Genomic DNA, 253388 nt, shown 5'->3' with positions numbered 1-253388 from the left:
CTGAGTCCATAACTCAGCCAAAGCCTCTCCGTTTACCTCAGCAAGCTCTGACTTGGGCTTCTAAAGGAATACCAGGTCCTGACCAGGTACCTCACAGCAAGGCACCTGGAGCCCAGCTGGGGTCTCAACTAGAACATAAATTATATGTTTGGAAAGAGAAGAGGTGTACAGTTAATTTGCAAAAGCCAGTAGCTGTCCTGTAACTACATGCCAAAATAATGCTTTCATAAATCTTCATTACAGAGTGGATATTTGCCATTCAGTATTACCCACTTCAGAGACCAAATGTGACTCATTATTGAATTACTTCAATCTGTGCTGATGTAGAAGCACCCCTGACACATCTCTTTGTGAGCCATTTCTTCAGAGTAATTGCATTAGTAATAGCCGATTACACAGCAATCTTATGTTCCTACAAAATTAAGGTAATTACTGTAGCTAAAAACACATCCCTCTGTATTCTGTCCTAGCAAGGGAGCTGGGAAAAGGCAGTGTAATGCTTCAATTCTTTGTAACAAGAGAAACATTAAGGTATAATTACATTATTGATGCGGCGTAGGAGAAGTTTTCATATTTGAAGGGAGCATGGAAACAAAATAAGAGTTTGAAGCTATAAAATCTTAGTCTGGAAAGGGGGAAAAAAAAAGATCTTTTGCATGTAGATGCCTTAACAAGTATGGAGGAAATGTATTTGAAATACATGAATGAGTTTGTGTTCTGTACTTTGAAAGTGTTTGAAAGATGTCTGTCTTTGAAGTAGATTTTATTATGCAAAAGTGCAATTTTCTTGGTTCCAGATGTTCCAGAGAAAGTCATACTGTTAAATTTTTATACAAAATAAATGGATATTAATCTTTTAATTTAATGGCAAACCACCTGAATGCTAGGGTCAGATTGTAATTAGACTGTGTGCAATAGAATTTGATTTTTATTTTCATTTTCATCTTTCTTTATGTCTTTGAGGGAAACTTGACATTTGACATTTTCTTTAATACAATATTAGAAGTTTAATATAACAGCTGGGGGAGAGCAGACAGGCCATTCCCTGTAACTGTAGCTAGGTATAAAAACTTAAATATTCTAGGAGGGGTATTGAGAAATTAATCTCTTCAGAGACATTGTGCAGTGTGAAAATTCACTGACAGAGAGATCCACCAGGTCATGAGAGAGCAGCAGTTTGTGTTTGGCTGGGGGCTGATGAGAGCCTGTTGCATGAGATAGGTGCTCCTTGCAGATTTTACTTTCTGTAGGATCAATGTGCCATGGTTGAAATGCTGATAGCCCTTGAGTAAAGAAATGTTCAGCTGTGGAATACATCTTGCAATGTGTCATATGCAAAACTCATGGGATTAACGTGGTGCTCAAAATTGTTTTGACTACTAAGGTAAATCCTAGCAACTAAATATTGATTTTTCAATTGACACAGCAGAATATGAGACTGTGTCAGGTTCAGCTAAATTCTTTTTATGCAAGTATCTTAGCAACTGCTGTATATAGTTTACATCTGTTAGGAATATTCGTGGTGAAAGAAGTGATTCTTTTAAAATGTTTACAAATTAGAAATCTTTGGAGATCAGGGCAACATCTTCAAAAACAATTTTTGCAGGATGACAGATTATGGAAGCTAAGACTGTGTTTTTCTGTTGCATACCAACAGCCCTGGGGACAGAGGGCAGTAGCCACAGCAGGAAGCTCTCCAGAGGTACATTTCTAAAGACGTGTGATCCCATGTGGGAACATTTTGTGTTGTAGAAGGTACTTTTCACCTGCTGTGCCAGGCGAGCACAAAGACAGAGTTTACATGGAGACACCTCACTCCCTTTAGCAGCCGAGCATGTGACAGTGACAGGCCCAGGAACAGAGAGAAGCTAAATGTAACCATGCAGTTGGATGAATACTGTTGCATTCATGACAGGTTTTGGAAGGAAGCTCTCTGAGGATGGCAAAGACATAATTATATGGTATTTTGAATACTGGTGCTTCCCCCACACAATTTTGGAAATTATATGGAGAGCTATAAGATTTTCATTTACCTATACTGTCTCATGCATAATGTAGGGAGAAGAAAAGATGAGCCATATTAGTAAGCCTTTAGCTTTCATCACTCTCAGATGAGATTTTAATAAGATAAAATGAAGTTTCATCCTGTAACAAATTGATCTAATCCTTTCTATTCTTTAAAGATACTTACACTGTGACTTCACAATAGTTTCATTCAGTTGACTTTTTAAATTATTGATTTTCAGCATGAGGAGAGGTTTGCAGCAAACATCAGGAAAGCTTTGTTTTATTAAAAGCACCTTATCTGTGTATATTGTACTATAAATCTTCTTTTGATGTTCAGAACTTTCCTTGGTGTTGAACTCAGGTTTTTTATACAAAGCCCAAATCAGAAGAAACCCAACAATGCAAGTATTTCCTGGGCATTCTGCAGAGAGCAGTGCTTGGTATCTATGAATAATTTTCCTACCTATTATTGCTGCGCTGAGAACAAGAAGTTTCCTCTGACATTAGCAGCTGTTTGGTTTGGGTCCTACATGTGCACAGCAGCTGCTGCAGACACACAGCTGTTTATCTTACAGGCCTGGGGTGTTGTTCTTGCTAAGCCTTGAAAGCATCTATTTATCTAGCTCCATACCAGGAGATTAATCCCAAATCATTCTTTGATTCTGTGATATTTGCACTGCTTCACAGCATCCTTATCTTGTCAGGGCTCTTTCTGTTTTCTGCTGCCATCCTGCTGCTGTTCTTTTGGATGTGGGGAATGCATTAAACTGTTGTCAGCCTTTTCTCTACTTCAGATACACAGGAAAATCACAAAACTTCTAACTTGGTGGGGGTTTTGTTTCCAACAAATATTTGAATTCTTAGAATACCACTGGTTTTGAAGAGAGAGCAGCACAGGGTGGTTAGTGAATTATGCTCTTAGAGAATTCAGATTGGCACTGGCAGCAGAGACAGAATAATTCAGACACCTTTGAAAAATCCTGACCTCTCTCTGTTATCCTGTAGATTTCAGTCAGCATACCAAACCAAGGAATGGATTCTTTTTGTGTGAATAATCCCATAGTAGTTAGAACTACTTTCACCATCAGAAAAGTATTTTACTTTTCATGTGATAAAAAGCAATGGATATGTAGCTTGTATACTGGTAAATTATGTAGAGATTTTCTTTTAAAATTGCTTTTGAAAAGCAGAAATCCTTCAGAATAAGCTTTTAATATCATCCAGCATTATCAGAGGCATATCTCCTGCCATCTAGTAATAATGAGAGCAAGAAACAAACAATTCAGGAAAACTATTCCATCAACACAGCACCCAGTTGAAGGTAACAGGTATCAGACTACCTGCTGTTGGTTTTCTGCCAGCACAGATGATTCAAAAGTTTGGAGAAGATTATTGCTTGCTGCAATTCCATAAAGTTTTTCTGACACCTGGGACAACTGTGGAAGAATCATTTACTCCTTATGCTGGCATTCAGTGTCCCAGTGAGAAAGAAGCAACTGGAATATGGCATTATTGACATCTCAATTTAGCCAAAGATGATCCTGCTTTGAAAATAATCCCATGGCTGGTTAAATTCACCTCAGGACTGATGTATATACATCTTCAAAGTAGTCAGGTTTCAAGTTGAACTGCTCCAAGATCATTGTAGTAATGTCTCAATCTAGAATAAAACTTCTTAGGCAAGACTGACTAACCTTTGAAAAACCAGAGGATATAGAGTATTACAGGGGTGACTCCTGGATCATCACTCACTCCTTGAATGCATTCCTGAGATATTATACATAAATCTTAAAAGTCAGCAGTAGGTCAGATATAATCCACAGTCTCTAGAGCAAATGCCACCTGAATAATATCTGAAGTAGGTGTAGCATTCTCTGTTCTTTAAGTGACTTATTAATTCAAATGTCTTGGTTTCAAAGATATTTGTGGAAGGGCTGCCTACTCAGTGACATTCTGTTGTCAAGCAGCAGCAAACTTCACATTCCACTCAATCATTACTCACAAGTACTTGTCTTTTTTCAGTTAATATAATAATATAAGCATCTTCTTATATGCTCTGATATAAGAAGAAGGCTACCTACCATGGAGGTTCTTTTAAATATCTGTAAAAAATAAACTACCTACTTACTTGGTAGCCTTAAAAGGCCTCAGAACTGGTGTTTTAAACCCTGCAATAAGGTGCACAGTTCTGTTTCCTGGTAAAAGAACAGGTAATTAATTATGTTTGTCTAGTTTTGAAAGCTTGGCTACAGGCAGAAGCATAAGAAAAAAGATAGATAGGGTTTAGCTGTGTGCTAATCTTACCATTCTGTGGCATCTGCTGGCACTCCCTTCTGTCATTCAAATACTGCCCAAGCATTTAACCTGTAAAACAGCTGAAGATCATAAAATATAATTTTAAAATATCAGAAGATCATAAAATCTCAGTTCAGACAGTCTTGGTCCCTCCCAGATTTTTGTCTCACAGTGTTTGTGTGCAGATGAGTTTGTGAAAATTAGGTGTAAGACACTAAGCTACTTTTGTGATTGTGTGCCAGGCTCCATTGTATCAGAGTAGTTAATGGTAGTTGACCCCAGGAGATCTGGACATAATCTGTACCTGAAAGAAAAGATCACAACACAGAAGTTGACAAGATGTCAGGCATTCCCCGTGTGTTTGAAGGATGTTGTGTGCTGATGTGCAAGGTGACACTGTGCAGTGACAGGACACTTGTAAATAGTGAAAATGGGATCACTTTCTATGTCTTAACTGCAGCAAGTGAAACTCAGCACAGCTTACATTTTTATTTCTCAGTTAGCAGGCCTAGCAACAGAGAAAATACCAAAGGTGAGGGAAATACAGGAATATCTTCTTCCCAAATTATTTCCCACAGAAGTGTTATCCAGCTGAAGTTCTGAAAACGAAGAAAAGAACTTTTTTTTTTCTTTCCTGTTTTTTTTAAGCAAACTGTAGTGATCTGTAACAACTTGTCCAAACAAGCTCCCATAGGTCATTTCAGTCACAGTTTGATAATTTATTAAAAATTTAATCTCATTTAAATCCATCCCACACACTAATGATAACCTAATTATTACACAGAATTGGCAGGACTTTCCTCAATAACCACTCATAAATTCTTCTTTGGGTTAATTCCCTTTTGATACTCTTAATGCTGGATTGAAAGGGGTTGATTATGTTACTGTGATGGATACAGAAGGAACATCAGATGAGTTATGACAAAGGAAGACACAACTTTTTAAATTGGTTTCTGTGAACAAGCTATTTCACAGCATTTCTGTTGGGATGAGCATTTCAGGACAATGAGAACTCTCATAACATAATGTGGCACAATACCAATGTATTCACTGCACAGAAGAAAGATGTGGCATTTACCTATACAGAATATGCTTTTATAAGGAAAGAGCCAAGAGCACTCTTTAATCTCTGTCAGAAATGCTGCATCCTCAATGAACTCCACAGAGCTGTTGTTTGATTTAAACTTTCCCAGGTAGCCTAATTTGAATACATGTAGACACAGTGAGGAATAACATTTGTGTTAAAGGAGAAGCCTCTACCTGAGCTGTTGTACACAGACCACCACAGAGCTTTACCTGCTGTGACCTGAGTCCTTTTGCACTTCCTCTTTTTATGGATTTGACCCTGGATCCCCAGGAGCAGAATCCCAAGCACTGGATTTATAAAAATAAATCATTTAACAGCATGGTACAGCAGCAGATCAGCTCAAGTTGGGTGCTTCTGCAGAGGGACCCAGAACAAAGAAATAATTAAGGTAATTATACCCTTATAATTTGTGTACCCACCCCTCCTCTGCTTTTCAAGAATTTTGCACGCATCTCTTGGTGAAATGGCAATTTTTGGTCTGGGGTCTTTTAACACCTTGTTGGATTTTTTTCTCTGTGCTCATGCAGGCAAGTCCTACCCTGTTCTGTTCTTGTCAAATTGCAGCTCCTGCTGATGGTTACAGCTCCCTTATCTTCTTGTTTGTGCTTCTGGTGCACCTGCTTGCTGGTAGAGCATGGGAAACTAAAAAAGCCCTGGACTCACGATAAACGTTACTTAGCAACAACCAAAACGTAAGGGTGTTGCCAATTTCCTTCTCACACTAAAACCAAAACACAGCACTGTACCAGATAGTGGGAAAGTTAGTAAGGAAATTTGCTCTATTCCAGCTGAAAACACATCTAGGTGTGATATCCTCACACCTAGAGATGTCCTCACAGTTTGCAGCCTAAGGTTTGAGCAAATCACATTGCTCCTGCTGAGCAAGTAAAGTTAAGCAAAGTAGCTATTATAAATCTGTGTAGCTCATTCTACTAAAAACTTATTTATGCTCAACATTTCTTATTTCTCAGCATGTGAGCAGCTCTGTCTTATTGACAAGCACAGGGATTATGTGAGCTCACTGTTACAAAAAGCAAAGGGCTGAATTTGGTGGGCTGAAGAGTTTTTGGTGTGTACCATCCCTGAGTGAATCCATGCTGTGCAATTCTGTGTGCTCACTGCCCACTGCTAATGTCTGCCTCTGCCTTGCCCTGCCTAAACATTGTTTATTCTTGCTGCAGCTGGCACTGCAGCAAGAATAAACAATATCATTCTGAGAATGAGAGGTCCTTGTTCTGAGAACTAGTCATGGAGCTCAAACCCAAGTGTTGGACACCCCACAGGCAGTCAGGTTTCTCCCTGTTTACAGGCTTGAAGGCCATTGTTACCTCTTCCACAGAAAGAGGTATTGTAAACCTTAGAGTGGTTAAAGCCAAGATCTTTGAATGGGTCAGGGAAGTCACAAGAGGGGAAAAAGGGTTTAAAATAATTGTAATTAAAACTTTTTTTAAAAATATGATTGAAGAGAAACAGCTTATGCAAGGTCTTTTTAACGAGGAGGAAAAAAAGAAAACCCCATTTGATAAAGCAGACTAAATGCTGTCCTGTTATATGCTTAAGTGAAAATCTCTTTGTACCAAGACAAAAGAAAATTGCTGTGGGTCAAGGTAGTGTGATTTACTTCTTTTTCCAGTGACTAGTTACATTTAACAGAGATGACAAGCATAAAAGTCACATCATTGCAAAGTCTGTTTCTTCAGAATAAATGAGCTCCCTCACAAATGGGCAGCAATTTGTGAGTTGAGTCCTTTTGGTGAAGGGTGCATGAAGAGCATTCACTGGCCATGGATTAGACAGCCAGAAGATGAGTGAACTATTACTCACATGATTCAATAATCTAACATCACGGGCAATTGATGCAGTCCTTCTTCTTCATTTGGTCAAGGATAAAAGGCCTGATTTTAAAATTTTAGTGGAGGTAGTATCTAGTTGTGGGAATAGTGCCTTGACTTTACTTTATGGGATGATCAGAAGTGATGGTAAAATTTAAATTCCTAATTTTCCTTTTGTTTCAGCCTGTGTAGAACACTGTGCTGTAAAGTCTGCCATGGCTAGCAGGGTTTAAGTGGAACACAAGAAGAATTACAGATCCCTTGTGAAATGATGTGAAATAAATTTTTGATTGCATTGCAATAATGTTCTTCAAGTATCATCTTGGAGTAAGTAAAACCTTGTAATGAAATTGGTTGGCCACATAATAATTGCTGTGATTAGAAACTGAAGTGTCACTTTGCATGTGTCACAGTCTTTATTCTGCGTGAAAATAGCACACATCCATCATCTGGAAATTTTTTTCCATGCAACTTTAACACCAGGGTGTTCCTTGGAGTCCATAGACATAAGGTATGTTTTAGAGCAGGGTTCTAAATCAGCAATGTATCTATTGATTTATGTGAATGATCAGACAATTGCATTATGCCTTGGACTGATACACTGTCTATTAGCCCAAATATCCAAATTGATCACACTCTAAATCAATAGGTTTGACTTATGTAAAACAGATGTATATAAATAAATATGTTTTTTTTATATATATATATATATATATACATGATTTTTTTCTTGTGCTTTTAATCACTTTTAAGCTCAACAATAACAAAAACAGCTCTATATTATCAACCCTTGTGTTCAGCAGAAATTCAAAGCACAGACTCAACCTCTGGAAGAAAACTAACTCAACCTCAGCTCAAATCAGAAGAAGCTAAAAGCTTACTTATTTCTAATGCTAAACTTATGAGTACTTTTTCCCTGTTATTTCTCACTAAAACTTTGGCAATTTACCCAGACAGCCACTGCACAACTCGTGTGGATTTTATCACCTGACTTTACTCCCATGATGTTCTCAATGTTTGTCGTGCTCCTGCAGGAGCATTTTTAAATCCCAGTTTACTGGCAGTGGGTATCACTGAGCCAGGGCATTTCCCTCTCAGCCAGCACACAGTGTTCTGCTGGAAGTCTTCACTTCCTCATTTCCAAAGGCTCTTTGGAATCATCATTCTCAGCAAATCAGACATCTCTAGAGTTAACCCTGTTGCCTGAGCTTTTCCATGAAGAGCACTATTACCACCTTGTGGCTATTTAAACCATCTATTGCACTCAGAAGAATAGTGCTGGGGTGCATTGCAGCCTTCTAAACTGTCAACCTTATCTGCTTTATCTTTTCTTTCCCCTGCATGCACAAAAACTAGAGAACTAGAGCATTAAGAGCAAGCAGTGCTAACGTGCTCTGCATAATATTTTAAATTGAAAGGAAAAAAAACAAACAAAGAAAGCTGTAAACCTTGATCCTCCAAATATCTGAAACTTCTCTTCTGGAAACCCTTACCAAAGTTTAGCAAGTTGTGGGTTTTTACCTTTAGGAAAAAAGTCCAACAGGGTTGTGAGACAGGGCATAGTAACTCTTCTGAAACTTACTGCTTTAGTAACAGCAAAGGAAAAAATTATTCTCATGTTCACGGTCAACAAAATAAGTGCTTGGTAGAAAGGGCACAGCTGAGCAGAAGATGAGCCCAGGAATACTGGGTACCTGTCCCTCCTGGTTGTGATTTTGCTGGCACACAGCACTGGGAGCTCAGGAGGGAAGGGCCATAACCAAACCCAGAGTTTCCTGGCTCTTCTCAGAACTTTAATGTACATTCAGTGTTCATCTTTATATTCATACTTTCCTTCTTCTAAAGGAAGGTCCTTCCTGCTGCAGGCTTTAATTTCAGCTTTTTATGTAATTTAAGGATTAGTAATCCTAACAGGAATTCAAAGTTCTGCAAAAACTTTCCCAGTCTGGACAGCACAAGGGTAAGGTTTTCAGAAGGTGGTGCAAGTCCCTAGGACAGTCTTAAGCACTGTGGTGCCAAAGAGCTGTAATATTTCAGAGGAAACTGAGGTGTTGCCTGCCTCACCCAGCCTGCTGCCAGTGCGGGGGCCCAGGCAGAGGCTCAGCACGGCCACCCCTGCCTGGCTGCGGCTGCCAGCCCTGGCTCTCCTGTGCCGTGTGCCCCAGAACCTGCACACACCTTGCTCTGGCCCTGCCTTGACACTTTCCTGGCAGGTTTTGGGTGAGCTCATTTTATTTGCTGGATAACATCACATTTTTGCTGGGAAATAGGTAAACCAATAGTAACACAGACAAAACTTTGATGGCATAAGTTATTAGTGTTCTGTGCTTTCACCTATAGAGGGCACTTATTTTGGCATCCTAAGATAAAGAGGTGTATAAAGTCAGATTTTTAACAGCACATAAGTTCCTGCATTAATAATGGTTCATATTGCATATAACTAATTAAAATTTCAAATCTCGTTGGCAATTCAACACTTGACTTCCTTGAACAGTTTAATAGATCAAATCAAATGTGTTTCTAGATCTTAAAATAACACCTCCAAAAACAGTTCTCAACTCATTCATGAAAATAAAGCATTAAAATCCTTTATTGCTTTAATTCTTCTGAAGAATGTATCCCAAGTCTGTCAACAGATGTGACTCCACTATGAATTCACAAAAGGTAGTGTGGTAAAAAAGATTAGGTTTTTTTCCCCACAAAGGAAAGCCTCCTTTCTGTCTGGCTGAGGTGAAGAACAATGCTTATGCTTAATAGCTACTACTAAAGACAGAAGGAAAAAAACAAGTTACATCTTCTTCCCTTTATCCAGTCAGCAATATCTGGCTTATAAACATTGTCACAAATATTAATTTTTGATAATTACTATATTTTCTGCTAAAACATAGCTAGATTGGGGAGGAGAATATAAAAATAATGATTAACATGACAAAATTATTATGCCTAATTAAACAGATGGTTGAGGGCTCTGGTGAGCAATAAAATACCATATATAATGTGCACTCCAAAAGGAATTCAAATAAAAATGGACTAGACAGCAAAGAAAAATATAAATATTTTGGGGGGGAAAAGTGTTATATAGTTTGAACTACATGAAATTAAGTAAAATTTCACAGATATGAACTAAATAATGCACAAATAGAGTATAATTTCTTTAATGGCTAGAATCAGTGGATGGTTCTGATAGCACAGAGTGACATTAGGAATTAATGAACAGCAATGCCTTGCAGCAGGTGGAAAGGAGGAGTATTGTTGATGTAATAAGGTTCACTATAGTTTTATTTCTGAAATTTCATTTTTTATGGAAGATCTGAGATTTGTTGAAATGAATTTCTTTTAATAACGTTGATGCACTGGATGAAGTCAAACCTTAGTTAATATAAATAAATGTACTTTCAAGGTCAACAGTACCACTGCATTTAGTTTCATAGGTCAGGATTTAGCCCTTATATGTTGTATTTGATGAGCTTTAATTTTAAACAGTGGCTAAGTGGGTAATCAGCAGGAAAGCCAAGCAGGGATAAATTGCAAAACAGTATTTTGAAAGATGGTACAAAAATGTAACATTTAGCTGTAAAAACATGGTTGTTTTTCCTGTCTGCTTCTACTGGATCTCTAAGCCTTAGGGCCTGGGTTCATTCTGCTTGAATTGAAGGAGGAAATCCAAATGTCTCATTTAAAAGGTTGGTCTGGATTCAGAGCCAGCACCCACGCTCTGCTAGCAGGAGCAGATGCAAATTTCACTTTTCAGAACTGCCCTCTTCATTTGCAGAGCCCAGAGTGCCCGTGGAGAGCCCTGGCAGCAGTTAATCTAAGTGTCCTCAAACTCTGATTTGCAGAAAAGATGCATACTTTACTTTTAATTGCTGCAGAGAACAATAGATATGAAAACCATGAGAAAGCTAATGATTCCTAAATCTACTATCTTTTAGATCAGAAGTTGAAGAAGAAACAGGTAACAGAATCAAATTGCAGAAAGATCTTAGGGAAGCAGGGTGTGATTCACCTACACTGTCATCTGAATAAATAGTGAGCAAAGAATACTCCTAAAGTAAGACATAGGAGCTTATATTCATGTAAATAATTAAAGCACCAGTTTTAGATTTTGTCAAGAAATGCTAGCTTTGATATTGGTAAATGTAAATAATAGCCATAATGTGCATAAATCTGATCAATTATTTTCCAGTAGAATGATTTTTAATGGAATGGAATAATTTCAATGAAATGCAATATCTCATAAACATTTTGAAGGGGAAATTATAGAAGCATTACATTCTGAATTAATTATATTTGTGTGGGTGAGTGATGCATAGGCAACATTTATTTCAGAAACTAAAAAAAAAATCCAATCTGAATGGTAACAGGTATTATAGAATTTCTCCCCTGGCAGACATTCTGTAGGAGACTCATGTCTCCTAGGACTCAGAAAGGCTGTATGATTTATATATACTTAATTAGAAAATAATCTGTGGAGATCAATTAAATTAGAAATGCATAAGCAAAATCTCAAGAAAATTTGATAAAGTTTTAGGGAATAAGTTTTTTTATACTATTTTTGCTCCTTTACAAGCAAGGCGATAAAATAATTCTCATTTTCAGTTCAGCTCTGGCTTTTCACAGCTCAGCTCTGGGAGGTTCTGAGTGTGGCACATGCATTGACAAATGTCCAGTGCTCTAGGTAATAAAAATCCTAACAACTTGCTATTTGTACCCCAGCTACTGAATCTGGGTAGTAAAGGGATCAGTGAGGTGCAGTTTTCTATGGCTGGGTCACACTCAGTCCTCATACAATTAGGTATCAGAATTAGCATTTGCATTTATTTAAAAATAAGTGATAGAACACAAAATAGTGACAGAAGTACTGCGCCATTAATGTACTCTGTGAATTGGTGAAAAATTGTTCTGCTAATAACACTTGAGTCTAAACTTTCTTTTAACCCTTTTAAACTTAGAAAATTCCTGGGGTAATCTGCATTCTGGACGAACTGCAAAGTACTTCTCTAACTTGCTTCCATTTGGTGTCACATATCCTGAAATAATTTTAGAATACTTTTGCCACTTTTTTGGGGAGTTATTAATGTTTTTCTTCACATGCTATCTCATACCATGTCTCCTCATCTCTTTGGAAACACAAAAGAGCTCTAAAGGACGTGTCAGAGTCCTTTGTGAATGGACTCACACCCAGCTTCTCTCTGGCCTCAGGCCAAAGGAGCTGTGGTTTGAACCCTGGAAACATTAAACCTGGAAGCAGAATTCTGGCAACCCCAACATCAGGCCCCATCAAACATCCTCAGTGCTCTGAGTCCTACCTAATTTTTCTATGCTAATGTTGCAGTCTGACCTTTCCATGAGCAGACAGGTGGGAAAATACAAGTATCCTGTAGCTCTCTGGTGGCTTCCTAATCTGAATAGACTCTTCTGTGCCAGCTGTGCCACCAGAAATTCCCCCTTTTATGCTGCACTGATTTGCATTCAAACAAGGTTTAATGAGACTACCAGGCAGGTAGGTGAAACATTGTACAAAATTATAGCGTTCTTTGTTATAGGTAGTGCTCAGAATTCAGTATTTCTCCAGAATTTTTAGCCAAATATATCTGAATTCCATGTTTCTGTTGTAAACTGGCATCAAATACTGTGCAGCTGAAGGAGTCCTGTTTAATTAATCCCTAGATCAGGTTCTAAGGGTTGTTTTATAGCTCTGTGCTCTCATGTCCCTAATTTGGTCTGAAAAAATTAATTAAACATTTGGAACTTGAAGGACTTTTCTTCCATGAATATAACTGTTTCAGAACCTATGGCTTCCACAAAGTCCTGTGCCACAATTTCATCAGGAGATGCATGGAAAAGCCTTCTGGGTTTTTCTGGGTGTGGAGTTTAAAAGTTTACTTGATAATTTTCTCATCATTTGGCATTTAATAATTATATCTTGTGTTATAAGAAAAAGCACTTTTAGCACAACATTTAAGATTCTCATGTCCCACCTATTTCGTTTCTCTGTGTATGAAAATCACTGTAAAAATATTTGTCACTTTTCCCTGTGTTTTTTCTGCCCTGACAGTGATTTTTTTCTCCGCAGTGAAAAAGTTCCCCAGAACTGCTATTGGTATCAAAATTGGGAATGGTATATTTTCATTGTGATTCCCACTATTCCCTTTGGCTTTCTATCCACTGTTGAGGTTTAAAAGAACATGGATAGAGGACTGTGTCCAATGAGTCTGAGTTGTATTTCCAGACATAATTTGGAGCATGTGTATGTAAAATTAGAATTGTTTTTCTCTGCGTACATAATTTGCTTGCATCAGCATTTAATCTCATCTTCCATTTTATTGTCCAGTCATTCAGCATCATGCAAGCCTTCTGTTCATTGTCAGAGTTAAATTTGCATGAAGGGTAATTTCATATCACTGGCAAACATTACAAGAAATGTTTACTCTTTTGGGGTGTTTATTTGGCTTTTTTCTGTAGTGTAAATATAAATTTGAGCTAATCCTACACAACAATGGAATAGAATATATGCAAATAAGCAATAAATGATACTATGAGATGGAAAAGGGGATTTTTATTCCTATTTTCTACTGAAATGTAGGATTCTTTTATTGCCCATTTGCCCCACTGAAACTTATTGTTTTCAAATTGTGGATTAAAGGACATTGGACATTTTTATCAGGTGTTTGTCCAAGAGGTTCATCATGGAGATATTATTCCAAATATTTTCAGAACTTATGTTTGAGAGGAAGTGATTTAAGACATACTTTAAATAAAATGAGTGTTAATAAAATAATAATGTTACTGAAATTGTGAAATCGATCCAAAAGAACTCCTTACTGTGGTTTCCCCCCTTCATATTTGCAAAGATAAGAGGCATTACAAGGGTGAAAAAACAAGGTGAAAATTTTACCTGTCTCTATTTCAGAATATTATCAAATATGTGTTTGAATGCAGAAATTATTAAATGAAAGTATGTGGACTGCTTTTGGTAATTAGTTTATAATAATCTGGTTTCTATAATATATACATATAACTGTGCAGCACAATGTCAAACCTTGTGAGCCTCCCTGCTTAGACAGTGCTGTAAATCTTCCTGATCCTATGAGTTTTCCACTGTTTCAAATAGTCTCAAATTTCAGAATTTTGAATGACCATTCTAACAGGATGACTCCAACTCTAAGGAGCTGAAGATATACTAATTGGATCAAAGTAATAACTCTTTCTCATTCTATCCCATTATTTCTAATTTCTTATTCTTTTTGAAAAGGAAAGAAATTCAATGCTAAAATGAAGTTCCTTTTATTTGATCGTAGATTCAGCTGCTTTGCCAGAGATGGATTGCTTCTGAGTTCTTCAAATAGATCCTGGATTTTAGCAATGAGTCAAAGTCCATGGAAGTCAAAGAAAAGAAAACCTCTTAATTTTAGTGAGGTTATTTCAAGGTTATGTGAGAAGTGTGGACATTACTAGAGGAAATGAGAGTTTGGGTTTACTGAGCTATACTAATGTACAGAGGTTAAATTTCACTTTATTATTTTTTCACATTTTGGGAAGCCCATAAATTTGCCAAATAATGTTGAACAGCATGCATATTAGCAGTGTATACTTCTTTCATTACTCTGCAGAAAAAAAGAGAAATCCAGTAAAACATAGTGTGAAGGCTTTGCTCAGAAGCACACTGGATCTGGTATGAAGTGTATTTTGACACTTTGGAAAGTGAAAACATGAGACATGAGATCAGAGGCTGAGTGATTATCACAGGAAGAGCACAGCCTGAGTGACAGGGCGGCATGCCTGGCTGGGTACAAAGCACACAATGGTGCCTAGGCTTTTAGAATTCTGCTATGCTAAAAGTGAAAAAACAGATCAGATAATAAAGGTCTGCAAAATTTCTGTCAGTCTGTGCACTGCAGTGCACGTCAGCATTGTGAAAGGATGATATTTCATTGCACTGTGCAGAGGCTGAAAGTCATCTGAGTATGAAAAACCTTTCTAAGGTTCTGTAACATCTCAAACCTTTCCTCAGTCTTGATCTGACATTTATTGTGTGCAGGCCTAGCATCCTGGTCCAGCACATCAAAGCTGTTTTGCATGGATTAAACATGGACCCAAATGCTTTGCTGGACTCAGAATGAAGCATCTCGTCAAGTATATTTTTAATCTGGTAGCAGCCAGGAGCTTTTCTTCATTAAGATTGCAGCCCCATGTCTCAATGACACGGAATCCTACACAAAGGATTTGTGTAAACCTGCACACAACACTTGAATCTGCATTGCATCCAGGTATGCTCCAGCCAATGGGCCAGTGGAGTACAGGTGAATAATGTGAAATTTATTATGAACTGGAGTTTATGTCATGTCTGTGAAAATAGGAACAGGGAGTAATGTTTCCTTGAAGCACAGAGGTATAGACAGATCTGTGGCTTAAAATGATTCTGCATGGCAGCACTCTGAAGTTGTTTTCCTGTTATTTAAAGTACCCAATATACAATGTATATGTTTTATTCTGCTCTAATATTGCAGAGTAGTGTAGTGTAATCTTACAATTTACCCCACGATTTCTATGCATTGTGTGCTGGTATGTACATAATTTTAAAATGAAACAACTTCATTGCTCTTTATTTTTATTTTATCATTTACCAACAGAAAAAATTACCAAAGCAAAATTATACACAATGACATTGCAGGAGAGGGATGGAAGGATAAAAAAAGCAAAAAATAATCCAACAAACCAACCAGAGGGCAGAATGCTGTTTACCATTTATCAAATAAATGCAAACCATACTTCTTAACTTCAGGTCATGTTGGTCTTTTGTTTAGAATTCATTCTAAATCTACACTGCAACAAAATAAAAATGAATTTTTCAAGACTGGTTCATTTCCTCTGGTGTAGGTAGCTTGTCAAGTGCTCCCACCTCTGAAAAACAGGAGAAAAAGATAATTAACACATATGTAAATATGCATATTTATCTTAGCAATTAAGTAATGAAATCCAGTTTCAGTAATATATAATTTTAGGAATATTTTTCTCAATTAGAAAAGACAAATCTTTGAACTTGTCATATTTTAATTTATAAAATACTGGGGTTTTTTCCTTTTGAATGTCAATAATATCTTCCTGATACAATTCCAACATTTTAGAAACAGCAGTGACAGAACAACAATTATATTAATTTTATTATGTCAATTGATATTGCTGGATCCCAGCATCTCATAAGACTTAATATTATCTAATTACAGCTGCCATTCTACATTTTGCTTTTTATGAGAAGCACTCAAAGCTGGAGGGAATAATTTCCAAGAGAAAAAGATGAAGGCCACTTTTAGTTATTATCAAGGTACTTCTTAGCAGTAAAAATACTGCTTTTTTCATGCAGATTAAAATGTATATCTAATCTGAATCACTATTGCCTGAATCTGAATCCCATGAGTGAGGCTTTTGCCCCTTCCCCCACCAAGGAACATCTCTAAACCAATGTATTTAATGCAGTAAGGTTTCATTGAAGCAAATGTGTTGAAGGATTTCTATCAATAAAAAATATGGTATTCAGCTGCTTAATTTACAGATCTGTGTTTGTGTAAGAGTTTGTACTAAGCCTTTCCAATAAATATTGTTAAGAGATAACATGTGACAACATTCTGTGTCTGTTGCAACCTGAGACTACAAGAACTATGTCTGCAAAAAGCAGATCTGCAGATTCCTTTTTTGTTTTTCATGAGGACATGGTAATACCAACACCTTTTCTGAATAAAAACAACTGTTTGTCATCACAGTCATAAGAAGGGAGCCTTTTAAGCTCATTTGTTGCAGGGAAGAAGTAATTTGTATTTCTGTGAGATGCTTTTTATTTTCTTGTCTGGTTTAGCAGGTTTTAGCCTATGCAGAAGGTGTGTGATTGAGGTTATTTTACCCCTTTTTTGCTGTGTCCAAATATTGATTTTACTTCCTAGGCTCACACAGCAGAGTAAAGGAGTTTTGGGCTCTTTCTTCACAGTGGTACAACAAACAACTACTTTGTCCACAGTAAATACATATGCTAATAATCTGCTTTAAATATGTGCTTGAATTATTTCAGGCCCTTAGGACTAGCTATACAGAGGTTTTGTTTTCAAATGCAAACTCAATTCAATAAACACTGGGTTCACTTTTTCAGTAATGAGAATTATTTTCCTTGGGTAGATACAAATAATTCAGAGAACAATGAGTAAAAAGCAACCCAGGTATGCAGAAAATGAACTGATATGTTGAAAGTCTCTTTTAATAATTAAATAAAAATACAAATGTACACACATTTCCACAGCATACACTTGCCACAAAGTTGCTTACAATTTGTTGTATACAAGAGTAATAACATGGAAGTTACTGATTTATTGAATTGTCTCCTTTTGAGACACAAAAAATCCTCAAACGTTTGGAGTAGAATAAGCTTTTTCCACCTGTTGGTTTCCTTGCAACTATCTACAATGGTTTTATACATTTTGTAGACAGTTCTAGAAGAGCTGAAGAGGTTTTTAAAAGCTGAATATTGTGTTTGTTTAGGTTTTTTTAAAGCAAAATGAATGAAAACTCAGAAGGAGATAAATTCCATAGTAAAGTTACCATTCTTACAGAGCCAGCTGTGAGCTCAGCACTACAACTCTCATCACAACCGTGAGGCTGTACAGAGCTTTTACTCCAGAGCAGTCTGAGCTGTTTGCCAACATTCAGCTCAGTGTTGTTGCAATTTTGTCTTGCAACTTTATTGCAGAATACATGCAAAAAGAGAGATGTGTTCCTTTAGGCACTAACAAGTGATGGGATGGTTTCAGAACTCTGTTGCATCTGATCTGCACTGAGCTGCAATTTTTCAGGATCACCTGCACTCTGTGCATGACAGTGATGCCAGAGATGCTGTTGCAAGTCTTGCACACTCAAATCTGCAGCAGATGTGTACCTTAGGCATAGTCTTGCCTCCTCAGCAAATTTCTTACCAGAAACTGTGAAAGAATAAAAGTTATTCACTAACCTTTCAGATGCAAGTAGGTCAAAAATTCAATTACTGTGCGCACAATGTTTTCATCAGCCAGGGGTCTCCCAAGGCTCCCTGTGAAACAAGCTGCCTGTTACTCACTGTTAACATGGTTCAAACACATCATATGAGATTCTGTGGTTAAGTTAATGAGTACTCTGGGGAGGGGAAAAAAACACCAAAACTATCTGAAATTCCTTTTCCCTTAAAATCCTTGATGGAAAACCTCCTTCCATGGAAGGGCAGAGCTGCTCTAAGGACTCCAATTCTGAGAATCAAATTTACCCAGCTTTGTATGCCATTGCTGCATGGCAGCTGCTTTGACACCTTAATGATTGTGGTCTCTAGGCCTTAAGAGATCTGTTGCAGAAGAGAATTATCCTCTGTCCCCAGCTCTCTCTCTTGTCTCCACCTGAGCCTGCAGGAATGGGTTAAATTTCAAACGTAGCAAACAAATTCATCAGCCTTACAGAACAGTTAAAAGTTCATTCATTCAAAAGTTCATTCAAAGTAGCCTGACTTTGTTCCAAATAAGCCTTTCAAATTACACAGAAGTGATTTGTGGCCCAAAACCTAGGCCTGGGTGTTTTTCTACAAGTCCAGAAAGCTGTTTTCACACAGGTATCTAATCCAATACACTTGTCTTCGAGCTTGTGAAAATAGCTTTTGGATGCTGTTTTAATGGCCTAGTGGGGGCTTGTTATTGCACTTTAGAGAAGGATGCTTTCTGCATCTGTAAATGAGAGAAAAAAACATCAGCCAGGAGTTGGAGGAAGACACCTTGCTACTTTTAGGAGGATGGAGAACGGCTGTCTATTAAGAACAAATGTTAAGTAATTTCCCCAAGATGTTTAACTCTCTGCACACAGATGTGGGTACCAGAACCAACAGTCCATTATTACATCACTGAAAACATTATCAGATGGGTCAGAAGGCAGACTGAGCTCTGTAGTACAAATTTAAAATATTGATGAGTGTTGCAAGGGACACAAAGGTTTCTGGTGAAAGGAGAATAAGCATTTAAGAATGCATTTAATATGTTTGCACCTAAAAATCTTGTGTTCCAGCCTTTGAACTCACACAAAGACATTATTTGCATTAATAATACTCTTTTATTTGAATTTTTCCTTAGCTTTTATTCCCACCTAACCTGTTATGAATTTTGTTATTATTATATTGGTCACATTTTTTCAAGACTTTTTTATCCATGTGAAATTTATTGGATAAATATTTTTCCTCCATAACTTGGAAATATTGTACTTACGTATTGCTCTGCTATTTACCTTAATTCTGCATAGTGGATAACTTGCAGATTTCAGTAAACAAACCATTATGATCTTGTAACTTGAAGATTTGACTAATTATGCTCATAGATGGTTGTATTTTTGTTGTGGGCTTTTTTCCTGGACCTAATGTTCAGTCCCTAATTCAGCTTACAAATTTTTCTAGGTTATCTGGAGAGCTTTTGAATTTTGCAGTATTGCTTCAAGGAGAGCACAGTCCTTTGCAGGAACTCTTTCACATTAACAAAATAATATGTGCATATATTGCCATTATAAGGGGCTTTTGCAAATAATCAGGAGAAAGCCTTCATTTTCAATTAAAATAATATACTGATTACCTTATGAATTTCTTATGCATTAGATATATATAGATATTTAAATCTCCTTTGGGTAGGAACTCCGTAATTGTAGAAATCTGTAATAAACTTCAGCTTCAAAGAAATATTTGTTGAGGGAAGAGAATGAAGTTCATAGCACAGGCAGCTGTGTAATTTTGAAGTCTCATCCTGTCAAGTTTGGTTGGGTTTATCTGCAATTGTTGAGGTTTACCAGTACCCAGGAAGAGAGTTCCATAAACCCATAAGTTCATATTCCTATAAGGGACCGGAGATATGCACAAATGGCACCATGCTGCAATGTGATCTCTACTACTAGATTACAAATCCTTTACTTTTACATTGGCTTTTACCAGCCATATATTGTTTTAACTCTGGTATTTGAAACAGCAGGGTTGGATTCCTTTCCTTAAAAAAACAAACAAAAAAACCCCACTAAAGCACAGCACCAAAAAAAAAAAAAAATACTACACACACAAACCCCAAAGCCTCACTGTGTAGCTGTGCCAGAACTAAACAGACAGTCCTTCAGAGAGTGTTAACACTTAAGAAATGCATTAATGTTTCTCTTCTCTTTATGGAGTATGTATGTATGAGATTGTAATTAAGCACATGTCCTTTATTTATGAACTTATTTAGTGTTAACTACATTTGCACTGTTCTGGGTGTTATTTAAAATAGGCTCCAAACCCTCTGTTTTGCCCCCATTAGAGCAGTGATAAATGCACTCAGTAAGGACTGTGGTCACTTTTATCAGCCTAAGGATGAGATTCATCCCAGCTCACTTGAGATGTCTGCAGCAGGTTTAGTTTCTCCTCAGGAGATAAAATTGGTTTTTCTAGAAGTTTCTACGCCTTATCCTGAAATAGGTGTTCAAAATAAAGCCTAAAAATTGTCAGCTTCTCTTCATAAGGGAGTCTAGACATATATTTGTATTTTAGAGGCCCAGCTTTGGATGACAAATCCAGAACATGGCTGCACCCTTTTCACTGCCATTTACTAAATTCTGGCACATGAAACATCTGAGTATTTTGACTTCAGTTGTGACCAGGTTCTCAGTCTTTTAATCAAGATAAGCCACCTTGCTTAATCATAGGAAATCTTGGGAGTTTGTATTTTCTATAGCTTTCATTACTGAAAGACACCTTTATAGAGTCTCTACCAAAAAGCAATTAATTCTGGAGTGGCCACAGTGACATTTGAAATACTTACTTTAACATATAAAAAGAGAAAAAAACCAAAGTTTTTTCAAAGCAACATGACCTATTACACATTTAGAGCCACAAAATTATGATACATTTTCCTAATCACTTAGATATTGTAATCTATGACCATATAAAGATCACATTGAGTGGCCAAATGTCATTTTTCTTCCTTTCATATGTTTATTAGGATTTCTGTTGAAATGCAGAAATAGTTTTGTATCCAAATAGTCAGTTCCATAGTAAATTATTCAATAAATTCAACAGTAATTTCAGTAGTAAATTCAATAGTAAATAAATTACTTAACATAAAAACAAATCAAAAATGCTTATTTCCAGATTTCATTACCTGCTTTAATATCCTCTTCAGGCAGTGTTTCACGTTTACCAGTGAAACCATGCTTGTCATTAAAAGATCTGTGGTTATCTACTGCATCTGATAAATAAATTAAAAATCAGAGGAGTTATTTGACTCAGTAAAAGCTTATCATTATGACCTGCTGCTTATCAATATGATAAGCAGTAAAAGCTGATGAATATGACCTGCAACAAAGGATGATTCCTACTGTCCAATCTTAGATGTAAAATAGAACTCTTTGACAAGATCATTTCCCCACAGTATTTTTTCCAATTTGCTTAGATGTGCTTTGGGCAAATATACTTCCAGGCATTTACAGAACTAGTTAATACAATTAAGATGCATTAAACTTCTTTTTTATGTATCCTTATTGTTAGCTAAAAAGAATGAAAAATGTCAGAGTAAGTATGTGTAGTATTTGTCTATGTGTTACTGAGACTGAAAATACAGAAACACTGGTGATGAATTTTGCCACATTCATCAGAATAAATGGTAAAGGGACAAATATTTGGAACTGCTTCGTTCTGCATTTCTTTTCTTAAAACCTGAATTTGTTACCTACATCTGTAAACCAGTGCCCTGTGTTTTGAACACCTTGTATATTGGTTTTACACATAGTGAGCTGCTAATAGTCTTGAGTTTGCAAGTTACTGTTTTAATTAATTTTGCTTTAATTAAAAAAAAATTAGTCTTATAAAGTCAAGTAGTGAAAGTTTGTAAAAAGATTTAGAGGTGAAATCTGAAATACATGGAGAGGTACACATTTTGTCATTCTGCTCTTGACATCTATGATGCTGTAGGAATTTTTAACACTTCTGGTGGTGATGTATTTGTCATATGAAAATTACAGTTCAGAAGCTGCTCACCAAATGTGAGCAGATGTGTTTCTGGACATAAGGCCTCCCATCACACTTCTTTAGAAAAGAACAGCTGTGGTCTAAGACAACTCAGTCCTATGACAGGCATGTAAGAAACATCTAAACAAGTGTTTTCCCAGATGAGTTTGTTCAGTCTTGCAGGTTTCGACAAAATTGCTGTATTCAGAGAAGTGAATAACACAATTTTTGCATTTTGAAATAATGAAAAAAGAAGTGCCTCACTTACGTGGCCCAAGTAGATAACCAGCACTATTCAAAGTCCAACCCCTTTTGTCTTTTGCCTTGAAGGAAAAACCACAAGTATGTTATTGCATGACCTACACAAAAAAGGACATTCTCTTAGCAGAGTCTTCTGAAAGCTCAAAATCAAGGAAAAAAAATATTTAAAAAGTAAAGCAAATCATATTGCAGTAAATATTCATGGCGAACTCTTGCCCCTTCCCTGTCTAAGTCTATAGTGTTGCTATTGACATCCATGCGGTTTGAACATTTCACACCACATAAGTGATGACTGCAAGTCACACTTTGGAGGCAGAAATTTCAACTTTATACTGGAAGTTTATACTGCCACCAGATAGCCTCCTTAGCAAACTGCAATGCTTCTTTTTAATGCTTGGGTTTACATGGCAACCTCTTCATAAAAGAAGTCCATACGTACATCACCTTTTCAGAGGCAGGTGGGACACCCATTCCATTTTGGTCTAGCAACTAGACATTCTTAGTTATAGTATTTTTTTTTAAATAAAAGTGCTAGTATTCAAAATCTCGAAATTCTTAGCTGGGGGGGGGGAAGAGGCAAACTGTTTATAGCCCGAAATGGTTTTGAGTGCTGTCTCCTTTACAACCCCTACATCTAAGAACAGTGCGCATCCGTGGGAGGTTCGCGGCGGTCCCTCGCTCGCTGAGGCACGGATACTTACTGAGAAAACCAGCCCGAGTGTTTCCGAGAGGGCGGCACAAAGGATTAGAGACAGGAACAGGACTCCGGTGCACCTCTGCATCTGCAAGAAGCCGCTCGGGGTTAAACCGCAGCTCGGCCCGTCCCGGGGCGCGGGGGGAGCGGCTCCAGGGCTGGGAGCCCGGTTCCCCCCGGGAGAAGGGCCGGGGTACCTTGAGCTGGGGGTCTGTCCCTCGCAGAGCTGCCGTGGCGAGGCCGGAGCGGGGCTGGTCCCAGGCGGGCTCTCACTGCATGGCCGCGGCCCCGCCGCGCTCCCGCCGCGCTTTATGGGCAGCGGAGCGGCCGCGCCGGGAGCCGGGAGCCGAGAGCCGCCCACAGCTCCCCCCGCCTCCCCCGGGCCCTTCCCCGCCGCTCTAGGAAGGGCAGAAATTACCGCAATCCAATTAGGGGCACTTGGGAGCACGACGCGGGGAGCGGGAGCTGCGGCGGGGCCGTCAGCCTGCCCTGTGCCCGGGGCCGAGGGGGACAGCGGGGGACAGAGAGGGACAGGGGAGGGCACATCACTGGTCGGAGACACAATGGGGACCAGGGAGGGCACATCACTGCTCAGAGACCCAAATGGGGACCAGGGAGTGCACATCGCTGCTCAGAGACCCAAGGGGGGCCAGGGAGTGCACATCGCTGCTCAGAGACCCAAGGGGGGCCAGGGAGTGCACATCGCTGCTCAGAGACCCAAGGGGGGCCAGGGAGTGCACATCGCTGCTCAGAGACCCGGGCACGGGAGGGTGCCAGGGAGAAGGCACCTGAGAGAAAGAGCCCCTGTGCCCTGCCCTGCCCTGCTGCCGAGCGCTGCAGCTCCCGGGGCTCACCCACAGCCCCCTGCCATCCCTGTGAGCGGTGCCCGGTGTCCGGCACCAGTCTGTCCCTCCTGCCGCTCTGTGGCTGACAGCATTTCTTTCGGGGTTAAGTATAAAAGCCAGGGATCCAGCTCTCTCCAGCGACTAGACCTGCTCCGGTCTGTGCATTTACAAGCAGCGGAGTTTCACCAGTTCGCTCACCTTAGTTGTGGCTGCTGATGGCATCGGGACGTGCAAAACTGAATTATAAAGCAGAGATTCCCGTATTGGTTCCATTTTCCCCCTAACAAATTGTACTTTCTCTACAACTAATCAGTTTATTCTCTGCGAGTCCCTCAAGTTCATTTCTCTTTCAATGAGAAAACATCACAGACAGACGTTGCACAGAATAAGTTATACTTACAGCTCCTTTTCCAGAAACTGCTAGAGTCTCTGCAAACTTTTGAACAACACATTTATCATTCACTACTTTAAAAGCAAACTTTTTTTTTTTACTTTAATATAGCATAATGTTCACAACCCAAGCTAGAAGCAGCAGCTGTGTCTTGCCATTTCCTGCCCTCTTTTGTTGGATGCATTAGGGTTGTAATAGTCTAGCCTTGTCTTTGGGTCTCTGAGCAAAAACTGCTGGGATGAAGTTTAGTTTATGCAATTCTTAAATGCTGATGTACATACATGGGAAGCTCAGCTTTGCAGATTTTATTTTTTATCATTTGCTGAAGGTGTTCTCTCAGCTATTGCATGATCCTCACAATTCAAATTAGATAGATATGGGGAAAAAAGCAATATGATTTCTGCAAAGTGATGTTGTCCTTTACCTTATCAAAAGTGCATTTTTGACTGAAATCCCTTAGCTTTCAGATGTTAACTTCCTCTAAGTAATTTTTGGAACATGAAACTTCTTTGTGCACAAAATGTTTTCTTTTTGTTATGTTATTTGAAAAAAAACCCACAGAAGTTATATCAAGAGATGTCCAATTTTGCATTCAATAAATGATACAAAAATGTGTTAATTCTGTAAGCTTTGACTAATTTTATTTTTGATGTTCCTGTAAAAGGTACTTGAAATGTTTTTGAACCTGTAATTTTTATTCTGATTTTTCATCCACAGTACTTGCACCTTCCTGTCAAATTAAAGTGAAATGATCTCTTCATCTCCACTAGAGTCAGATGCAAAAAAAGCCTTTTTGTATACTGAAAAGCTTAATCCATCACTTGTCCATCTGACTTTTTTGTCTAAATCCATCTTTACGCTAGTGTCAATTAAATAATTTTATCAGTCATTCCTACAATTGATGTTCTCATTCCCACAATTTTCTTTCTCAAGAATGCTATTAGTCTTTTTTTATTCCATAGAAATTTTAAATCTCACTGCTCAGAGAAAAAAAAGACGAGCATTAGTCTGAAGCCTGCCTTTCCTAGCTGGGCTTGACTGATGGCCATCTCAGTGACTGCACAGCTTGTTTCCATTGAGGAGACCCTTCAGTGAACCAATTCCTCCAGTGATTTATTTATTGTCTGCCTAATTGCACAGGCTAAATGCAATTTGCAGTAGCTGTTAGGTTATGCCTAATCCTCACCAGAGGTCCATCATCAGATAAACTCACAATGAAGCTCATCTAAATTCACTCAAGTCAATGGAACAATAAGTATTGATAACAAAACTGTCTCTGGTGTCTCTGAAGTGATACATGACAGACAGGATTGACTGTCTCACACAGTGAGATGTATATGTAATTTCATAGATGTGATTGTGACTGCATTTCAAAAATAATCCAAAGGAAAACAGGGAAGAATATTGTTTGCAGCCAGAGCAAAAAGCTTAGAATTTTTAAAGAAATTATAATATGGATTAAATGAATGACAGTATTGAAACATTGGATTTGGGAAATAAAATTATTGCATTTTTGTCACTGGAGATTTGATTTTGAGAATAAACAGTAAATCCTAAGGATTCTACCATGTCTTTAATGATAAAAATGTCTCTTTTATACAATTGATGAGGTAGGATGGACCATTTAAATTTTAATTAGCAAAAACATAAGCCACACAGAATTGGCTGTCTTGTATAGTAGGATAGTAGAATAAAAGTGGATTTTGCATTATATTTTCAAAGGGTCTGGAGTCTGACTCCCTTCACAGTTGAGATTACTGAGAGATAATGAATGAAGCAGGAAAAAGCATGTCTGCTATTTCTGTGTTGAAGTTGTCTAATAGGGTTGTTTTCACCAACTCACAAATGAATATTAAAATCAAATATTAGAAACCACGGCAGTCACAGTGATGTCCATCTGCACAAAAAATGAGTGAGTTTTTTTCCTACTTCTCAGGCAACATCAAGTGTAAACATATTGTTTAAGACCTTTCTCAGGCATGTCCACAAAACCTCTAATATTATATGAGCAATTGTAATGAATTCTAAGCTTGGGAGATAAATTACCAGAAAAAAATGTCTCCCATATATGAGTAATTCAGTGAAACAATGACATTACAGAAAGTAAATGCTTTATTGGAGGAGTGACATCATCCAGCTAACTGGGAATGATTGGTTGCAGAAGTTCCAAGATGCCTAATTTGAATCCTATTCAATATTTACCAGGTGATCACTAAAATGCAGTGACACCAGTAGCTTACATTGCTGTCTTTTCTGCATTGGAAACAATTTCAAATTTTTGAGATCAGTGTTTCCACCCTAAATAGAGAAATTTATTATAACTTAGCAGAGTCTTCTGAAGGCTCAAGATCAAGAAAAAATATTTTAAAAATAAAGCCAAATCATATTAAAGTAAATACTCATGGTGAGCTCTTGCCCCCTCCCTGTCTAAGGATGGGTCAGAGGCACTGCCTCTCTCAGAAGCAAGCACAGCTTTTAATATCTCAGCTCTGTAAAGGCTGAGCTTGGCACTCAGCTCCTGCTAGAATTAGAGCACAGCTTCTCTAACTCTCCTGAGTCCAAGTGGGAACCCCTGGCTCAAAGGGCTGACTCAGGATTTATAGCTGCAGAGGCTCCTTTACCAAACTCTGAATTCTGATGCTTACCTGAAGGAGGCTGGTTCTTGGCTTAGTTTTCCTTGTAATTCCTCTCTCACAGATGACTTCCTCCTCCTTTAATCAGCTTCAGGGGGAGCTCACACCTCCCAAACACGAGGGAGTTTCTGCTCCTGCAAGACCTCAGGAGGAATTCCTGCCTACCCAATCCCTATAGGGCTGCACGCCGTTTAACATACCCCTCAGTGGTCTGGATGATGGGATTGAAAATCCCAAAACCTTCACCAAATCTGGGGGTGGCACCAAACTGGGTGGTGCATTGAACATGTCAGAAGGGCTACAAGATAATGACCCTGTACATTATCCTGCAGGGAGAGCTGGCCAGGCTGGAAGAGTGGGATAGAAAGAACAGTATGAAGTTTAACAAAGATAAGTGCAAGGCTGTGCCTCTGGGATGGCATAACCAAAGTTCCCAGGACAGGCTAGAATCCATCTGTCTGAGGAGAAGCCTTGCTGAAAGGGACCTGGAAACCCTGGTGGACAAGATAACACGAGCCCAGAGTGGGCTGCTGCTGCAAAGAAGGCAGATTGAATCCTGGGCTGCATCCATGGAGCACAACTGGCAGAGACAGAGCTGTGATCATCCCAGTCTAGTCAGCACTTGTCAGGCCACACCTGCAGTACTGTGCCCAGTCCTGGTATGCACCATTCAAAAAAGACACACAGACATTGGAGAGGGCTCAAAGGAGGACCACAAAGGTGATCAAAGAGCTGGAGAACTGTTCTGTGGGGAAAGACCTGAGGAGTTAGCTCTTTTCACCCTGGAGAAGAGGAGGCTCAAGAGAATCTCATCATAGTTTTCCAGCTCCCAAAAGGCAGCCACAAAAAGCATGAATGCTCTCTCTTCACAAGGACACACACACAGAGGACAACAAGCAAAGGGCACAAGCTGTACAAAGAGAGGTTTCATTTTGATATGAGAGGAATTTTTTACAGAGAAAACAATCAATGTCCCAGGGCCTTAGTGGAGTCTCCATCATGAGGTTTTAAAGTCAAGTGGTCAGGGTGCTAAACAAGGGATGATTTTTTGAGGTCCATTCCAACCTGAGCTAAATGACAATAAGTGCTTTACCAAATTATGTATACTAAAATGAGAAGCCACAGGAAAGCAGGTCAGTGCTTTCATGGCTCTTATTTTTTAACAGAATACCATGCCAGCTGCTTCATTAGCAAGTATGTTGCAACCTTATAATACAAAAAGACTCACAAGTAGGCATTTCAGACTTGAAATGTGTTCACAGTAATTAAAAAAGGAGCTCCAGAATTATATTTACATAAAATATTTTCCAAAAGTATTTTTATATTAAGTTAATTGAAGTGTAAAAAAAAAACTGGCAGTACGTTATAAGATAGCTATTCAGCTACAAAATACACTTTTTTATCTTGCTTGTTACTGGTTTTTATTTGGTTAAAGCACAAAATAGACTTTGCAGGATGATAGTACACAGCCTTCATTATCATTCTGTAAGTGCACCCAGTTAGTCTTTTTCTGCTGTAATAAAAAATAACCCATTCTATCTTATAGGCTCACTGTGTAATTTGAAAACAGGTTAGAGAAAATGGGGTGGAATACCTTTCTTGTTGTCCTTGACATCCCTTTTCCCAGTTCCAAGTGGATCTGAGAGTTCCCCATCACATCTCTGCATACTCTGACAACGTTCCTATATTCCTTGCACACAGCCTGTCCCTTTTTCAGCATTTTGTAAACTTTCTACTTCATTTTGGGTTTTACCAGAAGCTCTTTGCTCATCCACGCGGGTCTCTTGCACTGCTTTGTGTGATTTCTTATTCAGAGGGATGCACCAGTCTTGAGGTTGGAGGAAATGATGCTTGAGCATTAACCAGCTCTCTCGGACATCCTTACCTTCTAGATCCCTACCCCATGGGATTCCTCCAGGTAAATCCTTGAGGAGGCCAAAGGTATCTCTCCTGAAGTCAAGGGTTGTGATCCTATTTATTGCCTGGCTTCCTCCACGCTGGATCCTGTAGTCCATGGCACTGTGGCCAAGGCTGACCTCAACACTGACACAGTTAATGGCTGGACTTGAACCTTGAGGTCATTTCCAACCTTAGTGATTCTATGATTTTATGATTCTGTGATTCCCCAGCCAGTCCTTCCTTGTTTGTCACTACAAGGTCCAGCAGCACACCTCTCCTCAATGGCTCCTCCACCACCTGTGTCAAAACCTGTGTTACCATCAGTGCTCTGCAGGGGCCTCCTGGGCTCCTGTCTGCCCACAAGTTGTTTCTCCAGCAGAGATCAGGGTGGCTGAAGCTCCCCATGAGCACCAGAGCCTGTGACTGTGAGGCTCCTCCAGCTGACTGGAGAATTCCTCATTGACCTCCCCTTCCTGACAGGGTGGCCTATAACAAACACCCACAGAATCTGTGTCACCCATGTTGTCCCTTACGTGTTGACTTCCTACCTGTAAGCTCTTGTCTGGTTCTTCACCCGGCCTGAGGCAGAGCTCCATACATCCCAGCTGCTTTCTCACATAAAGAGCAGTTCCAGCACCTCACATTGCTGGCCTGTCTTTCCTAGAAAGGATGTAGCCATCCATGACAGCATTCCAGTCATGTGAGCCATCCCGCCACATCTCTGTAACTGCAGAGGATGTGCACACAGATCTCTAATTCTGCCTGGATTTTCCCTGTGCTGTGTGTTGGTGTACTGGCATTTCAGAGAGGTAGTCGATACTGCTGCCAAAACACTCCAATAAAAACCACTTTGGAGACTTCTCAGTACACACAAAAAAAGAAAATAAGCTAAAAATAAAAGTAACAAGCCCCCACCCAAAGGCCTGGTTTGCAAGACAAACTCAGGAATTGATTTTGTTCTACCTATCCTGTCAAAAGACAAAGCACAGGATATCCTAGATGTGGATGGACCTAACACAATATTTGATCATGGAGAGGCTTAATCTGGCTGCTTGAAGAGCTACTTGGCCTGTATGCTCTGAGTTTTGCATATTTATAAAGTGGAAAATTTCTGAGGTATTGGAGCAATGTTAGAGCTTTATCCTAGTGAATCAGCACTGCTGTAATATATGAGCATCTTGATTCTAGGCCATTTTCAAAATTATCTGTTGCTGCTAGTAGCCAAACATGAATTTGCAGGCTTCAAATTGAGTGTTTCCTCCCACTTCTATCCAAGGAAAATATATGTTTACTATATACAATCTTTTCCGATATTACTTCAAAGGCCTCGAACTTCCAGAAGAAGATGACTCATTTGTTTTCAGTGAAAGTTGGAGATTTCTATTAACTACTAGAAAATAGTTGCAAGCTCTTAAAAGAAAAAAAAAAAAACCAAAAGCAATATCTCATTGAGTCCTTTGAATTGCCATCTTTTGAAGTACCACACAAGTTTATTATGTATTACCAAGTAAATCCAGATAAAGCCTGCATTTTATTCTTTCTATTTCCCCATCCACACCCATTTAATTCTTTAATGTCTTTTTTAGGGATAAAAAGGAATAAATGTGAAGCACTTACCAGAGGAACATGTTACCTTATTTCTGGTTGTTGCCTTCATTCTGTGTTTCCTAAGTTACCTGGGGATATTTTGTTTTTACATGAGGGAAAGAAATATTTATTTTATTTTTCAAGTACAGAAAATCATTACTTGGTTGAATCATTACTTCAGCAGGATTGTGAAGTTTAGAAGTACTGTTCTATGGGTGTATTTTAAATCAACTTTCACTTCTTTATTTTCAGTGTAAGAAGGTCATCAGAAGGTTTTGGGATTGTTTTTAGAGAGTTTGACCCAGCAGATAATTTTTAATTTCTTTTGCTTACACATGTAAACATGTATAAGGCAAAAATATTGAATCTACTACTTACCAAGTCACCCCCACTGGAATACTTTAGTATGTTGCAACTCAGAGTAAAATTATTACCATCTTAGTCAATGATATTTTACTAATTTGCAAAAAAAAACCCTAAAATAAGAATGCTTCATACCTCTTTTGGGACTACCATTTCAAACTACTTATAGGTTCATGAAGACATTATTGCAGTTCAGGTGTAGAAGTACCTAAATTAGGGATCAGTGAGGTCTCAAGAAAGGGATTCTGAGTATTTGTTAGCAATTTCTTTCTCTGCTGAAAACACAAAAACACAAGCAGCTAAGAACTTGTATTGAGAGTCTTGGTTAGATTCTAAAGATTGATGATGTAAATGCCTCTTTATTAAAAAAAAACAAAAAACAAAAAACATCCTTGCCTATATTACCTAGAAGCCTTTAAGTACAGATTAAAGGTTTGTTCTTCAGAACTTCAGCCACTAATGCCTGACTTTATAAGTCAATCTTCACTGAAAGGTATACTTCCCTTTTTACAAATAGTAGAAGTAGTTAATTATTCACCTCAAAATTTAATTCTCTAAATGTACAAATGCTGAGGTAAAAAATAAAGAGCAGTTTTTCTTTAAATTACTTCTGTGTGTTTATTTTTTCTTTATCTCTTTCCTTCTTTCAGCACAGCAGTTCAATTATTACTGAAAATTTACAGGCTCAATTTTCCCTAAATAACTGAATAAAGCAAATTAAATAAAACAGAAAAAAAAATCAGAAAATCAGAAATATGCCTGTCAGGCAGGTACCTTACTAGTTTTCTTAAATAATTTAATAATATTTACCTAATAAGCTTTGTAGACACTGAAAAAACAAGAAGTATGATAAACTGTGAAAATAGTTTACCTGTTCTTCATTAGAAATCTACAGAAATTTCATAAAGGTTTCTGTAATGAACATTTGTGTCTATGTAGACTTTCCCAGCATGATAAAACCAGGAATAATTATGATTATTCTTTTTGCAGCTGGTTTTTCTTTGTGTCCTGGGTATCATTAACATATCATTGCAAAAAGAATTCATATCAGTAGCTGCAGAGTCTGGCATGACCCACGTGCTCACAAATAAATGAAGATGGGTGGTCTAAAGCTTTGTCCCCACTGTTGGGCAAGATACGCACACATGCATAAAACAGGCTTTTGCTTTTCCCTCTGTCTTTGGCTAACCAAAATGACTTTTTCTAGTCTTTGGAAGTTAGTAAATACACTGGTGAAGGTTATAAGGAAATGTTTAATAATCAAAGCCCTAATACTGAACAACTACACATTTTGACAGACAACTCAGGTGCAAGATGATGTTCTGTGGCAAGAAGAGTGTTTTGCCAATAGAAGGTTTTAAAATACTGAGAATTTTAAAGGTTGTATCTGGTATTTTCAATTAGGAACAATAGGTAGATGAAGAAAGGTGGATTTGGGCTGGGTAAGAAGGGATAAAGTTGTCTTTTTACTTGCAAATGTCTCTTTAGGCTACAGAAAAAAACACATTTAAACAGGAGTAAAATTCATTTTGCCCACCTACCTTTAGGCAGCTGTGCTGAGCTGGTCAGTTACCTCAGCTCCACTAAAGAGACTGCTTCAACACTGGAACTTAGAGTGCAAATCCATCTCAAGATAACTGTGTGCTTCAGGATGAGATCTGTGTGCTTCAGGATGAGATGTATCCTTTTCTGAACTCCACTGGCTTGTTGTCTTTCAAATATGCCACCTTGAATAGCAATTTCTTATGCAAATACCCTGCAGGGTGGACATGGAAATTATTTACTTAGCCAGTGGTGAAAACAACATGCCAACTCTAGTTACTTTATGGAAAATGAGAATACCATGCTTGTTTGTAAGGGGAAGACTTTCGTGCTCCACTGACTTTACCTTTGCAGGTGCACTGGTTTGGGCTGGGATAGATTTAATTTTCTTCACAGCAGTGCATATGTTTTAAAGCACACCAGTGTTTCAGCTGTTGCTGAACAGCCTGGACAGCACCAAGGCTTTCTCTGCTTCCCATCGGAGTGCACAAGAAGCCAGGAGAGGGCCCAGCTGGGACCAGTCCCTCCAATATATTTTCAATATATATCAATATTTTTAGTATCTGATTGGGGTGGCAGCCTCTCTACTCTGGGTTCCTCACTGACTTTGTCAGCAAATTTGCTTATGTCATGTAGATGTAGCTCCTTTCAAAACTTTGTGTTGGCAACTGGTATTCTGAGCCCTTGTCAGCAGGACCAGTACAGCAGTCATCTGTGACAGGAGGTACATTCTGCATGTTCTGTGAGCAGGCATTTATCCTCACACATGAATTCAACACTGAGCTGAAACTGGGCTTCAGCTGAATGTGGAGAAATAAGATGAAATAATAAATTTGAAAAGAATGTTGTCACCATTTATCTTATAATCTTTCAAGTTTTTGTGTTAACATTAAAATGGTATCTGGAGTTCCACAGGCAAACAGCTGGTAAAGAGTTGCTGTTTGTATTTTAAGAGCTAAACTTGAAGCATCAGTGTCTGCAAGATTTCTCTGTGTGCTGTGGGGAAACAAAACAAGTCCCTTCTCTGCCTTATTTAGCAGCAGACATCTTCTGAGTGATTGGAGAACTTCCCTTCCCCTTCCCACAGGGGAAAATGAGACGCCCCCTCTTCCTTTACTCCTCTCACGTAAACCAAGATGCCTCCACTTTGAATTAGGTCATTCCAGATTTCCACGGGGAAAAATAAATGCTTCAAGAGGAAGAACAGAATGGAAGAAGGATCACTGTCCCATCTGCTAAATGGCACAGTGTCTTTGATTAGACACCAATCAAAAGGACATGATTTCCCTATCTTAATTCTTTACCATGCAAGAGAACTGAAAATGCGAAAATAAGCTATACCTTTGCCAAGTGATTCTGAAGGATAACACTTCTGATTAATCCTTTTTCTGTTTCAGACTTCAACATGAAGAAAACTGGTTTGTTAATAAAATAAACCCCCTAACCATTAAGTTGAAAAATTCATTTTATTGTTTCCATTCATAAATGTGGTTCCAAATTTCAAGCTGTGCTAGTTAAAATGTTCTTTTCCTTTTCCACTTGTAACCCAGGTAAGAAAAAGTCAGTTAATGAAAAAAAATGCTGAAAGATTGTGCATAAAAGAGCACAACACATATAAGAGCAAGTTTCTTCTATTGCAAAGGTCCTATAGATACTGTGTGCATAATACTTTTTAAATGTATTTACCATTATTTTTGAAGACTAAGAAAAAGCTTACCCTTTGAAATGGCAGTTCTGTTTTTTTCTCATATGAACCACAAATATTAGAAATAGCTAGATAATTTTTTCTTCTGTGATTTCTGTCACCACAGAGATCTTCCTCTTGGTTTCTTTAAAGAGCATCACATTTTTCTGTCAGTTTTCACTGTGTGGCCTACAGTTAAAAAATTACATTCATGGTTTATATAAATGAAATTTACGCATTCTGTATATATTTATGGTTAGCTTGCCTATTTTATTAGCATTTTATTCCTGCATTAACTCCTATTTGAAAAATATATGTGATATTTAGGGAAATTTTAATGCTTTGAAAGACATTTCAATATTTAGAGTGGTCTAGAAAATTTTTTATTAGACTTTTGTAAACTAAGACCTTTAAAATGCAATTGGTGTCAACCATGAAGCCTCGTGAGTCATTCTGGGCTCTTAAGAAGCAGATTAATCTTTTCTCAAGACAGCATTTTTAAAACAAAGTACTAATTCATAGAATATTCAGAAAATACTAAATAGCAAAATATCCCTCTCATTTGCAAAATAATCCCACTGTAAGCAATGTGAATTACATTTGTTGTTCTGCACTTCCATGCATCCTGATCACTGTTTTCTGGACACTGCCTTAGTGCTCAGTCTGATTCATTGGATACTCTCCATATTGAGTTTTCCTCCTCTGCCTTTTTGTTTCCCTTCTGTTTGTTCTGAAGTTCTCCTTCACCACTCTGCAACCCCACCCTGGCAATGAAACTGCTCACAAAGCTCCAGGCTTTGGCTGAAGACTGCATTAACACTCCTTGGGGTGCAGAACTCCTCTCCCAGCCATACATCAATCAGTTCTCTTTAAATAAGCCTTACCTTTACAGGAAATGCAGTATGGGGAGGTGTTAACCTCCAAACTTCCTTATTAAGCCATGTTTAAACAGATTTAAAAAAAATAAATTCCTAAATTTAAGGTTCTAACTCTGTATTAGGATACCTTAATATATTATTTGATTATCTGTGAATTCTAATTAGCTTCTTTGCATCCTCTTGAATCAAATATGATGTTTTTGTAAATGTGTGATGCATATTCTTTGCAGCTCCACATTTAGTTGAGATGGGACTAAAAAAGTCCAAACTATATCCAACCTTATTTAGGAAGTATCTCTAAGTAGCTATCCAATCTTATTTAGGAAGTATCTCTAAGTAGCTATACCTTATAACACACATCAAGCATTTATAATTCATGCAATTTAAAACTGCTACAGTCAGATTTAAGAAAAAAACATTAAGATTACTGTTCCTCTCCTAAATTTTACTTTGGAATGACATCCATCATAACAATCTTCCATTCATCCTCACTTTTCCCTCCTTAGGAGATTTTTAAGACAAGTAAGTCTTTAGTTATTAGCATATATAGGGTCATGAAAATGAATATGCATTTTCCAGTTTCAGTTACTGATGGGATCATTGCTGTGGCTTAGTTCCCATTTGCTGCATTGTTTTCAACAGAGCATGACCACAACACCTCAGTGCCACTCTATCCCCTGTTCCACATCTCCCTTGTCATGGTACACAAAGCTCCCTCTGTGTTTCTGCTCCTAAGGTGTGCAGACAGTTTGTCCCTGGTGAACCACAGCCAACACAAAATTGCCCTCTTACTGAACTTTGTTTTTTACCCACAGCTACCTAGGGAAGTAGTGGAAACATGTCTCCTGGAAACATTCAAAAAATATGTGAAGGTGGCACTTGGGGACCTGCTTTAGTAGTGCTGAGTGAACAGCTGGACCTGATCATCTTAGGGGTCTTTTCCAGCCTTAACAATACTGTTAATAAATTGCATTCACTGGTGTTGCTTTTCCATGACATTCACTGTGACGCAGTGCATGAATAAAAGCACATAATTTCATGTACATCTTTGTTAGGCTACCAACAACCACATCTGAGTGAAAACAGGAAAATGGGGATAAGCTATAATTACCCAGACTGGCCTTTGAACACAGCACAGAAATCTGTGGTGCATTCATGCAATGAGTATTATGAGATGTTGATGAGTGCAGGCACAGGGAACAGCTCATTTGGGAACCCAGCCACAGGAGCTCCTCCTCTCCCAGCGTGTGCCCAGTGCTGAGCACAGCCCCAGCAGGCAGTCAAGCTGCAGCTTTTTGCCTTGCAGTGGGTGCCAGCTATGAAGCTCTCCATGTACTTGACTGCCTGCTGCAGATCTTGTGCAGCTTATATGGTCTTGACTTCCCTCCATGCTGTATGGCAGCCTTTCCCTTAAAACTGCCCTTACCATACACCTTTCATTTTTTGCTGGATATATTTCCCTTTCTGTAATTTTTCATTTATTCCTTTGCCTGGGGGCTTTTCCATTACCTATACATGTTTTCAAACTTTGCCTATTCTGTCACAGGCATATTCCTGTCATAGAGGTTCATCTTTACTCTGTACTGAATAAGTAAGGATTTAGATTCAGATCCCCTTCAGGTGCCCTAAATCTTAGGAAATTAAAATGTTGTTGGTAACACATTGAGAAATACCTTTTTAAATAATATCTTGGGATGTAAAAATCAACAAACCTTGGCACCAGTACTGAGCCCTCTCATTTCTACCTGATTTCCTGCACTTTGTAACCCAAAATGAGCTGACATTCATGCAAAAGGAGGCAGTGGGTCCCAAGGAGATCCTTCGCACCACTGTAGAATGAGCCTGTAACTCACAGAATGGTTTGGAAAGGACTTTTAATGAGCACCTTGCTCCAACTCCCCTAGTGTGAGCATGGACACTTTCCAATAGATAAGATGGAGCTCAAACTCCATCCAGCCTGACACTTGCACATCTCAGTGCAACCTCTTCCACACAGCACAAGCCAACGATATTTTTAGCTCCTCTAGCAGACCTGCTTCTGCAGGACCTGTGGATGAACAGAATGACAGCAGAACAAAAGCCAACAACTGATAAGGACTCTAAGACCTCTCTACATTAATTTTTGAACAGTGAATATCTTGTCCAAAAGAAGATTTGAGACAGGAGGATTAAAAGAAAAATTGCAAGTAGTTATTGTAAATCATGGGGAATATGATACCAGATCCAAGTTCAAATGTTTACAGGCAAAAAATATAGGAGAGGTGTGTTCTATCTCTTGAATCTGTTATTTTTTTAATTAAGAAATATAAATTTGCGAGATATTCTAAAGTCTTAGGAGAAACTACAAAGAAAAATAAATCTTATTTTGAATTCTTGCTTCCACAACATCATGATTTTCATTTCTGCAATAGTTTTGTGAGCCAGTGGAGTGGTGCCAATGCAGTCAGCTCATAATGCAGCTCTGTTTGATTTGCTACAGCAATTTTGAGAACATAATTGCACAATGACTCTTTGCATTTTCCTAATGAAATTATGCATCCTCCACCCTCTGAAGACTGTATTCTGATATGCAAATTTTTACCTATGTCACAGATAACAAATGTATCTTCATATGATATGAAAAGGAGAAAATAAGCTTCTCATGCTGCTTGGAGTCTGGACTGGGGCTTTTGTGTCCAAGATATCTTTAGCCTTATTTTTCCTGTACACTTCTAAAAGATTTTTTCTGCATTGCTACCACCTAATGGTCATAATGTCTTGTCTTAACTCTAATGGTAGTAATTTTGTCTCACTCATGACTAGCTTTCAGACAGAAATCACACAATGGCTTTTGTCTTTTTATGAAAAAGTAGAATAGTAGTAAAATACTAAAATGACTGCCAGACTTTCATCACCTATTTTTTCTGTTTGCATGGTAAAGTCTTTTTCCTCAGTGTTCCTGAAATTCTAATGACAAAGAGGGTTATGATTAATTTGCAGATAGAATACCCCTTTTCTAAATGCATACTGCTCAATAAATGAACAAGCTGCTTACAGTAATTAAAGTAATGTCATGCTGTGCTCAAATTGCTTGTGCTAATAAAGCTAATTGGCAACAGCAAGCATTAACTGTGATTAGTCATATGCATCTAATGTCATCACCAGTGCCTATAATTTTCTACACAGAGGGAATTTCGCATCTGTTTTAAATCACTTGTCTGTTGCCTGCATTGGTGTTCTTCCCAATATTAAATCAGAGATTCTTTTACTATAATAGATGACAAAAAGTTGATTTTCTTTTTTCAAAGAAAGAACTGCGTAGTAGAGAATAAGATATGAAGCCTTCAGCCTAAAGTAATTTATTCTGAAATAAGTGCTTGATTTCAGTTACATTAGCAAATCTGAATTTTCCTTCTTTTGCATATAGTCTGATACTCCCTACAACAGAACATAGATTATTTGCAACAGAACATTCATTTTCTCAATTTAGACTGCACACTGTATTTCTCATAAAATGGATGAGTCAAAAGATCCATTCTGTATTTGCTTTGGAAATTAGCAAGCAATCATTATCAAGAAGACAACTTTTTGCACCACACAGTAACTCTTAGCTGTAAATAGAACAATAATTATTTTCTGTGTCTATCCAGAAATGTAAATATTAAATGATCAAGAATCAGGGGGCTGAAAATGGAATTTTAGAGACCAAAATTATCCAAGAATTCATACAAGTGTTTTTCACGAGTTACATTTACTAGACAACTCCAAATTGCATAGCTTTCTAAGTTCTCTGTCCAAATTGGTACATTTTTCTAGAAACACAGAAGTGTTCTCCAATTCTCTAGCTGAGGTTTTTTTCCTGTGCTGAATAAATATTCCATGCATTAATCTGTTTGCTAGAGTTCTTAGTTTGCTTTTGTCCAGCTGCTTGGATGTACTGATCTATGTTTAATTGATGTTCAACCTTATGGCTCACATGTAAGGATGCAGAGCTATCCTCTCACCCCAGAGTCAGCAAAGGCAAAGCAACCCACCCCAACTTACCCAGAGAGGCACCTCAAGGAGAGTAAAGAGAACATGTGCTCTATGAACAGCCCTAGTGATCCCTCTTTTTCTTGTTTTTTACAGAAATTTACCTTTTTCCACTTCAGATTTCAGTTCTATGTCCATTATTCAGAATGATACCCAGCTGATTGCAATTTCTTTTTTTTATCCCATTTCAGAGTCTGATCAGCTCATGACCTTTTTTCATAATTTTTCATTTTCTAAGACTACGTTCCAGATGTAGTCACAAAAGTCCTCATAAATTTTGAATCTGACATGATTACAGACATATGCATCACTGTGACCCAGCTCTGTGGTTAATATGATGATGGGATCAGCACTCTTTCATGTAAGTTTCACAATATAATTTAATTGTACTTAAGTTTCACAATATAACTTAAATTGTACTTTTAAATAACTTTTAAACATCCATCAGCTTCAATTGAATCAGCTTCAATTTTTTGGATTGTTTTTGCTTATGTAAACCACAAATGGTTTCATTTTGTTGGGTTTTTGAGAGATCCCACAAGAAGATAGAATACACATTTGAAATCACATCTAGAACTGCAGGTATTAACTTTCATTCTATCAGATGACAGCATCAACTTCATTATATCTTTTTTAAATTATTCAAGCAACTTGTTTGTGAGCTCAGAGGACAGTTATCATATGGCTCACTTTTACCTATGTGAGTGAGCAGCTGCATGGTATTTAGTTGCTGGCTAGGGTTAAGCCATGACAAGTCCAATGACTGCAGGTTTTTTTTTATTTTTGACAGCTTGGATAACTTTGCAAGCTCCCAGAGCCTTTGTAACGACAGCATACTGTATTTTAGGAAACAGTAATCCTGTTTGCTTGGGCACACAGAATCAGTAATCTACCTCTGTGAAATAGCTATAAAAAACCCCAAGGTTTTACCCATGTATACCCAAGAGTACTCAGCATTTGTTTTTCCAGCTCAGCAGCAACACTAAACAGCAGTTCACTCTTCCTATCCAATATGGTGAACTCAGTTACTTACAAACATGTCCAGGGAGCACAGCCAGGACTCCTGGTCTTGTGAGGGACTGGGCACAGGTGGTTAGTGAGAATGTTTTATGACTGAAGACTTCAGGACCCAAGTTCAGATGCTCTCTGTTACAGGAGTTTACTAGGATTGAAAAGACAAAGAGAGTGCACATGATCAAATATGATGCAACCACAAAAATTATGTTGAGACTGATTATGAAGAGAAACTACTTAGTCTGTAAGCAAAGGAGACACTGCAATGACAGGAAAAGGTTTAAGTTTCTCATGTTTGCTTTCAGGGAGGTTGGGTGGATACTCTGCATGGTTAATCCAGTGATGTACTTGCTGTATTTGCCTTCAAGAGGGTCAAAACTCCTCTGGCATCAGTGCTGCCTGTCAAGGGCAGAATAAAGAGTAACTGGTTTTGGTTGACTAACACCACTTTGTACTAGAGGAGTGGAAAACCATAAAATAGGTCCTCTTTTTATGGGGCATTAAGGAGACTAAGCTAATAACTAGTAAGTATAAGTGGTAATAAGGAATAAAATTAGAAAATAAGCAGATAAATGCAATCTTTTTGGCAAACATAGAAAGTTAAAGGGAAGTTGTGCTTCACAACTGTGAGATTCAGTATTATAAATGGGGTTGTGACCTTCAAAGCTAATCCTAACAATAGAAACAAAACATAGATTTAAATTTATTTTTTTTTAATTAATGATCAGAATTCATATGCATCTGAGGCACTTGATTTGTCTGTGCTACTTTGAGGTGTCATGGGATAGTTACTTAATTCCTTTAAATTTTTCTAGTCACTGTTTCATCTTGTTACCCTTCTCAGTTTGAAAGCTTCAAGGTTCTAGCCCTTACTTTGGATTTCACATTCTACAAAGTTAGCCACCAGCCTGATAGATAAGTAGAGCAGTGAGGGGCAAGTTAACCTACCTGAGAGAGAAATGCAGCACACTGCTTCTTATGTAAGTGCTGCTCAGTGCTAAAGAATATCACTTACATTTTATTTGTACCTAATGTTCTGGTGACTAGGAAGCAGGAAAATTGAAAATATAATTATGAAGGTCTTTCTCTTGCCTTCCCCAACATGAAATCAATCTATTTGGAGGAATGGGAGTAAAGAACATTCTAGGGAGAGAAAACTCAAAGTGTTTGAGTTACAGAAAGGACTGCCTGTATCACCCAGTCTTAGTTAATGTAATTACATCATTACACATGACACATATTCCCCTAGGCTTTCCTGATAACCATTGCAGAAACAGGTTCCTCTGGAGGATCACTCAGGATGTACTTCTTGCAGCTCAGGAATGCTGCCTTCTCAAACATAAAAATCAGTGAAGTCGTTTCTCTCAGGCTAAATAAATATGACAAAGTATTAACAGATGAATATAGGCAATCCAGGTATTAGATGTTATCCTCACGCCAACTAATAATGTTTGCTGATGCCAGCCACACACCAATCATTCACCAAAAGTTATCCTGGTCACTGTTCAAATGTTTTGTGCAGAAAATTTTTCACCAATACAGAAATTCCCAGTTCTGACCACATCTCAGTTTAATGACTTGTCAGACCTTTTAAATTTCAACACATGGGGAGCATTATAAATTCCCTGGCAGTACTTCAGTACTACAGCCAAGACTGCTGAGTTTTTGTTTTCTTGTAATTATGGAGTTAATAAGATTATTCTGGTATACTTCGTTAAGAATTTTTTAAAAATTCTTCTAAGACAAAATTGTTCATTTTTTTCTTCCTTATACTTTCACAGGCACAACAGTCAGATTTATATTAGTGACTGCAGTGTGATGTGCAACTGAGGAGTTTCACTACGCTGTTTACCGTGTGTGCTCAAATTTTGAAAAGGGGCAATTTTTTTCCCTGTCCTGGTTTTGGAAGGATGGCTGCATCTTTCAATATCACATTAACAGCTGTTGGAGAACATACCACTACTACTGATTATCTCAAGTTGTAAATAGCTCTAAAACTTGATGAAAGTAACAAAAGCTTTGATCTCAAAAACATTTAAGCATTCATGTTTTTATTTAACAGTACTAACCTATTACAAATAAGTTTGGATCTTTTAACTAAACAAATGCCTTCCTTTAAAGATACTGACAGTAGTAAAATATATTACAGAAACTGATCTAGAATGTCCTTAATCCTTATAATGTGTGTAGAAATACATCATGGGGAAAAAATGCCAAGGGTAGGATGAGTAGTCAGGTTTTCCCTTCTCATTGTATGGCAACTTGCCTGAACTTGCGCAGTTCAGAAGGTTTTGAAGAATTGGCTATTACTATCTAAGCAAATTGAACAGTACAAAACCTCACTGAAGTTCATGTCATCCCACTCCATTTTACTAATTTCACTTTGCTTCAAAGATTTTTCTTCTTTTTTTAGCATTTGATTTCTTCAATTTCTTCTCCTGATTCTTTGTTTCATATTCTTCCCTGATTTCAGCATCTCAGTAAGTACAATTTTGGCAAGTTTTACTTATTTTCAGTCTCCCATGGAGGAAAAATACATCCTATTTGGATTTCTAGCATTTTGTTATTTCTCAAAAATTAAGTGAGGGCAGGAAGGAGAAACACAGTAAGAATTTAAGCATCAACAATCTTAATTTATGCTGTATGAAGTCAACTGAGCTTTCTACAGAGAATATGACAGAGCCAGATTTCAAGCTGATCTAGAACAAAGTGAAATTCTAGTCTTTGTTACAAAGATTTGGATGAGATATTTTAATTACCTCTTTCAGCCTTTAATTAGCTGCCATCTATTTAACACCTATGAAAGAAGAACTTTTACTTCATGAACACCTATGTCTCTAGCATGTGATTTTTGCAGTCCTCACAACTGTTCATTTTATCTTCCCACAACCCCAAATAGTTCTGTGAAATCTTCCATGAGACATCAGGCAAAAGAGAATGACAAATGTAATACTGCCAGGATTTTTAATGGAAAGTATGGAAGAACTTCCTGTAAATAATTCAAAACCTGCAAACATTTATCTGTCACCCTGTTTGTTATTTTCATCCTTTGACTGTTAAAAAAACCTCAAAAAACAAACAAACAAACAAAAACCACAACAAAAACAAAACAAAAAACCATTTCTAGCACTGGTTCCTTTTCTTTTATTCCTATAAGAAATTATCCTGATAAAGCATTTGGAGAAAAAGGATACAAACCTCTTCTAGTGAAAAGCATTGGGAAATACTGACATGGCTTCTGCTCTCTCCTTTGCTTCTTAGACTAAGAGCAGTTTGTTTCAAGGTTCAAATATTATTACTGTAGGATTTCATCCGTTCCACCCTCAGCCACCACAGAAGCTGCTACGGCAGCAGCAGAGTGATTCTCAGACACATTCAGTAAACTGAACACCGAATAAATGCCTGTCAGCTCAGCAGTCAGCCTCATTACCTTTATTTCTCCTCAACAGAAAAGCTGTAGCTAACAGAAATGCTTATACTTATTTCTGAGTTTCTAAAACATTCTTAGAGGTTTGTAGCACACATCAAGGCAATAGACTGTTTATAAACAAGTCATTCTTGCTCTGAGGTTCAAAAAAGCTTTTTTCTCATAAAAACATACAATGAAGATTGTCAGAGACAGCAGTATTCCAGCAGTGAAATATTGCTTTGTGTCAAAGCAGGAGCAAAGTCCTACAGTCACCTAAGTGCCTTTGGAATACCTTGATGACACATATGGCTGGACATTACGATAGTCACAAAAATAGTCTTAAAAATTAACTAGCTACTCTTCCAAACCTGTCATATTATCAGTCATATCTTTTATGAGTAAATGAAGAATAAATTCACAGTTCTGTCAGCAGGTTTAGACAGAGAAAGGTTTCATAAGACAACTGAAGTTAACACAAAACATTTGAATTTTGTCTAGCAGCAGCAATCATCCAAGTTTCTGAATCTTCACATTCCAGAGGGCCAGATGTCACTACATAACACACAGCCACACCATGAGTATCAATTCTGACTTCGTTACACAACTTATTCAGAGGATTTCATTAGTGTGTAATTTCTTCTCCCACTGCAACTCACAACTTCAGTCTTTTCCCTTCATGAATAACGTTGCCACTGGCATCACTGTCATGAAAAAGAATTCTCCCAGGAACCCAAGGCCATTTGAAGATTCTTGTTTAGAGCAATCCATTATTCCACAGGCAGACAGCCAGCCAGAAAGATTTCATCTTCTTCTAGCTCACTGAGGCACTGCAATGACCAAAACGTGAAAGGAGGCCTTGGCTGAGATTAAGGACTCAAAGAGCCTTCCCCTGCAATCAAAGCTTTGCTAGTTCCCTGCTTTATCTTTCAAGCCAGTATCTTGATACTTAAAAGCAATTACCTTTCCATTTGAGTGTTGCCCGCCTATACCCTTTTTGCACACTTATGAACACAAAGACTTCTGGCTCCAAATACATGTTTTAGGGTGACTAGATGATCTTGTTTCTGTACAAGTATCACACTACACCACCATCTTTTTCTTGATTCCTTTTCAGACACTTGGCACAAAAATGTACCCAGAAGTAGCATCTACTCCTCTCCCTGAAGGAACTGGTTAGTCATTTAACACATAGTTCATACCTTCTCATGTGAGCAAAAAAGGATATTGGAGAACAGCTCAGATGGAAGAGTACCAAGCATGCACATGTACAAACTCTTGTTAGCATAACCCTTGCCCTGCACTTAGTTTTACAGTCCAAGTTCTTCCTGAGTTACTCCATTCTAGATTGTCATTGAGATTTTAAGAGACTCCCAGTTGGATCTGCCTTACCACAGGCTCAAATATATCAGGCAGCTGGACTAAGAGCATCAAAGAAATCATCTGACAAAAGCTGAAGCTTGCCTGACACCAGAGGCACCAGTTCCTCCTCCCATCAAGACACCTTCAGGCTGGCCAGAGACCAGTGACAATGTCTGCCCATGCAGACACAAGCCCGAAATGCTTTAGAATGGGCTGGAACCTGTGCACAAGTACCTCTTCGTTCTTCCTGGTTTTCTGCAGTTCTGCACACTCTGGAAATGCACCATGGGCACTGCACCGGCCATGTTAAGAGAATGTGTCCTACATACTGATGTGCATGCACACAGGTGTGAATCTAGAGAGATTTATTTAAATAGTTCAGTTAAAAATTATCTTCAGTGCTTGTACATAAAAATAAGTATGAATTCCATGTGAATCGTGTAATTAAAGCTTAAACCAATTTACTCACCAGGAAATTACCCATCACTTTCCAAGTTCAGAGATTTGTCTCTGAAGTAGATCAAACTAGACAAGCAAAGTACTAGCATTAAAAAGAAAAGTGGCACATTTTGTCAGCCCTTTTATCTTTACAAGCTATTTTATTCTGAAGAGACTAAAGAGAAACAATAGGGCCCCACATTCCCACAAATATCTCACAGTTCCTTGTTGCTACCTTGTTTGTTAATATGCACAGTCCTCCATGGCTTACTCCAAAGCAGAGCCCTTCTCATCTGAAAGCACATCTCAGAATTGTAAGTTTAGCAGTAACTAAAGAAAAACAGCCCAGCTTAACAAGTAGAGCATTAACAAGTACTTCATTGAAGATATAGGAGGAAAAGTGCTTTGGAGAACTCCCAACAAGAGAAACAAGGTCACTTGAGTTTTAGCAGTCTTAACTTATTTTAGCAATCTTGTCTGATATGAGAAGCAGTGAAAGACAGTCAACATTTTTTTTTCTTTCATTTGAAAAAATAGCTGAGGCATTTCCCAAACATTCAACTGTTTGGTGTAAGGAAAAGCAGGTTTTATTTGCATCATCTGCAGTCAGGCTTCAGTGCTCTTGCAAAACAGCCGGGCTAGTGCATTACCCAAGGTGAAATTGTGACAACCTTTGACAGATAATTGGTGTAGATAAGGAGAATAGAAGAACCATTCCCAGGTAAGGAAGACATAAGTGTGGCATACAGTGGAGTTTAAAAGCAGACCTAACCGATTCCTAACAGGTCCAGGTTCCATCTGAAAAAATGATGTCTGTTACATCCTTGAGAACAAAACACCCATCTACCCAAATGTCATCTACAGATCAAAGTAGTGAGACAAGCAGATAAACTTCCCCTGTGCAAATGGGTAAGCATTCTATCTCATGGGACATGAGCAACAAAATCTACACAACCACAGCTACGCAAGGTGTAGCCTTCTTACTCTGGATAGCTGTATGGCAAGATCAGTCTTCAGAATCATGATTTAAGACTCAGAAAACACCAACCACGGGAAAGCACCCACACCATACACAACTAAGATCCAGAAAGAGGCCCAAGAATCAGAATTACAGTATTTAAGCTATGGCCAGAAAGCTAAGGGAATCCCCCCTCATTTTGCAAGGTACTTAGTGACTTAGAGAAGACAAATACAGAAAAAGTTCCCCTCTCCAACAAAAAGTAGGCAAATGCTCAGGCTCATCTAAAAGAGAAATTCTAAAAGATGCCATGAGCAAAACACAAGGTAAATTTGGGTCTCAGTGCTTTAGCTTGTGGCAGCAGAGTAAGAAGTACACAGATTCCCCTTGGATATCATTAGAAGTGTGATTACATCCAAGTCATTAATCAAGACTAAACACAGGGCAAATCACAATTTGAAACAAGTTACAGAACCTGGTCTGAGCAAGTCCAAAAAATGTCATGAACTCTTCTACCTAAAGGAGACAGAAAAATGCATCTATCTTTACAGTAAGAATATTTTTTATTTTCATTTTATTAACTTAATCTCCTTTCATGCTGTAACCTTACATACTCAAACAATAATGGAACAGGAAGATGCCAAATCCTTACCTTGCTAGCAAGTAAGATGCAGAAGCTAAAATACAGATGTTAAAACCTTTACCAATAAAGGACATTTTGCTGCCACAATAACAGCCATTTTCCATCCTGGTTTGGAAAACAATACAGACACTTTCATAATGAAACTCAAAGCACTTACACTACACTAGAGAAAGCGCTATTTATTCTGAGACAGTCAGAGGTGATTAAGTCTATTAATAGAGCCAGTTATATACAGTAAGTACTTCCTGATATAACTGTATGAGACATATGCCAGAAAACAAAATCTCCAAGGAAATTAATGCTTTAAAATTTAAACAGAAAAGTAAGCTTATAATGAATGACAGTAAGAATCTGATTCATCTTCCTCACAAGTCTCCTCAATGGATTTCACACAAAGAATGAATGTCACTGTAAGTTTCCACAGAAGTATGCAGATGACAACACAGAAGTCACTGTTTTCAAGAGGTAGATACAAGGTTTAATAGGTGCAAAAATGTAGACTTCACTCAAGAGCATGGTCACACAGGATTCCATGTACAACATCATAATGAGATTGTTTTCACTGTCCTGTTATCTTTTTGGTGAATTAATAGTAATGTTAGTCAGGATGATGACTTATGCTTTTACTTAAATGGAATAGTCTTGCTATAAAACTAATTCAGGGCTTACACTTAAAACTAATGGTTTCACTGGTCAAGAAGGCATGATTCATCCACTCTGCCAGATGGGAAGAGGCAATGAGCTACTACAGATATTACTGGTCTAGCCACTTTTGAAACATACTCTTGTTTGAGTAAAAATCCTTTTCCAGAGAAATCCTAAGGGGTAAATCCACTGCCCATTGACATCAACCAACATCATTATTCCTCAGTTTCAAGTGACTGAGCCTTTAGCCATTTCAAAAACCACTGTGGAATGTGGCAGTGGACAAGCAACCTCATTTCATCCTAGTTGCTGCTAAAAACACTGGAGGATTTCAAACCTGTACAAAGGTATTAGACTTCAGTCCATGCTGCAAATGTATTAAAATATCTTTTCCTCAAGAAGACTCAAATTCCATTGCATGCAAGTCCAATCTGATTAAACAGGCTGGGTAACAGCCATTCAGGATTCTTGCAGTATGTTCAAATCTTTGTAAGGCTATGTGAGCAGCAGATCAACAGCAATGTTGATGAAGGATGGCAGAAAAGGTGTGTTTACACCCACCCACAGACCCTCCCTCCCCATCCCAAACACACCTCCAGTGCTTTCAAGTTCTGGATTCCTTGTGCAAGTAATAGAGTGAGTGGGTAAAACAGACCCTACACGTCCTCAGAACAGTGGACTGATATGACAGCTTGTGAACAGAAGGACAAGTACAAGACTGCTGAAATGAAGGCAACAGGGCCCAGATGCAATTTCATCTACTGTGTTCTCCAGTTTTGATGGCTACAGAGCTGAATAAATCAACATTTTAGCAACGGACAAACAGTTCCACTGGAAAGGACACAAGTTTTTCTCCTTACAAGCATCAAACTTATGCAAACCAACTTGCTGTTTGCCTGAATTTGGAACTTGCACTTGACTCCAATTCATGTGTCAAAATGAGCAGTTTTGTTTCCAAACCTGCTTGTTCAGTGACAAAGTGACAAAAGGACAGGTGCCAATCTTAAAGCTAACACACAAAATAGTTTTGGTCAAGCTGATCTGAAAGTAATTCTGAACTGATAAAGAAAACTTAGAAACTGACTGGATTCCATAATTTATAAAGTACAAATAAAAGTTTTTATAGTTACCAATTCCACTTATGATATTGTGGTTTTACCCCTTCATTTTCACACAACTGATCACTTGGCAAAAACTTCTCAGGACAAGTGCACTGAACCTTGCCAAAAATGCAAAAGAGAAAGCAATAAGGGCAGTGACATACATGTGGGTTTTTTATTTCTGTATGCAATGTAATGTTTAGGCACGTTGTTTGGGACGCCTTCTAAAAGAAATCATTGGCCATTGTTTAGAATATCCTTTTGGCTTTAAATACTGGTCAGGAAAACAAATGATGTAAAAAATAAACGAATATGACTATTACAGAAACAAAAATGGTTTTGCGTCTAAAAGTGCAGGAGTATTTTAACCCTTTCACCAGACAATGTGGCAATATACAGTATATTGCTTCTGTTTGTTTGAGAAGGCTGTTGGAATTTTACACTGACATAGAAAATTATAAATTACACAGAATTAGTTTCCATAATCACTATATATATACACAAACCAGCTGTGAAAAAACTGGTTCAGAACATACAAATGAAAGCCTCACACAGATCAGTACAGTGAAATTACCAATTAACATGCTCTGCTGCCAAAATTTGTATTAAAAACACTATTTACTTTTAAAATGCAGGTACTGTAATTACATTAGCAGCATGAGCATTTCTTTTACTTGACTTGTCTAAAAGGATTATAGCGTTTTAAATACGCAGATTGTTCTGAAATGTTCCATTGTATAATGCTTGGTATTAAACTAAATCTTGGTGAACTGTTTAAAGGCAGGTGAATCACTTAAACACAACAAGCCATGTGCACTCCAAATATTCTAGTGTTTCACCTGGAAGGTATTGTTTCAAGCAAACTAGACTTAACAGAACATATGGCTTTACAGTAACATCAATTTGTCAACTAAGCTGTTGCAATAAATACTTAAAATCTCTACCAATAGACTTACATTTTTGATCTGCTTAGAACAATACAGAAAACAATTACCAATTAAAAAACCTGCTGTAAAATGTTGAACACCAAAAAATTCTTATTTAAATCACTTTTGTAAGCTAAACCAACCAAAATAACATTTATAGGGCATTTCAGTTTCAGAAAAAACATGAATTTTCTTTTTCTTTTTTACAAGGTGAAAAATGTAAGAAAACTGCTAAATACTTTGGTCACACTAATTGTCAAATAGTTATGTCTCAAATACATTAGATTTTTGTATTCACTTTTTTATAAAACTATTCTTACAGCCATTTTAACTATAGTAACACTACTGTCATCATTACATGGGTAGCAGGATCTTATTTCACAGGCCCCCCGTTATTTAGAACAATACAATATAAACATACGCAAAAATTATTGGTATTTCTCAATGTGCAATATTTTTACACTTATGAATTTCTGTACAATGTCTTAAAATCTAGAATATAAATGTTGCTGGTCCTGATTCCTTGCGAAATTAGTGCAGCAGTGACTGGCTTCAACAGGGTCTAGATGATATCCTCAGAAATACTCAAACACCTGGACATCAGTTCTTTCTCTTCAGCCAAGGCAGTAGACATCACATATCATACAGGGCCATTAACAGATGCCTCTCCTAAATGGGTGTGTTGATCAGTCCTAAGAGGCCAAAAAAAGAGATGTAAGCATACAAAAAAGATCAAAGCAAATTCAAGCAGGTGCAATAAAAACCAAACCAAAAACTAAGAACCCTGGATCCTGTGTAGCAAAACCCATGAAGTGAAAGAAAGAAACATGTGCTAATAACATGCTCATCCCAATTATCCTCTGCAGTCCAGTATTTCTGGAGTCCTTATTTCCTAATTAGGCATAACACTCAATTAACTGAGCACACCACTGAAGAATGTGTGGCCTTCATTAACTGATCTAATAAGTGATCTCCAGAGACGTGGTATTCAGAATTACTAATAAGGAGCACATTTCTGATACTTATCCAAATCTTATTCTGATGCAAAATGTGATACCAGGAGTATTTAAGGTTGCACTGGAAAGCCAGCAGCTAGGACACAACAGGAAAAAACAACAGCATCTTAAAAAATTGCTTTAGTTATTAATCTAATCTACAAAGAGCCTTTTACAAGTACTTTGAATGTCAGTCCATTAGGATGAAATGTTCATGAAGTACGGAGGAAAATGGACAGCAAACCTACAAGAGTGAAAACAGTAACAGTATATACATTTCTAGATAAAAGTTGAGTGTAAACATAGGCTCAGTTGCTCTGGACTGGCATAAAGAGATCAAACCAATGCATGAGGACATCAAAAATATGCAAGCAACAGAGGCAAAAAAAAAAATCCCAACTTCCATTCAGTTCCAAGTCTGTGGAATACATTTGAAGATTCTCTAACAGAATGCAAATACTGCTTGAAACTACAGATGAGGAAAGTTACCTGTAACTCCTGTTCTCTGATGGTGGACATCACAGAGAAGCCACTCTGGGGTCTGTGCTCTACATGCACATGACCAGCAGAAGCCCCCTAGCTAAGTCTTTGGCTGCTAAGCTCTAAAAACACTTTTTAAAAAACATATGTAAACATTAGAGAAAAGACAGACAGCACTAGATACAAGCAAACAGTTTTTAGAGAAACCTGGAAGGTAAGAAACAAATGCTGCATGGACAGGAAGTGTGACAGTCTGCACAACCATCACTCACTTGTTAACTGTCCAAGAAAGAAGTCCATGACAGAACAGGGCTCCTAGCAGAGATGACTCCTGCTAGGCACCAGCCAGAGACCTACCTAGGGGACTCCTTCCACTAGTCATACATACATGGAGCCCCAAAAGCACCATTAGGTTTATCTTGGTATTAATCCTGTGCTTATGAGGATCTACTGCAACAGCCACCTTTAGAGAAAGTTCTGAGCTTTGCTGAAGCCAGCAGGATTCAGTGAAAGGAGTTCCTTGAGATTTCCCACAACTTAAAGGCAAACTAGCAAACCACTAGCTCTGAGAACCCTCCGTTGGTTCAGACAAACATTTTTACTCAAAAGATAACCAAGCACCCAAGGACTTTGTCCCTACAATATAATACTTATCAACATTTAAAAAAAATATTGTTGTCTTGATAAAGACAGCATCTCTAGGAGACACTGTGAAAGAGTTTTTGGGTCTCCCACTTGAGGTATACAGGGTTGTTCTTTCTGATTGGAATCCCCTTCTTGATCAAGTTTGAGATTTATGCAGAGCAGAAAGTTAGAAGAAAGGAGCTTGTTAACTACTGGCTCATAAATAAAATCTTAAAAAACAGAATCTAAATTTGTCAAACACACATATTTTAATCTCTCTAGAGTACAATGAGAACACACAGTGGAGTTCTGTGCATCAATTCACTATTCTAACTTGGTAACACTGTCACAGAACAGAATGGGATATTTACAACTCCCTGCAAGAAAAATACACCTCTGATGACTCCAGAGTCTTAGAAACAACTGAAAATCCAACTTGGGAGAATTTATTAAAATAAAAGCAAGCACATTTTTAGACTGAGCTAAACTCAATCTCTTTAGATCAATCCTGTTAGAAAAGCACACAAACTGCTATTTAGAGAATTGAAAGCATCCTTGAATACAGTTACCTCTGTTCTGGACTGCTGTTAGTAGGCTGAAGACTTGAAGGGACCTCTTCTGCAACCTCTGTATTCTCTTCTACTACATATTTACAAGAAGGATCCTGCGAGGTAGTCAATTTTCCTTCCTCACTTAAAAAAACAAAATAAAACAAAAAGTCATTATTTGATGTATTTGAAGTTTATTTACAGGGAATTTCAGGCAACAGGAGAAAACTGAGACAGGTCCGTATTTCACATGCAAATGGATTTTAAGTTATGATTGCAATATGAAGATCAAGCACATGGCTGTAGACTTCACAAACACCTAATGATGCACTGGCGCTTACATCCATTAAAACTTGACTGGATAAAAGGGCAGGAAACACAGTGATTGCAAATAAGATCAGAAAGGAAAAAAAGAATGTATGTGATGCCTGAAGTGGTAACGATCACGAGCCTTTACTATACATACCGATAGGATTTCAACACTCTGAAGCCAGAAGAATGCAAAAATGGAAGAAAGTATAAAAGAAATTCAAGATTCCCTCAGAAACTGGCATTAATAAAGTCTGTCCATGAAACATACCAGCAAAATCATTAACTCATCACTATCTTACATAATAAACTCCCTAGTAACTCCACAGTGAATACTATGTACGGTTTACAGGGTACAAAGACTGCAGCCCAATCTACTTCACAAACTGCCTCTTGTAGACAAAAACAAAGTTTAGTGAAAAAGTTGTACACTCACACTATGTAAGACAGTACCATGTAACCAGGCAGCCTCAAAAGTCATTAGTGAACAAATCTTCTGGTTTGCCTCTAAACCCAAACTTTTCTGCCTCTCTATTCCACCCTCTTCCACCTCAATCACACCATTATGAGCAAACTAAAATACAAATTTGAGCATATATACCTGCAAGAGACAGTTATAAAGTAGCTCTGAAGTAGACAATCAATCTTATACCTCTGTAGCAACAAATCTATTTATTCAAGAAGTGCCAATCTCCTCTGCTGGTTTTCTTCCTATTCTCACAGTTCTCCTTTCCATGGATCCTTTAAATTTCAATGAATCCTTCTCTTTTCTCCTTCTATCCTGCAGAGCCTGCAAAAATACTGTCTTTTGCATTGCAATCTCTCATCAAGTTTTCCCCATCTAATCTCCCCATCTCATTTGCCTTGATACTCTTTGCATTCCTTCCATAAAAAATACGTGTCACCATCACCATCAAAAGTGATGTCCTAGGTTTTTTATTTTTTAAAGAGGCAGTCTCTGCTGGCATTCTTCCTACTTGTTCTCCACTCTGAACTAAGTTCAGAAATCACATTTTTGTCCTTTGCAGCTTTCCACAAATTCACTACGGCACTTATAAATCCCCTCAATGTTGACTTCAACACAATCAATTTTCTATTGACAGAAACCTAGATAAAGCTGAAGTCTGGAAGCATCCACTTTGAAAGGCAAACAGGCCAGAGAAGGACTTCCCCTCACTACTCTAACTATCCCTTACTTTAGACCTTCTCCCAGCAAGCTGGTTTTAAAAAATGCCACTTGAGCATTGACTCACTATGAAGCTGCACATGTCTATCAGAGTAGAACAGTCTTGACATTTAAGGCCTCACCTTTGAGACCCCTTGTATCTTCCTTTGAGATTTCCTTTCCAAATCAAGATCCAAGAAGTTTTCAATATACAATAGGACAGAGTGCCTGGTAATCTCATCTGGGTTCCGTTTCCCATAAAAGATTGGACCAGATAAACTTTCAAGGTCTCTTCTGACTGGGGCAATTCTATGATATTGCATCCCTTTGCACCTCTAGGTCCTTTTAACTACAGTTCTAGCAGGTAATTCCATGAAGGGAGGCAGGAACTGTCAGCTGATGCTGCCTCCTCATGTTAGTTTTTGCACCAGTATCACAAGTCACACAACCTGAAAGTGCATGTGAGTTAAACTAGTTTAAGGAGAAGTTTAAAGACACAATGGACAACTAAAGCAAATTTGTGAACATCTAAGAGTGAAGACCATGTAAAAGCATTGTGCAAAAGACAACAAACTGAAGAGCAGACACATCATTTACTACATCACCAATGCACTATGGATAGCTTCATGTGACATCAATGTGCACAGAGCCCCAACACCTCTCTAAAGTGCTGTGGTTCACTCCTGTATCAATGCCATTTGATTTAGAAGCACTGAGCAGCCACAAATTCCCTCTCCTTTGTGCTGAAAAACCATCAGAAGTTAAGTCACTCAGATAACCATAAGGATGGAATAAAGAGTGGTGGAAAGCTGCTTGGTTTTCAAGGTCTGTATATTTTGGATAGTTCAGGAATTATCTCCAACTACTTCTAATGAAGTAAATTAATTTAAACTACAGGCAGTGTAAGGAGCAACACTGGAAAAGTTTCTAATACTGGAATTAGAAACCAACTCGGGGTTGGTTTTTTTAAGCAATTTCCAAGACATACTGACAATTTCTTTTTAGTATTTAAAGCTAGAATTGGGACAGATACTAGAAAGTTGTTCTAGAAGAACAAGAAGAGGGTTGCATGTCAAAATGCTCTAGCAGTGTGTTCCAATTTGTCAACATCAGGGTGGAGCCAGAACACGTCAGCTTCAATAAAAGCAAAATTTTGGCATGTCATATTGTTTGTAGCCTCTGTTTCCCTACATAAATATTAAACAAAAGCACATAATACTAAACAAAAAGCACTTGATCATTAAATCTGAGCTCACAATATCTTAGTAGATGGCATGGAGTAGACAATGCTGAAACGGGCTTTATTCTCATAAAAGGATCACAGTGTTGATATAATATTCAATTTGACCATGTAGCAAGACACTTATTCCTGAATCTTTGTATCAGAAGACAGCAAAATTAAGAAGTTGTTCTTCCAGTTATTCTAGAATTCCATGTGCCACCTGTAGTCCAGAAGAGATTTAACACCTTTGTGCATACCACCAGCAGCGATCACCCCAAGTGTCTGATGAGCTACACTCAAAAGCAGTGCCTGGCTGGCCTTCAACTTCTGCTTCCATCCTCCTGGATGAGAGGAATGAAATTCCAATCCAAATCTAAGAATTCTGTGCAAAGTTTTAAAAGCTTCGTTTTGATGTGCAATGTTAAAAGAACTGTACAGGAAAATGCACACAACTTTGCATCAGGGACAAAAGCTGAGTCAGTCCTGTGCTATAACCTTGCACCGAAACTAAGGCCTGATAAGTAAAGTCACATGTTATAGTAACTAACTAGAAGTCAAATTTTAAAACAATTACTTTGAAAGGTTTCTAGTATGCCTCAGGAATTATCACTTAACCTCTCTTTGATGATACAGTGTTCCATCAACACAGTTCTATTTACATGGTGGGAACACAATAAACAGCCATCCTTACCTTTTGAAAACAGCAGTTTCAGTTTTAGCATCTACAGTTAGGCTCAGTGTCTCCTTCATGCTGCCATTCATGACTGTCTCGGTTACCTTGTCTGCATTTTCCACATCATCCTCTCCATCTGAGCTGGCCTCCATAGCAACACTTGCTGGGGCTGCAAGCAGAAATAGAAGCAATTTAGCATATGGCTGGTTATGTTTTTATCTCATGTACAAGCACATAAGCCAATATATCAAGAACAGTATTTCTGCAGCTTTGCATACTGAATTCTTCCTTACAGAGAATGTCACCTTTCTGCAAGTGCTGCATAGAAAGCATGAGTATTACTTACAGATGGTTTAAGGAAAAGCCACAGTTGTAGCTTTTTTTGTTTTGACTGACAGTGGTTTGTGCAACAGTTTTGCCTAAACAAGGTCTTAGTAGGATTATGGTAACCAATTATTTTTCTGTACAGTCAAATTCATGACAAGTCTACACAGCACAAATTTGACTTTAAGCTTCTGAGTAGTGACAAATCTTTGGGATGCTCAGTGTGCATGGACTTCTCACCCGCACTTCTTGCTCTCTCTGGTAATAACAGATACAGAAAAAGCTCATAAAAATATTTTTGTCCTTTTACCAGTTCATACACATAGAACAAACCATTAGGGCATGCACAGTGAAGGTGGCTTTAGAAAGGAATGAGCAGGAAGGAGAAATCTGAACACACTGAGGCTACTGGCCTATTGCCCCACAGATCAAGACTGGAGGCTACCATTCCTTTTGGGCATCAGCTCAGCTAAATGCTGACACAAGTGAGAAGATTGTCTAACACAACAAACTTACAAACTTTTTATCTTTGTAATGCTTTTCTCTTCATGATGTGCAAACTTTTTAGCTGGATCAGTAACACTGGCTCTTGTTTTAAATTGGAAACTAGTTTAAATAGTTTATAAATTCTTTGAAAAGTCACTTTTAATAACCATCAGAACAGCAGCAGAGCGAGAGATGAGTCTAAATCTAAAATTCTGAAGTCCATGGAGATTTTTCTTAGGTGCAACTCCTATGATCAAGCCATTAGCATTTGGAAATGCAGTGCAGTTTACTTACTCTCTAGCTGTGTTGTATGAGTAGTTGCATTTGCACTCAATGGATCACCTGGATCTGTGTTTGTTTCCATTTCCACAGGAGAATTGCTTCTTAAGGAGTCTTTTGAGCTTCAAATAGAATTAAAAAAAAAAAACTTCAGAAACATCTCTGAGTAGCAAAATTAAGTGTTCTTAAGGCAGTATTAGTTCTCTGTGAAAGCTGTAAGGCCTAGAACTATACTGAAACTGAATTAAGCATGTTTGTTCTAAGAGTGCTGGAAAGACATGCTAAATAGAAGTTTAGTAATGCAAAATGCACCAGAACTGAGCTGAGCATGTTAGATGGTAATCTCATTTTCACTTCATTTTGTTACATTACAAGTACTAGTGGACATGTCCCTGGTAACTAAGGCATACAGGTAATCACCAGCTCCTTGCAATGTTTCCAAATATTTTTCACTGTTTTGCTAAATGCATTTTTCCAATTTGATAGTTCTCTGTTGAAACTGCCAGTGCAGTCATGAAGCACTACAAAAGTGATTTCACTACTTAATTTTATATACAGTACAGCTACAAGTTTTTCATTTTAAAGGAACTCAGATGACAAGATTTGGCCACTGGAAAAACACGTCACCATTTACAGAATGTATCTTCTATCCAGTAATGTGGCAACTCAGGTCTTCATTTTCTAGGCCCTTAATTTGATTATCAATTTACCTGCCTCAATCATGAAACAACACAATTTTATGTTGGAAGAAAAAATCATACTTTTATATCTGAGCTGTTTTGATTCCCAGACAAAAAGTCAAGAAAAAGTGTATAAAAGCAAAGTCTTCCAATATGAGAAGGAATTAGTTCCTGACTGCCAATATTTGGCAACTCAAAATTTACATCTAAGTAATTAGGTACATACAAAAGACTTCCAGAAGAATGTAGAGTTCAATCCAAAAAAAGAACAGCATTATCTTGTGTGTTCTCAAAATCATGCAGAACTACTTATTTATCACAGCTGCATAACAATATGAAATTTTAAAAGCCCAAAACACTAGTACCCACTCAACCTGGAAAGGGAGCTCACACAGACACATGCTGCTGGAACACACAACATTCTTCAGACACTTTACATACACCAGCAACACAGGCTTGTGCAGAGAGCAACACGCCAAGAAAACCAAACTCATCCTGAATAAGTGACATTCTTACCTCAAAGAGGATGTGAAGTCAGAAAAGGAAGCCCAGCCAGTTTCTTTAGCTGGCACAGGTGCTTCAGTACTCCATACAGCAGAGCCAACAGAATCCAGACTGGCACCATGTGCAGTCTCCATGGGTACATCAAAGTTTGCTGACCAGTTAGGCGCTGAAAAACCATCACCAGGGTCATTAGGAACAAATTTCTATAAAGAACATGAGTGCACATATGCCTAACACTGATTCCCTCTATGTACATTTCATAAAGAGAAGCAAGATTCATAACTAGACTTGAAAGCACATGCAGAAAAATCCTGTACATCCTGTTAAAAAATTAATGTATTCCCTAAAAGGAAAATTCTGCTAGTAAGGCAGAATTTTAAGATCAGTAATTCACAGCACTCTGCTAAAAAAAAAAAAGTTTATCTGATAACAAAACTAATAAAACATTTTCAATCACAAGTACAATCCTGATTTATCCTTTAAATTAACCTCAATATTTGTTACCATTTTTCAAACTAATTTCTATAAAAATGAAAACCACAAAAGTTTTTACCCCTTCTTCAATTTCTTCAAATAATTTCTCATGCACTAAGACCACTGCTAAATTTCAGAAAAGTTTAAGGCTTTTTACAACTTAAAATATTTATTGATATTGTAAATTTGGGAGCAACTGTGAACAGCATCTAATTTAGGATAGGTCCATTCAAAAAACTTCACCTACCCAAGGGAAACATGTTTTTCATTAACACTTACATACAAAAAAACAGGCTGAAAAGGAAGCTCTGACTAGCAATTAGAAATTCCAACCCAGGCAGATATGGGAGGAGACCCACATGGATCAAAACTTGTTTGACACACAGATGCCAACGACACCAATCTGACAAAAGAAAAGAAAACCCTTAACTTTTCCTTCTAATTTAATTCCTTACAGTCTAGATAAACACAGGGCTTTTACCTACAGACATTGCCAGTTTAACAAAAGCCAGTTTAGTCTGACTTGAATGTGAAAACTTTTCAACCTATTACATCATTTAAGATTCCACATAAGAATCTCCTGATGTGTATCTTTCACTCACATTTGAAACCAGAACAATGCAAGTTCACTGATCTTCAGAGGGGAAGTCTTCTAAAAGAACATTGTTAGACAAAAAGCTGGTCTGAAAGGCTTCCAGTAAAAGGACCATCTTTTGGGTTTGGATAGTAACATATCAGAGTTTTGTAGTCACTCAATATTAATAAACAAGCATTTAATCCTCCCCTTTCTGACTACTCCTCCTTTTTTAACTCTTGAAGGGTAGAAATAGGAATTTTAAAGAGAGTAAATAATTTAAGACACGTAAGGAATTCAAACTTCTCACTATGTGCATGCTCTGTGGCAAGTGAGAAAGACTAAGACAGTTGGAATAAAAGCAGTCAACAAGGAAACTCCTACAAAATCAGGCTGCTAGATCTAACAATTTCCTATAACCCAAAGCACCAGCAAAAAGCTACGTACGTTCACTTAAGTCTACTTCCATTTTGTCCTCTGTATTGGTGTGGGATTCAAACAAGTCCTGTTTTGTTCCATCCTCTTCTTCAGAATCTGTACTTTCTTCACTGTCTGTACTGCCCGAGCTACAAATACAGAGAGAGAGTTTACATCCTGGTTTTAGTGTAACACCCTGGGCACAATAAAATACTGCAGAGTTGCAGGCTAGAGTAAATCACAATTATTTCTGACAAATTACTTGAGGTATAATTTTTAGCTCTTAGTATTCCCCTCATTCCTCTCTCAAAGAAACAAGGTTTAAGATTTCTCACTTGATCACATGAAGAGGCTTTCAGTGGATATTGAGGGAGGCTGCACAGCCCTGAGTTTTGGGGCTTAGGTGCTCCTTCCACTCAATGCATTTTCCTTTGTTCACACCCATATTGGTACTGTAGTGAGGACAGCAAGGTCTAATAGAGGTGTGGAGCTGGGCTGCCCTGTCCAAAGCAAGGACAGCCAGGCCAGTTTAAAAGCAGAAGGAAAGAATATACAGCAGGGGGAAAAAACCACTATCAACAAGCTGTGAAAGCCAAAGTGCACCTTTTGCAAATTATGGCTGGAAAACAAATCACTAGGGCCACATGCCCACTCATTTCTCCACAGAATGGAAATACCTAGGACAGTCTGCACTAACAGACAGACTGAACCAGAGGACAGGTGTATTACTGCATGCTCACTACACTGCTATCTGGATGAGAAACACCCTTCTCACCTGGAACGCCTCTGGGACTCCGGTGCAAATGCAATATGTTTTTCTTCCCAAATGTCTTCTTCATCAGAGCCACCATCATCAAACTGCTGTATCCGCTCCTTACAGCATGCCTCAAACAAGGCTATATTGCCCTAAATACAGCAGAAGTAAAAAATCCATATTACATTAGTAAATATCTTGAAAATTCCTATTTTGAAGAGAATCCAAAGCATTTCTCTAAAAGCAGCAGAAAACCAGAATGTCTTAATTTAAAGCTTGTCAAGAAAATATACAGTGCTGCTTGTTTTACTTGGCTCGTAACAAGATGAGTGGACCAAAGAGCACTTAGGAGTTTCCATCATGTTTAAAAATGGGATGTGGGAGTGACCCCAAAGAACTTTCCAGACAACCAGAGCATCAAGTACTCTAGCTTTATTTTCTGTAGTGGGGGGTCATTTTAGCTCAACCAACAAATAATATTGAGGTTCAGAGACTCTGTCCTTACTTTCCTACCTCACTGAAGATTTAAATAGCTTCTAATCATAAAACACAAGTGCACAATATGCACAAATCAGATCTAAGCCCAGTTATACAAATTAGAAGCAAATCTGCTTAATACTGATCAGAAAGAACAATAGTGTCTTCCAATTAGCAAATCTCATTATATGAGAATAAAGCAGGGTAATTATTTTCCAGTGATTTCCACATAAAAGGAATAAATATAACCACTGCCAAAACTTTGAGGTCATGCCAAAGCTTAAAAGACAGTAATTTTTCTGATAATACTGGAACACATACTTACACTTTCATTTGTATTGAGGGTAAAGTTGATGTCTGAAACCCGATCAAAAGAAACACTAGAAGAAAAAAAGAAACGTACTCAATAAAACAGGACTTTCTATTGTGACATGAAGACATTTAATTTCTGTTTGGTTTCTTATATTCCAATAATCTAAAAACAGAAGATAAAAGTCTCCAACACAAAGCACTCAAAATTACACACCAAGGAGACCTGGCATTCCTGTGACTTTTTTTTTTTTAACCGTTAAATATTTTTAACAAAAACAAAGAACATTGCCATCTAGAGTTAGGTGTATGCAACAAGTATAACTGAAATTGTATACCCAAATCTCAAATACTGTATAGCTATGCACTGGATAAAATCTAGACCTAGAGAATGCTTAACCTGACTATGCGCTACCATGATATACCTCACAATCCTGCAAACATCTGCATCTGCAGTTCTTACACGTTTTAACTGATTTCATCCTTCTATCAAAGGACCTTTTCAACAGGAAGGAAAAAATGAAAAATACTATCAAGTTCTGTTTCTTAACAAAAGAACCTCACAAATATTTTTTTAACCAATCACTGAAATATTTTCCCAAACATAACACTATATATTAGGCTTGACACATCTTTACATATCAGAAGAGTTCATATGTTCTTTGCCTTGCCATGTGTGCGTTTAGCAGAGCACACATGACTCCTCCTTCTAATATTCATTGTATTCCCAAGTAAGAAAAAAGATAAGTGGTCTAAAGGAACCTAAGTTGTGAGTGTGACTGTATTACTGCATGATGCTATGCAGGTAACTTAGAGCGTGATTGATTCTTGCACAGAAGGCATAACTTTAAAGTAACTTCTCCTCAACTTAATTCAACTCCTGAGCACATCATCAGTGTACCTGTCACAAGTCTTGAGACCTCTTTAAGTAGTCATCTTCTTTCTACCAAGAGAACAGACTTCCAAAGGCATGAACTTAAAGGAATTCCAATTCCCATCCTTCCCAAAATCCACCTGCTTCTAACAAAGTTAAGGAGCATCCTGTGTTACTTTATCTATCATATCTTAATCTCTAATGTCAGCAGGTTCTGTGGTGCAAAAAAGCAGCAATGCTTCTTGTATGGAAGACATCACTTACTAAACATGTCTTATAGAAGAGCACTGAGATTATTATAAAAACACCCTTCTAAAAACCATCTTGAAGTAATGCTTTTTATTCCTACCTGCATGTTCTGGCACCCCAAATGATGAAATCTTATAAAAACAATGATAAACTTTACCATCTGCAAGAATCCCTATTCTCCCCTTTTCCCTTTAATGCATCCATTTACTTACAAAGAAAGATACCAGCTTTTCTGAGGGGTGTTTTCTGTTGCGTGCTGGTTGTTGTTTAGTTTGGGGTTTTTTAACCTCACCAAGACTGTTCTCATTTGCTCATCTTCCACTAACACTATTTGCAGAAATGAGTCTTAACTGCCTCGAACTAATAAACAAAGGTAGATTTACAATGCCCTTCCTTACTCTCCCCTACAGAAAAATACACTCAGACATGCTGTTCCTGTCATCCTTTCCAGGACAACTCACAAGTAGAGCTATTCATCTGGTCATCAGTAGGGGAAAAAACCCACTTTGAGTCAGACAGGAAGTGAAAGTGACCCAAACAATGTTAGGTCAACAGAGAGCCATAGCTGGCTGTAAAAAGTAGAGTTATAACTCAGTATTTTATTATAACTCAGCTCACAAGCACAGTCTTCTCAACACTGGTATAACCAGAAGATTAGAAAAAGAAGAGAAGCTGCTGCTTCCCTCTGTTCAGGGAAGCTTCTTTCAATGCACACAGATACCACAAATAGAGAGGACTGATTGGCAACTGCTTCACATCAGTAAATGCTTGTACTTATCACCAGCAAAACCACAGGCAAAAACACAGACAGAGAACACACAAGACTATAGCCAAATTCAGTGTAGTGTTATACTCACTTGCCAATGTCATCTTGATCAGCAAACTTCTCATCGTTGAAGCCAAACTGGTCAATAAAATTGGACGTCATTTGTTGCATCTGATAATCAGAAAAGGCCTGGCAACCCCAGGACCAACGACAGTGATATAATGATTCTACTAATACTCTAAAATCTATTTGCCCATTATCCTTCAAAGAAATAAAAGTCTATCTAAACTAAACATAAAAGGACAGGAAAAGGATTTGTCTTAACCTCTGAATTTTGAAAGGCAGCATCAATTACAACCCTACTCACGTTTACTGATCTGAAAGCCAATCTAACAGCTTTCAGTAAAGTTAAATCTGTTAGCATTAACCAGCACCTTTCCAAATTCACCCCAAAGAAACAGAGAAACAACACTATATAAAAGAAAAAGCTGTCTTTGCTCAAAATAACATGAAGTTATAAATAGTAAGAACCAGAAAAGTAAACTATATATAGATACTAAAGCATAGTTGCATATTTATTATGCAGGTATCACTTGCAAAATCAGTCTCAGGCACACACACCAGCAGCATCTATTAAATATTAGAAGAATGAAACAATTGAGCATTTTACATCTCAGTGCAGTGTCACTGACACAACTGTGCTGGTTTTTTAAATACAGAGGAGTGTCAACTGCCAGCAGATCAGTATATACACTAAGGTACATGTGGGCATCATCTGTCTTTAACAATAGCTTTTGTCTCTTATTTCCCAGGACTATCATTAAATTACAAATTACTACACATCCTCTAAGGACTTTTAATAATGTTATTTCCATGTGTAAAGTCAGCCAACGCCAAGATACTCTAGGAAATAAAGCTGTCATGTCAACTCTTGGTTTCTTGCCCAGGTAGCTGAGGGGACACAGTATGGTGGTAAAGTTGAACAAAGTGAATATGGAAAGAAAACAAAAGTACGATCAAAAAACCCCAAGTTTAGATTAAGGCGTTATGAAAATTGAAGGAAAAAGAAAATATATATAAAAGGAGGAGGTATACAGCAAGACAAACTTGAAAGAAGCAGCACTGGACCATCTGCATTTCTCCAGATTAACTACCTGGAACTGCTGGGATTGCCTAGGCACAGCAGGTCACTAAGGGGATGCATGAAAAGCACAGAGACATTAGAAGATCTTACTTTCTCACTAAAGCTGCTAAAGATAGCACCCAACTTATCAAGTTTTTGTACAGGTGCACCTTATAGGTACAAAAGCACTTAATCAGATAAAAATGCATCAGATTCTTTAAGACTGAGCCACCACCCACAATTCAAACTTAGACAAGCAATTACTTATTATAAAAACTATAGAAAATGCATAAAACACCAAAGCCAATATTAGATTAGGTAGTTACTACACAGCTGTTAGTGTGATCTGAAAGATTTTGGTTAGTAACCCCGACAAATAATGCATCTAAACCATCTGATGCCATCTAAGTGATCTATTGGCAATCTTGTGCCACAAGGCTCCCACACTTTCACTACCAGCAAAAGAATTCAAAGAGATGCTTTTGAGTCTGGTAAGACACAGCTGTGTGCATACACACATGTCTAGGTTTTAATTTAAACTTTCTAGATTTATATTTGCTTGTGAGAGAAAATAAAAGTTCCACTGCTTTTTAAAAAATTACTTAATTTACTTTTACAGAAAGACCAACTTAAGCTGTTAAAAGAATTCAACTCACCTGCTGCAAAGAAGAATCCTGTGAGAACCCAGTTTCTTTAAAGTCTATTTCATCATCACTGGAAGAATGAATGTGGCAGGTAGTAACCTAGACAAATAAATTGGGTCATTGGCATAGTAGATAATGCACCTGTTTGTTTCAGATAAAAGAAATTGTTTTAATGCTTTGTCTTTCTATCCTATTGAAAACTGCAGAGTTTGGAGGTAAGTTTTCAATTCAGTTTTACTGTACTTCCAAGTACATCAAGTACCTCCAAGCACATGATTATGTATCTAAAGAGCCAATTAGTGCCATTTTTTATAAGCCTAAAATTTTTCCTCTTTACATGATCCTTCTTTTGGTCTTGACCAAGACATAGTTTCTACCAAGAGGAAAAATAACATTCATCTGCAAGCCCTACAAACTTCTTTGCATTCACAGGCTCAAGAAAAAAATGCCTTATGTATATCTTTTAGTCCTGTTCACAAGTTGCACAGTTTCAGATGAACTTCCTATTGCTTCTATTGACACCTGTTAACACCCTGCTCCAGTTAATATTTATGTTGAAATAGCGAATTCAGCAATTAATTATAGTCCAAATAGCAGAAGACTAGCAAAAGTTAATGAAGCCACACACAAAGCACTCATTCCTGGAGAAGTCATCAGGTAAAATAAAATCCACAAATTCATCTGTTGACATTGGAAACTGCCTCTGCTTACTGAAGTCTCCAAGTGATTGCTCTTAGACTATTTTTAACACGATTACACAAACCTCTTCTACGTGAGTTAAGTGTTTTTCCAAAAGTGTAATCGCTACAACTGCATGCAGAAGAAATGTGGCAGGTGCACAACAGTGAGCAAAGTTACTTAAGCAAGGTCAGTCACACACATGCAGTGGAGTGCAAGTAGCAGTCTTGTCTTAAACTTGTACTAGGTCATTTACATCCTATAGAGAAAGCAATCAACACCAGCTCCTGCACTTTCAGTTCATACTCTCAAGCACACTGGAGTTTTCAAGGACATGACCTTGAAGAGGTAAAGAAATCCTCATCTTTGCAGATTGCCTGGCATTAGCTACACCAGGTAATGAGCCGGTTAGCTATTACAAGCTGATCATGTGCATTATGCCTGCACAAATATTAATGATATGGCTTTAGTTGAAAAGTAAACTAAAGAATTATCAGTTCCATAACTCAGCAACTAGAGGGACTCCTTAAAAGTACACTAGATTTTGGAAGACTGGCAGTGTGATGACACAAAGAAACTGTCCAAGTAAAGCAGCAGTCATTTTCATACCTTACCCATCGCTACTTACCAGATCCACTGTATTCCTCTTGTTGGTTTCTCCTAAAGAGTTGGTGCAGAATGTTTCCCATCGCTCTCTCACCTCCTCTGGAAGTTCTAGCACAGGAAACAAAACACCAAACCAATTAGAAACTATCAACAATGAAGCAATCACTTAATTTTCAAATATTTTTTTCTGCTCTACCAAAAATACTGGTAAGAAAATATACATCCTCCTAAATCCATAAATCTAACTCCATCTAGCAAACAAGTCCAAATTAAACAGGTCAGTACCTCTTTGCATCTATTTCAGGGAGCTTTAACACTGTTTGAAATGAAAATACTTCAACGTTTGTTTAAGGATGACTGCTTTAAAGGCAATACTTCAGAAGTAATCCAGTTCTTTTCTTACTTAATCCAACAGCTGCCTTCTAATTTAAGTTTGCTTAATATCCTCAGCATTTAATAATGAAAGCCCTGAAGATAAAGTCAGGATGAATGAATACCTTTGATGAGCTGCTGGACTAGTGTGCTGTTTGGCCCCTTATCTGTGCTGTGCACAATGCAGTTTGCTATCCTTGTCAGGTGCCCCATGTAGCCATGTCTTCTTCCTCCTTCAGCCCTGCAAGAGACCAAGAGTTCATCTGCTGCACTCAGAGCAACTCCGATACCGTAGGCTCTTGTAGACCACCGCCAGAGTCAAGGTGGTACGCAAGACAACAAACTGGGGTTCTTAAGTTAGATTTGCATCCTAAAACCACAGGTTCACAAAAATATTTAAGAATTTAAGGGATCAACGAGTTTGACTTCACTGAGCCAGTTCAGAAGAGTTAACAAGCACATTAAGTACCAAGAAGCACGTACAAGTGTTTGTACTGCTTTTGTGTGTGTGTGTGTGTGTGTGTGTGTGTGTGTGTGTGTGTGTGTGTGTGTAAAGCAAAATGCACACAAAATAATCAAAATGCATTAGCAAAATAATGACAGAATTAGCAACTGATTCAGAGTTCTTAGGAAATTCTTTTTGCTGAGAGTATTTTGCAAAACTTTAAACCACCAAATAGTCCCTCAGAGCTTTCAGTCCATGATCAAAAGGGAAAAAGCATTCTTAAGTATGTTTTACTATTTCAGGGCTTCTTAGCATACCCATTTAAGTTAGGGTCATTGCTTTCCTGAAATTTAGGAACAACATTTGCATGCCTACCAAAGCTAAAATTACAAAGCCATTTAAATATTTTGCACAGAACTGCTCTGCACAAACAGGAATTACCAGATGTTAGAGTAGTGCTCTGAACACCTACTGCCAGTTGGAACCATTCTAAATCTGACCAAATAGCAATCATGAGAGATCCAGCTTGAACAGATTCTCTAGCATTTGGCTGCAAGCCAACCAAACTTTTGCTGCATCAATTTATGGGTTTGTGTTTTAAACAAGAACCAAGAAAGACCCCCTCACCCAGCTAGACAAATGTCCCATGACTGAAATCTTTGTAAAGTGACAGCAGCTCATGAAATACCTTATGTTATGCAAACACAGATCACATGATTTTATTTTCCACTATCATCATCTAACATATGAGGTAACTGAAATTATGTTATGTCTATGCAAGATATCACGAATAAACTACCACAGTGTTTACAGCTTGCTTAGGTAACAAGCACATTCAAAATAAGCAGCACATGATAACAGCAAAGGTTATAGTTTCTAACACAGGATATTACACAGAGCACTTCTATTTGACAAACTAGACTGACTTGACATTGCCTAGCCAGAAAGTCTGGAATACAACTGTATCTTTTGTTAGCAAATGCTTATTATTCCCAGCAAACCAAACCACTTTTACTATGTCAGATTTTTACCAGCAGAAAGCAGTCACCCTTAAGCTTCTAGAGCTGCTTGAAGTAACATTAAGTGACAGAATACAAATGGACTAAAAAAATACCCATTTCCTGAAACAGCTAAGCTAAAAGTACCCTTAAAGCTTTATCTTTTACAGCTGGAGGCATATCTCTATAAAACTGGATAAAGGAGTGAATTCATTGTAAGTTTGTTTCCAGATAAAGCTTACCTAAGCTTTGAAACACTATTTCCTTCATTAATATTCCCAAACATGAGACGAAATATTTAATTAAATCATTCACATGGTAAGCACTGGATCAAGAACAGTCTTATCCAAGTAAAACTTAAGTTTTAGGTGGGAATTACAGAGAAAACTTTTCATATTTCTCTCCTACAAGAATCTAACTGCCAGGGAAGTTGGCAATTCTCTATAACCTCAAGAGAATTGATATGAAATGGAAGACATTCAGGAGAGCATGTTTTCTACAGTTAAATTTAGCACATTCCTTCTTCTATTATCCCCCTCTTCATCATCCTTATTTCCAGGTCAGTTACATTAGTCATATATTTACTATCTGATTCACCTCAGATATGAATGTTTTCATGAGTGGAATTCCATCAAACTAGCAGCACTACCCCAGCCAGTCAATTCAATATTTTGACAGGTCAGAACTAACATTTACTGTTCAGTACCTCTAGAGCTAAAATTATTTGGCCTTCATGAGAACATTTTACCACCTAAGGTGACAACTGAGGAATTTTTTTTCCTGCTACAAAAACAGTTTCTAATATACTATATTAGTTACTTGAAGCTTACATCCTTTCAAATACATAATTTTACAAGGTATTCTATTGCTGAGGAATTCACTTTTACTATTTAGGAGTCTGATGCTCCCCAGTATGTGATATGCTTTGATGTGTTCACAAGTAATTCCCAACTGCTTACTGGGTAAGTATCTCCTGTCCCCTCAAAACTTACAGTATGTTTATTTTTTTACTTGAACATGGGTAAACTTTAAAGATCATAGCAATATCTTATACATGGCAAGAATGACAACTCTTGTGCTCCCAAATGGCAACAGGAAAAAGAATTAGAATGCTACCAAAAAGTACAAGAGAAAGCTTTAACTCAAATATTAACATACAAGTGATTTTAGAACTGGCTAGATCACTTCTGAATTGGTTATAAGTTCATTTCACAACTCAAGTCTTATTTAGACAATTGCAGGAAATGAGGGAACTAATTACTCACTGTTTCTTCTCATTCATCTCCCATGCTTCAAGTATTCTTTCTATTAATTGGCACTTAAGGAAGAGCTGTCAAAAAAGTAAAATATGCTTAGCAGCAGCAAAATGTAACACTATTTATGCATTTTACAGTTGATACTAAAGTCTGCAAGACTATTAATTTCACATTCAGGATACATACTTTCATTAAAGGGTTGAAACTCCAGCAGTCAGATCTCACCCTGAAACCTAAAAGCTAAACCTGTATTAATTCTACTCCTCTTTCTACGTGCTGAGTTGTGGTAGTAGCATAAAGCTACTGAAATAGCGATTTTAAGCCTTAAAATAGGAAGAACTTCAGGGAAAATGAATACTTCCAGCTCTTCACCATGCTCACTTTGCAGCAAAAAAAAAAAAAAAAAAAAAAACTTCTCTATGGGCAGTTTCAGGTTTAACACCCTGAACTAACATTTTAAGTAAAACCAGAAAGACTTTTTTTCATTCTATACATTAAGTAGAAAGGGGTGCATTTTATGTAAAATTAACTGCATGAAAACAGGAAAATTCAGGAGACTTGTAAAACACAACTTACATGCTTCAGTAAGAGATTGTCCCCACTGGAATCCTGATCTGTAATTGTGCCATTTTCCGTGTTTTCAAGAGGACTCGCAAGAATCAATGCAATACAGATTTCTACTTGAGTATGCAAAAAGTTATTCCACGTATACTTAAAAAACATGTCCTGAAAAACAAATTCACCAAGGTTTACACAAACCAAGACCTTTTCATTAAACATAACCAACAGTCTCACCTATCTAATCACTTTAATGTCTACACTGGAAGAAATAACGTCTACACTACGTATTATTGTACAAGAAAAAGTTTGTGACCCACAAAACCAGTAACTTCTGTGCTTGCCATTTTCTGAATGCAAGGAGTACTACACTGGATCAGAACAAGAATGCAACTAAATGAATTTATTGCAGGGGTCACAAGTAATGCACTTTCAGACTATGAAGACAGGGAGAAATAATGCTCCCTATTTACATTCCTTCACTCAGCTGCAGCCCAGAAATGTTCTTTATGACCTTAGAAGTCCTTGACTTTTTTGAGTTCACTTAACTTCCTAGTATGTATAATACCCTTTTATAAATGTGCTCCTCACTTCAGTAAGATTCCTTATGAAATTGTATCTACCTGTTTCAAACCCATCATCCACAATCTCAGATAATCTAGAAACAGTTTAAGATTATTAGCAAAGTACAAGACAAATACTAAGGCTGAAATGTAATAAACAGCATCCATTTAGTCAAGTTCCTGCTTCTCCACATTTTTTTCTCTTAAACACAAATAAGGTTTTTGTCAAGCCTAGCTATTTTGGCTACTCACTGCAAAATTTAAATGATTGGTGTCACTGGTAAAATGTAGTGAGTTCTGGAAATATGTGCAGTGATTGGAACAGTATTGAACAATTTTAGTCTCATTCAAAGTACAGCTAAAGGTCTTCAATCTCTCTTCAGTCCTAATGACATTCACCCATAACTTTTCTTAAGTCAAGCCTGTCCAGTGAAACATGTGCTGTTTCAGCAAACAGCATGAAGCACTGAGGTTTCCATGGCTACAATTACCTTTTTCCTTCTGTAAAACCTGCAACAGGAAAGTGTTCAAACCTCACTGAATACAGTTCACAAAATAATCTATTTACAAGAACATGCAAGCATTCATAGTGTGTATGCTCTCTTAGACAATGGCTCTAGGAAAAACTGCAGCTACAGTGAAGTCAACTATTTGTATAAAAGTTAGTACCTGTCTGCAAATCCAACTGTGAAGAAAATTTGAGATGGAAACATTTGAATCACACTATAATAATCAGTCACAGCAAAAAGGGGCTTTGGACTAAAAGCAGGAAAGAGAAGGTATTTACACTTTAGGCTTGCAACTGCCAACTGAGAAGTTTACATACTGTTATTCAGTAACTAGCTTAAGTTCTACGTTATTTCAAGTTATTTTTTAATCAACCAACATTTGGATTTCTTGGGTGAACTGAAACACAAAGAATACATCTGCTACAGTGGAAGTATGAGGTAGGAAGTACTCAAAGTACATGTTTACATCAGCAAAGAGCAATGAGTTAGGTAACTGAGTTTGCTGTACATCACCTTGCTTTGAAGTCTGAAGGAATACAAGCTACCAAGCATAACTGTTCCTTTACAGGACACTGCTGAGATACCATTTCATAATATATTAAGTGAGAAAAAGAGGCCTTTAGGGAACAACTTAGGGAAAAAATGAAAATAGAAATGAAGCCTTGAACATGGCTGAACACTCCAGAACATCCAGTTGAAAATAAGCTTATTAAGAAAAACACTTCATGTATTTATGAAGGTGCAGCAAGTAAGAATCATTAAAGTGGTCAGAAGGACACACCTGATTCAGACAGATTAACAGCAAAATCCAGTATTAAAAGTTTTTAAACCAAGCAATAGACACCACAATACAAAGGTGCTGAAAAGTTAGGCTGGAAAATAAGTTAGACTGGAAAATTATCTGCAGAGTCAGAAAAAGCAGACAAGATCTTAACAGCCATCCATAAAAATGAAGACAGCATAAAGTTCTTACCAGTATGACTCCTATGCTGTTAAGTTCTATAAGCTCCTGATTCACACTGCTTGTATTTGTCTGTAAAAGGCTAGATATTAATCTAATCACATTTAAACGTGTGTTTCCTACAGGTGGATCCAGTACACCCCAGGTTGTCTTCATGACACTTTTCTGAAAAAAAAAGTTTAATACATAAATCCCTTAAAATACCTTCTAAAAATTCAGCTTATCATTTCTACATACAATAGCTGGATAGTGCTTAAAAATAGATACATTTAGTCCTTAAGCAACAGTCTTACCTTCATCCTGCAAAAATCCCCTATTTTTAATTCCAAATACTGTAGCTTATTTTAATTCCACAGACAGGAAACATTAAAACCAGTCACATGAAAGCTACAACTCGGTAAAAAAGTGATTGTTAACTACTACTTTGAGACAGGATCTCAAAGTAGATGAAGTCTACTCATCCTTGACAGGAATTACAAGATAGTTCCCCAGAAATAATTCTCACTCAGTCTAGCTAAATTCTGCATTACTACAATGTACACAGAACAGCTAGGTGGACAGTATAAATACATTATAATGCCTCAGCAACCCTAGCTTCATATATTTAAAAACAATTTCACGTTCAATTCTCTGTTAAAATCTGCAGCACCCAGTTCAGGGTGCAGTGCTCCAACTGAAATTCTGCTAGTGAAAATCTGAGTAGAAAATACCAATGGATCACAGGTAAACCCCGTATTTATACATTCTTTTTATCTTTGGCAAGAGCATGACAGAGTTAAATTGCTTAAATCAGTTAAAAAGCCCAAGGAATTTAACATGCCTAGGGTGCAGAGATATGACATGGATCTCATCTACTTGGGTCCTGGGAAAGTCAAGAGAATTGCATGAGCCTAATGTGGGCCATTCCAAAGCTCCAAACAAGTGCAGCATCTATAGTCCATATTTCCTATCCAGACTGGATTTTCAAGTACAAAATATACAGCAAATCTCTTTTTGTTGCATTTAGGAAGAAACCCTGCTCCAAGGTTACTTTGCTAATTAAACCAAGTTTGTGCTGGAAAAGCACAAAGCATTGCTGTTCATTATTACTGCTGGCCTGAGCCAAAGCTCACAACAGGCTAGGAAGTAGGCTGGGTGCTTGCCTGAAAGTTGTCAGACTGGGTTTTGTTTATTATAATCTGCCTAAAACAGACACATGGTTAAGTTTTGCTTCAATTAATTTGTTAACACAAGATTTCACTTACTTTTGGAGGCTCAAGTAGGAGCTGATGAAAGGATGAAAGTCGTGCTTTTATGGCTTCTAAAACACTTTTGTTGACAGAATATGTGGAATTGCTCATGCCTGGAGGACAGATCTCTATATGACCTTCAAATCTAAAATGCACATAAGCAAAATTTGATAATTAGCACCAAAACTAGTTGTAAAGCATCCCTGAGGTATGTAACAGTTCTGAAAGGATGTGAGAATAACTAAGATGTAAAAAATGTAAAAACCTAGGGTTACACACACATAAAAATTAAGTGTGACATAATGGTTGAACAAGAGATTTTCCCAAACACTAGCCCTGGTATTTCTAGGTTTATTGTGCTTGAAATCCCCAAAATAGTTTTGAGATTAAAAATTACATTTTAATTCGTTTTATTGAAGCAGATAAAGAGCTTCATTTGTCTATGTGAAACAACGTAAGTTGAATGTACCAGAGAGATCTGTTCAGCAGTTTTCTCCAAATTAAGTTGCAATAATACTACAAGTAACTTTTGAAAAGTCAATATTCAGTCACTGCACTACATCTATTTATTCTATTCCCTGTATCCAGAAATCAAGTGATGAAATGTATTTAATCTGATCTGTCTATTGGTACTCACAGTAGAAAAAGCTGCAGAAAGAGCAGTCATTTGGTGAAAGTGTAGCAATGCCAACCAATCACCTGATTTGCATTTTTACTCCTTCAGCTACAACAGGTCACAGAAGTGGCTTGGTCACAAGCACAAGGAAGGCATTTGCTACTGCAGGCATAAACAAAGTGAAATAGTAACACTTACGTCTGTCGTCTTGTCTCAAGTAAGGTCAATAGGATTTGGATTGCACTGACAATTGCAGATTCATTTTTTTCTTTATGAAAAATATTAGACAGAAGCTGCTCTATGATTTCTTGTCTGAAAAGAAAAGCATTGGTAACAAATGAAACCACTTCAGGATACAGTTGTTAGCAGAAATAACTCCCACTTGCCCACATTAAAAAAGGGAAAACTAAATACAGGAGAATCTTTTCTGACAGAAACATAGAGTTAGATTAACTTAAAACAAGCAACAGAACAAAGCTGAAGTTTCCCATATTTAGTCTGCACAGTATCAAGCTGACCTCCCCACATAAGATACCATTCAATTGGGCAGCATAGAAAATAATTTAATGAGACAACTTCTCTTCTACACTCCCCACTAGAAAATCCTCCAGGTGTCCTCTGCTCACTTGCCAAGTTATTTTTCATTAGACAAACAAAAGACAGGTAGTCAAGAAAATTAACCTGAAAAGAGCTTGCCATTTCTGAAGGCTTTCAAGGTCAAAACTTAAAAAGTAGTTTCTTACAAAGTGAGAATAAAATCAAAAATTCAAACCAACTTACTTCTCTAAACTTGCAAGCAGTGGATCTGGTTCTGAACTGTTCTGTACTTGTAGCATCTGGTCTCTGCTTAGACGAATAATTTCACAGAGTGACTGTGATGCATTTGAATGCCTCTGAAACAGAAAACAGCACTTTGAACTACAAGAATAATAACATGCTGGACTCTAATTCTTCAGTTTAAAAAGGTGAAAATTTCAACACTAACAAGAGCTCTCCTACCCATAAAACATTCAGGCAGTTAGCTTTATGTCCTAATTGACCCTTAACAAAACAAAAAAAAAAATGAAGGCATGAGGCAAGAATCTATTTCCAACATTAAGATGGCAAAACATGAGAGCTGAATCTTCCAACAACTTCAAGTATGCCTAAGGCTTTGATATGGATCTCAAAAAGGGGGCAGGGAGGTGGACAAAACCACATAACCTTCCTCAAATAACCACACTTAATACAGAAATCAGCTTACTGAAAAAAGCAAGCAGAAAACAGTAAAACTAAAAGTTCTAACAGTATGTTGTACAGCTGAACAGAGACACCCAGGGGGGTGCCAGTGATGCCTTAAGTTTTAGCTTTTATATTTTTCAGATCCTGTACTGCGTTAGTGTGTAACTGAACTTCACATAGAGTGTTAGTAAGCTCTCTTCACAGTTTGGTCAGACAAAATCCTTCCAGGCCTGAGAACCAGGGTTACCATCACAGCCTCAGGCCTGAAAAGTATAAACAAAAATGAACTGGGGGGAGAAGCAAATCAGGGCAATGTGAATTCATTACCTGAAGCTATAATTGGACAATTAACCTCTGATATGCAAATAGACCAAACTTACATCTGTCTGAGAAAACTCCTGTCCACCTTGGGTGTAGCCTCTGCGAGGCTCCTGCACTGCCCAAGGTGTATCTGTGAAAGGCCTTTAATAAACACCCACTTTATTCTCTAACTGTCTTGCCTCTGTCTAAGGCAAGAGCAGTACTTACATCTTCATCTTGAGATGGGTGTACAATTTCCACAAGCCGCTGGATAATTCTCTCCTCATTCAGCCACTGCAAAAATGTTTGTGGATGTTAATAAGAATTTTTCCCAAGTGAATTAATTAAATGAACTCATGAAAATGAAAGTAGCCTTTGACATCTGCCACAAGTCATAATGTCAATACTTCTAAATAAGGACTTACAGTAATTCAGAAAAAAGAAAAAGTAAAATCAGCATTTCTTAGTCACAGGAAAAAAAAAAATCTTAGGTTAATGTCAACAAACTTTGATGCCAAAGTGTGTTTGGTAAGGTACAAAACAATTTAAAAAATGCATTTGTCAGATGTAAGTTAGATACCAAAGACTGGGGAACAGATCAGCCACCCAGGTTCTAAGTTGTCCCCAGCAGCAGTGGGGTTTTACTGGAAAAATATTGGCAGCTCAAAAAAAAACCCAAAACCAAGAACAAACAAACAAAAAACACAAACAAACAAAACCCCACACATCTAATTTCAGCATATTCAAGAAATAAACTTAGCAAAGCCAGGAGAAATTAAGCCAGCTTCGAGTTCACACATGTCAGACAAAAGTTCTGCGATATTTTACTCACATTTAGCACTTCTTGCCGGGGCTGTGGAGGTTCTATGCAAGTCAGTAGCCTGAGCAACAAGTCCATGATAGCAGAGGTCCCTATGTGCTTAATAATGAGGTCTACAAAATCATGCTTCCTCTTTAAAAAATCTACAATCTGGAAATGAAAAAGCAAACTTATATTTGCTTCATATATTTTACATGATAAATTACACCAATCACTTTTCATTTCACTCTCCTATCAAACTGACAAAAGAGATGACAACTTCTTAAACACTTCTGCCACTTAAAGCCTGCAGTACAAGACAAGACAAAACAAAACCCAGGCACAGGGCAGATCCATACTACATGCAGCATGTCCTGGGTCTCCTCTCAAACCCAACTTGCTGACCATAACCTACTTATAATCCAAAGCAGAGTCAGGTTTTCTTTTTGATATCAATCAGTCTCACCTCTGCTTAATGGGCAAAGCTCAACAGAGCAAAACTCTTAATACAAACAGTACCTCAGGTCTGAGAGTCATCATTGCAGATGTTTGCAGTATTGAGCCACATACACTGAGTACAAGAGCTCTTCTGAACAAGGACTTCAAATGTTTCTCTCCTTGCTCTAAATAATTCTTCACACCAAGTCAGAATCACTATCACTGATTCAAGTCATTTACTTTTGCTTTTAACAGCAATAAATGCAAATATGATCATGTAAAACACTGAGCTAAGCCAAAAGGTAGGCACTCACACACTGATTGCATAAACAGCTCAGGCAAATGTGAATCAAATACATCCTACTCATCCAAGTGTATTTTTAATTGTGCATAATGAAAAGGTGTATTCAGCTAGGGTGGAACCTGAATGCCCTCTTTTGACTCTTTTGCTATCTGTAAATTGTGTATCTTAAAGCAGAATTGCTGAGTACCACAGCTTTATCAGAGCACTTGTAAAACTGGTGAGTTTGCAAATAGTTACCTGTTCTGGTTTTCTGCTGATAAGAATACTTAACACCTTGCTGAAGAAACTGGCCAGTAGAGGGTTTAGAGGAGATTCATTTAAGAGGAAGCTGTACAGTTTCAGGAGTAAGGATTCTTCTTCTCCCAACCTATCATTAATCTGTGAGACATCTGATGTAAGCAGCTCACATGATATGTTTGGGTATCTGGGGAAAAGAAAAAATTATCCATCACTCATACTTTGGAACGCTCATACCTGCAGCTCTGAATTCAGAACCTGGTAATGCATCTGACTAAATTTTCAAGCAGGCTTGGTCTATACTAAAGTAGCAAACTAACACAAACTAATAGAACTGCACATTCAGCCTATAAGATCTGTTTTCATTTAAGAAGGGCACTACTTCAATCTTAAGTTGCAATAGAACACCAGTAGAGAAGCTGAAAAAGCAAAGAGCAAGCTTTCATTTCAAGATCTATTGTTAAATCCATCTCTTCAAGTACTGACTTCTTATTGCTTTAATTTCCAACTCTACTAGAAACATTTACAGGAGACTTGGTTTTTCAGAAATGGTGAAGTTCTGCAACTAACAGTGTAACTTATTTCACATTATTTTAACACACTATTTTAAGAAACAAAGCACCTTTCTGTACAGACACTAAAATGGGCCAAAAGCTGTAGAAGTGCTTTTCTACAAATTGCTAGATGGATTTTGAGCATGAACCTTCTCAGCAAGCAAGAAGTCATGGCCATACTCTGGAAAGGAAAACATCAGCACTGGGACCCTAAGGACATTGTTCCAAGGATTATCACAAATCTTCTAAGAGGTATCTTCAAAACATCTAACAAAATAAACAAAACAAAGCTAACCACAGTTATACTACCCAAAAAGGGTTTTTTTAGCAACTCCTTTGGACATGAACCGGTTTTGGAAGCATTTGTAAGAAGCTTCCATTTGGAAACTATGCACATATATCAGAATGATTTACTTAGAAGTTCCGTGAAGCCTCTTGAAAACATACTTAATCTAAAACACACCAATACTGTACTATGCACCAGCACACAGGGATTCACACTAGCAAATTAACTAGATTTATTTAGTCCTCTTTCCACCTTCCAAATCTCCCCCAACCCCAAAAGTTTTCCTACTTATATCGAATTTTTTCATCCATGTCTTGAGGTGGCTCTTCAATAATAAATGAAACTAAGTCTTCCAAACATTCTGACTTCAGCAGAAACTCTATAAGTTTGCGATTCTGAGCCTTGCACTCCTGTAGAACATCCTCTTCATCCATCAATTCCTTCAGTGTTACATCTTCTCTCTCCAGAAGTGTATCTATGTGCGATGACGAATGGAGATCAAATTTCCAAAACATGCTGGTCTGGGTAAGAAGAACAGCAGTATATCAGCAGTAGCCATTATTCTAACATCCAAAGGTAAGAGTCAGGCAGGGTTTTACTTACATGAAAGGAACATGCCAATTCGCATTAAAGAACAAGGTATGAAATTTGCTTTTCCCATTCCTTGTTTTTAATCTATGCATTGAGTCAGAGATTCAGAACTATTAGCTCAGCAATTAATTGAGCTGGGTGAAGATGAAATGGACAGAGAATAACTGCACTGAAATACCACCCCCACCACTGAAGAAAACATCTATAAAGGTAGAGGAATTAAAAGAATTTTAGCTTGCAGGAAGCACAATTCAGAGTGCAGGAGCTAATTTCAACACTACACTAATTGTCCCTGCCTCCACAGACTTGACAGAGGAGAATATCAAAGGCCAAGGTGTGTTACACAAACATGTCAAGGGCAGTGGCCCCAGCCACTGAAACACTTTAAGAGGCCGTAACAGTGCTATAAGAATGAACAACTTCACCTTTTCCTATAAAATGCTTTGGCACCTCTATATTAATTCTGTTTCTCTAAGCCACCTTTTGAACAGCTGCTACTGAGACAACTGTGCTATCAGAAAAGAGTATTTCAGTCTACAACAGACCCACTAAATTCTTGCTTTCACTTCTCATTAAGCTCCATATATAAACACTTCATTTCCCTCCAGCCCTGAAAACAGGGCTTTTACATGACATTTGACCTCTGACACAGTATTAACTAGGTTTATAAGACTGCAGATTTTAATTGGACTGAAAAGAGATACTGGAACACAGTAAGAAAAACTTTCCTTTCCTTACAACTGAAAGCAGTAGTTTTGAGCAGCACACTTTAAGTAAGAGACTCCTTTTGCTCTTTTAGTAAGTATTTTCCAAATGTGAAAGATCAGATCAATATATTAGTTACTGAGTTACTGCTGTGCATTAGCAATATCAGCTGTGAGGACACGTAGTTAAGGCAGGGAATTTCAGTGAACAGTATTATTTTGGCAAGGACACTTCTGTAAACTGTAGGCTGTATAAAGGAGCAAGCTTAAAGGCAATAATCCAACTATGCTGTTGTCATACACTCAAAACACCCCATAAATATAGAATAGAAATACCCAATTCTTTTGCAACTAAGAAACAGCATTTAAGCACCTACTTCCAAGTTGAAATGGATTCAGCATGCACACTTACACTACAGCATTGTATCAAATTTAGTAATTGAGCAGTTTGGAAACAAAAACAACCTCAAGGATCTAGCAAAACTTTCGTGTGCGCAATCTTTCCACTGGCAAGATTTTCAGTATTCAGTCTAAATACTATAAAGCTTGTTATACTCATTATGGAGATGTTTTAATTGCTCTGAGGGTTTTAATTGTTGCTTTAACCACTAAATACTGATCACCTCACTCTGCTTGACCTTTTTTCAGAAGTCGTAACATTCGTAACTGGACCTACATGACATAGCTTTCTGTTCATAAAGACATGGGATTCAAACAAAACCAATCAGACAATGTACAGATTTATCTGTCTACAGTACTGGTACTAATCCAACATCTCATGCAAGTATTAAATTATTAGGAAGCAGAAAAAGCCCTATTTTGTACTAGAAGTATTAGTAAACTTTCAAGCAGGGTTTAACACACCTGATCTTACAAATTAGCTTAAATCAACTTATACAGTTGTGGAAAACATTAGCTTGTGGGTAATGCAAGCTACACACAAACTTACTGTAAGGAAGTGAAAACAGTGCATTATTAAAGCCAGAGAATATTTTTTGATTGGGATTTTTAAACCTCTAGAAAGTAAATCAAATCCCTCCCCTTGCCCCAATTAAAGTACCATGCTCATAAGTAACCACTATCAGTGCTAATTTGAGATGTGAATACCTCTGAGGTGATTAATGCTCATTTCATAGCTTCAGTGTATTTCTCAGTCAGTTATTTCAAGAGAAATTCAACAATGGAAAAGAGCAATAACAAAAAAAGAGGCGTACTACTGCAAACATGTTACTGCGTTATTTCACAAACTGTCTCCCAGGCAAGCTCCTTTAGGGGCTGCTCCCTCAATATCTCAGGTGCCGGCCACAGATTATTCCATCACTTCTCAACAGGAGCCCAGGTCCTTTGAAATAAGGAAAAATAAACAACATAAACTGTGCCAAAGGAAACTCAAGGAACCCTGAAGAGAAGAGAATTTTCTCAGGCGTTATTACTGACAGGAATCTAGAATCAGCATAGTTTTGATTGCAAGTTTTAAAATCAAAACATGTGATTGCTATTTTTCTCAAAGCCTACTGTTCTACCCTCCCTCCCAAAATCTACTAATTCTGAATCATCACCATGCTTTTTCAAATTTCAGTGCCTTTAACAGAGCTGGCATTAGGCCTTCTGTCCAAAACTTACAAGTGTGCTCCTTTCAAAACTTCACCACCTGCAAATTTATAAAAAACTCAATGGATCAAATGGGTTGTATTACTCCCAATGTCACATCACTTTCAGCCAGAGCAGAAAAAGACATTCGGACTTAATGCAAGATAGAAAAGACTTCCAAATACGAGACATGCTCAAGATTAGAAACTGCAAGAAGCAAAATAATCCAAGATGATGTTAAAAACTCACATGTGGAAAGACAAAATGTGTTAAAGTTGGTAAAGATGCTGTATGTATTTGATTGTCTTTTGTAACATGTTAGTTTTCTATAATCTCTGAAAGCTTCCAGTAAGCAAGACTGACATTCAGTTCATTAAACAGTACTTACTAAAGTTTACATGAACTTGATCAGCAAGTTCAACTTACGACAATTCAAGATTCTGAGTAACATCTAATATCCATAAAAATATTGCTTTGTTTTCTTAATTAATATTGTTAACAGATTCTTCTCTGAATGAATGTTGAATAGCATTCCATGTAATAAAGTCTTGACTTAAATATGAAAAGGAAAAAAGTCCAACAAAGCAAAGAAAGCCTGCTTTTAACTGCTGGCATACAGGTTACTTAAATTCTCACTTTAATTATGTGCTAAATGGAAGAAATAATGCTTGGATATAATCCTTTTAGATCAAGAAGGAAAATTAAATCTTCTGTCTGTCACAGAGAAAGAAAACCACACAAGTATTTTTAACAGTAACTAATGAGTGGTTCTTTTTGGAGGTTAAGTGCTTAAGTGGCATTTCCATCAAAAAAAGTTGGTAACAGTTGTATCACAAAGTTTCTCTGTAGCTTCAAGCGATGGCAGCTGTCACACACCTTTCCTGAGCAGACACATTGGTGTTTTCAAGCTACCAGACTAAGATGTGAACTCCAGTCAGAGAAGCATACAGTTTAATTTTGGACAATGTCTCCTAAACTGAACCTTTTACAAAACAGACTAACAAGTCTTGATGGCATCCAGAAGTCTTTTCAGTAAATAAGAAAACTAAAGTAAGCTGTTCCTTTGAGTTGAACTTTTAAGCATCAAACTTAGGTTAAACAAACATGAGAAGGGTGTTTTACATTGAGTTCCTTCCAACTGAGTACCTCAGATTTCCATATAAACGTGAGTACTGGCAGCTCCAAACAGACATGGGCATCTAGACCAGTGCAGAAGTAAAACCAGAAGGATTTCAGTAGCCAGCTGAAAGCTCTTTACCTGATAACTACATAGATGTCAAAGGCATATACACAGAGTGTTAGGCAGGAATTTCACAGATTTTACTGCAATGCCCAGTTCCATTTTTCAAGCCAGAGAAACTTTCAGTGTCAAGCTGAAGAGTCTGTAGTATGTGAAATTCTGATAAATGCTACATGTAGAGTTGTAACAATTACTGAATTATAAAAAAAACTCAGAATTTGTCATTTCTCTTTGTGCACTACTGTATTTTCTTACTATAGAGTTCAAGTACACAAATGGAAAAGAAAATTAGTTACTTTTGCACCAACAAACATTTCCACAATTGAAACACATCTTAAGGGATGCAGCCTACTTCAGCAAAACAGAATTTATAATTTCTGTGCAGCAACTAGCAAAAGCCAACCTAATTGTTGGATGCAAGGAGAGCAACCATCAAAGGAGCCCTTCATTTTAGGATGGTCTTGCACTTCTTAGTGATAAAAGCATTTCCAATGCAAAGAATCCCTTGATCCTAAAAACCAAATAGGTAGGTAAGTTTAAGGAAGAATAAAGCAATAATGAAGACAATTTATTAAGCTTCTATCATGAAAAATTTTGGTAGATTATCTTCTAAGACCTTTAAACATATTAAGAAACTTATTTCAAATGCTAAGCATGCCCCTCTGCCAGCTTCACATTAACCTCACCTAGTTACTATCTAGGCATGTTCAGTGAGATTTCAATTTAGGGCAGGGGGTCCATTTCTCCAGTCAATGGACAGTAATAAGACACTGTCCCAGCCCTTATAAAGTGCTCATTTTGACACTGAAAGTGAACCATCTGTTCAAAACAAAACTAAGCATGAATGCACCTCTGAAAAAAATTTAGAGCTGAAGAGAACGACCAGTGAACAAAAATGACAGAAGACACTCTAGTTCTATTTTTTAAACTGCCTGTTGTCCTCAGCAGAGCATCACCCATTGTAAACTTGCTGTCTACAACTGCCCGTCCTAACCTATTTGGAATAAATTTCTTTTCAATCAGAGCAGTGAGGTTCACTGAGTACTATTAGCTAGAAAGATGTAAGCTGGTGTTCAAAATCCCTGGATTGAATTACAGTACTTTACAATTACACCCATCAATCACAAAAAAAAAAAATAAAAGCAGTAATAAACTTTCATAGTAGAGTTGCTACATTTCTTAAACAAAATGCAAGATCAATTTGACATAGAATACAAGTTTCAAGTGAATACAAAATAACACACAGCTGTTTCTTCAGTGTCAGAACAGCCTATTCACGTCACAAACCTGAGACCTAGTGAAAAAGAAACACTTCATTACTTTATTATAAGCTAGTGAAGTTTCAAAGAAACTCTGTGGAGAAAGGAATTAATAAATGGTTTGAAATTAATAGGAATTAAACAGAAGAGAAAATAGAAACACCTCTACCTCAACAGTTTAATACATACTTCTAATACCATGCACACTCCTTCCTAGTCCATGGATGTAACAAAGTAGAAGAGATACTAAAAATGAAACAAAATCAACCAACAATTCCTTCATGGAAGGCTGGGAGATTTGTGCAGGCTGGCTGCACTTCATTCCTTACAGCAAGATTTCTGGATGCTTCACCCTCTTCTCAGCCACTGCTGGGCACAGGGGATGCAGAGTGGGAGGTACCAGGGATCTCTGGCCTTGCTGCTGCCCCTGTGTCATGCAGGGGAGCCCAGACACAGGATGAAGAGCAGGCTGGAGCTTGGGCACAAGAGGGGAGGCCTAGGGCAGTCCCTGTGCCCAAGGAGCAGCAGGAACAGGGGAGTGATCCCCAAAAAGACAACCTCAGTCTACCTAAGCCTCCTCCTCCCACATGAGCACATCTCTCAGGCCACAGCCTCCCCAGCTCCCAGGACAGCCACAGCTGGCCACATACACTGCTGCCACAGTGGCCTCCTGATGTCGTGACAGGATTCCTGCCAGACACGACACTCATTCACAGCAGGTATGCTGCTCTGCTAACTACTACTGCTCCTTCACAGGGTAACTACATCCTCTTGAGAGAAATGCAGGAGATGCCATGTGGCAGTCTCTCCCTGACTGTGAGAAAAACATGCCAGAAAACTGGATGAAGACAGTGATCTCCTAACATGCTCTTGAACAATGTGCCACCTCCTACTGAGGCAAGGGACTTCCACTCCCCCATCAGACATGACAAGGAGGAGCCTGCTATTGCTACAGAACAGTTAAGAAGTGAAGTGAAATCACTTTTTCCCTTCTTTATCAATCCCAGCTGCACACCTATCTAGATGAGAACTATAAAAACATGTGTGGATGAGTCAGCAGCGTACCCTTGTGGCCAGGAGGGACAATGGTATCCTGGGGTGCATCAGGAAGTGTGGCCAGCAGGTGGAGGGAGCTGATCCTGCCCCTCTAGTCAGCCCTAGGGAGGCCACACCTGGAGAGCAGTGCTATGGCCAATTTAGTCTCCACAGTTCAAGCAAGAAAAGGAGCTACTGGAGAGGGGTCCAGCAGAGGCCACAATGATGGACTTGAGGTCTGGAGCATCACTTATGAGCAGAGACTGTGGGAGCTGGGCCTCTTTAGTCCAGAGAAGAAAAGACTGAGAGGGCATCTCATTGTTGCATACAAATATCTAAGCTGGGTGCCCAGATGATCGTGCTGGACTGTTTTCCATGGTGCCCAGCAACAGGATAAGGAGCAATGGCCATAAACTAAATGACAAGAAATTGCACCTCCACTCAAGGAAGAACTTCTTTACACTGAGGGTGTCAGAGCACTGGAACAGGCTGCCCAGGGAGGTCTGGAGACAATCAAACCCCATCTGATTATGCTCCTGTGTCACCTGCTCTAGGTGACCCTGCCTTGAACTAGATGATCTCCAGAGGTTCCTTCCAACCCTAACTGCTCTGTCATCCTATCATTTTTTATCTAATTCATTATATATATGTATCTATACACACAAATACCATGTGCACATACACTCCCCTTATGACTGAAGGCCCCAACAGTCTATAGCTTTGACCTCAAGTGTGTAAATAAATCCAAACTAGTTCAAGTTTACTCCAAGACACCAATTCCCCAAAACTGAAGAGGTCATAACTGTTCAACAGAGGTACAAAAATCAGGAGAAATCTACTGTCTGCAGTGAATTTACAAGAGCAATTTCATACCAAGCAACAACTATATTCTCATCAATTCCTACACTATCTCAAACCACAAGTGTTAATAAAGATCTTAATTACCTGCAATAATTACAAATTAAGACACTAATCTCCCCTGCCCAAGTAGAGAAGATTAATTTTTTTCTAGTCATTTCACATCAACTGCCAATTAAAAATTTAAAGTATCCACTGGTCACAGAATTCAAGTTAGATTTTTCCTATTCCGAATTCTTCCAATTAGCTTCAAAATGAAAATAAAGATATTATTGCACTAAGAAATGCACATGATTCCATAAAATATAAAGTGCAAGCTCAACAATGCATAGCTACCCAGAAGATACTTTTGCACTGAAACATGAAGTTTAGAACCAAAAAACTCAGTTGCAGAAGACAGTATTACTTCAGTATAATAATCTATAAGCATCACTCATATCTACTGTATGTCAGTTCATGAACACATTTGCTTTGAAACTCTTTCAAAAAGGTTGGGCAGCAGACACACTTCCTGGCACAAAAGCAAAACACAGTAAAACAAACAGAATATGCACAACTGTGTGTCTGGAACACCCCTGATTGATTTCTGCCCCAAAGCAGGGTGAAAAATGATAGTGCAAGAGCAGGGTAGGTTAAAAGACAAAGTTAGGATCAGCCGGCTAGAAAGTAGTCAGAAAAAAAGCGGCAAGAAAAGGGAAGGCATGGCCACAAAGCCCGAACTGAAGAAGGAACTGCAGCTTAGAAAGTGATAAATGTGAACCTATAAAATCAGGTGATTTTAGTGGACATCAAGGATATGAAAACCTTCAAATTTAAGTGGTTTCAGAATGCTTTAGGATAAGGCTTTATAGATGCAGAAGCTAAATCTACTGCTGTATGTGAAGTTTAATAGTTTCTTACCTGTTAAAACACAAAAGTTTTTAAAAGTTAAAAAATCAGAACGTTTTGTATTCTCTCAGGCTTCTTGCCCATTACAGGGTATCCTGGCAACAGCAAAAAAATCTTTCAATCTACAGTACTAGCAGATTAGCAGGACTGAATTAGCATTGAATTAGATGAAGCAGATTTCTTCCTACAACGACAAAAAAAAAATTGTATAATTTAATATTGTTAATAGGTTCTATTCAATAGCTTGACAACTGCATAAATACTAAGGACTGTTTTGCAACAAATATAACACATGAACAGAGGAAAGAAACAACTTGCTAGGAAGAAAAGTGTCAGTTCAGCAGAACATACACTGAAAATAAAATGAAAAGCAGCATGTCATCTGAAATACCTATTTACTTTTAAACCAATTTTAACATTTCCCTCCACTTTTGGGAATCAAAGGAAGAAACTTTCTCTCACTGAAATGAAACTGCCTTTATCATCTGCAATTCACTGAAATCTAACACAAATCCAGACTTAAAAAAAAAAACTATTAGCAATTTCCCATAAAGTAACATCAGATCTGGAAGATCTGAAATTCCCATTACTAGAGCTTTCTGCCGCAGGTTTTTTCCTATCTTCATAACTATTCCCTTATATTGATGTCATTTATGCACAAACCTGCACAGAAATAAACTAAGAAGCATTAAGAATGCCTGTTACGTTGGCACAAGTCTATAAAGAATTCAGCTAGTTTCAATCTGAAAACAGGCCATCCTCAAAAAAAAAAAAAACCAACAGAGACTACGTCCAGTCTTCCAAAGTAACAAGCTGAATTAAGACAGCATTCAGTCACCATTATGAAAACCTCACTTTTGATAGTTTTATATTACTTTGCTTTACACTGGAAGAATTAATGAGCCCTATTAGGTACCCTTAACAGGCTGCAGACTGACACTTACCTGTCTGTGCTCTGGTCAACACCACACAGGCAAGAAAAAGCACCCTGCAAACTGATTTTTCTTCCCAATTAGCTGTCTGTAGTAGTTACAGAAAGAATTTCTAAAACAAAAATTCACTTCCCAGCACTTTGAGACGCTTTTTGATTTTGCTTTTTAACACAGGTTTCAAGCAACACTGAAATACTTTGGTTTCTTCTGGGAACATGGGTAATAGTGTTTATGGAAAATAAAGTACTAGCAACTAAGATGGGTAGCAAAATTAGTGGCATGTTTATTAATTCATGTCAGTGACTACCCAGTATTTGGCATCTTCAGCTAAAAAACCCAAACTATTCACCTCAATAGCATTTCAAGTATTCTGCCAAAGACAAGAATGATTTAATTTTACACCTTCCATGTTAAAGATAAGGAGCTGTGTCTCCAAAGTTGGCTTTTGATCTTTGCAGATGATTTAACAGATGGCCTGTGTCAACCTAAAGGTCATAGATTCAAAGAATACCTTGGGTTGGAAAGTACCTTAAAATTACTTATCAGGTTATTTTAGCAACCAACATACACATGAACTGAAGCTCAGTGTAATACACTGACCATAATTCTCTTATAGGTCTTTTAAATGCATTTTTTCACCTGCAGACCTTCAGGTCTCCATGCCTGACAGACCTGCCAATACCCTGTGAGTCAAGTGATGAACTAGAGCAGAAAAAGTAAACAAATTTTCTGGACTCAGTTCACTTCACTGAACTTTTCTAGGTTATTGCTTCTGCATTTTAAAAGTGTACCTATGTTCCAAAGCAGAGCTCCAAAAAGGGAGAGAACATCACTTCAGTTATGTGGAAACAAAGTAAGAAGCCTGCTTAGCTTAGTGCACTTTCAGAAGAGTTTACACATTCTTAAGATCCACAGATTTCAATTGCTAGTGGAACTATCCAAATGAAAACCACTATTATTACTCCCCTTACAAGGATACCTTTGTTATTTCCCTACTCTGCTTTCTGTTTGAAGACTTCAGTGTCTAAATACCCTTGGCTTCTGAATTCAATGCAGTAGGATTACATAGTAAATTAGAGACACCAGTGTGATCAAAATTTGCAAGACACTTGGAGTGTGTGTATTATAGCATACCCTGTAAGGGATGTGCCACCAGAACCCTGCTCTGGTCCATCAGGACTTTTTCAGTCCACCTCAGAATCTACAAGAGTATAGAGACTGGTCTAAAGACTGACTTACACTTCCTGGTACATATGGTTTAATACCTCAGACTGTTCCTCTCTGCAAGACAGATTAGACACTGCATCATGAAAAAAGGGACAAACCCCCACCCCCAAAAACCCACAGGAGTTCTTTCAAAAACAATTTTAAAAAAGAATCCCTTGACTGGATGAAAATCAAGTTTATTTGACTTTCCTACATCCAAGTTAATATAGCTCTGTCATGAAGAAGTATCCAATGATGGAAGGTTAAAACCTTAGACCTAAGGTAACATGCAAAGGCAGGATGGAGTTATTGGCATGTGTACAGATGGATTACATTCAAATACAGAACTATGAGGACTCATCACAACCAGGACCACACGCATGTTCATGTTTTACATGATATATCCAGAAAATAAAAATAAGGCACAACTACCCAGGGTAGGATCCATCTTCACAGGAAATGCAATAGCATGGAAAATTCCGTTTTAAGTACTGCCTAACTTTATTCACACATTTTTAGATAAGAGAAGTTAACCACTATGTGACCAGTTGCTATGAAGATGACTAAACTAATCTTATTAATGCTGCATGAACTGGGCCATGTCTGTTTCTAAAACTGCTCCCACGCACCTCTATTGGCCCAAAGACTGAAATGAAACAAGTGTCTCTACTAATAGGAACCAATGTAACATTTGTGCATCCTGGTAAAAAAGTGCAAGAACTGCAAGCTCCTGAATAGCGCTGCTCTGCATGCATTAACTTATATAACTTCATATATCTGAAATAAAGCTGTTACATAAGCTTGACAAAACCACTAGCAGAACACCAGCACCCCTTCCCAAATGTAAGGGCCTGGACTACAATTAATAAAAGGAAGCACAGGACATGGGATGGTTTAATTCTATCACCTCTCTAGGCCAAAAAATGTCCAAGAACTTTTATCCAACACATGTGAAAAGCAGATGAAGCACAAAACAGCAGAATCTTTTCCCTTCTTCCACTGGCTTACTGACCCAGAAAGATCCCCCAGTGAAATTACAGGCCAGCCACACAAAACTGTTTAATGTAACATTCCAGCAGAGCGCTGTGAAATTGTAACTGAAGACTCAGCATTGCTCCCTACCACACCTCTCCAGATGACAGGTGAGAAAAATCAAAATAATGTGCACTCCTCCTTAGAACACTCATGTGTTACCACACAATCAGGAACATCTCTTCCCAAAAACTTTTAAGTAATCCCTTGGACACATGGCTCTCAAAGAAACTTGACATGAAAGTGTTGTCCACAACCATCAATTTGGTAGTGGTGAGAGATGAAGGGCCAAGACATAGGTGCATCTGAACTAGTCTCATCTATGAACTAATTAAGTTTATAGAAAAATCTTCATGACAACTAGGGCAATTTTTAAACACTACTAAGCATCTCACTTAGGTCAGGGCTTAAACTTTGAATGCTTTGGCTATCAGTTCCTAACACCTTGCTTAGAGAATACATTTGTATGCTGAAATGTCACCATCCACACTCAGAATGAGGATAAGGACTGAAATTCCTCATGGTGTCTCAAAGGAGTGCTTCAGGATGCTAAAAAAGCTTATGCAAAGCAGCTTTGTTCTACCCCTTGCTGTGCAGTCACCCTCTGTTGGCTCCCCAACAGTGATGAAACCACTGCCAAGACATTTCCAAATGAAAAACCCTACTCCAAAATTGGCCAATGCAGGAAGAAGAAGGGAGAAGAGTTTTTCTGCCATGTCCATGGGATGGAACAACTCAAAATGTCTACCAACCACCAGGGCCAGTGCAGCCAAGGAGGAGGGAACACACCACTAGGGACAGTGCAAACAGGATCTGACTCTTCCATCTTTGCCCTATATTATATCACCTCAAGTCTGCTCAGGATGACAGAGCAAAAGCTCTCCTGAATCCAATAAATAAGATGGGTGATGCTGAATTTGGACAATTCAGCATCAGTTCTACTGTTGTCTCAACCAGCTGATAATGTGCAAGTGTAAATGAGTCCTGAATTCCTGTACTGCTACTCTGGAAATGCAAAAACCCAGTAACACTGACTCACTGCTTTAGCAGTAAACTTAACTTTTTTGTTTAAACATGTTAGAAACAACTACTGTAACTTAAAGACACAGCCTTGAGTTGAAAAGCATGAATTTTACCAGAGGTTTCTTTTACAAGCATGTGTTTTATTTTATTCACTGCATTAGTTCAAAGACAGCATGAGCTTGGATTTTTTTTTCAAGTTCATCCCCCTATTCCCCTTGTGGATTAGACCTTGAAAGTTGGACATAAATCTGATTTTGAGGCACATGAAAAATACATGGAGGTAAAAGAAAGCTACTTCAGCAACTTCTAACCAGGACACCAGCGTTCTTTCTGTATAAACAGTGCATTCACATCTATTATTTGCTTTATTTTTTCATGCAAAATCCCAGTCCTGTTAAAAGGAATACTTAAAGACCGTTTGCAGTCCAGAAATGGAAGTCAGCAGCTTCTAGGAGCACATCAATGTTTTATCCCCTGAAGCTCCAACCAGCTACAGCTGCTGCCACAACTGGAGTGAACTCTCACATGAACATAGCAACTTCAAAATTAAACCCAAAGCAATTTGTAACTTCTTGCTTAATTCTTCACTTTCATTCAAGATTTCTGGGACCTGCAGTTCAGATAACCTGAATTTTCACAGTAAGTTACATGAACTGCACTAGTTAAAGGCTGTGGGCAAGAGTACCTCCCTGGTTTTCCTCATACTAAGCTTTACAAAGCCATTAAAGTTTTGACAGCTGCAAGTTCACAAGTTCTTTTAATTAGGATATCAAGAAATGCTACCATATCATGAAAAAACTGACAGAACTATTCAACCCACCCAAAATGCACCCAGAAGCTAAATATTCCCTTAATGAGAGTATCATAAGCATGTTTTGCTTTTCAGAGTGAAAGTTAGAATCCCTAACACTCTTCAAATTCAAATCCAACATCATGAACAGAAAAGCTGAAGATATTTCTTCTTTTAATCTTTAATTTAAGCAAGTTAAAACATCTTTTATTCTGATTTGCTCATGGGCAAAGACTACTAAATTGACTTGGTTTCCCAAAGAGCTTAAGCCCCATCTATACTTTTTTCTACAACAGCAGCATTTTCAAGTTTAGCAATACAATCCCTAGGATTGTAGAAAAATTCTTCCAAGTAGAATTTTTCTAGTAGAAAGTTCTTCCAATGAAGAAACTTTTCTAGTAGAAAAGTTCTTCCAATGCCAAGCAAGAGAAATAAAACACAGAAGCAGCATCTAGATACAAGGGGAGTGATGCTACTTCAGCATATTCACTTCTCTAGATTTTGGTATCTGCATTCACCAATATGCTTTAGTGCCACCTGGAATCTTCCCCCAGCCTGGTGCCAATCTTACAGCTTTATTTGATCCTTTAACCAAACAAGAACACCCTATTTCCTTCACAGAACACACTCTATATATTCAGGGAAAGCAGCCTACACAAGACCTCTGGAGATATCCTGAGGATGAAGGTAAGTACTCAGAAAAGAAAAATATTCTAACACAAATGAAATGTCAATTAACTACTGGACACTGAACAGTCAGATTAATTTATCACTCAAAGACTAAGACAGCTGAACAGTGACTCAATATCCTCCTTCTGTAATACAGAGTGCTACAAAGACAACTGTCCAGTAACGGTTGTCACTTAAACAACAAGCTTTAAAAAAGCATGACCAGCTTGACTTTTCTGAGACTCATCTTAGAAAACGAAGAAAATAATCATTTGAATGCGAAGATTTCACCAATTCTCACCTATATAAGTTTAATAAATTACCTTCATTTTTATTGAGGAACATGCAAAAATATGTTTCAGAAAAGAAATTAGAAACTCACCAAAGCCATGAAACTTCAGTGCAAAAAGCCTTCCCAGTGAAGCCTGAAGTGGCTATTAAGCTAATGCCATCTTTCTTTCCCATTTCCCACTCCCAAAGACAATTTATATTTTGGAGACTCCAGAAGCTGAGTTTTGCCACATTGTCCTTTTACAAATCACACACACAGAGCAATCACACATTTTTTAGGCACAGGTGCCTCTGGTGTCTCAACTGAACAGAATTAATGCCTTCTGGAACTCTTCTATTTTGTTGGACAACAGTACAAAAATCAAGACTGCCTAACAGAATAAGACACCTTCTTCCAAGTGCAACACTCACCCTAGTTTAATGAAAAAAAAGCTCAATTTAAAAAAAGAGCTCATTAAAAAAAGATCCAAACCTACTATTTTCTCTGTGATTTTCAAAATAATATTTTTTAAATTCTATTTCAATGCTTCTTGAATGAAGACTCAAACACATGAGAGGAGCAGATTTGAGTGCCTTTCAGAATTCTACTGCAGTTGCATGTGGCAACTATGGGGCAAGTCTGTCTCAAAGATTTAGCAGCAGTTGTTAATAATACTGTTTCCAAAGGGTGACTAGTCTACATTTTTACACTGAAGTGATCATCAGCTGAGCAGTGCCATAAGGGCACTAGTATGTACTTGCAAACAGAGTTTAAAAAACCCATTCAAGCAATATGTCACAGTTAAGGGACACAGTGTCCTTCTGAAATGACCCTTCCTTCAACTGCTGCTTTCTCTTTCATTTTCTTTGTCCCTTTCAAGAGAGGGCCAACACACAGTAACTCACCACAGTATTTGCAGCATCCATTCCTTCCTACAAGTTCTTTCTCTTAACTACCAATCTATCTGCCAACAGTTTTCTCCTGCTGCAACAAGTGCTTCAACTCTCACCAAGTGTTACTTTACTAAGAATTACTGAACACATACTGTCAAAACTAATCCCAAAGCAAGACTGCAAACAGCACTGATAGGTTATAGTTACACAAAACTACAGTGATACTTCTCTGCCCTACGCCTACTCAAGGGATTTAAAGCATAAAGTTTCAAAGAAACCAAGCTATTTAAAATGCAAGCTCAGAATTTAAAATGGTATTTATTACAGCATTACACGATAAAGCCCTTAAGAAAAATACCCTGCTGAGACACAGACTGAGAAATCAATTTACTTAAGACCTGAATTTAAGTCTTCTATTCTTTTCAGTAACGTTTAGGGTTCCACACCTACTTTTGTCAAGACAGTCTTATTACCATTCCAAAAAGTAAAGTTACTGCTATGCCAAATGGCACAGAAATTAACTTAATTTGAAATGCCTTGAAATCTATAACAAGACCTCTCAGGTGGTTTCACTCAATGTTCACTACCTACAATAATTTTTTTTTTAATTACACATTTGGATAACCTATAAAGCCTTCTTCTAATGAGGATGAGATCAGCACCACATTACAAATTTTTATTATCTCTGTAAATAATTCATTCCTGGATGCATGGGGCTACAACTTCAATAAGGGAGGGAAAAAACCCCAACCCCACTGCATTCTAACCTCCAGCCTTACAGTTAGGAGTACAAGTTAAACTTCACAATTCCCAAATCCAGAAGAGGGGAAGACTGGACCAGTGCAATTTAAAGAACAAAAATCTTGTACAAGTATTAGCATCATTGCTTTCCGTTATGCCCTAAAAGGCATCCAGTTTCCCATAGTGAAAAACATCTGCAGGTGTTTCCTATTAAAAAAAAAAAAAAAAGATATAAATAAGTAAATACATAAATCCCATGGGTTTTTCAGACTTTGAATCTTTTTTCCACAGACACTCTCATACATAAAAGATTCTGAATTATTCTTGTCTGCCTTCAATATCCTATCTCTCCAATTCCAATCTGGGAAACTGAAATCCCTAGTCAGTAACCAAGCCATTAGGGATTAATTTATAGTTATAACTTGCATTTTTGCAAATTATAAATTTGCATTTTTGAAGCAGAGCATCAAAGCCAAGTGTAGCTGGTACTCAGTTCAGCTATGCTAAAGTTCTTTGGGTTTTGTTCTGAAAATAAGTTATATTTAAGTACAGCAGGAGGGCATACTGGATGAGGCAGACACAGGGGAAAAAAGTAGGTGCCAATCTATGACTGAAGTCATATTAAGACAACTGCACCTGGCACAACTACTGAGTAACTAAAATAATCAAGCATTAATGGGTTGAGAAGTTCAGTATTCAGTCACATATTATTTGTATCAGAAGAATATATAAACTTTCATATTGTGCCTCTAGAAGAGAGCATTAGCCCTTAGAGCACATGCAAGCAGTCTGAAAAGACACATTTAGTTTTTTATGTTGGTCATTAAGAAATGCAGATCTCTCATTAATGTTACCTTTACCATCTCTTTTATCAAACACATTTCACTAAACAGAGTTCAGTGAACAATTTTCTGCTATTTGGATTTGGATTAAAGCTGTAACAAAGAGCCCTCCATCAAGTACACACAGAGAAGGATCCTTTGATGGATGTTTGCTTGTCACAGCCAAAAGGAAGAAGTGATACTGCACAGCCAGCTCACTGTACCTTCTACAGCTATCCCTCACAGACAGGAAAAGACTCCTACATGTCATCACCCCTCGGAGCTGCATGAGCAGTGACAAACTCCTCCTTTGTAGGAGCCAGAAAGAACAGAGAAAGACAAACATGGCTGATGGGGACAAACACCCTGAGCTGCTGCAACTTCTAGGGGCACTTCCATCTAGACCAACACTGACATGGACCTTAAATTCCTGGTAGGAACCCCCTTACTAAAACAGCAGGTCTGTTCCTGCCACCACCACAGCTTTGTTTTAGCTGTCTCTAAACTCTCCATCCTTTTGGTGACAACAGCTGAAGTTATCAAATGTAACCTACTACTTATTATTTTCTAGAAGACTTAGCTTTCAGTTACATGGACATCCAGCAAGTCTGTCAAAACAGTAGCAGAAGAAATAACCTGAACTCAAATTCTGCAGTTCAAAGCAGACTTTACTGTAAACTGTAAACTTTAGAGTTTACAGCTGAACTCTTAAGATTGGTAACTAGTCTGAGCAGTAGGTAAGCAAGAACACAATATGGAGAGCTCTACCTCTGCAAATCACAGAAGAATGAGTTTTTTCACCAATACCTAACCTATGATTTTTGCCTTAATGAAACTTTAGAGTAACTGGGAAAAAAAAAACAATAAAACACATACAAAAAAAAAAACCACACACACACAAAACCCCTTTTTCCCCCACTATACTATACTAAGTATATTGGAAACACAAGACTTGGTTTCCGCTACACTTATAAAAAAAGCAAATAGCATTTTATTTTCACCATTTCTATAAGAATCACTGGCTGTATAAGCACTCTGCTACAAAGATGCAGAAATCCACCCTGTGGAGGCAGTGCTTTACACTCCTTTCACAATGCAAACAGAACTCAAATAATATCAACTTGTAGCAAGGCAAGCCTTGAGAGGATCTGCTACTCCATTGTTTTCTGCTCCAACAAAGGCTCAAACAATACAATGGAAAATGCAATCACACCTGCACTAGCACTGCCTACAGCCACTGCATAAAGCACTACTTGAAGCTTTCAATCTATCAATTAGGTTACTCCCACAAGACAGAAATATGCAACACAACTGAGGATTAGTCTTGGGCTTTGCCCCTCTAAAGGAGCATCTTGTACATTTACTGAATAGTTTAGGAAATAATGGGATTCCCTTCAAAAACCCACAGCAGAAGTTAAATTTTTACAACAAAATCTTATTTTATATACTGGTATCCAGTTAGAAATCCTGTCAATGGTCACTCAAGAAGGAAACTCTCCCACTGTGCAACAGGGGTGGGAAGCCTGTGATTCAGTTCTGTAATTAATCAGAATGCTTTGAGTACTGAAATAGCTATTCTAGAACATACTTAACTCAGAAACTACTTCTTACTAAAAAATTTGAAGTTTTCATCCTCCATCCCAACTGTGCTTTATTACCAAACTGGAAAACACATGGCCATCTCTTAAGCCTCACCTAGGACAGGCCTGGGCATCCTAAAAGGGCTTTAGAGATTTCTCCACGTTTAAAAGCATCTTTTAGCACAGGTGACAAGAGCTGGCCTATGGTGCTCCTGTGCTCATTTTCAAGAAGGGCCAGTGGACACAGGGAAGAGACCACCAGGCCACGTACTCCACCTCCTCACAGATACAACTTAAACTGCATAAATGTTTGGAGCCATCTCTAGCAAAATGAAATCAGATAAAATTTTAAGAACCTTTCAAGGAAACTAATCCATCCTCACATCTCACCACAGGGCAATTTCTGTTTGTGCACACATAATTTTTTTTATTCTCCTTTTTTACTCTCCTGCCCTTCATTAATCAAATCCCCACTTTGCATTTCCCAGGCACTCTTCTCTGCCATTCTGCCTCCAGGCCTACCAACATCAATCTCCCCTCCAGTGGAGTGTTACAGATTCACTGGTCCATAAGGTTGTATGCCAAGGTGCTTTTGCAACTCTTTTCCACAGCTGGCATGCAACAGATCCCACAGATTTGACACTGAGCATTTCAAGTTTAGGAGGAAAAGATACATCCATTTAATAGAATTAAGGGATGACTATATGAACAAGAAGAAGAAAAAAAAAAGTCAAAGGGTGAGGCAGGAACTTTTTCACCTATTCCAAATCACATATACCACTTCAAACATGCTTCTTGGCATGTTATGTAAGCTATTGAATAATCAAGGGTCACAAATTCTTGTCAAATTCTTGTACTTCACACCAACAAAATTTTTGCCAATATTATGTGAAGAGCTATTCCATAAACAGGCAAGCTTAAACCACATGTCCTCACAATCTTTTCAAGTCAGTCTATTCCACTTCCTGAGAAGTGTCCCAAACTAGCTATAAAGCTACATATAATATCCAAGAGTAGAAAAATATTTTACTTCAGTTGCTTAGTAGCATATGGTTTCTAAAACAGATGCTGGCACCCTGACACGCTACAGAAACAATTAAACATGCTATGCAGAGCTTTCAGCATGATGTTCATGTTCTCTGTGCATCTTCTCCTTGATCTTTCAGACTTGCTTCCCACCCCAAAAAATACCAGGATCACTAGTTTCTCAAGTTCTTTGCTCTCTTCCTCCAACTTACCAAAATAACAAGACACAACATATTATCTCTCATTTACTCATACTTGTTTTATTATTGTGAAAAGTTTTGCCAAAAACAACGGCTCTACATCTTGCTCTTAGGGACAACCCAACCAGACATGTTGGTCTTCTAGAATCTGGGTGTGAGATGCTGAGCTAACACAGCATTCCTACACCTGGCATGTGACAGTGCAGTGCACAGCAAGCTTAGAGAGCACAGGTGAAGGTGCTACCACAGAAGCCCAATCTAGAGGGCACCCAATGTGCTGAAGCCATCCTACCTTAGCACAGAAAGAGATCCCTGCGCTCATACCAGCACCTTTCTGGCCAAGCACAAAAGCCATGGTTTTCCACAGGCCATAAATTAACTCAGTTACCCAAGAAAACTGAACACAAAAGTCTCCCACCTACAAAGATGTTGTGTACCATGCTAAAACACTCTCTTTGCAACCATACTGCAGTAAATAATTTTTTAGCTTCCATCTTTTACTGTGGAGTTAAGTACACACTTCAAGGCTTTTTAAGCACTCGGACAAAACAGGACATTGATGGACAGAGAGGAGAGGGAACCAGACACTTCTTCAACACATTTCTCCTTCTGACTGTCCCAACCTCCCAACTGGCTGGTTTTGAGCCAGCTCTTTAGCATTTCACAGTACATGCATGTCAAGCTTAAGCTGAGTAAATAAGCAAAGATGTTGAGCCATAACAACAGAGTTCACTCTCTAAACATCTGTCAATACTAAAGCTACATAGACAAACTTCTGCTCCAATACTGCTAAATTCAGGTCCCATCTACTAATTCACTTGAATTCTACTCTTGGAATACCATCTGAGTACCATTCTCTGAGTGGTACACAGGCCATAGCATCACCTCCCTTAAGTGCAAGACAGAAGCAATCCAAAGGGAAAAGTCACTTTTACTCACTTCAGCAACTCAGCAGAAGTGAGCAGTTTGAGGCAGTATTGTGAAGAGACACATGAACTACTCAGTATCTTTAATTCCATGAGGGAATAGCAGCTACTTGAATTGTATTTTTGAAAAATCCAAAGCTGTGATGCTTACAGCAGTTTACATACAAATCTAACTGGCTTGTAAAGAAGCTGTAATGCACTACTTACTTGAAGTTATTCCTGTTAAACAGGTTGCTTTTCTGGAATTTCTAAACTACACCTTTCACTCCACTCAATGTTTTCCTTGGTCACTGTAAACAGACCTCATCAACAGTCCTTCTGGCCAAAACAGTATTTCCAAGTAGTTTTAGAAAATAAATCCCTTTAGTAACTCCAGACAGTGCAGGATTCAATGCCTATACATTCTGCTTTTCAAACAGAAAGCAAATAAGAAGAATCCCTAACGTCCAAATAATATCATAGATGGACAAAAGAAGTAATTTAAGTGAACCTAAAAACGTACTTCAAAATACAAACTGTCAAGAAAAACACGTAAACTGGTTACCACTTTTGCATGGTGTCTCATTAACAACTTACATATTGAAAGGTAATTCTGCAGTGTTATTTTCTACTTTTATAATAAACTCTTGCAAGCTTCAGTTAATCCATGTCTTGCTATGGAAAACATAAACAACACAGAGCTAAGTAATCAGAGTCTTATCTGAATGTCTTGCACTGGAAATAGACCTTTCAGTTCAAATAACTTCAGCAATCTTTCTGGAACACTGAAACAGAGACACTTCCCATCTTTCAGCATCCCAGAAAAAAGCCACACAGTATTTGAGCAATCCAAAAACACACTGCACTGTTAAGAGTACACTTAGACTCATTCCACTGAAGGACATTTAAAACCTAAGTAATAGCACCACCAGTAACATAATCTTTCATTTTTAAGTTGTCAACATCTCAAAGGATTCCTTTCAAAAGCTATCCACCTACTCCTAAGTTCTCTCCACTCAGAACACTTCTTTAAAATAGCAACACACCCATTCAAAGTATCCCACTGTTCTGACTTAAACAACATTTATGCTGACAGAAATGATCTTTACCCTCAATTGCACTTATGTCATATAAGATAGTCTCGTATGACGCTAAGTAGACTAAAACACTTAATTCCCACTTACACTTTGCAAAGTTCTTAGCAACCAACAAAAACCAAAACCAGAAAAACTGGCAGGTTCTGAGCGAGATTTTGCCAAACGCGTTTACCAGCAGTTAAAGCTCACCCAACCACTGCTACGCTCCCAAACCATTACAGTTCCAAGCAGCCGCCTTGCCGAGCAGCCCCAGCGAGAGCCCCGCGCGCAGCCCGGGCCACAAGCGGGGCAGGCGGGGAGGGCTCCGCCGCACGGCCCGGCCTCCCCGCCCGCCCCGGGCCCCGCGCTGCGGCGGCGGGAGGCCGCGCACCGCCGGCCCCGGCCCGGAGCCGCCCGAGCAGCGCCCGAAGCCCCCGCACGGCCGGGAGCGGCCGCCAGGCCCGCGACGCCGCGGAGGAGCCGCCGCCGGAGCGCTGCTCCCGTGGAAGCGGCGGGGCGGAGATCACGGCGCCGTCCGGGCCGTACCTCGGCAGCGCGTCCCCCGCCACAGGCCCCGGGTGCCTCCGCTCAGGCGGGAAAACCTCCGCTCGCCACCATCACCGACGCTTCAAGATGGCGGACATGGCGGCTCCGGCGAGCCCTCCTCTGCCTCCGCCCACCTGCCAATCACCTCGTCCCGGTACCGCCCTTCTCCCCGGATCGCCCCTTCCTATTAGGCGCTGTGCAGATCTCGGTCTCTCATTGGTCGTCTGGCCAATGTCAGTCACCCGGCTGCGCGACTGCGACAGGGTGGGACGCGGACGGCGGCGGGCTATCGGCTTCCGGTTGGCCAATCAGCGCATGGGGCGGGTGCACCTCGATTCCCACCTTCCCAGCCTAGCAACAAGGTAACGTCACCCTGACAGGCGTCTCCCTCGGCCAATAGAGAAAGCAGATTCCTTTTAAAAATAAACCCCTTCTGTCCAATCCGGAGCCGATGTGCTCGGAGGCCGCGGCGGGGTGGGGCGGGAGCCAGCGGTGGCGTCCGTCCCGCAGCTTCACCCGCCGCGCCTCGCCATTGGCCAGCGCTCGGGGCCACGCCCCCGGGGCGCGCGCGGGCGCCAAACTGCCTGACAACAGGGCGGCGGCGCGCGAGGGGCCGCGGGGGGGCTGGGGCTTCCCTCGGTGTCGGAGCGCTCGCCTGGTGCAGCGGCGGGACTCTCCTGTTCCTGCAGGTCCCCGTGCCCGTCGGGCCTCCAACCGCGTAAGATGCGGCAGAGTGTGTTTTATAAAACCATAGGATCGTTAAGGTTAGAAGTGACCTACTTTAAAGTGATCAAGTCCAGGCGTCAACCAGCAACACCGCCTTGCTTATCACTAAACCATGTCCCCAAATTCCACCTGCCTTTTGAATACTTTCAGGGATGTTGATTGCATCGCTTCTTGGGAAGCCTGTTCTTAATTCATGACAATTTCTAAAGTGAAGGCATTTTTCCGAATATCCAATGTGAACCTCCTCTGCTGCAACTTCAGGCCATTCCCTCCTACCCTGCTTGCTGGCTGGGAGAAGAGGCCAAGCGCCACCGGGCTCCAGCCTCCTCCCAGGCAGTTGTAGAGAGTGATAAGGTCACCCCTGAGCCTCCTTTTCCCCAGGCTGAACAGCCCCAGCTCCTTCAGCTGCTCACAAGACTTCTGCTCCAGACCCTTCTCTGCATTCACTCCAGCACCTCAGTGTCTTTCCTGCAGTGAGGGGCCCAGAAATGGACACAGCACTCAAGGTGTGGCCTCACCAGTGCCCAGTACAGGGGGACAATCACTGCCCTGGTCCTATGGCCACACAATTCCTGGTACAGCCCAAAGTGCTCCGGAATGAACGTGGAGGCGGGTGCTGTGCCTCAGCCTTGGCAAAGCTCCCTGTCTGCCACCTGTGGCTGCTGCTCTGCAGCCCTGCTCAGCTGGGCACGGTGGGCAAGGGCCCCTGCTGGAAAGCTCAGGTGGCATACACCCAAACAGGCACCTTGTGCCCCACAACACCCACGGTGCATGTTGAGCACCCTGTGTCTTAAAGGCATGAACAATTTTGGCTGTCCAAGATGCTTTTGGTCTTCCCTCACAAAGCCTCCCGAATCACCTCTGCCCAAAAAGGTGGTGACCCCTCTGGCTCGAGCCCCTTGGCCCCTCAGCGCAGCCTCCCTGGTTTCAGAATGTCACTGCCAGGATGACATCTGTGTCCCTGTTGGACACCACCCAGCTGTGGTGGTTTTGGTTTTGTCTGGTTTTGGTGGGCTTTTACTTGGCTTCGATGGGGTTTTGTCAGGTTTCAATGTGGTTTTGACTGGTTTCTTGTTAAGAGGGCATGGGCTACTTAAGGCAAGGACTCACTATTTTATTTAGTTACACTGGAGAAAGAAACAACAGAACTGAAATGATAGTTTAGCATTAGGGTAGTTCTTAAAGGCCTCTCATGTAGAGGACATGAAAACTGAAGGGTAGCACTGTGTTGATTTCATGTACCAAAGGGAGAGGAAAACAAGTTATTTCTTTAAATCAGCAGTCTAGGATAAAGCAACTCCACTGTGAATAATGCATCTTCACATCTCTCACATGCTCATCTGCCAAAGTTAAGCTCAGTACTGCTGTACTTCCATCCTACTGGAAAACAATCAGCAGGTCTGCTCCCATTAAGACAAAGCTAGTGATATTACAAAAATATGCAGCACCTTTTCCAGTGAGCCAAGCTAGAAATGGGCTCAAACCTTGGTCTACAAGAATAAGGTGCTAATGGGAGCGTGTCTCTACATAAAACATCTTGGAGTTTGGACAAAGGGACAGTGTAATAGCAGTGTAAACAATTTACAGCCTTTGCTTACCTTCCTATGTGTGTCCTTGTCAGATGAGAGGGACTCCACATCTTCTCCTTCACAATTCTGTTCAAGATTTCAGAACAGGATATAGGCTGCTTGGGGTTTCTCTAAACACAGAAAGATAGGTTAAGACACTTGCTTCTAAGGAAAAGGTATCTACTGGATTTACAATAGCTGCAAACAGGCTAATGTGGCTGGGCCTTTGTGCTTTGTCCAGGAAACTCTTGCCAGCTGCTCAGGTGCTTGGTTTCATAATGCCTATTGCATAAAAGCTGGCCACAATGTCAGCTTTCTTTGTGTTTCTGTGTCTTTCCTACCAGTTGACCAAGCTTTGGCTCCTGTCCTCTCTGCAGGCATTACTGCTTCTCCCAAAGACTGAGTTGCAGCGTGCATTTATTCTACTAAGGGCTGTGCTTGTGCTCGCCCGCCTTCAGTATATCAGTATATTACTGCTCAGTAAAACATCCCTGTTTTACACAACCCCTGTGAACAGAAGCCCTCCCCAAGCTGTGAGCCTGGTGGGTTGTTTCTGTTAATAGGATATTGTTGGCTGCCAGCACAGACACATGATCGTCTCATTCTGCCTGAATAAGTCAGTGGAACTGCAGCAGTTATGAATACATGTGATCTCAATGTGTCACAGACACATGGTAAAAACAGCAGCATGAAATGTATTTGCTGATATCCACTGCACAGAGTTACACAGATAGGTCTCTGAGTGTACAGCCTGGGTTTTGCTTTCTTTTTCATGCAAGCACATTTATTTAGTAAAGTGTAAAAAAAAAAAAAAAAAAGAAAAAAAGGATTATCTTCAAAACAATCAACATGAAACAGGACATTGTTTCTTTATTCGTCATTTCAGCTGGTGGTCAGTCCAGAAAGCTCTCTAGACTCTATTTGTTCCACATTTATTTTGGCTGTCTTCTTTTTGTTTTCTTTCCTTTCACTGTGTCTGGTTTTTTTGTGGGGTGGTTTTGTTTATGTCATGCCACTTGGATGTTCCAGCACAGAGTACCACCACTACATACAATAAATGGAGATTTCACAATATAAAGTGTGTAGAGGCAGTTCTACTTGTGCTGTCAATGACAGTGTGTAAGAAAGACACTGGAAATTGTGAGTAGAGACTTAACAGGAAAGAATGGGTCTAAACAATGGATGGATGAGTGTATCATGTTAAATAGCATCCCCAGGAAGAGCAGGTGGGTTGTTAAAGGGATAATAAGATTATAAAATATATAAATCCACACACATATATAATATAACAAGCACCAAATTGGTATCTGGAGAGGGGATTAATAGCTTGGAGTAGAACAGCTACAACAGTAAAATAGTTAGGTATACCTAGTATAGTTCCTGTAAATATTAAGCATGTTCTCACAGATAACTAAGTGTTAAACTGTGCTGCTGTGGACACATCCTATATTGTGAGCAAACATGCCCTGGCAAATAGGGATGCATCTCAACTCAGAAAAAGCAGCATAATATTTGCACTGGCACATATCTGATTTTCAAGGGTCCTATCACCACCACCACAATTCCAGAAAAGTTTGGGACTGCATAGGCCCTGTCTTTATCTTAGAGATTCCCTATCAATATATTTCTAAATCTTGATTTTGTGTAATTATTTTTTAAAACTGCAACTGTCCAGGTGGAACTGCCATTACCCATTAAGTTGCTAATGCCAGGGCACTAGTACCTCAAGGTAGAAACACTTAATGTCTACAAAGAGAATCTCAAAACACTACTGAACAGCTGGGGAACGTGGGGAGGTTATGAGGCTTGCCCAACATCACACAGTAAGCTGAACCAGAGGCAAAAGAGTGAAAGCCCAGTCCTTTATCCCTGGGAGTTATGTACAAATCTGAAGATCTCCACACCATTCCTGTGCCTGTGATTACACGCAAATCACAAACAAAAACCTAGCCTGCTTCAGGTGACTGTAGTATTTTATTGCTGGCAGGGGAACTCTAACTTTTAGGTAATGGACCTGAAGCTTGATGGTGTTTTACTAAATCACTAGGCTAGGGTTTCAAGTGTCAGTATCTTAACTTGGTGATGGCTGCTGCCCGTGGCACTTTGAGAGACAGCGCTTCTGATTAATTCCTCTACTCCCTTGAGGAAGCCACTTCCTCAGCATAAAGTGATAGGCAAATAAAATATTTACAAATAATCAGCCTTCTCAGTCACTCCATCAAAGAATGCTGAGCACGTTTCCTCAGTGTGCAGCTCTAACCCTCAGCCATAGCTGTGCTCCCTCCAGGAGCTGGTGGGCTCTGGTGGGCTCCCTGCAGGTGCCAGGGAAAGCCTTTCTTAGGGCTTGCTGTGACTCAGCAGCTCTGCCACACCTTGGAGAACAAACTTGTCTTCCCAAGAGTGGCGCAGCCTGCCAAGCCAGCTTGTCCTGTGGCTCTGCAATTGCTGGATGTGACAGCAGAGGAGGGCAGGCAGGACTGAAGCCTTTCAGCAGCATTTCACCATTAGCTGCTGCTGCTCTTACCATAATGTCAGACCATGAGCATATGAGGTGTGTTTCTGCTTCAGCTCTGCCAACACAACCATAGTCCTGTCCCTACCAACACATTGTCTTTCCTTTGTCCCCCCCGGGCAGCTGAGGAACCCTATGAGGAGTTGTTTGTTTCCAGTTTACCCAGCTTGCAGACTTGGGTTTCCCACACGCACAGGGAAGCACCAGTGCCTGCAAGGCAATGGGAACACCTGCACACAGGTCTGGAGCTGAACCTCCCCAGTGGTGATATCTGGCTGTTCAGTCAGCTCAGGCATAAAATGAAGTCATAGCTTAACCTCTTTTAATCTGGTTGAGGTTCACTCTTCTGAGCACTGGCAAGTTACATGTAGGAAAACAGACACAGAAAAAGAGGGACAATTGCATGCCTTGCACAAGAGTCCCATCTCTGTTAACACTGAAAGAATATTTGTAGAATAAGGTCAGCCAAGCCAGAAACTCCTCTGGTTTAAACATAGCCCTTATAAAATCCATAGTTCATCTTATAGTTGAGGAGAGAATAAAGCCTATTAAAGAATTTTAATGATTTTGTGTTTAGCTCAACATCTTATTAAAATTGCGAGAACTAAGTAGCTTTAAGAGAGAAGGGGAATTTCTGAACAATAACTTCATGGTTATGCTCCTGAGGGTCAACATGGATGTTTGGCTGCACCAGACTCACAAGCTGATCCACTTAGTTGAAACAAAATGTTCAAGTTCAGTTTTCTAATCTCATTTCAAGCATTGATCCTATCAGCATTTCTAAGGCAAAGCTGCTGGGGAGTAGCGTTGTATCTCCACACCATGCCTGTGGCCCTGCTGGAAAGAACACAGGCATGGAGGGAGGTTTTGGCACCAACCCATTTTGTTTTCACTTGAGAGCTTTGGCCAGCCCCCTTCCATCTCCATGAGAGACCATATATCAGTGTTGTCATCCTTTTCTCCCACCTGCCCAGCACTATCAATCAATGGCATATCACCTGGCAGCAAGAAGCAGACACAACCTGTTAATTTGCTGACCTGCCAGCAAAGTGCACAGTGTGGGCCCAGCATGCAGGAATGGGAGCCTGCTGGGTGGCTGCACAGGAAAGCTGTCCTGACTAACCAACCCCATCCCTCTTGGGATGGATCCTCTTTTTTTCTAGGAGGATGCTGAAGGTTGGCAAGATGTGCCAGCAGTATGGGCAAAGCACCCATTTCTTCCCATCCATTTTCTTAAAGAGCAGAGGAAACAGTGATTGGTGAGGGCATGGTCAAAAGGCAATTTGACATAATTTGTTGGACACTTCATAAACCTCATTACATGGGAAAATGGGTGAAGAAATAGAAACCTAATGATCCTAAACATTAGGTCCTGGTGCTACCACTGTCCCCACATATATGCAGGGTGCTTTCCCTTGAGCCTTTTGGTTATTTTGTCCAGATAAAAGGGTTGGAGGTTATCTCCCATCCAAACATAACACTTAGGAATCATGGGGAACAGGGGAAGACCTGGGTACATCAGTTATTACCATCAGAGCCAAACTATGCCCTAGTAATAAAACAGAGTGTGTACTGTAAGCATAAGAAATAATGTGTATTTTCCAACAAGCATCTGAGGCTGAAAGCCAAGTCTAGGCATAAAGGTGAGCAGAATTTAACATCCATTAAACAACATACACGTGCAGCACCCAGTGCAGGTGCAGAGAATTGTCTTGGATGACTGGTGTACAACACTGCTCATCCTTCTCTGCTCCTAACTGACCTGGCAGGGGCCTGGCAGCACCTTCCCACCCCAGGAGAGTTTATAATCTGGTGATTATGGGTACATTTGGGAGGTGCAGGTTGAAATTGCCATGCCAAAGGGAGATATATCACAGTCTCATTAAGACTGTTGTATAAAAGGAGCACCCATCTCCATTTCTTTTCTCTCTGGCTGTGCTTCAAAAGAAAACAAACCTAAGGACTCTTGAGCTGTAAAGAGTCCAGTATCCTGGAAGGAGGGCTAGGATTTGGGATGCTGACCATCCTGTCCAAACTGAACTCCTGGGGACTCAGGCCAAATGATACAGAGCTTCTGCACCATGATTCAGATGTCACCTGTCTGACCCTCTCAGGCCGTTCCCAGGGATTTTTTGATACCTTAAAGCTTACAGTGCAGCTGAGCAGGAGGATTGCAGGGCTGCAATTTTAGACTGCAGTGTCTTAATCCCATTTCAAGCACTTAAATGCTTTTGATAGAGATACTAATATGACAGAGGAGAAAAGAGAGAAGAAAGCTGCTAGACAAGTACTTGAATACAGATCCCAGGAGAGAGAGTGTTCCTTTTTCTCTTGCTTCATTAGTTGTGCACTAGGTACTGGTTTTATTATGTAGTTACCTATTAAAAAAATGTCACACTGTTCAGCAACAGCACTAATTACCAGCATAACCACATGACCACTCTGGTCTAATGATAGTCCTAAGCCCATGTTATCTTTTAATAGCTAAGCTGATTAAACTAGCACAGAGGAAAAACAAGTTTGAGAAATTACCTTCATGGTACTTCTCCTAGGGAAATTAAGGTGCTTTTCAAGCGTGCAAAGTGCTTATATTGTGTCATTTCCCTACCAGCCATGATACAGCTGCCTGGTAACTGCTGAGTTTCTGTGAAATGGTAGCAAGGGACCAAAGGAGATGATAGAAACAGGCTGGATTACCCAGGCAAACTTGTGAACACAGTCATTTAATCAGGTGCATGTCATAAGCAGCAGTTGCAGGCTATTTTTGCTTTAAGCTTTTCCTTTCTCTTTTCTTTCTTCGCCTTCAACTCCACCATGAAAAAGGGTGTATCATTCCCCCAAACTGGTCAAGATGAAAACTTGTACATAGCTTAAGTACTGCAACCTTGAAATACAGAGCCAAACTGGTTTTAACCTATTGTTCCATTGGGTAGGAAACAACAAAGGAAGATGTTTTCCTGTCTCAGTGCCGGGAAGGACCACTATGATCAGCTGACCCATCTTTTGAGAACTACAATGACTAAATGAGCAAAAAAAAAAAAAAAAAAACAAGGTGGAAAAATAACCTTCACAGTACTTCAAGGAAAATTAAGATGCTTTCTTTATCTCAGCCCCATTCTCTTTGATCTGTCCTAACCTGCTGCCCTCTTGGTGTGGAATATGTATGCAAAGATGAGAAGTGCCTGTCAAAGGGATTAGGCTCCTAAAAAGTCTGAGAAAGTGCAATTACCTCTGCAGGTAGTTCCCATCTCTAAGATAGGAAACACCTTGCAGAGATCTCAAGACCCACTTGACAATCCTTTTTAAGCCTTTTTAAATTAGGAACGTGGCACAGGCACACTAAGGATGCCATATCCAGGCTGAACAGAGCTTGAACTAACCTTAGGATGGGTCAAGACAGATGTCAGAATGCAAGGGTAGTTCTTCAGCCCCTGCCTGAGAACAAATATCTTCAAACTCAATTGATCTCACCAAGGACTTGACTAGCAAATGTGTAAGACTCCCTGAGTCCCCCTCCAAGTCTGGATTTTAGATAGCTGATTTAATATTTAATTCATTGTGTTTGAGGATTCTATCTGACAGCTTCTTTCCAAAAAGTTATTTTACTGTTGGTGTGAAAGAAATAGGACATCAATGAAGAGTTCTTAAACTGTGCTTAGACCATCCCACACCAGAGAGCTCTGAAGAATGCCTGGTAACTGTGAAACCCCAAACAGATAAGCCCCCACCCATATGTTTTCTGCAGCATTTAAAGTATTTCAGAAGTTTCTCATTAAGGCATTTAAAAATCTGTAAAAGTTCAGAAATATCCTGTTTTCTGAACAAATTATACAAAATAATGAGAGTCCATTGTTTTTTTACTACCTGAAAGATCTTTTGTGTTTCAGTGAGTCCAATAGCTTTTATTCTTGGTGTCAGGAGTGACCATTATGTGCTAGGACTGATTTTACATCCATCAAATTTTTTTTTTTTAATAAACTAGAGAATATAAATACTTAATGACTCTACCCTGACCTGACGGGAGAAACCCACCTAATTTCCTGTATCTGATCTCCTTCTCATCCCATCTGTCCTGACCTTCTTGCCCTCACAGCATGGGATTAGGTTCCTGAAAAGTGTAGGTGATTGCAATTAGCTGTTCCTGTAATTTCAACATCTGAGGAAGGGAGTGCCTTGCAGAGACCACCTGACCTGCTTCAGTCATGCTCTGGAACTTTTCATGCTAAGAGAGACACAGGCACACTGAGGACCACAAGCTCAGAAGTGTTTGCAAGTGTCTTTTTTACAAGGACCCACAAAGGCATCAATCGGAGCTAGTACTTAGCCTTGAGAGTCTAGGGCTAAATAATGTGCATAAGGCTGCTAAGAAAAACCTGGAACATCTGTCCAAGCCTTGCACATGGATAATAAGATAAATTCTGCTTTTATTTGGTGTTTTTCATTCAATTTTTTTCATTAGCCCCTCCTCTTGTGTGATTGTATATACGTTTATGTGTGTAAAAACATATTTTTAAAATTAGTCTCAATTAATAGCTCTGTATGGTGTGTTAGGAGAGCTGTGTGTGTACTTGGAGGATTTCTGTCAGGCTTCTAAGGCTCATTCCTTGCTGTATTACTCGGCTTTGTTTGTACATTGATGTAGTGTCGATTTTCAATCACCCCCCCGAGGCAGAAATAGGTGACCTACTTTTCAGCCCTGGACATCTGCTAATGTAGCCGTCCCTCCCTCTGTCCTTTAACCCCTTCTTCCCTCCCTCCCTCTCTGCAGAGCATATGGTCCCTTCCAGGACCTGTGGCTGTCCTGCAGGCTCCTTTAGGACCGTGGGGACGGCTCTGCAGCTACAGGCAGACAATGGATGAGGCATTGCTGGGGCAGGACTGCATAGACAACATCAAAGAGGGCTGCACTTCTGCCTCTGTGTGCTACAGAAAGTCAGCTCAACAGCATCCCAAAAGCATCCAGGCCCAAGTTGTTGGGGGCTGAAAAGTCCCAGGACACCACATCTCCTTCTCACAGCCACCCAACCACTTCAGGGCTGACCAAAAGTTAAAGCATGTTATGGTGTCTCCATTGGGAATTTTCCCTTTCACAGAGGCAGTGGTTCCTCCCAGGGGCCTCCTCTGTTATCACTGCTCTTATGAAGCAGATATTGGGTGTTGCCCTGTAATCTGCTTCACCAGCAGTTTTGCTGTCCTGGCTAGACCCTTCCTTGCCCCGGGTTAGGAACTTGCAGCTGGAGGCAGTAGGGGTGTTTGCTTGCACTGTGGCTGTTTTAGGCAGTGCCAATTGCGTGCTTTGGCTCTGGATGGAAGGCAGTAATCTGCAGGGTTGTTCAGGCTCTGGCCTTGCTGGCCCACAGCATTGGCAGAATTGCAGATCAGCAGTGACAAAGGATGTGGAAAAGGCTGTGCTACTTAATGCCTCCTTTGCCTCAGTCTTTAATAACAAGATCAGTTGTTCTCCAGGTACCCAGCCCTCTGAGCTGGAAGGCAGAGATGGGGAGCAGAATGAAGCCCTCATAATTCTGGAGAACAGATCGGTAACCTGCTACACACCTAGACATACACAAGGCTATGGGCCCTGATAGGATCCACCCAAGGGCACTGAGGGAGCTGCTGGAAGAGTTTGCCAAGCCACTTCCAACCAACCATTTGCCAGCTGTGCTGGTGCACCAGGGGGCTCCCAGCTGGCTGCAGTCAGCAACTGGAATGCCCAGATAGAGAAAGTTGGAAGGAGGATCTGGGAAACTACATTAGCCAGCAGTGCCCAGGTGGCCAAGAAGGCCAATGGCATCCTTGGCCCCCAGAAACAGTGTGGTTAGCAGGACTAGGGAAAGGATCTGTACTCAGCACTGGTGAGGTCACACTTTGAATCCTGAGTTCAGTTTTGGGCCCCGCACTGCAAGAAAGACATTGAGGCACTGGAGTGAGTCCAGAGAAGGCTGACAAGCTGGAACACAAGTCTTCTGAGGAGCAGCTGAGGGGGATGAGGATGATCAGCCTGGAGAAAGGAGGCTCAGGAGGATCTTATCAGTCTAGAGAGGTTGTCACAAGGTGGGAGTTGATGTCTTCTCCCAAGTAACAAGTGACAGAACAAGAGGAAACTGCTTCAAGCTGCAGCCGGGAAGGTTTAGACTGAATGTTGGGGAAAATGTCTTCACTGACAGAGTGAAGACATTGAAAGAGTTGTCAGGCATTGGAATAAGCTGCCCAGGCAAGGGCTGGAATCACCATCCCTGGATGAGGTCAGAAGGCATGTGGATGCAGCAATTTGGGATAAGGTTTAGTGGTGAACGCAGTAGTTCTATGCTAATGGTTAAAGTCTATTACTTGTAGACCATTTCCAACCTTAATGATTCTATGATTCTAAGAGTGCAGGGTTGCCAGGTGATTTCTGTGTGGTGGCCAGGATGAGACTCTAACCTGTGGCACCCAGGACTTTTGATTGGTTTTGCAATGCAAATACATTTCCAGTTTGGCTAGTTGATGCACTGGCTTTATTGACTATACATGTCTCCCTTCTGACAAACAGCAGGTGGCATGTTTTGATCAAGAATATAATTGCTCTGTCAGACTGGCAGGGCAGGGGAAGATGCACAGTGATTGGAGAAAAATAATGCAGTGGAGATGCCCTTTCACTAATTTTTTCATCTTAACTTCAAGCTGTCACAAAACAGATCCATTCTCCTGGGGCAGTCCTACCTCTTCTTGCTAGTGGTGGTCCTACAGGAGGGGAAGTGAGTGCTTCCCCTTGCAGCAGCCCAGATGAGGGTGCTCAGGCACCTCAGCCTGTGGCAGGGACTGAGAATATAATATGCCCATGCTGACACACTACTGCAGCATTTTAGACATTTGGTGAAGTTCAGTGGTGCAAGCCCACACAATGTACAGAAGGAATTCACAGCAGGGGCCAGGAGTAGACACTGAGACACTAACTACTCACATGTTCTCATTTAGGTCATCAGCTGCTGAAATCCCATATGCCTCATGTACAGGGTGTGAGTTGACAGACATTTCAAACTTCTGATCTCCCATGCAAGGAGGAGGAAGGCTCCAGGTATTTCATCAACTACAGAGAGAAAGGCCACCCAAAGTAAATCTCTGCCCTCTGGACAGGAAAAGCAAAGCAGTTCTAGAAGTTTGAGCTCATTCTTGTTGAATTAAACTCTGAACTTCTGCCACTGATAAGTAGCACAGTTTGGAGCAGGCTTTGCTTGGACACCTTATTTGCAAGCACCCAGCCCTGAGCCTGGCTCTTTCCAGCTCTGCCAGCCCCTACAGCAGCCTTGGGACCCTAGAGAACCATTCTTGTGTCCCTGAGGTTTGATCTGCCCCCAGAACAAAGGCTTCACAAAGGACAGGAGGCTCAGCACAGCCATTTAAGCCTGTGGCATGGAGCAAAGCTCAAAGAAGGGACAGTACAGAAGTGATGAACAGGGGAATAAATGTACATTTTCTACACGAGAATCTGGCTTGGCATATATACAGGGCTTGATTTCAATTCAACAGAGTCAAAGATAGTTAATTCCTCAGGGTTCCCAAGCACTCATATCTAAGCATATGTAGAAATTATAAATATCTATCTAGAGAGATATAATACACATAGCAATTTTATATACACAACCTCCAAAGAGGGACAGTACAGAAGTGAGGGACAGGGAAGAAAATGTGTGTGTGTACATGTGTATAGACTAATAACTATTTTCAACAACACCAAAAGGATCAGTTGTCAGAACTTTTTAACACCAAGCTGAGATGCATCATTGCTGGGTGTCTTTCCTTTCAGAAGTAAACAGCAAAACACTGGCTCTTCCAGCCCAAGGGACCAGGATGTGTGTGCACAGGTTGGGCACTGGCATATTTTTTATTGGAGACAAGTTATTTCTTGTTCTCTCCCAAACTTGCCCTAAACCAGGATAAAGACAAACAAAACAGTCTACATGAGAGAAATTATTTCCACCTACTGTCAAACAACAGTCAGCAAACAAAAGTAGCTCCAAGTGTCTGCACTTACCGTACCATGGCAGGCAAGAAGAAAAGGGAAAATGACAGATATGCTGATGATTCCCTTTCCTGCTCTGCTTTTTCCTGGTTTTGCTAAATCTTCGCTATGCCCTTGACGAATACAGGTGTTTCTGCAAACAAGTGCTATAAGGACATTATTTGCAGAAACACCGGTATTTTTTTTTTCTCCCCTAAAAGGGAAGCTCTGGAGCCGTGTTAACTTTGGGAAATGAAGTTTGGTGAGCAACTGTTCAGAGCAGATGACTGTGCCACCTTGTGGCTTTGCTCAGTACTAAGCTCTGAAGTATTAATGTATATTTTAACATGGATGTGTCCCCATAAATGTCAGATGTGGCCAGGAGGATTAGGGCAGTAATTGTCCCCCTGTATTGGGCACTGGGGAGGCTACATATAATTTGACAGGTTCCAAAAACCAGAAGTGGTTGACATAAAAATGTTAGGGTAGAACATCCCACTCCAATTAAAATAAATAAATAAATTTGAAAACACTAATCAACCTTCAAAGTATACTGTAATTTAAAGTGTTTTAAACAGCCTCAAATGACACAGAACATATGAAGGAAGTGAAAATTCCTTTTAAAATGACTGTTATTTACTTTTCTCTAACCAGAAAAAAAAAAAAAACAAAACAACTCTTAGCCTCTGCCCTCTCCCTTTTTTTTTTTTTTTTTTTTTTTGTGAGCAAGCTGAAAAGTCACCCTGTGCTTCTTCAGGTATTTCTTCCCCCACCTTAAATACATTCATGACAATGAAATCCAATCCTCTGTTGTAAGACTGAGAAGATTTTGTCCCTACACCTGCTACTGTCTTTACGAGGCCGAAAGTTTGAGAAGTTCTTGTTGAACAAGACTGAAGATGGGATTCTAAATGTTTCCTTGTTGGCTGCATCTGTAGAAATCCAGCAGGATCTGGAAATAAACTAGACTCTTCAAGTGCTCAGTTCACAAAACCTACCCTCAGTCCTAGATGGAAACAAGATACCAGCTTGTAAAATGAGACAAAACACAGGATCTCTCACAAGGCCCAATTTAGGACAGGATGCACATATTCCTCAATCTCATTCATCACCAATTCCTGATTTTTCAGCTCTGGTCCTCCAAGCAAGTTTACAAGTAAAGACAAGCGTGTTCTCATTCTGCTTTCAATTGAAGTGTGCTGCTTCATCCTGTACAGATAAAGCAGTCAGCTTTCTACATTTTAGATTCTTAAACTTTGCACTTCCCTGAACCCTGTTTAATTCTTCCTGAGTTTGTTCACACACAACATCCATCCCCCAGGTAACATTGTTCCCAGGAACCCCATGTAACAAACAGGTCCTCTCACCACTTGCTTACCTTGCCTCTAACTTTAGACTTCAGTGTTTCATGGCTAGAGCAACCAAAACTGCAGAGGAAAGGGGTAAGAATAAGGACTAAAATACATTAAATAATCACATACCTGCCAGGATTACTTATTAACCTTTCTGTAAGGGCTAAGCTTAATATTCACATTGAGAAATGTAAAACACCTGGGATTCAGTTTATTGCTGACTCCTGTAGCTTATCAGGCACTAATAAGAAGGAATGGGAACTGAATGGGAAGGGAACTTTTTTCCCTTTTTCTGTTTTTCCCTTACTTCTGAGAAGAAAGGATTTCTTTTCCAGTTAGGGAAACGTGCGGCAGGCAGAGGGAAGCTTTCCACCATCATAGGCAAGCTGTGCATGTAAATCACCCCCTCTTTGTTCACTTTTTTACACTTTTGTTGCACTATTGTTGCTATCTTGGTGGGGGCACTGACTTGGAGAGTCCCATTCCTAAATCAGGACAGCACCTCAGCTCATGAGCTCCCCCCTACCTGAGCATTTCTGTCTGGACTGGATGCAGGGAATCCAGCTACTGACCACTTGCCACTCTGTTGTTCCCAGCACCTGGCTTTTGGTACAACCACCTACAACAGGAAAGAGAAGCTGAGGATATCAACCCTTCCAAATGCTGCAGGCTATGTATAGCATTGGAATTGACAAACCTTTGAAGCCTGGTGCCCAAATTCTGTTCTCATTTTTAGTGGCTGCCTGTGTACAATGACTACAGTAAAATGAGCATAAGCACTAAATCTGTATCCTTACAACCTAGAAGGAATTCAGATAGCTATGAGAGAAATTGCCTAAGAATTAAGTCCTAATTAAACCTGTAACAATAGCCTGGTAAGCCAAATTAAAATACAATGGAAAGCATTGTCCCTGTTCTCATGAATCTTTCTTATACCCCTCTAGGCCATGCAAAGTTCAGTAACAAACATTGGTCCCCAAGTAATAGATTGTCAAAATTGATGCTAGCCCTTTAATCAGATTTATTGCCAAAGTAGCTTTGCCTTTGGGAAGCTGTAACAGAAGGCGTTAACCCCAATTAGGGCAAGCCCAGATCCTGTCTTTGCAGGCTGTCCAGAATATATGTAAACTGTTGATATTTTTCTATTCCAAAAGCCATTCCAGCTTCAAGCCTATTTACTATTCATGTTAATTACAGACCAGGGACTAGTCTCTAATTGCCCGAGGAAATTCAAGGCTTTATCCTGCCCTTGCCATGCCTCTTCCAGCTGTTGTGTTCTGTGAAGAATCCATCAAAACATAAACTGGGCAGACCCAAGTAAATTCCTTGTCCTAATCTTCACTGTAGCTGTGATCTTAGCCAGCTGATCTGGCAATACCTCTTGCAGTTACAATCCTCCCTTCATTTCTTCAATATGCTCAGAGTCCAGCAATTAGCCTGGCTCATCAAGCCTCCACTTCTCAGATGCTACCTTTGTCTCCAGTCCTAATTATAGACAAGTGTCTTTTTGTGATGCCTAAAACCACAACAGCATTGGCTCCTGTGCACACCAACCCTCTTTTTCTCTGTGCTTTCTGAGCAGATTCCAGCAACCGCCTGCCCTCCTCAGAGGAAGGCTGTATGCTGTCAGCAGGGATGTGGGCAGCCTGCTGCAATGCTCCTCCTGCAGAACCCACACAGCATGCACTGCCTTCCTGCTGCAGCGCTGCTCCTGCAGAACCCACACAGCATGCACTGCCTTCCTGCTGCAGCGCTGCTCCTGCAGAACCCACACAGCATGCACTGCCTTCCTGCTGCAATGCTGCTCCTGCAGAACCCACACAGCATGCACTGCCTTCCCTCCACCCTGCTCTCTGCAGCACCACCCACAGCCTCAAAGGCTGCCCCACCATTCCCTAGCCTTTCACTCAAAGGGCAACATGCATTAAACCCCTCAGAGCACAGGGGGGTGAAAAGCAATATATCTGTCCTAAAAAGCATTAGTTTCACACAAACTCCTCCCCATAAAACTCTACATGGGTTTTTGGCAGCGTGTGGGCACAGCTGGCTCACTGTGTTGGAGCTCATGTTGCCCGGCCAGCTGTCATGGTGCTGTGCTTTGCATTGTTGTAACACCCTGGTGTTTTGGCTGCTCCTGAGCAGTGCTCCCACAGCACCAGTGCTGTCTCCAGCAGTAACTCCTCACCACTAGGTTGGGGGGTGGCCAGGATCTTGGGAGGGGATGCCCCCCACACTGACCAAAGGGATATATTCCATGTGACACAATGTCAGCTCAGCAATAAAAGCTTGGAGAAGGGAGGAGAAAGGAAGGGCATTAGTTACTTTGTCTTTTGGAGCAACCACCATGTGTATGGAAGCTTTTGAGACTGGCATAAAGCATGGAAGGAGACCCATGGAGCTGAATAGGTCAGGACCAGGCTGCTCTTGAGTGCAGCTGTGAGCCACCCATGCTGTGGCAGAATGTATTTCAACCAGTTTAGCCACTTCCTGGCACATCCAGACACAGTTATTCAGTTCAATCCTCAATGATGCTGCACTAAATCAGCCAAACACTTTGCTCTGCCCCACCACAGACAGTAACAGCTGGAGCAATTTCATAAAAGATCAGGTGGATCTGGAATTGGGCACTCTTCCCTGTGACCACAGGTACAGCCCTGGGAATGTATTCAGATTCTGTTCAGACAAATGATGTATCAGAGCTTTATTTCTCAATTACAACATTAAGAAATCTGTAAGCTGTGGGAGTGTAAGGTGGGAATACAAGCTCACCATCCAGACAGGTGAGCAAGCTTTTCTCAAGCAAAAAGAAAATACTGTGTCCTCTGGTTTCAAGAAATATCTGGGATTAAGGCACTGGAGGAGTCTGTATGCTGTGCAGAAATCTGTATTATTGTGTGTATCAGACACCTCCCTGCCACCAGCCAGTGCCAGACAGAGTGCACTCCAAGAGGACCTTGTGCATCTTACAGGAGAGAAAGCCTAGATCCAGCCAGGAGGTCCAGAAAGAAGAGTGGGGCAGTTCTGCTTCATGTCATATGAAACCCTAAAAATCTTTCTGTACTTCTGGGTAATTTGTTCCAACTTTTCTGACACAATAGGATGATGGAAGGCCTGTTCCAGGCTGAGCAGAGCAGCAGAAGTTCAGAATTGTCATTTTCCTTCAAGCTACAAATCCATCCAAATCAGTGATGGTATAAATCACTAGGTGTAGGCTGTCATCATATGGCTGCTCCAGGCTCCATTTCTATTAAAGCATTATTAGCAATGATAATGTGACTAAGAGGAAAAATCTTTCAACATTTTCTGGTTCAGTATAATGCAAAACCTGGAAGAAATTTGTATGTGTATGCTCTAATTTTTTTTCTAGCCTGGAAAAATCAGAAGGAACAGAACTGGACTTCACCATGACTGCTGATGACTGCTCAGGAACACTTCAGTCTGAGTCCCATCTAACTGGCATGCAGGGGAAGGGGTATCTCCACTAAAAATCATTTTGACTTCTAGGTTAAATCTCACAAATCTGAGACCACCAATATTGACTGCACAAATCAAGACAAAACTAGACTCAATAGAACTAGTTTTCAAGTATGTTCCCCATTAAAAAAAAAGAAGTCACTATTTAAAATTTTACTTTGACATCCTATAGCATCTATTTAACAGATATAATAAAATTAAAAAAGAAACAGATCAAATCTGGCCTAGTCAGAACAATTGAGATTATTCCTATATAGTGTAACAATTTTTGTAACATCGTGTTGCTGACAAACTTGCGGTAAGTTCTGTAGCTAACAACTCTAATTCTAAAGGTGATTTGCTTTCTAGCTCTCACTGTTGTTGCACATTTTAAAATTAAAGCCAAGGAGCCAGCACTGTCCTTATCTTAAATAGTCTCTAAAACAGTTGTGATACTGGCTGGTTGTCTCTACTCTAGGTGATGAAACAGCTTTGCTCATAAAACAGCTGCTAAGCATTTCTTTTTAAAGCATTTATTATAAAACAAAATCCACATAATCTATAGTACAAAAGCAGAGTCTGTTATCTGTACAAATATTTATACAAAATACCAGTTACTTCAAACAAGCCTTTGGTTTTGTTAACATAAAGAAACATTGCAGTTTCATGACCAGAAAATTGTTAACATACAATGGTCTGAAGTGATGACAGCCCCAAAGATTTTTTCACAACAGTATTACCAAGTCATTTGTGTGTTAGAAGGCCATGCTTGGAAAAATAATTGATAAAGACTTTCCATAACACAATAAAGATTTTATGGCGCCAACGAAAATTGTGACATGCTGAAAACATCATTAATTTAATCCCCAAACATGTAAATATCAGTTACTGGCATTATTTTTTTAAATGCTATGTATTTTTGACAGGTATTGGGATGTCTGTTGAAATAGATATGAATATATAAATCAAAGTTAACTTTAACTTGAAAGAATGCATTTGAGAGAAACTCCAATATATTACAAATTCAAAACATGCATGCTCTAAAAAAACCTCCAAAATGGAAAACTTTCAGTTAGTCCCACAAGTTGTGGCTGTATGTATTTTAACTGAAGAGAACCTTAACAGTAATACAAAGCTTTGTTAAAACCAGCCGAGTACAATCTACATTTTTCCCCCCAGTTTATATGTTAATCTGTTTAAAATACACAAGGCACTGAAGTATTGGGTTTGGTTGTCTTTTGAGGTAAGAAATGCTACAAAATGATACACATATAAAGCTGTAATTATTAGGCTGTTTGCAGAATACACAATTTAATATAAATATAAAAAGATTATGTGTGGGTTATATAAAATTTCTTGGTACTCTTTGTATATTCCTGTACATTTACAATAGCAGCAATTGCCATACAAGTAGGTGAGTAGGAAAGCAGTCTGGGTTAGAGTTGTGTTTATGATACCCCCAAATTTCCACAGCTGTCCTCCTGCTTTCAACACTTGGTTTTACCTCCACAGGCTGATGAATTCCATGTACAACTACTTCCAGGCTGCAGGATCTCTGTACAAACCAAACGGGAATGTGGCTCCCTTTGTCAAGCAGCCAGCCAGGAATGCTGTCACCAGAGCGGCCCCATTCTTATCTACAGAAAGGTGCATCAGTGGGAGCACTCGATTTCCAGAGGTGTCAATGGCGCTGAATTAGTCTGCCACCGGAGCTGTCAAACTTGCTTTTCTCCTCTGACAAGTCCTTCTAAGCACATTCTCTGCGTGTTTTTGTAGATATAAACCGACCCGTGTAGGAACTGTCATTGTGATCTTCTCTCCACCAGGATTCTGTGTTGGCTGGTGAGGAGCCGGCCCTGGCTCCAGAGGTGGGCTGCACAGGGGCTGTGGCTCATGCTGGGAACAGCCAGGATGTTGCAGCTTGTCACAGGTGGTTGGGAGCACTGCCAGCATGTCAGGACACGGCATTTTGAAGGATTTTGTTGTGGAATGCAGAAGACATATCAGACTGGTTTCCATCATTCCTATCAGCAGGCTTAACATTGACTTAAAATAAATTTTTCATTGGTTTTATTTCCTTACAGGGAGTATGATTTTATGTGAAAAAGCCCACAGCATAGCTGGCCAACTTCAAAATAAACAAATGAAAGAAAATCACCTTTTAGAAAATCTAGAGTAACTTCTCAGGAAGGAGAGGCAGAAGACCTAACAGAATTGAAAACATCTATGCCTATTAAATATTTATTTTCATGTGAAGTAAATACCTTAAGCTGTTTAGCTAAACTTACAACTTCTGTAGAAATGGATTTTTATATACAGTGATGAACAGAAAGTGTTGCAGTACCTAAGGGAACAGCAGCAGAAACAGCAGACCCCTCTCTGAGTGTAGGATTCAGCCTTCCATGAATCTCTTATAGACAAGGCAAACTTACAAGGAGAATTCTACTTATAATTCATAATTGAGTCCCAACACACAACAACCACCAAATGAATGAGCTGGAAACAGTTATCTTTGACTGTGGCTTGTCTAAGGCTTTCTCCAAGCATGGACCTTTACAAAATCTCCCTCAGCACTGTAACAGCAAATATGCTGCTTCCAGTTCAGGGCTCTGTGCCAGGCATGGTACTAATTATTGGGAACATGCTTGCCTTCTGTTTTCATTTCCCAACATTAATGGATGTAATTTGTAGTACAATTGTAAGCACAGTTACTTATTTGGACTGACTCAACATAAACCCCAACAAAATTACAGAAGAGATCTGCTTCCAAAAATGCTTGAGGCCAACAGGACACACAACTTTAGTGATGTTTAACTGAGCACACTTGTGAAGTAGCACAACATGCTGGAGAGGCTCTGAGGAAGGGCAGCACAAGAGCCCTCCCAGCAAAGGGATCTGACCCTGCAGGCCACCAAGGAGTGACATCAGCCCACAGTTAGCAGCTCTTACTTGAGTGCTCCTGCTTCCAAATCCTTTTCCACACAGTGTCAGAATGTCAAAAGCCCCAGAATCCAAAGGCACCAGCTGGCATAAAAATGGAGAGAACATCATGAGCCCTGGACCTTGCACATGACGTTCTAGATACCAGGTGGAAAACAGATCTAGGGTAAACAAGCCTGGAGATTTCCAGAAAGCCCATCCTAGGTCTGTAAAACAGGTATTGAGGGAACAGGGAATTTTGTTGTTACTTTGAAAGGAATCAGAACTTTTAGGGAAGTGCCTGTACCTTTGCAAACCACAGAAATGAAGGCTTATTACTGAAAATCAATTAAATTTTTCCAAAAGAATTTTGTTTCCCACTCATTTCTGCCTTCCTCTTTAGAATATGCTGATAATGGCATAATCTCATTTTTAGACATAGAGCATTTTGTACTATAACACTATCCTGAAGAAATTATTATTTGTCATACATATGGATTTAGCTTAATCTTAGCCTAAGTGCACTCTAGTGATCTGTCCAGACAGAAGAAATCTGAGTAAGAAATCTAAGTAAGGCAGCTGGGATAGTACTCATGAAGTTTCCTTTGACTCATCCAGAACAAATTCACTATCTCTAGTTATTAAAATTTAAAGGTGCAGTGGCTATAGACCAGTTTAGCTCGAGTCAAGCTACAATTTCAAAAACTGTACCTTGAAATGAAGGAATCCTTGACTGTCAAAGATGATTACTTGTCAGTTTACCTTACAGCCTCACACTGCTGCTACACCTGCCCTGCAGATGGGACAAATTCTACAGGAGGCAGGACCCAAGTGGCTGCTGTCATGGCAGCACTGCAGGACAGGTAAGGGGCTCTCTGCTGGGCCATCTCTCCTTTACACCTAACACAGAACCAGCCCTATCGTCTGCCCATTACTGGCTGCTCTCCAGACACCATTCCTTATTACATCCTGAGCTGTTTCAAGTGCTAATATGCAGTCACAATGGGCTTGGAAAGTAGTGGTTGAAAACACTGATTCAAGTACTCACAAGCTCACACAGGTAGCTGAATCACATGTACCCCTCTGCAGGTTCCTAGGATAGAACTCTTAAAATACTTCAGTCAGCTTCCTCACAGAAAACTTCTGAGTTATTAAAACCATGCTTAAGCCTCACCAAAAGGCAACTTTCCCCTCCACATTTCCTATTCATCCCTCAACTGCCAGAATTTCTCATATGCACTCTCTAATTCCCTGCATCCTACTCCCATCCTTATCTACAAGAAAACAGCACCTATTCTCTATGTTTTACCCTGAAAGTTCACAGGATGGAAACCACTAAGAACACAGTGGGGATATTCTGATAAAAAGTAGTTCCTATTGCTCAGATTTTCTTCCTGGTCTTTTCTAACACCTGGAGTGCAGTATTCCTTTTAAAGTATATAGTCCACAGCAATCAAAAATAATATTTAGTATTTAAATGTTAGGATGCTAAATTTGTATACAATTTTTTTTTGGAAAAGGTTTTTAGTGTCAGTAATATGGAGCAGTGTATTGATTTTCATCACCAAAATTCAAGTGCCTCAGAGAAGGCAATTCCTCAGCAAATATCAACAGCAAGAAGCTATGAATGTTCAACTAAAATAAAAATGTACACTTAATTCACCAAATCCAGCAAATGCTTCCTTCCTTCTTGAGACCTAAGCTCCAAAAGAATGTGACTCTTTAGGTAGTTCAGCTCTCAGTAAAAATGCAAATTTTCTTGGACTCGATTCCAATGTTTCTAATAGGATACAAATCTTCAGATGAAGTGGTTAGGATTCTTATAGCTCTTAAAAAAGATCAGTGATTTAATGAAAAAAAATTGAGTAATTCTGCATCCACTCCTCTGTAATCACAGGAATAGAGGAAAATTAATGTGGTATATCTCTAGGCTAGAACTATGACATGAAACAACTCATGAATTCATTATAAATAGTTAATAGTTATCAAGCAGAAAATTATGTATGATATGAAATTGGACTACCAACTGCTGTAATGCAGAACAAACACTTTTTTATACAACTCATGTGGCACATAAAATATCCTGGGGATGTATATTCCTAATTTAGATAGCTGAAACATGATCACATGAGAATTGCCTTCTTTCACCAAACCATCAGTTCAGAGATTGGCTAAGTCACACCAAGAGTAACAAACTATGACCTTGCCCATCACAGCATAGTACAAAATTGCTAATGTTGATAGAGGATGAGGAAATAACTCATTCTTCAACTCCATTTCTGTAATCTTCTCTATGAAAAAAAGCACATCCTCTTTGTGCTTAATCTCTCAAGTAAAGATTTAGACACGAAGGTAGTAAAAGCTACTTTAGGAGTTTTAGTAACACACCAGTGACAGCACAAATCCTATTCTTGAACTATGCAGACAGGAAGAACAGATCTGGACTAACAAATCTGGAAACACAAAGTGGATCAGAACACTGTGGTCCCAGCCCTTCCACAACCACAACAAAGACCTCTCTCCTGGAGTTATAGCGTTCCTCTGATGTGCTCTCAAATAACTTGCTAAAAAGACCCAAAGCCAAGTACAATTTTAGTTCAAACAAGAAAAAAATATTCATTGTTGCCATCAATATTAAAGCTGTTGAAGGCCCAACACATCTGTTACTGAGCAGCTGCAGAAACAGGTGCAAGTTTGCATATTCAGATGTCCCAAGCAGGCACTCACATTATCATCACCAGTGCTGAATTTATAAAGTGCCATACAATACCCAATCCCTTTTGATACAGAGAAAGAGCAATTAAAACAAAAATTTGTCTTCTGAATTTGAAAGAGAATAATTCTAGCTCCCCCATTCTCTAATTTTTTTTGTAGGAATGGAAACAAGCACTTTGTTGATCTTGATGTCCTGAGCAGTTTGTACAAGTTAATCATTTTTATATCAACATGAATAGAAAAGTAATATTTGTCTTTTCTCCTTCTTCTGTTCTTTTTTCTACCTATTTCTAAATCTGAATAGTGTGGCAAATTTTTATGAGATGGCTAAACTGATTTTTGATTTGAGCTATGCAGATACCATTTCTCTACAAACACCAGTTGAAACTCAACTTTCCTCATTTGAATACAAGTGACCATTTTGTTCCACTTTGGAAAATGAACATTAAGAGATGAAGCAATTCTCTGATGAAGTCAGCACGGGTGAGTACCTCAGAAACCTGGCACAGTGATTACAGGACTTTTGAGCAAAAGAAAACTTGCACTGTGTTTTAAGAAGCAGCTGACCATTACAACTTCTTCCCAGACAGTCATTCATAGGGAATGAAGGAGCTTGGTTGCATCACTATTAAAATGGTGAGTCTGAGCAAATCTACAGTTTGTTGGGCCTTTCTCTTAGCTTAAATACCACTTCAAACTTGACCCTTGCTTTCACCCACAGGTCAGTACAACTGCTTCTGCTACCATCCACCCGGTCTGGTGGGGAACTGGTTGGGCCTAAACCAAGTTTTTTAGGACTGATCTTATTTAGCCTGAATCAGTTACAGAATTTGCCATGTGCAGAGTGCCACTGCCATGAGGTAGGATGTGATGCCTGTGGGTTTAGTTAACCTGGAAGGTTTGGCCAAGAGAAGTGTTCTTTCAGGTCAATGCTGAGCAGATGGAGAGGGAGGTTTGAAATTCAGGTCTTGGCACTCAAGCTCTGCTGGAAGCTTCAGCTCACTTGCAAACAGGAGCATCTAAGGGTTGTGATCCTGCACGTTTTCTTCCACTGGTGGGGCAGGGATGATACCAACAATTGTATTTAAATGTTTTTTTTTCCTCTAGGAATAAGCCTGCATCTTTCTTTAAATGACCTTCGTCCCACAAGTCACTTAGTTTTCTTGTCTCACATTAACAAAAGAACTACATACACTTTTTGCTTGTAAAAACGCGGCTTAAAAATGCAGAAAGTTTCAACATTCCCTCCCCAAATCCTTTGGAGACTGAGTCATTTACATGACTTCAAAAAGGCAAATATGGCACAAAAGAATGGAAATTAAGTTAAAAAAATCAATTTTATAAATATTCTTCCTCTGTACAATTTTTCACAGCCCCACCCCTCCCACCCATTTTTATTCACATTTAGTTTTGTTTAATTCCCACCCAGATTTATTTTTAAATCATAAAATATATATTTTAAATCTGTTCATATTTTAAAATATTTACAGGAAAAGTTCCTTCTGTTGAGGTCATGAAGAGTCTGTACAAGGAGAGGGTGGAGGGGGGTAGAGGTGAAAATAGCTTCGTTCCGTGGCAGGAGACGGAGGGCAACTCTCTTCTGCCGACATGTACTGACTGCGAGGTGTGGGAGGAGGGGGGTAAGGGTCTGAGTCTGAATTTAAATCTATGTAGTATTTGTTGGCCTTCCATCGACTCGTGGTGTAGTCACTGTCACAGACATCTGTGCTGCATGGGGTTGTGGGTGGAGCTATCCCTCGTATCAGGTACGGCCTGCAGGAAACCAAAAAAGACAAAAGCACATGCATTAGTTGCAATCTGGGGGGTAAAGAAGGAAAAAATAAAGAGATTGAACAGCTCTGTGTGTTCAGCCAAGATGCCTGCTCATTAATACCATGTGAGCCTTAATTCAGACTCTCAGAGAGATCCAACAAGTACCTGAACTGTGTCAATTTTGAATGGCACAACTACCCTCAGCCAGTGGCACATTCTTCCAGCCCCTAACCTACCAGAGGAGACCACTATGACCACTTAACCCAGTCACTAACAAATAGATTACTCATGAAAGAGTTTTAAGATAAGAGAATGAGCAGAAAACACCAACAGGGATGCTCAGGTACTGTTATAAAGCAATATAATGTAGATAATTTGAATGGTCATTTATTAACAGAGGAAAAGATTTTTAAATTAAGTCTGAACAAGATCCACAACTAAAGGCAGATAAACAGAAGATTTAGCAAACCTTTTTATCTGAACTGTACCTGTAAGATCTTGTGTTTGAAGGAATGTTTGAGGAATAAAACATCTCTGCATTGTATAAGGACCGATCGGTAGCTGGGGAAGGTGGAGGGTTCAAAATCTAGAAGCAACAGGAAAAAGAAGTGTGACATTTTGGGTTAATTATACAGTTTTATTTAGACTGAAAATGGTATTGATGCCTTCACCCTGTCATTCATCCTTATTCTAGTTTGCTCTCCTAGCTGCTTGGATGTGTTAATGCATTTTTAAAGATCACAGATGTTCATTACAAGACTTTGGACTTAGGTACTGTGCAGGCCTTCAAAGTTCTCAGTACAGGGAATTTTCTTCCTTGCCACATCTGTTATTATGCTGGAAGGCTGGAATAAAGCTGGAAATGAGACCCAGTTTGGTTGAATCTGAGTGCACTTCCTTGGACATAAGGACTGATAGCATCCTCAGCAGATGCTAATGGAAATAAAATATGTTCCACTCCCAGACCCTAAAATGTCCCCAGTCAATAGTAGGGTCAGGAAGCCAAGTTCCTCTACTATAACTAATAAAACTCCATCTCTCCCTGAACACTTCATTTACACTCTTGTTCTGTAAACATATCATTCTGGCAGAGTTCACAATGCAAAAAGCCTATGAGCTAAAAAATATTTCTAGCCTATCTATGTGTGCATATAGATTGCATACACACACACATGGCTCAGCTACGAGTGCTGCTTACACACTCACAGGTCACTGGTAGCCTTCACACAGGAAAAAGTTTAGCAGGCTTCACAATTATTTAGGATTCTTCCACCATCAGGAAGTTGAACCTCTGACACAGCCATTAGGGCATTGGCCTGAACCTAAGAAGAGCACTTTATCTTTTCCAGTGTGGAAAATTACATCATTGCTGCTGATTGAGCCTTGCTACTGATGTGCACATCTTGTACACTGCCTGCCCTGGGCATTTGGCCAACTCATGGCCTGCCCCATTGACCATCCCTCCTCTGCCTCTGCTCCTCTCCCACAAAAACACTCTAAAGTCACTGAGTGGAGATCATTGTCTGGGTCTTCACTGTGCAGCATCCAGCAAAGTGATTTCTGGCCTTTGAGCTGAGCTCACTGTTACTTATACTGACAAGCCCTGCCCCCAGATTATGCAAAGGGAGACAACCTTTGCCAGCTGGGGCATGATGAGTAACTACCCCAGGCCATCTTTCAGAAATCTTCCTCCTTGGAGGAGCACTGCATGCTATTTGTGGGTTCACTCCTATTGACACCCTGAGCTGCATCAGTAGCACTTCATGTTGAGACTAAATACAGCGAACAGTGTCAGCCAGGATGCCTGTAGCCAGATTCTCAGGCATGTAAATGGCATAACTTCATTGACACCGATTCTTTCCCAGTCTCTATTCACTGGAGCACCTCTCAGTACCACTACGATGTGTTAAACAAACCAAAAAAGCCAAGAAAATGAAGATGCTCAGATCTATCCTTTTGGTTATTATCATAAAGCTGGGTAATTAGCTACCACACAGAACTCACCAAAACATTTGGATTAAGCAGTACCTCAACGCAACAAAGCCCTTGCAATAGCTTCCTTCTAAGAACCCAGCATGCCTTTCATGAAGGAAATAGTGGTATCATCCCTGCAGGCCCTGGCAGACACAGCAAAGTGTGGAAAAAGAATTCCCAGCAACAGTCAGATTAACTTTGGCCAGAAGTCAAACGGGAGAGTTGATCTTTTGGCCGACACAGATCCCATAGAATCACACAGGCAGATCAGCTCTTGGGCTTCTTTTCTCTTTCAAGCTTTACTTAAGTAAGTGTTTTTTCAGTTCATCCTTTTTAGCATGGTACTGACACATCAATCAGGTCTAGCATGAAATTGTTCAGCACATTACAGGGACACTGGTGATGCATGAGACAAGCTAAATTAAGAGGGCTGCTGAGTTCCTGACTTCCTCTGCTTCTTGATGGCCTCACAATGCAAGAGGTATGTACCCAGTTTTACCTTACCAACAGATAAGCTCACAAGCCTCTCTTTTTCATTTTTGCCCTTCTTAAAGGGACAGAAAGTACCTTTGTAACTGGCCAAAATGCCATCAATCAAAATGCCCACACAGCCCATAACAGCTTACGTGTAAACATAAATGCAGGTATACCCACACAGTGTGTGGGCTCCTGATTCAATACTACACAAAAATCCCCTCCACAGCTGGCACATCAACTCTGGCAGCTTCTTCTGTGTACCTAAAATCCAATGGATGTATTGCTCAGAAGCACAATGGAAAAAAAAACTCATGACAAAATATGCTGGCAAACAGGAACCTTTGTATGTCTCTCCTACATATTCAGAGAGGACTCCTTCCATTCTGAATATACATGTCGGAATTTGTGAAACTGTGATATGGGGACAAGAATTCTGTCACTTCTAACACTCAAAAGTCAGAAATGGAGCTAAATTATAGCTGAAAAAATGTAAAGTTACCTCTGCCTCACCCTGCTGTACCGGTATTTTCCCCCAGTGCATGCACTTGGTTTTCCAAACCTACAATCGACACTTGATCTAAACAGCAAGTCAAGCTTATTTCATACATGTTTGTATTCCAGTCCCCTTTCATTTTTCTTGCCTTATTATTCCATGTGTCCCTGCAGCATTAGGCAGTGCAAAATGTCATTGGGCCATGGCCACCAGAGTTAACAAAGGAGGCGGCATCTCCAAGGGAAAAACAGAAGTATCCAGGGATAAACTAGCTGAGTATCACTCTGATAACAAAACATTTTGGACATCACAGAGCACTGTATAATCCTGATGGACTACAACAAAGCCCTTTTGTGAAATTTGTGAGTGTCAAAATGGGCCTGCATATCATAAACAGTAACACCCAAGGGTTGTTAACAGTTGTTAACATCTACTTAGTAAGCACAAAATTTCACCTTTCCTTTCTTCAGAAGCAGGAGATACCCAACTCACTGGTGTATTTCCCAGACATACCTGTGGATAGAAAGTGGCTTTAGTGCTGGATGAGCTGCTTGAAGATGCTCCAGTAACATGGTTTCTGTCATACAAAGGGGCACCACTGCTTCCTCCCATGAGACTCATGGAGCTAATCATGGACTTTCCACAAGAGATGCCTGCATTGAAACAGAGAGGAAGACAAGGTTAGATAAACCACAGTGTTATCTGTCAATGCCAAACAGAAACCAAATCCCTAGTTTTGCAAACCCATGCAATGATAATGGTTGTCACACCTTGGGAAGAGTGCTTTATGTAAAAATTTCAGGATTACAAGGAGCAGACACTTTTTGTAAAGAAAACATTTCACCCTCACGCCTACTGTCTCACTGCAGCACTGAACTCACAACCTACTATCACACTGCTGGGAAAGGAATCTTCAGAACAGCTGATCCAAACTGCTCACCCAAATTTAAGAAGAAATTTTCCAGTAAACAAACTTAGGCAGTTGCAAAACAAACCCCATTATACAAGGCCCCCCCAAAAACCAAGCTTGAGACCTCCAAAGTTTCCATTTCCATTGCAAAAAATTAAATTGCAAGTAAATGAAAAACTGCAAAACTCAAATATTTTTGTTAAAAATAATCACAGTGAAAATTGCAAATCAGCAGAGACAAAAGGAAGAAAACTTGAGTTAGAGGAAAATGGAAGACATAATTCTGTTTTACTTTAACATACTCTTAACTCAGACAATTAATTTTCAGCTTCTTCCTGTCAGACTGTTCAGTGCTAACGTAAGAGTTAAGTCTGGGAAGTTTTCAGAATTTTTTTTTCAAATGCAGGAAATATTTATTACAAGCAGAGTAAGTATTTATAATCATCATTCACGATTATATATCCTTCTTGGAAATGCCATGGTATTAGAAACCTGTCTTTTCTTTAGAATTAGCATAAATAATAAGATTTTCAGCTGTTGTAACTTGTCACAACAATATGGATTAGAAAAAGCTAACAAATATGGATGAGAATCAGAATGACAGCTTGATTTAGCACCTACAGAAGTACAGATGAAAACCACTGATACTCGCTTTAATTAGAAAAGCTTTAGTGTGAAGTCCAATTTAAAACATCCCTGCAAAGATTTCACCTGCAATTATTTCATCCTCTAATTTTATCTCCTACCACAAAAACCTCTTTATAACCACAGTAACATAATTTAAGCAGGAATAGCTGACCATAGCCATTAAAGTGCAAGAAAAGCTAATAGATTTTACATATTTGATTCAAATGGCAGATTCATCCCAAAACCACCGAGCAGACCAACATCTAATTTCCGCTCTTTGAAAACTCCACACCCAGCAGCCTTTACCACGTGTAAAACTCCAAACCCAGACAATGGAATGGTGCTGACGGGATGCAAGCACCCTTACCAGTGAAAGTGCCGTGCTGAGAGCTCCCCGGAGCGATGAAATTGAGAGGGACGTGCGGGGTGCCGCTGACGTACTCGTGCGGGAAGGGGCTGTTGGGCCCGGCGTAGCGCTGGCACACCACACGCTGGCACACAAAGTACATCCCCCCCATGACAAACAGGGACAGGATTATCCCAATGACAGGGCCAATGGCACTGCTGTGTGGCTGCGACTCGTCTGAGGCTGGCTTCGATTTTTCTGCAAAGAGAGGAGAAGGAAATGAAACATGGCCATTAAACATGGAGCAGTGTATGTGCTGCCGTCCTGGAGCTCATTCAGCAAATCAGGCAGCACACAGCCATTCACACAGTGCCCTTAAAAGCATCTGCATCACACTCAGGCATCTGTGACTCCAGGTACTCTGATTCAGTACACAGGACTTCATGCTTCCTCTTCCCCTCCATAAAGCAGTATGAGCAAAGTACTCTTCTTTTTGTTGAGCAATTTATCTTGTAACAGGATTACTTCTCATGATAGAACAAAGGTATAGAAAGTTTCCTTTTCTTTCCTGCCCTCCAAAGTCAATGGGTCAAAGATGGAGGATACTCATAAATATTAAGTCCTTAATCAGAGAGGATTGCCCTCTCAAAAGCCATTTGGGCTAGCAATAACATGAAAAATCAAGAAAATTTACCAGTAGGGAAGGTACCGTATATACTAAGCAGTGGATGTTTTCCTAGCCAATACAGGTCTTAAAACAGAATACTTTTCCTTCCTAAAATATTACTTGTTTTCAAAGAAACCCTACCTTATAAATTGGAAGGAAAACGCAATCCAAAGTATCTCAAATACTTTCTACTCATTATTTTTTCCCCTTATGTAGCTGAATGTTAAACAATAAAAGGTGCTGCAGTATGTGAGATGATCTACACCTCACATCTCTCCCTGATTATGGGTAACACATTCAAAATTCCTGCCAGATAAACCTGACACCTCCCTGTTTTTCACATATGCAATGGTCTTCAGGGAAAGCAATTTTTTCCATGTGACTCACACATTTATAATTTTATTCTTTAACATACACTAATAGTTATATTCAAAAAGTCAAGAAATCAAAATAAACTTGTCCAAACTTTACATGCTCTGTTCTAACTATAGACCGCTTCCCCCTTGTTGAAGTTTTAAGTGAAAGGGTTCATATAAGATTCAGGCCTTCACTTCATAAATTTTTTCTCCGGTGGTTCTGGTTTCAATCTCAGTGGAAGGGAATGAAAAACAACTGAAAATTGGAGAAGGAAGATAAGGAAATACAAAGATCTAGGAATACACTCTTAACAGCTCAGCATCCAAAACTTATTTCTGTCTTAAAGTCTTTCTCCTTTTTTCACACTTACTAGTGCATGACAACTTTTATGTCAGCTAAGATCCTAATTTTCAAATAGTCAGATTAGTTCAGCCACGATACCAGAAAAAAAAGCAAAGCCAAAATTAAAACATGTTCCCAAATTAGCTATTTTAAAACACACAATTCTCATTTTGGTTAAACCTAACTTCTTTTGAATGCAAGATCCTTATCTAAAAGGTAGCAATCATTTTTATTCCCTACTTGAGTTCTTTCCCTCAGTCAAGTGGGAAACCACAGAATGCTCTGTTCCACCAAGAGGTCCATATGATTGTCACCATAGGAGACAATCCTATGTCTACATAAAGACACATTTAAACCAGTTAAGACCTAATTGCAGGACTGGACCCAAAGTGCAAACAGGAAACAGCTGCATTAACTTGGCAGCAAGAAAGTTTGCCAAGTGCACAAAGAAACTGAAGGAGAAAAAAGAAACAAAAAAAGAGGAAGAAGTGTTCTTATATTATCCAGGAAACTGGAGGAACTGGATGAAAGCTAAAGCGATAAAGAAGATGTGGGAGAAGCATGTTCAGTTTGACATTTTCAACAATTTCTGTCTCCATTCTTTTTGCCTTTTTTTCTATTCACAACTAGGGCTCCTTTCACCATTCTTACTCATGCATAAACTTTTCCTTGTAGTATCCACCATGAAGATGGAAGGAAGAAACAAGGCTACCTTGGACCAAACCTGGTGAACCCTCCGCTCATCCCAGCAGTGGCACAGCTTCTGACAACTGGTGCTTCAAAACATGACAAATCTAAGATATTAAAAACTTCACAAGCCGCTAAGGCTGGTCCTATAGGCAATGTAAGTGCAGCATTTCTCTACACAAATCCAGTGCAAGCTATTTGTTCAGAATGAGCTACCAACAGAGCAGCACAACTATCTGCTTTTATTCTAAAATGCTTTGTTTCAACTATTTTGCTAAACCACGTGTGATTCTAAATGCTCCTTCCACCTGCCCCATTGCCTGAATATTTCATGCTCTAGTCACTCCACGTACAAAACAACAGAAATTGCAAGAAGAGCAAAAGTAAGTGAATTTTACTGTCCACTTTGGACTGCAAAGTAACAGACTCTCTAAGGACTAACACAACAGCTGCCATCAGCATGTCTGTAACTTGCACATACCTACTGCCATGAGAATTCAAAGTTACATTTTTCCCAGAAAAATCAACATCTCTCCATATATTCTTTTCACACCTGCACTGTAAGAGACCAGTTTGTGGTCTCTTGAGGACACTTGCTCGTTGCATGCTAGCTCCTCCACATAATTAGTCTCCAGCTTGGCCCTGTTATTGCAGTGAATAGGGCTGCACATTTTTAAAAGCCACTCTGAGTTTAGCAGCAGCTCTGCAAGTTCCAAGGTGCTGAGCACAGTCAGGTTTCCCTAAGGATAGTTCTGAAGGCCCTTCTGCACTATTCTTCCCTGAAAGAATATTGCTCTGCAAAGCCCAGGGCTCTGCCCAGGGGTGCAGAACATGCCCAAACACAGCAGCTGCATGTCAAGAAAAGCCATCTCACCACACATGAGCTCGTCAGAGCCGTCGATGCAGTCGGGAAAGGAGTCACACTGCTGCTTCAGGAGGATGCACTGCCCGCTCGCACAGCGGAACTGGTTGGGCAGACAAATTGCTGCATGGAAAGAAAGGGAAAATCAGGTACTGACAGCACAGGAGCATTTCAGCCTCTTGAGAAAACTGAAACAAGTGAGTTTCATATTAGGATCATGTAGGTGCCAGAACACTGCCGTGGGCAAACTGCAAGCCTGCGCATCTCTGGTTCTCCCCCCTTGCTGTTACACCTCTTACTCAGTGGAGCTAAAATAAAATTCTGGCCCCAGTAACTCCCAATCCTTTCTCAAATCAGTCCTGCTGGGGCAAAACTAAGATCAAATCAGCAAGAATCTCTTACATTATCTAATAAAGTGTGGTTGATCACCTGACATGTTAACAAAATGTTGTAATGTGGCATATTATAAAACCTTATGTACTCCATACCTATATTATGTATACATAAATAGATATATTACATATAATATATCCTTGCTAAGTAACTGCTATATTTCTTATCTGTATTCAGGAACTTCTGACTTAACAAAAAGGACTTGTATCTAATACATTTCAAGAACAGCTAGAATCCCAAAGGGATGCTTATGTTAGAACCACAAGTTCAGGAAAACTGATCTTACTATCACAATCTGCTTCATCAGATTTATCTTGACAGTCAATTTCTCCATTACACCGCAAGTGTGCATCAATGCACTGTCCCTTCTCACACTGGAACTGGGATGCAGAGCATATGGGGCAGCTGTCTTCATCACTCTGGTCATCACACTCAGGAAACCCATCACACCTCCATGCCATTGGGATGCAGTCAATCTCTCCAGTTGCACACGTAAACTGGTCTGGGGAACAAGTTGGAGGTTCTGGAGAAAGAGAAAACAGATCAGATTTGTATACTCAGCCTTATCCCCTTCAACAGAGTAAAAGCATGACAGAGTTTGTCAGGAAAAGAACTTATTCTTTCCCTAGAGTTCTTCTGTACTACACTAAGATTCCAGCTTAGAGGAAAACATGATTCTGCATAAGGAATGAAATTTTACCAACCTCATAACAAAAATTGGATGCAAGCTGATAGAAGAAGTTTGCTTTAGCAGTCAAGCACTGAACTAAAGACAGGAGCTCCAAGTACTTACTCTACAAATACTTGCTTTGTCTCTAACAGTCGCCTTTTGGAAGACACTGTCATATACATAAATTCAAAAGAGTACTCAATTTCTGATTGCAAACCAAATTCTAAACAATTCTAATCCCTGCAATTGTATTAGCCTGGACCAATTCTTCATTAAAAAACCTGACGCATCGAGTTAATTGGCAATGAATACATCTAAAACATACAACATGTAGCTTCAACAGTATCTGTTTCATTATTTTTCCAGGGTTTTTTCAAAAATTTTCTGAGTCAGTTATGAATTGAAAAATATGAATGGAGAAAAAATAATCTTTATAGGACTAGTAAACATTAAGCTACGCTCTGTTGCTCGAAAGTCTCCAGGCTGCAGGTCAGTGAAGGTTCAGAGAGCAGTGTAAGGAGCACGGCAGACCTGCCCTAATCTTATATTCTCTCACTACAGACACAGACCACTTTAACTTGTGCTGGGACTTCCTTCAGGTTTGACTTTTCACGGACCCCAAGACTCTGGTATGACTCCTTTTCATGTCCATACAGTTGTTCAAGTTGCAGTGAGGCACTGATAGCATTAGACAGCAGCTACAACCCCATATAGAGATGCAACAATTATGCTCTGATAGGGCATCCATAGCTGCTTTCTTCAGAATGTCAGGAGACAAAAACAATCCAGGTCAAGGATCTATTGCAAAAAAATGCTCCAAATTCTTACATACAACAAGTCAGCACACAATTTTCCACTATTGTTATCAATGAAAGAAACACAATGGGCAAATCCACTCAGTTGTTGTCAGTAGCAATTAGTTACAGTCAAAAAGTGGGGCCATCTCAAAACAGCCCTGCAGCAATCACATACATTTCCACTAATTTGAAAAGTTGCTGTGTCAAACCCCTGTGACATAATGACATCATTTAGCAGAGGCACCCACTCCTCCCCACAGCTGCTGTTGCCCAGTAATGTTCTGAGCAGATATTCACCACTTGGATTAAGAGAGAACCACAACAGGCCCTACCTATAAGAATATGACCAAGCCAGAGGTGTGCTCTGGCACTGAATGGTAACACTCCTCTGGAAGCCCAGTGGGCTTTTCTTAAAATTCAGGCTCAGGAACTTCACAAAGAGCCCAGCATAAGGTAAGTTTCTTAGCTGTATGAGTATTTTTTCTCCTGAGGGTGGTGCTAAAAATTCTAGAATTACATGAAAACAGTTTATAAAGTGCTGCTGTCCTTTCTTCATTAGGGAGAAAAAATTCAAGAATGAGACAAAAGTGCAATCAAGAGCTTGAAAAACAAAATGCAAATAAAAATCAAAATGTGCTTGGGTTTTGAAAAGATTATGATGTTTTTAAAGTTCCTCATTTATGATTATTTGGAGGAGGAATATGAGAATTACAAATGTAGCCAGTGACCTGACAGCTGTAGATAAGATAAAGATGCCAGACACACACATTAAGGTGAATTATATTTTGATGCAAGTGTGCTGTTTGTATAATTCAACAGACAGATCACTATTTCTGCATTTAAAGGCACATTTAATGTTGCACTGTGGTTGCACTTGGCAAGAACAAGCTTGCATTAAAAAACTTGACAAAAGCATTTGTAAGGATGTCCAGAACATGGACAAATGCTCTCCAGCCAACTAAGCTGTTTTGAAACACTGGGTAGTGGCTGTTACTAGGCCAGACAAGATGGGTTAAAAACTGTTGCAGGCTTAGTGGAAGATTAGAATAAAAAAAAAAAGGACACTGAAATGGAGGCCCCTGAATTTTTAGATTTATAGCTGAAGCCCCAAAGGAGTGGAATGTGAGACTCACTCACTGTCCATGTTGTGCAATAACACTACAGCAAGAAGTATAATTAGATTGATCCACCCTGCCCTCCCCATGTAACCACCACTACTCTAAAGCCACATAACTTGTTGTGGTCATGGGAAAGAAAACAGTTTATCATGGAAATGACTGTCCCATGGGAGTTCAGAGTTCAGCCAGAAAATGAAATCCACAGCAAAATAAATACATAAGAAGTCAAAAGGACTAACAGAGCCAAACAAGTTAAGGTATAATGCCTCCCAAAAAGAAACAATGTTTTGTTTTAAATTCTCTCTGCAAGTGTAATGTTAACAGCTTTTAAAAATACTAGGATGGTAAAAGGAAGGCTAAAGTTTTCGAAAAGTCTACCTCGTGGAAAGAAGAGAGCTACCCTAATTAAAAAGAATCTCAATAGAGCCTGCATTTGATAGTAGCCAGTACAGTGTTTCACATTACAAGGCCAAATTAATTTCAAAGACTGGAGTCTCATACTCTGGGAATCACAGGCACGATTTCTGCTGCTAGGTTATCACGGGTTGAGGCAATGTAACATCATCTTATAAACACTTGTTAAAAGCATAAACCTGTCACATCATACAATTATAAAAATCTCAGTAGAAGATGCAAGTATTTTTAGGTCAAAGAAAAATATTCAGCTCAATGAGAAGTCACATGTGCCCAAAACCTCAAGTAGAAAACATCTGGTAGAACTACCGAAGACTAATTTAACACATGATGCAGCACAACATATACAGAAAAACTGTAAATCCACATTTTGGGTTGGAATGCAACATAAGCCGCCACATTTTTGATACAAATTGAGTGGCAGTGCTGTTAAATATAACTCACCTCCACATGTTAACAGATTCTGCAGAAGCACAAGGTGCTCAGGGCATGAACATCTTGGAGTTCCATCCCCTTTGGCAATGCAGATGTGTGAACACCCACCATTGTCACGGGAGCATGGATGCACAGCTGGTGAAACACACAAAATAATATTATGTAGCATAAAACAAATTATAACTATTCCTCAATAGGGCAAAATCAAAAACTACTCACAAACCACTTCTGTCTGAGTAACCAAGATTTCACTACAAATTATTAGGAAGATACATGCAGGATTTTTCAGTTCAATGCTTGAAAGCTGACTTATTACTTCATAAGGACAAAATTTCCCCCAGTCATAGTAACAGAGCAACTTGATAAAGTTGAAGATGTCCCAGCCCCTTGCAGGGGGTTGGAACTGAATGACCTTCAAAAGGTGTCTTCCAATCCAAACCATTCTAAGATTCTATCATATGGAGACCTTTCAAGAACTTCTAAAAAGAATTTGGGAGCTGAGGTGAAGAGAACTGAAAAGGCAGATTTGGGAAGGCTGCATTTACGTCTTACCTGGATCCCTCCCTGCATTTCTAGGGTAGGCAGCAAGAAACAATGTATGTCTTTGTTTAAAAACAGGAAGGTACACATTTGTGTTCCTCATCAGTTACCCTGAGAGGTCCTAAAAGAACAATTTTCTAATGAACATTAGGTGGATAAGAAACAGGCACAGAGATGGCAGGTCACTACCTGATGACCCCAGCCCAAAGGAGTCAGAAGAGACTCAGTCTCTTGCCTGATTGTTCAGGCTGATAGCTGAGCATCTGCTGCAGCAATCTGTGGTGCTACAGCCTGTGTTATTTGTGATGCTGCTGAACAGTGCATTCTTTCCTACTGCTCACCACCAAGAATTTACATGGGGAAGAAATTGCATAGATATCATAATTTCTCTGCCAAAGTTGTTTTCCAACTGTCCAGGCTTCTCAGCAACCTGCTTTCTACCTTTAAGAAATGAATTAATTTATACAGTGTTTCAGGCATGAGCTGCTCATGCACAGAAGTGTATGCATATATACCTGCATGTGCCTATGTATATTTACTCCCCTGCTGTAACAGAAATCACCTATGTAGAAATTTTTCATCTGCAAAAGAGGATTCCTTTTTCCTATCTTAAATAAACACATGGGGGAAAAGCAAACTTCTTTTTCAACACTGTTGAGAATGAAACAAAATCTTTTTGCTTCAGTCAGTATTACCTTTGAAATATACCAATATATGTGAAATGTGTGAAGTGGCACAGAAGAAGAGCTGGGTATTGTGAAAGAAAGAAAGAACCTCTAGGTCATGATTACCCCATAGAATATACTACAGTTTAAATGCTTATGTTACCTGATTTGTAACAGCTTACCCACATACACAAGTTCAAAAATACTTCCAGCCATCCCAGACACTAATGCATGTGACACATAGAGTGTTTGTTGTGCGCTGAATAATTTCTTCTGAGAATTTAAGCATTATACAGCAATGTACCTTCTCTATATAAGACCACTCATCACAGGCAACAGAGACCTCTGTCTCCCACATTTTGTTTGTGATTTTGTATTCTCTTTGACAATCCTGTTAGGCAGGAGGAGCTGTAGGTTGTCACTTTGAGGAGTGACTGCTTGAAGAGGTTTCTGCACTCTCCACCAAACCACACTAATTTGGACCACTACTCCAGAAAAAGAAAATCCTGTATGCATGACCCCTTTCAGATGTGGGCAGCTAAAATGCTCCACCTCTGCTGGGAGAAAAATTCCCAATCCCCAACTCATTGTAGGAGCTTCCTCCCCATTTTGCCTCCCTCACTGCAGGCTTTCACTGTGCCGAGCCGAAGCAGACACACCTTTACACGGGAGTCTGAAGTGCCTGAAGACAAGGCAAGTACAACCATTTTGGTTATTATTAGATTTTATCCAATACTATTAGTTGATTGTACTTAGAAAATTAACAGTCAGAATTTTAAATGCTTTTAGACTGAATTCAGTATCATGTGAGCTTGCACAAAGCAGGTAACTCCACGCCATGATACCGCATGTTCTAGCTGGGCAGCAACAGCCCCCCTCCACAAGAAGGAGAAATCTGTTTCTCCTCCTCTCCTGCAACCCTGATTGGTGAAGTTGAAAGCATTCCATGGCTTATTTGAAGCCCATGGGCAACATTATTACAATATCTAGCCGGATGCGGACTTTGAGATACAAAGACCAAGACATCAAACACTGAAACTCACAGAACTCTTCCATATCCAGCTCCTCCACAGCATGAATGCCCGTTAGGTGAGCAATCCTGCCTTGAATTCTTGTCCTTTTGTACCCATTCACTTTCTCCACTCTCTCAATCATCTGCTGCTGACGATCAATCCAATACAGGTGATTCCCCAGCACGGTGAGTCCCATGGGCTGAAGAATGTTGGAGTCCTCCAGGGTCACGCGGTTGGCACCTGAGAGCATGAAAAACAAACACTAGTTTTACACCAGTCAACTTCTAAGTTATTCTTTAAAAAAACATCACAAAGCAATGTCCCAGCTAAAACCAAACCAAACCTTGGAGACAGTGAGCTACAAGGTCGCTGACTTCATCTGTCTCTGCTTGTTCAGTGTCATCTCAGATAGAAGCTACCCGTGCCACGTCTGGAGGGCAAGCAGATACAACATGAAACCCAGCTCATCCCTGCACAGCCTGGCTGGTCAGCCAGCCACGCTCAGCCCCACACTGACATCTCTGTGGTGTGCAGCTGTGAGCACTCCCAAAAGAGCTGATACAGACTCAGCTCTTGGGCCAAACGTTTCACAGTGCACTCGCACATGGAGCTGTACATTTTTTCTGGAATATATAACTGAGAGCGAAATACAACCACTTTAGTTTCACTGCCATTACTCAAATAGAACATATTCATCATGCAAAGCAAGAGGCAAGTACCAAACCTTGTCCTAGCCTATGTGACAACCACAGATGTATGATCAAAAAATAAAAGCTCTTTAAAAAAACCCAACTTTTTTTATTTAGTAACCCACCAGAAAACCTAAACTTTAAATGACTCAATATGCTCCTAAATAGGAACACTGTCAAATGCTCAGGCTCTCTGCTTTATAAAAATGTGTGAAAATCTGCTTTAAACCAGTGAGTAAAAAAGAGGTCAAGTAGAAATGCATTTATTATCAGTTTTCACTTTAATTACTTGCATCTTCTTATGCAGTCTTCTATTGCATACTGCCCTACACTTGGAGTCATTTACTTATTGCTTTTATTATTCTTTTCTAGGGTGAAGATATTCCAAATTATTCTATTAATTCACTGAAACCATTCTGACCCTGTGTATGCCTGTGTAACTGGATATACTAGATTAAAAAAATTAAAATTTAAAACAAAATCATAACTTGGTGCTGCTTCTGCTCTCATAGTTAATTTTGAAACTATGACCTTATGTCTGCTTGTATATAAAAAATGTAAGTTTTTAGTATCTACACAAAATGAGATTATAGAATCCACATAATAAAAGTGCAATGAGAACTGAACTCAACTAATTTGCTGCATAAATTATGCAGAGCTCAGCCAAGCATGAGCAGGTTCTATTAGTTTTGCTGCTAGAACGGCTCCAGAGGAGGGTCATGAAGATGACCAGAGGGCTGAAGCACTTCTCCTATGAGAACAGGCTGAGAGAGCAGGGGCTGTTCAGCCTGGAGAAGAGAAAGTTCTGGGGAGATCTCAAAGGAGCCTTTCATGACACTGTAAGGGAGCTTCTAAAAAATAGGGAGACCGACTTTTTGTATGGGCAGATAGTGAGAGGACAAGGGGGAATGGTCTAACTTTTGGTCTAACTCCAACTGAAAAATTCAAGAACCTTGTAAAGAAAACTGTTAGATGGGTTTATAGTTCTTTCATGCCTCTCTGAAAGTTAAGCACCGGACATCTGAGGCTATTCCCTGATTCAGCAGGATGCTGTTTTAATCAGGGTACAGTGCAAACCTCAGGAATCTCCATAACCATGTCACCTCTACAAGTCTATAATGGAATAAGGGTATCTAGACCAGTTTAACTGGCATGAATGATGCTATACACAATTTTGGTCCTATTTATTCAGCAGCCTTAGTTTATGCTAAAAACCTTTTCCTAACATGCCCATTTTGCTCAGAAAACTATTTTCTCAAAAAAAATTTTTTTGCTCATTTTCTTCTCAAATGTGGTTTGTTTCATAGGTCAAAGTCTTGTTTTCCTCTTATCTTTTCTCCTACAAGTTTTTGTAGGTTCTCTAATGCCTATCCTGGACTGAGCATTTTGTGGCTGCTCAGGCAGTTTGACAATACTCCCCTATTCAGCCTGGTAACTGATGAAAGACATGGGCTGCTCTACCTTCCCATCTGCAGCTTCATTGTTTTCATCTCTTCTTTGGAAGAGTCTGACCTTGAGTCAGTTTTAGGTGCTCAAAAGCAAACTGCCCTTGTAAAAAGGTGAGCAACCTTCTGCTGTTATAGCTCATTGCTTCACTGCAACACAAGGGAAGGGTGTGACCACATGGCAAGAGTCACCAAATTTGGAGATTCAATTCTCCATGGCATGTGCCAATCACCACAACAGCCCAGCTGCTATTCCTTCACACTTGTTCCCTTCTCTCCGCACTTCCTTTATGGGCTTCATTCCTTGATACATGGATGATGATGAGAGAGCAAGTCATGAGACAGAAAGTAGGGCCACTCCATCCTCTGTTCTATACTGCTCACCAGAGCAAATTTCTCCACTTCTTCAGCACTATCAAGTGCTTTTAAAAGTCAATGATGAACTGTGCTCTCTAAGATCCACGAGGTGCTATTGCTTTGTATATGGAGTAATGCTTTACATTACTAAGGTGGGGAAACTGTGAAGAATTGGCATCTCTCCACTGTGTTGCAACATTGTTGTTTCAGATGACCTGTCTTATCACCCAGATTAGAAAAAAAACAAAACATTGCCCTTTCTTCTGTTTGTTTTTTTCAAGCTACCTTGATTTATTAAGCTGCAAGCTCCAGAGAAAGAAAGATTGAAAAGTATGCCAACTTCTCAAACCACTAAGAAAAACAAAGGGGCACAGAGGAGGCTATTTAGGGGTTCCATGACTAAAAACATTTTCAGAACACATCAAAAGTCAAATGGCTGCCTTGGAGGGTGTCAATCATTACAGTCATGTCTATGCTAATTACATCAAAGATGGGAGTCCACCAGCAATTGCTGTCTGTGACTGCCTACACAGAACTAGCAGCGGTGGAGATGAAAGTCACCAGGCTCAGCATCAAAGAGGGAATGATGTCCTGTACATGCTACCACTGTGCTGCAAATGTTTCACTTCAGAGCACATACCTGAAAGGTCACAGCTCTCAATGCGCTTCAGATCTGCATCCACCCAGAAAAGCTTCCCAAGCTTGTTGTCAACCACCAGGGCTACGGGTCGGATCAAGCCAGTTGTGAAAAGCACTTCTCTCTCTGTGCCATCCAGGGCTGCACGCTCAATCTTGGGGGCTCTCTCCTGCATGTTGGTGAAGTACATGTACCTGAAAACAGAGACAGCACCACTGAGTGTGAGCTCCAGGGACAGGCAACTCCCCTCTGCACACAGGGTCTTGTAGCCCACCTTGTAAGTGGGAATGGTTTCGCAGGCATGGCTGTGGTGGCTGCTCCCAGGTGCAAAGATCCAGAACCAAACATCTGCTAACTGGCACACTCAGCCTGAAATTAGTAGGATTTATCTCCATGCCATAAAGTGCCTCATCACTGCTGCACCACCAGCACTGCTCCTGCACGGAGTTGGGGGTTTAAGAGACCAGCACAGACTTGCAACTCTCCCTGGGTAAAGCTTACAAATCTTACTTACAAATCAAAGTCCAGAAGTTCTTTCTGACAAAAAAACCCCCATTAACCACCACTTCCTCTCCTTCTAGGTTACCTTTCCTTCTAGGTTACCTTTCCTTCTCAGCAAGTAAAATTTCCTACCAAACTTGAGAAAAGACTACAGATGTTCCTGACATCTTAGTTCTATGAATTCTTTATATCTGTCTAAGCCAGTTCAGTTACAAACAAAAGCAGTCTCTGTCGTCCTCATGGACAGAGAAAAAAGGGTTTGTACACCCCCACGATGAACTGAGACCTCTTTAAAGGAGAAGTCCACTATTTTTCCAGTGGTGATAGCATGTGCTGCATTCCAATAGCATGTGCTGCATTGCTGCACAGGCTTTCCTTATGGCACAAGGAGGGGAGGCAGCAGTCAGAACATGCATCCAAGGGAGAGGTGGAGGAAGGAATTTCTGTAATCATGGCAGAAGCTGTTGCAGATCACTCATGCAGCTCTCCCAGACAGTCACAGTGTTTAACACACTGTCTTCCTCATTTTCCCTCCTTTAATTCAGAAATGGATTTAGCATTAAATCACTTGAAAACCTGACCAGAAAAGTTGAGAGTTTTAGAGATCAACAAACCCAAACTCCCATTTTAATGGAGAAAGCAGATAAGCTTTTATAAATACAAACTATATCCCAGTGACTTAGTCCCAATAAGATTAGAATCTTTCCTCTAATCCCCCTCTCCCCACAACAGCTTCTGAACAGTGCAGAGTGCACTGGTATAAAACACCAGTCCTATAAACACTCCAGACAGAGTCTCTGGGTACTAGTGTATCCACACATTTGTGAAATATTGTCATTCAACATCTGTCAAGCACATGGTAAGCCATTTAGCTGTAAACTGGGATTTATGCATCTCACTTATTCAAGGGAACAGTAAAGCACCATCCATCTTTGACATCTAAGAAAGAAGCTACTTACTACCAGAAGCAGAGAGAGTGTCTGTTGAATCTAACCAAAGCTGCTTTGCAGCAAAACAACATATTTTCCTCCTGTGGGAAATCACTCTAGTGCATCCCACCTGCTTCAATTAATTTCAGAGGTTTTTAAGATACACATTACATCAGAACTAAGTTAAGAATGTATAGAACATAAGGGGTTCAACTGTTTAAGCTTTATACTACTAGATTAGCAGGAATAGTTGTATCAAATTCGAGGCTCCTTTCTTTATCATTGTTTTATGATGACTAAACATTTATGACCCACATTCTGAGGTGATACAGACTCTCTTGTTTTTGCTATCAGGTGGCAGGGCTGTGCATCCACAGAGAGAACAGTACAAGGTGGTTTTACTTTGCTGTCACCCCCTGGGTTAATGCCTCACACATGGCTGTGAGAACAGAGGCAAAGGAGAGAACAGGAAGGGAACGCTGGATACCTTTAGAACCCAGAACTGGATAAGCAGTCACCTACACCCTGAGCAAAATTCAAAACCTCTCTTTGCAGAAACGGACAGCTGCAGCACAAGACTCCCAGGCACAGAGGGGCAGGAGGGAGCTCACCCTCGCTCCGCGTTCACCACGATGGCCCTGGGCCGGTCGTGCTCGCCCCGCAGCACCATCCCGATGGATTCGCCGCTCAGCCGGTGCACGTTGACAGAATTCGTGGCCTCGCAGGTCCAGTACAAGGTGTGGCTGTAGATATCAATGCTGAGGTCGTGGGGCTGCTTCTCCGGGTTCTGGCTTTGGTTTGGGGTACTCATCACAGTGAAAGGCTGCAAGACAACACATGGGCAATGATTTCCAGCCATCACTCTGATGATTGACTGCAGAACACTGACTGCACAGAAAGCATGGTTTGCCTGCCTGATGGTTTAGAAACCCCTAAAACCACAATCCTAAAAACATTTTGTAATTCTCATATATAAATAGAATATCCATGAGTAAGGTCATGCATAAAGGAAAAGCACACAAAAAGACTGCAACAAAACAATATACAAGATGTACACTTGCCTGGGTGCCATCATCTTTGGCTCTTTTTATAATGTTCTGGCGTCCATCCACCCAGTAGATCAATTTATCTAAGGGATCGTAATCAATAGCCTTGACATTCCTCAGACCATGCATAGGTAGGATGATATCTGGGCTTTGCTGATCATCAGGTATCATCCTGCTGATGGCAGACTTCTGGCTAAATAGCAGGAAACTGGCAGGGGCTGAAACAAGCCAAAACAGAATGCATGAGAAAGCACAATTCCCAAAAATATATCTCTACAGAAGAAACAGAATATTTAGAATAAAGTCACAAAGAGACGCTAATATTTGCAATGAAAATTAAATAACTCATAACTGGAGATTTTTGCTGTAAAGTTGAAATGTTTCTTTCTATAGTTATAGAAGGAGATCAGGTTAAATCTGCAAGACCTGCCTTTCAAAAATTCACCCTTTCATTCAGTTAAAAATGCCTTATATGCTACTATGCACCCATTTTCTATTCATGTGCCATTTTTACTGGAAACTTAAGTTCCTATTGGACAACCAGTCAACGAGCAGGCTCATATCACATGCAAGGAGAACAAAAACTTTTATGTATTTCAAGTGCATCTACAGGTTGGGCAGACTACTTAGGAGTTAGATTGCTTTACTGAGTGTTATTTTAGCCGACTTTATCAAGCATGTAAGAGAAAAAGGCATTTTTTGTTGGTAACTTCTTTTCCACCACCTACACACTTAGGTAAGGAGTGGGAAAGCTTCACTCACACAGCTGAATCACCTAGAAAGCACTTCTGGTAAAACAAGAAAGACCAGACTTGACAGCTGTCATTTCTAAGACTTGAAATACAAATCCCCATGCCTAGAACATGTCACAAAAATGGATATAAAATTCCATACTCTGTCCTCCTATTCAAAGGTCACTTTTAAAACCAGAACCTTTGACACACACTTGGGACCCCTTTCCTTTAGCACCTGAGAGCCACAAGGACTGAAGAACACAATAGCAAACAAAAAGGCTTACAACTGCAGTTCCTGCTGTTGGGATCCAAGGTGTAATGAGCAGCACAGCCACACCTAAATCCATTTGGGATGGCAAGGCACAAGTGACCACAATGGCCATTATTCTGCACACAATCATTCAAGCCATCCTGACGAGAAGAATGGAAGACCAATATATCCATCACAAAGTCCAGATGGCCCTGAATAAGGGTCCTGTTCTTCCCATTGGTCTTGTCTGCTCTTTCTATGCTGTGAAGATTCCAGTCTGTCCAGTAGATGTAGTCACTGTACTGGGTTAATCCAAATGGATGAGGTAGATCATCTGCTATGATTTCTCGTTCTTGTCCTGCAAAAACAAGGATAACCCACTAAAGGACAATTCCCATGGCATAAAATGAAGAGTGTGACTGGCATGCAGAAAAATATTTTTCTTCTTTTTAAAATAAAATCTCATTTTCCAAATCAGCAACATGGGATTCTTTATTAAGTAGTATCTGCTCAAGAGGCAACACTTAGAGAACTCTCTGCTTTGGTACAACACAGACAGTTTCACACCAACAGAGAGAAATGACATCTCACTACCATTATAAATCATCATGTGGTTATTAATTTATGAAAGTTTTTAAAATTTTCTCAAAATTACTTAACTCTCACTTAACTCTCCATTTCCTTTTATAAGAAAATATACACAGAGATTTACTATTAGTTATATTGCTCACATTTTCTATTATTCAATTACTTTACTATGGCGAGTGCATATTTCTGTAGTGCCTGGTGTAATACAAGATTAGATTACCCAGCATATTTGATGACTCAATCATGCTTGTGTCCAAGTCAGTCCAGTAGAGCCTTTGGTCCACATAATCAATGGTGAGGTCATTGGCACGCCCCACTTTGTCCACCAGAGTGATGCTGTTTGTGCCATCCATGTAGGCTCGGACGATCCTGGGCTTGCCTCCCCACTCAGTCCAGTACATGTATCTGCAATGAGAAGTGCAACAAAAACAGGACATCAGCCAGGTATAGCTGCATGCTCTGCCTGTCTAAATTTCTTTGCAGCACTTGAAAAAAAAAAAACAAAAAAACCCCACATGGTTATGTGCAGCATCACAATACTCCTTTTTTTAACACAAAGGCAGAATAGTACTTTTGACAATTACTCCTTTTTTATTGTAACTCATAGGATGGTGGAAGGTTTACTGCCTTTTCAAAGATTCTGAAGAAACAGAGCTGTGCCAAACAACTTGTTACATACAAGAACACCCACACAAAGCTTTGAAAAACAACAGAGTCCCTTACCCTTTGGTGGGATCAAGAGCCAGAGACCTTGGGTTGTCCAGGTCCTTCCACACAAGGACCTGCCTGTACTGCCCATCCAGGCGGGCGACTTCGATGCGATTGGTACCAGTATCTGCCCAGTAGAGGTTCTTGCCCATCCAGTCCACAGCCATTCCCTCAGGATAATCTAGCCCAAACTCAATCACATGTTCAACAGAGCTCCCATTCATGAAAGCTCGGCTTATGGTCTGGAAAACAATGGTGAAAAATGTTACAGTGCTTATGGATACCCCAGTGAAATAAAAAGGAATAATGATCATGAAGTTTGGTGTACAGAAAGAAATTATTACAAAAAACCCAAGACATTGTTACTTTTTAAGCAACTAATTTCTGTTGTCAAAAAAAGACATAGAAATTCTTAGGAGAAAAACACCTGAATTTTTCAGAAAGCTAGTGGTTTCTGATGGCCAGACCAAGACATCTGAAAAGGACATGATTTTCAGAAAGCAGTATGTAGCTGCAGATTCTTCCTTGACACCTCTCCCTCTCTTCTATTTGCACACAAAAAGCTGGTTTAAAAAAATTATTTAATTCCCTGTAATGTTTTATGTCTCAGAAGCACATCTCAGTGGTATCTAAATTAAATTGTTTCTCATAATCAGTCACCTGGAGCATGTCTACATCAGAGCAAATCTACTGAGCTCATCTACATTTTAGTTATGGACACTCATCAAATAAGTCATAGGGCAAGGACTGCACACATATTAATAAGTCACTGCTAACAGCACAGAAACAACCTCCAGGTAAATAGTAACTTGCAGGACCAAATACCCACCCTTGCTTACCAGCACTGAGCAAGCAGTCTACATGCCTGCCAATATTTCAGCTACTGATTTCTTAATAATTTAGTACATGGATGTGTAAGGGTCAGAGACATTTTACACTTTTAAAGGTAAATGTCAAACCCTACATGAAATCACATAGTGTAGTATTTGAAAATGGGTCCTCTTATAACCAGAGGCATGCAGAGACCAGGGAAGTGGCGAGCACTGAAGGAAAGGGAGATCACTGTGAGCTCTGAAGTTATAATACCTGCTCCTGAGCAGCTAGATGTGGGGGACAAGGGGAATGACAACCCAGAGGTGCTGGAAGATATCTGGTATGTATATGAAAATACAGTATGCTGGAAAATTTGGGAGGCAACAAACAAGTAAAATGTTTTCCAGTTCTGCACAGACTGAGATCTACTCTCTGATGCAGCTGATGTGCTTTCCAGTACAAATGGTTAAGATGTCCATAACTCCTGCTCTCCACATGCTTGTGCGAGATTTATTCAGTAACTGTGTCTACACTGCACTAATTTATTACACTGGCACTCCTCCTGAAGGAACGCTGTCCACAGCACAGGCAGCACTGCTAACTCTGAAGCACAGCCCTCATTAGTCCCAACAGAGAGGCTAAGGAAACTGCCCAAGCCCTGCAGGCTCCAAAAGTGAGCTTTGGGCACACTGGCAAGGAAACTCTGATTGCTCTTGGAAAACCTGTTAAGAGTCTAAATAGAATAATTAAGTTCCAGTGAAGTGAATCTGTTATTTTCTACCAAATACTTATTTCACTTCAGAAGTAACCCTGATGAAGAGCAGAACCCTGAGTTTAGCATGCACCTGGATGTGTACCAAACATCACAGGAAATGTGTTCTGGGGAACACATTGAGGTAGAACTGGGGGCAGGTGGGCCCTTAACACAGTGTGCTGGAGACTGGACAAGTTCCCTGGCTTTTTCTGTGCCAAGCTGAAGCCACAGACTAACAGCAAACAATCCAAAATTCACTTGTCAAATGTTAATGCTGAGTACAATTGTCTTCCAAGTCAAAACTGGAAGAGGATAGAAAACTCAGGGGGCTGCTGAGCTCAATGTTTAAATTACTCTACTCTGACATAAAGTCAGCTTTTCTACAGCAGATACATATATGAATGCAACACATCCAGCATCCAAGATTCAGGCATTTGGTACGAGCAGACACCACTCTGGGTTTTTATTTGAAGCAGGAAGATGCCTGTCACCCTACTGTGCATTCAGCAATGCAACTGTCTTCATCTCCAAGGGTCTCCTTGGATGCAATTCAATGACAACACTGGCAACTGCAGGACAGATCATGTAACAGAGACCTTTGTTAGATCAAAGTAACTGCTCTGTGGCTTTATATTCAAGGAATTCACACGTCAGTAATACCTTCAAGCTAACATCAGTCCAATAGATTCTGTTATCAGAGACATCGAAATCCAGAGCAGATGCTTCCTTGACTCCAGTAAGAGGAATAGCAACATCATTATTATTGGTTTCAAGGGAAATCCTATGAATTGCTGCTCTGCTTGTGAAAACTAAGAAGGCTTCAGGAATGATGCAAGTCTTCATGTCACTCAACAGCTCAAGGCCGATGGGACAGGCACACCTGGCCTCCTGGGGTGTAAAGAAACACAGGTGGCTGCAGCCTCCATTGTTCTCTGTGCATGAATTAGTTCCTTTGAAAAAATAAATAAACAAAACAACAAACCAGAACAGGTATTAGTGCATTGAATTAGTTCCTTAAAAAACCCAAAAAAAACCCCCAACAACTAAACCAAAACACATATTAGTGCATTGCAAAGGTAAAAGGGAAAGGGGAGCACAGGAGGTTGAGCAAAAACATAGTATAACTTTCCAAAATAAGTTAACACTATGAATTGTCAGCAGGGAATTCTTAAAAAAAAAAAAAAAAGCACTCCAAATGGATTCTTCCTGTCTACCCAGGATTACAAAGCTGGGCCTATCCTTCCTATTGTACAAATACCATCTACAAACAGATCTTTCTTGTCTCCACAAAGATTAAATTTGTTCACTGAAGACAGATCATTAATTAGCTACTTTTCACCAAGTACTCCATCTTTGTATCTCTTTGAAACCACCAGCTTTTACAAATGTTCAGTGATACAAAAGGGCGAGAAAAGAGCTGGATAATCGCAGTTCTTTTCCACCTGTTTAATTTAAAGCTGAGAAGAGTCATTAGCAGAAGCAGTTCCAACAAGATCAACACAATCTCACACTTATTTTTTCATGTGATGGGGATGGAATATGTAGGGGAAAGTAAGGACCAACACATACATGAGTGCCTCTCTCCATCTGCTGGAGCCAAGGATTTAGGTATTTTAAGTATGTCACCACACACACAAAAGAAATTCTCAAAGATCAGTCTCAACCACGGCTCTTCTCATTTTCCCTATTTCAGGGCATACGTATTTCAGACTGATGCCATTTCTCCATTGTGACTCTTCTCAGTAATTTTAACAGCTGACTAATGAATCTGTTTATTGCTATGCCCAAATTCCAGTGTTCCTGGTAGCTGTAAAATCTGCGGTGCAGTGAAGCCAGGAGGTCCTGTGACACTTGCTGCACAGTGCCAGGGGAGGACCTCAAACACAGGCTGCACCTTTCAGAGATGCAATGGAAGGACATGGAGATCCAGCTGCTGATACCTTGCTAAGGGCAAGTTTTAGTTGTTAAGATTTAGGTATAACTGAGATGTTAAGAGTTAACATTTAAGTGCCACATGCTTTGGGGCAGTGTTGCAATGGTGACTGACTGTGCCTATATAACCCAACAGTGAAAAGAATTCTGCTAACATCATGGGACTTTGCTCTGGAAGGAAAGAGCAGCAGGAAATAGAGCATTTCTCTGAGAATGATTCCTGTAGCACAGAGCAATAAAATCCTCATAAAAACTGAAAGAGTGTAGTGAAAGCTCTGGAAGATTTATGTCACTAAAAACTGGAAGCAACTTCTTTTGCAACACTGTATTTCCCCAACTTTAGAAACTATAGGTGTCATTTTCCTTTCAAACCCATCAGATCACAGTTATTCTCATTACAAGTGATCAACAGCTGTTTAATGAAAGCAAGGCCATATAAAGACTCCTGGAGACCCATGTTATGTTGCCCATGCTTACCAAATGCCTTGGTGACACTCGTTGCCTTAAGGCCCATTAAATCGGGCAGCTGATCAATAATGATGTCTCTGCTGGCCTTTATCTTGTGAACTCTTTCAATGCTTCTTCTCTGCCAGTCAGTCCAGTAGATGTAGTCCCCCAGCAGCGTGAACCCAAATATGTGTGGAAGCTTGTCTTCTAAGAGGGTTTTCCTCATTGTTCCGTCAATGTTTATGACCTGTGGGATGCCCAAAAAAAAGGAAAAAATAATCTTCTCTAATGTGGGTACAATTAAAACAGCAATATCAATTGTATTTTGAATAGCTACTGCTATGCAAGTAGCTCTTGATATTCCCAGCATATCCTTTCCATGATCTGTGATTGAGATTTTAAATAATCTCCTCTTTGCTGTTATTTGGAAATTGTTTATTCAGATTCATATTAAACCTGTACCTTGTAGGTGATTATGCTCCCTTCTCCATGCAGTGCTTCTATTTTCTTGTGATTTAAGGATCTAACTTTTACATTTCTAAGTGTTAGAGCAATAACTATCTTTTATTACAAATATGTGTAACTATTGTAGTGTAATATGAAACCATAAATGCCTTAATTCTGGCAGTCAAAATCAACCATCACTTTTACCACAATTTTACTAGAGTTGTAAGGCTCTGTTCATATACAATAAACAGCAGAAGCATCTGAAATTACTTTTTTTTTTACATGACCAATGACAATTATCACATCTTTCTAAACTAGCACGTGGATTTCAGTACACTCATGCATAAGTTTCAGTAAGTTTATTTTAAATCCAAATACATTTAAGAACGAAATCTCCACTTTAAAACCTTACAATACTCTACAGATTTTTGAAAACAGTGTGCATTTTGATTTGATTAGCCATAAATGAAAGTAATTTCCCCAAGCTGAGCCTGTTTTGCCTATGACAAATAACTGCCTATAACTGCTGAGTGATCTCTCCCTGTCCTTATCTTGATCCACAAGCCTTTCATTGCATTTTCTCTGCCCTGTCCTGCTGGGGAGTGGAGTGCCAGAGCTGCTTTGGTGGGCACCTGGCATCCAGCCAAGGCAAATCCACACGAGGGACACGCACTGGATTTTCCAGCTGCCACCAGCCCAACAGCAGAGGTGAGCAGTCAGCCACTGCTACAACTGCACCCACCTGTGCCCTGCACAAAAATCAGCCCTTTAACAGCAGTGAGTTTGAGCAGAGGCTACAATGTACACCCCTGGACTCCTTCCAGACAAAAAGCCTCCTGCTGGAGACAGTTAAAAATAACACTGGCATTCCTGCAAACCAAGTTTCAAGGGAGCTTTGAATCTGCCCATCAACTTACTTGATGGAGTAGCAGAGAATGAAGATTAATATCTTTTTATTCTGTTAAGCTAAATAGAGCACATTAAAAAGAAAAAAAAAAGCTGTATCGGTGGTTAAAAGCCAAATGGTTCTGCAATTATGTCATTACATCATGTCCAGGCAGACGCTAAAAGCTCACTTATTTAGAAGTGAGATCTCTCAGTCCCACAGGCAATACTGCAGGTTCAAAAGTTCGTCACACATACTCAGGTGCTGGAGCCAATCTGGTGCCACACTTAGAAACAGCATCTCCCTCACAACACTGTAGCAGCAGGATGAGGATGAAGCTTCCACATTTCCATCTACCTTTACAGAAATGGACAGTAGAAGTATAATCCAAACACTAGAGCTGCTGACTGAAATGTACAAGGGAAGACTGAATCCAAGGATACAGACACATTTATTGAAACCCATGCACATCTGTGGATGCTGCAGACAACACTAAGCTGCAGAACTTCAGGAATCTCATGAGGTTCAACAAGTGCAAGATGCAGCACCTGGGTCAGGGCAAACCCTGGCACTGACACAGGCTGGGTATGATGGGAGTGAAAGCAGCCCTGTTGAAGATGTGGGTGTGCTGGTGGGTGAAAAACATCTCCATGGACCAGCCATGTGTGCTCCTGGCCAGGAAAGTCACTCATATCCTGGGCTGGATCCAAAGCAGGGTGGCCAGCAGTAGAGAGAGGTGATTCTCCCTCTCTGCTCTGCTCTGGGGAGGCCACACCTGGAGGCCACACCTGGAGCCAGCTCTGGGGTCCCAGTACGAGAGAGACTGAGAGCCAGTTCAGAGGAGGGCCACAAAAATCATCAGGAGGCTGCAAGACTTCTGCTGTGAAGAAAGGCTGAGGGAGTTGGTGTTCCTCAGCCTGGGGAAGAGAAGAGAGACCTTACTGCAACACCCTTAAATTATACACTGTTCAACACAGTGGGAAAGGAGGTCCAAAATGTGGAATCAGAAAGCAATAACATGTTTAATAGCTTGTAGTTTGGTTAAGAAAATGATGGAGTAAATGTTTGCTCTCTCTCTCCCAAACATTCCTCCCTAATACTACAGACAGAACACCTACAAATGCAAGCAGGTTTCCCTTGGATGCAGAAAGGGCAGCTCTGATTTGGAGGATTTTTCTGTGCTGAGAGCAATTGAGCCATCTAAATGCTAGTAACCTCATGGCAACAAGCAGGAAATGCTAACTCTCCCCCTGAGCTGGTATCATAGCAGGAGCCAGGGCAAAGCTTGAACAGGGAGGTGTCACATGCAGGTCAATAAAGGTACATGTACACAGCCTTTACTTCAAATTTTGCTGCCATCCACCTTCCCAGAGATCCAGCTCCACTCTAGCATATCAAGTGAAACCACGAGGACTCAAAGTAAAAATCTACAAACAGGCCCCACCATATGGCCAAAAGCACCACTCCTGCTATTAAATCAGCACTCCCCATTTCTTCAAAGGGACAGGAATAATCCACTAAGATCTTTACCCTCTCCTTTCCAAATTCAAATATCTTCTCAACTCAACAGACCACTAGAAGCCTGTGGAAATAGCACATCATGTAAATATTTACCATGTTGTTCTTCTGCTGGTGATATTGGGACTGCAAGAACCTTTACAACATACATGTACAACATGGAGGAAAGACAAGAAAAGATAATAAAATACCATATTAACTCATCTTTTAATATCTGACAACCAAGATCTGCTGACTTCAGACAAAAGGGAAGACTTTAAGGTGCAATCCTTATAATTTAGCACAAATTGACTAGAATAGGCTTTATTCTACTCAGGGTTTTCTTTCCCTCTCTGTAAGTGATAAATGGATCTCAAAGGATAAATGAAACACTAAATGTGTTGTGCTTTACACATGAAACACTGAAAGCTCCCCTTGAACAGCGTCACACACTGAAAGCCCCTGATTAGTCTCAAGACTTCAATGACAAATGTCCTAATGACGCCTTGCCAAGCTCAGCTAAAATCTGTTGTGGGCAAAGTGAAATCAACATCAAACGCCTTAATGAACTGAAAAACACAAGAAGGTGGTAAGGTGTGATTTTTTTTTAGATGCTGCTGCAATGTATGCAAAATGATTTTACAAATATTTCTAAATATAACACTCAAAAGCTCTTGGTTCTTTGAAGAAGATTAAAGTAAAACAATGCAATTAAATTCTACACATCAGCATGATTCATGTAGTCAAACTGTATTTCAGGTGCATCTATGAAAAAAACAGCTACTCAGCATAGACACAGGACATCTTTTGACAGAAAAACAAAGAGACCTCTAAGACCATACCCCTCTATTTCAGTCACTAAGATAAAAACAAAATTTATTTGATTGCTAAAGACAAAGATGCAGTCAAATGGAAATCAATTCTTGGGCTGAGCTGAATCACTATGTGAGCAGACACAGCAGCTTGGCAACAGTAAAGCGACATGACTGGCAATTTCAGGGGACTCATGTGGTGGGCCTGTAGCTCTGTGAATCTTGCAGGTCTTGTGGAAAGCTGCACTTTTGCTGTGAGGGTGCCTGAGAACTGGAACAGGCTGCTCAAGGAAATTGTGTAATCTCCACTGTTGGAGCAATTCCCAAGTGATCTGGTCATGGCCCCCAGCATCCCCTCCAGGTGACCCTGTCTGAGCAGGGCTTGGGCCAGCTGAGCTCCAGGTCCCTTCCAACCTCAATGCTGCTCTGAATGGCTTCTAAGGATTCTCACCAGCAGGCTCTGGAATGGCACCTCCAGTGAACATAGCCAGCCTTCTCTAGCTCAAGAAAGAACTTGTGAGACAGATCGGGTAGGTAGCATGGAAAAGAAAACAGGAAAGTCAGCAGGGAAAGAAAAAGACAAAGAAAAATGGAACTACATAGAAAACTCCTATGGGTAAGAAGCCTGCCCCAAAAAGAGAAGAGTGAAGCAGCTGTGAGCAGTCTATACCACAGTCTATATTCAGCTGAGTGTAAGCCATTCATTAATATTTCCAACAGCTGAAACACAGCCACCTTTCATCAATGCTTTGGGATAAAAGAGTGACTTGTTAATAACCCACAAACCAACCCAACCACCTACAAAGATGACAAATGCAACAGAATATAAATCTACAGAATAAAAAGTGATACTTCATAGTGATCTCCCCTTTTCTCTGGAAATAATGTAAACAAAACACATTGTTATCCTTGTGCTTATATTACTACTATGTGAAGCAGTTATTTATTCGCAGTGGTGATCTGTTCATATTTTTCCATAAGAAATCACCATCACACCTAGTGTTCTCTTAGGACTTCACAACATTTTTTAGCTCCACAGAGAGTACTGCATTTTCAGACAGACTTTCCAAAATACAAGCACATGAAATAGGCTCTAGCAGACACTGATAGATGGATGATCTTCTTGTTGGAAAGGCCGTGTTAACAAGACTGTGATTTTGAACCTGCTTATGTTTTATAAGCCTCTTCTAAGAGTAAATAATGTTCTCCATGAATTACATCAGCCTGACATTTCCAGAAATTTTTCTGCTTAGAGGATAGCAGAGGATTAAGGGTACAGCTGGTCAATTCTGTAACCTACCTCTCATAGGCAGGAACACAATCACATACTTAAAAACTACTATAAGGGGGAAAAGTTAAACACGAAAATAATTTATGGCAACTAGTGGCTAGCCCCTAAAGCATGCAGAAACTACTGAATTAGTATTCCAGTTTTATTTTTAGGTAGAAGCTGCTTATTTAATGCACCTGAGGGAAATTTTACCTTCAGTAAATAGTTTTTCATTCTCAAATTCTGACCACTGTGAGCTTAAAGGGACATGCAACAAATCTGAAATTTAGCTAACACCCATTATGAAAACAATATGCCTTTCCAACTTCTAGATATCTGGTCTGGGAAAGGTGAAGAAGAATTTAAACTTTTCACAGGAGTATTTCTAAAATTCATGTATCTTAATTTTTCTCTCATGATTTCCCATTTCTTCCAAGGGACTAGAATAATCCAGTAACATTATCTTTCCATATTCAAACATTTTCTCAACTCAATAGACCACTAGAAGTCTGTGGAAATAGCACATCCTGTAAATATCTACCATGTTGTTTTTCTGATGGTGATATTCGGACTGCAAGGACATCTGTAATGTACATGTACAGCATGGAGGAAAGGCATTAAAAGAAACACAATGAGCTTGATATGAAAAAAGACTTGTGGTAAACTTTTGAGTCCAAAAAACCAATCAGCAATTTCAGCAGCCAACTGGAATTTCTTAAAAAGTCAAAAAGATGCCAAAAATAGCAGAAACAATAGATCTTGACACAGAAAGTGGCACCAATACTGGTCAATCCTTCCAAAGAAAAACCTGTCTCCTGTCCAATGTTACAATGCTTAACATTAACTTGCAAAGAAATACAAAGATAAATGTAGTATGTACTACTGGTATTTTAATTATTTTTGTTTCCATGCCCCAAAATAGGTGGATTTTAGTGTTTTTTTTCAAAAATAATCTTTTATGTCACAGCCAATGAGGGGTTCCTGCACAATTGATTGAGAAACACTGGTCGAGTCATGCCCCCTCCAGAGTCCTTACAACGCAGGGTCTCCTGCAGTCAGCCTCTGTCCACAGCAAACTGAGATTCAGCTGCTGGTGTTTTGTCCAGGACAGTGGGACCTCTTGCTCAGAGCTCAACTTCTTAGCATTGCCCTGGAGAATCATAACATATTCTTTTTCTCAGCCTCACCACAGTGCAATTATCTGAAGTCACTTGTAGCTCTTCACACCGTGCTAGGCACATACAGTGCTTCAAGGAGCACAGCAATGATCCCTTGTGCCCTAAGTCACCACAAGTCTCATGCACAGAAATTCCACGGGAAAGCCAAGGTTAAACAATAGACCCTAGATTAGCTGGTATGTCCATTTATGGCACTACACCTGGAAGAATGGATGTTTTTATCCTCATTTAACAACCTATCAGCAGAAACCAGGATTCAGTTTTAAAGGGGGAATGGGAAATATGCATTTTAAAAGTAATTATTTAATGGCAGTATTTCCCTCCCTGAAGGGCAGCACAACTGAAAACCTGCTACTACAGGAGACCGAATTTACAAGAGAAGGACAATGAAACACCAGTAACTGAAAACAGTAACATTTTCACTGTTTTGAATTGTTTTTTTCAAGGATGTTTATTTCTAAAGGAGTTCTTTCTGTAGCAGACAAGCAGCTGCTCCCATGGCAGCTCAGGCTAGAGCAAGAATGATGGAGTAGTAGATGAAACCAATAAAGCATTTCATGTGAGCCACAAACACACTTCACCAACAGAGTATTTTAATAAAGGGCAAAGGCAGAAATGCTGACGACTCAACTCGTATCTCCCAAGCACCCAAACTATATGGATCAACTGTTGCCCTGCCATGTCAAGGGAAAGCCCCTGAGCTTAAAAATAATTGAAATATGAGAGAGCTATTCAGGTAAATAGCATACGCACACCCAGCTTCTCTTCTTCTGCAGATACCTGGTTTGGTTCACTGTTGGAGTTAGAAATTAGGACCAGATGGACTTTGGCCTCAGCACACATGCACTTTTAAAGGTCTAACTCAGTAATTTAATAGTAAGTCCTGAAAGGAGCAAGAGGCAAAGCTTACTTAGAAAGAAAGGCTAGAAATGATCATCTGAGGAAAGTATTTCCTATCTTCTGATCCTAATCAGGAGGAGAAGAATCTCCAGATTGGAATCCTCAAGGCCCCTGAGGTCAAATATGATTTTAGCAGTACTCAGGCTCTTAAAGGAAAGAGAGGGATCACAGGAGATCACCAGCTACACCCACTGCTCCTTGCCAGGGTCTTACAAACATCTCCTCAAACAATACAGCTCTCAAGTGTAAGAGGAGAGAAAGCTTGAAATGATGCTTGCCAACCCAAAACTCACATTAACAGCAGAGAGAGTTTGCTTCTAGACTGGACATGACATTTCTGGTTTATAATACTTTCAATACTTTCAAGAGATAGAGAAATAAGAGGTGAAAGGCCAAGCCAATGCTGTCCAATACTCCAGTCTTTGAAGGAACTCCACCAAATATGAAATCCATATGCAGCTCTGAGCACAACAGCATCCAGCCTGGATGCAACTTCCATCTGTTAAAGCAACTCAAAACTATAGAATGTTAAGGGTTGGAACATAAAGACATCACCCTACAATGCACTTGTTCATCTTTATCTATGGCATAACACTGCTGATTTTTTTTTAAAGCTGTATAAAATCACATATTCAAAATTAAACAAAACTACTTGCAGTTGTGCTATCAATCTACTTGCCAATACTTGTACAGAAAGTTTTCAATTAATCAGAAACACATACTCAAGCTTTATTTAAAACTGATGGACCTTCTGACAACAAAAAAGCTTTAAGGAATCACTGGTAAGCTGCCTATAAGAACACACACACACACAAAAAATTCGGCATGAAACTCCTGAAATTCTGAACTAAGGCTTAAACAAAACAAACAAAAAAAAGCAGTTCATCTCAGTAACACAGAATGAAGGCAATGCAAACTTTTTTTTCATTTCTTAAGGAACTAGAGACAAGTCTATTCTCAGCTTAGAAGAAGTCAATGGCAGAAATGAAAGATGTTGCAAGGGTATTCACAGAAGTCTCCTCAGGAGTCAGATACCCAATATTAGAAATCATATTCTACTGGAAAATTAGTTTAAAGCTGTTTCTGTGAAAACAGTTACATAATCAAAGAATATTTCCTGAAAATACTTTTGCATAAAAAGAAAAAGGAATCTTGGGATTTTTTCAGCCAAGAAAAACTGAAGCATGATAATTCGAACAGTATTATTTCTTCTCAAGTTAGTACCCCTAGAAATGCATATGAAGACTTCCAGCTCTCTTTATTTGCTTCTAGAGGGTTATGTGAATACAAGAAACTGTTTCTCCTGGATCTCATTGCTACCAGTACAACACTATTTGATATGCCTAGGAAAAAGCTCTTAAATTTGATTCTCCTCTTGCTTTGGATTAAAAGCTACAAAAGTCAGTGTTGTTCCACAGGTATCTAAAAAAGAGTGTTAAATCTTCTTTTCCCCAGGTGAATGCTTGGCTCCACTTGAGAAAACTGAAGCCAGCAGTAAAGTTTTAAAATGTTTGTTCGCCTCTCTTAACACAGCTGAGATTATAAATTTATTACACAATAGCCCAGCAACTTCAGGATCATTTTCAGCCACTGGAAGAGACAGTTCAAGAACCTCTCCTGCACATCAAACTTTGCAGCTTGCTCTCATTTCCTCCTCTGCCAGCACATGCCTTTTTGTGGCTGTACAGCCAGACAGGCTAAGAATTTGAATTAAAACCTGAAACTTGTCCTGTCCTCTCTCAGCTATAGTGCTGTGTGAATAAAGTCCAGGTGAAGCAAAGCAACCTAAGAGTGAGCCACTCTGAAACACAACAGCATTTTCTTCTCCTGCATTCCAGTTTCAGACTTTTGGAAGTCTGAAACAATGGAAAGGTGTAAACTGCTTAAAATGACAGAAATACGGTAAAGAACTACATCCACTTGTCATTCATTCATTTATTTTTGTGGGTGTAATGCACACTACATTTTATGAATGCAGGTAGCTTGATTACCCTTGGACACAGCATTCATGCAGAACTTGAGGGCCACAGAACATTACTTTTTTATTTAGCCTTTTCTGTAGCAAGGTCAATAGCAATCTACAGAGAGTGTACCAAATATCCTGCAGCGGGGGAGGAACCCTGCCAAGGCACCTGCACGTGCTGGGTGGACAGCACCTGGGCAGAGAAGGGTCTGGGGGTCCTGGTGGAGACCAAGCTGAACATGTGCCCCTGCTGCAAGAAGGTGAGGGCACTCTGGGCTGCATCAGGAGGAGTGCTGCCAGCAGGGCAAGGGAGCTAATCCTCCTCTGCTCAGCACTCATGAGGGTTCCCCTGCAGTACTGTGTCCAGTTCCATGCTCCTCAGCACAAAGAGCTGGTGTGAGCACCGCAAAAGGCTACAAAGGTGATTAACATCTTTCTTATGAAAAAAAAAAAAAGCTGAAAGAGATGTGTCTGTTTAGCCTGGGAAAAGCTCAGGGAGAAATCTCATGAATGTATGTAAACACCTGCAGGAAAGGAGCCAAAAATGCAGAGCCACACCACTTGTCAGTAGTACCCAGTGACAGCACCAGCGGCAACGAACTCAGACTCAAACCCAGGCGATACCCTCTGAACATCAGGAAATGCTTTTTCACTGTGAGACTGACCAAGCCAGAGCACAGGCTGGCCAGGGAGGCTGTGGAGCCTCCATCCTTGGAGATATTCACAAGTTATGTGCTCTGGGCAGCCAGTTCTAGGTGGCCCTGCTTGAGTGTGGGGGCTGGACATGACCTCCAGAGGTCCCTTCCTGCACCAACCATTCTGGGATTCTGTGCGACTGCTGTTTAATGAAGCCCTTTTAAACTAAAAATCAGGGAGATGAGGGCTTCCCACCTCCACTATTTGCACTCCAACTTGTACTCTGTAAATCCCTTCACGTTGTGGTCTCCAGCACATATGGAATCCATTGTGAACAGACAATCTGCCAGCTCTGAAAACAGCAACGCTCTTATAAAGCAAGAAACTTCAACCCTGGTTTTGGCACAATTATGCTAGTGAGTCTCAAACATAACCATAAGAGGGGAAAAAAAAAAGCCGTTTTTTTTCTTTCCTTTTTCTTTTTTTTTGGTTAAGATTGATATAATTAGATTAAGGAAAAAAAGCTGCACAGTGGCAAATTACAGAACTTCTACTTTCTTTTCCAGGTTAAACTTCAGAACTTAGACTTACAGGGTAAACTTAGATTTCAGATATATTTCCAAGTGTTGTTTAAAGCTCATGAATAGTTAACAATGTAAAATTTCTGTCTGGTTTTGCTATCTAGAGGTAATTACTACTCCACAGGAGTAAAGTCTCCCACATGTAGCCTAAAGCTGCATCTTTCTAGACAGTCTTTGTGAGCATATTCTTAAGTAAAAATAGGTGACAACACACTCTGAAATCGTGTTTCTCTTCATAGCCCCACACCTTTCCATACACTTGACAAAATATTTAATAGTGGAAGAGGAAAAGCATCTGCAGTATCATCACAGATTACAGAAGACATTTTGTCATATCTATGTAGTTTCATTCAATTAAAAAACCTCACTGTAACACATTAGAAAATTCTGAGGAATTGTAGTTGGGCAAACCTGCATGCCACAGGTCAGACTAGCATGGGACTTCACACCAAGAATGTCCTGGATCCAAAAGTCATTTTGACATAGTAATGAAAATAATCTACTTGACAACAACAAACTGTTACCAAAGAGAAAAACAAATATATTTCTCTCACTCAGTACTACATGGGTTCAGGCAACTCTTGTGATCATAGTTTGAGACATGGGTATCAGACCCAGCTTTTGAAATATCAGGAGAAGAGACTACTAGCTAACAAATATTCCTCAGATATATTATTACCCTCCTCTTATTTTATATTAATTTTAGGAAAGCACTTGCATACTTTAAATTTGTTCTTCCTAGAGCTTGTGGTTAATGAAAGCAAATGACTTAGCTGCCTTGTCATTTGAATTACTGAAAAAGCACATGACTGGGGGGCAGGGGAGCCCTTCCCAACCAAAGCCATGGTTTCGGTGGCTCCCAGCGCCCTGTCCACGGCACTCCTTATTTCCCCCAGTGTCTGCAGGCTCACACACCTCCTCTATGAGTACACACAATGCAGAAGTCCTGCTCCTCTAAGAGGTCACTTTTTGCAATGGAATAAAAAACAAAAAAAAGGAAGTGCGACATCTGATTTTGGAGTTGCAGTCACTGTCTTTGCAAACTGTACTAAATATTCGAGCACACTTTTTCAGTGGTGTGGTCAAGATGCAGTCTACCTCAACATACCACAGCTAATATTCCACTCACTCCTACAGCCAACTTTAAAACAAAGCAGCTCATAAAAAAGGCTAGACAGTCTATTTTAGCTACCTTCTGCCTTTTCATTTAAGAAGTCTGCTGCAAGAGCGCAGCAGATACTCAAAATGAGACACTGTGCTGCATTCACAGTTCCTAAGTATAAACCATTCCCTCCAGCCTCTCACTTAAGGGTCAAGTCGAGCTCCAGAGAACAATGGCTGAGATCCAGGTCTTGAAAATGTGGCACCTGCAGGGGTCTAGGTATTAAGCTGCCAGTACCAGCTAAAACATGATTGGGTTGTGGAGAAACCCCCTCTAGCCTTTACCACAGCCCTCTGCCAACCCTGCATTGTATTTCAGTAATTTCTCATTTAGCAACCTCAGTAATTGTCAATGGTTTTTATTTTCATTATAAATGGCACCAAGTTTGCAGGCCTGCAAATGGACACAAATATTCAACTTCTTTCCTGAAGTTAGGTTTAGACTTTGGTTCAAATGGCAGAACCCCACACTTGTGAAGCATTCTAGTCCTGTTCCAAAAAGGGCTCAGCATTCCTGCTTTAGCTCCAGCTATCCTTTTAATCTTACATCTTGCACAGCACTCCTGGCTTTAAGGAAAGCAGAGAATGTAAGGGTGTGTTTCAGGGACAAGACCTGCCTCATCAAAAACCTGGTCCTGGGATGTCCACCTGCACATGTGTTTTTCAGTCTGCTCATGTTTTATTTTTATTTATTTATAACGTGGTGAAAGTCATTAATTTCTACATACAAATGAATCAGTTTCCCTTGTGCAGTATCTCCCACTGAGGCACTCCAGTGCCTTCACAATTTCTGACAGAACAATGGCAATGGGGACCTGCAAGCCAAAAACCACCTAAAAGACTTCTACTCTGACACAGACTGAAAAACCAGCACTCTTTCAACTCCGAGAGTTAATTCCAATCACCTGACTTTTGGAAAGAGGAAACAGACTTGTATGTTCAGAAACAAATCATCTGTGGACAGGCACAGGGCAATGGCAACCAGGGATTTAGTTCCAGGAAAGAGGAAAAACCTTGCACTGGATCTGCTCTGTGTCCCAGTGTGTCCTTCCCCACCAAGCAGAGAATTCTCAAAGTAGCTGTGAAGCATCAACAGCCCCTGGGTAGTTCAATGCCCCTGTCAGCAGTAGAGGTGCACATTTTTTCTTTGTGCAGATCTGGACTTAAACATGAAGTTTTGCTTGTTTTAGACTCTATTTGAACATGTCACATGTGTTCACTGCTCAGAAATAGCTCAGGATGGGCCCTGGAGGGTTTGCAATGTCTGAGAGGGACCAGCAGGTATGTGCTGCTTGTTTTGGGGAGAAAGGAAGATCTTTTTGCTGGTTTACTGCACACAGCACCCAGTCAGAACTGTGGGATCTGACTTGTGCTCACCTTGACTGCTGAGGGTCACAGGATCCTTCTCCTTTTCATCAAGTCACTGCTGACATGACCTCAATCCACATTACACCCTCAACCAGAGTAGAAGATGAGTTAGGTAGGGAGCTTTTGTCGCAGCAGAGCTCAAGGGAAAGGAGCAAAGCAGAACCAGAGTGGACAGATGCAAAAGTGGCCAACAAAAATGAGCCTACAAGTCTGGCTGGGGCAGAGCAGAATGCAGCTGGAACACAGCCAACATTAAATATTTATTAAAAAATAAGCAATCAAGAGTCAAATCACTAACTGCACCCGCAGTGTTAACACTCATTTTCTCCAAATGCCATCCCCCTCCTGATTCTACAAACTTCTGGAGACTCACAAACCTTCTGTTTTACTCTGTGAGGAAGAAGTAGGATGGCTTCTTCCTTTGTTCCTGCTACTGGCCACCTGCAAGACTGAACTAGTCTCTTCATTTCAGTGCTTGTGTCTCTTCCTCTCCTCTTTTGTTTTGTCTAGTTAGCTATTTAGCTTTGGGGCTTTGTGGGTGGCTGCTTGTGTATTGTGCTAGGTTTGTGGGGTTTTGGGGTTGTTTTTGCCGTTTTTAAAATTTTTGGTGATAGGGGGGGATGTGTTGTAATTTTTATTGGCACTTAACTTGTATCTTCAGCTCTTGGGAGACACTGACTGGGACAGAAACTTGGCCTAAATTGAAATATAAATGTTTTAAGTTACTCTGGGTTTCAGAGAAATTCCAAAAAAGTAACACAAATCCCTGAAAGGCTTCAAAGATAAGGCAAAAAGCAAGCTACAAAAAGCCATTTTAAGTGCCCATTTTAAAGCAGATCTTTAGGAAGAAGATCTGTTACGTGCGTGAGAGCTGCACTGCCTGGGGCAATGGGATGAACCCCAGGTCTGGGTTTAGTAACACTGGAACACCTACACACTGTGCTTTCAGGCTGTGACTGGCATCAGCAATCCAAATTTAAAAAAATAATTCAAAATCTTCAATTTCTCCCAATCAGGAATTGTCTCATGAAAACACACCTTGGGTAAGGGCTGAGAAATTTCAGGATCTGGCTCTATGTATGTGCCTATGTATCCACACAGACATACATACAGATAGATATATATGTATATATTTCTCTGTGTGTGCATGTATGTGCATGTGCACGTTTCTAAGATGTTCTCAGAAATCCTGTTTCCTGTTGGAAGATTCAAAGACACGAATAACCCACCCATGGACAAATCAGTTTCATATTCTTTACTTCTCAAGCCAAATTTTCCTGGTGATATATAATGAGATTTTACATTCTTTGTGCTCCATTGACTAATTATATCAATGCAGGCTACTCCCCCTGTCCCTCCCTTTCTGTAGTAGGGACTTTCATCGCCCGTAGCTACACAAGTGTGGTTGCTTTTGCCAAATACTTGGAGATACTGCTAATGGCTTCATTTGAACTCTGCATTGCTGCATATTAGTATGGAGGAGGGTGGGTTGTGTATTTTAATCCATACTGTGATTGCTTTGATGTTGTTTGTAATGAGGAATATGGGTTTATTTATACATATCAGAGCTGTTATAGGAATTTGTGCTTCCCAAAGGATTAGATTTCCACTATCAAACAAAACACAGTGTATACTTAGAAGAAGGGGGAGGCTAACTAGAGGTCAATTTTCCACTTACAAACTACAGTGCTTAGCCTCTCTCTCAGTTCTTTCCATCCATGGATCCAAACACTTTGTACAGAAAGCTATCAGTTATCCCCACGCTGCATGCAAGAAAACGTTCAGGACAGCACCTCACACTGCTCTGGCTCACATGGAGCTGTGCTTAATGCAGAATTAGTGAAGTCACAGGAGCCACTGCTGCCTCCAGATTGACACTGCCACGCACACATCTTTAAAAAACCACACAGGAACTACCAAAAATAAGGATGTGAGCTTTACATTCTTGACAGACGGTGGATAAGAGGGTAGTAAGGATAAAGTTGAAGGGAAAGGTCAGCTGAACATATTTATAAAGGAATACAAAATATTTAACCAAGGCACTATGTATGGCTCCTGTTACTCCTTATTCTGAATGCTGAGACCACAAAACTGCAGCACTACTATTTTCTCCCTTCAGAAGCTCAAAATCAATGTACAAATTATTGTAATTATTTAATCTTGAAATTAGGCATTTATGCCAGAGGCAAAAATGAAACTGCATCTCCACAGTATAGAAAAATGATAGCTCGGTGCAAGTCACCAGGGTCAAGTACTTACTACCCAAAGCAGAGATAACTGTTCTGGAAAATAAAAACAAACTCACCACTAAATGAAGTTTCTGACACAGCTTACTGCCATGTAAATTTAAGCATAACTGTCTACCAGGTCTTACTGTACAAAAGCCTGGAAAATAAATCTGTCTTTCTAAACTGAGTTTTGCTTCCCAGCTGCAGGGGCTTTTATCATTTCACTAATTTTATCATTTCACTAATTTATCACTTCACTAATTCCTCTTAGTGTCATTTAACCATTTACTTTTAACATGAGAATCTTTTAAAATTACACCATTTACAAGGGGAGAAGACCTTTTCAGAGTATTTTGTGGACTGTCTAGAACTTCCTTTTCAGAGCAGATCTGCTTGGGGTATAGCTTTATCTCTTCATATTTATTCAATGCTAAGTTTTTACCAGTTTAGTTACTTAAAATATTCTGGTGGAATGAAGTTATGAGGGCAAAAGTAGAGGGGAGTTTGACAACACTCCAGATCTGGTAGAAAATGCACTTTTACAGACCTCTCAGCACCCACACTGCAGAACTACAGGAGGAAGAGGCTCATGGACAATACATGGAGAACCCGGATGCCCCTGTGTGCCAGAACTGTGCCCTGCACTCATGGGTGTGTGAGAAAGCCTTTTCCTCTGCCCAGCGAGCAGCACATTCTAATCACTCACTGAGGAAGCTCCTGCAATTGCTCCTTTCTTTAGGGACAGCAAACACCACCTGAACAAACCTCAGAGCACTGCTGGGTGACAGGATTCATGTGAATCATTCTCCCACCACCCAAGTGACCATGGTGAAGTGGCACAGCGCCTCTCTGGAGCACAGGGCAAGGACAGACAGACACCCCCCAGACCTGTGTGCCTGGCACTGCCCCAGCTGAACACATAAATCACATTTTACCTGCTACAGAAAATGGCTCAAGGCCATGTCTGAGCCTGAGTCCCCAGCTCACTGGCAGCAAGGATGACAAGCCAGGACACAGGGATGCACAGAGAACTCTGTGTGTCAGTAGAGGTACAGACTCATGGAGAACCTCTTCCCCTGGTTTTATTAAATATGGCTGAAAGCATGATAGAGCATCAAAACAGACCAAAATAATGAAATTTTTACCCCTAGATACCCCTAGTCAACACCAAGTTGACTTAAAAGAACAGCATTTTTAACAAGCATTCCACACATCTATTGGAAATGTTTGCGGGTTTTGAGCACGAGGACATGGGAGGAGGCAGCCACTGTGACTACAAAAATATCAGTTTCCTGTTTAAATCTGGGACTGTATTTAGACTTGATGGCTTATCATCTGAGAAGTTTCTCTGGATATAGGGAAGGTTGGTTTGTTTGTTTACATTAAGGATAACACAGTTTCCTGACTTGGATCACAGTGTTTATATTTGCCAATTTCATGTCAATTGTGAGTAAAAAAAAAATCAACTAATTTACTCAAAGACTGACTGTGGTGAATTTGTTCAGCACATCCAACCCTGATTCTTATTGTAAAAGAATTGGCCATTTCCACACAAAAAATATTTCAAGTTTTGGAAGTGCTTGGACTATGCAGCTGTTGTGCAACAAACTATTAGATACTTAGAGGAAATTCCTCTCAAAAAGGAAGCTGAAAGCTGGTTTGATCATAGATAGGAGACTTCCCATGATCTTCTACTGCCTGTATCTTAATGTCTGTGTTGGAGTTCCAACTCTATATTCAACACATGAGACTCTTTTTTACCCCCTGACTTTTTTACCCCCCCAGACAGCTGGCACTGCCTACTCCATTGCTTCTCTAAGGTCTAAGGAGCTGTCAAAAGAAGCTGCAACATGGACACAAAAGTAATTGCAAAAAGCTAGGGTGAAAACTTTAACCCACTCATTTGGAAAGATACCAGGGTGAGCAGTTGACAAGTGAGATGCTTCTGGCTTGTCTAGTACTCACCTCTCCAAAGCAGAAGATATCTGAGAACTTATTGAAATGAATTTCATTTCACTTCACTCTTTGCTGGGGTCTCTAATGGAAAAGCTCAAGTGAATTTACTTTAATTCACCAAGGTTGAAAAAGACAGTGGTTCTCAAGCTGATTCACCAATGGATTTGTTGCTCAAGAACTCAAAGATAAGAAAGGACCCAGATGTTATTGGAATAAACTGTTGGAGTCTCATGTGCTGACACAAACCTGACAGATGCTAACAGCATACAGATGAAAAGGGCCTCCTCATAGTCTTGTTTTGGCACAGAAAAATGTGCATTTGTACCAAGTTTAATCTGGAGAAAATGAAATTAACTCATAGCATGAGTATCCTACTCCACTTTGGAGATAAGACATGTTTAAGAAGTCTGTTTGCTGCTCCATCACTAAATGATTTGTGTTTTATTATCAATGCATAGCAGCAAATTATCTTTGACCTCAGCCATCTTCCCTTTCCCAAACCTCAGTGGCAACCTTTTATCCTTTCAACTTCTTTGTCAAGATGGAACATCCACCAACAAAACCAACTTGAACTTTGCACTGACAAAGCTGTCCAGTGCTACTGGATGCTTTATTGCAGTCACAAATCCAAACTTTCAAAAGCCAGAAAATAGATGATGAAAGCACAGACTGATATGACCTGTATTCTTAAAAATGGTGACAGCCAGCACTGATTTTCACACATTGTAGCACAATCAACAGGCAACTGATAACCATGAAAATGAAGGAAAGGGGTCAAAAAAGGGCAGTTGTCTTGTAGATCTCAGAAGAAGAAGACAACAAAAACCATGGATGAGAAGCTCTTGACCACACAGGGATGACATCAGGTGCACTGGTTCTGTGGAACACATGGGATTCCCCCTCTGTGAACTATCTCCATAGTGGGAACAAACAGGTGACAGACAAGGCAGAACTGTCCCAAGGGTGTTACATTCACACCAAACGAAACCCTGCTCATGCATAAGCACCATACAAAGCCCACAGACCCACATTCCATAATGGCATGACTGCAAAATGTCAAAGACAAGGAGAACACAATGTTGCTTTTCTTGCCTGCGTAGCCAAGCCAGAAGCAAAAGGCAAATGCTTCTACTGAGAACAATTTTGACATTTTGTCTGCTGCTGGATCCTCTAAGGTGGATTCACAAGATCAGAACATTAAAAGTGCAAGTCAAACCATACAGAGCAGAGACCAAAGGAGAGGCTGTGGCACTCTACAAAGATGCTTTAAATCTCATCTGCTGGCAACAGATGAGATTTGCATTTATGTAGCATTCCATAAACCTTAAATTTGAAAGGCTTAAACAAGCTGGAAAACACTAACCTTCTTCCACTGCAGGGGCACAAGATGCTGAAACACTCAGCCAAAGGTCTTGCAGCAAGTCAGTACAAGTACCACCTACCTTTGTCCCTTGGGGATCTACTTTATGCTGGAAGCTTTCCCCAGTGCAGCTCTGCCAGAAACACCCACTAGCAGAGGAACACCTCACACAAGGAAGGAGGAGTGATGGTGCTCTCAGGATAACACAAGTGCTCTGAGCAAATGCCCTTCCTGGCCCTTGCACAGGCTGAGGGACACGACTTCTTCCACATCCTAACCTGCCCCGAGACCCAAACCTGACCATCTCCAGCAGTTCACTTAATGCCTCAATTTAATAATCTGTAAAGTCAGGCAGGGAACATCACTGCTCCTCACAAGAGCTCTTCTACTTTGTAGAACTGGGTGATGCAAACTTTAATCCTTCTCTAAATCGGAAGTACTTATTTTTCACTGCCTCACAAGATGCTCTAGAAAGTTGCTGCAAAATGCAGTCTCTCCCTAGGGGAACAAATCCAAGCCTGGCCCTTATTAAACCTCTGCTAAACACAACCAGCCCGTAAGGAAAAAAAAAAACAAAAAACAAAAACCAAACCCCAAACCCAGGAGTCTTTCAATTACTCCTCTGGGAGAGGCTTCAGAAATTTCTGGTTCTGACCTCTGCCATCTCCAAGATTCCCCAGGGAATCTGGCATTAATTGCTCATTCTTCTGTGCCCCACATTTCTGAATCACTAAGGTAATGTCACACCTTAGGCTGATCTTTCCATTTTTAAGTAGGAATTCAGCAGGGCAATGTACATTTCTTGTACTTTTTTCCTAGTTTGGACTAGCAGAAATTTCCAAAGCACAGCACAGCATTTGAGAGTAACTTCCAATTTAAGCATGAATTCATAGGCACGAGATTTCCCAGCTGCAGTGGTTTCTACACAAGCTGTCCAGGCAGTGACAAGCTGGGTGTTGAAAATTTGCTTTAGTTGACGTTATTTTTGTGGGAGCTGTGCAAACAAACCCAAACGATTCTCTTTTTAATGCTCATGACAAACATTTCACTTGCATTTTATCAAAGACACATTTTTGTGCTTTCAGTGCAGGTCCTGCTTCATGTTGCTACATGCAGGGAGTACTGGCTCTACATTCAGCTGCTGGTTGCAGCTTCTCTTTAAACCATTTTTAATGATTTGATTTAATAATATGCCATTAATATTAATATTCTGGTCTGACCACAGACTTTGGTAGTTCCTATTATTGCCAGTGAGGATGAACCTGCACCAGAAACTCGAGTGTTCAGAAACAGTTACAGTTACAACAAGGTATATGTAGATTATCCAATGCTGCCTTATGACAAGACCATTTATCAGGGCAAAGCACAGAACTGCTTTTCCAAAAAGAAACACAACTGCTTTCCCTTCCAACAAAGAAACTTGACACCTGCCAAATTGCCAATGCATCCAATGGCTCACACATGTCCATCCCAAAACCATTTAAGAGTATGGGGTCCAGTTAAATTCACCCACTGCTCCACACTGAGGTCCCTCTAGTGGCACTGAATGTCACCCGCCCACATGCGACAGGCAAAGGGGATGACACCTACCCTGCCACACAGGGGCACAGCTCCCACTGCTATAGCTCACTAACAGGAGCGGGAGCAGACATATGCAGGACAGCAAATGACGGAATATTCCTTCCTAATCCCAGAGTTAGGAGTTCTTCTGAGTCTGCATACACATACAAGGCACATCAAGTACCCCTTAAGAAAGGATTTTCTGTATCACCTCAGACAACAGTGTCATGCCTCCAGATGTGGCCAGGGTGAATAGGTCTTGTTGGTTACACATAAGACACAGAAACCTTCTTACTCCTACAGAACACAGCTGGAGCCATGGGAGCTCACAGTACTGCTACCTCACAGGGTCAGAATGAAGAAAAGTCAAGCAAAGACAAAACCACAGGAACACAAAAGGATTCAGTAAAAACAGTGTTCAAATAAAAGAAATATTTTATTTATATCTTCTCTCACTGGAAAAGGCAATTACATCACTTTTACTGTTCACAGGTAGCAGAGAATTTGGTTGAGACCAACAGCCATGGTTTCTGGGTTAAGAAACACTCACATATGAGAGCAGAGAAGTGAATTAGAGGGCTGACCATCCAGATGGTTTGAGCACAATTTGTAAAACCCGTCTAACTGCTAAGGGAAGCGAGACCTGAAATCACACCAGATCTTTCATCACAAACATTGGTGAAACCGAGGCATGGAGTTTGTCAGTTCTGATTATCTGATAAAACAAAGATCCATTCTGAGATGTTCTCAAGAAGCATGGGGTTTGAGTGGGGACTTTGCCCATGCAGAACTGTGTTAACTGCTGGGGCCTTTAACACATGGGCAGGCTACAGCAAGGGAAGGTGACAGCAGGGTAGCTGGGCCCCAGCCTCGCTGCTTGAACCAGCCTGGTAGGGAGCAACCCCCGGGAGGAGCAACAAAAGCCAGTTCTGCTTTCCTAGAGACAGATCTCACCTGATTTCTCACCAAGGACACAGCTTTTGTGACCAGGGCCTCTCCAGTGCTTCACTTGGTAGGTGGTAGCACTGGGGTTTTCAAAATAAGACACACATATTAATATATGTGATTAAAAGGAGGCCAGTTTTACATTAGAAGTGACTACCTAGGTTCTAATGATGTCTTTCCTGGAAAGTTCCATCTTGCCTTAAATTTGCCAAAAAAGTTTGATATTTTAACAAGGAATAAAACCAGATCATTAACTAGGAAAAAAATGCATTCTGTCCTTGCCACCCATTTTACAAATCATGATGTTTTATTTTTAAACACATAAAATAATCTTACCAATAAATTTAAAAACACATGATCCAAAGTTTCATATAACCATTAATTAGTTGGCAACATAATTAGAAATAAACCAATGCAGTATCTGATCTAGGAAAAAATGCATGTTTTTTTAATCTGGAAAGTAACTTTAAGTCAAGTGAAGAACTCAAAGGCAACTTAGATGAATAACTGGCAAAATAAAACTTGACCAATCACTTGTCTTTTTAAACTAAGAGCTCTGCTTAAGGGGATTTATAAAGGTAAAATGACAATGATGAAATGCCAAGAATCAAGATGTCCCAATAGCTGGAATCAAGAGAAGGAATATACCAACTCGACTATATTTCTCTGCAAAGTTTGTTATTCATTTGTCCAGCTATGAAAAATATCTATTGACATTGACCATCAGTTTTAAGCTAAGAAATTAACACTTTAGAAAACTTCAAAGAAATTAAATATGATAGAATCTCTTATCTCCTTAGTCTGATTGGCAACTGCTTAAAAACTGCTTTCCTGGTCTTCCTGAAGAGCACATTTCTTTTTCTGTTTTTCTTCTCTTCTACTAAAAATGTGAACAGCACTGACATACTGCTCCCCTTATTTCCTGTCTGCTGCTGCTCTCATTTTTACATTAGCACTAATGCAAAAACCACTGGAAACCATGCACAGGCTGGGCTTTAAAAAAAACAAGGTATTTGTCAACCTTTTAATTCCTGTGTTAAACAAAGGAAGAGAAAAACCACTCACAAAATTAGGTTTCCATAAGTAATGGAAAGAGCAATGCAAAGAATCTATAGACCCATTCTTTAAAAACTATGAACAGGAAAAAGAAGACTATAAAAAAGGCTGCCCTTGCTAGTTTTTGAAAGTAGAAAAAAATGTGAAACAAAAGGTCTGAGGAGAAAATAAGAAGCAGCTTTCAAAATAACACCACACAAAACACCACTGTGTTAGGAGAAAAAAAGAAGGGGAAAGGGTGGAAGAAAAAGGGAGAGGAGAAAAAGAAAAAAAAAAGGGGGGGGGTGAGGAAAAAAAGAGGGGTGAAAAAGAGAAAAAAAAGCCAATCTAACAGCTTAATGCTAGGATCTTTAACACTGCCAACCCACAAACCTGTCAAACATTTTCCTCCCATCTACTATGTGTCTTTCTTCAATACTACAGTCCTTCTGAAAAGGGGAGGCAGAAGAAAAATGATTGCACTACATTTACATAACTGCACAACACAGGAGATTTATCAGCATTTTTGAACAGCCAAATCAGCCAAACAAATTGTCTGCAGAACTGCAACAGTAACCCATTGGAGCTCTTACCATCGGCAACATCACAAGTGTGTGGGGAGAATCAAATCTTTTATTATAAAAATCAATCACAATTCCCATTCTGTTCCTCGATCCCTTAAAAAAAAAAAAAAGCCACAAAAACCTGAGTGCTGCTAATTTAGCCTTCTCACTGAAGAATGAATACCAGATAAAAAGGGAGCCGACAGCTGGCCCAGAGCCAAAAAGAAGGCTTTCAGGCACAAAAATTGCCCAGAACAATGTTCTGCACTCAGAATTTTTTTACATGCAACTCTGTACAGACATGACAGGCATATCTGGCAACATGGCTAAGAATATACATTTATGATGGAGTACACTGCCTTTTAAAAGGAGAAATAAATTAGAGATTAACGCCTTTTATAAAAGCTGCAAGGAGAAGAATTCCTGGAGCAATTCAATTCAGCTCAAGGAACAAGGCTTCTTTCAAAAAGTCACCCTTTAACTGGGAAGGGCGCTTCTTTGCAGGGAGCCTGAACTGAGAAATACGCAGCTCCTTGCTTTCTATTTATAGTCATTCAGGCAGTGAATAGCCTCATTCCAAATGCCACAAGGCATACTCACAACCTTTTATTCCAGAGACCTGATTTGTGTTTCATTTCAAAAAGTCCAGCCTGATGAGGAGAAAAAAAAAAACTCACAGGGAAAAAAAAAAAAAAAAGAAAAAAAAAGAGGGAGGGAGAAAAAAGGTACACGTCTTGCAACAGAAACATTTTTTCCCCCAACTTTTCCTTTATGAAGTTGGTGCTGGAGAGTGTGGAAAAGAGGGTGGGTTTTTATTTAGAAACTTCCCTATGGGAAAGGAAAGCAAGTGGAGCTTTGGAAGTGGATGCATTTTTACTCATTTAACACTGAATGCCAGTTGCCCTGCAATTTAAGCAAGTCTGGGGGAAGGAAAAAAAGGAGTGAGGGGTGAAAGCATTTCAATTACTTGGCTTTGAAGGACCCTTCTGAATGAGAAAGAGACAGAAAACACTTGTCAAATGCAAGTTCAAGTGAAAGCCACTTCTGCCAATGAAGTGTGCAGATGGCTGTGGGGGTTCCGCTGAACCCTAACTGGGCCTCTATTATGTCTTTATTGCTCACAAAAAGGCCAGGGTCACCTCCAGTTTAGAATAAGTTAGCATCCTTTCCCACAGAATGACTCTGGTCAATCAAGCCAAGCAAAGGAAGTCTTCCTTTGAGTGACTGCTATCCCATCAGTGCACTGAAGAATTTTTAGAAAGGATAAATAGACACAAAAACCTTTGGTCTCATCCACATTACCGACATTTATCAGAAAAATTTCCCACCACTGCAGACAACCTTGGGAGAACCAGGGGAGGCTGCTGGTGGCTGTCATGTGTGTCTGTTAGATTTCTCTCTCCTCAGGCCTGGATGATATGAGTCTAAAAATGGTACTGACAGCTTTCAAAATTTCACTAATAAGATGTGGCATGAAAAGCAAGTTCTACACCTTTATTTGTAGTGGGAGCTCTTCAGCAGCATGGGAACCTCACCAGGTCAGCCCAGCACAGCAAGTTCCCCGTTTCTTATAGCATCCACGTTTCATGTGTTTCACAAGCAAAAACTGCAGAAATTTATGCTGACAGGCACCTGTGGTACCATCACCTGCCCTCCCAGAGTTGCTCAAGACAATCCATCTGGAACATTCCAATATGATCTTCTGTGGTGTTGTGAAATACCATCACTAATGCAGACGGCCTTAAAAAAGGGACCCAACAGATCTGAAATAGGAGGCTGGAATTTGTGTTTGTGGTAAAAATATTTCTGTATTCTTCATTAAAGAAGTTCATACCTAAGGTCACTAAACACCAGGAAAGGGTTCAAACAAGAGCAGGGGGAGGACTTTTTTCTCAGTGAAAAGTTAATTCCCAAACTATGGCATATTGGCACAACTATCTTCAAAACATCAGAGAAACAAGTCTCTTCCAAAGCTGGTATAAGACTATTCATGAGATCTCAACTCCTGGACAGCAAAAACCACCTTCCCTCTAGGTTAGAGGTAAGCCCTGTGGCAAATTAGCATTTTTCTTGGGAAAATACAGAAGAAAGTAGGAAAATGAAATCATAAAAGGTAACAGTATTTAAAGGAAATCACTCATAGCTATTGGCAAACAATATAGCCAGAAACTTCAAGAAGGTTACCAAGTTAAAACCTCTCCCAACTATCCTACCTGCTAGTCTGACAAACTCAAAGTTACTCCAACTTCCATAGAAGCCAACTTTTTCTCAGCAATTGGAAAAACACATACTTGTTCTGTGCTAGAATATACATCTGGCTCTCTTAAAGGGGGGCTCGTTTTCACTCTTCATAGGTACAGAAGCCTTTGTGCCACTACACACAAAATACCTCTTTTAAATACAGGAAGCTGATCCCAGCAGTGGAAGTAAAGCAGAATTCTCTCCCTAGCCAGAGGAAAAGGGTGATTTGGAATCAGATAGCCTAAAATAATTCTTCAGGGAGAAAGGAGAGCCCCAAACATGTACAACTCAAATAATTCTTCAACTTTGTAGTTTAATACATCCTCAGGATTTCCTCTTGATAAATATGGCAAAAGCTGCACATACAGAAGTAATTTCTGAGCACTCCACAAAGACCAAATTTAGAAGCTGCCTGTCAGTTGCTTCTTTTTTAAGTTGTCCCTTTAAAAGAGTAGTACAAAACAAAAGAGTTTCTGGATTTAGAGGGTTTTATGGCAATAAAACAGTAGCTCTAATAAATTGCAAATTTTTATAGATTAATGTAAGTTCATACTGGTAGAAATTTGAGTGTGGAAAGACTCAAAGGAGTATTTAAACTGTACATTTTTTGCACTTTGAAGCTATTTGATACAGTACCAAGAGGGGCATAAAAAAGTTTAAGAGAATGTCTGATCAAAACCATCCCATGGAGGGATCTCTTTCAATCAAAATATTATTTGAGAGTTTTCTACTAGTGCATTAAGTGACATGTCTAACACAGGCCACATTATCTCCTGCATCACCTAGGTGGGACAAGTCCCTGCTGCAACTGCTCCTACACAATGGGGTTTTGCTGCAAGGCTGGTTTTGCTCTACTTCTTTACAGATGAGAATTTCTGGTTACTTATGATGCTGAAACCAAGGTCAACTAATATGAACCTTGCACTTGGAACACAGAAACAGAACTCCTTGATGTTTTTTCGTTCCTGAAAATTGGGGAAGGGTGAAAGAGAGAAGGCTAATCCAGCATCTCAGCACAACCTCTAAGGAAAAATTCTCTTTACTACAGAAAAGATTTGCCTTTATTATGGAAAACCCATTTATGCTCAACAGTAGCCCAGACAACAGTCTTCACTTCAGACACGTAGCTGCCTTTTCCATATGTATGGCCTAGGCTGTGAAGAAAAGAACTGGCATCTTGAATTTGATTTGTAGTTAGTTATCTGGGAAATGTCAGCTTGAAGAATTAAGAATGTGCTCATGGCACCTCATGCTGCCAAGGAGACATGGTACACACCTTGAGGACTGAAGCTCCCACACCCTGTCCACTGGGCTGCTGCATTTCAGCCAAAAGGTGATAAAGACCAGACTAATTGAGTCCAGGCCATCATTCATCTCAGAGGCACTGCACCATCCCTCCCCATCCGATCCCATCCAGAACAGCAGGAAAACATTTTCTCAAGAAAATTTTGCTGAAGAATGGAAAGTTTTATGTATCTCCAAGAGCACTGCTGAACACAGGATGGAACCAGCCACAGCTTGGGTGTGCTCTTTATAATAAACACTTTCTTCTTCAACAGTGTCACACCTTTCACCTGCTCAGGGCTCAGATGCAAGTTCACCTGGCAGCCAACACTGAAAAGGGACAGGAGGAAATTCACCTTCATAAATTTATCTTCTTCCCTTTGGTCAATGAGTCTCTCTGCTCTGTGAACACTTCCTTTCTACTTAGCTTAGAGCAGAAAGGTGTGACCCTTCTGTTCTCACCTAAAACATCTAATTCTGTGAAACTGGATCTGGCTTTCTTCAACAGCTCCCACACTTGGCAAAACTCCTATTAGAAATAAACAAAGCTCATGTGGTGCAAGGTATAAAATAACATATTGAAATGCCTAAGTAAGCAGTAAGCAAAACACAGACAAACTGATCTTGTAATTAGAAGAGTGGAACTGGGAGGCTCTGTGCTCCTGAACAGGATATGTGCATTGTTTGTTGGCAGGTAGAGGCTGGTTTATTTCTGTGTTCCAGAAAGAGGTCGTATCACATCAGGAAATCCTGAAGCACAGTTCAGGGTTTAGAAACATATAACAGACTCAAAAGAGTTTCAATTCTCTAAAAGCCATTAAGATCTGAAATCACTCATCAGTCTGACCTGTTGAACATTGCAGATCATTGTGTGTCATCTCAGCACTCTGTTCCACACTACAGACTGGTGCCTACAAGGCTGGACAAACTGCAACATCATTTCTATGATAGCAAATTAGTCAAGATCATTCCAAATATGCATGAGCAGAAAATCCTTCATTGCAGAGGAAGGTGGGACATCCCTGGGAGTCTGAACTGAGGTGCTTACTCCTGACCCCAAATCTGAGTCTGGTGTTGCAAGCAGAACACAGCCGACAGATAGATGAGAGAGTGGGGATTCTTAAACAAGAGAGAATAAAGATCCTCTTCCCCTGGCTGCCAGGTTTCCTTCTTCCTACAGGTGCACACCCCTGTGAGGCTGTACATAATTTTGTAGAAATAGAATTTGTTTTAGTCAAAGATACAGCTCTCTTCCCTCCATAAAAGTCTGTGTTCCACCCCAGCATAGTCCCTCTGGGAAGAGCAAACTTAACTGATCATCAGTGTTGTCAAACTGTCACAGAATTCACAGAATCACTAGGTTGGAAAAGACCTTCAAGATCATAGAGTCCAACCCATGCCCTAGCACCTAAAGTAAACCATGGCACCAAGTGCCATATCCAGCCTTTTTTTAAACACATCCGGGGGATGGTGACTCCACCACCTCCCCAGGCACACAATTCCAGTACTATATCTCTCTTTCAGTAAAAAAAGAACCCTGTAACAACATTTTAAGGTAATCCTTCCTCCAAATGACTCCTCCTATCCATTCTACAATGGCTATGTGGCTCCTGGTCTAAACCAGTCTCAAGCTCTCCAGTACAGATTATACCCCTCCAGAAGCTTAAAAGATAGTTGGTTATACAGCAGGTCTTTGGACACGGCCACAAACAGAGCTCTCATGTGACAGAAGTTTGCTGAGCACCTCTCTTCAGGCAAAACAAAAATCCCCATCCACCTACAGCAGCATTCATGCTGGCTGGTTCCTCAAGCTAAAGGCAGAGCAATAGAGAGGCCTGACAGCTACTTCAGACTAATAAAAACACAGAGGTATATAATGCTCACAAACCACACAGACAATCCCCAACAAAAAAAACATACGCAACAGCCACACATGCACACATGTCACTCCTCCAACAGCACAGCTTAGTGCCAGTCAGAAGAGCAGTGCACTGCAATCAGAAAAACCAGAAGCGGCAGCATCCAAAGGAGCTGCAGGAATACAGAGCTGAACAGAGCTCTGTGAACAGCAGGGACGAGCATGAGGTTTGCCAGCCCAATTCTGACATGTACTATTCAACGTGAACACGTCGTATGTCAACATCATGTGCTGCAGATCACTTCACACATGTAGCACTTGCAGTTGGAAAGGATGTAAACTACCAATTTATCAGAAGTAAAAAATACAGGATGCAGTAAAAAGTATAGGAGATAAATATCTTATTCATCAAAGGACCACAGTGTAAGCTTCAATTAGTAACCCTTTGCCACAGTTTTAAACTGAATTGAATGTCAGTGAAAAGTTTCAAAAAAATCCCACTGAAATTAAGGCTCCCTCACTATAAGACAATTGTATTAATGCACCTGCCTATTTAGACTGATCTAAGATTGTAGCTCTGTTCTTTTAATTATGGGGATCCTGCATTCCTTATTTCTACATCCATTTAACTTTTCTGTTCTCATATATTAATAGAAATATGCAGTGTGGGAATTATTTACATTAATATCAGTATAAACTAGGTCTTCTGAAATACATTTACAGAAAAACAATGCTTTGAGATTTATACAGCTAATTAGCACGTGGCAGTAAGTTTAAATTCATTGTTCTCTCTATAAGATTTGCCTGTTTCAGTAAACCAGTAGAGAGTATCTTCCAAGTAGTTTGTTACACTGCATAGTTTTTTTAAAATCCTTTGCTGAAAAATGAAACACACACAAAAATGTATCAGTTATGAGAAAAGGTTTCATGTATAAACTAAATACTGCATCTTTTAGGTCATATGACTGGAAAATAAAGTGTAATATGTGAAGTATACTTGGACTTGTTTAGAAAAAGCAACTTTAAGTTAGTTTAATTATTATTTTTTCTTCCCAGTACAACTGACTTCTACAAATCCTACTCCTATATTTAAGTTGCAAATTGTTCCAAATAGCCTTTTACATTATTTATGCAGAATGTGATCAACAACACACTAATTATAAAGCTTGTTTCCTGAAAACTCGAGGGCAGCCCACACAACTGCACCTGGGAAAGAAATTCCAGTGAGCTCCATGATCATCATCTGGTGCTGACTTACACTTAAAGCATCCTCTAAACTTGCACAGCCTTACTGTATGTGATATGTTATTGGGTATGTGATAGTTATGGGATTATGGATCTCCCAGAAAAAAAAAACAAACGAAGGACATTTGTCAACAGAGGGGAAAGGGAAGAGGGCAACGAGGGGAAGCTGCCAGAAAGGATAGTCTGCTGAATGCTTATTCCAAGAATATTGCACAAGCTCAACTAAAATGCATACATAATGACAGGCAGCTGAAAATTTCATAATTGCTCATTATGCAACTTTACCTTAGGCACTTTAAGCAAATACTGAAGAAATAATACATGGGAAAACCTGGCTTGCCTTAAATTTTTTAAAAGAAGAATTAGGAAACTATACACATGGGCCTTTGCTTCTCTCTCTGCTGGAATCCTGTAATCCTTATTAATCTGCTGTTTGTTCCTGGAAAGTAACTTTTCTCTGTCAGTAAAATCCAAAGTTCAGTTGGATTAATCCATGCCCTTTACTTGTAGCTGAAGCTGTGTGGACAAACACATGATTTTGACAGACATGACTCAAAATTTGCTATCTGTTCTCTATTTGCCATACTCTTAATCAAAGTAATTTAAAAAAATAAAACCTGGGAACAGCGTTCCACAGGGTGCCAAATTTGCAGCGAAAGCCCCGTAGGCTCCTGTCACACAAAATTTTGACAAGCCTTGCCAAGCGGTTTCTCCAGGATGCAAACTGCTTGCCAAGTGACTGGGCCCTTTGTGTGGCAGTTGAATGCTGCAGATGGGAAGGTTAGCAAAGGGCTTTGACAGGAAAGGGAAACTGCTGTTTTCACCCTGTGAAGTTCTCCATGCACAAATAAAACACAGTCTCCTGCTACAGGGTGATGCTTGGTGTACCCTCCACATCTCTGCAGAGATTATTTTCTAACTGAGGACGAGTGCACCCAAAAGTAATGTCACAGTGTGCTAGCAGAACTGAATAAAACCACCCCTGAAACCAACCCACCCACCTACCCAGGGACATTCACAGGGCATTTCAGACCTGAGGTCCAGGAAAAACAGGACAGATGCCTCCAGCCTATCAAATTTCCAATCTGTACAAAGTTCATTCACTGTTTAAGAACTTTACATTCAAACAGGCCTTCCCAGTGAGAGTAAGATGACTCCCTGCAGATCTAGAATACCAGAAGCCAGTGCAGAATACCAAGCAGAGACACACACCAATATGCACAAGCTATATTCATTCTCGTGTTTTGCTCTATGTAGAAAGCAGCTGAAGGCATGCCATGTGATGAAAGCAATTCTCAATTACCATCTAACAGCAGTTTGGGATCCCATCTTCAGCACGGACAAGGCAGCACCCTCTTTGCTTTCTGCAGTACAATGCAGATACAGAGTGCAACTTTCTGAACTGTGTAGGGGCAAAATACTTGGTTGAAGACTTCCTTCTTCAGGAGCACTCAGCATAAATCTGAACATCATTTAAGATGAAGCAAAAACTCCCTCCTTAAGTGTAGCAAGAGAGTAAATCACCCAAAACATCAGCTTTTTTTTTCTTTTGCTACCTAATGAGCTACAAAATAGTTACAGCTTACTACCTACCATCCCATTTGTGCTGGTTTCAGGTGATAACAGAAACTAAATTTATCCAGTAACATGCTTCAATGTAGTTTTAGGTGTCTATTGAGGAAAAAAGAGAAATCCCAATAACCAGCTGGGTCAACTACAATATGAAATATAAATATGTATCCTCGACTTGAAGTCAGCTGATTTTTGTTTCTGACATGCTGTGGATGCAACATACATACATAGAGAACAAACCACAGTTTGCAGCAGCAAACAAGCCAGCTGAAACAGTAATCAGTGAAACCAATATAAAGTTTGAGCAGTAAATAAATTAAATAGTAGCAGTGGCTGCTACTAAAATGGCATGTTCTTGGCAACAAAACATAAGCAAGGGAAAATGAGTTTTTGCTGAATGACTGCAGCAGCAAGTGAAACTGGAAGTGCCCCACCTCAAATGACATAGTGAGGTTTCATGCGTATTAGGGCCAGTAGAGCAGCTTGAAAGAAAAACAGAGTGAATAAAAAGCCCTTACATTGGTTTCTCTGGTTTTCCTAGACTTTGATGTCAAACCAAACAGGACTGCTGCATTTGCTGCCTGACAGTGAAATAAGACAGACTGAACAGATTGCTTAACCCCATGAAACACAAGGCAGCCCCAGCTATGAAAGGTGGCATCTGGAGTATTCCCTGTCCTGCAAGGTAAAAGGTAAGGGGAGACAGGATCTCTCTGGTAGTCATCAAACCCAGTATTAGCTACTGCCAAACACTGAAGTTAAACTTCTGGAGCTAGCAGACAGTCTAGTTTCCTCTCTTCCTGAAGGAAAAATCTTTAGAAAGCAGTCATTACTCAAAGTCTATTTATCTAAATTGTTTATCAAAAAATGTTGCATATGCTACTACCCCAAACAACATTAAAACTCAATTGATTTCACAGGCTATGACCAAGGTAGAAATTGCCCTCCTCAAATTCAGGCACAGACTGCCTATATTATTTTCAAAGCAGTAGGTACATTAAAATTAACCTCTTGTCCACAAATTTGGACATCACATAATTGTTAACATCCTGAAATATGGGTTTCCAGGCCCTCCATACCCACTGGCTCCCGTACACGAACCCTGCACTGTCTTTTGTATCCAGCAATTTTAGATAGCAGTTCCAAGCACCATAGACAAGCCAAAACATCTTTTAAACAAATTTTACCTGAGTGTCTCAATTTGTTGCAAAAGCCTCAGGTAAAACCTGAGATTTCAAGCAATTAAATTACACTTGGAGCAATGTAGGCATAACAAACATACCATTTCTTGCAGAAATTTTCTCAACCACATGAATGTATTTCCTTTCTTCTCAAATATGTGTTGTTATGCTAAGTATAATTTTAATATTAATAAAACAGCAGACTCCTCCAAATATGGGTAAATGTACCCAAGACAAAGCTGCGTATGAGAACTGCACTTGTTTTCTACAAATGCACCCAAGTATGCTCTGTTACTCACCTCAATTTTATCTGTTTTTGCATCTCCCCAATAAAGCTTGTTTTTCTCAAGATCCAGTGCCAAGCCATTAGGCCACCCAAGAGAAGTATTCACCAGAACTCGCCTTTCCGAGCCATCCAAATAAGCACATTCTATCTTTGGGCTTTCACCCCAGTCCGTCCAATACATGTAGCTGTAAATAACAAAAAAACAAAAAAAAAAAAAACAAAAAAAAAAAACCAAAAAAAAAAAAAACCAAAAGAAAAGAAAAAAAAAGGAAACAATTAATGCATGCAACACCAGGACAAGAATTAAGGTCTGTGTCGCTTTTGAAAGAATTTGCTTTTTGCTTCCCCAGCAGCAGCAAACAAGCCAGCTTAAACAGTAATCAGTAATGACAATATAAAGTTTGAGCAGTAAATAAATTAAACTACTGAGAATATGCAGTGGCCCAATTCCTTCATAGTTAGGATAACACTGAAGATGCAGAGAACAGAAAATTCAACCAAATACCCAATGTGTAGGTTCATTGAGGAACACTATATTTAGAAGCCACCTTTTAAGTACACAGTTATTAAAGGGATGAATCAAGGGAAAACCAGTCATTTCCTGAATATCTGAGAAACGGCACAGTCATCATCCTGCAAGTTGCACATTTTCACTTTCAGGAGACCGTGAGCTGGATCCCAAGACCAACCACAGGGCTCTCAGTAAACACCAGACTTACCCCATGACAGGATTGAGCACTATGGCTCGAGGCTCATCCAGGTTTTCTGAGATAAGGATCTTCCTGGATGTCCCATTCAGCCGCGTCACCTCGATGCGGTCCGTGCCAGTATCAGTCCAGTACAGGTTCCTGGCCACCCAGTCCACAGCAATCCCATCTGGGTGGTTGATCTCCGTGGTCACCAGAGTCTGGGCCCCAGTGCCATCGAGGTAGGCCCGACGAATTGCCCGGACATCATCATCAGTCCAGTAGATGTAGCCTTCCACAGGGTCATAGTCAATGGCAATTGCATGTCTGATGTTGTCTATCTGCAGAATAATGTCAGTGAAATCCGGCATGTCCAGGGAAATCCTCCTCAAGTCAGTTCTTCTGGCGAGCAGCAAGACCTCCTCAGCACCTGAGGAGAAAAGCATTCATGGCATCATTTGCACTGCTACTGATGTGAAGATTTCAGTGGAGCACAGCAGGCTCTGAACTGCTACTGTCGCGGCAACAAGAAGAGATTTCCTTAAATAAGGACATCAAGCTTTCATGAAAATATAGGCTTGCTTGTATTTTAGATGGCAATTTCTCCCAGCCTTCTAAACTAATACAGACCATAGCAATCTGTCTCTAGAATCTAAAAAAAATAGAATTTGGTGGGTGCAGGTCCAAATATTTCATCACATTATGGAGACTTGCTCAGCCAAATGTCTCACTAGCTCTATCAGTGCACCAGACAAGTTTTCACACATGCCCTACGCAGTAAATGACAGGGGCTAACAGAAGACTGGAGTATTTTGTAAACAAATTCCATTAATTATTTACTCCAGACAGTCCAACATGAAAACAAGTCACAACCACAGCAAGTATTTATCATTTTGCCACAGATGACGCAAAACAATTCTAAGATTGCTGTTCTTTTCTCTCCCCTATTCTTTCTCCCCACTGAAGTTTTCCTGCTTGTGGAAAGGGTGCCAAACAACAACTTAGAGTACATTTCAAGGACAAATGGGACCTTCAGTTGACTGACACTGAAGTGGCAGCTTCTTTTATTAATGCAAAAAAGGGGACAGACAGCAAATGTGCAGTTGCTTAATAAAGTTTCCCCACATATACCCATGCATGCTTCAGTACAAAAAGAGAAGTATGTGAGGTTTTTCCTGCTTCTGTTACCAAATTTATGTTGGGTTTTTTGAAAACTGACAAGGAAACTTTATTGTTTAGCAATACTCCAAAACTGGAAGCCTAAATAAAAATCATTTGTTGCATTTCATCCAGACCAGCAAACACCACTAGGAGGTGGCAATTTCCAGTTTCCCCCAACAGCTGAGGCTGAATCAAAATGGCCATCATGGGGACATATCTACGAATAACAGAAATTCAAATGTTCATGAGAACATTCTTCTGAAATACTTCACACCTAGACATGCTTATGTCGTTCTGAAGACACAGAAGTTGAATCTATTGTACAACACAACCAAATTTACATTCACTATGGGTGCTGGATTTGAGTTTGGAAATCAGAGTTTAGCCTCCACATATCATCTCAGAAGCTCTGAAAAGAAATAGTGCTCAGGGCACAAGTGTATAATGACAGAAACAATCTAAAAGAGCAGTATTTTAATATCATTTAAGCACCTCAAACTACCTCAAGCCATCATAACTCTTGGATGAAGCAGTGCTGCTCTCCCTCCTTCCTTGTTCTCACTTCTGTATCACCCGGCCTCACATGCAAGCACAGCATGGCCTTGCACCATGGTTGTGTGCTGCAAACCACGGCAAAGAGCTGGTCCAAACCAAAACTAACTCAGTAGAAATGAAGCCATCAGCCCAAGTTAACAACCAGACCTGCAGAGCTCCACAAACACCTGTGCTGGCACAGTGAGGGGCTCCAGCAAGAATGCTTCTCCCAGTCAGCATCAGCTGACAAGGTCTGGTAAGGACAGCATCACTGCGAGGGAAGGCCTAGGCAGAAGAGAGAAACAACAACTCAAAGCTAAAAAACCCCCCAGAGAAAAGGGAGGAATGAAAGCCCATGCATTCATGACAGCAAAGCAAGAGAAACACAACAACCACAGCAGAACCAAATACCTCATGTAAAAAAGTTTTATGTCTAGCTTCTAGACTAGTGCAAGTAAAGTAAAAATTCATGCCTCAGAACTCAACATGGAAAGGGTGATGTATCTGGTCATCTAAGTGTTGTACAGACACAGAAGGGTTTTCAATTATACATTTAAAAAACAGTTGAGATGTTGGAGTTGCTCTTTATTTAAGAGAACACCTGGAACACATGGCCGGCCCTTTGTCTCGGGGAGGATGATGAGCAAGTCAAGAGTTTCTGGATTAGGATTAAAGAGCAGAGCAGGCAGGGTGACACTGCTGGGGGTGTTTGTTCCAGGACAGCAGATCAGGGGGAGCAAGTGGATGAAGTCTTTTACAGACAGCTGGCAGGAGCCTCCCAGTCACACACCCTGGCTCTCATGGGTGGCTCCAGCCACCCCCATCTCTGCTGGGTGAGCTGAGCACACACAGTGCACAAGGCTCCTGGAGAGCACTGATGTCAACTTTCTAACACAGGTGATGGAGGAAAGATGTGCTGCCGGACCTTGTACTAACTAACAACAAAGAACTGGCTGGGATGTGAATGTGGGGGGCAGTCTTGGCTGCAGTGAGCAGGACACGGTGCAGCACAGGATCCTTCAAAGAAACGGGATCCTGAGTAAGGTCCTGAAAAGATAACTGATCTCTTCAGGCATCTCCTTGGAACAATCTCATGGGAACATGCCCTAGAGGGAAGAGGGGTCCAAGAGAGATGGCTAATACTCAAGGAACAGCATGGCAGCTGTTCATACACTCAGGTTTATATCCACCTTAACCTCTGAATTTCTACAATATCAATGTGTCTGCAATCATAACCTTAATACTGAAGTTACAAGGACTGTGAAGCAGAGGACCATCAAATACAAGCCTAGCAAGTGATAACACAGCAATTACCAATATTACATGTATTTCTAGGATAACCAACATTACAAGCCTCATTGCATGGGAACAAACAGATAAGAATCAAATGCATATGTTTTGCCTCTTCACACAAGTGATTGCAGGGTCACCTTGGTTCACTGTAAACAAGTTCAGAGGAAGCAACCATCAGTCTAAGGCCCAGATTGTGCCTGGAAATGCTGACTAGACAACAGGCTGAAAGACACTGTTAACACCCCCTAAAACTCACAAGTAGTACCAAAACAGCCTTCACTTCCTCACAGCAGCAATAATTAGACTCAGATTTATCTCCAGCTCTGTGATAGGTTCACCTCTGCATAAGACCATGTACTTATTTGCACTCAAAGTATTATTTTGACCGGGAACAGGACAGCCCAGCCACCTTGAATCAGCTACATGACTAGAATCTTGCAAATCAAAAGAAACAAATTATTTCTGACATGTCCAGCTGCTGTGACTTTTTCTCCAAGCAAACACTACTGCAGCTACAGTCCCAACCTCAGTTCTGTCCCATGGACATATACAGCTAAAAACAAACAGGAAGAAGAAAGCTTCTCCCTGCTGATCTAGCAAACAAAAATAAAATCTTCAGTTGACAACTGGGACATTTTGTTGGTAGTTGAATGAGATATCTCTTGGTAATTTCTTCTATTTTCTAACATATCTTTAACTGAGGCTTGTGGGGGAAAAGAAATAATAAGGGGAAGGAGCTACCTGCTTAATTCTGTATGGATGCTTAAAATTAACAACTCTTGACAGACATGCACCTATATCCTTGAACAACAAAATACACAAGAACAGAGAAAATGTTACCACAGCATGTATCACGAAGTTACACCCCCACTTGAAAGCCTGTAATAGATTGTTATCAGAGGTAATTTTTGATAGGTGCAAATCCTGTCTTTTATTACAGCACAGCTTAAAATTACAGTTGGTTATAACTGTATTTGACTCCATTAACAAATTTCTGCTAGAGAGAAAGAGTTGGCAGCAGGCTCTGAGCACAACACCAAGAGGTGAGGTCTTGACACTGGTTCTCTCTAAAAACCTGGACAAACACGCTTGTCTGGCTCATTAGTTTTATCTGTATCATGGAGGTATTTTGATTATTAATGTTGGTAGGAATGTTTTCAAGGCTACAGAAGTGCTGTGCTGTGACTTGCCCAGTGTTATCCTAGGTACCCTAGAATCTGCTTAACACATTACAGCCAGCTATTTACCTAGTGCTAAAGTGCTGTAACATACATTTAATTAACTTCATCTTCAAAACCTCTCTCACTGCAGTCACTTCTCTAACCACACGATCAAGAGATTCCCAACAGAACTGCTAACTGTTACAACATGATCATTTATAATACCACACAATGAACAAAAGCCTTTTTGGAGGGGAGTGGGAAATGCAAGCTATTCCAACATCACAATTGCAGCAACCAAACACTTCAGCAGAAGTTTATGAGAAATTCTCTATGAAAACCATAAATAGAAAACCAGGAGGGACTAGATCAATCTAAATCTTCCATTCAGAAAACATTTTAAAATACCCATACTCCAACTGTTTTACTTTTTCAACTAGTTTAAATTTTTAACTGCTTATTTTTCTCTATTCAGCTCAAGCTTTCTGCAGACCTTCAAGAGAAATGTTTAGAGTAGATCTAATCACCATAAGTGCTGATGAGCTGTTCTGGTTGACACACTATCACAGAAAGGTTTGGGTCTGAAGGGACCTTGAAGATCATCTAATTCCAACCCCTTTGTGAGAGTCAGGGATGCCACCCACTAGATCAGGTGGCTCAGAATCCCACCCAAGCTGGCCTTGAACTCTTCCAGGGATGGGGCATCAGAACAACATCTGAGTTTACAAAAAAAACCCCAAAAAACAAATAAGAAGACTCTAAACTCTATTTGCAATTAATAAATCCTACAGAAACAGGTTAGGAGACATTTTTTTTGGTACTTACACAAGGTGCTTTCCTGCCATACCCAGAAATCAGTATTTTGAATATCTATGCTAGGATATCACTCTTGCTTTGATTTGGTTGGTTTGTGCTCTTGTTATTAAAAATTCATGCTCCACTGCTGGAAATGGCAACTGTATTCTATTTGCAAAACTAACTGCAATCAGAGCTGACAGCAGCAAACAGGCATCTCACTGGCTTGACAAGACCCTTTTTTATTCTTCCCTTGGCCCACTTCACGTTTGACAAGTAACAAGACATCTATAACACAGTAACAAATGCTCCAATTTATTCACCCAACCTAAACATGTGGACTGCAGTGGCTGCCTCTGTTAATCTTTGCCAGAAAAGGCCACGCTATTCCTCTCCCATTTGTCTGTCTGCTAATTAGGCTGGAACAATGACCTATTGTAGGACTCATCCCCCAGTTTTATGTATATGCATGAGCATGCACCTGCATGTACAGACTCAGTCTCATTACAAACAACTCTGGAAATCTCGAGACTTGTGGGGAGAAAAACCAGATACACTCTAAAAACAGGAAAGGTTTTAGCTCTGCTCCAAAGAACAAAATGGTAAGTGCTTTCTGAAAAGTGTGTGTTAGAAGTACTTTGACTGCAGGCAACTCCCTTACAAGCTGTTTGAGCACAGCTACCTCAGCACTCTTGATAAACAAAATAGATTTATCAAAACAGCAAGGGATTTTGTTGGTTGCTGCAATACAGTGAATTATCTAGCAAACTTCCAGTGTATGGCAAAAGGCGGCCAGAGTATGGTTTTGGGAGAAAACATGGACTGTATGAATATTGGTAACACTACCATGATGTTCAATAAGCTTTTCAATATTCAAAACAACTACAACACCTTGCACAAGGGTTTAACATTAGTCACTCTTCACACCAAAAAAAAAATGATGCAATGAAACTGAGTGGATATAAATCAACAATACTCTGTAAAATCCCTTTCTTGCTCCTCAACCTCCTCAGAAAACAGTAATATTTAAGGAATTGAAAGAAACTTTAGCAATACCTAGAAATAAATGGAAAATCTTTTTATACCTTCTCTGTGGTTACCTTACTAGAGCCAGTTGCAACATGAACAGCACTATGCATTCCAGTCCAGGCTTTTATTTATCTTTCAGTCTGAGAGGAAGACAGGACTGCTTCTTCTTACTGTGTGACAGTGCTGGGCTGGGAAAGGCTGCCAGGTCCTCTCCAACTGGACACTGCACATGCAATTTAAAACCAAGGGCTGCGTGCAGTGGGAGTGTGCGACCAGCAAAATAGAAACAGGAAAGGTTTCTTTGAAAGAATGTTTTGAGTAGCCACATTCAGACAGGACTTGATTTAATTGAAAGGTAAGTAAGCATAAGGAAAACTAACAATTGTGACAAAGAGCGGAAATACCAGAGCACTTACGTAACTCATAAATTACATCATTTCTGTCTGCATGGTACAGGGAAAAGCTATTGTCTCCTGTTTCTTCCACTATCATAGCAGCAGACTTCTAACTTTGCCTGAACCAGAAAAAATACCTACAAATCAGAGTTTTGACACATTCACACAGCCACCAAAGTGAAATCCCACAAATGGAATATTAGTTGAACTGCACAGCTGATAAGATCATTAGCACAAAGCAGCTGACTAGGACAAAAGTAAAGTTCCTTCCAGAAAAGGCTGTTGCAAGACAGAAATCAGAGTTACCCTGTTCTAGTTTAGAAAGGAGTTTCTGTGAGACACATTCAGTTTTACATGCCCAGTACTATACTTGTGAGCACAAAGGTTTGAGAAGTTACTGAAGAGGAGTAGACAACTCTTAGGAAGATTTACTCAAAACAGCATTAATATAAGTCATAAATGCATTGGTATTAGCCAGAATCAAAGGTCAGCACAGCCATCTGGCAACTGCTGTGCCAAGCAAAGAAGCTGCCCTTACACACAGCTTTCACCCAAAGAGCTCAAAGCACTTGAGCAACTAAGTCTTACCCTGCCCTGGGGTCTGTATATTCTCTGTGTGCTTTAAAAACAGAGAACAGAAAGTTGGAAATGTTAAGTGGGAAATCTGTTACCTTATGGATATCATACTCTCAGCTTCTACTCTTTGTTAACAAAAAAAAAATTAACATCCCTTGGCACAGAATTCTTAATAACAGCTCACTCACTGCAAGCCATAGGAAGAAGGATGGGCCAAGAAAAAGTCTGCCAAAAATCCCTACTGCTAGAAAAAGGGTAGGCTTTGGATTGTGGTGTTTCATCACAAAGAAAGGTTTTAAAGTTTACGTGTACCTTTCTCTGCTAGAGATACACAACTCCACTGGCTCAGAGCAAGGAATCACTGACTTTGGAACTGACATCCATTTTACCACCTAGTTTCTGTTAAACAGAGTTTTGGCAGTAACACCTCAAATGCACAGAGACAAGAATCAAAAATTCATTACAACTCAACAATATACATAATTAATATATTTTTAAAATGAACAAAAATACAGTAGGTTTTCTACAATCCCACTTCTATTGACTTCTAATTGCAGATGTTTCCCATTCAGCAAGAGACCTTGAACATATTAAGTTTCTTTACACTGCTGTCATCCTTTACACAAACAGAAATAAATATTTACACCCCACGAGCCCTCTCTGAGACTGAAAACTGTGCAATGCTTTGAAATTTAAGCATTATTTACAATGTGCCAAGTCTGATGGAGGCCCAGAAAATTCAATTCTGAACTGACACAATCAAGGAAAAAGCAAAACAGCAAAACAAAACAGACAAAAAAGATACAAACAGCTGCAAATTAGGGTTTGCAAATCTAGGGAGAGTCTCAATCTCACATTGATGCAGTAAAACAGAGGGACAGCCACCCAGTGCTGGAAGAAGTAGTCAAGCCACAGCAGCTTAGGCAGTTATCACTGGGTCTTGGAGACTTTGCCTGTGTATGTTCCTAGCACAAAGAGAATGCAAGATAACAAAGTTTACATATAAACCTTTCTTTTCAGTGCAGGCCCAGGGTGTGGTTCTTTTGCAGCATAAAACCAGATTCAGTCCAGAGACTCAACAGAGCTGAAAAGGGAGAGCTTCGCTATTTCCTTTATAGGCACACACCAAAAAGAAAAAAAAAAAAAACAAAACCAAAACAAAAAACCCCTAACCACAAAAATAAGCTCTAACTAGACAGAGTTTCAGAGTCCTGGAAAGTAGTCATCAATTTGAAACATGCACCAACAAAGCTTGAAAAGAAAGTTTCATTCACCATAGCCCAGGAAAACCACCGACAACAGAACTAGATGATGATGTGGCAGACCTTCAAGAATGCTCCTCACTCCCTCCAGGTTTGTTCCTTATGGCATGTTTCTAATGGCCTTTATCCAGTGAAATTATAAATAAGGCCATTTCCATATGAGGCTATTTCATTTTGTCGCTACACAAAGTGGTCCCCATTCAGAAGTATAAAAGTTGCTATGAATAGAAAATAATGTAAACTTTTCATATACATCAAATAAACTCGTCAGCATAACACACTAAATAAAGCAAGGGGAGGGAAAACAGACTCAAAACAAAGATCCACACATGAATGAAAGGGAAAAAACCCACTCACTAAATGGAGTGGAATGAGAAGAGGTAGATTTCCCTCTAGATTTCCCAAACTCTCAGGAACCCATTACTGAACAGTTTTTAATTACAAACTTGAATTTCAACAATTCCTGGATAAGCACAGGAATTACAGTACACCTTTGGGAGTGCAATAGGGAGAAAGGGAGTGAAGAAAAAGTCATCCATCTTCGGATAAAGTCTCCCTACAGTAGTCAAACACCAGGCACAGGGCAGAAGACACCTAAGAAATCAAAGCACCTTGCAACCAAAAGCCAATGGTTTTCCACAGCTGCATTTCAATCACAGAGTTGTCAACAGGGAGAAACAGATATCCAGTCTAGGCAATAAGGTAAAATACAGTTTTCTTTTGGCCTTTGTATCTCATGACAAAACAGTTAGGACATAAGTGCTACTTCCCAATACGCCTCTAAATCAATGATAGAATGTAATCAAAATTTATCTACTGATACACCAGTTTCTCTTCCAGCATCTTCCAAGTGCTAGAATACTCCAGATAGTTACTCACACAATGTCAGCAGAAGTTTTATCAGGTATTTGAAAGAACTGATTCTACAGCAGTTATCCCAAATAAAATATATCTCCCTGACCCTTCCCTTTCTCAAAAGGGCTGTTTTTCTCAAATTAGTGGTTGATCTGCTTCATCAGAAAGTCTGGATTAATCCATACTGCTCCTCTTATTTATCAGGAACACACACCAGCAAAGAAACCTTCTCTGGTGGTTAAATGGCATGAAATAAGTACTTCACCATGAAGGTATTTGTCTGCCAGCTTGTCTTGCCTGGAGGCTTTGTTGCTGTAATAAATTCCTGATAGCTCACCAAGGAACAAAACTTTTAAAACATATGATGTGCACCAGAAATACACGGGAGATGAGAAGAAAGTGCCTTAGCATTTCTTCCTTCAATATTCTTCAATCTGTCTCCTGCATATTAAAAAACCACTGTACATATTATGCAGTATTAGCCAGCAGGTTCCAAAAACAGTTTTCTATTTCACAACGTGCAGAATGGCAAAGAGAAATAAGACACTGGGAATGGCAGCCAACCCTGATCAACGGCCTCAACAACAGGATCCAGGATAGAAAAGGGTAGCTGACTCTTCAAACACCTGAAGCAAGTATTTTCTTTTCCAGCTATGAAAATGTGGGGGCTTTTTTCTGGTTTTCATTTGGGAGAACAGAATTTCCTCATTTATTTGAGAAACTGCAGCTGTCACACCTTGCTCACAGAAACCCTACAACTTCTAACACCACACAAGACTAACTCACAGCCAAACTCTCCCATTTTCAAGCAAAGAGCAGTTGCCTTCCACTGGAGAAATGCCTCTGCTGAGTTGAGGTCAATGTACCATGTCTCAAATGGCCACTGACATTCTGACATAGCAGGGACAATATTATTGCAAAAAAGCAGCAGGTTAGTCACAACATCTAGACTGAGATACCTAAAAGGAGCCAGATTTCTACAAAGGACCCATCAATTGAGGTACATTTGAGGAGTGGGAGCAGAAGAGGGAAGAAATTCTCCTTGTTACTACTTTAAAACAACCAAACTCCTGTCACTGAATATATACAAGATTCTAAAAATGAGTAACTCTTTCATTTGACTCACATTATGCTTAAAGCACAATATACAGCAGCAGTTCTCATGCTGGCTTTAAGGAATGCTCATGCTGATGCACAGCAAGAGTTTAATTTCCACATCTCAAGCAGTGCAAACCCCTTTATCTATAAGGGTAGATTTGCTGTGGTAAAGAAGCCACTAAGATAATTGTGAATTCAGGTACCTGACTCACTGTGAAACCTGCCAGCTACCTCACCATTAAGGCAAACAACTAGCAAGAACTGATGCAACTGTGGGTATTTATCCCTAATATATCTTTTGTACAGCCTTTAGGAAAGGCCCCTTATAGGAGCAATTCATTACCAAGCATTGCATGGGTAGCATCAGCTCACAAATCTGCGCCCCAGCACATGGGCATTCACTTTTTCTGAGTTCAGTAATGAAATCAGTGTGAGCAGAAGCTGAAGTATCATTTGGATATGGCTGCATTTGCAGCCAAATCCTTTGTCTTCAGCTATGGCAGAGGATCATTTATGCTTTTATAGCCCTTCCTGGAGACAGTTTTGCTTCGTCATCTTAGAATCACAGAATATCTCAAGTTGTATTACTTAACTATTGAGTCCAACCCCCTGCTCTTTGCAGGACCACCTAAAACTAAACCCTGTGATCAAGAACATTGTCCAGACACGCCCTGGCTTAGAGCTATACTGAGCCAATGCCCAGTGTATTGAAGGAACATACTTTACTTGGCACTGCCCTTACTTCCAGGCATCACTTCTTTGTGCAAAATTCAAAATACCAAAAGCATTCCAAAACTGGCAAACCTGGATGTTGCATTTGTCATCTATTCCTTGTATGGCATGCAAATACACCTATACCTCAGCCTACCTCCCTTAGAACTTCTTGCCAAGAGGCCTCTCACATTGCTTTCAAACACAAGAAAGACAACAGAATCATGACCTTTCCCAACACAAATGGAAAAACAATAAATCAGAGTAAAATTAAATCTACAAGAAAGAGATTCCAGTGTCACAGAAAGGCTTGGCTTGTTTTGGTTTGTGTTTTTATGTGGAAGCAAGTAAAAAAAGGTTCCTCTTAATAGATATTTAAATTTAGTTAGAGAGGAATTTAAATATGTAAAATGGATCAAGAATTAATGATATTCAGGCCATGTGAAATTGCTGCAATGAATCTGCATAATGAGTAAAGTAAAATTCTGTAGCATTTACTGAAATATTTTATCTATATACTGCAGCAAGCATTACATATTTAATGAGAAATAAAAGAAAATCCTGAAAAATATTTTTTTTAAAACTAGGGGTCCAGAAGCTTCCAGAAGCTGCACGAATCTGGACTAATTCTGACATTGTGTAGCTCTGAGTGTCCTTGCTGAAGTTAAAAAAATAGAATAAAAAAAGAACATTAGCTGAAGTCCCAGTTTATCCTACCTATTACAGCTTCATAGCCAGAGAGCCAAGCTAGTAAAGACTTTTGAGAGTGAGGTGGGGAATATTGAAAATATTTTGCAGGTATCAGCCCTGGATAATAGGTTTTAAAATGCTGTCCAACTAATTCTAGTTCATATACTTTGACTAACTTGATACTATCAGAAAATTATTTGCAATGAGAATAAGAACTTTTGGGAATGCAACTGACAGGGAGAGGGAATTCAGGAAGTCAAGTGACTGCTTACAGGAAATATATCCACTTAGAAAAAAGATGAGGGTTTTGGCATTCCTTTAGAAGGCCTGCAGTGATAGCTGTATGCCAGTGATACTGGACACAGCAGAAAGAATTGATATATTTTCCAGAAACATAAGAGAAACATGCTGCTGAATGCTGTTTACAAAAACCAGCTCAGTCTGGGAAGGATGCAGACACATAGCTGCTGTACAGGAGACTGGGATCAGGGTTTAATCACAGTTAGCTGGCAAGATACACAAAAAACATCTAAACTTCCCTAAATGTGACTGACCTGAACCACATGGTCAAGCCACAGAAGGAAGGAAAAAGCAGAGGGAGTAATCCAATATTCTGAGACTGCAGCTTTGCCCAGCAAAGCAAAACAAACCTGCTCCACACAGGCAGAACAGGGTGCAAACACCCAGCTCCATTTTATCTGGAAACATTCACTTCAAGTGGTACAAGTTACACCAAAGGTGCACCAGAGCTGGAGTGAGAAACAGATAAATTCATGTCATTCACAGTGCACAATGAGAAGCATGAGGAAAGTCTATCTGCTTAAAAGAGGTGACAGGTATCACCTGAAGTATCTTCCAGGTAAAAATGGAGCAAATAATTTGCTGCTGGAGACAAGACAGCCATCAATACATTTGTCTTTCTCACAACACTACAAACTACCACTGACCCACAGAACTCACTAAATCCTAGGAAGGGAACTCCAGGAGAGGAGAAAGAACAGCTTCTTGAAAGGAGACATTGCACGCAAACAGGGGACTCATGAATCAAAATAATTCTGTTCATAAAGAAAATAAATGTGATCCTTAAGCAATGAAAGCAAGAAAAAATTCAGGATGGTCCTAAATCAGCAAAATTACTAAAAGAAGGTCCCCAAGATCGTGAAATTTCCCCTCTTTTGCTCTGCTTTTAACTGGCCTATTTGCTGGTAGAATTACACAACCCTTCTAAATGACTGCAACCAAATTTTGGTTCCTTTCTCAAATATTTATGCAATTGCTCAAGTTAGCTTAGGGAAGGCATTCAAACAAATTAACAAAACAAACAACCAAACAAACAAAACATAGATCAAGAAAACTACCTAGTATGAGAACTGAAGTTCCATTTGGAGACATGAAATTTCACTAGTCAGTTATTCTTGAAAGTTACAAGGTGCTACCAGCTCCTACTGAGTAGGCCACTCACCACAAGCACAACCAGAACCATCAGACTCTGACAGCCTTTACAAACTGTGACTTCATTACCTGCTATGCCAGCAAGATTAGGTTCAGATATCCATCTAATACCATGTACTTGACATATCCAGCAAGACCATAGTGGTCCAACACAACTTCCCAAATCATTTCAAAGACCAGAGTTTGAATGTTCACTTTGCTAGGAGTATGTGGTCAGGAGCATCTGATTTACTTTCCAAAGTTATAACTCCCTTGCTTGTTGTTATGGGAACTTCAAAGTAGTGCAGAACATTTTCAAGCCAACAGAGGAAAACAGGCCTAGCACCATGGGTCTGCAAAACAATAAATTTATCTATTTACCTCCACAAAAGATATACACATTCCCAGAGGAGAACATACACTTGATGCCAGTTGCTACGTATGTATGTATGTATGTATGTATGTATCTATCTATCTATCTATCTATCATCCATTATTAGTGATGGATATTTACTGCAAAGGCAATTTTAAAAAATTTATTCAGAGCAACTCTTTAGAACCAGAGAGAAAGCAAGCACGAACACCAAAAGTACAAAACTACAGGAAAATGAATTATATTTCAACACAGGCACAATACTTAAGGTTCCAGCATATCAATGATTAGTTTAGTCAAAGCATAAAAATCCAGAGTTTCATGATATACAGATGTAACTCAGCAAGACAAATACTGGCACAGCCTGTCCTTGAATTCATTTTTTTTGTTAATTACCTAGGTCGTTTACCATTTGTAAAGAGCTACAGAGTGCTCTCATCTGAACATTACCGATGTATGTTCACTTCAATATTCAAGAGAGCTAAAATCACCTAAGCATCCCAGGGCTTTTCTGCTCAAGAATTCTTTCTGATAGACATATACAGAAATAACATTCTATAGTTACATTTGCACCAGTAAACTCCCCATGTGGACAGGGATTTTGAGAACAGAATGCTTTTCCCTTCTGCAGGTAAACCCCCAGCAGCTTTTGTGAGATTCACTTAGCAGCCTGAAATCAAAGCAGCTCACATGCCCAAGTGACTCTGCGTTTTTGCACCTCTGCCCAAGCCAAGAGGAACAAAGTGAAGAGGTGGTCAGCACCCGTGGGTCTGCAGCTCCTGCTACATGGCCACTACAAAGGGCTCGTGTGGAGAACAAAAAGTCAGCTCCTTGCAACCAAGGAGTTAATTAGCAAGATGGGAAAGAGAAGCACATGGATGTTGGCATAAGGCAGACAGGGCAACAAAAGATGTGGAGCTTGGGAAAGAAATAATCCATAAAACTGAACAAAAAAGCTACATTCTTATGCAAAACCAGATTTCCTGTTCTCATCCCACTTTTTTGCCCTCCTTTGACAGAAAACCCTTGGCAAACTGTCTGGCCTTACAATGGAAAGGTGAAAGCACAGTATAAGCAGTTGGTCCTGCTTGTGCTATCTGCCAAAATGCCAAAAGCAGGCTGACCTTTATTCCCACTGCCAGAAACATGAGGTCAATATGAACCTCTAAAAGGTTGTCCTGAGCATTCAGTGAGGGGTTTTTAAAAGCTGTGAAAGGGAAACTTTCCAAAGCTGGAAGGAGTAAAGGGAAAAGTCTCTTAGCAGCTGCAAAACTACCTTATAAGCCTTTCAATTAGAGTAGGATGAGCTAATAAAACCGGCCCTTAAACCCTGGAGATTCAGTGTTTAAATTGTGCTTCTGGTTCACAATTGAAAGGCATCTCTTATGCGTGCTCTAGTACACAGAGGAATCAAGCCACATCAGAAAATGATTATATTACTTGACTAGACTCAAAAGCACACTGGAGACAGGCGGCAGAGTCAGCAGAACAGTCTCCAAAACCTTCCCTCCTATGTTCTATCACCATATCAGTGTTAGTTGCCTGCTTTTCTAAGATGCATCTTTAAAAAAGACCTATCAATCAGTGAAAAAAATAAGATTTCAAAGTATACCACTTTGTATACCATTCAACCTGTGAATTCAAAATATACATCTAGTTACACTGTTTAATTAAAAGGCATGTCCTAGCTATTCTTCTCTAAACAGCTTTTTATTGGTGACACACAACCCTCTCCTACTTCTCAGGGACACCATCCAGAGCAGTATTTTCTCAGTTAACAACTCAGCCACCACTGCTTTATCACAGACCTGTTCTGGAGGATGAATGAGAGGGAGCAGAAGTTTCTCCACTGTCCAAATGGAAAGATGTCCTACATGAACTTACTTTTAATAAAATCCAGAGAACTGTCAACCCTAAACACAGGCAAAAATCTCTGATTTCTACTACAAGGGATTACTTTAGTTCATAAAAACCTCTGTCTTTGGTGGGAGGTTTGTATGCAAAATAACATTTCAGTTTATCAGGCAGCTCCTCTCAACTCAATTCTTCAAGGATCAGCTCTGAAGCAGTGAACCCAAACCACACCAACACTGTGACTGTAGAAAAAAAGCCAAGTTCCTACCTGCTTTGCACGTCCTGCCATCATCTTCCAGCTGCACACCAGTGGGACAGGCACAGCTGTAGAAGGGGTCCCTTGGAGACAGCAGGCACAGATGGGAGCAACCACCATTGTTTTCCTCACATGGAGTGTGAACTTCAAGAAACAAAGCAGATTTAGTCTAAGTTTTCTAGAAGCCCATAAGCTCTGTTTTCTCCTTGAGGGAGAAATTACAGACCCCAAATGACTGCCATAAGCTTTAGTGCTAAAAAACAGAGGAATCACAACATGAAATGCTTATGAAATTACCATATGAATAGGTAATTATGGATAAATATTTCCCCTTATAAAAAACACTTGCAACTTTTTCAAGATTTCTGCAAAACTGTAGTTTCAATCATCATCTGAACTACTTTAATATAAAAGCACAAAATGTCTGGCTAATTTGACTTTTGTTACTTCCACTGACACTCACAGGAAAAAAAAACCAAACTGGTAAGGAAGGAATCCAAGCCTGATCTTAATGAAGTCAATGGCATCTGAGCTATTTTCAGCATATGCTGTTTCTCTGTGTGCTCTATTTTCTTTGTGACTGACTCAAATACTATGACCCAAGGCTGGGACATTCCTGGAGCTAAAAGCAATGACAAGAATTCAGCACAGACAAACTCTTATCTGGAGCTGTGAGATAGACCAGGGTGCTGTGCATACCCAGTAACCTCAAGGAAAACTTGCACATGTTCCATCCCCAGGATGAGGTCTAACTCCTTTTGCTTACTTTCAGGCCTGTTTACTCACATCCTATTAAATTAATTGGAATAACAAACACTATCTTTAGGGAAGCAGATTTTACAGCTGGCATAAAGAAAGAAGCCAGTCCAAATGGCAAGAGTATTTCCTCTGGACAAGACTTGACTCTTCCCAGAACTAGTCAATTATATACATTTCACAACACTGATTTTAAGTCCCATTCTCACAATCCTAAAAAACTCCAAAACCTCCAAAACCAGCTGTCACATGGAATCAAGTGAACATACAAAATACATGCAGCTCTACTCAATTTTCAATACTCTACTTCCTTTGAAGTAGCACCAGAGAATGTATAGAAAAATAGAGGCACGTGTGTGTCTACATGAAAGCTCAAAACTAAAACCCTTCCATACTAAGATGTGCACAAACTATTTGATATGTATTGAAGATAACCACGATCAAGTTTGGACTGCAAAAATGGCACTTATAAGTACAACATGAACATTATATATTTTGTGGCAATTTTAATTATTAAAAAAAGTAATAATAAGCATTTTTTACAGATGCCTTTAAAGCAATGGCATTAAAAAGATGCCAGGTAAATTGGTATCATCCTCGTTCAAATATTCCAAACCAAAACAAGTCACTGAATACTGCACTGGATTTTGCTACCAGCTGGGGCAGTGAGTGAGTTCACACCAATTGGGGCCAGAATACTCAAAGCAAGGCACTGGATTCAAGCACTTCTACCTTTAGCAACCAACCCCTTGACAAGTGTGCAGAACTTTGAAACTCCACACTGACCACTTTGCTGATTGACATTTTCCCTGCCAGAGAAGCAGCAGCCAAGCAGGGGTTTGGGGGCAAGCAGGACGTACAGTAGGGCTGTCGGTCGGGGCTCAGGACCTGGATGTCCATGGGTGAGTAGAGGGCAGACAGGATCTCCCTCCTCTTCTCTCCCGTCCGTTTGTTGCAGGCGTGGATGGAGCGCGTCTGCCAGTCCGTCCAGTACAGAGTGTCCCCAGACAGCGTCAGGGCAAACGGGTGGGTGAGGCTACCTTCAACAACTTTTTGCCTTTTGGGGAGAAAGAGTAAGGATTAAAAAATTGATTGCTTCCACTTGTTACCACACACATATGAAAAAATTTGCCTCCGTAGAAATTCACGTAGGAACTGTCATCTTTCAACAAATTCATGGGACCAAGAGATTCACCTGGTGATAAAAGGGACAAGCAGTCTGAAAAATGTAAAATAAGGTTTTACCCCTTCATAGCAATAAGGACACAAATATATTGGGTTTCAGAACATCATAGTATCCGATTCAGGCTCTACACTGTCCCCTTAAGTTCCTTAACTTCAGAAGCCGGGCAAATACCCAAACACAAGTGACTTTCCAAGGAAATAAGGTCCAAAGAGTGCTCCTCTGATTATAGCAGCATATGACATCTTTGCCCAGAACTTCAGTTTGCACTCAGTCTCTTCTTCCAGGAAAAAAAGGCAGAAATGACCTATGAGTCTCATTAAATGACCCCTCTCTTAATTTTGCAGCAGAAGGAACTATTTTTCAGATTAATTTTTAATGTAGAGCAAAGGTCAGTTATATTTTTCCTAAAACTAAATATTTATAATAAAAATCTGAAACATTTGAGGTGGTTTTCCAATTACATACTGGCACATATCTGAGAATTAGATGAACTGGAAGCCACAAAACACATGACATTTCTAACATGTTTTCACAGGATCCCAAAATTTATACCAGTTGCAATAAATTTAGATTTAGTAGTTTTGAAGACATTTACTAAGCCAGAGAAAAGACACTGGACAATTCCTCAGTCAAAACTCTCAGGTACTCAGTTTTCACAAACCCATACATTTTATGTATACACAAAGGTATGCACACAACTTTCAAACCAGTGTTGTGACACAGCAAAGCACTATTCAAAATTTTTCATCATATGACTTGGAGAAAGCTGAAGTCTCAGTGTCATCCTGAAGGAAAATAAGGAACTTAATTTTCTTATAACTCTATTAAATCTGCATTCAATTTTTTTCCACTGAAGATGTTTAAGGAAAAACAAAAATCAGCTAACATTTGGCAGGGAAAAGACTCTGCTTCATTTTGAGCAGCACAGGTGATTATCTGCATTTTCCAGGGTAGAAGGGAATAAAAAACACCCCCAAAATTCTTGATATATATTCAGACATGGACGAGTCTAAAACAGACTGTGACATGCACAAAAGTACCAGAATATACATGAGAAAACAAAATTATTCATAATAATTCTCTTCTAGAGATAAAATTGAAACTGTTCCAAAATTCTCTCTAATTACCACTACTTCTTACCATAAAACACAACAGAATAAATACAAATACTAATTTCACTTTCCACTCTTACCATTGCTCTTTCCTCTTCACTAATAACAGCAGTGGCTGTATCCTAATATCATAACAGCTGCTTTCCACTATGTATTGCCCCTATTTCCATCATTCTTAGATATCAAGTCTCCCTTTCTCCTGTAATTACATCCCTTGAAATAGTTCCAGAAAATGTGGGTGCAAATTGAAGCTTGCTAAGAGGCAGATTGCTCCAGTAACATTAATCCACCACATGGAATGCAAATTTCCTTTTTATTTAGATTTTGAGGTAATCCTGAATGGATTCTGGGATGGAAGGGGTGGAAGCATTTGAAACATCACCCATTTCTTTATTGTCATGGATGAGTGAAACTTGCTCCATGTTTAAGGAACAGAAACAACTTCAGAAGTTACATCTAGTCTGAGCCCTTACTGAAATGCACCTTTAACACCAGAATCCAGGAGTCCCAACTTCACAGACATCTGTTTCAACATTGAACAGTGAAAAGGAAAAGGGAATAAATAAAAATTTCATTTAAAAGGAGTTATGATTCAGATCAATCTTCATGGCCTTTTATCAACATCCATAAGACTTTCAGAGTTATTACGCTGGACAATACGTACAAGTTTGCATGCAGTCAGACATCAAGAATGTCCAATATGCACCCTGTACAGGGATATTCTGATCTCAAGTGTGCATTTACATGCTCTTAGCACCTCAATAAAATATGCAAGAGAGCCAAATTTTTCTTAATGCAAAATACATTGTTATTTACTAAAACACTATTTGATTTATGGTCCAACAGAAATCTCTTTGGGAGGTGGGGCATGGATCTATCACAAAGTAATTTGGATAGATTGCTGGAATTAGTGCATTCAAAGTCTTTCTCCCTTTCGGGTGGCTTTTCTCTACCTTAAAATGAGCAGAATAGATTTTACTTGCCAATTACAACTTCAACATTTACACACACACGCAAGTAAAGTCTGTACAATTTGTATGTGCATGAAAACCCCAGAAAGAGCCTGGAAACCTCAAACTCTGCCACTCTCCCCCAAATCAGAGAAACATACTCTATGCTGAATCATATGAAAATCTTTCCTTCCATCTAGGAACCTGCACCAGAGTGGGAGCTACCTCTGCCTTCCACAAAGGCCTTTTCCCTGTCTCCACTCTGGACTGTCAGTCAATACTTGTCACTTACTACAATGCCACCATTATCCAGCTCTTACACAATGCTCTCAAAGGAACTTGAGAGTGTTTTATAAAGGATGTCAATATTGCTATTGCTCTTTTATGACTGTGAAAATCAGGCATAGAATGCAACTCAGTAAAAAAAAAATTGAGAAACACCATGGAAAATTTTTTTGGGGGGAAGGCATATTATTCTATTACACAGAAATATGAAAAATAGAGCTCCTCCAACTTTTCACCAAGGCAAAACAATTTTATTGACACAGGCATTTTAAATGTTATGAAATCATGAAAATGTCATTTAAAACTACCTGAAGACCAAAGCCAGACAACAGTGCAGAGATTACTTTGGCAGGACATTTTACTGCATGTGACACTCACCCTTCAGGTCCAACACACCCTGCCCACTGAGCACTGCACAGAACTGAAGATGCAATCTCAAATGCCTAAGTCTGCCCTGCCTGAAGTGTCATTTCTCCATGTCTACAGAAGCCAAAACTTAACAGCACACTTGGACAGCAGCCACCAAAAAATTTCCACCCTGTGCTTTCCAGCAAGCTTTAGGAAATCTGCTTCCTAAGTCCTTGTGGTTTGAAACAACCCAGAATTGGTTAATTAATAGGCATGACATAAAGGACTTCTCTGGATGGGGCCATGGACAAGGGTGTCTCAATGTGTATTTCTTGTTGGTTAAAAAAAAACATTAACAATACTGTAAAATCCCAGTCACAAGTTAAATGTTATATTGGCTAGGGTCAAGAATAAGCATCCCCAACTATTTTCAAGACAAGTAAGAGCCTAAAAAAGAAGAACCCTGCTGTACAAGAAGGCTGTGAACAGTCTATAGTGAAATACTGATACAAACAGTCTTACTCTTAAAACCAGTTTTATAGTATGTGAGGTTATTTTTTTGCAAGGCAATTAAGAATTGCATTTTTAAAAAAATGGGAAAGTATTTGCATTATTCTAGATTACCAGGGGAAAAAAGTCTTATTTCAACATGAACACAGAAAGTGAGAAATTACACCTTATAATAGACCAGAGAGCTTACCTAAAGGAGCCATCCAGATTTGCTCTATGAATGAAACTCAGTTTTGCATCAGCCCAGTAAAGTTTCTGCTCGTCGAGGTCTATCGTGAGCCCGTTTGGCCAGTAAATGTCGGAATCAACAATGATCTTGCGCATGCTGCTGTCCATCCCTGCCCGCTCTATCCGGGGCGTCTCACCCCAGTCAGTCCAGTACATGTATCTGAAAGAGACACACACACAAATGAGGCCACAGGACATGCAGGGATAACCGCTCTTTGCAAAGCCTGTAATGGTACAACGGTACATTACATACAGCAGGGTACGGACACCAGTGCTTACTCCCAAAACTTTTATACACTTATTAAAGCAAATCAAACTCCAGGCCCACAAGGCACAAAGTAAGTCCTTCATGAAACCATCTCACAAGTTTTGTGTATTTACCATTGTCTCCCAAAGCTGAGCAGTACCTGATTGTTATAGGCATTTATAACTGAGTATCATCCCTTTGTGGTCAGTTGCTACAAGTTAATATCCTGTATTGCAATGACCACAGCTTCACCTCCTTTTGCAAATCCATAGAGAAAAAAAGAATTAAGTCAAGTGTCCTGAAATCTGTTTCTGTCAAAAAAATAAATCACAAATCCATGAAGTCTTAGAAAGACATTACAATTTTGGAATTTTTTTTCCCCATTCCCATCCATGTCCCAGTTTCCCTATCACTCCACCTATGGGCAATGTAAGTAGCCTGAACAGACTCACAATAGGTTAACAGCACATACCAATTGGAAAGGACCACATCAAAGTGTGGCAAATCACACAACATCTGCACAAAAAGCTGAGATTGTACAGTTACAAGAGAAATGGTCTGGTGAGAAGAGGACAGCCAGTTCACAGCTGGTAAACATTACCCAGCACCACATATGCAGCCTGCAAGTTGCACATGCAAACACAACTCAGCTGCCTCAGGGTTCTCAGAGAAACACACTGTCTTCCCAATGCCATGACAGCCTTTTGGGCCATGGGTTTGTGTGAGGAAGCCTTTGCCCTGAGGGAGCTCTCAAACATAACCAGGGATCTGTGCCCTGGACCCATCACCTCCCCAGGCTCCCTGCACAGTATTAATCAACAGGAGCTCCAGATGGGCACCAGCTGGGCAAGAGCACAGAGCTGCATCTGAGCTAAGTCCTCTTAATACTGCAGCTCCAGAAAAGCATGGTAAAGAGACATCTATTCAGTCCTGCACAATGCTGAGCCAGATGTTTCATAACCTGGCTTATCTCAGACCCTTAGCTCCCCTGAGAAGACAGCACTCGCTGTGCAACCACAGTAGGAGCCACTAAGGAAGTAAATGAATGTGGATTGTGAAAACACACTTAAACTTTATGCTTTATTTTATGAGAGAGACTCCTGTCCACACTTCAGGGACGATGTAGGGACTACATTTGTAATTGCTGTCATGTTCCTCTGCAGGGGGATCTTGCTCTCCCCCCCTGCAAACTGCAGAGGCTCTGGAGCTGCTTTACCTGCAGCTGGGCCATCATTTCAGCCAAGGAGGAACAGGCAGCTCTACAGCTATCACCAGCAAATGCCCCTCACAACACACTTAACCTTAAAATGTTCAGATCTCCATGTGCATCCTCCACCCCAATTTAGGCAGATCTCCGGTTCCAGGGCAGTCACAGCACCCACACAGCAGCATATACAATCATGAGCAGTTTATCCCACTAAAAAGGGGAATATAATAATATAATAACCATGCAGATATAGACAGACAGATAGACATTGCTCACTTGTATCACAATCCACATACACCTGAGTGTGAGATCTAACAAGTTTTCGAGGTGCAATAAAAGACTCCATATGCAGGTGACTCCACAGGTTTCTGACACAGCTCACATGAGAGTGGCTGAGGCACAGTCATGTCCCCAGATGCCTTCCCAAAGCTTCCTCAGCTCCAGCAACCAGGACAGACTGACAGCTCCTGGAAAAGCAGCAGCAGTAGCTGAGAGCTGCCCCAGTTCACAGGACAACCTATGAATGTAAATTGCCACTCATTTTGGTTTTCCTTAACAAGTCAGGCTGTAATTTGTGGCAACTCAGACTGTGTGGGGAAGCAGCTATTGACAAACAACTGAAGACAGAGAAAAGTAGCCTTAAAAAACCTGTCTGCACAACCAGATGCTGAATCATACTGTGAAACTGATATGGCCAAACACTCATTTTTGGTCAGGTCAAATCAGTTGTCTGATCCAGCTCATCTGATCCTGCTCAGCTTGCATCACCTGCATCCAGCTCTACAGGAATAAAGACAGACAAAAGATAGACTGTTGAATGAAGAAAAACGTGGCTATTAGAAGTGACTTTGGGCCACATCATGTGGCTATTGAAATATGTGAGTGCAGACTAAAAAGGAGATTAGACCATTAGACAATTAGACCATGAAAGTTACTTAAAAGAAAAAACAAAGGAGACAAAACTAGCTAAGTCCTATTCAACCCTCAAAACAGGTTAAAAGGATGAGAAAACATCCCTTAAATTATCATGGAACAAAATTCCTGTCCTCAGGCCTTCCATTAAAATTTCAGCCTGCACTCTCAATGCATTCAGATGAAGGAAAAAAAAATATCTGTAAACCAAAGAGCCCTCATGGCTTTTCTATGATATTAAAGGAGCTCCAACTCAAGAGTCTCTTCCCAAAAAATAATGTCATTTAATTTCACAGGTGATGTGTGTTTACCCTTGGCCTCACAGAGACTGCTGTACAAAACTAGTACTTTCAAATTCACAAACTTGTCACAGGAAAATTGCATCTCTACATTTCAGCTCATTAGCAGGCACCAAGCTCAATGTTACTCAAAGGTTTAATACTGTGTGGTATTAGCAAAGTAGCTGCACCACAAAGGAAGGGTCAGCAGGATGAAGATGCACTTAGACAACATGGAGAACAATCTAAATGCAGGCAGCCTTCCTTCAAAGCACTTCTCCCTTGGTTGGATTTTTCTAAAGCAACACAGCCTGTCACCACCTTGTCCTGGCAACAGGCTGTCCCTGCAATCCCTCAAGTATCACACAGCTGATCTTCTCAGTGAACTTTTCAGACTATACTGAACACCTAAGGAGGTAAAGGTTTTCTTCCCTCTGCGTGCCCCACAGAATCCCATGGTCCATCACAGGAGCAGACACCAAGCCACAGAAAAGCAAATACAATTTTTGCATCCTTTTCAAAGAGGTTTCTGTCCTTTATCAGGCAGCAAGGTGCTGAATTGCCAAGAATTTTAGGAAATGTGCTCTGGCTTGGGGATCTCTCAACACATCAAGATCCTGAATTGGGAGTTTGGAAACCAATGTAAGAAGCTGCTCCTACAGCAGGACTGATGTTCTGTGGTCTAAGTGAGCCCATTTAAAACCATACCACTGCCAAATGAAGCACTTCTTCTCCGGTGCCCACCCTGGTGTTGACATTAGCATTCTAACAAGGAAAAGAAATGAGAAAACTCAAAACCTTTCAGTTACCTTAGCAAATAATCAGTGTTACCAATGTTTCTGCAGCAAGGGGTGCTTAAACAGAGGGAGCAAAGAACAGCAGCAACCAGCCAGCTGAAGCCACCTGTGAAGCCTGCCCAGAGAAAGAGGCATTTCTCATCACCTCCCCCTAGGCCAGTCACTCACCTTTGAGTCTGCAATTAGCTAGGGCAGCCCTTTCCATCCCTCCTCTTCCACCTTTCTCTAGCCTAGCATCTAGGCTCTAATGTCATTTTTTTTTTGTAGCACAAGGCACAACAGAGCACTGGACATGAGACTCTAGCAAGCCATAAAATTTCATGTTTTAACTGCATGCTTGTAAGGGATTTTCAAGAATGCACAAAATGTCAAGTTTTCCCTTTTTTGCCCTCCTCTATTTTGAGTGACAAAGCTAGTTCAAATTAAGGTAAAAATACAGTGTTCTGGCTGGAACACAGAGCAACCTGAAGACAGACATTTTTTTGCACAAGTTATAAATCCTAAAGAAAAGAAACATCCATGGTTATTATGGAAAGAATTACACAAGCTTAACTAAACCAGCACTGTAAACTTAACTGTAACAGTAATAAGAGAATTTTTTGGGGCAGGGGGAAAGCCTCCTTGCTATGATTTGTCATGAAGAAATAAAAAAGGCTAACTATCCTTGAAATAACCCATGGATCTGATTAAAATTATTAGTCTCCTGTCAAAAGTACTGAAATCTGCTTGTACTAGCTTGTTTATCAGAGAAAGAGGAATACAGGAAAAACAGTGGAGAAATTAAAGATTTTAGTAATGTCCTGAATAATAATTAGGCCTTACAGCCTCCATCTTCCAAATGCCTGCAGTCTACAGGATCAATTCCTACACAAAAGCAGACACTTTTGGTTGGAGCTTTATGGGCAGGGGAGGAATATGGCAAAAAGCTCCAAATAGCTTCTCAGAGAAAGGAATCAATCTGCATACTTTAATAGTTTATATGCAGGACAGGAACTGATTTTGATTCATCCTGATTTAAATTAACCTTCATTCAGGAGCCTGGAGTGATAACTGATGTGTTATTTCTGGGGCGGGGAGGAGGGGGGGAGAAGGCTTTCCTGAATTTATTTTTTAAAGAATGCTCAAGAGTCCACATCTATTATTGACCTCAGTATAAAACAAGCACTTGAAAACAGTCAAGACATCTGGGACAAATGATGGTTCAGGACTGGGGTTTTTTGTTTTTCAAATAGAACCTATTTTCCAGGTGTCCAATATATTAACAATCCCTACCATTTCCATTTCACCATTTAAAAAAGAAACCCCGCATTTGGGCCAGATAACATTTCAGAAAAATAAGTAGACTAAGCAAAGAGTCTCAGTCTGGAAATACCTGTGCTATTATGCCTCCAAGTTTTTGAAGCCAGCTGAAAAGATGCACACTGAATAACAATGAAGAGCCTAAGGCAAGCATTTGGGTAGGTTTTTTTGTTTGGTTGATTTTCTTGGTGGTGGTAGTGTTTTCAAATGTAAATTCCAGAGTTTTAAATACCCCTGGGCCAGGGCACGCCATAACAATTGTAAGAAACTAAAAATATCAAACCCAATATCTCTGTACACATTAGATCGATCACATATTAGGACTGGCATCTGAGGAGTTTTATATCCTCCTTGCATGGCAACAGGTCAACAAAAGTCTAACAGCACTGAGGCTGTCAAAGAAAATGAAAACATGAATTCCTAAAGAGCTAATGAGAGGAAAAAAAAGCCCTTGTGAGCAAAATTCACTGCTAAGCAGCTATTAAAATCAATACCATTAAAAAAAAGTAACTAAGCAGCACTACATATGCTCTAAACAAAAAGCAGACCTTGGACAAACTTATGAGTTACTTTATTTACTTCTTGAGAGATGCTTAAGTGTCTCCCTCCCTCACTGATTTTAAACCTTAACTCCAGACTTCTAAGGCAGAAATGAAGGAGAGGCAGGCAGAAAAAGAGACTAACATCAAATGATAATTTCACAGCACTTGCACCAATTCTGTCCCTAAACTGATCTGCTGCACCACTTTGCTACAGCAAAGAAAGGAGCTGGAACAAAGCAGAGCAGAAGCCAAAGCTCCACCAAAGCCATGGTGTAAATGTACAGTTTCTCATGAACACACAGCCACCAAGAGTCCATCCAGTCCAGTAGCCAGAAGCACCAGACCCAAAAGAGTACATAAAATTCAGTTACTGCTCTATATGTAAGCACATACATGTCATGTGTTACATATATTACAAATACGTAAGCTCTATATGTAAGCTTCAAGCTTCACAACCAAGCTTTCTATCAGAACTTAATTAAATGCAATTCAACTGCAGCCAACAAGGCCCTGGGTTTTGGGATATAAACTACCACATTGAATTAGGGCTTAAATGGTGCTTCCCTCCTATCAGAAGAATGGGACTGAAAACCACCTTGCAAAAACAAACAGATTTTGAAGTTGGCAAACTGCACCCCAGTGGGGGTTTTTGTTGGCTTTGTTTTTGGGTGAGTTTTTTTGTTTGGTTGGTTGGTTTGTTTTCTTTCCCCTGCTTAACTCATTTTAAAATTCCAGGTGCAGGAGCAAAACCAGAATGAAGACCATATTTCCCCTCAGTCTTAAAGCTGCAGGTTATTTTTTATTTCCCAGTGCTTCATGTCTCCTGTCATTATTTTTACAAAGATTAGAAATCAGGATTGTGCCCTCCAAGAGCAGCCAATCAGCCATCTGAGCTGGAAGGTATCACAGACATAATAAAAAGCAGCCAACGTTGCCCAAACACTTTTTCCATCTCCCAAAATGCAGTACAGCTGCCAAACCTTACATAACCTGCTTACACAAAAGGAGCCAGTTGTACAGATGATATAAATCAGTACAAACTTCTCCAATTTCAACAATGCTCTTGAACTTATACAAGCCCATGGCATAAAACAGGAGTTTACAGGAAATTGCTATGAAGTTTAGATTCCTGCACATTTAAAACTTACTTCCCCCATCCCACCTTTAAAGCTACAAAAACTCCACTGTGAAATTAAATATCCCCAACTGTTTACAGAAGAAAAGAATGTCTATCTCACATAGCATTAAGCTGCAAATTACTTTCTTTTTTTTCAAATTACCTTTTTATTTTCTTTTCTTTTTTTCAAGCACTGAATTTTGAGACCTAGATGTCCTTGACAAAATCATTACAACAAACCCAAAAATAGGCCATAGCAAGTAATCATTACAACTAATCACATTGTATTCAAAAAATGTGTACAAAGCAAACAAAACCCTTGAGAACCAGCCTTCTCCACTACAGTTTTCCTACAATGTCTTTTATTCTGATTTATTCTTTGGAAACACACACTGGCAAGGTGTCCTTAATGATCTCTGGGGCGCTGTGATCAGCTCACAGCAGCGTGTCCATGTTTCTCTCCTGCTGAGGAGCCAGAACTGGGCACAGCACTTCAAGGGTCCTTTCACCAGCTCTGAGTGGAGAGGGAGGTTCCTGATCTGATGGCAGCACTCCTGATGAAGCCCAGGAGTGCTCTTGGCTTTCTTGACAGCAAGGGCTGTCTCACAGGCAGTCCACTGACCCCAGGTCCCCTTCTTTCACAAAAATGTGGTTTACTTTAGGAATGGATAAATAGACCAAATCCCAATACATTCAACCCATTTTAAGACACACTGCAGACACTCAAAATTCAGTATCCTCACATGAAAAAGTGAGCAGAATGAACTGCTGAACTCTCCATCAGCTTGTGAGCTAGACCCAGTCATTACTCAACTACATCTACCTGAAGTTAAACCTAGATTTCTTTCTCTTTTCATAAGGAAACACTGAATGAAAACCTATTGGGACAGTCAAAAAAAAAAATTGTATCTACACATTAGACTGACTTAATGGAAGATGGGTTGCAGCAAATGTACTGAACCACAGTAATCCAACTGTGTAAGTCAGGTGCTGGCGGCTCTCTAACCCACCCATCTCACAACTGCTCAAATGTTTAGCTCAAACCAAGGCATTTTATGTTTCTCTGTGCTGATACACTTTAACTCAATGTTTAGGGAAAGATACACACCAACTAAAGACAGGAATTTGTCAAGGCACAGAACTTAAGCATGTTCATTTGCACCCTTGTAATTTCAAACAGTAATAAACAAACCCTGAGAACACCCTCAGTAGATTAAGTGGAAAAATTCTTACTTTAGCTCATACTAATGCTTAATTTGACATGAAAAAAAAAATTAAAAACATGTTTTGAGTTAAACCAAAGCAACTCATTCATGACAGAATAGTGCCAGTCCATCCAGACCAATATGTTGTATATGCCATGATCTCCACATGATGCAGCTATAAAATACACCCAATGACATCATTTAATCAAAGAGCTTCCACCACCTCTCTGGTGCCACTGCATTCCTGACTTCACCCAAGAAACCACTGCAACACACACTGGCACTGTGACAACTAAAGCCATCCTGCTGCTCCTTTTCTTCCCCCAAGAAACAGTGTAGAAATTTAGAAGAGAAGAATACAATTCCCAAATGTAATAAGACTAAATGTGTAAAGGGCAAAGAAGTATCAGCATCCAGGACTCAGGATAGGAGGAGTCACAGAAACTGCAGCAAAAGAAGAGCGCAAATAGGGGAGGGAGGTCAATGGGGTTTTTAAGGAAGTCTACACATTTCCACCTCTTTCCCATGCAGTTTTGGGGAGTAGGGGAGAAGTAAATTACTTTTTTTCCATCATCTCTGAACAGGCAGGTCTGTTCTCAAATGAAGCAAAAGGTCTTTGAACAACAGTCTTATCCATGAGCAGGAAAAGGGAGAAATAAGCAGAAGAGACTAATGAACTATTTAAAGCAAGACTGTCACCATCAAGGACAATAATCTGAAAATTAGAGTAAATAAAAATTCCCACAAAAACCTCAAGTTTCTTATGCATGAGACTATTTGGAGACACATATCAAAAGCTTTCCAAGTCCCAGAAATTACTGCCATACCAAGATACTGGATATGACTGTGAACCAATTTTACAGTTGAGTACTTTTCTTTCATTTTAAGATAATAATCATGCTACTCATATATTACAGAGTTTCAAATAACTAACCAAAAGCTTCAAAATAATTTTATACTTGCAATTAATTACTAACTAGAAACATACAGGATATAAAGTAATCTCTAGCTTTCAGGCAGCAATAAGCACGTTTCACTCAAAACCTGGGCATCTTCTGCATTTTGCCCAAGCAGCCACAAGTTAGGGTTTCTAAAAAGCACAGCCTTCTTTACTCACAGGATGTTTCTTGCTTTTCTTCGCCACCACTTGCAACAGTCACAAGTTTTTCTTCAGTATCCCCTCTCCTCTCAACTATTCCAAAGGAGATTAAGACCAGAAGATACACTGCTTAAAAGATGTCATCGTTCACCCTTATTTGTATCAGAAGCCTCAGTCGGCTGCAGCTCATACAGATCCCAATAATTCCAACCCAGCAGGCCAACATGCTTAACCTTTAGTACCTGCCATGCTGCTGTGTGGGACCAAGGTCCTGCTGAACCATCAGCAAACACCAGTGCAGCTTGAAGGGCTGACATAAACACAGTTGTGAGTTACAACAGCTCCAGGTCTTGTTCATGGACTTGCTGAGACACTGAGCAAATACTGGATTAGCAACTAGGCATGTCTGAGGCTTTCAGTTTTAGACTCTGAACTGAAAGCTTTCTAATTGTGATAGCTGTCCCTTCTATATACATTTTTTAGTATCCCATTTGATGCATTTACCATCTAATCCTTTATTTGGTGCCAAATATACTTTAGGTCAATGACAGCCACTGCTTGCAGGTTTTGGCTAATTTGCCATAAGCAACCTGAGGCAATGGCTAAGCCAGGCTATGGCATACAATCCCTTAATGCTGTTCAGACATGATTAGGCTTATTTTAATCTCTGAACTAATAGCCATTCTGCAGAATGCCAAAACAGATGATTTATTTTTAGTACTTTTTTTGCTGCATTCTAATTTGTATCTTATTTCCTTCCACCGAAGCTTTGCTCTTCCAAAAGGAGAAGATTGCTCCATAAATGAAGTCAGCTTCTGGGGTGGTCCACTGGCACCAGCACTGACTCCGCCCAACAGCCTCACACCATGCCATGGAAGACTTTTCAAGAATTAAAACGAGGGAGGAAATGTAGGCAGCAGTTTGCAGCTTTTCATCAGTCAAACCAGTTCAAAGGTCCTCATTCTCCTCTCTCACATACACCATTCCTACAGATCCCACCAGGGTCAGCAGGCCAGCTCAGGTATGGCAAATTCAGTGACTACACCAAGCGATGACTGTGGTTATACCCGCACCAAAAAAACCACAAGACAGCACACCTTTTCTTGAGGCAAGCAATTTTTATCTTTCCCTAAAATAATGATTTCACAAACATTTCACAGATGTCTCATTTAATTCTTTTTGCTTTCAGCAAACAGAGGGGGCAGAAATTTCTCAGGCATTACTGTCTGCTGAGCAAGGCAAGCTACAGAAAATACAGCCTGGACCTGGACAGTAAGCTCACTCCAAAGGCAATACAGCAGCCATCACACAAGTAATAACAAATTCAAGATTTATATTAACCAAAGTAAATATCTCTAACACATTGTAGACTTTCATTATGTGAACTAACTACTTCATTAAGCACTTAGTAAAAATCAGATATGAGGATTACAGATATGCTACAGACCCTCAGAATCAGAGCCCTGTGTAAAATGGAGAAGGTAGCAAGCACTGAGATTTTTATGTCATAGATTTAATGACCCTTGTCAACACACATTCTCGGGTGTTCTGATCTAAGACCTTCACTACAGGACTGAGAATTAAATAATTTGTTTTGGCTACTCATTCATGCATTCTTTTGAAGACTTCTTTTCAGGAAAGTGAAGTTTGCTTGCCACGACACGTGATAAAAATTTGTTTTTCAAATACATTCCTCCTTCTTCAGACAATGTTCATGACACTTAAGTTTTTTGCATGGCATTGCAGGGAATATGAGCTACCTCTTTTAGCTGAGCTTGAGTAAAATCTTTACATACAATAAATTCAGATTTGTTAGAAGCTGTTATCCTGAAAACATGTACATACTTATGCAGTAGCATCAAACTCAAAGTTAATAACACCAACACTACTGAATCCCCCACCAGTGGTCTACCTATCAAGAATTTACATAAATGCCAATGTTCTACAAACAATACCAAGAATTTAGACTAATGTCCTCCATTATATAAATGCAGGTTAACACACCCTACAGCAGGACTGGGATCTAAATGTTTAAAACAAAGCATCAGCAAATTTACAGAAAAATGTTTTGTACTGTCCTCTGTCTTCTTAGTTTATCCTTCATGTCAGGGAAGAGTAACTGGATTGCCACATAGTCTGCTTCCTTTAATTCCTAGAATATACAGTGAATTCAGCAAGAAAATTTTAATGTGTATGGGAAAGAATGACATTACATATTAAGCCAACTCTTGTGAATTATGATACTCTTTCAGAGTATCAGAAGACCCTGTACAATGAATGATTTTCACTGCCTCTGAGAAGAAGAGAGACTCACAGATAAGCTTTAAGTGTCCCATAGCTTGCCTTAAAAAATGAAATTTTAGGAATGCACTGAATGATTGTTAGGGGAGAGGAATCTCTCTCAGTCATAACCATGAGATAATCACTGCCTTTAAAAAAGGAAGATAGGCTGAATGTGCAAAAGATGCAACTCTCTTTAAAAATCACCGCAACATCTGACTTACTACTTAGGAATCCCATCAGAACATCTGAAAAATCATACTACTGAATGTCAATTGGAAATCACAGAAAAACAGGTTTCAAAAGGAAACTCCAGAAGTTAACTTTGCCCCTCTCCCATCCCTCTCCTAAGGCTTGGTCATTACACTTCTGGTGTTCCTGAGAGATGATGACTGTATTTTCAATATGCTCTTCTCCATTTTCTCAAACTATGGCTTGAAGAATCACACTCAAAATGGAATAAAATCTACTTATTAGGCAAACACCACTCTGGGCATAACACCCCACTGCAAACACCCCAACACACAGTCCTCCATCCACCTCGGCAGAACAGCCTTACTAAGGCTAAAAGACAAGAGAAGATGTCACCATTCTGCCCAACAAAATGTTATTATCTCAAGAGAGATTAGATTTGTTTGATTTGGAGCATTCTAGACAAACCCATGTTTGGGTACTAATAGTATCAGCTAAGCATTTGCAAACTGCTTATTTGTCCCATTTTGCCTCTGGAAGCCAAAGTTGACTAATGAAGTTTTCTTCCTCATTTTCTAAGCTTCCCACCCCACTTCTCTGGTAGAAACTGCTAAAAGGACAAAATCACATCTACGGAATGGAAATTCTTCCAAAATGAAAGCAAGTGACTAACCACTGACAGATTGCCTCAACCAGTTTTAACAACCCTAGTCTGAAGTGCATCACATTTCATGATGCAGGAAAAAACCCCACAAACTTACTCAGGTGCTCTGATCTAATACTGTTCTGAGAATTGTAGGAACAGTATCAGCCACTTGATTTTGAAAAGACAAATAAAATCTCTTTTAACGAAAAGACAAATAAAATCTCTAATAGATAAAATACTAAATGGTTCTTTTCTCCTACTGTCACCCACTTGTCTTCCCCAGAGAATACCTGGAAAATGGAACACATGTGAGCTCAACCCCAGAGCCTGCTGTGCCAAAATCAAATGTCATGATCACCATTTCACAGATGGACCTAGGAAATATTTCAGAGCTACCAGGTGAAATGAAGTGGTTGTAAAAGCAAACCTGCATGTTTTATTCCACAAATATATGTGATGTCTGATTTTTAAAATTATATTTTAAGTTTAATATATTAGTTTTTCAGACAAACCTGTCTGATTCAACACTTAAAGAATCAGTCAAAAGGCAAGGAACTGCATCCACTTAGGAGAAGCAAACCTGGCATTGGCATTTCATGCAAAGTGCCATACCACTCTCTGTAATCCACCTTACCATGAAATACTCAATTTAACATCATATCCTCTCTTTAAGTACACTACTGAACTCAATATCTAATTTATCAACATTAATTAATTCTGCATAGATTACTTGCTGTCAGGATACAACAGGATTGTACCCTGATATGTTAATTTATTTAAAACTCTTTTATACAACAATTTGCTGTGGGGAGAATTCCTTTCACCTAAAGGCATCGGCAAGGAAGGCAGGATTAGAAGGATAAGGGCCCCTCTGGAAAAGTCCTTTGGCCCAACAAAGTCACTCCACTTCCCCTTCCACTGGTAATGGCTGTACCTTTCCAGCCATTATCTGAAGGATACAGGCAGCTCCAGCATTTGACGTGTCAACAAAACTGAGGATTTTGTTTCTTTGGGTACACACAGTTTCATTTAGCCTTTGTATGCCCTTTATGTATTAATCATAAATGTACCTGTAACACCTCGCATTCATCTGGAAAATCTTACGCAGAAAACACTGCAAAAACAACCACAGTTCCAGTCTGTGGCATGGAAGTGATGACCTGTGATCTTTAGCTGCCCTCTCTTGCCTAGTTTTCACCTTCACTGCTCACACACGTGAAGGAGGTAGTTTCTCAAGAAACTGTCCATCTTCCAGAGCAAGATAAACCACCAAATACTTTATTTTTATGGTTTATACTAAGCCCTTGCATTAACTCAGCATCATTGTCTGAGGACAGACTCAGTGAAAATATCAGTTAATACCAGATTTTCCTACAGATGAGAAACCTACCTATGTAGACCCTAGAGGAAGATAAAGTGGTCTCTGAAAAAGTATTGTGAAAATGGCAGCAGATCAGTGGCAAACCAGCCCGTATGGATCCCTGCACTCTAGAGAAATGCACTTGGGTTCTTTTTCCTCATTTTATGAGGGTCCATCTAGCACAGCAAATCTTCAGTCATCACTGCAATAAATGCCAGGCCCAAAGGACATAACACCAGCCCTGCTTGTGCAGAGGGAGAGCAAACAGCACATGTGAAACTCTGGGGAAGACTGAAGAGGGAGGAACCGTGCACATACACAAATATTTTTAAGAACTGAGACATGCAGCCTGCACTCTTACTGCTTCTTAACACGGTCGCTTCACAGCATTGAGAATCCACAGTTTCACCTGGATTCTTTCCCTTGCTGGCACAAACATTATTATTTAACATCATCACTTAAAAATACCCTGATTTTGTTTACCAGAGCACAGCAAGTGAGAATTCCTGTTTCAACACATGCAGACTTGCACATGTTGCTGTCTACATTAAATAGACATCACATATAAAATCAAAGTTAACTCACTAAACAAGATCACTGAGAAAATAATAACAATAAAATGCTTGGAAAATTAATTACTTTTCCAAAGTGCAATAGGATAAGCCAGGTAATTATACTGGTCGAATATTTGGCTTGGCACCTAAGAACCAGCTGTATTTTTCTTTTTGGCTCAAGGTCTGGGCTGCCATCTCTTGCCACAAAATATTTAAGCTCAAACATATGTTCAGTTACACATCTTGAGAAAAATACCTCAGGAAAAAGTTAAGTGAAACAAAAGGCTATGTGTTCCTTTTCTTTTCAGAAGTAAAAACTCAACATAAATCACCATAGTATCCATTTAAGCATTTAAGCCAAATTAATATTTACCCATGAGCCGGATCCAAAGCTATTGCCCTGGGCTGATCAAGGTCTTGCCAGAAGAGGACTTTTCTAGATGTTCCATTGAGATTAGCTACTTCTATCCTATTGGTCTCTGAATCCGTCCAATAAAGTTTTTTCCCAATCCAATCACACGCCAGGCCGTCCGGGGAAACCAGACCAGAAATGATGACATTCTGCACCACATTCCCAGTTTGGTTAATGTAAGTTTGCTTGATGGCTTCTTCACTCACATCTGTCCAGAAAACGATGCCTTGTGAATACTGGAAGTCGACGGCAGCAGCATCCTCTAGGCCACTGACCACCACAGTGGACTCCAGCTTGGTGCCCCCGGCGTCCACCAGCCGGACGTCCCGCCGGTTGGCAAACAGCAGAAAGGGAGATGCTACAGAGGGAAAACAGGGAAACACGTTAGCATTGCAGGCACCTACAGGTGTTCAAGAGCTGACTAGGGCTGTGTCGCTGGAGGATTTCTTCTCCCAGGCTGGCAGGGCAGGGAGCACACAAGTGTCATCGCATCTAAAAACCTCTTCCTTCCCCACGTCAGACAGGGGTGTAAAAGAGAGATGGAAGGGCAGGCCCGATTCTTTATCTAGGAGATGTGAGAAGCATCTTCCACATAGTTAGGAGTTCACATCAAGACCTTTCAACAATACCTTCAACAACCCCTTCTGTCTGTTGTTCTAACAACAGACAAATTAGAATAAATTAAGTGTTCATGGTTTAAAAGCTTGGTTCAACCAGCTGAATTAGTAACAACACGCAGAAAGCAAGCTCTGAGGCCTTTTAGCAGCAGGCTGAAAGCCAACAGCACTAAACACAACACCCTGAAATGCTCCTACCAAGGGCCCTCCCAAACTGCAAAAACTGTGACAGAGTTTCAGAACTCCTGTCTTCTCTCCTGCACCACAGCAAGAGAAATTGAAGACAGAGTTTGAAGGCAGACAATGGCATGGGCTGGGGGTGTTTGTGAAGAATGCTGTTAGAAAGAAGCAGCAAGAGCAAAAGCACGAAGGTTTCCCAGCTTCCCCAATCTCACCCCAATTTTTCTAACTCAAGCAGTGGCTGCTGGAGCTCTACACCAGTCACCTGCTGCCTCCCAGCTTCACAGGCAACCCCTGCATCCAACATGCTGCCTCCAATGCACAGTCAGCACACAACCCATCACTTACTAGTCATGGAACAACACATAGAATACCAGCATATATTATATCTCCTATGGCATATATTATATCTCAGGCCTGTCATATAAATACCTTCAGTTTTAATTTCAAGTTACTGTATGTAACATGTAAGAGTTACCTCTTGATATTGTCTTTCAGATTCAATTTCTCCTGCACTTTTTAAAAAAGAAGAGAGTTTATACAGTGTCTGAATTGCAGGTCTGCAATGCCGGCAGCCCTGCAAACGCTATTGCCAGTCTCATGAATTCTGGCTCTGGCTACATGAGTGTGTGCCTCTGCACATCCTGACAACAGCTAATGTGCTTATGTGCAGGCCAAGGACCGCAGTCAGAATATACAACTCAACTTCAGATTAACTCAAAAACATGCATAAAGATTCAGAGTTTTTATTATTATTCTCCATGGTCTTTCCCCCCCCTCCCCCAAGCCAGGAAAGAGACTGGTTTATTTTGCTTTTTGAAGGAAGAGTATGCTGATGCAATTTACATCACCTGGTGGTTCTAGTGAGCATCCTGGACAGCAAAGAGAACCAATTGTTATCATTAATGTTTCACTGAAGATGTAATATCTTTTTTCTCTACAATATTTAACTCAAGAAAGTTTATACAGCTTGAGGAGAATTAAGATTCTTGTTAAGAAATGATGTCTCAGTATTCCTCCTATTTAATGTTGCTGACTTGCCAAGTCCTTCTCTCAGTCATGTTTAAAAACACTAGGAATAGTATGAGGAAAATCCAACAGGTTAGTTATTGCAAACAGACAAAAAAAGTCTGAAATACCAAGTGCTTGTTTTCTTCTCTGCAGCTCATTGGTTCTCCATTGCCACATCTGTTTTAAGTGGCACTGCATCAAACCATTTGAGCACTTGGGAAGTTTCATGTTAGAGGGCTCTAAGTCACAAATTCTTTGGATTAGAGACCTTCTCAAGTTATGCACACCACCTCACAAAACCAGCCCCACATCCAGACAAATATCAAAGCTGTAGAAATCCTATGTAGATTTTTTTTTTAATATTGTCTCAAAAACATGTTTAGAGGAATCTGAATAGATGGATTTTCATCTAGAAGTTTCCATGCTGAAGGCATTATTAATGCTACTACAAAGGAAAAACGAACCTGAAATATCAAGTCCAATCAACAGCAGAGGAACTCAACAGCTTCTTAACTAAAGATCAGACATGAAAAATGTCTAATCCAATCAGTATCAACATTATCCCACCTCCCCATCCCTTTCAACAGATTTCTTCCCCGCTGCTGTACTCAGTGGGGCAGCAGCAGGCAGATAAGGCATTAACTGCCATGTTCTCTGTCACTTCTGTCCTTCAGAGACGTCCTGACTGAAGTGCAGCCACATTGTGCTGGCCATGAGCACCCAGCAGGGAAATCACACTGCCCTGCTTGCAACTCTGTCAGAACCTCACTGCACTGTACACTCCCGTAAACTGATTGATCATTGAAAACCACCAGGCTTAATCCCCTTAAAGAACAAGTAGCCCACTTCCTTTGGGAAAGACAAAAAGAAAAGGCAGAACTCTGATTCTGAAAACTTCTCTGCTCCTCCCCAGTAGCCTATTTTAATAAATTTTATTTAATATTTATTATAATTTAAATTTTTATTATATTTTATATTACTTAATTTTGTTTTTTAAATTATTACAGAGCCCTTTTAGAGCAATACTGGTTGGGAAAACAAACAAACAAGCAAACAAACAAAAAAAAATACCCAAACTCCAAAAAAACCCAGTGATCTGTTTCTCTACAGTAATTCTTGCCTGATGTTGCTGAAGAACACCATTGTCTGTCATATAAATAAAAAAAAAAAAAAAAGCAAAAGCCAGAAAAGTGCTTAAATGCTCTGCTTTCACTGTCTTGTATTTATCACTTCAGGTCAGAATGTGATGGCTCATGAGCAGGCAAAGTTAGTTCTTGTAACTCTGCAGCTTTTAGTAACTTTGCAGCTTGGAAATACAATTTCCAAGACATCCCAAGTTCACAGAACTTTTCAAATTCTCAACTTTCCCAGTTCATAAGCAGTAAATCTGAAAGAGGCAGCTAAGACATCAAATGTGTTTCTAGAAAGACAGATAGCATTTCATTTCATAAAACTACTAAACTCAACAATTTAGCAATTCAAAAGATATATTCATACTCTACAAAATTACAACCAAAGGAGTTTTTAAGGCATGAGATTGAGAAACAAAGCTCAAAAAGCATCCAAAAAATGGCATTGACAAAACACTTGATTTCCTGTTCCATCAATAAATCATGCTAGAGATTCAAGGTCATCCCACCCATACATGGTACAAGCTTATTTTGAATCCCACATGAAGGGAGAATCAAAACTTCATTTCAAGAATATGAAGATCAATCTCCTCCTAAATCATGCTGTCTTCTCAGTCCTGAACTAGGCTTGATGGTCCACAGAACACTCTTAAACTTAATGCACTTAATTATTTACTGCACAGCTCTTGACAAGGCAAAACAAACTGGAAAGCAAGTTAACAGGAGTTTCTGAGGAGAGGGATGGGGGAGACCCAAAAAAAGCAGCAGCAACTGACTACTATTAACCTTCTAATGAACTTATTTGTATCACAGGTGGAAATATCCCTTCCTTGAGAAGGCACTCCATGTTTAGAAGGTTAAGAGACTCAAAAGAACACGGAATGTTATGCTCTATTTTGATCAGCAATACTCTTGACAACTGCAAATTGCTTGCAAAGGGAAACACCATTTCTATTCTGCAAAAATAGAAGAATAAACAGTGAAAGGATGAATGCTGAATGTGGAGGATAAACTGTTTATATCCAGTCTATTACCACCCAATTGAAACGACATTTTAATGTAGTCACAAAAAAAGTATTCTTTTTCAGTAAAATTAGAACAGTTCATATTTTTTCCATAATAGGAAATATTTAAAACATCTGTACATAGCTGCAGTTCACAGTCTTTGGACAAAACAAAAAAAACCTCTGAAATATAACAATTTTTCAAATAAACTCTAAAGAGATAAGAGCCTGAACTACACAAAGTTACAGAATTTCTTCTTGCACCAATTCTACCAATTGGATCATGCAGTTCTTGATCAAAACCACTTCATTCTAGAAAGACATATTATTTCTGTGCAAAAACCCACCAATTTTCCTGTGGTTTTCCTGCTAAGCAGAAAACACCCTTGACTTGACAATGCAGTGAGTATCTACACAGAAGCCTACTGTACAACTGTGTGAAAATAGAGCTTCTCATCAGTCCATTAACTGCAGAAAAGGAAACACTCCTCATCAGGCAAAGTAGGAATCAAGCAAGGGTTCAATTTCCAGCTTTGCCTTTGATCCTTCAAATGCTCATTCCTTGTCTGTGGCCATTTACTAAGTTTTAACTGTTTCACCTGCGTCAGGAAAGTTGTTTTGTGCAGACATAACTTAAGACTGGAGAATTTCTACACTTTTGTATAATTTATTTCATTCACCACTACAAACAGTATCAGTTTCTGAATTCAGTCATCAACTTCCATTGTTTTAATTGTGCCCTTTTAGAGCACTTGAATTCTACTAAGTGCTTCAGGGGTACCTGTTAGCATCAGTAAACTGATATGGCACAAAAAATGCACTATATGGTCTTTACTATTAGTTTCAGTAATAGCTTTCTAAAAACCAGTTTGACAGGGCTCAACATACATATTAAGACTAAGATGATCATAAATGATAATCAACAGTGTATTTGTCATCAGTTGTTGGTTTTTTGCAAAGCTGCAACACTTCTAAGAGAAGCTGAGCAACAGTTTTGAAAAGTTATATTTATACTACTGCTTCATACTTGTTGACATGCCTACATTTTGTCTCCTTCCCCTTATAGCCAAAATAGAAAGACATGAGAATACTGAGGCACATGCATGATTTCTACCCTTGAAAGCACCAGAAGCACAGAACAAACACAAATCCTACGTATAGCACAGGAGAAAAGCCTAACTTACCAGCTCCTAAACTGGTTAACTAGGCTGAAGTTCATGGAAAGGTTTAACTGTGATTTTAAGAAAAGCAACTGAGGATCTTGGGAACCTGGCAGACAACACAAAACAAGGGTCTCATTTTAATAAGCATACAAGCAAAAATAGCCATCCAAAATTACAGCATGTGCACCAACTTATATTTTAAATATTATTTCAAACCTTAACAAGACAATTGCAATGGAGATCTCTGTGGTTAAGCCATCTGTATGGCTGGACAGAGAGAATAACATAATTCTTGCAGCAGTCAATGTCCCAAACCACAAAAACATTTATTACCAAAGAGCAAAAAAACCCCACACACCCCTACCACAGGCATGCAAGATGGTAAAAAACAAACATGTCAAAACTTTTGCACCCAAGGCTGCACCATGTTATGGAAACTCTTAGGCAGGATATGGAATTAGCATGCATCAGCTCTCTACACTTAAAAATAGCTGCTGTGCAGAAACAAGACTGTGTAAGTATGGTCCTAAGCCATAAATTAATTGGAGAAACCACTTCTACAACAGAAAGTGATCCCTCTTGTCCAGCTCTAACTCTCTGGAGCATATGGAGGCTTAGACCTTGGATGCCATAGAATCATAGAACAGTCTGGGTTGGTAGGGACCTAAAGATCAGCTATTTTCAACTCTCCCTGCCATGGGCAGGGTGACCTTTGAATAGGTCTTTCAAAGCCTCATCCAGCCTGGCCTTGAACACTGACAGGGATGGGGCACCCACAGCTTCTCTGGGCACCCTGCTGCAGGTCTCACCACCATCACAGTAAAGAAATTCCTGCTTAATATCCAATCTAAGCCCACTCTCTTTCAGTTTGAAGCCATTCCTCTTTATTCCATCACTACATGTTCTCATAAAAAGTCTCTATCCATCCTGCTTGTAGGCCCCTTCAGGTACAGCTAGGTCAACTCAATACCTTCTTTTCTCCATGTTGAACAACCCCAATTCCCACTGCCTGTCCTTGTAGGAGTGGTCCTCCATCCCTCTAATCATCCTGGTGCCCTCCTCTGGACTCTGCAGCAGGTCAATGTCCTTCCTGTGCTGGGAAATCATCAACACAAGAAGATAAGACTGAATGTTGATCTTCCTGTCCTAACTGCACGTACTCAACCCAAGTTTCAGCCTGCCAGCTGGAGTCCTCTGAAGAACACAGGGCTATGGCTGTCATCCTCAAAACATATTATTGAAAATAAAGTGAATTCCCAGTGTAATAACTAAATTACAGAATATTCTTGTTCCAACACAGAGGTAGGTGGTAGCAGTTTTAGGGCACAAGACTAAAAAAAACTCCTTGGTTTCACTGCCACACATTTCTTCCCCTTTAGCAAAGAACTTGAACAGGAATCTCAGCCCAACAATTTGTAAAACTCATTCCTCCTGCTACAAACATACCCTTCCTTCTGCTATTAATTATCTCAAAGGGCTGCAGTGAAGCCACTCATGCTCAAGTAAGGCACTTGAAGATACTCCAACAAAAGGCTCAGTGATGCACTCAGCTTTTCATTCCTGAATGGCTAAGACTTCTCTCTGTGAGCTGATCCTCTCAGTGATGGCTGGTTTATAGCACTACTTGAAGATGAAAATACACTCCCTCTCCAAATTACATCCCATTCCTCCAACCCTTCCTGTTCAATCCATTTGACAGGAATTTTGCTTTCCAAGCCATGAGGTGTTCTGGTTATCAAATAATGAGGATTCATTTCCATTTTATCTGATTTTACTCAGGAACAAGGTCTGAAATTCAGGATGAGACCACTAAGAATATCATACATCTACACACATTGTGTACAGTCAGTAATTTTTGTAAACTTTCCTCTTTACCAGCCTATATTTTAAATTATTCACATGGTCACACCAGGCATACAACAGTGTACAGTAATCCAGTCCATGCTAATATCCCATATTATAAAACATATTTGGTAAAAGTTTTGTTTATATATGCTAAGTATTATCTTGAATACCACAAGACAGACAGGATCTCAGTGCTCAGATCTGTCTGCTACCAGGCTAAGGCAGAAGCAGAGCTGTTCATTCACTAATGTACCTACAAGAAGTTACATGGCTTTAGCCACAAACATATTTGGAAGTGGGTTATGTAAATAAATTACACAAGTTTAAAGGACATCTGGTTTACCAGCAGCAGCAAGCTGGAAAGGGTCCACAGAAAGTATATAAAAAAGGTTTAAGTGGGTTTAGAAAACATATGAAGCTTGTTTTCATCAAAAAGAGGAGCTGGGAAAGCTGTGAGATAAAAATATAGTAAAACAGACCAACAGCAAACACTTTTACAATAGGCTGAAGTTCAGTTTTTCTCAGCCAGTGTAGAAAGGTCACACTGAAGGAACTGGATCAGGTTAGGCTTTTGTGGCTTTCATTGATGGGGAAGAGAATGCAGACACAATGCAGAGAGGAACATGCTCTGAAGATACTGGAGCACACTACAGAAGCCACAAAATTGCTTGCAAAAGGTGAATTTTAATAGCAGTTGGATAACCATTCCTTAGGTATGGTTTTTGTACAGTCAATTCCTGCCTCAAGAAAGCAGTTTCTTTTATGTGTCTTGAAATCAAAAACTAATTTAAAAAAATGTTAAAAAATAAAATTAAAAATAGTTCAGTGGACTGCACTCCCTATACTGCTTCCCTGAAAATCTTTATTAAGGGGGTCTGGGATTGATTGTGTTTATGCCAGGTTTTACACAAAACAGTTTTGAACTTCCTAGTGACTCACATCACTCTTTCTGTTGCCCTCCCAAAAGAGATTAATTTAGTAGTTTTATCAAATAGTAATGTTAAAATATTGTTAAATAAACTTTGAGCTACTTTTGTTTTATTTTTTAAATAAACAAGCAGCAAGTCTTAAGGGATCTCGTTATATTTTTCACATTGCATAGGGTTCCCACACACACAATAATGACAGGGTTTTAGGAGGATGAGAGTTACTTCAGACCACTGGTTTTGTTTGGCAGCCTAATTTTTAAATAATAATGTTAGCAGTAACAACAAAATATAGCCCTGATTATATACCATTTCATTTCCACTGGCCAAAATTAGTTCGTTTCCCTTGGTCAAGAGATGCCAAAGTATGTCCCTGAAGGGCATGCTCTGAACAAGTCCATCAAAGGTGTTCTAAATTATGAAATTTAGGATTTGTTCTACTTAGCTGGGTGGCAATTAAATATTTTTAAAATACCCAACAACATGCTCTGAATTTATTCATTATTCTTCTGTCCTGTTATATCACCTACTTCAAGTAAAAAAAATTCAGATGTCAAAAAAGCCAAGTTAGTGAATTTAGTGCGTGTAATTCAGTGCACTTGCATCTCTGCAGCTCCTGGAAGCAAGCTACATGTGTTCAATGCCACGTTTATGTGGACACATCATTTTAAAGGAGTGTTTCTCAAACTCTCTCTCTTTTCTCAAGACCACCCATTAAGCACACCACACAAATGCCTCTCGTGGTGCACCAGGCAATGGCTCTCTCAGACTGCCCTTAGTACTGCTGTAGCAAATACTGACATTGGTTACATAGGACAGCATATTTCATCTTCTAGCACAGCTTTAGCAGCTGGAAAGCACAGCCAAGCCCATGTGAGCTGACAACACTACAAGGACCACCAAGCCACATACAGAACATATTTAAAGATCCACTGAAAAACTAAACAAAACCTAAAATATCAGCAGTGATTTGGGGACACATCAACTTACAATGAGATACTCATCAGATAAGACTTGCAAACAGTTTAAACATTTAGAGAAGAACATGATTCACTAGATCATTAAGCAATTTTTATTCGGTCTGTATTGTCAGAGGAAATTTCTAAACATTGTTACAAAACTGGTTCTTGGCAATCTCTCTCTGTGCTATGCACAACTGGTGTTCAGCCAAACAGTTTTGAGGATTGCAGCCTCATGCAATCCCGACTAGCTAATGTTAAACAGATAAAATCTCTGCAGTCAGAACCCCCACATCTTCCTGACCTCAGGAAAGTTCTCACCTGAGCTTTTCACAGAGGTTAAAATATACATGAGATTTTCCCAAAGCAGCATGCTCTTCTCTACCACTTGTTTGTTCTTCTGAGGCTTCTGCTGCAATTTGCTATTCAAGAACCACAACACACGTGATAGCTTTAATACAAATATACCATCTATGGGGGATTAGGGAATTGGCTTCAGACAGACACCGCCAACGAGCCCTGGAAACTGGTACTTTGAAAATGGCTGCTAAACAGCCTTCTCCAGTCTTACAAGTCAGCTTCTGAGTTTGGTGCTGGTTGGAGATTGCAACCTGCACTGAACTCCAAAGGAGCTTAAACCGACAATTTCCATCAAACTTCAATGATGATGGTCAAAGGGCCCAAGGTACACCAAAAATCCCACTCTAAATGAAGACAGTAAACTCTACAGGAAAGGTGAAAACTTCCCTTCTCTAAGAACAGGTAGGCAGCAGCACTTCACAGGTCTGCATTGGGATGTTTGAGTCCAACACGGTGTCGAAACAGAGGAAGGAGAAAGCAGAAACCCATCGCACACACACGGCGATCCACTGGCACCACAGCCAGCCTCCAGCCCTCCTCAGTGTTAAATTAAGAACAGTGTGACACAAGGAAGGCTGTCACAGTTCCCACACACCACCTGCTATTTCAAGATGTACCAAGCAACGTCTGCAGAGCCATCACAGACTACTGCCCTGGATGTACACTCCTCCAGCTGTACAAAGCTATGCTCTGTGTGCTGCTGCCCCTAAGAGTAGAAGATGCTATAAGCATTTACAGTTTATAACCCTGGGCCAAGAAAACTAATGGTATGGGTAACCTTTAACGACAAATTACTTGCACTTAAGGAAGAAAAGTATTGCTTTAGTGTTTCTTATGAAAAAGCCCACAGTGCCCCTACCTCTGCCAGAAGCTCAGTTCAGAAGTCTCTGACAACCACTTTCCGAGCCAAATCACTCAGCAGATCACTGACAAGATATCATCATAGAAAGAGAGATTCTTATCACAGGTACATTCACTTCAACAGCAGGGTCATTGTTCTGTCAGTGAGGTTTCACATTTTGACTAAGGACTCTTTAAAGTACAAACCTGCATTTTGCCTAATACCATTACCTTCACCAACAATAGCTCCCAATTCCATAACAATGTTCACCATATTCCACACAGGACTCACGATAGTTTTCTGTGTGAGATATTAATATGGCACTCTGTTTGTACCCACAAAAGTGGGATACAGCCTGTCCATTGAGATTTCTGGTATTTTCTGATTTTAGAATAAGCAGAAGTGGCACTGAAGTAGTCTCTTACACGATACTACTGTTGGGCTTTGCCAAAATGGGTAAGTGCCGAAGGCAGTGCTTAAAAATAGGGTTGGGGGATGTGACAGGAAAAAAATATACTCGGATGTTTCACATTCTGTGATGCAGAGTACATCGCAACAATTTTCCTGTTGTTATTCTAAATGCAATAGGCATGGATTTCCCCCCACCCCCATGATAGGCTCCACAATTTTAAAACTGCAGAGGAAACTGAAGATTTGTCCTACTTCTGCATAAACTGGTTTAGAAGAATGCAGACAAGAGGGTGACTTCCTTGAACATCTAAACATGACTTTTTCTGGGAACAACAGTTCAGGTCAATCCATGAGTGGAAAAAAACCCTGCAGTGTCCCCTTTTTAGATTCTGGATGTCAATGGGAGCAAGGTTCTTTTCTGTTGTTTTTTCTTTTTCAGTATTCCTCCTTGGTTTGGCAGACAGCTGTCTGGCCAATAATAGTAGATTACACAGTGATGAGGGTTCCAAACTTTTAAGGGTAAAATAGTGGTTCTACATAATTTGGAAAATTTGGCTTGCAAATTTTATCCAGGACTTAAACAAATACAGGCTTGACAAAGGTATGCTTGTTTCTGATCTGAATTGTTTCCAATTTTTAGTTCCAGTTCCAGATGTTGTGTTAACTCCAAAAAACACAAATCTTTAGAAAGCTGAAAAAAAAGATATTTTATTTCTATTTCCACCAAAGGTACAATATGTACGGTATTTGCAAATTGCAGAAAAAGAGACTCAGAAATAGCATGTGCTGGATTCAGCTGCTGACAAATGTTACTCATTGGAACAAAAATGCGGTCAAGTCGCAAATGTAGGTTCCACAATTTGTCATGGTTTTCTTCTAACAGTTAAGAATATTCCCAAATAAAACCACCTTGTTAAATGGAACCTGCTACATGACACTGAGCTTTAGAGGGTGTAAAGTTAAGAGAAGTTTTTCGTGCCAAGTTGCAGACACAACTTATGTTTTTTTGTGCAGACTACGTTCCAGTCAAATATTCAAGATTTAGGCTTTGTGAGAGCTTGTTAGGAAGGAGGAAAAAAAGAGTATGAAGTGTAAAAGGTTATTTCAGATAACGAAATCTGTAACCTTGTGCTTGCACTTATATCACTGGTAATACCTAATTGACCACCTCGAAGGCAGCGAGTAAACAGAACAACCTGTTCCAAGCTTTGCAGATCACTCCTTGCAGAAGATGACTCTGCTTTAGCCAAGAACATTGATGCAACCAAATCAATTCCTTATGGCTCCTTTTATCTTTTTAAGGTCAGCATTTGTCATGCAAGTTTTGTAAAGTACTTGTACTGATGGAACTACAAAAAAAAAAATTATCTTCTGGTAGCTTAGCTGAAGAAACATAAAATAATCATCTATGTTATTTGTCTCTCCACAGTGCAGAATTTAAGGACATTTCCAGAAAATACAGTTGTCAGTTCAAATACTCCAGAATAAAAGAGTCTCCACATTTGGAGAAGTGTTGATAATATTCAAAAGAAAGCAGATTGCATTAGTTCTGTACCTAAATTTATAGACTCGTCGTTTGTATGTGCAAGACAGGAAACACGTTTTAGAATTCAGCTCCAGGATGCTTCATTTGGATTTTGGAAAAGGTTTTGAGCCTAGATAATTATGTAAAAATTAAGAAAACCTGAGAGGCAATGGAAATTTGGGGCTTCAAAAGGTAAGTTACACAGGAGCTGTTTAACATTTTTGTTTTGTTGTTTTTACAGCTAATTACTGCTCTGTATCATCTTAAGGTTATTAACTGGTCACTCTCCTTGGTGTCTGGAGAATTGTGCGACATGCACCTATTGATACTGTGGTGTATAACCAAGGATGAAGAACCCAAAAAAGAGACTAAAAACAATATTAAAGAAGTGCTGGCATGGTGCACAAAGAGAAAGCTGCAAAACTGCAAAAAAGCAGAAACTGTTCAAATCAAACTGCAGCTACACTGTGTTAGGAGGGATCTTGATTTAAATATGCCCTTTGCATTGGGCTGGGTCAGAAGGGTTTTGTTCTGCTGTCTGATTGAATTGGCCACCCATTCCTGCCCCTCTCCAGTGGCATGTTACTCCCCATCCCCCAGGCTCCCACCACACCACAGACGTCCTGGTGCCCTGAAATCTACCCATTTGACTGCACACACAGTTGCCTTCCTTGAGCTGATCCTGTCAAAAGGATCTTGGTTTCAAAAGTCATATAGATTTTTATAAAAAGCAATAAGGCAACTTCTTTGCCCAGCTCAGCTGCAGACAGAATATAGCAGACAGACCTGCAGAGCACCTTCTCTTGTGCTGTTGTGTCTTGTCCACACAGTGCTCAGGGGAAGGAGCTTTAGAAGAGGTTTTGTGCTTATAAAAAAGAATACATTGGTATGCACAGGTCTGCTATGCTTTAGGCATAAACCTAGCCATGAACAACCTCCCAAGCTAAAGATTTTTAAATATTTCCATGTAGAGCTACAACAAATTATAACCTATTTTTCAAGTTAGCCTTATTTGCCTCTTGAAATTTTCATGCGAGTCTCAATAACATCTTAGTGGCATAAGAAATTAACTGTCTGCACTGCATAGCAAGGGAATGTTGTTGAATGTCTCATATTACAGAAACACAAAGTAGGAGAGGTACTAAAAAAGCATGGTGCTGCACCTCAGCTTTGACAGCAGGTTAACTGCAAAAGAGCTAAGAAATAAAATAAAATAAATCACAGTTTTCTTCCCAGATCATTTCAAGACTTAATTCTTCCTTTTCCTTCTACATGATTTCCCCACCTGTATAAACAGCCAAGCCCAATTATTGTTTTAACCCAACACATATCTGCCTTCCCCAAACAAGAAAGGAAATGAATGTCTAATAAAACCTGAAATTCATTATAAAGGGGGGGGAAGGGGGGATCAGAAGAAAGTAAAATTTGTCCCTGCAGAGAAACAAGGTTGGGAAAAACAGGCAATAACAAATTTTACACAACATGAACTGTGGTCATTCATACTAGGGAGACACCTACAACCAGAATTGTTATTTGCACCCTGAAGGAGTCCATGTGGACACACTGGGAAGGACTGTCACAGCTGACAAACCTGCTGTCTACAAACACAAGGCAAAGAATGAAAAGAAACCCACAGAGGACCAGGATTAAGGGTCATGCAGTCCACAGCACATCCAAGGCAAGAGTTCAGTGTGCTAATCAGGACCACAGTAGAACTACAGCCTGTGGTTTTCTTCCAGGCAGAGTAACTTATATTTTCTCATACCTCAAGCTACCTTGCAATCCTTTTTGTAAAAAAGGCATAGATTTTACTATGATGAATGGTTTAGGAATGATCTCAGCCACCCCAAATTTTCAATTCCTTTGCAGCTAGACAAGGTGTACTGCAAATAAGAAATAGGATTTCTGATAAACAGCAACAGGATTTCTGCAGAAGGAAGGGCACAAGCCTGTTAGCACTACACAAGAAAGCAGTATCATGGAGGGCAGACCAAAATGCATTTGTTTATTCTATAACAAAACTAACTCCAGCAATGTACGGCCACGAGTGATTTGGCCATTCTGTTTCATGCACCATATTGCCTTTCTCCACCCTTCATTTGCACTGCTTGGCTGTGCCTTCATTGCTAAAGAGGAAGATGTAAATTTTCCATTGAGATAGCTATTTTAATGTAAAGGTGCCTGAGGAGAACAGGAAATTTTACATCAAGTAGAAAGTCAGCAGCATTATCTCACTCCTCACCCAAGATTTCACAAGCTGCACAGAATTGCACTGACTCTATCAGGAATTTCCCATCAAGATTGCAGTATCAGTGTAGTAACAACACCTGTTTCAGCAATGAAGACATGGCCCAGGACTTTCACAGCAGGAACGCTTCTCTCTTGAAAACATCCAGGGCATTTCAGAGAATGGTATTCCAAACAACCATTTCAACCACACACAACAGTTGAGAAAAATACTGCAGTCTTTCAGGCAGCAGACTGGGAGTCTGAGGCAGAGCACAAGTAACACACTCACCACTGCAACGCTCTGCCCAGCACCGAACACACTCACAGCTGGACTAAGGAGCAGTGCCATTTGTCCTCTGTCTGGTGTAAGCCTTTTAGCACAGTAAGCTTATTACAACCAGCTCTGCATCTCTTCTATGTCCAGCTGTTGCAGACTGGTTTGGAGTTAAAATGTCTTGGATCCCATCCTCCCTATTAGACAAGTGCATATCCTTTTACTTATTAAAAACTCCGCAAAATACAACTGTTAATACAAAAAGCTATGTGTAACCCACAGCCTAAAATCATGTTTCCAATCCAGAAATGTCAAACACCAGCACACTGTCAAGTACCAACTGCATTTTAAATTTTTATAACCAAGACTGTGCAGCAGACTGTTTGTTAATAAACATGAAATGCATGCAAGAAATGAGCATTTGCATTTAAGTAACTCCCTCCAGGTATGAATGACAATGACTAAATACAAAACAAACATCTGTCCTCTTATAATACAATAGGGGCTTATAAACCCAATTTAACCCACAGATTTACATGCAAAGGGAAGGGCTTTTTTTCCTACATACTGATGAAGATGGAACATTTGTTTAAAAATATATTATGCCCCAAATGTAAGACTTATGTGAATAGTTTCAAAAGCAAACAGAAGACACCTTAATTTCATTTGTAAAATGCAAGAAAATTGAACATGTTGTCTGCATTCACCTAACTTTTGATGAACTGTCTGAAAGAGAACGCTGAACAGCCAGAGTATTGTTAAACTAGAGGAAAAACTTACCTTCTCTAAAAACTAGATGTAAACTAGACCACAAAAGCATTCACTTTTTATGAAAAACTGCTTTCTCCTCAAAAAAAACACCTACCAACAAGAACACCACCCCAAGCCACACCAAACAAACACTAACTCGAAGCACAGTTGACAAAAGCCCTTTGCTTCTATACTAAACTTAGGCAGCTCCTGTAACTAAATAATTGCTCTGAGTTAAGGCAGCCATCACTTGTCCTTGCAGAAAATACTATAATATTGCAACAATAGTAGCACCAAGTGGAAATAGGAAAGTCTTTTATCAAGCTTATCTGGTACAGAGATGAACTAAGATGCAAATGAAAATTAAAACTTTTTCCCCTTTAAAAAGGGGACCTAAAATCCAGAACTCCCTACTTATGGCAGTCTTCTATTAATTACCATGGGTCACACTTGATATCAACAGACTTCACATGGGTGAAGGAAGTAACTCACTTTTGAGGACAATTCAGAAGTTTGTGTCTCCTTTGCTGTGACCAGTACTTGCAATGTAGAGCAGTACTGTGCAATACATGTTATCACCTCTGCAGCAAGGAGATTCAAAACCACCAACTTACTTTATAAAAGCCACCCAGGGGCCAGTAACTACAAGTCATTATCACCAATTCACTGTTGTGCTTTAACAAGCTCTGTAATGAGAAGATGCTTTATTTCCCCAATGTTATTATCAACATGTGAGAAACATCAGCTTTCTTAAGTTTTACTTGGAGGAAGTTAGGGCATCTAAAACCTCTCAAGAATGTTTTCCACTGATTATAGCATTAAGTTGTTTCCTTTATAAAACCTCATAATGCAGAGGACATTTTTATATAGATATACACATACACACACACACATATATATATATATGCTAATGCAATAATAAGACTTGACATCAAATGACACCAAACATTTCTAAAGGCTACTTAAGCCGAAATTTTCAAACCAAAAAATTTCAGCTCATGCATTAATTGTCCAAGGACACCACAACATCAAAGGAGAAAACATCTATCTACTCCAGAGAACAGTTAATCCATACAATTAACCCTCCTTCACATCACATCACACTATAAATGCGAACACATGCTCCGTTTCTTTATTGCTCAGAAGATTCTCCAAGATGCTATTCTTGTCACTAATGAGGTGCAGCACAAACAATTAAAGACTTGCAAAAAATAACACACAGAGCTTAGATTTTTTTTTTTATTTAGAAAAGAACCCCCAACACCCCCAACGTCACAGGCTGTGCAACATATGAATTGCATTGAAACATGTGGCATCATCCTTCCTTCAAAGCTGGATATGTTAGACCCATCAAATCCTTGATCTTTCAGTATCACAGTTTTATTAGACTAGAGAAAATTTGATTTAAGTCCCATTTTAGTCTATGTCATTGATCAGTCTCCCTCTTTCTCCTCTCTGATGCAGGGATTTATTAATAATGTGTTTGACGGAGGGGGGAGACTGGTGTCAGAAGAACAAAAGGAAGTTAAAACAATAAAATGATAATCAGAACAATGAGTAAGAATAAGGCATCCCACAAAACAGAAGACAACCAAGCAGGTTACTTTCAGGCCTAGTTTACTACATGGCCACACATTTTTGTACTGTCACTAGAAGGAGCACAGAACTGAAGCAGAATGCTGCTTCAACTGAAACCACTGGCCAAAACACTCCAACACAGCCTTGTCTTAATCTACACCAGGTGTTGCCAAAAAGCTCATTCTGGCTTTAGGCAATTCTGGTGTAACACCATCAGTTACCAAAAGTTCCCAGTAGGCTCTAAAATATATTAAATTGGTAACTTCACTGAACAGTATTCCATTGTTGCAACTTCACTTGCATGATCTGTGCCTATATATTGTATTAGAGGGGGAAAAAGCCCCACACAACCATTCTCCAGGATTTAGAAGCAGTAAGGGAATCAGTTGTTGAGTAAAATTAAGTAAAACCTAAAGAATAAACTGCAAATAAATCAAATTCAGGCCTTTTCTGGTAGTGCCAATCTTACAAAGATATAGAGAGATGTGCTTTGAGGTAGCCAAGAGACAAGTTTCAGAAAAGCTGCTTTTTTTTTTTTTTTTACATGAACTTGCAGCTGTCAGAACTAAGAAGTTTTGTGCCATTTCAGACACTGGGAAGAATTCTGAAACCATTACTGCTTGGCCAGTGCAACAGGTGGAGATGAAGTTGGGAGATTTGTAGGATCCAGCAGAGTCTGACCATCCACTCGGCACATGCTCAGCCAAACGTGGGAGAAGGCATTCTCTGCCTGCCTATCTGCTGTACACTCATCTATTTGTCAGTGTTTTGGGATCATCCCAGCAAAAATTCTCCTCTCAGGATTAAGCAATATTTATGACAAGGCTTTGAATAAATTAACATTCCATGTTTCAAAGTCTTTCTGAATAAAGATAATAAAACACAGTCACTTCTGGCCACATACACAAGAGAGATCTTACAACTGACATCATACACATCAATAACTGCAAAAAAAATCCCCCCCAAAAAACCCAAACAAAAAAAAACAACCAAGCAAAAAAACCCCACACCAATTTTTCTTCCCAGTCATCTTACCTTCCTGGTGAAGGCCAAAGTTTTGGAATTGAATTTGAATAGCTTAAAAGCTAAATTTTCATGAAAAGAAATGTTGCCAAGCACACTGAACAAACACAAATTACTCAAATACTCACAATAATCTGTTCCCAGTGTCCTGCTGAAGATTAAGTACAAAAATACCCCTGTGAAGTCCATTCCCTTTTATAAACAGCCAACATTAATTCAGACTTTAGAATAACAAACTGGTGCTAAAATTTCTTTTTGCAGTTTAAGTGTGTGCACATAACATTTAAACATTCCCCACTGTGCTTGACTGCTCTATTCTTGCATATAAAACACTTCAAATTAAAAAGAAAAAAAAAATCAGTATTGGTTCCTGGAGAAAATCAGAGGTTTTTGTAGAATTTGGTGTACTGCTTCTGCCTCACAATATAGCAGAAGACAAGTTGCACAGGAGAAAGTACTGCATGCAGCTGTAATTCAGAGCACAGCAGCTGACAAGTTATATTTTTATCCCTGCAACCTCCTCACAATCTCCAGTTGATGCTCAAGACTTGAGAAAACAAGCAAAAGCTTTTTTATTAGTAATGGAACATCGTCCCTGGATGGTGTGAATCCTTACTGACCCACTCATCACTTCCTGCCAACACAGTGGTTTGCAACAGTGATGGCACTTGTGCATCAGCAGAGACACCTGAAGTCATTTTAGTTTCCAACAGAAACCAAGGTTTTATTCATAAAATTTAAATGAGTAAAAAAAAAAAAAAAAAACCAAAAAAACCTACCCAACCCAAAAATAAACCCCAAAAACCACCAACCCACACAACAAAAAACTAAACAAACCTGCTGCTACAGATTCAAAATAAGCAGGAAAGAATATGTAAAGCAGCTTCCTCACAACTAATGGTCAGGGATCTAAACACCTGGAGAATTTAACAGTAATTAAAAAATAGAACAGCAGAATTTACAAGGAACCAAACAAATTCCTACCCACACTAGTACACGCAAGTTGAGTGTAACTGTCGTACACCGTGGCTTCCCAAGCAAATCAATTTTTCCCCTTGTCCATTCAAGCAAGTCCTCCCACACATCCTCTGCCTCATTGCCAATCGAGGGCCAAATGTGTCTGAAGGACACTCTTGCCATGTGACCCAGTGTTCCCACAGATTCTTGGAAGGCTTCCCCCATCACAAACCACCATTTGTGGACAAAAGGGTCCTAAGAGGCTATCAACAAGTGGATTGAAATGTGACATGTTATAAACAACCATGACAAAGAAACAGTTTCCATCAAGATGTGAGCAGCAGATGCTCAGATTCACTAACACAAGCCTGTAACTCACTCTCAATCCACACAGTGTGAAATGAGTTCCAAGACCAAGATGAATATAAGACCATAATAAAATATTCCAGAACTAATCTTTGAGGGGAAACCATTCCAAAATACATGAACCCCAGGGGAAGTAATTGTGGAAGAGCTGTTAGATTCTGAATTCATATTCTACCTCAAAGTGAGTTTTGTTACCCTACAAAAGCCTTATAATCTGTACAAGGAAGGAGATTCTAACAGGCCCCAAGTAAGTTGCTCAAAGTTGAACACTGAAGAACATCTCCTTTAGAAAGAAAACCTTCTGCTATGGCCCTGCAACACTGACTGCACAGAATCCCAGGAGTCAGAAAAGCACAAAAGACAGGACCCCTGTACCTGTATCTACCAAGTGTTTTCTACAGTGGTAGAAGCAGGCATTTTGCATGTATCAGAGCACCATTGTCAAGAAGCAAAGACTGCTTGGAGGACCAATTCAGCTGTACCAAGACCTTACAGCACTCCACATCCTCCCTCATTGCACACAGACTTCCTGAGGAAAAAAAAAAGCAACAAAACCAAAACACCCAACAGGCAAGAGGCCAACACTCACAAAGATCCCATAGCCATTGTTCAGAGAAAACAAGTCACTTGCATCATTCCCCACATGCAATAAGCTCTGGGCTGGCTGCGTTCTGCCTCTGAGGACCAGCACCAGATGTGCTCTATCTCCACATGCCAGGAGTTCCACAACCTGGGAATCAGCAACCAGAGTTCTTTTCCATGAACTAATTACTGTCACAGGATGGTGAAGGACCAGATGTGTCACGGTGATTAACACCCAAGGTAAATGAATCCTAGATCACTTACATCTTTTGCAGGTAACAATGAAAACCTTTATTTGGACCATGCAAGTTGAGAGATAACATCAACGGAGGTCACAAACAAAGTATTTCCACATGCTCATCTTCTCCCCATTGTGCCCTAGACTGAATGAAAAGCAGCAATCCTCAAACACACACTCAGCCTCAGCTTCTCCAGTTTTACCAATTCTGTCATGGGCAGACAGCGTTAGTGGAGCCACATGCTAAAGGGACAGCAGGCAGCTTTTCCAAACTGCCAGAAATAGAAGGGTGGTTTGGGGCTGCTTTTTTATTTTGCTTAGGGTTTGGTTTTCTGCTTTTCATTCAACGATGCTGCCTCATCATCCTACTTAGGGAAGTAACCTAACAAGTTCCCAAGAGCTCTCTTGACCACTGGATAATAAAGATTACCCACCTACAGACATTGCAGCTTTAAGCAGCCTTGGTTCTTCATATAGCTGGGGGAGAGGGGGGAACAACACAAAGAAAGCAGGTGAAAGTTTTAAAAACAATATACAAGATCTCTGCCTAGAAGAGCTTTCAAGTTAAGAAGAAATACTACCAATATAGGAAAGTGATACTGCATGCAGAAATTGTAAAGACTGAAAAAGGGAAGGAAAGTGGTTATGCAAGGTCAAATATTTAGGTGCAGAACACTGATCAGGCATAAAATTTTGATTAATAAGTATTCATTGCCTGCCTTTTAAGGAATACCTTACCTATCATCCTGCTAGTTTGAGGCTTCATTCCGCTCTAATGGAACAACAGCCATCAAGAGAACAATGCAATGGAGTCAAACAAAGCAGGTTCACTCCTAGATGGTTATTTAAAAACCAAATGCACAGGAGAAGATGGCTCTGAGGTGCTTCTTGTGTAAACTACTCCAAGATGCACTCGGAATATTTCTGTATCACTGTCACCTGTTCTCAAAATGCTGAGAGTTCACAGACTTCAAGGCATGCTTTGGTAACACCAGCAAAACCAAATCCAGGTATACTGAATTCCCATCCCATACTTGCCAACTGTGAAACTCTCCTCCTTAAAATTCTGTATCAACAGCTAATATCAGGTATTCAAGTTTACACAAAAAGTATGGTTGTGGTTTTCTGGCTTATGGAGATTTTTTTTTCAGAAACAGGAGGTTATTCAATAACACAGCCATTAGAATGAAAGGGGAAAAAACAGAGCAGGAGAAACTAGTTAACCAGATGTGTAAGCATGTGAGAACATAGATACTTATGGCATACATGCTCCCACATAGACACATGTGGAAAACCCCCCGACCACCACCACCCTGTCCCACCAGAGTCTCACATCCTTCCCTGTGTAAATACTTCACCATAAACTAGCCAGGACCTTGCAGAAGATTACTTCTGCTTAGGTCAGCATTTTTCTGAACTAGGAGTAACTCTGCTCCAGGAGAACTGAATGGTCTGGTAGCTACACAAGCTATAGAGCTCACTTGAGCTGCCTGTGGCTCTCACTGAACACCTGCAGATCATGGTTTATTCACTGCAAGTATATCCAACACTCACATTTCTGCTGGTCTCTGTGCATTTCTCCAAATTTCACCATTAGCTACAATGTTCACAGAAACGAAGTTAGGAGAACCCTTAAGAATTCAGTTACTCCATTCAAAAAGCCTCAAGGAATATTTCCTCACTCTTTGGAGGATGGTTCCTTCTGTTAGTAACCATAAGGAGACTGACAGAAGGAACAAAAAGGTGCTTTTGCCATTGAAAAGTGCACCTTTTCAACAGCATCACAGAAAACCTCCTCCTCCTGTGTAGGTTCCAAAGCCACAGCTGACATTGAGTCGAGGGTTTTGTGGCTCAGGATGGGAGGGCTGTTGAAGATAGGTCAGATGAGATGAAAATCCAAATTCATTTTTAGGGGCACGGAAGAACTGCAAGTGATTCAATTCCAATATATTGAGGCTCCACAATAACTGTGCCTGCATTAGCCACACCCTCCCTACTCTCACTATGTAGCTTGCCTAAGTAAGTCCAGATGTGTAACTGCTTCTGAGTATGCCCTATCACTGAACACCTGCAAACTGGAGATTTAGAACATAAGTAATAGTCTACCACATTCAGACAGTAAAAAACACACTGTTAAAATCCAGACAGAACAAAATTCCCCCTAACTGCCTATTTCTTTTACTCAGCTTTTGAAGATGCAGATAATGTATAGATTTTTTTTTTTAATCATCCACAGCTGGGCAGACTTTCTAAATGGAAAATGCCACCCATGTGCATTTTCATCCTCTTAGCTCTCACTTGGGAACACAAATAACTCAGCAGTTTAATTTGCTTTTATATCTTTTGAGATAGACACATCCAGGTAAGTCAGCAATACAGATTTCTGAGGTTAAAACATTTTCCCTTTGGAAAAAAAAAAACATAGCTGCTTTAACACCTCATACTTCAGGCTGCTGAATTTCAAGCAGGAGAAGCAATCAGGTAAAAAATCGAAAGCAAAAATAAAATTATTCGTATCATTTGTATCATGTTTAATGTCAAAATTCATTCCTATAAGGCAGACAACTCTACTCTGAGCTTTGTCTAAAACCAGAAAGTTTTCAACAACTGAAAACAAAAGCAAAAGGTGACAGAGAAAATAGGAAACTTGGTGGCCACGAGTAAAATTCCTTAAAAGGGACATAATACATAAGTGACCCTTTATTTGAAATAACTAGTTACACAAAGCCTCCAAAGCTCTTGGAACAATATGCACAATGTAAGTAGGGACCAATACACATCTAACACTGGGTAATTTATGATTCAGTGTCCAAAGGTGACACCTTCTATAAAACAAAGGATTAGGGGTTTGGTTTTTAAGTTCTGCTGCTTTGAGAAGTTCAAGAAACAGCATAGTGACTTTTATATTAGCTTCAAGTGCTAAGAAAGAATACCAAGTATGTTATATAGACATTGCCTAGTTATACTACAGAGAATAAATCTCACACCCTCCCGTTCCTTTTCTTCCTTGAGTCATTCACTGTCATCACCAGAGACAGCTTGTTATCCAAGAGGCAAACTCTCTCTTTTTCTCTTCCTCTATAATGAAATGTAACACAGATAAAAAGATAGCTCTATTTCAGAATATATTTTCCTGGCATCAGCAAGACACTGGTCTAAGTGACTGAGCCTGTATTGGGTTGGTGTGGCAATGTTTTGGTGACAGAAGGGGCTACAGGGGTGTTTTCTGTGAGAAGCTGCTGGAAGTTTCCCCCGTGTGCCATGGAGCCAATGCCAGGCAGCTCCAGCATGGACCCACTGCTGGCCAAGGCCCATGGGTGATGGTGGGAGTGTCCCCAGGGAAATTAACAAGGAAAAACAAGTTATTGTGTAGATAACAACATGTGGTGAACTGATTGCAGCCCCTTCCCCTGTCCCCCTGCACTGCTAGCAGGGAGGAGGGAGAAAATCAGGAATAAAATTAAATAAGCCACGGAGGAAAGGAGGGGTGGGGGATAGGTATTTTTAAGATTTTGTTTTACTTCTCATTATCCTACTCTGATTTGATGGGCAATAAGTTGAACTAATTTCCCCAAGCTGAGTTTGTTTTGCCCATAACAGTAATTGGTGAGTGATCTCTGCCTGTCTTTACCTCCACCTGTGAGCCTTTTGTTAAACTTTCTCTCCCCTGTCCAGTCAAAAAGGGGAGAGACAGAGCAGCTTTGGTGAGCACCTGGCATCCAGACAAGGTCAAACCACCACAGAACTAAAAACAGTATTGTGAAAACAAATATGCAGCAGAAACATTTCCAAATACCACGACTTTGCAATTGTCCTTCTAAAGCAATCACTTTTTGCCCCAAAAATCTTATTTTTGTATCTGCACAAAAACTTGTAGAAACTGTCCCTTATTAATTATTTGAAAATAAACCTTGAACAATAATAATTACAGTAAAGACATAAGGCCTTTCACATTGCCTTGAGTATCATTTCTGCTCCACTTATGGAACTGAAACTACAGAAATCAGCTTGGAAGACTTTCTTAAACTTGACACACAGATTTCAACACTCAATAGCCTCTGCAGACAAAGTCTGGTTACACAGGAACATGCCACAGCTTTCACAACACCCTAGAAATGATGGGCTGAAGGAAAACAACATGACACAGTCCCCAAGCACCCCACCGGGTGCAAGGAACAGCAAAACCTCAAAACAATAACGCAGCTGGCAGACCACTCACTCAATGTCACAAAAAATACCCTTCAGTCTTACCCAAAGGAACAAATTTAAAGGATGTGCTACTTAGGAAGTCTGAGAAACAAGGAAAAAAATAATCCCAACTAGAAGAAATCAAGATACAGGTGGCATAAGCCAGAAAGCCCCCAGAGATGTGTCATGGTGGGATCCCTATGAAATCTTCACCCACCCCATGCACAACCCAGCTGTTTGCTTCAGGAGCACATACTAAGGACAAACAAGGTAATTCTCATCAGTTTATGATCATGGAAAGTCCACTAAAAAAGAATTTAATCTCCTACAGCAAGGCCAAAAGGAAGCAACTTGACTTTCTTGATTGCCATACTCTACAGCATGATGTTGTATAATAACAAAGAAAAAAAATCAACCAATCACACCATTTCATTAGATTCCTTGTGTTCTAAATATTTTTCCCCTTCTTAAGCCCAGCTAGTACAAGTTTAATCTGGAAGAACAGAAAATGTCTTTGTGCAAAATTAATGAAAAATAGTACAAGGACTGGAAAAAGCATCCATGAAACTGAAATCACAATTTCCACAGAAGGCATGCTGAAGTTATTGACCAGAATTTAAGTGTATTACTGCTGGTAAGCATAATCTGTGCCTAATTCAAGCCCTGGACTATATGGCTTAAGCCATAAATACATACAGAATTCCAGAGAAGTTCTCAAATGATGTATCAACAACTGATAGATTATAGCAGCACTGTACACTTTCATCATCTGAGCCTTCTCAGATTCTCTACTTCCTTTTTTTTTATTATTTAGTTAAAACCAGCACTAAACAGCAGAAAAGAAAAAGAACATCTGCAAAATCCCATAACAGTAACAGTATTTGATTCCCAAAGCCCAGAGTTCACTAGGCAGGTTCATTCAATCCACTGCTACTCCTCATCTGCCCAGAGGTGCAGAAGCACAAGGCAGACAACACTCACTCACACTCTCTGGCCTTGCTTTACTCTTGGAAACACCACACAAAGGGGGGTCAAGCTTCTGTCTCTACTGACTGCCCTCTCCTACCTCCAGTCTAATTCTTGAAGGCTGAGGATCAAGAATCCCTCAGGGTTAATTTATCATCTTAGCAATCATGTGAAATGAGTCACTTCCAAAAACCTGTACTGAAAAATGTATAATGCATCACATTTAATGCAACAACATAGTGAAATAAACAAAATGTACAGTCATGGCATTTAAAAAAAGGGCAAGAGAGGACCTCTGGAATCACCATTACAAAACGTTATCAAATTCCAAGCCACATGAAGAGATGTCAAGACAACTAACTCAGTAATTTCTCTCCCTCTCAGACAAAACTCAAGCCTACAGGTGTCTTGTAAGGACAGAACTACCAAATTAAAAACACTGCATTTTCACAGAACATCATATGCCCTTCAACAAGAATTCATGAGGAAAACATGAAAATCAAGACCTTTGTGTAACCAAATAAAAACCAGAAATACACTTCCCATCTTTCTACTTTCCATAATAGAGGGGAGAGTTACACCCTAACACACCTGCAACTTCATTTCTCCAGTTGCATCACCTTTCATGACAGCTCAGGAACACCACACTTGATTTATTGAACAATTACCTGGTTTACATCTATAGTCTCAACAGGAAGACCAGAGTTCAAAAATTCTGCCTGCCACAAAGACAGCTTTTTTTACTGTTTAAAGTAAGTGAACTTTAAGTGGGGAAGCTCCGTTTCCTTATGCAAAATGATAAATAACAGATGCCATGCTTGCAGATCATTCAGAATTAGGTAAAAATACATACAGCATTTCAAAAAGTAAAAGTGCCAAACAAAATTCAACAATTATTATATTATTAACCAGGCACATTTTAAACTCACATGCCAACATTTGAGCTCCTCAGACCACTGACAATCTCACCAAGAACTTACTACTGCATCTGCTGTTAGTGCTGTTTATTGCAATAGCAAAAAGCCTTCATACTGTGAAATGAAGACAATTCTGCAGCTGATTTACAATCAAGAAAGCTCTTTTCCCAGTAGGCTATTTCCATTAAGTTAATCTAACACACCACAAATTATTTATTGGTTTGAAAGCAGTTTCAATTGCTTTAACACTTTTATCATCCAGAGCAAACACACCAATTTAAATCAAGCATGTGTCAATTTATTGGCATCCTTGCAAAAGTCACCCCTGGATTTAACATCAATACAAAATGACACCTTACATCTGTCTGTGCTGGCAGGCAAAGTGTGAGTCAAGCAAGAATAAAGGAAAGAAGAGCTAAATTAAAAATCTTGTTTATTACATAGACCCTCAACATCCTTACCAGCCCATCACCCATTCCTTACACTCTTTGGAGCTTCTCAGTCAAACTGGGTGGCTTAACAGATAGTTTCAATCTTTAGTAAACAGAAACCACAAAGATGAGACACTGCTAAGTTCCACATCCCAATTTTTCTGAGAGAGAAGAAACCAGAAGAATTGTTGGCCCATAAGCTCCAAACAAACAACTCTACTGAACAATACTTTGTGGGACATAGTTCCCATTTTCTTTCCTGTTCTTGCCACAACTGTTTCACCACACAAAATCTCAAGAATTGCTAAAAATATCCTTTGACTCTATCATGAGCTTTTCCATAGCCTAACTTAACAGCAGGACTCTCCAGAACTACTTTTTCCAGTTTAGAAGTCCCAGATGTGAGCTATCAGGAGATGGCACATCTTTGCCTCCTTCAGAAAGACTTCAGTGTCCAAACAGCACATGGGTTTGCCTAGCCAGCATCCCTAGCCATCATCTTAATTCTTTGCTCCTGTCCTAGGTGAGCTTGCAGCGTTGTTAGACATGTCCTGTCAGGAAGAATACCAAAAAAAAAAAGAACAATCCACATGCCTCAAAATCTAAGGAAAATGCTGTTTTCCACTGTGCACAGTAGAGCTGCATTGTTGCTGGCCTATGCCACAAACTTGGGGGGATAACTGTTCTACTGTCACTCCTCCCCTGAAGTTCAGGTTGGTACATTTGAGTTCTCCACAGAAGTCTTGAGCAGAAAATAACATCCATTTCTTTCAAGGGTTCTCAGCGCTGTGGGGTTTTTTCCAGCGACATCAACTCTCAAGAGAAATTCTGAACTTACAAAAGCCAACCATTTTGACTGTCTAATAACCCTTGGGTTACACACATAAGGAAAAAAATAAGAGGATTTCTTAGAAAGATTGTATTGTAGGTAGCTTTATTTCTCTTCATTCTAAGAAGGAATTTAAACCAAATTATTGTCCTTAGTCTCAAGATGGCAGGCTGCTTTCATACAATGCAGTAAGCTCACAAGAAATACTGATCTAACATGAAACTAAACCTTGTTATTATAGCTGTTTCTAAGCACCACCAACTGAAATTCACCAAGTGCAATTTATTTCTGTTTTGAACAAAAAGAGAGAGAAATGCTTTGAAATGTACAGGGCTGGTTAATTTTTAACTAGAAGCAGAGTTACAGTAGACAGTCTTATATAGTAAATCAGGTGTGTCTATATTCCAGGAGAGGTTTTGTAACCTTTATTTCTTGTTACGCTGCCAAATCTTACCCGAACACTAAAGGATAACAAGTTCCCAGAAACAATCTCTGTTTGCTAAAAAGTTACCTTGGCTTGCCTTATTCCAGAAACATGCAGGACTGAGAAAATTTACAGCTGGGACAAAACCCATAGCCTGTTTTACCAACAACTACATTATAAACAGCTAAAATAAAAATTCTTAAGGTAAAGCAGCAAGAGGCAAGGGTGGAACTTACACTGGGGAACTGATGAAATACATTCATGTTCTTCTAAGTACTGACTTTGTGTGTCGTGCTGATCTACAAATTTCAGGCATCTATAGTATGAGTGATTTTAAAGCATCTCTGTGTGCTTTAAAATAAATCTAAATAATTTAATTTAAAATGATATGGTAACAAATTAGTTCGCATACCTAAAGACAGTTAAACCTATTTAACTTTCCCTGGAGAAAGAAGACGCAGTGCTTGAGTCTAAGCATGAACCTAAACTTCACAGTCAGCCTGAACTTTCATTGTTTCCTCACTACTTCAAGAGGATTTATGACCATAATTTGTGACAGACCCTCACATCACGCTAGTAATAGTTATTAGGAAAATAGTAACTAGCCCCCTAAATCAATGACAGACTGACTGAAATGGCACTGAAATGCATTTGAGGACTCCTACACAGCACATTTCCCTGTCATAAAATTAGTAAGTGATTTTTCCTGCTACCTTCTACATTTAACCACAGCAACAGGTTTCCCAAGCTGTAGGTTATCTCATGTAAACAGTATGGATTACAAGTCATTTTAGGGTTGGTTGTGCTCAAATGCATTTTTTATTTTGTGCTGCACCCCTAGTTTCAAGTATTTGTAACCATCACACTTCCCTGGGTCACACTTCTCTCCTTTCTGTATCCTGTGTTTGTTGATATCAGGCAAAGAGTTGTTACATTAAAGAAAGCTAAGATACAATCTCACTATTTTGGGAAATTCACGTGCATGACAAGACACAGTTAAGCAAGCACTTTTGAGTTTAAGTAAAAATAATTTTGGCTTGAGATAGCTCTTAAGCAAGAATTACCTCAACTTACTTGAACATTTTAAGACCCCCACATGAAATACCCACTGTGCAATAGTAAGAATCCATAACTTATGGTATTTTCACAAAAATGAAAAAGCATTAAATACTTTGCATGAGCAAGAAATTCCTCCCTTCAAGGGAGGACCAAATGCAACAATCATTATGTCTTTTCACAGTGAAATGAGTCAAGTACAAGCCATATCTGAAACAGGTTTACCATTATTTCAAGCCACATAAATAAAACCACTCCTGACACCACCACATACAAAGCAAGAACTTAAGAGCTGTACAGCAAAATTATTTCACAGCCAAAGTATTCAAGATCTATTACAACATGCCAAACTTCAGTGAAGCTGTAGCGCTGCAGAAGCTCCCAGCAGATCCCCAATCACGCAGAGATGCATTTACATATTTCTAAGATAAGCACATCAAATTACTTTTAATAGCTAAAAGTCAGGCATCTCCTTACAGAGCAGGGATTCTCAGAAAGGGAATTAAATCCATGGAGAGCCTTTCATAGTACAACCATGGTCCTTCTAAAAGGACAGATGAACTGTCCTTAAAAGTACTGTCCAGATCAACACAACAAAACCTTCCTAATAAGTAGGCAGAACAAAGGCAATGTCGTTAAGATCTGTAACTAAGACTCCTTAACTAATTATTAAAAACTGTACATTTGTAGCCCAGTTCTTCCATGCATGTTAAGGAAGGTGACTGCTCATATCAAACATACACTATATTAAATTAATCAGTCTCTCAAAGGAGGTGAAAGAAAACCAAACTCCAAGTTAGAACTTATTCCTTAGTTTTGTCACGAACTCTTATTTTCCTAAGAATTCCAAATGCAAAGTTATCTCTTTTTTAAAAAGGGATTTTTCTATTGGAACCGGTTAAGTAAATGTAAGGAAATCCTTTAAGAAGCCTTCATATAAGAACCCTAGAAGTCAATTTCCACCCTCCACTCCCCCAAAAGCTACATTAGCTTCATTCAGTCAAACAGGAATGTGAACATCTGTACACAAACATAAGTGTACAGACAGGAACAAATCACACTTCAGGTTTTCAGAAACATTTTCAAAAGACTGTGGCAGCATGTACGGAGAAGGTGGACCCTGCGATACGAAGGGTATCTTTTTGATATAATCCGGACAGAATAAGCAATACATAATACACACCCACGCAGAGCTCCAACTAAAAATATAGAATGATGATGCCAGCAGAATATGGTCTGTTCTCTTGCTCTAAATGACAGTTCTAATAATTACAGGAGGTTTGAAAAGGTGGGTGGCCTAATAAAAAGAGGCCCTGAGGTGATGTTCTGACAGCCTTGGCCACACAGCCGAGTTTTCTAAACTACCAGGAAATCGGAACAGCCAGGCTTCGGCTTGCTCAAGCACCGGGGTGATGTATCCAGGCAGACCACATGCAGCAGCAAAAACCCAGAAGTCTCGCACATGCAGCCAGAACTCCCCGTCTCGGGCGAGACAAAGTCGGGAGCGAAGGCGCACGCAGGAGGAACGGACACCGTCCCGCTCCCCACGGATGCTGCAGACACTGCACCGCCCCCGTCTATTTGTGATTTAGAAGGATTAGCACACTCGCTTAGAAACGGAACGGCCGAGGGAAAGCGGAGGGCAGGCTCCGGGCCCGGGACGGGGCACCCGGACTGCAGCTCCGGCATCGCCCGCGGGGCCGCGCCGGGCCGGGCCGGACCCCCGCCCGCAGCCCCACACCGGAGCCGGGGCGAGGGGGGAACACAGGGCACGCACAGCAAACTCGCCTTCCCCCCAACCCCCTTCCCGGCCCGGCCAAGAGTTTGAGCGACACCCGACACCGACCCCTCCAAACTCCACAGAAATCCCTGCCCGGGACCGCGGAAGGACGGGAGTGGGGGGGGGGGGGGGGGGGGGGGCCTTCTGTCTCTCTTTTTGCAACTGTGTGCGTTTACCTGAGCCACCCCTGAGGGAAAACCGCCTCGCCCCCAAGCGGGATATGTCCCGAGGGAACAGAGAGGAGAGGCCTCCTTTTCCTGCGCACCCTTTCTGCAGGAAAGCGGGGCGAGGAGCAATAGTTCTGGGGGGGAACTGGCGCAGGCAGCCTCCCGTGCTCCTCCCGGCCCGTCTCGTCCATGTGCGCGTCCTGCGCCTCCGCGGGAGCCTGGCCCCGCTCCCGCCCCTCCCCGCCGCACTCCCGGCGCAGCGCGGGGGAAAGTTTGCCCAAGTCCGACAACAAAAGGGACAGCGGCGCTCGCCTCCCCGCCCGCCCGGGCCCCGCGACGCCCCGAGGAGCTTACCCCCGGCCGAGCCCGGCTCGCAGCGCAGCACCGAGGCGGCGAGGAGCCGCAGCAGCAGCAGCAGCGGGAGCGGCGCGGCCGCCGCCGCCTCCATGTTGTGCCGCCGCAGCAGCTGCCGGCGCGCACGGAGCGTCTCAGGCAGGCTCCATGCTCGGGGCGCTGCGCTCGGCGAGGAGGGAGGCGGGGAAGGGGGGAGGCGCTGGAGCCGACCCTCCTCCTCCTCCTCCGCCTCCTCCTCAGGCCGCCGCCAGGGAGGGGGCTGGGACGGAGGATCCCGGCTCGCACCGCATCCCGGGAGCGGGCGGGGGCGCACCGTCCCGCCGCGGCGCGTCCCACGCGTGGGAACACCTGGCCGCGCGGGGAGGAGGTGCGGCTCCGGGACTCGCTGCTTTATCTTGTTAACTCCTTCCTGCTGCATCTATCACTCCAGAGCCAGCCGGGAAGGCTGCAGAAGATGGCTCGCTGCGTGTGCAAAAAGCAACCTTTCGCTGGTGTATTTGGAAGTTAACAGCGGGGACGCCCGCCCCCTTTTCTGTCTTCAGGAAAAAGAGTGGTTGTTTTTTTTCCGAATGGAGGTTCGTTCTTTCCTTTTCTCCTCCCACCAAAACAAACATTTTATTAAGTCACTCTTCCACAAAACACTAGTTTTCAAAGAAAAATGCATTCAACAGTCTTCTGTCGCCTTTCCCCCCCTCTCCCTGTTAAGCATACCACCTGCTCCTACAACACATTACCACCAGGAAAGAGGCAAAAACTGCGCTGTGACATGGGGCTTGGTTTGTGCCGGCGCCAGGTGCAGAAGGCTGAGAAGGACCCGGCTCACACTGAGACATCCCGCACCTTTCACAGGCCAAATACTGCCCCCGTCTCTCTCACAGGGAGAAAACCAAACGGCGTAAGTCCAGAATTTTCAGTTAAGTATCCATTTTTGGGCATCAGTGTCCTTGTGCTGACACTGATTTGACAATAAGAAAAAGGATTGCTGGATGGCCTTGTATAGAGGTGGAAATCACAAGGGTCTGCCCAGCATCCCCTTTAAACGGTTTTTGCAAGTCTCAGAGCAGAAGCCATAAATCACAAGCAAACACTTAGCAAATGGATGTCACATTTTAATAGTTTCATTACATTTCAGAGATTAGGGACTTCCAGGTCGACCCGTTGCCACATACTAATTTATCTGCCTTGCTGTAAGTGCTAGAGCAGCAGCTGAGATTTCTTTTTGGTGCCCCATGGACCCCTGCCCAACTCAAATACCAGGATCAAATATTCAATAATTATTTAAGTCCTCTTGGTTACTCCCTTGCAAGGGAAAAGCCCCAGTGTTTTGATTTGGTTTTTTTCTAAAGTCAACAATACTCAGCTCAGAAAGCACTTTTAAAATTCAAGGAGTTACAAAAGACTTACAGTGCTGACATTAAAGATCACCTATAAAGGAGCAAGAAAAGGTTTTCTTCTAACTCTTGCTTCTGGTTTAACATATAGAGAACATGTATTTTAAAGAGGGCTCATTTTAGGTGGCATTTAAAACCTAGAAAAATCTCAACTTCCTTGAAGGCAGGAAAAGCAGAAGTTGGTCTTTGGTGGTAGATCTCTAATAAACTGGAACCCAAATCTAGGCTGCTGTAAATCATTAATGGAAAAACTTTGTATGAACACCAACTGAATGAGGGTTTTGTTTTGCATCTGCTTAAAGAAATTGCCCAAGACCAGACAAGTAACTGGAATAAAGATTTCTTTGTTGAAGACAGTGATTGGACTTTACTTTCGATGGGTCTAACCTCCTGCATTGTGGAAATTACCCAGCAGTCTTGGCATCACAGTAAGTGGGGTTAATTGAAGTTAGAGGCAGAGAAAGGGCACATGAAGCAGGCAGTGGGGAACAGTGGGGTTCCCATCCCAAACCCTAATCAGCTTGGGGGCCATATACAAAACTGGTATGTGTGCCTGGAGGGAGAGCCAGGCTGTCCTGTGATGGCCTCAACAGCACCAGAGCAATGGGGTTCCCTGCCCTTCCTGCCCCTGGCCCTAACAAGATCAGGGATCAGCTGCTGAGATGACCTATCCATTGTTCCAATGCCACTGCCAAGCCATGTGGAGGGGGCGAGTCTGCCCACAGGCTCCTGATGGGCAGCAGCAAATTCTCTTTCAGCCTGCAGTTGCTCCCAGCACTTGGTAACTTGGGTCCTGAGGTCCCATACTAGGATGCAATATCCTGCTGCTATCTCTGCTCCATCCAAGAGTTGATTACCCCTCTATCTGACCCTGTCAAACTGCATGGTCAAGTTAGGAATGGCAGCAGTTTATACCAAAAGGGAGAGATAGCAGCATGTGAACAGATTGGGCAATAGACTGACTCACTGTCTAAAACAAAATGAGAAGAGAGATCAGGCTATGGAGGCAGGCAACTAGGGAAGAGAATCTTACCAGAACACATCTTTAGGGCTTTGACCACAACACCTCTGCTAAAAAAACATTTAAAACATTCATCTAAAGTGATGGCAAATGCAGTAGCAGCCAGGAACACAGTCTTTCTCCAACCCAGAAGATGCCATCTTAAATTTAGATAATATATTCTAAGAGGAATTTGGAGGAAGCTAAAGTTGTGCAAATCTGAAGTCATGAGCAGAGCAAGCTGCCTTCCATCTATTTTCCAGCCCTGCAAAAATCCTTTTAGCAAAACTAGGGGAGCCAAAGCTGTGATATTCCCAAAATGTCTAATGTACATATTTTTGCAAGAAATTAAAAACCAGCGTGAAGATAAACAAACAAAAAACACGTATCAGGATAGCACAAGCATAATTCTATCCTTTATTTTAATTGAAGAAAGAGGGATCTCTTTTCATACTGCTGCATCTCACAGTGTTGAAGAATGCAAAAACAAAAAAGCCAATGCCCCATTTAATCTAATATTTCTTGTGTGATTCAGGGCAAGTCACAGTCCAACATTTCCTTGGTTTCTCTTCCTACAATAAAAGGAGCAGAGGGAATAGTTTTCCTAACTTTCATAATTTCTGTTTACAGTTTGACAGCAACTGCAGCAAGTTTGGAGCCCAATTGTAGGAAGCAGGAAAGGGAGGAAATCCAGACTGGGAGCCCAGCCCTCCCCTGCCAAGGTGTAAAAGCAGGTCAGTTCCTGCATTATTCCATCGCCATTCCTGGTGGGGAAAGGAAGGACACACAGAGATAAAGGAGGGAAAACAAAGAGCTGTGTCTAAGCACCAGGATAATGTAGCCATCCCATCACAGCTGGGAAACTTGGTTTGACTGAAATGCTCCAGATGTTTCTGCGTGTTTACTCCTCCTGGATTTCTTCTTCCTACCCCAGTTTACAGTATCCTCCTCTCCCAGCTGCCAGAGCTGTCTGGGCTCCTGTGGAGCTAACATTTAATGACAACTGCAGAAGGCACTAAAGTGAATCTACTGTTTTACAACTGACACCCAGGTTTATTTCATGGTGAATATCAGTACCAAGACACACATCTTTATTCCTCTGGGGCAGTGCAGTTTAGTCAAGTTTAACTCAGATAGACTGAGGCTGCTCTTTCATGCTTTGCAAGTGAAAGGTAAAGTGATCAGTAAAAAACAAAGGCATCATCAAAATATTTTTCTTCTTTACTTCCAAGGCCATACGACAAAATAATTTTCCTCTACCCACGTCTCAAATACACTCCTTCACCCTTTCACTCCCAGCTTCCAGTTAGAAATTGTGTGTAGGGACCTCTATTCTATGTCACCCTGTATCAGAAGAGAAAAGGTTTACAGGTAATCTAGAACAAGTCAGAAATTATAGCAGAAAGTATTATCTGGATACAGGTTCCCTCATCTTCTCCAAAAAATAGACACACTGAGAAAAACATATCTATGCATTCAGCTGTAGTTAAGATTAACCCTCCTGAGCAGAAATCTGAAGTAGTCTTGGGAAGGGCTGGGTTTGGTTCTGAACCTGCATGGGGCATTTAGGTGTTGGAAAGGGTGGGGTTTTAGGTGCCAAATAATACTTTACATTTAAACCTAAATGACTACACTGCCACTCATTAGGTTGACTGAAAGGGATGGAAAGTGTCACCATCACCACTTTCTTATCCATAAAGAAAATGATGGTATCATTTTTTGTATCATGCAGTTTCCCTGACACTGTGTAAGGACAATAGCCTATTTTTTTCAAATTAATTATTCCCTGAAATATTTCAGCAACCCAACTTTGTGTGAGTTTTCTTTCCCTTCCCCAGATCAACTGTGACCTGAACTAACAGTTAAACCACCACAGTGTGCCATGCAGACAGATTAAAATCAATGCTCTTTCAGCCTGTGGGTTGCAGGGCCCTTTTAAGGCAGTCCTAAAAGAAACTATGAAAAGGAAGTCAAACTTTATAGCATTCAAAATGTCTATACAGAACTTTTTTATGCTTGTTGGGAAATCTTTAGGATTGAAAAAGCTTGAAACTCTTAGGATTCACAGTGAAAGATTAAAGTTAAATATTGAAGAAAACTACACTTTTCAGGCAGCCATGTGAAAGAGCACAGGTGCATTATAGCTATAATTGGAGAGCATTAGGCACATGATTATCTTACCTTATAGTAAGCTGAAAACTTTCCTGCACAGAGAGGGCTCCAGTGCCACACCTGAATTGCAACCCCAGCGTTTCCAGTGTGGTGATCCCAGAGAGTTTGGTTATGGAGTCACAAACAAGACTGGGAGATCAACAAAAAAAAAGGGATTTTTTCAAATA

General features: G+C 39.9%; 3 protein-coding genes across 8 annotated transcripts; all 3 read right to left on the bottom strand.

Moving 5' to 3' along the window:
• Positions 1 to 15856: 15856 nt before the first annotated feature.
• Positions 15857 to 23500, bottom strand: GAL (galanin and GMAP prepropeptide). The gene is made up of 6 exons (XM_058807714.1): positions 23384 to 23500; positions 23194 to 23274; positions 22500 to 22554; positions 21387 to 21473; positions 18215 to 18292; positions 15857 to 16125 (listed from the first exon to the last, which is right to left on the bottom strand). The coding sequence occupies exons 2-6, from the start codon at positions 23272 to 23274 to the stop codon at positions 16073 to 16075; spliced, it is 354 nt and encodes a 117-aa protein (XP_058663697.1). The 5' UTR covers positions 23384 to 23500; the 3' UTR covers positions 15857 to 16072.
• Positions 23501 to 48746: 25246 nt separating this feature from the next.
• Positions 48747 to 99361, bottom strand: PPP6R3 (protein phosphatase 6 regulatory subunit 3). Of its 5 annotated transcripts, none has more exons than XM_058807506.1 (24): positions 99268 to 99361; positions 77680 to 77912; positions 76552 to 76738; positions 75606 to 75743; positions 75002 to 75067; positions 74033 to 74145; positions 73451 to 73564; positions 72652 to 72781; positions 71420 to 71572; positions 69393 to 69542; positions 68826 to 68890; positions 66243 to 66358; positions 65768 to 65853; positions 64474 to 64560; positions 62786 to 62883; positions 60822 to 60876; positions 60041 to 60171; positions 59296 to 59414; positions 57813 to 57966; positions 56632 to 56738; positions 55546 to 55696; positions 52625 to 52642; positions 52180 to 52302; positions 48747 to 50203 (listed from the first exon to the last, which is right to left on the bottom strand). In XM_058807506.1, the coding sequence occupies exons 2-24, from the start codon at positions 77904 to 77906 to the stop codon at positions 50152 to 50154; spliced, it is 2640 nt and encodes an 879-aa protein (XP_058663489.1). In that variant the 5' UTR covers positions 77907 to 77912; positions 99268 to 99361; the 3' UTR covers positions 48747 to 50151. The 5 variants fall into 5 exon arrangements, with proteins under 5 accessions (XP_058663489.1, XP_058663486.1, XP_058663487.1 ...); XM_058807503.1 differs by lacking the exon at positions 99268 to 99361 and adding an exon at positions 98932 to 98995; XM_058807504.1 differs by lacking the exon at positions 99268 to 99361 and adding an exon at positions 79901 to 80036.
• An 18033-nt stretch (positions 99362 to 117394) lies between these two features.
• Positions 117395 to 248822, bottom strand: LRP5 (LDL receptor related protein 5). 2 transcript variants are annotated; one of them, XM_058806395.1, is made up of 24 exons: positions 248659 to 248822; positions 217539 to 217935; positions 203393 to 203590; positions 199672 to 199868; positions 198068 to 198199; positions 182616 to 183012; positions 181910 to 182081; positions 149914 to 150130; positions 148165 to 148454; positions 145953 to 146179; positions 145450 to 145634; positions 144676 to 144999; positions 143673 to 143875; positions 143223 to 143434; positions 141185 to 141375; positions 138084 to 138293; positions 135845 to 135970; positions 132688 to 132924; positions 132021 to 132131; positions 129115 to 129351; positions 127724 to 127863; positions 124755 to 124852; positions 123982 to 124266; positions 117395 to 118802 (listed from the first exon to the last, which is right to left on the bottom strand). In XM_058806395.1, the coding sequence occupies exons 1-23, from the start codon at positions 248750 to 248752 to the stop codon at positions 124005 to 124007; spliced, it is 4857 nt and encodes a 1618-aa protein (XP_058662378.1). In that variant the 5' UTR covers positions 248753 to 248822; the 3' UTR covers positions 117395 to 118802; positions 123982 to 124004. The 2 variants fall into 2 exon arrangements, with proteins under 2 accessions (XP_058662378.1, XP_058662377.1); XM_058806394.1 differs by lacking the exon at positions 117395 to 118802 and having other exon boundaries at positions 123906 to 124266.
• Positions 248823 to 253388: the final 4566 nt, after the last annotated feature.

The sequence above is a fragment of the Ammospiza caudacuta genome, chromosome 6 (genome assembly GCF_027887145.1).
Source record: "Ammospiza caudacuta isolate bAmmCau1 chromosome 6, bAmmCau1.pri, whole genome shotgun sequence".
Classification (NCBI taxonomy): domain Eukaryota; kingdom Metazoa; phylum Chordata; class Aves; order Passeriformes; family Passerellidae; genus Ammospiza; species Ammospiza caudacuta.
Note: the sequence above shows the minus strand (reverse complement) of the source record. Positions and strands in the feature narration are given on the sequence as shown.

What these genes read in the sequence shown, in the direction of transcription:
- PPP6R3 (XM_058807503.1), bottom strand. Translation starts at nt 98,958, where the DNA reads ATGGTTTGGGAGCGTAGCAGTGGTTGG. An exon ending in TCAGCAGAAAACCAGAACAG is followed by an intron (nt 75,744 to 76,551) that starts GTAACTATTTGC and finishes TTTCATTTCCAG; the next exon opens with ATTGTAGATTTTTTAAAGAG. An exon ending in GGAAGTAGACTTAAGTGAAC is followed by an intron (nt 57,967 to 59,295) that starts GTACGTAGCTTT and finishes ATGGTTTTTCAG; the next exon opens with CGCCTAACTGGTCAGCAAAC.
- GAL (XM_058807714.1), bottom strand. Translation starts at nt 23,274, where the DNA reads ATGCAGAGGTGCACCGGAGTCCTGTTCCTGTCTCTAATCCTTTGTGCC. An exon ending in CACTCGGGCTGGTTTTCTCA is followed by an intron (nt 22,555 to 23,193) that starts GTAAGTATCCGT and finishes TTTTCCTTCAAG; the next exon opens with GCAAAAGACAAAAGGGGTTG. An exon ending in TGAAGAGGATATTAAAGCAG is followed by an intron (nt 18,293 to 21,386) that starts GTAATGAAATCT and finishes CTTGTTTCACAG; the next exon opens with GGAGCCTTGGGAGACCCCTG.
- LRP5 (XM_058806395.1), bottom strand. Translation starts at nt 248,752, where the DNA reads ATGGAGGCGGCGGCGGCCGCGCCGCTCCCGCTGCTGCTGCTGCTGCGG. An exon ending in CGAGCCGGGCTCGGCCGGGG is followed by an intron (nt 217,936 to 248,658) that starts GTAAGCTCCTCG and finishes TTCCCTCTGTAG; the next exon opens with CATCTCCCTTTCTGCTGTTT. An exon ending in GCTTTGGATCCGGCTCATGG is followed by an intron (nt 203,591 to 217,538) that starts GTAAATATTAAT and finishes TGTCTCTTTCAG; the next exon opens with ATACATGTACTGGACTGACT.